This window comes from Larus michahellis, chromosome 14, assembly GCF_964199755.1.
Source record: "Larus michahellis chromosome 14, bLarMic1.1, whole genome shotgun sequence".
Taxonomy (NCBI): domain Eukaryota; kingdom Metazoa; phylum Chordata; class Aves; order Charadriiformes; family Laridae; genus Larus; species Larus michahellis.
Window position 1 is genome coordinate 7,770,435 of NC_133909.1, and position 280,830 is coordinate 8,051,264.

The window sequence follows — 280,830 nt, forward strand, 5'->3', positions numbered from 1 at the left end:
CAGCAAACACTTGCTCAAAATCTGCTTTTTTTGTCTTTTGAAACTGACTTTCCATGCAGATTGGTGCCAGGGATGGGGGGGGGGGCAGCGCCAGACCACAGTGAATGGACTCTGCCGGGGGGCCCTGCTTGGCTCGGCCGCTGCCTCAGTTTCCCTCCTGTGAAACAGTGTCCTGGCCGCTCCCATCCAACCCATCCACCACCCCGGCGTGGCCCTGGAGTGTGTGCCCTGCTCAGCCGCTCCCAGAGCCACCATGCGCTCCGGCTCCTCTTTTGCCAGGCTAAATTGGGGACCCCAAACGCTGTGTTTTGGGGCAGTGCCCCCCAAAGCTGGGAGCGAGGGGACCCCAGAGACAAGCTGATGGCTCTGCCCTTGCCCTAATGGGTCGGTGTTCGGATGCTGCTGGGTGCAGTTGGCACAATGGGGAGGTGGGATGGGGATACTGCCTGTGTCCCTCCCAGAGGGAGAAAACACAAGCAGGATACAGTCGAGCTGTTTAACACCTATTTTTACTGGGCAGAGAGGGACAGACGTGCTCCAGGGGCCGTGCAGGGGAATCCATAGCCATTCCCAGGCTTGCTGCCATGGCCACGAGCACGTGCCGAGGCGTTTTGGGGATCATGATCCCCAAGCGACACTCAGCCGCTCCCAACAGGCGCTGCGGCTGCGGTCCGATGCCTTTAACTGGTTTTAACACTTGGAGATCTCCCCCTCCTGCCTGGCAGCACCGCAGCCGTCTCATCCATTTCTCATGGGACTGTCAACCTCGGCCACCACCGGGAAGGATGGGAAGGGATGGCTGGAGGCCCTGCGGTGCCTGTGGGAGGGCGGCGGGAGGGTGGCGGGAGGCCATCAGCGCTTATTAAGGGTTATGCAATAGACACTTGGCCATTACATGGCTATTAATCCTCCTTTAATATGGTTTCGGTATTTACTGACCACGGTAGCTATCGCATTAAACTGAAATTAAATGTGTATTTTGGAGGCTTTACAGGATCGCGGAGAAGGATGTCTGGGGAGGAGGGGGCAGGTTTGCGGGTGCAGGTTTGAGGAGGGGGGAGGGTTGGGGTGCACAGAGGGACCGGGACCCCAGTGGGTCCTGAATGGCTTCGTCACCAGCGTGGGGATGTCCCCCAGGTGCTGTGCCAGGGTGCCAGCCCAGGTGAGGCACCTCCGGTGCCTCCGGCGCTTTGTGAGCTGCTAAATTAGAGGCGAGAGATGCTGCGGGCTCCCAGGGAGCCTCGGCTGCTAATCAAAGGGGAACAGGCGCCTCTTTTCATCTGGGGGTTTACACACGGCTCCAGCTCCTCTCCCCATGGCCCCGGGGATTCGGGATTAACCCCTCGTGTGCTGCAGCACGGCAGGAGCACGTAGCCACATTTCATGGTATCAGCTAAGGCTGGAACCCACAGTAGGGACCCCGGGGCTGGGGGAGAGCAAGAGCCGGGTGGTGATGCCCAGGCTTTTGGGGTCAAATCTCCCCCTGGGAATAGCAGGAAGGTCCCCCGGCCACAGGAGCTGGGTTTCTGGCTGTCCTGAGGCTGCTTATCCCGCTGTCTTGGGGTTGATGCCCACTGGCTTTTTTGGGGGCTTTACCCCCAGACAAGGAACCTGAACGTCCCTGCCTGACCCAGCGCCCTCCTCCCTTGTCCCAGACACCCACGAAATCTGGGACAGGCAGAGCTGGGCTCGCTGCAATTATCCGCGGATTAAAGGCAGCTAATTTAGTTTGAGTTACGGAGGCTAAATCGGATCGATGCGTTGGGGCGAAGCACATAAGAGAGGAATCGATATGTATTCAGACATGCAGAAGGCGGGCTGTATCGCTCTACGGGGTGATGCCCGAGCGGTGGGGGGCCGGGAGGGAGAGGTGGGGGTGTGGGAGCGGGCGATCCCTCGGGCGACGCACGCCGGCAAAGCAGAACTGCAACTCAGCACCAGGCTTTCATCAGGTTTTTGCAGCTCAGCAGACGGGAGGCTGCCGTGACAGGCGCGAGCTCCGGCTCTGCGGCATCCGAGGCACGGGTTTGACAGCCGGCCCCCGCCCCTGCCGGCACGCTCGCCCCCGCGCTCGCCGGGGACGTCACGGCCGCCAGAAAATTGGTTTGAAGTTCAAGCAGTATTTGGGCAAAAGCTGGTTTGGGCCATCCGCAAGGTGTGCGCCAACTAGGGATGCTTGCTGGTGTAAACTGGGGATGTCCCAGTGGCCCCCAGAGTTTCTGAGCCCCCCGTGGCCACCAGCGAGGGACTCGGTCTGGCTCCCTTGTTGCTGCCTCCTGGCAGGGCAGCGCAGCGGGAGGCAGGGTCCTTTTTCATAGCTGACAGCCCATGAATATTTATAGCAGCGTATCAAAAATGTCCACCGCATCCCAAATTAGTCATGGGGCCCTGGATAGAGCCAGGGTGCTGGGTACGGTGGCACTGATGTCACCCCCGTCTCCGCGGGTGGATGGTGGGTGTGTGGTTGGGGGGGGGGTGTCCCTGTCCCCCCCAGGGCCGCGTGAGCAGCTCTTGGGTCCTGCCTTTGGACCAGACTCTGCTCTTGCATACGATCCCCTCGTCCCTCCCGGGGGCCTCCTGGGGATGCTGGCAGCACCAGGCTTTCTACCCCTCTCAGCACCTCTTCCTCACCCTCTTGTGCTTTAAAACTCAGGTTTCTGTGGCTGTGACTGATGTCTCCATCAGCTGCTGAGGGGTGCAGGAGCTGCTCCCCCTGCCACGTGCCAGAGATGCCGGCTACGATGTACGAAGTGTTTATCTCCCAGAAAAGCAGGCGAGAAAGGGAATCGGTGAACGACTGGAAATTAAAGGGGGAGAAGAAGGGGAACAAAGCTATTTCCCAGCTCCTACGGAGTTGGCAGGGAGAACAGAGAAAAGAGCAAAATCTTTAGATTTACAAAGAGTATACAAAGACAAAAATGCTGAAGGGCGTCCTGGCTGGTCGTAGCACAAATCTTCAGCGTTGATGGAGGATCACACTGCGAGGCCGTGGGGGCTGGATGTGTCCCGGCAGCTCGGCGCGATCTGGGAGTGAGACCGGGTGTCCCCATGGTGTTTGGGGACCCTTCAGCCCATGGGGTGGCCGGGCCGGGGGCTGAGCTCTGGCAGGGGAAGGTCTCTGGCTCTGCTTTCTCCATCCGTAGCTCCCCGTTGCTCTGACCGCTCCCCACCCCAGCCCCAGCCACGGATCAGTGTGTTCCCAGCAGAAGCTTGTTCTGCCCAGGGCGGATTGTCAGAGCTGGGTCATCAACCTCTGGTAGCAGAGACCATGCAGGGGAATGCTGACATTATTATTAGTAGTATTAATAATAATAATAATAAGCTTGCTTGTAATGGGGGTGTCGGCAGCATGGCCGAGAGCTCAGCCTCTGCTCCGAGCACACTTTGCAAGCGACCTTCCTGGTCACCGGGAATTAAAAGCTCAATTGATGAGGCTCAGCCCTGGGGGAGATGGTCCAATGCTGGAGGGTCGGAGCATCCATCAGTGGGCTCCATGGGCTGGGGGCTGCAGCTGCTGTGCACCCCCGGGCACCTCTGCGCACCCCCGGCACGAGGGGGCTCAGGCCCACGGGGGGGTTATTGTGGTCTTGACCTCCTGTCGGCTGGTTTGTGAGGATGGGACAGGCTGGGGAAAAGTTTCCCTCCTCTCCCCATGGAAAAATGCGATCCCCACAGGCTGGGCATCCCTGCAAGTCTGCGGATCCCACGGATCTTTTCCCTGCAGGTGTGGGATCCCTGGAGATCCTGGATCCCCCGCCAGCACGGGCAGGACACCTATCCCTCTGCTCCAAGTGTGCAGAGGCAGAAGCAGGAGGGAGGGATTTGGCTCATGAGCCTCGCCAAAGTCAACATTTAAATTTTAATTTAAATTCTTTCTTTTTTTTTTTTAATTAATTTTTTTTTAATTCTGTATTGCTGTTTTCTTCACTAAATGGCGTCTTCTTCATCTGTTGGCAACATGAGGATCTTGTGGTGGGAGGTGTCCCTGCCCAGGGCAGGGGGGTTGGAACTAGATGATCTTTAAGGTCCCTTTCAACCAGAACCATTCCATGATTCCATGATCTTTCCGTACGTAGCACCCAGTCCAGCCAGCGCTGGGGAGGAGACAGTGGGAGAGGGGGGGCCAGGAGGAGCAGCACCCCGCGCTGGGGGCAGGCAAGGCCAGCGAGGCAGAGCAAAAGGAGGTAGGAGACAAAATTAGGAGGAAATCGGGCTGGAAACCTGTCCCGGGGAGGGAAAGCTCTGCGCATGGCTGCGGCACGGCTGGGTTAGCCATGGCCGGCGTGGGGTGGGGGGTTGGTGTCCCCATCCCCACGTGGCTTCGGCGGAGCCCTGCTGTCCCTCTGTCCATACGGGAGCGGGATGGAGGAACGGCGGGGCTCACAAAGCTGAGAAGCGCAGGCAAAAACCCCTCTGGGAAGGTGCTGTTGTCTCTCCACGCCACCTCCCCGTCTGTCTGTCTGTCTGTCTGTCTGCCCTTTTGCTCTGGTCTCCCTCGTCACATGCTAATGACGGACCTGATTACTGCCACTAATGAAGGGCTGTGGCTTGGGACAGATCCTTCGCTCATCTCTGGCTGAGTTCTTTGCGGCATTAACGAAGCCCTAAAAATCACTTTTATCCCCCCGGGGCAGCCAAGGGGAAGGGCTGCAGTGGGGCAGGGCGTCCCACAGCCCCCCCCCAGAGGGGTACAGCACCCGCGCTCCTCCCGAGCCGCATCTCCATGGCAACGCTGAGGGATGCTCCTGCCAGGGATGCTCTTGTGAGGCCACCGAGGGGAATCCCAGCAGCCTGGGGGCTTTGGCACCACGCAGAGCTGGGGAGAAACCGCCTGTCTGGGCTGGGAGCATGGCTGTCCGGCTGTCTGTCCGCCCACGGCGATATCCCCGCGGACATTGCGCAGAGGCGCTGCTTGATGGCAGCCTCGGCAGCAGCCACTTAAAGCCCACGTCCGCGTGGCTTCCCCGGCTCCTCAGCCTCGCCGGTGATGACGAGCATCTCCCAGAGCAAACAATTACAGAATTAACCCCACAGTCCTTTCAGCCCCTAATTTTCCATCCCTGACCATGTCCTTAGCTCGTCTCCAGCCAGCCAAGGGACAGGAATCTCCAGCCATTTCCATAGCAGAGCGTCAGTGTGGCATTTGGCCCTGAGTGTGTATATGTATATTCCTCTGTAACATCTGTCTTTCCTTTTCGCTGCGGTTTTTATTCCTAGGCACATTTGTATTAAAGTAAACACAGCCCAGGAGCGGGGTTTCGGGGGTCCTCGTGATGCATTGGGACCGTTGGGGGGGCTGCGATGTCTGGGGCTGCTTCGCATGAAGGCACAGGGGGGGTTGTAGGATCCATCAGGCTTCCCCGAAGGTCTCCATTGGGATGTCCCAGGGCAAAAATCAGCCCTGCAGAGGAAACACAGCGCTGCGTCGGTGCTCGCTGGCCGGTAGATGTGGGGCGGTGGCGCCTCTGGTGGGGCTGCCCAAAGTTGTCACCCTTGTCCCCACAGGCTTTGCACGGGGGAGCTCAGGCTGCTCCCCTTCTTTTGTTGGCGTTTATCTATAATTTAGCATGGTTTTTAGTTATATTCTAATTGAGTTTCATGTGTCACAGCGTGTCTCAAACAGAAAATATAAATATTTAACAACCTCCACTGGTAATAAAGATTCACATTTGCCTCGTTCTGCTTCCCAGAACATGAATATTCTGCACCACGCTCCGCGGGTATTAACTTCATTCAGATTTCTCCCCTGTTATGCAATATAACCGTAATGACAGATAGAAGCCAGATCTTAAAAAAATCATAATCAAAACCAACAACAACAAACCAGTTTGATGTCATTAACTCCCCTCGGTTGGTTAGGGGAGCACTAATGTGTTCCCTTTCATTGCCGGCTCCTCCGTGTGTGCAAGCGCCATGTGCCCACTCCGGCGGCGCGGCGGGTGGGACCTACCCCAGTCACACCAGTGCGGGCCAGAACTGGGGCGTGGGAAGGGCTTGAGAGGGGCAGGAGGCATCTGAGGCTCGGGTCTTGCAGAGCAAAGGCTGAACGGAGCCTGGTTTGGGCTGACATAAAGCCGGGATTGTGTCCCCGCTGTGCTGGCCCTCGAGTGGGGATGCAGGTGAGGTTGGACACGAAGTAAAGCATCACTGGTCTGTGCTGGGGCTCGGATGGCGAAAGGGGCTGGGGCCATGGTGGGAGGAAGCCCTGGATGATTTTTGGGTGGTGGCTGCTCCCCGTGAGCATGAGCTGGGTCTGCCCTGAGCGAGCAGGACCCGGGCACCACGGGAGAGTGGCTCCTGGGGCAGGTCTCGGGACTTGCTGCGCTGTGGGTGACCGAGTGCCGTGGCCAGGCCTGGTGTGCCGGGGGCTGCCCAGGTCTGTGCCGGGGACGATGAAGCAGTTTGGGCCACAACTGGGTCTGAGCTTCCCACCAAATCACCCCCCAAAGTGCCTTTTGTGCCATTATGAATATTTTCAGGCAGAGTGAGCCTTCTGGAGCGCATCGGCTCTGGCGCGGCAGGAGAAGCAGCAAAGCGGCGGCAGGGGACAGCTTTCAAACCCCCCAGTGCCTTGTGCTTTACTGGGGGGCTCCCGGGCTGTGGGCTTGGGGCAGCTGCTGGTCCCTCGCCCCCTGTCCCTGCGTGGTTTGGGGGCTGGGGCTGCTCCTGGGAGAGCTCCTGCGATGCTGCAATTGGGGGAGCAGCCCCAGTGGGAAAGGCTTGAGCTGCTGGAGGGCTGCCTTGCGTCACCAAACCCAGCTGGCACCCCGAGGACAGGGGGACACGCCAGGTCAGCACGGGTGCGTGGAGCAGGAGTGGCAGCACGGGGCCAGCACCTGGCTCCCCCTGGCACTACGGGGCTTTGCGGCACCACGGTTCCCTCTCCAGCCCCACATTTGTCCCCTGGGCTCCCTGTGCCCCACAGGGCAGCCGGATCCCCGCTGGCTCTGCCCTTCTCCAGCCCCAACGCAATGGATCCGGCACCTCCTGCCCGCGGGAATCTCGTTTCGGCCCCGCGTGTGCTCACCAGGGCTGGGCAGCCCCAAATCCCTTCTCTTTCGCCCCATTCGAGCGGTGACCCTCGCAGCCCGCGGTGTCACCAACTTGGTTAAAACCCCGTCAGCGAGCTGCTCTTGCTCCCTGGGGATTCGTTAAGGTAATTATGATTCATGCTAGAGAAAGGCTACGGACGGGCTGCGTGATTCAGCTAAACAATGTCGAACCAGCTAAAAGCATCCCGGGTACCGCCGCCACCTCCCCACCGGCACGGCAAGGGGTGGCCGGGCCTGGCACAGAGGAGGGGACACACTGAGCAGGCGGCACGTGGCTCGCACTGGGGCTCGCCGGGGTGGCCACGCTGCTCGGCCACCTCTCGCGCCGCGTCCCTTGCTGGCATCTCACACGTCCTCGCTGGCGCGCTGGCTCTTGTCGGGGCTGGGCTCGGGTCCCCGTGTATTATGAAGATGTTGCAAGCTGCTGAAAATTCAAAGTGCTGTTTTAATTACGTGCTATGAGGAAAGCAGCCTGAGTCTTGGAAGGAGGCTGGCAACGGGACTGCCAGGATATTTGCAGTGGCAGAAACCCAGAATCCATCCCAATGTATCTTTAAAAGGGAAAAATGTCAGGTTTGCCTATGAAATAATAACTAATAACCTATAAACAATGACATCACCCTCCACCTCGCTGCTGGGGAAGTGATTTAGAGATGCCTTGCCTATGTAAAACGAGAACATCTGCTCTCTGCTGGAAAGAGGGGGAAGATCTCCTCATCAGCATTAAATTTAAATGAGCCAGTCCTCATTTGCACGCTTCTGCGGCGTTCCGGCTCCTGCAAGAGGGTGACTGGGGTGCTCAGGCTTCGGAGGAGGCTCAGCAAGCCATTTCTCCCTCCCTGGCTTTCTGAAAGTGTGAAAATCAGACTTTTCTATCCAAAAGGCTCCCGCAGGTGTGCATCGACCTGTCGCAGCCCCACGAGCAGCCGGGTGGGAGCGGGTGGGATGAGGTCTCCCCCTGCCCCAGCGCTTCGTGTTCAGCATCTCCTCCTGGCGGGGCCACCCGCTCCCCGTCTCCCAGGGGAGGGCGAGGACGAAACGGACCCCAGTGTCCCCACGGGTGTGACAGAGAAGCCTGGCGCTCTCAGTCATCTAGAAATTGCTTTACGAGCTAAACGAGGCCAGGATGAGCCCATCCCAGCATCCGGCAGCGGGTACCCCCACACCCCGGCCTGGCCATGGCGGTGGCAGGTCTGGAGCACCCGCAGCCGCTCTGCTCCCCATCAGCCACCCGCACCGCAAGCTGCCAGCAGGCTTCAGCGTGCTCCACATTATTTTTAATTATATTTTACTTTAAAGGGTCATTAATTACAAAGATTTCCCAGCAGAGGCCTTATAAAAAAAAAAAAAAAGAAGGAAAGAGGAGGGGGGGGGAAGGAAAAAAAGCCTCTTCCGCATCAAGGGTTGTTGGGGGCGAGCTGGAATATGAATAATGATTGAGAGGGATTAAACAGCGAAGGAGCAAAGTTTGGGATGCAGAAGGGCCAGCAGCACTCAGGGGGGCCACTAGCTCATGGGCAAGCTCGCCCATGGGTGCAGAGTGGCATCTCAGTGAGAGGGAGGGCACAGGCTCTTGCTCCCGACCCAGCTCCCGCTGGCCGCAGACCCCGGGTTAAAGCCCGGCTCTCCCTCCCATCCTGACCCCTCTCTTCCTGATCCCCCCAAATGCTGTTTCTCCGTCCCCCTGCCCTCGCTGCTGTTCATCGCTCCGAGGGAGAGCAGGAGACATTTGTGCCGTGTCAGTCGGTCCTTGCTATCAGTGCCGTGTGCTCATTTAATAGTCATTTATTTTAAAACCATTTGGGTAATTTGCTCCCCAGCCGGTGGGGGAAGCCACAATTTTGGGATGGGGGAAGGGATGCAGATGGTGCGGCGGCACCTCGGACCTGGGGTTGGGGGCCAGGGGCCAGCGTTGGCCCCCGTTGGGTGGGATGGTGACCCCTCTCCCCATGGCAGTAAGGGGGTTTAATGAATTGGACCTCCATGACGTGGGGCTCAGCCGGGGCCATCACAGCCCAGCCACTGTGTGCTGGGATTGCTGGCTGGAAAAACCTTTACTAGGGCAAATTTTGGTTAATCCTTTTCACATGGGCCAAGACCTGGTTTGCTCATGCCTGGCCACCAACAGCACCAGGAACTGCTGTCCTCTCCGTGCCCTCTCCTCCTCCCATGTCCACCTTTTCTCAATTAGTGCTTGCCCAGCAGGTCCCAATCACTGCTCCATCTCCTGCCTTTCCCCCCACCAGCTCCCAGGGCAGGAGGTTGCCCAAAGGTGCTACTGCAGCTCTGCAGTGAGGAAGTCTTCTGACTGGAGCTCCTAAACACTCAGGTAAGGTCCTGGGCAAAATTGTCACGGTGAGACCTCTTGTTGCTGTTGTGTGCCTTGTGCTGGGGTAGGGGAGGTGGAGATGGAGGTGTCCTTGGGTGTCTCTGGCTGCTGTGGGTTTGATGGAGACAAGGGTGTTGCTTTCTTTGAGCCTGGAGTTACTTGGGAGGGCGGTGGGGTGGCTTGTGGGTGTGCTGCTGTTGTTCAGAAGGTTTCTCTTTCCTTGCAAACCTGCACGCGCCAAGCAAGGTCCTGGTGCCCTGGTCCCTGCCAAACCCAGGGGTGAGCTCTGCAGCCCATCCTCCGCCTGCTGTGAGCCAGGCGTTTTTGTGGTTCTGCCCTTCTCCTTGCCTCATGTCTCAGCTCTGTAGGTTTTTTGGCACCTTGTACCCCACCACCCTGAGCTGTGGCAATGCCTGCCTTGGCTCACCGGGATGCTGGGAGAGCTCGTAGCAGTGGCGGGGACCAAGGTGGGCGCGCTCAGGAGCACCACGCGATGCTCACCGGCATCCCGGTGCTTGGGGATCCGGGGCTCGGCAACAAGCGTCTCATTTCCCTCTTGTCTCTTCCTGTCAGACAAGATTTGAAGATTCAATTAGAGTGGGAGCCACTGATAGCAGCGGTGCTGGCGTGCTGCTCGTGTCTCGTGCTCGCGCTGCATGGGAAGCAGATGAAAGCCGAAAGCGATGCAACGGGGGGGTGGGGAGAGGAGGGTATTGGAAAGGGAGGTTCTTTGGCTGGCAAAGAGCCTGGGAGAAAAAGGCAAGAAATGCAGATTTAGGGAGGGGGTTGAGGGATGGTTGGAGGCTCAGGCTGTTCTCCAGGCCCCGGAGCAGCAGAGCGGTGCCCTGTTGGGAGAGGGGTTCCCAGGGCAGCACTGTGCTGGGGTGGGGGAGAGCTGGTCTGAAATTCCCCCCCATGTGCGCTCAGTGGGGTGAGGCTGGGTGTCAGGGCAGGGCTTGCTCACCCCAAACCTCATCCCGCAGAGCCGGGTCTCCACGAGTGAGCCGGGAGCGGGGCCGGTGGGGGAAAGCAAGGCGAAGCCCCTCGAGTGCGTCAGGTGGGGAGATGCGGAAGCAGAAGGTTGGATTTCAGTCGGGGGGTCCTTTTCCCCCCGCCTCCCTCAAAAGCTGTGCTCCATTTTGCACTAACACTTCAGAGAAGGGGAGAAACCCTCTTAGCCGCTTGCCAAAACGCTGTAGCCCTCGGCCGGGTGCAGGGCAAGGACGGGCTCCGGTCGGAGCCGTGGTAAATGTGAGAGGCATTGAATGGGGCCAATATCCAGTTCAGTGCTGGGTCCTTGTGTCTCGTTTGGGGGTCCGTCTTTGTGGGGCTGATGGACATTTGCGCCTTTTGAGGGCCAAAGCCAGGATCTGGCCACTAAAACGCCCAATCTGCCCAACCAGGATAGTCTTGAAAGGACTATTCTCTCTCTGCCTAACATTTTCTGAAGGTAATAGCAGTTGTTAAGGAAAATGCAATTTTTTTTAAAGATGGTGGGCAGGCAGACTTTTATTATAAATTATATTTTTACTATAAATTATGTTCAGCTCTCGCCGAGTCGGAAGGTTCGGCCGCGCTGGTGCTACAGCCCCGAGCGGCTCGGCCCTTGCCGACGTAGCAGTTCCCAAAACTCAGGCCATATTCGGACACGGATGGATTGTGTACCCAAAAGTCAAGGTGCAAACATTGATCACGCAGGAAAGTGCTGGTCATCAGCCAAAAATAAGCATTCCCCAGACTAAATTATTAATTCCTTTCCGCACGCCAAACGGATTGCACTGGTCGCGTACGTCCCCTCTGCACAGTGGTTGCGCTTCATGCCGTAGTATATTTTCCCTCCAACTACTTGTCTGGCTCTTCACTTAATAAAGATTGAGAGAGACAATAAAAACATTCATTAAAGCGGAAAAAAAAAAAAAATACAAGATGAAGCCCTGCTTGTAGCCTCTAGCAGTTGGTTTCATTAAGTAATTGCTTCTCCCAAACCCCCCACGGCATCTCCTGGTGTTGGTACCCGGCCCCGGGGCTTGGGCATGCAGCACCAGACTGGGAAGCCCCGGGATGCTCGGGGTGAAGGCCACGGCTGTGGCACCGATGCAATAACTGAGAAGGGCAAGAAACCGTCTCAGTGATAAAAAAGAGAATTAGCAAACTAAAGTCTTGGGAAAAGCAGCTGTTTGGCCAGGGTTACGCAGGGTTAAGCTGTTATCTTGCACTGTGTGGAATGAGGGGCTGGTCTCCCGTTCCTCCCAGGTCATTAGGTGCTGTCCTAAGAAGTTAAAGTGCTAAAATCGTTAGTCTGGGGCTCTTTCAGCTGTGGGCATTGAGGGATGGGAGCAGCCTGGCGGGGCTATGCCAAGGCTGGGGGGAGCAGGAGGGGACACTGCGGGGGAAGCGGGGGCTGCGTGGGGCTGAGTTTGGTGGGAAGAGGCGGGAGGGATGGGCAGGGTGGTCTCTGGAGTCTCTCTGCTGTAGCTGTATCAGCTGAAAATATGGTGAACGGCATTTCTTGGGAGGTTAATTCACTGATGGGGGCAGCCAGGAGCCCCGCACAGGGCAAGGGCTCCGGTCCCACAGCGCTCGCTGTCCCTTCTGGGGTGGGGGGAGCCGGGATGGAGCGGGTTCGCTGCCGTCACAGTGCTCTTCAGCAACACTTGAGTCTGTAAATTGGTCGTGGGAGGCCTGTTCTGCCCCCAAACTGTGACATCCGAAACGAAATGTGTGTTTTCTCTCCGGTTCCAAGGCATGAGAAGAGCTTTGGATCTTGTTGCGATTTATCACTCAGCCCCGAGCCAGATGCCTATATGGGTTCAATCTATAGCTCCCAGAACTGATAGAAATATTATCCCGTCTTATTAAAATCACCCACAGCTACTGCAGCTGTATGTCAACAGCAAAACAAATAGCGACTAGTTCTCATCGGATTGGAGCCTCTCTGTTGAGGCTGTCTTCAATCCGCCTCCTGCTAAAATGGTTACAGATGTAGGCTTTTCCCATTACAGCTCAGTGCAGCTCCTGTACAGCCAACTCCGAATCCCATTACCACGCCGGAACCGTCTTCGGTGAGCATCGACTTGCCTAAAGCTCCCCAACTGACGCGAAACGTTGCTCGCGATGCTTTTCCTAGAAGTACTGCTAAGAAAGAGAGTGCGGGGCTATTCTTCCCCCCATCAATAGCCTCAAAATGGTGGGGGGCAGCGCTGCTATGGGGAGAAAGGAGAGCAACAAGGCTGTGCTGGGATGAAAGCAGGGCTGCTGCCTCCCTCTTCCCTCCTCCTCCTCGGGTGTCACAGCTCCTGTCCCTGATGGGGGTCTGTTGGGTAATTTGGGTGCATCGCATGCGTTGCTGGAGGTTTACTGATGTTGCAGAGCCCCCTTTCCCCCTGTCCCCTCCAAAAACGCCACAGCCCTAAAATTCCTGCCATCACCCGAGCTATCCCTGGCTCACCCCCATCCCTCTCCTGTGCTATCTTTGGTATAATTAGGAGGCCAGGACTGTGCGTGTGAGGTGAATGTGACCTCATTAGTTTCTTATGCTGTATCAAAATTTCTTCTCATTTACATCCCCAATCCCTAAATGTGCAGCTCTGGTCTCCAGGGTCGCTTTCTGCTGCTTTCCATCCCTCTCACCAAGGCTGGAGCCGTGCTCTCTCTCTTCGACCCATCGCTCCACTTCCATCTCAAAGCTGAACCCTCGCCCTCGATGCGTTTGAGGAAGACAAATTCCCGGTCTACCCTGGGTGGGTGGGAAGGGTTCCCTGGGGAGATGCCTGGGCTGGGGCAGCACCAAGGGGGCTCCTGGTTTAACTCCTCTGCCCACCAGAGGTGAGACAGCAAAGCTCTGGGTGCTCCCTCTCCTGTGCCGCCAGCTGAGATGGGAGATGGCAAATGTCCCAGCCGGGCTGTGACAGGCTCCGTGCTCTAATCCCTCTGAGATCCACAACTAAGATCGCTCTTCCCTGGCAAGAGCGTCCTTATCTGTGTTTGCTGTAGTACACGGATGCCAAAATCCTGCTAGGCTGGTGCTGGCTTGATCCTCCTGCCGTTCGGATGCTTCCTTTTAAACTCAGAGGATATGTGGCTGTGTCGAGCCTTTCTTCTTTTCCTGCCCTAGTTGGAGGGGGAGTGCTCTTTGAGATGGAAAGGTTTGCGTCGTCTCTCCTGTGTGATGTTGGATCCCTTTATAGGGCAGGTATCTTCTAAAGCAAAACGTTTTCAATTCTCGCGACGAGCATAATTCCTGAAAATGTACGCAATAAACAAAATGAGCCAAATGTAATTAAAATGGAGACAGCATATAATCTGGTAACCCACTTAGAGGCTCAAAGCTTCGGCTTTTAAAAAAAAATGTTTGCTCCAAATCCATTTAAATAAACAGACCGACACACAAAGGCTCTCTGTACATTATCAGGATACAAAGAGAGTCGGATCAAAAGCAGCTGTGGCCAGGCTGTACATATGTAGCGAGGAAATTGCTTGATCTAAGACTGCACCTTGCACATGCAAATGTGTTTGTGGACCTTCCTGTGAATCGCATTTTTTCAACAGCCGGGCTGTCGGGCTCCTGGGCTGTGCTTTGCCCTGGGGGGGCAAAGGCTGGGGTCTCCCCCACCAAAGGAGCCTTGGGGGAAGTGAGGGGGGTCCCGGAGTGTTGGCATGTCTGTTTGCTTTGGTACAGGTGGAGAGAGGCCAAAGACAAGCTGAGCTTTGCCCTCGCCACGGGCGTTGCATCCAGAGCAGGGAATTGCTCAGAAATGTTGAAAAGAAATGGGAGTCCCCATCCTTAGCACCCGTGTTGCAGGCTCTCCGCTCACCTGGTGTCACACACTTCACATGCTGTCATGCTCGTGTCCCCCTGGGCTGCAGGAGGCTCTCCTGGTCATGCTGTGGGGCTTGCATCTCCTCCTCTGCCCGGACACCATCTCTCGCAGTTCTGCAGCAGAGCCCGGTTGGCCTTGAGGTTTTGCCAACAGCCGTGTGATTTGTCTCGGGCTGGACAGCACAGGCTGTGAATCCAAGATCGAGTGTGCTCCCAGGCCAGCAGGATTCAGCCCAGAGAAGGCATTTTGGGTCAGAGAAGAGCATCTTCCTATTGCTCTTGCAGGTGGTTTTGGGCTAGCTGCAGCTCTTGGGAAGGGGATGCTTTTATTTTTTTATATGTATATGATGGGGGGGGCTACCAGGGAAAGGTGAGAAAGCTATTTCTAAAGTGGCAAGGAATCTTAAGCGTTATGAAACAGGCCTTGGCTCAGCCTGTGGGGATGTTACGAGTGCTGCCTGCGGAAAATCCTTTACTCTGTTCCTGCTGAAAGGAGGTCTCTGGCTTGCGCTGTGGCTCGACTCCGTGTGCCGTGTCGTGTCCCGTCCCCCCCGCCCCAGCCCCGTGAGCCGTTTGCGGCGCGGTCCCCGCCGTCGGGGCCGGTTCCCGTCGCGGCCGGGAGTCGCACCGGCAGAGGGAGCTCCGGCCGCGTCCTCCGAGCAGGGGGGACCGGGGGCACTCGCTCTTCTTGGGGGGGTGGCGAGTCCCCTCTTCCCCCTCCGCCCTCGCTCGGGGCCCGGCTCCCCTGGGAGCTGCTGGCCGCAATCGTGCCCCCGCCCAGCCCGGAGGCGACCTGCTCCGGACGGGGTGGCCCCTCGCGGGGAGCCGGGGGCGGGGGGCACCCTGCGGTGACCCACATGCGCCGAGCCCAGCAGCACCGTCTCCGCTCGCAAACGGGTGGGGGACGTGGCGGGGGGAGGCCGCCGGGGGCCCTGCGGCAGGGCGAGGATCTCGGCGCAGCAGCGAGGAGCGGAGCCGCGGCGCTCGGGAGGGCGCCGAACGCCGGGCTACCGGGGGCTGCTGTTGGCGTGCGCCTCGCTCCCGGTACCGGCTCCTGCTGCCATCGCCACCTTGGCCCCGGTGAGCCTCGCCTGGGGCTCCTGCCCTCCCTCAGGAGGGGCCGAGCCGGGGCGGCCTCCCCCCGCCCCATCACCTCCTCCCCCCGCCCCATCTCCCCCCATTGCCGCTCGCCGGCTTCCCCCTCTCCCGGTGCTGCAGTGGGTCCCACCGGGGTCTGCCTCCGTCTAACGCAGCGCTCCCCCCCCCTCTACCCCACCCCCGCCACCATCGCTCGGCGCTGCAGGTCCCCCCCCCGCCCTCCATCATCAACCCCCCCCACCACCCCCCCCAGGGCGGGGGGTGACCGGGCCCGACCTCCAGCCGGGCAGCGCCGGGAGGGTGCGCCCCGTCCAGCCCCGCCGGGGCACCGCGCTGGCCGTCCAGCTGTGCTGCCGGGACGGACATCCGCCGCAGCCAATGGGGAGGCGCGGAGGGGCCGGGGGCGAGCCCCCATTGGCGGCCAGGGGAGGAGGAGCCGGGACTTGAAGTTGGAGTGAGGGATCCAGCTGTGCGGAGCGCTCGGCTCGGCGCGGCCGCCCGCGGGAGCATCCTCCGCCGCCCGTCCCCGGGCAGCACGCCCCCCCCCCGCCCCTCCCCGCCCCGGGCAGATGTTGGGGTGCGGAGGGGGCAGGCAGAGGTGGTAGGGCGGCCCGCCCCCGCGGGTGGGGGGCCAGCACCGGCAGCGGGGGCCGCCCCGCCGCCTCCTCCCTGCCCGCGGCTCGCCCGGCTCGGGCCCCCGGAGGCTACGGCGAGGAGGAGCTACGGAGCCCGCAGACGGCAGGGCAGGGCGAGGGGGGCGGCCCGGCCCTGGCCCCGGTGGGGGGCGAGGCAGCGGCTCGCCCGGCCATGCCACCCCGGCGCTGAAGCCGCCCCGCCGCAGCCCCCAGCCCCCCGGCCCCGCCATGGCCGCGCCCCTCTAGGCGCCCCCCGGCTCGCCCCGCGTCGCCCCGGCTCCCCCCGGGGCCGCCGGCCGGAGGATGGAAGAGGATGGACCGCGAGCGGCCGAGGAGGAGCCGGAACCGGGCAGAGCAAAGACTTTCATCCGCCTTAATGACCTGTCCGGGGCCGGGGGCCGCCCGGGGCCGGGGGACAGGGAGGCGGGCAGCGGCGACTCGGAGGCGGAGGCGCTGCCCTACCCGGCGCTGGCTCCCGTCGTCTTCTTCTACCTGAGCCAGGAGAGCCGGCCGCGGAGCTGGTGCCTCCGGCTGGTCTGTAACCCGTATCCTTTGCAGGTGCCGGCGGCGAGGTAAGCCCCGCGGCCCCCCCCCCCTCCTCCCACCCCCGGAGCGGCGGGCAGGGCGGGGGGCGCCTCCCGGCTGGAGCCCGCCGGGTGATGGGGACAGATTGGGAGGACCCGTCACCTTCTGTCCTCAGGGTGGTGGTGGTGGGGGGCACTCGAGTGGTGCTCGGCCGGGAAGTTTTGCGGGCTGTTGCGGGGGGCTCGGTGCTCCCCCCCGGGGTGCGGGGCCGGGGCTGCCCTGCCGCGATGCCCCGGCTCCCGCGGGCTCTGCCACGCTGCTCCACGGCCTTTCCTCCCCCGGGGATCGGCCGGTGTCCCTGCTCCCCCCGGCACACCGAGGGACCCTAACCCCACTCTGCCCCCCTTGCGGAACTGTTCTTCCTCCCTGATCCCGTTTTTTGCCCATTTTAGCCTCCCCGGTCCCTTCCCAGAGAGTTTTAAGGTGGGCGCAATCTGCGGGGAGGCAGTGGTGCTGGGGGGAATTGTGTTGATTTGCTGCCTGGTTCCAGGGTCCCGAAATAATTCACGGTGTGTGAGGCCGGCTGAAGGGCCCGCTCTCTGCAGTCCCCTTGGGGATGCTCCTTGCCAGGAGGGGTGCAGGCAAGGCAGGGATCACGGTCCCCGGGGCAGGCATTGGCCCAAGGGCTGCTGCTCGCCAGGTCCTGGGGTGAGCCGTGACCCCGCAAAGGCGTCTGGTCTCCTTCCAGACTCCCTGTCTGCTCCGGCACAGGCTCTGTGTCCAAGCCGCTTGAGTCAAGTTTAAGCTTTCAAAAGAAGGGGGGGGGGGGAGGAATAAAAGAAATAGAAAAGACAATAGAAAAATTGTTTCTTGCCACGGTTTCAGTGTCTTCAAAGCCTCCCTTGGAGTTGAGTTGCAACCAGCACACGGTTTGTAGCATCGCAAGTGTTTTACCATCCCTGAACTCCGGTTCCATTTATTATTTGCAGAAACAAAAAACCCGAAATGAAATAAAGCGAAGCGATGTGGCTTCCAGCAGGGGCTGGTGTGGGAGAGGCAGCCGCTGCCCGGTGGAATGGGAAGTTGCCGGCTCCGCGCCGCTCTGCCTGTGCAAAAGGCAGGCGAGGACGTATGGGCAGCAAACCCACATCTGGAGCGGGAGAGGCTGTGCGGTAGCGGGGAGGACATGTTACATGGTATAGAGTGCCAGAATATCCTCCGCGAGTCCTCCTCCGCTCCTGGTGTGCGGGAACTGTTAGGAATTGCATCTCGGCTGAGGTCAGCGTGCCCGGGAAGAACGGCGAGGGTCTGCCAGAGTTGTGAATATTGTTTTACTTGAGCTTCAGCAATAATTTAGCTGATAAACCGGCTGCCTTCTTCCCTAAAATGTCCCCCAGGAGGGGAAAAACAAGGTTTCTCTTCCCAGTCATGACTACTCCCAGCAGTTTCCCCCCCCAAATCTTTCACACCAGCTAAGCAATTCAAAGTAGCGTTTATTTAAGCATCTTAGGAAATCTTGCAACTTTGTGAAGCCTTCTGTTTTGGGAAGAAATATAAATGACAGCCTGCAAGTCAGTGTGTTCTTCTTGCCTACTGTAACTAACGTTATTTATGATTGCTGATTTAAATATATTTTCAAGTCTCTCTTTTTTTTTTTTTTTTTTTCCCCCCTTTCCTTCCTAATGATGCTGTTTTGAAGCAGGTGTTAACACCTGCATGGTTTTAGTTGTTGTCAGGAAAATCCCCCACCCCAATAATGGCTTGAGATCGATTTTCTCCTTTGTGGCTGCAAATACAAGCAGATTAACTTTTGTCCTTGGAAAATCAGTGGTATTGTGGGCACCTGCGAGCAGGGGACGGGCATTAGGTGCAGCCCCGCAAGCTGGGATTTTCCTTGTTGCTGATTTTTTTTTTCCCTCATCACGGGCAGGGAAAGGCGCTTGCTGGGGGCAACGGGGGACGATGCTGCGGGTCTCGGAGTCATGCGTCAGCGTGCGGCTGTTTGTTTTCAGGGTCGCTGACCCAGAATTGGGGGAGTTTCTTTAAAAACAACACCAAAAAGGCGGTTCAGCCGGCGGATGAGAGGAAGGCAGTGGCTGGACCCATGCTGTGTCCCGTCGCTCGCCGGGCCATTAAGCAGAGCAGCATCTTCCTCGTCCCTTTGGCTCTCTGCAGCCTGAGTGCTGTTGCTTGTTTGTATTTATTACTTTTGTTTTTTCCCCTTTGGCGTGGTGGGACAGAAAAGTGGCTCTTCTCGGGCTGTAGTCTTCTAGGAATCGTGTCTGGGTGCTGAAAATGTATAATCACATCACTGGAAAGTCTTTGTTGCCACCAGCTGCCCTGGAGAGGGGTGCCAGCACTTGGCTGGAGAATCCTGCCCCAGCCCTGGGGGATTTGGGGCTTTTGTTGGCTTCTGCCAGTCTCATGGGTGATTTTTTTTTTTTTTTTTTTTTTTTACCTTTCCATGGGTGAGGCTGGCTGCCTGTGCAGAAATGGGATGGGAGAGCTCCCGTTTGAGCCGTGCCCGTGGAGATGCACGGCTTGCGGGCTCGGCAAAGTGGGTTTGCGGTGCGCTAACCTGGCTGATAAACTTTGCTGTCGAGGGGCTGCCGGGAGGAGACGCTGGAGCTGTTCCTGCACCCGCCAAGGGCAGCTCCTGCCGCCGGGATGCAGCGGGAGCTCCTGGGATGCTGCTCTCCAGCCTTCTCCAAGGAGCCCGTGTCACTGGGATGCGGGGTTAGGAGGAGGGAGATGGTTGATGTGCCGAGTGTCCAGCAAGGATGCAAAATCCTGCGGAGATGATTTGTTGGGCTCTTATAGTGTTTCCATTCAGAGCATCCTCTGCCTGGGCCAGGGGGGTTTGTCCCTTGCTGTCTGGAGCAGAGATGGGGAGACCTGTGCTGCTCTCCTGCTCCTCCTCTCCCTGAGGGCTAGAAAGGGATCGTGAAGTTTGTCCTGATCCAGAAAACACTCCAGAGCCTCAAATTGTGGGGGTTTAACCCTAAAACTGTATCAGCCCGGCCAAGCTGTTCTCCCTCTCTGCTCCGCCGTGATCTTTGAGCAAAAACCTCTCTGGGTGCTGGGAGGACCACCGGGGGATGAGCCTGGTTTCCCACGCGCGCTTTCCCAGTGGCTCTGGGACGAAAGGCTCTGCCCCGGGTGAGGATCGCCTGGGTCAACAGGGAAGGAGCAGGGACGTGGGTGGGACATGTTTAATGGTGACGGCGCTGGATTGCCGGGCTGGGAAGGGCTGTGGTGACAGGCGGGGTGTCCTGGTGTGCGCGCTGGCGAGGCCGAGCAGGGAGAAGCGTCTGTCTCTGGGGGGGAGAAAAGAGGCGACAAGCTGGTTACTTGACTTTCACTTATAAAATAAAAGCACGGTGAAGGCTGGGAGGATGAAAGGCTGTAGCAGGGTCCGCGCCAGGCCGCTCCTCTGATCAGAGACAAGAAACGGGGCTATTTCTTGAGAGTCGTGGAGTGATTGAAGAGCGGGGATGGAGAAAGTGGGGAGGATGCTACTGCTTGGTGTTAAGAGCTCTGAATAGGAAAATAGCAGTGTAACTGAAAGGGCCTGTGATCTCTATTGTAGTACTGAAATCTGCCTCTTCCCCCGCACGCTGTCTGCGGAGCTGCCTGGTGAGCAGCGCACCGGTGACGGAGGGGATGAAAAAAGCAGCTGAAAGGTGCCATTCTGGGGAGATGCCCCCAAATTGGTTGAAATCCCATCTTTTCCTCCTGGTTCGGAGGATAAAGGGCAGCTCTGGGAATGCCCGCGCTGGGGAGGGGAGGTTTGGGTGGCACTGGGAGGGAGCGCTCCTGTCTTGCCTGGCCGCTCTGGTGCAGGGTCCCTGGGATTTGGGTTTTGAAAATGGCTTTTGGAAAGAAACACATCTTGATACGGTCACGGCAACCGGCCCTGCCTTCGGTCGGCCATAAAACCCAGAGGGCTCTTCCAGCAGCCACCTTGCACGGCTCCGCTCGCTTGTCGTTAGCAGGAGGTGGATGATCAAAGGCTCCATCCCGGGGAGCTGCTGGGTGCCCCCAGCTCCCCCTGGAAGTCAGTGGAGCTGCAGATGGCCGGTAGCCTCCAGGAGCCGGCCTGGAGCCCTCGGGGCTTCACGCCAAGACATAGCTGAGGTCTGCGCTGGGCTGGCTGGTGGGATGGCTGGAGCTGCCATGCCAGGGCTCGGCACATGGCGGAAGGTCAGCCCTCGCCTGCTGAGCTCGCCCCAAGTCCTGTGGGTCTGTGTGCCAGCACCGCTCCACATCGGCACCACTCCGCGTCGGCTTGGCCGGATCTGGCTCTCCTGGAGGGGCACGGAGTATCTGGCTGCACTGGAACAAGGAGCCTCCTGCGTGGTGGGGACGAGGACCGAACCCCCCGAGCTGTGCTGCGGTTTGGGCTCCCCAACCCCCGGGGGTGCCTCCCGAAGGGCTCCCTCCCGGGGGGATGGCAGCAGTGCGGCCACGGGGCGAGCGGAGCCCCCGGCACCTCGGTGGGGGCTCGGGGTCCGTGCCCCCTCCTCGGCTGTGCCAGCTCGCGGGGAGAGCCAGGTGCTGCATGCGCTGCTGCTTGAAGGGTTCAGCTGTAGCACAGGGTTACAAATATAACTTTTTTCGTATCGAAAGGGTGTGTGCTGAGGGGAGAGCACACGTAGTGTCCTTTAGAATTCAGTGCATCTGTTTGGCGTCACTTTTGGGTTTAACAAAGGAAAGTGCTTCGTTTTGGGAGGCTGGACCTGAAAGGGGTCTTGTTTTGATTTAAAAACCTGGCAAAGGAGTCAGAATCCGTTTGCTTCACCTGCATCTGATCCGTCCCAGGGCACCTGGACTTGTTTCTCTCCCATGACCTGGTTCACCGTCTGGCACTTCCCGTCCCTCCCTGGGCAGCGGGAAATGCTCCTGCTGCGGCCGAGCCTTGGCCGGCTCCGTGCCTCTTCCCCAGCTCCTTGCGGGGAGATGAGAAACACGACTTGCCAGGCTGTGGGGGGCTCCTGCCGCCCCTCGGATCCCGCCCCGTCCCGGCCAGGATGGAGCATCCTGCTGCTCCCCAGGGCAGGTGCTGGCACATCCCTGGGCTCACGCCGGCTCCCGTGCGAGGATCCTGGCGAGAAGCAGGACCCATCGCCTTTTAGCAAGGGCAGGAGGAAGGTGGGGTGGTTATTTCCCTCCTCCCAGGGGAAAAATAACTGCAAATCCTTTGGGAGCGAGCTCCATGAGAGCGGTGGGTGGTGTTCACCTCCCGGAGCTGGGCATCCATCCCAGCAGAGCCAGGAGCCGGTCGATCCTAATCTAGGTAATGCACCGCATCTCACCGGGGATCTCTGGACCCATCCATCGCCCGGCCCCGCCGGCAGCCGGGCGCTTCCTTTGCTCCCTCCTCTCGTGTGTGTTTTTTAAGGAGATTCTTCTGTGAATTCCCTCTTCCAGGCTGTTGTGTCACATCTGGAAGTTTGTGTAGGAGTTTATCCAAGCGCTGGAGTACAGCACGCAGCTTTTTCTCATTTAAAAATCATAGGCTGGCATTTTGAAGCAGGCTGGTTGGGGGGGGAGGTGGGGGGGAAGGGGAGAGGGAAGCTGTCTGCCAAAAAGGAGACTGGAGCAGAGGAACCGTAATGACTTCCAGAAGTTTTCTTTCTTTCTTCCTTTCTTGCTTTCCCTCCCTCTCTCCCGGCGCGCAGACAAAAGGCTCGGCCTCATGCAGTTCATGGTTATGTCATCCCGGCGCGGGGAGCCCCGGTCGGGAGGGGTGGCCCCGTCCTGCCCGGGGACCCCGCTCTCCTCGGGGACACCTCTGCTTCGGCTCCTTGTAGGAAATCCGGAACAAGGACTCCCAGGCGGGGGCCGTCTCCAGAGACCTGCTTTTCATTTGGGGCCAGGAGCCGAGGCTGGGAGGGGACCAGCCTCTTCCCACCCCCTCGAGCCCAGCACTGGGGGGCTCAGCCGGGCAGGCGGGAATTCGGGATGTGGCCGGACCACCCCAGCCACCGCTCATCCATGGGGTCAATGGGTCTCCCGGCCGATCTGGGTCTCCCAGCCGATCCGGGCAGACTCGCTGCTCTTGACTCGGTCGGTTTTCGTGCTCTCTCCCCCGTTCAGTAGCGCCGGGTGTTAGAGCCGGTCTGGAAATGCCCAGGATTTTATGATGCATAGAAAACTTTCTGCTTTCTTCTCCCCCCACACCCCCTGCAGATGTTTTGGCGTGCTGAAAAATGCTTCTTTCCCATTTTTACTTTAAACTGTTTCACTTTTTTTTTTTTTTCCCCTCCACTGTGCAGAAAAGACCAAGTTTTTCATTGCCCCAAGTTCCCTGCCCAGGTCTCGGCTCTCCTTTTTATTTTTTCTACTGTTTTGCTGGAAGGGAGCAAAACCTTTGGCCAAAATGAACCTCCCCTGATGGCTCTTTTTTTTTTTTTCTTTTTTTTTTTTTCATTTGGATCGTGAAATCAGTTTTCCTTGGAAGAGGAGCACCGGGGAGCCTTTGCCCCCGGCGGCTTTGCTGGCCGCTGCCGATGGGGAGGAGGGTCCGGGGGCGCGGGGCCGTCTGCGGGGAACCGGGGAAGGAGCATCCGGAGTCAGGTTGGGAGGGCTTTGAAGCTTTGCTGTGGTTTGGAGGGGGTTGAATTTCCTCGTTAATTAGGAGGCCTAAGTGTTTCTGGGTTTGTTACGAGGCCAGATCGTGGCTTTCCCTTCCCCGGCGCCTTGGCTCTCGGCTGAGCGACCTAGATGTGAAATATTCCCTTTGGTTGGTGATGCACGAGGAGGTTTCCCCCAACCTGGGTTTGTCTGGCTTTGGCTTTCGCCAGCCTTGGCCTCTCACCCAGGAATCTGGCTAAGAAATGAGGAGGGGGAAAAAAAAAAAAAAAGGAAATTCTCATGGTTTTATATAACGGAGTGAGTAACGACCGATCGTGCTTTGGGATGCTCTCACATCTGCTTCCTACCAAAGCCCCAGCAAAGAGGCTTCGAGCAGATGGAAAAAGCGCATATTTCAGCCTGAACATTGGCTGAGGGAAAACTTTTCGGGCTCGATCTCCGCCATGCTCTGCCATGGCGCTTGGTTACCGCCTGCCGGGAAAGGGGCTGCCGGGGTGCCAGGAGCGGCACCGTGCGCCCGAGGTGCGGCACGGCCCGGCAGGTCCCACGTGTGTGGGACCGGGACGTGCCCGTGATTCAACCCTCAGAAGTTCACCGGTTAGTCACAAGTGGATGGAAATTATCTATCGGTTTGGCTCCGGTGCCTGAAACGTGGTTTTGGTCGGGATTTTTAACGTGTTTCCTAGGCGGAAGGGACTGGCTGTTGTTTGGATTTGGGTTTTTTTGTTTTTTTTTTTTCATTGCTTGTGACCTCCCTGCTTTCTCTCTCCCTCTGTCGGGATGCAAAACCCTGGAGTGAGGGCAGGAGGGGGCTGAAAATGGGAACAAAATGCTAAAGCAGGTGATGGGCGAGAGCTGGTGGGAGCTTGGCGCAGACAAGCTTATAATGAAAAGGGGATTTATTTACTGTAATCCATACGCTAGCCCCACGCTTACCGGGTTCCTGATGCAAAGCATCCTTATATATTTACCTCTAATTTGGGTCTCTTCCAAGAGATTTTCCCCAGTGCGTCCCCCGAACTGGCCTTGAGATGCTCCCTCACCCCGGGGCTGAAGGCAAACCTGCAGCCGGCGGAGCTGAGCGAGGGGATTCACGGGGATTCACGCACCTTGGCAGCCCGACTCCCCCCCTGGGGTGGGGGGTGGTTTATGCCTTCAGGATTTCCTGTGATTCATAATTTAATCAGGTCAGGTTTAGCGCTCACTCCTCCTAAGGCGTTATTGACTGCCTCGCCTCTGCGTGCTCCCGAGATGCTGGTGGCCCCAGCAGCCCAAGGCAGAGCCCTCCCCTGCCCAGATGGCGAATGGGACTTGTTAATGATTTGTTAATTCAATTAGAAAGCGCTCGTTAACCCATGGCGAGGCTGAAGCTCCCTTCTGGAGGGCAGGGCTCGCCCCCATGCCTGCGACTCCCTCTGCCAAAACATTTATTTGGTGTTAAGCTGCCAGCCACGCTATGCAAATATAGATGTTAATCATGAATAAGGTTCATTTTTAGCTCTGGGTTGAGACTAGACTAGGGAAAAAGCCGGCTCCGGGGGGTGGCGGGGAGCACTGCCTTCGGGGGGGGCACAGCCCCGTGGGCCGGATCCTGCTGGTGGGGGGGAGTGCATGTCTCTGCTCCCACTCAGCCCCGGGGTCCGTAGGAATAAAACGTTCCTTCTGCTGTGGGTTGAATAAGGCTTTCAAGTGCATTTGATGGGCTGCGCTTTAACCAGCCTCCGCAGCAGCGTTAGCTGCTAATAGCATGGAGCACGGGTCCGGGCTGGTGGTCTCCCTGCCTGTGTCGGATGCCGAGTATCTTTAATTCGGGATCCATTGTATCTAGATAGCCTGGCTGTAGCGATTCTACCTTAACGGGAGAAACCAGAAACCCCAGTAATGATAAATAACGGGGCCTGGATGCTCCGTTGAATTAATGCTTATTTGGGCAGACAGGGAGGAGAGGAATTAAATTAATATCTGACTTGTAACTGCTACTGTATGTGGTTATTGACTTATCTTGCTTTGGAGGACCATAAATATGTCTCAGGATATACCCCCGAGACCATAATCTGCTCGGGGTCACAGTGCAGGTCTGTCTCTGATGCTCCTTCAGAGACTCATCCTGACTTCTGAGGTCAAAAATCCAAATTCCTCTGACAAAGGACCCGGCCACGTGCGGAGGGGAATGTGTTTGCACTTTGCTGGGAGCGTACGGCATAAATCTTGAAGGCCTCTGCCTCGCATAAATCGCTTTATTGTTTGTAATCCTCAGGCCGGCTCGGCGCTGGAGGGCGCGGAGCCCGATTCCGCTCGGGGGAGAGGCGCGGGTGAAGCTCCTCGGCTCCGGAGTTGGGATGGATCACAGCTGCAGCCTCGTGCTCTCGTCCACTCCCTTTTTCCCCCTATGCCTGGGATTTTGTCCCCCTGTGGCAGTTGTTTGGGGGTTGAGGATGGCTTGGTGAGATAACGGGGTCTCAGCTGATATACCCAACCCCCTGGGCCAGGGCTATCTGTGAGCATGGGGAGAGGAATGAGATCTTCCCTTTCAGAAATGAGATCAACCCTGTGCGGATGCTCCGGTTTGGATGACCCGCTGGATGCGATGGCGAGCCGTGGTACCCCAGCAATGCCGCTGTGGGGCTAGCACAGGGCTTTTCGTGGCTCAGCATGCCCCGTGCCCGGGTGGGTGGGCTTCTTGGTGTCCTGGGCCTGTTGTACCCACACGTATGTGGGGGCACATGGGGTCAGCAGCTTGCGAAACTCATGGTTTGGGGAAGGCGTGGGGCAGGACGAGGTGTCGTGGTCCCCTTGCGAGGCTGGAGCCGGTGCTGGGACATCCCTGGGCGGCTGAGCCATGGCAGTCTGTCCTTCCTCTAGCTAAGGCAGACGTTTCCTTCCCACCTCTTGGGCTCCGTTTCGCGTAGGGGATATCTCACTGCCTTCTTGACTCTCCTTACGGCGGTGCGCGTTGACCCCGTTCTCCGGCACAGCCCACGTTAGAGAAGTCCCTGGGCCAGGAGAGCAGTGCTCGGAGCCACCCCTGCTCTTGGCCCATTGCTCCGGGCCCTGGTGTGTCCCCTCGCCTGGGTGAGGCATTGCTACGGGGAGGGTATTTGGTCGGATGCTTCTGTTTTACCCTGCCAGCCCATCCCTTAGGATGGAGCACGTCGTGTCCCCTCCCGCAGTCCCTTCCCTGGGCTCTCCCCGTCCCCTCCAGCCACCGCGGGAGGAGTTTCCACCACTGTGGGTAAATCAAAGCCCCTTCTTCTTCATAAACTGCTCGTGGCAGCAGCACAGGGGAATCCTGTCTTTTTACCAGGCTGGAAAACAGCGGAGGAGCCCGAGGCCAGTGCGGGGTACCTACAGCAGGGGTGGAGACGCATCTTCCTTCGTCTCAGTAAATGGGCTCTGGCTCCTCCAGCAGCGGATGTTCGTATCTCGCAGCTGGGTTTTGGGCTTGGCTTTTTGCTGGGTTTTGTTTTCTCTTTTCTCGTAGCCCCGTGAAACCGGGCTGTCGCGGCTCCGGGAGCGCAGAGGGCTGGACAAGTGGCGGTAAAGCTGCAAATCTGGTGGTGAATCGGGGGACAAAAGGATGCACCGAAAGCACTTTGTTGTGCCTCCTCCCCTCCCCCAAATCCCCTCCTTTCATCTGCTGAATACCTTGATTTTTCCACTTCTGATTTTCTTTTTTAAATTTTTTTTTTTACTATTGCCTGGGTTTTGCATCGGGGGCAGGATGGAGGTTGCGGGGGGGGTGTGTGTGTGTGCGCGCGCGATGAAGCTATTCGAGGAGTTGTGATCTCTGCATTTCATTTTGCAGTTCAGCTGGAAAGATCTCGTTTCCAAATACACCCACACACAGGCACAGCAAGAGAGAAAGCAGGCGAGGGAGCTGCTCAGGGGGGATGGGGAGGGCCGGGGGGGTCCGGGGCACTCGGGAGCCTTTTCCCTGCGTTTGGCGCATCCTATTTGGAGTGGTCCCCAGCCTTTATCTGGGGACAGGAGGTGATACCCTCGGTCTCAACCCTGTATCTCAAGGCCATGTGGGTGCTTGGCTGTACCCATGGGTGCCTGGCTGCTTTACTCCGGAGCAAAAAGGGGGGGTCCCTGAGCAGAGCCCTTGCCCTGAGTGTGGCAGCGGCCCTGGGAGCATCCAGGGGACTCCAGGGCAGCTGTAGGGTTGCACACTGTGTGTGTGTGCGTGCATACCTATACACATACCCACCGTGGGCTGAGCACAGCCCGGAGCATGGCAGTGGGTGGTGAGACCTGCTTTTGCAATGGAAGAAGAGTAGAGGTACGGAAAGGAGTCACAAATATCCTTTCCCAGTGCTCTTCAAGCCAAAGTCGTCTTGTTTCTGAAGATCAGTTGGTGCTGGAGTGGCTCTTTTAGCCTGTAACTCCTCATCTGCACCCTCTCCCCCACAGCGCGCTCCTTGCCAGCCCAGGTCCTGGCTCCGTTCTTGGCTTCCAGAGGAGCTGATGGTGGTGTGGATGCATCCCCCAGCGCTGGGAGGGATGAGGTGGGCGGAAAGCAGATAAACCTTCATCCTGGTGGGTATCTGGGAGTGCAGGAACAGGTAAAGGCGAGGGGCTGGCTGAGACGCCAAGCGGACGGGGACTTGGTGGTGGTGGTGGCAAGTTTTGGAGAGACACCTCAGCCTGCCCGGGCTGCAAGCCGACAGCGGGCTCGCCTCTACGGAAGCGTGCCATAGGCTTGTGGGGGCACCTGCCTGAGCCCCCGCGTCTGGGACCTTCCCCTGGTTTGGGGTTGCGGAGCAGCCCGGGGAGCCGGGTTCACCGTGCTGGGGTGTGTGTGGGAACGCCCCCTCTTGCAGGGTCCTGCCACAGGTGCCTGTGTGTCCCCCGTGTCCCCTCGGGGTCCCATGGGTGGATGCTGGTGGCTCGTGTCTCAGCTTGGTGCCCCCCCCACCCCGACCCCGAGTCCTCCCACCATCCCTCCGGGGTCGGCGCGTGATTTTTTCCATCGCTCCGAGGAGGCTGAGCTCATACAACAATATTCCCCGGGCCAACACCGCTCCTTTTTGAAGTTCCTTGTTTTTGGTATTCCTCAAACTTTGTATCCTCAGGCACGAAACACAACACCACTTGGCACCGGAGGCTTTTCTCCGAGGCTGCGGCTTTGGTTATCCCCAGCATCTCGCTGCCTTGGTGAAACCGCTGCCCCATCCCCGAGCTGCTGGCGGATGCCGTCCCCTCCCAAACTCACCGCAAGTCTCAAATGGTGGTAAAATGTGCTTCTACGGCCACCTCAGCACGCCACAGCGTGCCGCCTGGGCTGGCAGAGCGGAAAAGTGGCCACTGGAGCATGCTCCCGGCAGTGTTTGTCTTAGCCGGGGGCCACGGCCGGAGCCAGGGCTCTGCCAAGCAGTGAAAATGCCGGAGCAGTGAGTTTATCCCATGGTGTTTGATTTGTGGTCACGGTGGAAGCCGGGTCAGGAGTAAATGTGGAGGATGCGGCAGAAAAAAAAGCAAATTCGAGACGGTCACAAAAACATCTTGTGGTGCTAGAAGTTGGGATTTTCTTTTTTTATTTTTTTTTTTTTCCTCCCCCCGCCGCTGGCCGCACTGGCTGCGAGGTGAAGTTTATGGGAGAAATAGCAGTGGTTCCGGGAAATATTTTGCCTAGCTCGTATTGTTGAATTTTATTCTCTCTTTCTGGCAGCAGATGAAGGAAACGGGAACACAAACAGCTTGGCCGGTGGGTTGTTGGTCCAGAAATCAGCCTGACCGGCAAGAGGCTGCTTTGGCGGGGAGAGAAAATACTCGAAAGCGGATGGGGCTTTCATTGCTGTCGTTCCTCTCTCTTTCCATCCCCGCTCCCGGCCGGCTCTTAGAGTGCTATTAAACAAGGGGTGAATGCATCTGAAGGCAGAGACACTTAAGGCAAAGATGTGCAGTGATGCTCCTGGCCTCCCATGCATTTCTCGCTGATTAAAATCTTAAATTCTTTCATTTTTGACAAGATTTGGGGTTTCTGTGCCGAGCTCGGAGAGTCTCTATGGCAACAACAAAAGGCAACTTTTATCCCTAACCCTTTTTTTTTTTTTTTATTTTTTTTTTTTGCAGAGGATGGGTGCACGATGCTGGGGCACCGATAACTGTTTGAACCCCCCCTTAATATTTGGGGTAGCGCGTGCTGGGAGAGGGGTGGGACCGGTTAAACTGAAATCCAGAGTGGCTTTGTGCCTATGAAGCCAAGGGCTGGGACCCGGCTGGGACCTCTCCCCTCTGCCAAGAAAGGTATTTTTTGACTGCGAGAGAGATTGGGATCGCATCCCTCCCCGCGTCCCTCCCGTACCAAGGCTGGGAGTTTCCCGCTTGGGTTTGTCACATCCAGAGGAGTTCGGAGCTGTTCTCGGAGCGCGATTGCGGCAGCGTTTCAAAGCGCAATTAAAACCTTAACCTTTCAGGAAAAGTCTTGCAGCCTGTAATAGAAAGGAAACCAGCTGGGCTAGATTGAAACATAATAGGTTTGGGGAGTAATTTTTAAACTCCTATACTGTAGGTCTTTCTAGAAAGATACTATACAATTTAATAATGTGTTATATTCCTATATGTTATATTTAAATCATCCTATAGTATTGTGTAGGAGGAATCTAATTTTCCACTACGGGGTAATATACCTTTCTATAGGTTTTCAGTTGTGGGGTTTTTTTTTGTCCAGTGGAGTTAAGTGAAAAATTATATCCTTCCTAGAAAATCCAACAAAATGATGAGAAAATAATACCTTTAATTTATTTAATAAAGCATGTAAGTATTTTCCATAGGGGCTTATATGGCGGCATAAAAACCCACTTTGAGCTTGTTGGGGGAGTGGTTTGCGATCGGATAGAGATGGGTTCAGATGTGATCCTGGCCGGGCAGCACAGGAGCTCTGCAGTGGGGGCCTGGGCTTGTCTAAAGGGAGGGAAAAATAAAAAGAAATAAAAGCTACAACTTTCTTCATCACTCTTTCCCCTCCTGGAGTGCAATTAGAGAGAAGACGGAGCGGCAGGTTCAGGGCTGTCATCTGAGCCGGGCTGTGAAGCCGCACTCGGGAGATGCTGGGAGTGGGATGAGGCTGGGAGTCCTGGGGGCTGGTAGCCCAGGTGTCTGCAGGGGCTGGAGACGGGAGCGAGGAGGTCTCCGCGCTCAGAGGAACGGGCTTTGGAACCAGCAGGCAGGGGCTGTACTGCGCCGTGTGGCTGTTTTGCAGCAGGCTGAGGAAGGCAGGAGGAGGAGGAGGGAGGGAAGGGCTGAAAATCTGGCCGTGGAGATGTCAGATGCTGCGCTGGTCCTTAGGGAGTGACCGAGCACCTCCGTGGTCTCGGGTGGTTCCTCGGGAGCCTGCTCTGCTCCGCACCTTCTTCAGGGTCGGACTCACTCACATTGCCGGCATGGCTGGAGCCGCACAAACCACGTGCGGGGGTAAACCAAAAATCTGTCACCCCCCAGCAAAGCAGGGCATCTAATTCCAGAAACCCTAGCCACAGGATCTGATTTTTTAAATTTTTTTTTTTTAAGCTTCAGTTCCCCATGTGGAAGTCCAGGTTACTGCTGTCCGCAGGACCTTGGGGCGGACGATGCTCTTATGTTTGTTTTGCGGCGCTGCCTGGTCCGTAAGGGCTGAGTCCGTGTGTTTCTGCCTGGTGGCGCGTGGTTGTGGCCATACAGTCATCCCCGAAGCGGGGCAAAGGTGTATCCTCCCTGCTGTGCCGATGGGAGGTGTAAGGGGGTTCAGAGGGCAGATGGTGACTGGGCCATTCGGCGTCTCCACCTCGTGTGCTGAGGGTTAGGGTCTCTGCCAACTGTAACCCCACCAATAAATCCCCCTTTCTGGGGTGCTCTGCTCAGGTATGAGTAAGTCGCCCCACAGGCTGGGGCACGCGGTGGCCTGGGGGGTGACGTAGCCCTCTGTGGGGAAAACGTGGGGCTGGGCTCTCTCTTTATCCCAGCTCGGACATGCCCATCACCGCGGTCTCAGGGACCTGCCCGATCCTGGGGACAGTCACGGCCAGGTCCCCACCAGCCTCCCACGGAGCTGGTGGGACCCCAGAGAGAGGCGCAGGGGAAGCTGGTGGCCCTGGTCTTTTGAGGTCCCCAGAGGACAAGCGCCTTTTAATAGCCATGGCAACTAATAAGCCCTGCGTGGTGACATCCCCGCCGTCTCCATGGTAACGGGCCGAACATCACATAGCAACATGTGCCTCACGTACCCATGGAAACGGGCCGGGTAGTTTTTTAGCATCGCTGTGTTAAATCTCCGCTCTGGGGGGGGTGGGGTGGGGGGGTTTATCCCGAGGTGAACCCACCGCTGTAGGGTGGGGGGGGGGGACCTGGGAGGGGCTGCAGGATGCCGGGGGCTTTGCGGGAATCGGGCTTGGAACGTGACCCGGGGGTGCAGCCCAGCGGGATGTTCCCAGGCTGATGAAGACGGGGACCGTGCGTGCTGCCCGGGTTTCTGTTTGTTTATTTTTATTTATTTATTTTTTTCCCTTTTTCTCACGAGGGCACCAGGTCTTGGGGAAAAATGATTTGAATTAATCGTCCGACGGGCTGTTTGGTTGCTGAAGGGGGAGAGAAAGAAGAGGTGCTGGGGGCTGGAGGGCTGGAAACTACCTCGCCGCAGGCAACGTGGTTTCACAGTAGGATATTTCCAGGCACCCGCAGGCTGGTTTTCCTCGCTGTGTCCGGGGTCACCTCGTCCTCAGCCTCCCAGGCTGGGGGTTTCCAAGCTGCTAAAATAAGGTGTAGAGGCTGGGAATGTCGCTCCTCGATGGGCAGCATCCAGCAAGGAGGAGGCAGCGGGACGTGCACCGGCTCCCCGCGCAGCCCCGCCATGGCTTGCTCAGCGCCTCGTTAACTAGCCCCAGCTGTTACGGGTTAATTAGGATTTGTAGCTGTCGGGTGCGGGGGGGTCTGCCGGGGTTACGCCGTGGCACGGTGGGGCCGTGCGGGCTCAGAGCAGCCCCGGCTCTTGTGAAACGTGGTGGGCGTCAAGTTGCACCCAGGTGCTGGGCGCAGCATTCGCGCTGAATCGCTTGGGCAAATGCGGCCGTTTCCTGAGCCTATCCACTATCGGGCTGAAAATTTTTAGGAATTCACTTATCTGGAGCTGTTGAAGCGTTTCTTGCAAATGCATTTCAGCCCTTTTTCCCCCCGCCCCCGCCGTTGCAGACCTACCATTAAAAACATATTGCACAGACGCTTAGGAGTATCTCTGGTTTCTGTAAACACTCCTGCAAGTGAATGGGATTGCTTTGGGAAGGTTTACGGTTTTGGGGTTTTGTGTGTTTTTTTTTTTTTGTTGTGTTTTTTTTTTTTTTTTCCCTAAAAGGCTGTGAACTGAGCTAGCTAATTTTTTTTTTTTTTTGGTGAACTTTCAGGCCACCCTTTTCTCCCTTATTTCTTTTCCTCCTCCTGGCTGGTGCTGGGTGTGCAGGGGGCTGGGAGGTGCGGTTCGGTAACACGTTCAGCAGTGTCCGAGTCCTGCCGGCTTTCCGGAGGGCTTCGGCTTTGATTTTGCTCAAGCGCTTGTCGGGTGGGACCGGGGGACTTCGAAACGGTCGAGGCTTTTGGGAAGTTTTACCTGTGGCTTATCTGTTGCGGGAAGATAAACGCTGGCCGAGAGTGGGGCTGGTGCTGTGGGAGAGGTGGTTCCTGGTGGACAGTTTGGGTCGTGGGTCTGTCCTGGTCAGGCGTGAAATTGGTGCAGCGATGGATGGGCTTTAAAACCATGGGAAACCTCCGTCCCAAAGCTCTTCTGGCCATTTGGACTGGCAGGAAAGAGCCACCTCTGCAGTTGCGATGTGCCTGTTTTTGCCTGCTCATTGAGGCACTGGGACTCTCGGGGCACTGGCAGCTGCTTTCCCTCCTTCCCGGCTCCATCCCGATGGGAAATCCCTCTCCTCGCCCCAAAATTCCACTGCGCGTCTCGCCCTGTGAAAGGCAGTTGCGATGCGATCGGTCCAGAGTGCTCTGCTGTCTCCGCTCTGCTGCTTGCGTTGGACACTTAATGGTTTAGAGTTCAGGGGGAAAAAAATAATTGGATATCTGCAATAAATGGCAAAAGGCGATTTGGTGTCCAGGTAACGCACCAGTATAACCCCATCAGCCTGAGCCGCTGTGGCCAGCGGGGCTGACGGTGGCTGGAGACTGGGATTTCCAGCTCATCTTTTAAGGCAGGACTGGAAACGGGTGGGTGTGAGAAGTGATGCTGTGCCGGCTGGTTAGCCAGCGTGCCGAGACCGGCCAGACACCGAGCCTGGGGTTTGCTGGCGCTCTGCCTCTCCCCGGGGACAAGGCATGCTTTCCCTGCTCCTCCTCTACCAGCCCAGCGGTTTTGGGTGCAAACTGAGGGAGTTTAGTTCTCTTTTGAGGTGTCCTCTACTTCTCTTCCAGATTCTGCTGGAACTGGTTGGGATGGCTGGTGAGGGGGTGCAAAATACTTGATTTAAAGTCAGGATTAAAAGCATCTGACTTATTTGCGTGTCTCTGCTTCCCGCTGGCTTTGCACCCTGGAAACCTTGTGTAGACAGCTCGCTGTACCCCAAGCAAAGAGGAGACCCCAGCGTGGGGAGGTCCTTGTCACAGTCACCTCCCCACTATCCATCCCCAGCACCGGTTGTCCCTAGGTGGAGAATTAACCTGGAATTTTGGGTGGCTTTACTGGGTGCTCCTGCCTCTGCTGGGGAGATCGTTACTCCTGCATGGAGCTGTTGCTGGAGCTGGGGGGTCCCTATGGGTGCCCACAGCACCCTGCTCCCCTCCTTTAGCATCGGAGACCAGGGAAAAGCTTTCCTTGGGTTTATTTTGGACCCCAGGGGAGCACAGCCTGCCTCTCCCTCTGCGACCTAATGAAGTCTTCAGTTTCCAATGTGGTTTTGGCACTGGGCTGAAGATCCCGGGGCTCTGTTCAGCCATCAGTGAGCTGGTAAAAAAAAAATAAAAAAAAAATAAAAAAAAAATTAGGGAATTGGGGTAAAGTCTTCAAATATTGGGCTGCTTACCTTGACAAGTGTGTGGTGCTTCTGGGATGGGAATTAGCCACAAGCCATGGACTTTAGCCAGGACCCGTGTGCCAGCATTGGCCAGGAGTTTCCCCCTCCGTCTCCTTGGTGTTGGCACGGGCCCGTCTGTCCCCGCGAGCGCTTCGGGGACCGCATCCCGCCGTGTGCGGGAGGCTCAGCGATAACAGCATCAGCGCCGGCCTCGAAGGAGGGCTGCAGCCAGCTCAGCGAGGTTTAATTAAATCTGAAATCCCGGCCGTTTTCTCTCCTGGGCTTTGGCTTGGGATGCCACGGGTAGGAAATCAGTGGAAGGAAATAATGAGAATTAGAGCAACTTCAAGGGCTGCTGCGTTCCTGGCTAGCGGGGGGCTGGAGGCCAGGCGGGCTGCGCGGGACGGAGCTGCGCTCTTCCTTAGGGATGCGCATGGCGTGGATGGGATGACTCCCAGGGAAAGGCTGTGCCGTCGCTCCAGCTGAGCATCATCCGAATCTGGGATTTGTTCAAACCGGGAGCTCAGAGCTGGCGGTGCCATCTCCAAGTCCCCTTTAACGGCCAAGCGTCTCCGAGCCTGGCAGCAAACAGCCCCTGCAGTAGGTACCTTTTTCTGCTTCCCCCCCCTACCCCCAGCCACCTTTTCGTTAGAGGCACACTCATTAAGGCTGTGGAGAGCCTGACTGTAAATTAGATACAAATGTACAGTTAACGCCGCGTCTCCCCAAGGCCAGTGTAGGTATTCTGCTATTTAAACTAGCAGAGCCAAGGGTGTAAGGATCCACCAGGGGTGGAGGAGGGAAAGAGGGGGGGAAAAAAAGGAAAAGTGTCTCTAATTGAGGTCGGTATTTGAACAGTGACGACCAATTAATGCTGCTGAATCAATAGGTCTGTGTGACTGAACTAATACCTCCCCGCTGAGGCTTCGTGTGCGTGCAGCGCCCGGGATGCTTTTGCCCAGAGCCCTCCTGGGGGGGAGATGTGGGTGTTGGCAGAGGTTTTGGTGTTTGCAGCCCTAAAGGATGCCATGGGCTGAAGCCGGGGGTTGGTTGGTGAGGGCACCGGGTGGATGCAGCTCCTCCTGCACCCAGCCTTGCAGGAAACCTTCCAAAATTCCACTTATCCCCCCCCCCCCTTCCAAACCATGGTCCCTACCCACTCCATTTCCACTGCCCAATTTTTCAGGCCAAAGTGGATTAAACTGGGGTAGGTTTCTTTGTCTGACAGCGCCGAGGTCCCTGTCGGGATGTGCCGGAGCTGTGGGCATCCTTCCCCTCGCCTTTTGGCCCTGCGAGCCTCGCCGGGGCGGTGCCTTAGCAAACATCCAGCATTCCCAGACTCACATTTTTATTCTCCTTTATTGCTCTTCCAAGAAAACGCGTGTGTGCGTGGGGAGAGGAGATTATCGCGTTAGCGTTAAATACCCGGGGGGAAGGTGGGGAGGGCTGGCTGCGTTATTTTTTTTTCTTTATTTTTTTGCCTGGACTATCTTCGGAGGACAGCCGGCCCCAGCAGCGGCACGTGCTTGTGTGATGTGGCGCCCATGGGTGCAGCCGCGCCGGGCACCGCGGTGCCGTCCTGGGGAGTCTGTGTTCCCAACAGACATGAGAGAGCATGGCCGGAGAGAAATATTCCTGTTGTTATTATTCCATGAATTTTATACGGTGAGCTGATGCATATGGCAGATGAGATGATTTGCCTGCAGGCACGCAGGAAAAGCGACGCGAAGCAGGATCTTTTTGGCGATCCTGTGTCTTAATCATGAAATGAAATTTTCCTGGGGTGGGGAAGGGGTGGGGGGGCCACGGTTGGTGCAGCCCGGGGTCGCACCGTCCCTGCACCGTGGCCGGTGCTGCCCGCGGAGCCGGGTGAGGCTTCAGCTTGCCCCGACGCTGCTGCTTTTCATCCCCGTCTTTTCAGAAAAAAGGGAGAAAGTTGCTGCTATTTCCACCGTCTCGCTGCGTTTCCAGGTTAGGAATCCAGGACGTTCCCAGGTTTGCCGGAGGAAGGTGGGGGAAAGGCGGCAAAACCTGGCTGCGCGCGGGAGATTATTTCTGGCGGGGTTTGGTGCCGCGTTCGATACCTTTCGCTGCCTTGTTCCCACCTCCCACGGGCCCGCGCTGCAGCTGGGCTGGAGGAGGGGGACGGGGAAAAAAACGCCGTTGGCAGCTCCCGCAGGGCCCGATCCTGCCCTGCTGGGGCGGCGGTGGGGGAGATGAGTGTGTCAGGTCTCTGCAGGGGGTTATACTGCCTGGCGGGGCAGGGAGCGGGTGTCCTTCCCATCGCATCTCACCTTGCCCAGCCGGAGCAGCTCATGGGACACGAGCTCGGTGCCAGTGTCCCCATGCCAGCTCCCTGCGGGGTGACGTAGATCCTGGGGACCCCCCCCACACACACACCTCTCCCGCTGTCGCTGCCGAGAGCGCGTGGGCAGACGGGATGAATGAGCGGTGCTTTGGGAGATGCTCGCAGCAGGTGCTAATGAGCGTGGCTTGAAATACCTTATCACCGTTAAATACGTGGATTTTATTTTGTTTATAAAAAAGTAGGAAAAAAAAAAAAAAAAGGAGCCTGTTTGCTGTCCAGGAATGGCAGTGGGAGCTTCCTTTTCCCCCTCCCTCACCACCAGCGGTGCCCTGTGACCAGGAAGAGGATGAGGATGCTGCAGATTGCGAGGCAGTTGGGCACCAGGGCAGCGGGACGGGTGCAGGATGCGTCCCCTTGTACCGCTCCGTATGTGGCAGCACAGGCAGGCTGCTGGTGCCGGAGGGATGTCAAGGCTCGAGTACCCGTTTAAATCTGCTCCAACAGTCTCCCTGGGAGTCAAGGGTGGCTCTCAGAGGTGCCTTCGGTCTTGGTGTTTTTTGTTGTTGGCTGTCGTTTCCCTTCGAGCTGGCAGAGAGACTCGGTGAACCCAGCGCCAACCCAGCAAGTTTAGAAACCGGCGCAAACGGCGGCTTCCCCTCGCCTCCAGCCCCATCCCGAGCCGCGGATGGGGAGCGTGATTTATGTTTTCATGCTTTTCTAGCGATTTCTGGTGTGTTCCCACGACTCCAGCTGCCGGGACAGCCGGGGGAGCAGCTGGCTGGGCGAGCTGGCAGCGCCGGGCGCTCCTGGCTCCTCCCGGCTGGCCCACGCCTGCCCAAATACAAGCTGGGGAGAATGCGGAGCTCGCAGGCTGGCGCTGGAGGTGTGGCGGGTGCTTTAGCAAACTGGCATTTTTCTAAAATTACCGAGGCTGGTTCCCCAACGCGGGAATGGCTCGCGCAGTGCCGGCATTGAGCAGGACGGCGTGCGCCCCGCTTTTCCCCCGGCATCTCCTTACTGATGGAGAGGTTTTCGGCTCAGCATCCTCCGTGGATGGAGGGGCACCGGCGCCGGGCGGGCTGGGGGGTCCCGTCGCGCACATGTTGGCGGGGAGTGGAGAGTAAACACTGTCACTTCGCATTACCGCCCCGCTTGCCGTCGGATGGGCGCTGGCAACTGCTGCCGGCACCCACCCGCCCACCCTGCAGCCGGAGCCCCGGCGGCCGCAGCCAAGAGCGGGTGCCCGCCAAACCCCAAGCGGCTGCCTTGGCCACGCTGCACGGAGCAGCCTCGGTTGATTAAGAAATTGTTGCGTAACCTCTAACGAGGCTCCTCTCTGGCTTACAGCCGCTTGCCTCTCTCCCCTCTAATTAAGCTGCTGCGCTGTTTCCCCTGGGTTTGCCTTCCAAGGAGGGCTGCTGGGCTGATAGCGGGGCTGGGGGTGCTGCGCACCACCTCACCTGCCCTGATTTTGGGTGTCTTTAATGCTGGGTCAACGATGGGGTTGGGGATGGGGACAAGGCAGTGCCTTAAGCACACGCTGAGTGTGGCTGGGGACACCCTGGGGCACCCTGAGCATCACTGCTGGTGTGGTTGGGGACATCCTGGGGCATGTTGGGGACATCCTGGGGCATGTTGGAGACATTCCCGGGGCATCCTGAGCGTCGCCGCTGCCTCGGGTGGGCGCGGGATGAGGCTGCTGCTACCCCGGCATCACTGGCTGTGGGTACTCGAGCTGCTGCTCACCCGCTGAAAACATGCGGAGCCGCTGAGCGCTGCTGCCTGGAAGGAGGAAAAAGCCGAAGGATTTATCTTGGAGAGAGGAAGGAGCTGGGAAGGGAGGGCAGGGAGGGACCGCAGCATGCCGGTGCTCGGTGGCCGCCGGAGGGGACGGCTCGTCTCTGCAGTGACCCCAAAGGCCCGGCACATTCCCTTTGGCCTGAGCCCTCTCTCGCTAACACGCACTGTTGGCAGCGGCTGGCTGAGCCGGGGATGCTGCCGGGAAACCTGAGAGGCTTTGGCTTTGCTAGAAATGGGAGCAGGAGAGGACGGGGGCGGGGGGGGAGCTGCATTGGCAGAGGTGTGTGTGGGGGGGTGTCTGGCCCCTCTTCCCCGCTTGGGGCGGGGGGAAACAAAAGAGGAACCCGCGGTGACATTTCAAGCGTTGCACAACTTGGCACAATTGGCAGCGGGTCGGCTTTCCCATGCTGTTCCCTCCATACATGCCCTTCTTCCCTGGCCCTGGCTCTCCTCTTCCGCCCTGGGGGAGCAGCCGGCACTGGAAGCTGCTCCCGGATGCCGGCCCCGGGGAGGATGTGCCCCACAAGTCCCTTTCCCGCCTGGGGAGGGGAAGATGTGCGATGGAAAGCCCCGACCGGGAGGCTGATGCTCCCGCTTTGCCTCCGTGTGGGTCCTGGGGGGCACAGAGGGGTAGTGCTGAGCCCCACGGGGTGCTCACTCCCACCTGGGGGTGGTGGCAGGGAGGGGGGACCATCCCCGGGGTGGTCCCTTTGGGGCTGAGCCGGTTCTGTGATCCCATTCCCGTGGGGTGGGCATTGGGTGGCTCAGTGTCCCCCATCCTGCTGCTGCAGCTCCCCCAAGGTCCCCACAGCTCAGCTGGGGGAGCCCCATGAAAGCAGATTTGGGGGGGGCTGGCTCTGCTGGCTTGTCCCTCTGTCTCGCATCCCTTGGGCAGTCCCACCGGAATTGCTCCCACCGGAAAGCAATATTCGGGGCGGGTGTCTCAAGGGATCCAACTTTGCACTGGCAGCTCCGGGGAGTCTGGGGTCGCAGGGGGCTCAGGAAATCCTCTAGGTCTGTCCTGCCTCAGTTTCCCCGTCAGTAGTGTGGGTATCACAGGGGAGGGCGTCATCCCCAACCGATGATGTGAGACGAATGTTAGGAACCCGCAGCTCCCTGGCTTCTCTCCCACCATTCACGACCTTCCTCTTGCTCACGCAGACAATTTTTGTATTTTACTTCCTAAAATATATATATACGTATATAAATACTGTATCTTGGCAGCCGCTCTTCCTCAGCACCTGCTCTTTCCCCAGGCGAATGGGGATTTGGTAACGTAACAGCCTCTCCAGTCCCTGGGGCCTCGTAAAGCCGGGTGTTGTTTACGGCAGCGTGCCCGCCGGCTCCCGGCTCTGCTCTGCCGAGCATCTCCGCGGCCGGACCCTGCTGCGGTGGGACGGGCTCCTCTGCGGTCACCTTCCCCTCGTCCCCGCTCGGGGTTTGCCGGGGGACTGGTGACTCTTTGTGGTCGTTGAGTTGTTTGAAGATGCAGGGCAGAGCTGGTCCTGGCTCGCTCCCGGTGCATTCCCCAAAGCAGCCGCCCCGGTGCATCCCTCAGCACGGAGCTGCTGCTTTGGGGTTGGATTTTAATGTCTCGCTGGCTTCTAATGATAACCAGGGATGGGCTCAGGGTCTGCACGGGCCACCTGCCGAGGGCATCGCTCTGGGTTTTAGTGGCGGTGGGGGCAGAGGCATTGCGTGGGCTTTGTACCCTCGCTGGGGACTTTGCAGCTTGTCCCTGCTCTGCCTTCTGCCGTGGGACCCACCTCCTGTGACACCCCCAGAGCTGGGGCAGCCTCTGCGATGGCCACCTTGCCCTTTGCTGTTGTGGGGGGGGAGACACGGGGCATCGCTGTCTCCCTCCTCTTCCTCTCCATCACGACTGGGGTGAAAGCCTGGTGGGATGCTGGGCCCCAGCGTGGGCAGCTCCTGCCCTTCGCCCCTTTCCGCCGGGTTCCCAGCATGGCCCCGCCGAGGGAAAGCCCAGCCTGGGGGCGGCTGCGGAGTTTTATAACCCTGAGAATGAATCCCAGCGACGGCCCTGCCTCTCGGGGGAGCCGGGTCACGTCACTGCCCAGGAAACCGCTCCCTGGGAGCGACAGCTAGTTAAAAAGGGAAAGAAAGCCGAGGGGGTGGGAGCAGGGGCGCGGGAAGGCGTTGCTGGCAGTGGGCGCGCTCCCTGCGTCTCGCAGCCTGCACTCGAGGTGCCCCTCACACAACTGGGGCGCAGGAGCACGGCGTTTCGAGGTGTATTTCATCGCAGGTGGAGCACAACGATCCCCCTCGTGTGGCTGCGGAACCTTGGGCTTCGTTGTTTGCTCCCACATGGGGTGGCTCTGGTTTGAGGGAGCCCAAAAAGTGAGGAGCTGGGGGGCGAGCGGGTGCCCCGGGCAGGATGCAGCGACCCCCGTTTGCTGTTGGCATTTAACTGCCTTTGAGCCGTGCGCCATCGCGTCCTGGTTGCATCGCGCCGGCCCGTAATCTCGCACCTCATGGCTCTGTTAATTAGGAAGTCATTAGGGTGAGTTGTGATGTTGGGGGGGCGGTGGCAGCTCCCAGAGGGCACCGCGGGCTGGTTGGCATGGGGCAGGCGAGGCTGGGCAGGCAGAAATCCTGGGGGTCTGGGGGAGAGGGATGGGGCTGGGGGAAGAAGAGAGTCTCTAGGGAGATGGGCTACGTGAGACCCCGACTCCCCCTCTCCCCCCAAAGACACAAGCAAGGCTGGGGCGTAGGGTCTGCAGGCTCCCTTGGAGGACACAGCAGTGCCTGTGGGTCACCAGCAGGGATGTCCCTGCTTTTTGGAGGAGCAGAGCCAGGCAATGGGACAGCAGGTATGGCCCTGGAGGTGGCAGTGTGGAGGCAGGGTGCTCTGCCCACCCCGGCCGGTCCCTGCCATGATGCTGCGCTGCCGGTGACCCAAACGAGCCCTGCCCTCAGCTGTCACCCATCGTGGGAACATGTGTGTGGCCCCCAGCACTCAGCACGTCTCCCAGCACGACGTCCCCAGCCTCCATTGTTCCTCCGCTGGCTCCATCGCCAGGGTGAGAAGTGCCCAAACCCGTTGCCGCTGCGCCGAGCCCTTCCTGGAAGCATCGGCAGCAAACGCCTCGCCGGGGCTTCTGGCTCCCGCTGGGGTCCCGGCCGCGCTTGGCTCCTCGCGGGGATGAAGAGTTGGGTGAATAATTCATCCTGAATAATTCATCTCACTAATTTATTAGCTGGACGGACGTCACCGCATTCCTTCCTTGGGCTGCCTACCAGCAGATCCCAACCTTCCTAAACTGGAGAGCATTCCTTCCCTTGCCGTTTCCGCTGGTGAGCTCGGGCTCGCTCTGTTTATTTGCAAATACCCGTTTGCGTGTGTTATTTGGATCGCTCTGATTGCGCCTGCCTTTGATTTGGACACGTAGCTCGCTCCGGAGCTTGCTGACCCCCGACGGGGTGAGATGCGGCTCTGAGAACCAGGGCTTTGCCACGAGCAGCTGCAGGTTGTTTTTTTTCTAATTCAGAATTTGTTTTCCGCAGCCGAGAGGATCCCGTGGGAAGCGGGGGGAGAGGCGGCGGAGGGGATGGAGTGAGGATGGTGGTGTGTGCTGGGCTGTTCGGCTCTCCCTGGCTGCTTTTGGGTAGTGGCTGCTGCTCCCCAGTTCCCGGTGCCGTGGGATGGGGCAGGCGACGCCGGCATGGCCAGAGGCGCTCTTCTCTGGAGCGAGCGCTCTGTAAGCTCGCCGGTCGGTCCGACCTCACCGTGCTGGGGTGCAGACTGCCCTGGGCTCCCCACACTCGATGCTTTTTCCAGGGCTTGGGTTCAGGTCTGTGCTTTCCAGTGCTTGAGGGATTGATCCACTCGTGAGCCTTCCCGGAGGAAGACTGAGGCCAGCTGGGGCTCCGTTCCGCTCGGTCCTGCTCGGGTACAAAGTCTTGGCAGTGCAGGGGGTCTGGACCTGTCCCCTAAGGTATTTTGGGCTGCGTTGCGGGGCAGAGCCCCTGTTGCAGATCTGGAGGTGACGGGGGCTGCAGACTTGGCTGGGGATCCAGCAGAAGCAATAACCCAAGAGGATGCTGCATCCCAAGCCTCGGGCTGGGATCCATCCTTAAAAATACAAACCGAAAGCACAGGCTTCTACAAAGAGCACTCTCCTCTGTCGTGTGGGAAGCACAAGCTGTCCTGTCCCCTCCGAAGGCAAGGGAAAACCCCACTCGAGCTGGGAGGAAAGCAGCTGGGCCTTGGGATGAGGGACTCTCCCCTTGCATGCAGCCTCATCCCAGGATCAGCTAATTAACTATCAAGATTTGGCCTCCCCTTCCTTCCTTCCAGTCTGTTCCCACTTGTCCTTTGTAGCTGATGAATCAGGCAGGGTTGGAGCTGATGGGTCTGAGGGCTGTGGGGGTCTGTGCCACTTGGAGGAAGGGCTGGATGGGGTGTAATGGGAGGGTGATTGTTCAATGGCACCTTTTCTGACCCAAATCTTCCTGCTGCAAGGAAGGGTCTGGAGGGGACCCTCTGCCGGAATGGCTCTGGGAGACGTGTCTCTCCTGGCTTTGCGGTGGGAGCCCGTCTCCCCCAAACCTTTCCCGGGCAGCTCTTGGCCTTGGCCATCACCTGTATGAGGAGGGGGCGGAGGGCAGAGCCCCTTGTCTCTGCCCCGGGTTTTAGGGCAGGAGGTTTCCCCGTTCGGGCAGCGTGTCCTGGAGCCGCCGCGCCGGGCTGCAGCGGGTGAGCGGCAGCGGCTCTAATTGTGCCTGAATTCCTCTGAACCGCAAGTGAAAACTGCAGAAATACGGAAAGTAAATAGCGTGGGGCCGAAATTCCCGGCGCTTTGGGGAACCTTCCATTAGGAAAAGTTTCTGAGCTGTTAATGAAAAGTTTGCTCCTCCCGTGCGGGGACGCCCTGGACCGGGAGAGATGTGGCCACGGTGCCGCGGGGACCGTGCTGGGACCCCTGCGGAGCCGGGCTGGCTTCATGCCTTGGAGCAGCTGGAATAAAAGCTCTTCTCAGGGTTTTTTGGTTGTGTGGGTTTTTTTGGTGTTTTGTCTTTTTTTTTTTTTTAATTCCTCTGCCACTCACATCCTCCAAGTGAGGAGGTTTTAATCTCTTTCTTGCAGATTGTGAGAACAATTGCCCGGGACGCTGGAGCGACCTTTGCCGCACAGATAGGGGATAGGAATATGGCAGTGGCAGCTGCAGCCTGTCCCTGCTCCAGGGGGGCTCTGCTCAGCCCCAGCTACTGCTCCTGAAGGGGGGCAGAGGTGGTGGCAAAGGGCTGAGCAGCCCTTGCCCATCCCTCCCTGCGCGTTTCTATAGGTGCTGGGGAAGACGCTGTCCCCTCAGCGTGTCCCCCAGCGTGGTGTGACAGTCCCCATGCGTTGAGCATCTTTCTCGCTGACCCCATCGTGCCTGCTCGCCGGTCTGGTACCCGACGCCACAGGGTTTCCCCCTGGGCCACGCTGGCCCGGAGGAGCTCTGCTTGGGGCTGTGATGGTGACGTGGAACTCCACAAGCGTCTGGAGCCCTGATGTCCCACCTGCACCCGCTCCGTCCCCAGCGTGGGTGGCTGGGCACCAGAACCTCAGAAAACGGTGAGGAAGACTAAGATGCGCACACGAGCGCACCGGGGACATTTTTGCGATGCTCTCCACAGGAGAAGCCTGGCTTTCCCAGGAAACGTCCCCCCTGCTCCCCCCCCCGCCCAGACCCACTCTCCCACCCACGCGTGACTGATTCCCAGCACCCGCTCCCGCCCCGGCTGGGGACAGTCCCGGCGCCTCCCGACCCGGCAGCCCCGTGGGGCAGCTCCGGTTCCCTCGGCCTCTCCCCACAGGTCAGGCCTTTCTCTGGCTCCCATCCAAGGTTTCGGATCAGCTCTTGGAAAAGTAAAGCCATAAAGTTTGCCCCAGCTGGAGCAGGAACCCGCAGCGGCTGGCTTGGAAGGCGAGCACCGGACCCAATGGATATTTATATTGCAGCAGCGAGGTTAAAAATAACAGAAATTTAAGTGCAGGAAGTTGTTCTGGATGATCAGAAACTTCTGCTTTGGTGTTGGGATGCCAGGGCTAGTGCTGGCCCTCCTCTGTCCCTCTTGTCCCTGTGCCATGTCCCTTGGGGCTCTGTGGGGTCCTCCTGGTGGGAAGCATCCTGTTTTGTGGCTGCAGGGATTTTCCCTGTTCCCGGAGGGAGCGGGGGCACCGTGGGCAGCCCCGAAAACCGTGCGGTGCCAAGTGGGTGCTGCAGGGGTGAGTGGAGGGAGGCAGGATGGGGCTCTGCTATGGGGTCCCGGTGGCTGCGGGGAGGGAGGAGCGCCCCGTCGCAGCTCCCCTCCATCCCACCCGATTGCTTTTATTGTCCCTGCGGTGTTTGTTCCCCTGCCAGGGGTCAGAGGGGTTCCCACCCCCAGTTCCCAGTGTCTCCACTGACAACAGACACATCTGGAGCCGATGGATGCGCCGCACCCGGAGCCCCTTTGAAGCCTCCCAGGGGGGTTCTGCGGCGCCTGGCTCCCCTCGCTCCCCGGGACAGGCGGGTGGGAGGAGGATGCTCCCCGGTGCCCAGCTCTCGGGAGCCGGGCTGGGCTTTGCTCAGCGTGTTCCTGGCACAGCGGCTCTGTGCGGGGACAGCCGTGGGGGCTGCTTTGCCATCCCAGAGCCCGAAGCTGTTTGGTGACACAGCATCCCCCGTGACATCTTCCTCCAGCCCGCTACGGCTGAGACACCAAACCTTCACAAACCCCCGCGCAGGCACGTTTCTTGGCAGCGATGTCTTATTTTGGTTCGGCTCAAACCTTTTCCCTGTTGACACAGCGGCGGCTCTGCTCGTGCTCGCCGGGCCTGAGCAGGGGTGACCTTTCCCGTGTTTGCTGTCTGGGCTGCGCATCCGTCCGTGCTGCGGGCTGCAGCTCTGCAGCCCCTGATGAAGCCGGCGGGCGATGGCGAGCACCTTGCAGAAACGCTTCCCTGCTCCAGGCGGTCACCCGGCAGGTCCCGTGCCACCTCCCCAAGCTCATGTCTCTCCTCCTGGGTTTTAGCCCCTCCCCTCGGACCCGATTTGCGTGTCGTTTCCCTTGCACTGGAAGGGGTATCAAGCGTTGGAACAGGCTGCCCAGGGAAGTGGTAGAATCGCCATCCCTGGAGGTATTTAAAAGGTGGGCAGACGTGGTGCTGAGGGACGTGGTTTAACGATGATTTTTGTCAGTGTTAGGTTGATGGTGGGACTCAATGGTCTGAAAGGTCCCTTCCAACCTGGATGACTCTGTGATTCTAAGGGCCGGGCTCCCGCTGCGCCTGCTCCTCGGAGCCGGCCACCCCAGCCCAGCCTCCCCGCGGGGGATACGCTTCCCGGTGGAGGGCTGGAGGGAAAGGGCTGAGGTACCTCATCTCTGTGTAGCTACCGGCAATATAACCCCCTTCTCCTGGGAAAAATCCCGTCTTTGGGGGGACTCTTCAAGGGTTAACCCTGCAGTCGCATCCTCTGCAGGACGCTGCCTGTCCCCAGCCCTGGGCGCAGGGGAGATGCTGGGGCACCCGGTCCTGCCCTGCTGGAGGAAAGCATCCTCCCGTCTGCCTGGGGAGCAGCCTGGGACCCCCCCTGGTTCTGCTGCCATGCTACACGTTTTGGGGAGCGGAGCCAGCAGCCGCATGACCGCTTTGGCAGCATTTCTGTCTGAGAGAAACAAGGCAGGGACGGAAAGTGGAGATGAGCTGGAGGCTCCGTCTGTGACAGCGGTTCCTGCGGGATTCATGTGGACTCGCCTGCCTGGTTCTGGGTCGCAAAAGCGATGTGTTAAACCCTTTGGGGGCTGTCCCAGAGCATCCCCGGCCCCTCTCTTCCCGCTAAGCCCAAGCAGCGCGTGAACCCAAACTTTGCCATTTATTATCCGCGACGAAGTGAACCCGCTAATGTGACTTTTTGGCAAAGTCTCACTGAGAAGTCCTCGAGGGTGAAATGAAACGGGGTCACAGAAGGGTTTAATTCGGTACGTTGTCCTTCAAGGGAAGGAAAAGTCAGACAAGAAGTTTTAAACATTTTATAAAAATATCCACATGTGCTCAGTGCAAAACTCACCGTCTTTACCTAATTTAGAAAATGACTTTATATGGAGAAAGATTTAACGCTGCTCCATGGAGGGGAAGAATAATGAATACGTCTGTACCAAATCGCGCTGTCATCCGAAGATCTCCAAGTGCTTTCGAAAGGGTTGGAGAGAAATAATTGTTCTTCTCTTCCCTGGTTTTAGAAACTGAGGCATGGGATGAGAAAGCCAGAAAAGTGCAACTTTCCTGGCTAATTTTAGCTGTTTGAAGTCCAGATCTAAGCACCTAAATAAATGACCTGATTTTAATAGACTGCTGGTCAAGTCTCCAGGGTAAAACCTGGAACGAGTCTGGCTCCGTAGGTCTGCGAAGGTGGCCTGGGTCTGGAGAGGAGCCTCTTTCCCTTAATTTGGCAGTGCCGCCGCGAGCCTCGCTGAGAGCTAGGAGCAGATGAGGAAGCTGATGAGAGGGAATTTATCTGAATTTCTTTGAATTTAAGAGAAAAGTCGTTCTTAAGAGTGTTGTTCGGGGCAGGCCTGTTGTAGCCAGGTGAGGTGAGTGCCCTTGGTAGCGCTGGGGGACGGGGGCTGGATTCCTCTGATCCCTCCGGGTGCGGAAAGCAAAAGCGGATCCAGGCTTTTCATCCCCGTTATCACACCAGTGATATTTAGTAGTGAAGAGGTGCAGGTGGTGAGGGGAAGGAGGAAACAGAGGTAACCACAGCACCTCATTAACCCGAGCAGCCGAGCTGCGTTACAGCATCTCGGATGGGGAATCGGCGCCGGGATGCTTCCGGCGGCACGTGGACCATCTTCCTCCGCAGCGGGTGGTGAGGCTGATGCTGCCACTCTCCGCTCCCGGTCCTGCTGCTGCCCTGGGCTGCTCCTGCTGCCCAAATATAAAGCAAAATCCCTTGAAAGGAAAATGCTATCTCGCTCGCTCAGCTGAGCCGTCTGCCGGGTCTCCAGGGTCAATCTCACCAGGAATAAGGCGGTGAAACGCTTGCAGAAGTCGAGCTTTGAATGAGGTGGGCTTAGCTGGGATCCTAAAGCTGGACGAGTTGGACCTGGGGACAGAGAGGGGCTGGTGTGTCACGCCGGCAGGTGGGAGCCGTTTCCAAAATGCCTGCCCAGGTTGGGAAGTTGCTTCCCCCAGCCCCACGGTTTGCAGCGCGGGGGCAGCGGGGACCCGCAGGGAGATGCTGTGACAGCTCGGCCCCAAGGAGGTGCCGGCAGGAGGGTTATGCAAGGAAGGGGCAAAAAAATACCCATCTGTGTTTTTTGCCTGCTTGAACAGACCTGAGCTCACTTGTGCTCCTCTCTCCGGGCAAGAGCAAATTAGAATTTTAATTTTGTGGCTACGACACCAACCCTTCCTCTGTGATCAGGGTCTGTCTGCGAAATGAGATGAGCAAGAATTGCAGTAAATGTTTTCTGGGACCGAGGGCTGGTCCCAGCCCTGGCACCTGCATCTTCTTCTTTGCATGCCAGAGCTTGCCTTATTTTGGTTTTGTGCCTGGCTCGTCCTCCTACAAAATCACTTCCCTCTGAAGAGGGATGGCTGGGCTGAGCATATCCAGGGCTGGAAGGTGCCCCTGAGACTCCTCCATCCCAAATCTGCATTGCTTTGGGATGGAGCTCACGGGGTGATGAGGCAGGGGTGAAGCATCCTCTTCTGGATGCTGGATGAACAGTATCCTCTGGTCACGGCTGGGGTATTTTTTCACTCCCTCCCCATTTCGGTCAGTCTCTGGCATGATCCTTCGTGCCACAGGACCGTGGGCATGGCCGGGAAGCAGGAGTCGTCCTGGCTGGAGGTGAGCAGCCAGGCTCCCTCGGACCCTGTGGTCCCCCCGGTTCCCCTCGCAGGCAGCTGCTCTCATGGGAAACCCACCTGCTTTTGCTCTCATGTCATTTAGAGATGTCACCTCCTCTGGACACCCAGGAGGTGCGTTTTGCATCCCCTGGTCTGCTGGAACTCAGGGTGGCGGGGATCACGGACGCAGAACAGATGGGATGGGAAAGGCCAGATCAGGGGAAAATGAATTAGGACACGTAGAAGTACCCTTGATCGGGACGGTAACCTCTAATCTGGCTCAGTCCTCCTTATTTACAGTTGCCGAGAGGGAAGGCAGGAGAAAAGCAGCCTGGCAAGATGCACAAAGCTGATCTCCTTCCCCCCAGCTGCTTTGCTCTCGCTAATGTATTTGCTGGCAGCGCTCGCCGTCCCCGGAGCATTTGAGCACGGTCGGAGCAACTGTTCGCAGCCAAAGGCAGGAGTGTCGGAGCAGGCACAGGGCTAGGAACGGCTTGTGGTGTGGGGGGGAGGCGACGGGAGCCCCCAGCCCCTCAGCACGGGATGAACGTGGGGAAAAGAAGGGCTGAGCTCTTCCCTCGGCTGGCAGGGATGCAGGCAGGGAAAGCTGACAGCCCCCGGCTCCCTGCTGCGGTGTTCCTGCCCGTAGCGCCGCGCTGAGGGAAGGGGCTGGTGTTGGGGAGGTTTCCCGGGACTGTCCTACTTGAAAATATTCACCCGAAAATATTCACCCAGAGGCCCCGGGGCTGTTTTTCTTTAGCTCTGCGCTCAGCAAGAAGAGCGGGGACATCTGAGAGCGCTGCCCTGTACGAGGACACGGGGAAGGACAGAGCTCCGAGGGATTTGGTTGCACCTTGCGGTGCTGCAGAGGAGACCGGAATCACCAAAAATCCTCCCACGCCATAAAATGAGGCATTTTACATCCCAAGTCGGGAGCAAGCGCTTCCCTCCCGAGCATCAAGCTCTCCCGTCGGGTGCCGGACCGGCGCTGCCCATGCCGTGCCGGGGCAGCGGCACTCCAGCCAGCTGCCGCAGAATATTCTGGCATTTTTAATAAGGGTTGGTGCGGTCACTGCACTCGTTCCAGGCGAAAGCAATGAGAATTTTATGAGGTGTAAATGGATTGTGAGTGCCTGAAAGCATCCGCGTCCCGCTCCGCTCCGTGCGTGCACGCGCTTCTGCACCTCCTCTCCTCGGCCCAAGTACCTTGTCTCTTTGCAGGCTGGGAGAAAAGACAACGCCATGAGATGCTCTAATCTGAGTTTTCTGTCCGTGTTGCTGCTGTTGTGGTTAAAACCCCCTTCTTCTGGCTGCAGGATTCATTAGGGTCTGGTCTCTGGGGTTCGGAGGGAAACCGGAGCGGCTGCTAATGAGGGAGCAGTAATATCTAGAGCTCGTTTCGAAGCAATAATGGAATTAGGAAGAAGACAAACACAGATCGGTCCCGTGCCTGATGGCTTTATTTTCGGCCTCTTTCTTGCTTTTTCGCTTTATTAGTTAGAATTAGAACATCCATTTTGCATTAGAGGGCAGATGATGAAATCGCACGGGATCGGAGAGAGTTCCCAGCGATGGGCTGAGGTGGGGAAGTTTGAGCTTTCGCTGCAGATAAGAGAGGGGAAAAGTGCAGGGGGCGCAGGAGGGGACGAGGAGACTGTGATGGAGAGAGAGACAGGACAGCGAAGGGCAAGAGCTGGAGCCGGCAGCCTCTTTAGCGAGGCTTGTAATTTGTTATTAATGGAAAAGAAACTGCAATTTTTATTTTGCAAAAATTTTTTTGTTCCACATTAATTTTTAAAGCGCGCTTTGCTCCCATTACAGCCTCCTGCCAAAGCGCGGGGATGGCTGGGAGGAGCTGCGCTTTGGAAAGGCTTTGTGGGGCAGGGGGTGTCCGTGTTTGTGTCCGGGCTGGGGGAACAGAGCAGGGATGCGGGGTGATTCCCTGGGGCCGGCATCACCCACCCCGTCGCTCGGCATCACCCAGGCCCCAGGGTGGGGGACGTGGAAGGTGCCGGGGCCGGGCTGTGGTGGGCTGCGTGCCTTCGTTAGGTGCCGGGGCTTGATGAGGGCTTGCCTCCACACGGAGCTCTTTCTTAATTAACTCCATGTGCGGAGACACGCGGATCCTGGAACAGGAACAAGGCGCCCTTATTCCCCAAAAAGCTTGTCCGCACATGGAGTAAATCAATAGCAGCTCATCGGGAGCAGCGCGTTGGCTGGAGATGCCGCCTAAGGATGAGTCACATCCAGAGAGGGGGGCAAAAAAAAAAATAAAATTAAAAAAACCCTGAGATTTGAGTCCAGAGCTGGATCTGAGGAATGGCCATCGTGTTTCTGGTGTGCCAAACCAAAGGGCTGGCTTTGTACCGTCTCCTCTCTCCTGCCTGGTGAGCCTTGCGGGTGAATTTTGCGCCTTGAACCCGTAATTCTGCGCTGGGACGGGGGGTGGCTGAACATCGTGAGACTCTGTGACTTTTAAGCCGGTTGTGGGTCGGTGCGTCCACACCGACCCTCTGCGGCACGTGGTGCTGGACTCAGTGCTTCTCCCCAGACGGCCATCGCTCGCGCCGCCGGCGGCGTTTCTGCGAGGCTTGGGGGGTTTTCCCCATATCCCTGGGGCTTTCCAGCGAGGAGGCGATCGAATGGGTTGGGATCAAACAACTCCGAGGGTGTATTGGGTTGTGAAAAGTTGTCCTTGTTGTTTTTCCCAAGCAAAAGCGAGTGAGGCTGGGGTGATGTGTGGGAGATTGGAAACCCGTGTTTTTTTCGGTGCATTGTTCATGAAGTTTTTGGAGAGATCAGAAGCATTAGAAATTATTTGGTTTAAGGCTTCTGAAGTGGCCAAATGCCCTGGCTGGGGCTTTTCCAGAGCAGCCTGGGGCTGTGCCAGGACACAGCGGTGTGCGGGGCTGGATCCGGACGCGGGAGCAGGGCTCGTCTTGTTGCTGGGTCTGGATTTGGTTTAATAAAGGTTTTGGAGAGGAAAGGATGGAGAGCTGCTAACCGGGGGCTGAGTGCCGGAGCGTTTCCCACCTCCGTCCTGGCCGGCTGCTGATAGCGAGGGTCGGGTCTTCGGCACTGGAAGTGCCCAGTCCCTCGGCAGGGCTCACTACGGGACACAGAGCCCTAAAGCGACAATTTCCCCCCAAATGGGCTCAAACCAATCTCGTTCCCAGCCATCTCGGCAAAGATGAGATTTGGAAGGGATGGGGAAATGGAGCCTCTGCGGCTGCGGGGGTCTCTCTGCCCAGTTCCTCTCCAACACTGAGCAGCTCCGGGGGCAGCGGGGGCCCAGCACCCTCCAGGGCTTATTCTGCAGGAATGAATGAATGGAATAAATACGGTCTAAATGCCAGGTCGTGACACTGGTGACAGGCCTTAGAAGACGGCAGTGGCTCAGTCCCTGCTCTCCCTTGGTTGAGGTTTGGCTCCGGTGGCATCACGCTGCCAGTGCTGCCAGCACAGGAGCTGCGCGGGACAGAGTCTCTCCGAGGCATCGCGGCTGATGCGCCATCCGCTCTCGGAGCTTCCTGGCTTTTGTCAGCGGCTCTTGAAGCCTGACGCTAATTAAATGGGGTGGTTTGCGTTTAATAGCCTCCCACTTGAGTGGTGCCAGGTGGAGGGTGCTGGGCAGGTCCCCGCTGGTGGCCCTGCGGGGTGGCAGTGCCGGGGTGGTTCCCTCTGCGGGTCTTCAGCACCCAGCCCTGGGTGTCTCCGCAGCCCTTAGCGCTGAGCCCTGCACCCTGGCCAGCTCGCCTACAGATCCTCAGGAAGACAAACCTCCCTTGCTGGCTTAGCTGCACTTTGGGATCCGCAGGAGGATCTGCAAATGCTGGGAGCAGGGCGAGCATCCCTGGCAAACGCCCTCTCCCTGCAGCGGTGCCGTGTCCCCTCCCGTCCCCTTCCCTGCTACCGCCAGGCTGCCAGCCCCGTCCTCAGTCTGCTTGGAGACATCAACACGCTGTCACTGAAGCTGAAAGCACCAACCAGGTGCGCTGCCCCAAACCCCAGGGAGCTCGGGAGTGCTGCCAGCCATGCCTCCCCCTCCTCCTTGGCTTTCCTCGCCTGGAGGGGATGCTGGCCTGGCCTCTTTCCCTTGGGAATGCCAGGATCATGGAGAGCACAAACCTGGGCTACCTCCAGCAGCAATCAGGGTGCCCGGGGGTCTGGAGGGCGTTATGGGGGTGGGGGACAGGGGTGCTCTAGGCCCTTCTCCATCCAAGTGGCTGGCAGAGTGGGATGCAGGTCCCCCAACATCTCCTGTAGCAGAACCGCCATCCTCCCTGTCACCTCCCCTTGTATTCCCCCAGGGTGGGGAAACCAGGAGGGGCTGTGCCATTCCTGCAAGCAGATTCTATACGATGCACCTTAAACTTTACAAAAAAGCCTCTTTTTTTTTGTGGCCTTTCCTAGGACTTGAGATATTTAATCAAAATTGCATCGTGCAAACCCCGCTGGGGAGCCCCTGCCTGCCTCTCAGGGTTGAGCATCTTCTCTCCGTGTCTACCCCTGGTTTTTTGGGCAGTAGCAGCGGGCAGTGGGATGTGGCATGTGTACGACATCGCATCCCAGCTCAGCCCAGGGCTTGGGCTGGAGCGCGTGGGGTGGGCCCTGCTTTTGGGCTGATCTCACCCCGTTTTGGTCTGGGCTGCGTCTCTTTGGACGTGGGAGGCATTTTGGGGTGGCATCTCCTACCGTGTCCATGCAAGTGCCATGGTAGGGCTCTGCTCAGCAGCAGGGTGTGCTGAGCACCGTCCGGACCCTATTGTCCTGCCTCTTCCTCCCTCTCCTCCTCCTCCTCTACCAGCGAGATGCTAATTAATGAGTTAATGAGGTGATTAGGGGACTGGAACACCTCTCCCATGAAGAAAGGCTGAGGGATCTGTGTCTTTTTAGTCTGGAAAAAAGACAACTGAGGGGGGATCTTATCAATGCTTATAAATAATTCAAGGACAGGTGTCAGGAGGATGGGGCCAGGCTCTTTTCAGTGGTGCCCGGCAACAGCACAAGGGGTAACGGGCACAAACTTGAGCATAGGAAGTTCCGTCTCAACATGAGGAGGAACTTCTTTCCTGTGAGGGTGGCAGAGCCCTGGCCCAGGCTGCCCAGAGAGGTGGTGGAGTCTCCATCTCTGGAGACATCCCAAACCCGCCTGGACGCGTTCCTGTGCCACCTGCTGTGGGTGACCCTTCTCTGGCGGGGGGGTTGGACTGGGTGATCTCCAGAGATCCCTTCCAACCCCGGCCATTCTGTGAGTTCCTGGCCATGGATTTGCATGCAGGGAGCGATTAGACCAAGCCTTTCCCGAGCCCCCAGCCTGCTCCAGCTCCCTCTCCCCGTGGTGGCCCTGCCCTGGGGACCACAGCTTGCTGCACCCAGCCCTTCCGCAGGAACCCCGCGCCCCTGACGGCGTTTAGTCCCGTTTAGTCACTGCGGTATTTTGACGTGGCGTCAAGATGTTTCAGTTCACGCAGACGAGCGGTATTTGCAGACACCCCAAGGACTGAGTCAGGCGCATGGGCGCAGCTCGTGCCTCCAGCATCTCCCGGAGATGTTCTCCTCCAGCATCGCCTGCTGCTTCCCTCCCTGCATGCCACGGGCAGGAGCCACCTCTGACATACAGGGGAAAAATCAGCAGGTTTGGAGCCAGGGTGGCCTTGACCTCCATTTCCCCACCTGCAAAATGACCTCCTTAATGCTCATCCCTGTTGTGACTGCTCTGCATTGCTTACACTGAAAAACACTATTTTTCTTTTTTTTTTTTTTTTTATTGTAGACTTTAAAATCTGAAGCGTTTAAGATGGTTCCTGTCTAATTAAGTACTTAACCTGCAACAAAATATTGTGTTTTACGTTGATGTTTTTTTTTTAGAAAGGAAATGTTGGCTCCGTTTCTAAGTGAAACATTGAAGCAGGCCAGTTGGAAAATCGTCATCATATTCAGACTTTGTAAACATTATTTTTTTTTTTTTTTTTTTTCCTCCCCCCCTCAACTTGAAGCCAGGTCAGAAAACATAAACACAAAATTTGCGGGGAGTTTGGGTCGCCCCAAAGCTGTATTTCTTCATCAAAGCTTTGCATGGAAATTTATACCCAGCGTTAGCTAATGCCAGCCGTTAAGTGGAAAGGGCTCGGGTCTCCGGTGGTCAGGCACGGCTCCCGCTGGAGAAGGGTTTGCCCCAAAAGAAACTATGGCCTTGGTTTTCCTTTCTATCACAGCAACTCGGGCATTGCCCCGACAAGCTCCTGGGGCAGGACACTGGCGCCAGCGGAGGGGAAGGGAGAAGGTGTGGGGACACAGGGTCTGCGCGCCCCCCCCCAACTCTTTTAATTGGTGTTAAGCCGTTTGCGTCCTTCAGAAGCAACCATTCCTCCAGCCCTTCTGCCCTGTCCTAGTGCATAGGGTTAAAATGATGCTGGGTTTGTCCTTGGATTTGTCGTCTGTGCTTTCTGCGAGGTTTGGCCAGATTTCCTCAGGGGCTTTGAGCTCCTGCCCTTCAGCAATTAAAATACTGGGCTGGGGACAAGATGGGCCCTGCTGCAGCAGATGTGGCTGGGAGCCGGGTGCTTTCGGCTCATCCCGGAGCCGGTGCAGCCGGGAATTGTCCTGCATCTGCCCCTTCTCTTCCCTTTTCCTCTGCTGAGCCCCGAGCTGCCCATTTGTAGACAAAACCCAGAGTTTGAGCTTCTCTAAAGGCTTTGGAAGGTGTTTGCCTTGGTGCGGTGGACACGTTTCCCTGCTTGGTGGAAGAGAGCAGAGGGAAGGGTGTTTTGCGCAGGTACGGGGGTATTTCGCCTTTCTGGAGGTCTCGGTAGGGATTTCGTGGGTCTGGCAGCTGTAGAGTCTGTCTGGCGAGGGCTGTGCTGTGCCGCAGGGTGGGATGCTCCGCCACTGCGGGATGGTTCATACCAGCACATCCTTCCTTGTCCTGCACCCCACTTTCCCCGGCTCTCAAATCTCACTTGCGAGCATCCCTCGCCCGGGTGTCTGCGGATGGACGGGGAATGGGCTGTGGGAGCGATGGTGGGGTAGAAACTGGTCCTGCGTCTTGGATGGGGATGGAGCTGATTTGTTTAGCTTGCTCGCATCCCGTCTCCTCGCTAACAGCTCTTCTCTCCGAGGTTTCCCCTGGCCCGCAGTCAGCAGAGGGAATTCCCTCGCCTCTGCCCGAGCTCCAGCTGCAGCCGGGATTGCTGCGGTGGATGCGAGGACGGGCTGTAATTGCCGCCTCTCCCGGGTTCACCGGGTTTTGTGGTCCTTGCTCGGTTACCACGTCTCGGTGCCATCCCGCCGCCCGCTCGTCGGGGTGATTAGGGAAGCGCTGAATTAATCAGCGGCTGCCGTTGGCCCTGCCGAGCCGTCCCGTCTCCTGCGCTCCTCCCTGCAGCTGCTGACATCCCCTGACCCGGCTGAATCTTTCATGCACTCGCGTCGTGTATTTTTAATAGCCTGGGATTGGGTTCGAATTGGTCCTGGCGGGGCTCGGGGGGCTGGGGGGGGGCCGCATGCCCCAGCGGGATGTGACTTGGGGGGGACAGCATGGTCCCCAGAGGAGAGGGGTGCGGAGGGAGGCAGAGAGCCCCTATCACCTGTGCCAGGCAGGGTGCTGATGCTCCCAGGGAATATTTCTTCTCCATAGGGATTATTTCAGCTCCCCAGGGATGTGCACAGGTTTTCCTGTCTAAGGGGGGGTGGGAGCAGAGAGCCCATGGAGGCTTCCCGGAGTGTGTCGGGGATTGTCAGGGAAGCAGAGGAGCTGCCAGGACAATTAGCACGGGCTTGTTCTCGCCAGCACGTCCCTGGGATGGAGCGGGGCTATAATCAGCCTGTCGCTTTTCCCAGCTTTATTAATACATTGATTTTGGGGGGGGGGGGGGGGTTTGGCTCCGCGTGGCGTGGTGCCTGCCAGCCAAGCCTCTGCGGGGAGAGCGGGGGCTCGAGGTGGTGCGTCTCTGGGCATGGCAATGTCTCATTTTGGAAGCTGTTTGGGCTTCTTCCTCGGGGACCGATGGAGGGAGGAGGAGGAGAGACATCCCCTCCATCTGTGCGCTGCCCTAGGAAGAAGGGATTTAAATCGTAGGCTCGTGAAAAAGAGGAAATGTGCCTGTTCTGCTCAGGCTTTGAAGCCTGCAGGAGCTTCCCAGAGATGCTGCCCTTCCCGGTTTGGGGAGGGCTGGCTCAGAGGGCATCTCCAGCCGTGGCTTTCTGTGCCCAGGGTTGGTACCATGGTCCCCCATCTGCCCTCTGCTCCAGCAGCAAAGGGTGAGAGACGCTCTCCAAGGAAATACATGAAGATATTAATATGAAAACATAGACTAAAAAATTTATATATATGTATGTTTAGGGCAAGTTTTATCCTGATCCACCTTCCCATTTGTCTGGGATCTCCTCCTCTCTTCTCTGCTCTCTCGTTCTTTCCCGCTCCGGTGAGAAGCCGCCTGCCCAGCGCAGCATCCCTGGCACGGCAGCACCCATGCCACATGTGTGGCCACGCAGAGCCATCGCCTCAGTTCCTTCATTTCACCAGCTGTTACATAAATCCGCTTTTATACTGAACTTGTGGACGTCACTGAAGCTCTGTCCATACCCATAACATCACTGTTTCCATGGGAACCAGCGTACTTCCAAGGGGGAAAAAGTAGAAGGAGACTAAAAAAAGGACAAAGAAGGAACAAAATAAGACAAATATGTGACATATCCCAACTATGTGTCGGTGTAGGATGTTACGATTTCACTGCAACTTGTTTAGGAAACCTTGCATAATGCTTTTTGTCTTGAGTAATGCAGCAAGCTGGATCAGGGGTGGTAGAAACTTAATAGTATCCCGAATATCCCGAGTCTCTTGGCGAGACGGAGGAGTCTCTGGCAACTCTGCATGAGGTGCCTTTCTACGCGAGCACGAGGGGAAGAGGCATCTGGCTGTGGTGCAGGATTTATTTGGGTTTCCGTGGGTTTTCCTCCATCCCGGAGCACGGCTGGGGCTGTGCATCACAAGGGGGTTGTGGATGGAGATGTCCCGGTGAGCAGCCAGCTCCCCCCGCTCTTCTGCTCCACCGAGCTTCAAAGGCAGGCGCTATTAAGGGACACTTTACAGCGAACAAGTTTAAAAATATATATATTGGGGGGTTAAGTGTCTAGCCATTATGCGCTTCATAAGGCGTGGTGGGAGAAAAGGTCTTAAATATATTATTGAGGACCAGCAACAGCTTTGGCGTGTTTTAGTGTATTTTAGCTGGTAACCCCGGGTCCCTCCAGCAGAGGAGGAGTCCATTAGGAAGGATTTTAGTGCTCCCAACATCTTCCCTAATGCCAGGCATGAGCTGCTGGGAGGGAGCGCACCCCCGGGGACGGGGACAGGCATGTGTGTGCCAGGGCACGCTCCCACCTCTGCAGCCCTGCTCCGGTGGGATGCGTGGGAGGAGATCCCGTCCCTGAGCCACCCAAATGTCAGCAGAAGGTGCTAAAGCAGCGACAGGAGTGGAGGGAGAGGGATGCTGGGGGGAGCAGGGGCTCCTGTGGGGCTCGGGCTGGGCAAGCGAGGCTTCACGGCGGCTTCTCTGCCCTTCCCTTGGGGCGGCGTGGGGCAGCGAGGGTCGGGGTCCCAGCGTTTGGTATCGGCTGGTGATCTCCGACCCCATGGGGCTTCCGACCCGTCCTGCTCACCCAGGGGCTGGGGACCATGGGCTGACCCCCTGCCGTCTGCACGGGGCCATTTTCGGGCTAACCGTTTCATGGTGAGCCCCTGGCCCAGGTTGCCCAGAGAAGCTGTGGCTGCCCCATCCCTGGAGGGGTTCAAGGCCAGGCTGGACGGGGCTTGGAGCAACCTGGGCTGGTGGGAGGTGTCCCTGCCCAGGGCAGGGGGTGGCACTGGGTGGGCTTTAAGGTCCCTTCCAACCCAAACCATTCTGTGATGCCAAGACAGGCGTGAGGAGGAAGGAAAGACTGGGATGAGAAGCCAGAATAAATTCAGCCTAAAGTGCTCTTGCTTGACTTTATTTTATTTTATGTTATTTTTTTGAAAGAACCCGTCCTCGCAGATGCTGGTCCCAAGGCCGGGCTGCCAGCAGCCAAGCCCTCCCAGCTCAGGAGTTAATTGCAAGCGATATGTAGGGCTTTTCTTAAAAGCTCCAGCTCCTGAAGTTTGGAGATTATGCAAGACACTCAGCTTGCAGGATTTTTTATTTTTTTTTAATCTTCTTTTTTTTTTTTTGTCTCCTTAAGCAATAAGATTTTAAACCCTTTTGGTTGCTGGGGAAAAAAACCTTACGGTACAAATCTAAAAGGTTATGCGGAAACAATTTTGAAACAGTAAAGCAAATAAGAACCTCGTCAGGATTTTATTTTTTTTTTGACAAAACATCTTTTTTTTTTTTTTTTTTTTTTTTTTTTTAAAATCAATCTTCATCCCCTCTAAATACAGCATCATTCTTTGCTTCATCACCTGGGCGGTGGAGCTGGGTTCCTCCGCGCTGCCGAGCAAATCCTGCGTCCCCCTTGAGAGGCGGCTGTTTCCGAGGCAGAGCATCTCCCGCCTGCAGCTGACAGTGCGGGTTTTAAGTCATTGGGAGAAAAATGAAAAGATGATGGAGGTGATTACTCCCCCAAATCCCCTTTTCCCTCTACTTTGGGGCTTTACAGTCGCCGTTGTGCGTTACGGGGCCTTTGAGGACCCTGGTGTGGCCGTGACCCCACGGCACCGGTGAGAGGGGAGAAAACGCGGCTGTTCGGTGGCGGAGGGAAGCAGCCGCCAGTGCATCCCCTCGAAGGGAAAATAAATTAGAGATGAAATTTCCAAAAATGCCAATGTGAGTGATCGCCCTGGTTTGGTTTCGCAGGTTTAATTGTGAAGCTGCATGAATTAAAATAACCTCCTGGGTCTGTCTGCGCTGCGAGCGAAGCGGTTTTGAGGAGCTGCAGAGCAGTGACGAGGCAGGGATGCTCCCTGCCTGGCTTTTTCCCGGCTCGGAGCCTGCGGATGGGGATGTCGGGGCTACGCTGGGCTCAGCAGGGACGTGCCACCTCTCGGCAGCATCTTCTTGTGCTGCCGGATGCAGTGATCCGGGATGGGGCAGGCGTGGGAATGCTCTCTGACTAATATTTGAATTTTTAAACCCCTTTGCCGCAGCCCCGCTGGAGAAGCGCCTCTCAGCTTTGCTTTCCAGGAACGCCCTGGTGATCGGGCTCACCTGGCATGAATCCCTGCGGATGGCGGGGCAGGAGGCGCGCGCTCCATCGCATGCGTGCCGTGAGCGTGCCCGGGGTGGCCGTGCCCACAGCGGATTCTCCACCCCGCCGGGAAAAAGCAGTTGTGCTGTGGGTGCGGTGCCGCGATGCTGCGGGAAGGGCTGTAAGGCTGCCCCATCTTCCCTGCTTCATCCTGTTCTTGCGTTCCCTGGAGGGAAGGGAGGGTCCAGGCCTGGAAAAGCAGCTGGGAGGGCAAAATGGGGTAGAGACGATGCCAGGATCACAGCGGGGCAGGTACCTGCCAGGGCTCGGCCGCAAGCCGGGCGAGCGGATTCACCGGGTAGAGATGCCCCCAGAGCACCTTTGGCATGCAGCACCCGAGGGGATGCAAATGCTAAAAGCAAAAGATGGCTTTGCTTTGCTTTCGAAGGAATATGGTAGGAAAAAAACTAAATGTCCAGAGTTGTGATGGGAATCCTATAACCTTTCAACTGGGCATGACGTGAAGAGCCTTTTCCCGTTGGCCCGGTGCAGTCGGAGGCGAAGCTGGGAAGGGGTTATTATTTCCATCCGTGAGGCAGATTAATTCTGAGGACTTTTAACTTCCCTTGCAAACGGCCTGAATTAATGTTTTAGGATTTTAGACCCTGCCTCCTCTCGCCCCCCCCAAAGGCCAGACCCTGGAGGTCCCATTATGCTCCTGTCAAAGGGGCTATTTCTGGAATTGATGATATGAATGAAGCCTAAAACTCCGCTCTCATTAACGTCTGCAGCTTATCCCAGTGTCACTCCTAAGCTGGTGGGACTCGGTGACACTGCAGGGGAAGGCTGTCATTTCAACCCAATTTTCACATCACATTTTCACGAAAATTTCCAGGCCTTGCCAGCGCTTTCGGCGCATTTATCAAATACCAGCCACTGTCCTGGCAAGTGAAGGTTTTGCCCGGCACGAGAAAAATGGCTGCGGGGGGTGATGGGGGACCTGATTGTGGCTGTAGCCATGGCCAGTGGGTCCAAAGGACCTCTCCTTGCCCCAGAAAACAGGCAGCAGAGCCGAGGTGTCACCTGGCCGGATCCAGGCAGTTCGATGCGTTTCTATGGTTGGGGTTTATTGCAGGGTACAGGCTTGCAGCCCCCAGTGCTGCAGGGCTGCCCAGACATCGGTCCCCACCTTGCCCACGGAGCCACGCTCCCCATCACACTGGCTGGGCTTTGGGGGGTCCCACCCCATCTCCTAGTGATGGCAGGATGGCAGCACATGGCCTTGGAGCCGCTGCTTCGCTGGGGCACCCGCACTGCTTAGGGAGAGCTGGGGGTCAGGGAAGGAGCCGGAGAGGGGAGAGAGGGATGCAGGGAAGGAGGAGAGGGGGAGTGGCAGAAGGTGCTTGGGAGTAACAGAGCATTAAGGGAAGAAATAAATATGAATCCCATGGAAGAGCGTGTGTCGCTGTAAAGAATCACCAAATGCTGCCTTTCCTACCTGGCTTGGCCGTGGGCAGGGATGCCCGGCCGCCCTGGTGAAGGGACCACCATCTCTGGGGATGGGGATGCTGCGGCACGGTGGTGTCCGCTCTCCCCATCCCTGAGCCAAAGAGCACACCGGGAACAGTTCGTGTGCTCCAGCTCAGCTTGGAGATCCTGGGCTACTGATGGACCGAGCATCGTGCCCGCCGTCCTCTTGGTTGCCGCTGCCCTTGAGCAACGTCTTCCCATTTAATTCACTTGCCGGTGAATTTGATCCAAACTTCTGCAACCAAATCATAGCAAGTATAATGCAATATCTTTCTCTTTTGATTATATTAAGCTGGGTAGTGCTGGCTAATTGAATCTGGGGCTCTTGCCTCTTAATTACGAAAGGTCAGGCTCTGCCGAGCGCGGGCAGGTAGCACGGGGATCGCTCGTGGTGGGAAGGGGCGGAGGGCTCTTGCTCTGCCCAAAGGCTCCTGTTCGGAATGAGTAACTGACTTCTGGATATGTTCCTCTTTTTTTTTTTTTCTTTTTTTTTTCTTTTTTCTTTTCTAATGGTGCTCTTTGTCTTATGACTTTTAAGAGTCAGGTTACAACAAAAGTGTTACTGGATGTTTCTGTGTGGCAGAAACAGATATTTTTATCTTTTTTTAATTGAATCTGCGAGCATTTCGGCTGACTGTCTTGACCAGGATGATGGTAAAAATGTGGTCAGCAGGTGACCCTGAAAAGCAGGGTCTCTGACACAGATGATCAAAGGGCTGGAGCCCCTCTGCTGTGAGGACAGGCTGGGAGAGCTGGGGGGGTTCAGCCTGGAGAAGAGAAGGCTCCGGGGAGACCTTAGAGCCCCTTCCAGTCCCTGAAGGGGGCCTACAGGAAAGCTGGGGAGGGGCTGTTTGCAAGGGCATGTAGCGACAGGACGAGGGGCAATGGTTTAAACTAGAGCGGGGCAGGTTTAGATCAGACATTAGGGAGAAGTTCTTTCCACTGAGGGTGGTGAGACACTGGCCCAGGTTGCCCACAGAGGTGGTGGAGGCCCCATCCCTGGAGACATTCAAGGCCAGGCTTGATGAGGCTCTGAGCAACCTGACCTAGTTGAAGATGTCCCTGCTGACTGCAGGGGGGCTGGACTAGATGGCCTTTAAGGTCCAACCCAACACGTTCTATGATTGTATGGCACCCGTGGGATGGAGCGGATGGGGTGATCACCTGCTGTGAGTGCGTGTGAACCCCATTATTCATTGTTTTTAAACATCAGCCCTACGTTCCCTGCCTGCTCAGCACGAGGAGAGGGCAGGACCCCCCCACCCCGACCAGCTCCACTCCCTGCAAACACTTACTTCATGGAAAGCGGGCTGAGCTCAGCAGCGGGGCGAGAGGCAGCGGCAGTGCCACCGCCACCCCTGGTGTTTGCTGTCACCTCCTCACCTTAGCTGCTGGCTGGGGACCAGCGCGGTCCCTGCTGCATCCCAAAGCCCCTTTGCCCCTTCGCTGCCCGCGCAGCATTCCATAAAGCACCTTCTGCTTTTTGCTAATTGAAGAGTTTCCCTTTGTCAGCCTCTCGGCTCAAAGGAGGGTCGGTACAAAGCCGTAGCCATCAGCACTTTGTGTGCCTCTGAAAATCCCATTAGCAGAAGAAAGAGCTTGAAGTTTCATTCAGCTGGAAAAAAAAAAAAAAAAAGGGCCAAAAAAAAAAAAATAAATAACCTCCTCAACCTTCTGATCTATCAGCTGCGCATTAACATACTGCCCTCGGCACCGCCAGGGTCCCCGTCCCGGGAATATTTAATCAGGGCAAAGCGTTATATTGGACAGAAATGTATTTGCTTGAGGGAGCGATATGCCGATAAGTGGGTCTGCGGTGAAAGCTGGGGAAAAAAAACCTGCCCATCAGCAAATAAAATCCCCTCCTGCTCTCCAGGTGCCCCCCCCAACCGTCTTCTCCAGGCTATTTTCCTGCCTACGGGATGTTTGTTCCTACAAGGGGAGTTGGGGGGGGAGGGCAGCGACCGGCCCGGGGCTGGGGGCACGGACAGAGCTGGGGGGGTGGGATAGGGGGAGTCGGTGCCTGTGCCAGCACCCGCAACGAGATGGGGCGTGCTGGGGCTCTGGGGAGCTGGTGCTGTGGGAGGTGGGTGCTGCTGCCTGCTGGCACCGGGGGGAAACCTTGGGTGGGTGCAGCCCTGGTCTCCACATCTCGCCCCCGGCTGCATCTCGCCCCCTGCCCAGTGTGCAGCGGGTTGTGGCATCTCGGGGGGCTGCGCTCTCCTGGCTCCCCTCCGCTTGCAATTAGTCACTGGTGCCGGTGCCAGCACGCTAACGAGCATCGAGGGACACCCACGGCTTTGCCATCTGCAGCGTGCCGGAGGAGGACGGGAGGGTGCCCTCGGTGCCGTCCCGTGCTGTTCCTCCCATTTGGGCCACGCTCAGCCCTTTGTGGGGGGCTGCGGTGAGGGGGGGTCTGCTCAGCTGCCCTGGGTGGGCGTTTGGGGCTGCTCCGGATCTTGGAGAGGGAGGAGGTGAGATCAGAGCGGCTCCGAGAAGCTGCGCATCATGGTTGTGTGCCCATCTCTGCTGAGGTGCTCGTGGTCCCCAACCAGCATCCGAACATCTGCCCTCCGTGGCAAAAGCATCACCCAGGTCCCGTGCCCAGCTGAGATGGAGCCCGCGGAGGAGAGCCAGGCCCAGCACGGGGTCTTCTCCACCGCCAGGGAAGATTTTGCACAAAGTGCTGCCTGTCTGGGGACGCATCCGTCTGTCTCTGCAGGTTTGGACCCAACCAAACAGGCTGCTCCTGAGCCTCCTCGCTTCCCCGCCGAGTATCTCGCACAGCCCTTGCAGGCGCACGCTCGTTCTGTCACCCGTTTGGGATCTTACAGGGATTTTTTTTATTTTTTTTTTTTAAATTCTTTATATGTTCTCAGGGGCTTTGCAGTTCCTTGCTGGCAGAGCCGTGGATGTGGCTGGCTCTGCAGAGGGATGCTTTCCAGCCCCCCCCCGCCCCTCCGAAGCCAGGGAATGCTCGTGGATCCCCCGCAGCTCCTGCCCCCTCCTCCAGCCTGCCCTCGGCGCCTGCCCCCGCAGGACTATATTTGGGCTAAATATTCCAGCCCATAGCCCCAACCTGACAGTTGGAATGTCTATCCCGATATCTTGTAAACATTTCTGCTGATTAAAAGATCCAGGCGACCAAGCCGTGACTCAGCCCCATGTGATTTCCCAGGAATTCACCCAGGATGGGGCTGGCGGGAGCTGCCAGCTCCAGCCCCGCGTGCCCGGTGGGGTGGCACCTGCTGAATCATCCTCACCTTCTTCATCTCCAGCCTGATAACGCTACAGCACGGGCTCCCAAACACCGCCCGCTACCGCGTTGCAGCGAAAGCTCTTGTCTGACAAGGGCCATGCTTATTTTCCTGGAGCCTGGAAGGCGGGAGCGTGGCCCCGATTGCCTGCGGCTCGCAGCAGCCCATGGGGTGTTCTCCCTGCTAGGCTGGAAGATAACGCCGGCACCGCATTGCACCGACTCCTGGATTTCACATCTCTGTGCCCCGGGCAGTCGGGATTTGGCTGGAAATTCCCCCTAGAAGGATGCAAAAAAATTCGGAACCAGTTTTGAACCATCCCTGTGAGGATTTGCTGCGGCAACTTTGTTCTGCCCCAAAAGTAACAGCATCCAAAGTCTGTCCTGGCAGCTCAGCTCTTTAAAATTGCCCCAAGAGGCAGCAGTTGGGGCAGGGGACGGGCTCTGCTGGCCCTCGCAGGCTTAAGGCTTTTAGGCAGTCAGTTAATGGCTTTGACAGTCTTAATTCAGACTGGGAATGAAAAGTTCAAGCAGTGACTTCAGGGTAACGCCCCTGGGGTAAGCTGTGACATGGTTAATAGAAAATTGTAATGTTGTTAAAGTGCTTTTCCGTAAAATGCCAGAAGAGGAAATTAACGGTGTGGGGTTTTTTTTCTTTCTTTCCCTAAAAGTTGATATCAGTCTTTCAATTTAATTTTTTAACCCATCACATCAGCACTCAGCACTCTTGCCATGCAACTTTCATTTTACAGTGGTTTTTGCGTTAGCTGTAGCCACCGACGGCGGCATGGGGAGGGCACACCGTGGGTTCGCTCTGCAGGTATCTAAATGGCAGGCAGGAGGCTCTCCACACAAAACCAGATAAAAATCCAACCTAGAGAAGCTGGCACGTGCCTTGCTTTAAAGACCGGAATGACCTTTCTGGTTCGGCGGTGGCCGCTCGCGGATGCTCGTTTGGATCCATTACTTCCTTGACGGGGTGCCCTGCAGGTGGTTCGAGCGGGTGAGCATGCTGGTGATCCTGCTCAACTGCGTGACGCTGGGCATGTTCCACCCCTGCGAGGACATCGCCTGCGACTCGCCGCGCTGCAGGATCCTCCAGGTACGGCTCAGACGCTGCTTTTACCTTAACGGCGGCCCCGGGTTGATGGGGAACGGGAAGGACCGAGCTCTGGCACAGCTGGCTCCAGCCGTGGTGGAGTTACCCTGGGATGGCTGGCTTCTGCCTGTACCAGCGCTTAAAAAAAATTTGATTTTGGTGTTTGGATGTGAACACGTGGTGTCATCAGGCAAAGCCCCTGCCAGGCTGTGCCAGCCCCAGTGTAGCCAAGCCTTGCTTGGAGTGCTTGGGGAGGGTTAACCATCGAGTTTGTAGTGAAAAGCAGAGCCCAAAATATACTCATCCCTTTGTCCCAGTGTTGTTGGCCAGACTGGGTTGGGGGATGACACAGGGCTGCTCCCAGCACTGCCTCTGCCCTGGGATTTTAGCCCTCGGTGGTGCAAGAGGAGACCTTGTTGGACTTGGGTCTGTAGTTGCCTCCCCGGGCTGGGGAGTGCAGGGATGCAGGAGCATCCCTCCTCCGTGCCTTTCTCTTGCAGAGCTTCGACGATTTCATCTTTGCCTTCTTTGCCGTGGAAATGATCGTCAAGATGATCGCACTGGGGATTTTTGGGAAGAAATGCTACCTGGGAGACACATGGAACCGCCTGGACTTCTTCATCGTCATTGCGGGGTAAGCCTGGTGCAGTGGGTCCCTCTCTCCCCATGCATCTTTGTTGTCATTCATGGCATCGCTTGGCAAGTGTTGGATTTGGGGGAGCGGATGGTTTGAAGGCTGAGGGTTTGCTGGGCATCGGTGCCGTCAGCGTTATCCATCCTGGCTCCATGGCAGGGATCACCGCCCAGACCGCAGCGGTCCCTCCGGTCCTCTCCATAGCTCGCGGGAGAGCTGATGCTCAGCTCATGGAGGAGGGCAGGGCAACAAAAGCTGTTTGTAGTGGATTTTGGCCAGCCCGTGTCCTGGGGCTCCTCGCCGGGTGCTGGGCTCGGCTCTTCTCCCTCCAGACCCGCCAGTGGTTTCGGTTTCCATCGGGTGAGGTGGTGGCGAAACAGGCGGTTGGGAGCATGGAGCGGCGTGCCAGGGAGGATAGTTCAGTGAAATGTGCATGATTGCCCTCGTTATTATACTTTTTTTTTTTTAGCGAGGGAAAGCGACCAAGTTTGCCTTTTTGAGTGTTTTCCTTTCAGAGGCACCTGGTTTGAATTAAAGGCTCTTCCAGCACCCGAGAGTCTCCTGGCGGAGGCTGGAAATCCACATGAAAAGTCCCTGGCCCCCGGCCAGCGAGCTGAATTTCTTTGACACACGAATCGCTCGCCGGCCCTCGCCTCCCCTCCCTGCTCCAAGAGCCCAAAGACCTTTGGGAAAACAGTGTTTTTTTCCTCTTTTGTTGGAGCTAGAGATCAAATTCACTGGATTTTCCTGGAAAGGAGCAGGGGACCCTCCCAGCTGGACTGGTTCCCTGGTGTGGGTTTGGTGTGCCCCAAGAAGGGGCAACACCTCAGTGGACTTTGTTATGGCCCATTGCTGGCCCCATAAGGTTATGGCAGACGTCTCTCCTGGGCAGCTGGGAGAACCAAAGCAGTGGCCCAGTAAAACCAGTAAGGAGGTGCCAGTGCATCCTTGGCCTGGGAAACTCATTGCCATGGGGTGCTGCAGAGGCCAAAAGATGTAGCGAGGCTCAAGACTCAGACAGGAGGCAGAGACGGAGGGCAGAAAGGCCAAGAGATGCAACTGTCCCCATAAACCCATCTTCTGCAGGAGGCCACAAGCTTGTGTTTTCCAGCTGTACCAGCCTCCGGCTCCTCGGGTTCGGAGAGGGCTCAAAGTTTCCTCCTGAAGTGTGTGAGCAAAGTTAGGGGCTGCAGCGATGGGACACTGAACAAAGTGGGAACCCAGCTCTGGTGGGGTTGTAAACACAAGCAGCATGGTCAGGGGCTGGAGCCTGCTAAAACCACCCTGTGCATTCTTCATTTCTTCTTCTTTATTATTTCTTATACTAGAATTAAGTGTGAGGAAGAACCAAACCCAAGTAAGACCAGGTATCCCACCTGGGGAGTCTCGGGGAGGCATGGTGGTGGGTGCTGGGCTGCTTCCAGCTCTGCTGCTGCGTTCCCCTCCCATCCCGGTCCTGGCCTTGCCTCTTGAGCTTGCGAAGTCTTTGGAGCTAAAGTAGAGTTGTCCTTGAAGAGTAGAGTTGTCCTTGATGTGCTTCTCCGGAGACCCCACCATGATGGGACCTCGGTCTAGAGGGACATCAGCAGAGACCATCCTAATTCCTAGAGCGAAACTATAGCTGCACTTTGCTTAAGCAAGCATCCGATCTCCTGCCCATCTGCTGCACCTGGGTGGACATTTGGGTGTGTGAGCTCCTCCTTCCCGGGGCAGAGCACGGAGAGCAGCACTGACCTCCCCCCCAACGCGGCCGCCTTCCCGCATCCCCCGTGAGCAGTTATTCGCTGCGGAGGTTTTGCAGCCTCGGAGCTCGACCACTCCCGTGACTCCTGCCGGGTCGGCTTTGCCTCTCGCTAAATGATGGGTCTTTCCTTCGCGTGCATGAATTGTTCCCATCTGGGCCCCATCAAAACCAATTCAGCTGACAAAGGATCGAACGGGATTTAAATACAAAGCAGAGCCTCTCCTCCCCCAGTGCCTGCTTTCTCTGCTCCCTTTCTCGCCCTTGCGCTCTGCTCCAGCCCTCTCCTGTCCATCCCGGAGTGCTGCATCCTGTTCGGAGCATCGCTGCTGTCCTGGAGGCTCCCTCAGCCATCCCGGGCAGCACCGAGTGCTGGGAGAGCCAAAGGGGCTGCAGTAACGGGCTGCTTCTGTAGTGGAGACACCCAGACTAACATTTCCATGTGGCCCTGGTGACCACAACGAAGCAGCTCTGCCTTCCTGCTTCTTTCCCTCCCCATTTTCATGCAAGACACGGGAGGAGGGAAGCAGCAGGACAGCATGGGCTCCCCAGTACATGACAGATCCCTGGCTTTCCCTGCCGCTTCCCTGCCCGTGGGCTGCGGAAAGTGATGCCAAGGGGAGAGGAGACGCAGCAAAGCGTGTCTGTGGGGCATCGGGAAGGGAAGGTATGTCATGCTGGGGGACACGTGGGACGTGCTGTATGCTCCCACGGGCAGACCTCCCCCAGAAACCCTCCCCAACCACCACCCGTCTAGGAGAGGCTTCCCAAAAAAAAACCAACCCCGACCCCGTGGCATTTCATCCTCGCCATTCCTTGAGAAGTTTCACGACCTGCCAGGGTTTGAAATTATGAAGAAACCTTTTTTATTGTGCGTGTTTGCCCCAAATCTGCCGCTTGCCGAGGGCTGGGAGAGCTGCTCGGGTGCTGTGCTCGCTCCCGCCGCGCTGCCGGCCACTTTCGTGGCATGCCATTAAGTACTTCTCAGCTCTGTTAAACTGTCCAGACCAATCTCATGAGCTCATGGAGAGTAAATGACTTCTTTGTGACAATGTAATGCAATTAGCGCTAATTGTAGAGTGTGTAATGTCTGCAACACATCTCTGTAATTACAGTAAAACTTGCTGGAGATGAGAATAGCGCTGTATTATCAAAACTCAGCTTAGTGAAACATGGCTTTGGCTGTAGGTTATGGAGTTACATGGGGAAAAGGGAAGGGAAAAAAAAGTGATGAATGACATAATTATGTTGTGTTATTTTAAAGAGGAGGATTTGGGGAGTTAGCTTTTAAGAGAACACTTGAAGGTTAACGGGCATTGCAAGGCAGCTCTCACCCTCTAAAGACGATTCAATACGATTTCGACCTCTCCCGGCACAAGACGCAGATGTATCGAGGATGAATGCTTGTTTACATCCCAAAATATGCAGAGTCATTTACAGTTTAGTGTTGGCCGAGGCTCATGCTGGTGAACCGGAGCTGTGGGATGGAGATGTGCTGCTCCGGGACCCAGCACCCGCTCTGCCTCCTCCTCCTCGGGGCAGGGACCTCTTCTCCGGTCAGTCTGCAGGAAGGGGATAGCCATGGGTTGAGATCTACCTGCTCCTCAACTGGAGCCGTCCCCATCCCCAGCGGCGCTATTGCAGTCCCACCAGCTTGCTTTGACAAGAAGGCCAATGGCCCAAAAAGGCCAATGGCATCCTGGGGGGCATCAAGAAGAGTGTGGCCAGCAGGTGGAGGGAGGTCATCCTCCCCCTCTGCTCTGCCCTGGGGAGGCCACATCTGGAGTGCTGTGTCCAGTGCTGGGCTCCCCGGTTCAAGAAGGACAGGGAACTGCTGGAGAGGGTGCAGCAAAGGGCTACCAAGATGGTGAGGGGACTGGAACACCTCTCCCATGAAGAAAGGCTGAGGGATCTGGGTCTTTTTAGTCTGGAAAAAAGACAACTGAGACATCTTATCAACAATTATAAATACTTGAGGGTGGGTGTCAGGAGGATGGGGCCAGGCTCTTTTCAGTGGTGCCTGGGGACAGGTCAAGAGGTAATGGGCACAAACTTGAGCATAGGAAGTTCCACCTAAACATGAGGAGGAACTTCTTGCCTGTGAGGGTGGCAGAGCCCTGGCACAGGCTGCCCAGAGAGGTGGTGGAGTCTCCGTCTCTGGAGACATCCCAAACCCGCCTGGACGCGTTCCTGTGCCACCTGCTCTGGGTGACCCTGCTCTGGTGGGGGGGTTGGACTGGGTGATATCCAGAGGTCCCTTCCAACCCCGGCCATTCTGTGATTCTGGCCAGATGAGGACTTCCCTGAACCTCTGCATCCCTGTGGATCGAGTTGTGCTTTAAACCATCCTCATCAGGAAAAAAAACAACCCCAAAACAATGGTTAATTGTTTTCCCAAGAGAGAGGCTTTAAATCGGGGTGTAATTTGGTACAATGAGAGCTTACAGGGTTTCTCTCTGCCTTCTTTAGAGGCAGGGTCGCACAGGGCTCCGGCTCCGTGCCTGCGCTCCCGGTCCCCTCCGCGCGGGGCTGTGCATCATCCCCTGTTTGGGTTGTGTGCGTCTGCTCTTACTCCGGGCTCCGGCAGTTGTTTGGCCAAGTCTGCGGAGTCCTGTTTGTGCTTTGCTCGTTGGAACCGTAACGGGCCTCTTAAAAGACTTTGTAGGAAAGTTAAACACTTCTGGAATATTTTGCTTACGGTTTGAGACGAACCGGGGCTGGAGGTGGTTGGCAGGCTGCTGTCTTCAGGAACAGAGACACCGTTTCTTTTTCGCTTTGCTTCCTGAACACTTCTTCTAATGTTATCGTTTTTTTTCTCCTTCTGTTGAGGGCTGTATTAAAGAGTTAGCTCTGCTGAAGCCTTCATAAACAACCCTTAAGGATGTCTTGCTCCCTCCTGGTTTTGAGTGCTGAATTTCAGGGATGAAATATGCTGCAGGAAGCCTTGCTGTATTCTTAGATAACAGGAGAGAAAGGGACGCTGCAGTCCCCCGCTCCATCCCTGCTCCGTCTAAACCTGGACGGTTTCTGAAAAGCTCTTTAGCTCAGAAATTGGGATAAGGCGATGCTGCCAGACAGGTCTCGGCGGGGAGCGGTGATGCTGTGGCTGCAGGGTTCCTGCTGGGTGCTTTGGGTGAAGCTTCCAGCATGTGGCCTTCACCTCAAAGCCCGGTTGGCTTCACAAGCAGACAGGGCTCCCCTGAAGGGCGCTTTGGCTGTACGGGGCTGATCAAGGGGCTGTTTCAGCTCCCCGGTTCAGAGACAGGGAAGAAAGAGCTGACATGGGGCTGCCCACGGGAGTCCCTGCTGCAGCCTCCCGCTGCGGCTGCGGGCAAAGGCTGTTCTTTCCCCATGTGTTAGTCCCTTCATCCCTTAAAAAAAAAAAAAAAAAAAAAAAAAAGATAAAATAACAGAGAGGCAGGGATGAATGTTGCTTTTTCATCCTCTCCGCCTGCCTGTATTGATCGCACCGAGGAGCAGCACCTTGGAGACGTGGCTGCGTGGTGCCCTCTGCGCTGGCCGGGCACCCTGAGCGCCGGGGGGTAATTGCCCGTGTAAGTGGCCGATTTGCACACGCAATTACCCAATGTGCAATCACAGCCGCAGCCCCTTTGGGCCGCAGTGAGAGCTGCGCCAAACCCTCTCCCAGCAGCCTGCCCCTCTCCGGTGCTTCCCGGGATGGATGCGAGTGACCTGGAAGCCGGGAGCCTCCTCCCGGTGCCCCTCTGCGTCCTGGCTGATCCTGAATTAGGTGCCCTTTGCTCTGAGCAGAAGTGGCAGAACCACAAAAAGCCGCTACTCGTGATCGCAGACTTCTGGGGGTTCAAAATCTGGGGTCGAGCTTTGCAATTTGATACTTGAAATGACTTCTGGGAGGATGAAGAGCAGCCGAGACCTGGGGCTGCTGGAGCTGCTCTCTGCTCCGTGCTGCCTTTCCGCAGCCTTTGCAACCTTCCAAGCAGAGCATCCCGAGCGAGCCACGGCCCTGACTCACAGAAACCTGCCGGCTAAAAGAAACCCCTCTGTAGCCTCCCTTGCAGCCCAGCTGACTCAAACCCACCTGTGAAAAGCCTTGGTTTTTTGAAGTTTTAGGCCTTTTTTTAAAAAGAATTATTTAATTTCTTTCGGTTCTTCAGCTGAACTTGCTGCTGCTTCAAGAGCCTCATTAGTCAAGTGTCCTGGCTGGGACACACGGTGTGGCTGGATCCAGCGGGCTGCAGAGTTCACGCTCCCTCCGCTGCTATTCTTTTTATTCCGTGCAGCTTGATTAAAAAGAGTATTTTTAAAATTAAGCAACACCCCCGCGAACGTGGTGAGACTCGTGAGGCTTAAAAATCAAAAGCGGAGCACGGCAAAGGCGGCGAGGGCCAGGAGGAAATTTCATCCTAGCTTTCTGAAGATACAGTGCCGCCTAAATAATTTCCCCTTCTCTTTTCCAGCACCGATGGCTTAATATCAGCCACTGATTGCTGCGCTTTGTAGATAAAGCGTGCCTGGATGCCCAGTTTTGGAAACCTTTTAACGCTGAATAAATCTGAGCCTATCTCTTGCCGGCAGGGAGCGGCGGCTCTGCCTCTGCGGGAGAGGGGTGGGCAGCTCCCGGCGATGCTGAGGGTTCCTTGGTCACGTCCCCTGGCTGTACGGCACCCCCGGCACCCAGCTGCGATAGGGGAGAGCCTGAGTTTTCCTTGGAAAGTGCCCTCGGCTCAAGGTCTGTGTCTCAGATAGGTTTTCCCACCATCTTCTGCTTCCTGAGCAGGAGTGATCCCAGGGATGGGAGCGGAGGCAGGGCTACGGGCAGGGTGGGTCAGAGGGGTGGTGCCGGGTATGTGTGGAAAGGGCTTTGCCGGCATTTCTGTGCTCTGTTAGAGGCTCGCTGGGTGAGAAGAGCCCCTTCAGCCCCCTCCTGTCCCCTCCAGAGCTCCTGAGCATCACTTTGGCGAGCCCTCGGCTGCAGGCAGGGGCGCTGCCTCACGCTGTGCTTACGAGATCCTTCCCAAGGCTTTGGGTTTTACATGAAAAAAAACCCCCGCATGCTCCGAGTCTCGCTGTCTCTGGGCAGAACAGGAATGAATTTCAGCTGCCCGGTCCATCCTGAGCCATCCCTCGTGTCTGTCTGTCTGCCGAGTCCCGGGAGTTTTCCTGCTGGAGGAGTGTTTGCCAAAGGTTTGCATCAGTTCTCTCTCTGCATCCCACCACCAGCCCGTTGGACGTCTGGCTTTGCAGATGCTCTGCTTTTATTCTTAGAAAGTCCTAAATATTTCCGCTTTCCTTCTGAATAACTCCAGCGATCGGGGGTTGCTGATCACTCCGGCGAGTCTCAGCATTTGCTATAAATCCATCCTATTTAATGCTGAGTATTTTTCCCAGCCTTTCACTTGGCTGGGTACCCGGGTCCGTGGCGGAGGCGCTGACAGGCATCGCGCTTTCCCGTTTGAACAGAAATGACATTTGAGTTGAAGCTTCATCGGGGACTTTTTACACTGCAGATTTTCAGTGCGTAAATGTTATATATGCTGGTAAATGCACCTGTCACCTTGCCAGTTGGTGACATCCTGACATTCGCTCTCCCGGGGTATCTCCCCTTGCCAGGGACGTGGATTGATTCCTCCCGCGCATCCCCTTGCCTTGGGAAGCGACCTTAGAGCTGGGGAGTGGTGGGCTTCTCCTTGGACTTGCTCTTTAGTCATTGATTATTTTTTTTTTTTACCCACCTTTTTTTTCCTCCTCCAACGCTGGCTTCTCTCGAGGCTCTGGAGCTGTTAGTTATCAGCAGCGCGTGGATGCTGTCGGCTGGGGCTGGGGCTGAGCTGGCGGTGCTGGAACGCTGGTGCTGGTAGCAGCGTCCGGCAGCAGAGGTGTAGGAGAAGCACCTACCTGCTCTTGGTCTTGGGGTTCAAGACTTTGCTCAGGCTGGTGGGCTGTTGTTTGGTTGGTTTTTTTAAGTTTGGCGTTATAATTGTTCTTTAATATGTTAAATCTAAACGCGTTTTCCAACGTGCCCTTTGCAGATTACAAGCACACACGCAGCTCGGGAAGTGAGTCTCGGAGCTGTCATTAATCAGAAGATGATTTGTCTTGGTGCAAATAACCATATGCTGCTCTGAATTTTGCTGGTAGCCTCTGTTTTAATAATGGATGAAAGAAAAGCTGTATGTTTGACGTGGGCTTTTTACCCGAATCCTGCAAACCGTACAAAAATCTCATTTTCAAACAACAAGTGAAACTCGAGAACCATTAAAGTCCAGGGAAATTGTTGCTCCTCTCCTTACTGCAGCCAAAGCTCACCCTGTGCGGTGGGTCCTGGGCACCGAGGAAGGTTTTGTCACTGGGGCCAGGTGGGCTTTCATGGACACGCTGCCTTCCTCGCTGGTCAGAGGATGAGGACAAACTCACAGCATCCACGGGTGTCCGTCCAACGTTCGTGTTCTGGGACTGCCCCATGGCTGTGGGTGTCAGCTAAATACAGAGGAATATGTTGAGGTCATTTTGATGTTAGTTATGGTTTGGTCATCACCATCCTCATTAGAGCCTACCGAGAGAAATGGGATAAAGTGTCACTGCATCGAGTGTGGAGTTGTGTATCTGGGGGATAGAGGGAGAAAGTCTTCTCCACTCCGGGTGCTCCTCACCCCTGACGGCCTGGATGGAGGAGAGTGGCTTTGGCTGATCCCAGCAAGAGCAGAAACCTCCAGCATGCTGCAGCCACGGCAAAGCTAACCCCGTGCTGATGAATCCTGCAGGATTTCCAGTGGGGAGGGAGGGGGTAGCACTGATGCCTTTGTGCAAGGTGCCGGCAAAGTCTCCTCCAGGAGTTTGACATCTAATCAGGTACAATTAATTCAGGCCAGGGCAGGTGTGGAGAAAGGCTGTGATGGGGAAGCAGAGAGCCCGTCTGCGAGATGGGGCTCAAAGAGCTTGGTTTGTTTGGCTTTGCAAAATCAAGGCTGAGAGGAGATGCGATTTGTCCTCTGTAAATACATTGGGTGAGTAAACACCAGGGACAAAGAGCTATAGAAGCTACTTAAAAGACAGCACTGGCATAAGAACAAATGGATACGAGCTTGTCCTGAATAAATTCAGGCTGGAGGTTAGGCTTCCAACCACCCAACTAGCTTTAAGACGGAACTTGATAATTTTCGGAAGAGATTAATATCCTGTAGCTGCCTGCGGGAGCCGGGCTGTGCGAGAGCCTCGTGGTCCTCTTCCTTGCCTTTGCCTGGCTCTGCCTCTTCAGGAATGCTTTTGGGCAGAGCTCTCGTGTTTTCCAGCTGGAGAGCAAAGTCCTGGTGGTGAGGAGACTGATGGCCCCGCCATGCTTGAGCCAAGGTGCCATGGGCAGAGCGCATCGGTGCTGGGGTCCCCGGGGACTTGCAGCAGTCCAAGAGCAGCCTCAGACTGACTCACGTGAAGGTCGCGCCTCGGTGTCCTGAGCTGTGAAATAACCCCATCAGGCACAGTGTAGGAGGTTCCTTGGTCCGTGTTTACCCCACTGGCTGTCTACAAGTGTCATCAGCTTCAATTTGTGTGCTGGCCCATCCGCCTGAGCCCCCCCGGCGATGATCTCTGCTGGGCAGAGCTGGCATAGCTCAGTGTCCCGGGCTGAGCACCTCCTGTGCCCTGCGGAAAGGCTCTGCGCCAGGGGATGCTCCTCTGCTTTTCAGGGTTTTGGTGGTGCTCAGCACAGCACACCCAGATTCGTTAGAGTTATCCCTACAATTTCGTTAAAAACAGGGATGTGTCCAGGAAATCGCTCTCCTGGAGCATGCAGGGACTTTGAGAAGCTTCTGCCCTGGATCTGTACAAAAACAGTAACCAAAGCAGATAAAAGAGAGAAGGTCCATGGCTGTGTGAGCTGGTGTATCATGTTCTCGCTCGTTGACTTTATTCTGATACTCAAACAACCCTTAATTAATTCCTCTGGCAAACTTTCCTGATGGGAGAGATGCGGTAACAAGTCCCCCTGTGAGCGGTTGGCATATAATGTTTGATTTATAATGTTTGATAATCTAACATTTCTCCAGAAGATCCTTGACGCTGCTCCGCGTTCGTGTCTTTCGCAGGATGCTGGAGTACTCCCTGGACCTGCAGAACGTCAGCTTCTCAGCGGTCCGCACCGTCCGCGTCCTGCGGCCGCTCAGGGCCATTAACAGGGTCCCTAGTAAGTCGGATTCTTATTCCTGCCAGTTGGTGCAAGTTCTTTATATCCGTGCCCCAAACATGGAAGAGCAAACACAGATGCTTCCCATTGCAGCTCAAGCGTTCACCCAAGCCTGGTAGCGTGTGGTCCTACCACCACTCTCTGGTTTCCAGTGCCTGGAAATACCAGATACGACCTTAAATGAAATTCCTTTTAACACCTGTGGGATCAGAGATGAGCCACCAGTCAATAAGATATCCACGACTGTCTTCAGTTGCCTTTCTTTCTCATCTGAAGAGGGTCTTAGGAGGCTGCTAATGTGAAGGGATGGAGGTGATAGGCATGGACTGAGCCAACAGCCTTTGCCAGGCAGGACAGGCAGAGGCGTCTGAGCCACGCTGCTCCCACTCTCCCTGTGCTGCCCCATCCTTTCGTGGAGAAATTGGGGTGAGGAAATCTTGTGCCCGGAGACAGCTCCCCGGGAGGTGCTGAGGAGCTTCCTCTTGGAGCATCTCTTGCTCTGCTCCCAGAGCTGGTGTGTACAGCAGCAATCCCCAGCGCCTCCAAAGCAAGCCTGGGTGGTGGCTGTTCAGCCCTGGTTTATCAGGTCACGCGTGAGGATCTCAGACCCCCCCTTGAACAGCAGCGGGTGGCATTGCCTGCTCCTGCAGGGCGGCAGGCGACGGCAATCCAGCCCTGAGCTCCGTCCCTCTCGCACGCTGTACGAATCGGGTGGGTTCAGCATAAGTACAACTGCATCAGAAACCTTGGTGCTACAATCCTGGGTATTGAATCCAGCGTTGTTGTAGCCAAATTAAATGCAAGTCTGAACTCCGCTACCTGAACAAGCCCAATGCCTTGACAAGAACTAATCAGCTTCAGTTCTGTCTGCCGATGCTGGAGGTGCCTGGGCTCTATTTATTTTTCTGGTCCCGACCCTTGAACTTTATCTGGCTTTGCTGCTGGTGTTGCTGCTGTTTCAATAGTTACAGCAGCTTCAGAATCCTGTTTACAGTGGGTTTTTTTTATCCTCGCTGCTGAACTGATGGATGACTGAATTTATCTGCCACTGTCTAACTGGGGATGTAATTCGCTTAATGTATTTTGAAATCCCGGGTAATTTATCTTGGCTTCTCTGCAACATGGTTACAATGGGGTGGAAGCGTAAGGTGGGAAAAGAAAAAAGAGTTTTGTATGATGATAAATGCAGTAACCACAGGAAGTCATTTCAGTTAATTAGGAGTTGATGCAAGGTGGTTGTTCCCCGGTAGAGGGGTAGAAGCAAAACCCTGATAGGTGACAGCATCAGGAAGAGAGAAAAAAAAAAAGTCTTCTTGAAGTATCAAAGTAAAGGGTGCAACAGTAAAGCTTTCTTTAAATGAAAATCAATATAAGCGAGTGAGAGAATGCAGAAGATGGGGAAGGAAGGAGAGCGAGAGATGAGCAGAATATTACAGAGACGTCAGATGAAATCAATTTTTTTGTGTGTAAATGTCAAGTTGAAGTCACCATCAATTTGTCTTTGTTACAGAACTGGCCGTTCCTGAGCTTGCGAGAATTAACTGCCAGAGAGAGTCCTGTATTTTAAGGAAGAGAGGGGATTTAGGGTAGATGAGGGGAATTACGAAGGGAAGGGAATTTTAATATATAGAGTGGGGAAAGAAATACGTCTGAGCAAGGAAGAACATCAGAGTTTGGTCTGAGGGAAGAAAGGAGACATATAATTGCTAGAAAACTTTAGGAGGAGAAGAGACCTTGAGATGGGGAGTGGAGGGAGGGAGAGGAGAAGGGAAGGAAGGTCGTGTGCCCGGGAGCAGGGCTTGGATGAAGGGGGTGTCCCAGGGGCTGTGGGGGGAAACCAGAGGGGACTGGGGAGCTGCGGGTGTTTGCAAGCCATGTGTGGGTGACAAGGATGGCGGATGGGAAGGCAGCGGCTGTCAGTGGAAAGAGAGGTGTGGATGGAAAGGAAGAGGTCAGGAGGACATAGCTGGAATAAGAAAATTCCTGGACTTTTCCTCGTTGCTAACCTCTTCCTCTTCTCCTCAGGTATGCGCATCCTGGTGACGCTTCTTTTGGACACGCTGCCCATGCTGGGGAACGTCCTCCTCCTCTGCTTCTTCGTCTTCTTCATCTTCGGCATCGTGGGAGTCCAGCTGTGGGCAGGTTTGCTCAGGAACCGCTGCTTCCTCCCCGAGAACTTCAGCATGTGAGTCCGTGCAGGCAGCAGAAGTGTCTCTCGGGCGAGTCTATCCCTCCAGGAGACGAGGAGATCCTCCGTTATCCTCCTGGTCTTCTGTAAATGCTCCCTGCTCCTAAATGTCACCACAACTCCTGCCCAGGCACACACGGCCGGACAGAGCGAGCTGTGACAATTTGCCATTCGAGTCCTGCAGGGCTGTCCTGAACCCTCAGCTGGCACTTGGGAACCTCTCTGGTTGAAAAGAGCTGCCAAAAAACCCCTGAGCGTTAGAGTTCAGGCTTTCCACATTCAGCATATCATTAACGTGTGACCTTTCCTGCGTTTGTCGAGACGTTGAGGTCTGAATCCCGTTCAGCAGCTGGTGGTGTTTCTTGGCATGGCATTTGTAGTCCCACCTAAATCCCAGGGAAAGCTGAGGGAGCTGCCATATGTTTCAGGATGTTAAAACCTTTTCAGTCTCAGAGCAAGAGATAGTCCTCCCTGTCCCAAAATGTTATTTGTCACAGATCCCTGGATTTTAAGGCCAAGAGGACTATTGTGATCAAATGGGGGTTTGTAGCGCCCAGTTTCCTGGCCAGCCAGCTTGCCAGATGTAGGAATGTTTGAACAGTGGTTGAAATATCCCTCTGTTCTGGTAGCGGTCAGCCTCTTTCAGACCAGGATTTCCATACCTGTTCTCCTACCTACCTGCTTTTTTCCACCACCTCCCTCCCTTTGAATGCTAGGAGAAGGGCCGGTGACTGCAAGACCTCGATGGCTGCTCTGCCGAGCTCTGGTGCTCCAGGCTGGTGCTTGGTTATCTGGTTGTCTTCACGTATGGCAACCACACTGCAAATAGTGCGGTGAGCCCAGAACCAGAGGAAGATGCCAACCTGACAGGCTTCTCGCTTGTTATTAGAGGTTATCAGCCGCAAAACAAAAGGCTCCGAAACTCTCTCACCTTTCCGTGGATTGCTTCCAAATGTTGACTCGGAGTTGATCTGGCTAGATCCACACCTGGAGGGAGAAGTCCTGCAAGCCCAGAGCCTCTCACTCGCACACAGCAGGATCATAGAGTTGTAGAATGGTTAGAGTTGAAAGGGACCTTGAAGATCATCTAGTTCCAACCCCAGACCAGGTTGCTCAAAGCCCCGTCCAGCCTGGCCCTGAACACTTCAAGTGACTGTGTCTAGGCTGGGTCTTGGGTCTGGAGCTGGCACGATGCACCTTTTATCCTCTCCCACGCATTTTCTAATCACCTTCCACCCCTCTTGTAGATGGTGCCCTCAAAGGGCAGTTGGGAGAGTCATTACCAGGGCACGTCTCTGTTAAGCAAATGGCAGCAGAGCAGGGGGACTGCTTCACCGCTGAGTAAATCCAGTAGAGCCACAGGTTTGGGTGCTGTTTAATTGAGCCAGAATTCCAGGGGTTTAGATAAGCTTTGGAGGGTATTAAAGGCAATTCTGCAGGAATTAACCAGGCTGAACTAGGCTTAAAAATATCTTTGCAAGCTTTAGTGGGAGTCCTGGCAGCGTTAAGGAGATAGCTGTGTGCAGAGCTAGAAGCCAGTTTCTGGCTGGCCATGGGTTGTTTCATCTCCCTGAAGAGTGTTTCCGCCTGGTTTGCTGTGGTAAAGGCACCCTCAGAGGGAATTTAGAGCTTATCTACGGGCTGAATGGGCGCTGTGAAATGCAGATGAAGGCCCTGTCTCTGGTTTTTAGGAAGCTTGGGAGGTCCTTGTGCGTAGAGTCTCCGCAAGCCATTCTCGGCATCTCCAGGAGAACAGGAGATACGGGAGCTTAAACTGACTGATTTCCATCTTACTGCAGCAAAGGCATTTCAGAGAAGCCCTGCTGGGCTGAATCCTGCTCCTAGTCCCCTAAAGTCAAGGCTGGAGCACTTCCAGGTGGAGTTACTCTTAGCAACGTCATCAGGAGGGTTGCTGAGTGGCTGAGTGCACTGCCTCAGTTTCCCAAAACCCAGTTAGGGACATCATCTCACCCAGTGGGGCTGCAGAAAGTCCAAGGGGGGATCCCTTTTAAAAACATAGCTTTAAGATCCAGAATAACAGCTGTCAGTCTTTGCTGTTACAGTTGTTACCTTGCCACACTGCCTGCAGTCGGTGTGCAAACCCCAGCCCTGTCTGGACTCTTTCAGCCCCTACACGGTGGATTTGGAGCGATACTACCAGACAGAGAACGAAGACGAGAACCCTTTCATCTGCTCCCAGCCCCGGGAGAATGGGATGCGCTACTGCCGCAGTATCCCAACGCGGAGGGAAGAGGGTCTCGAGTGCACCCTGGATTATTATTCCTACAACGACACCACCAACACCTCCTGTGTCAACTGGAACCAGTATTACACCAACTGCTCTGCCGGGGAGCACAACCCCTTCAAGGGAGCCATCAACTTCGATAACATTGGCTACGCCTGGATCGCGATATTTCAGGTGAGCTCTGGCTGCAAACCGTTACACGGTGGGCGAACGGCCAGTTGTGCCACCCGACATGTTCCCAGTCACGCTCCTGGGGGCTACTTTGCACCAGCAAGCACTTATACAGTAGCGCAGGGGTGCTCAACGTGTCAGGGATGCGATTTGATGCCTTCTTTGAAGATGCCTCTGACTCATGTGCAGGGACAAAACCCCAGTCTCCAAACCCTGTGTGTGTGCAGTGAGACCGTCCTGATGTGGAGCAGAGCCTGGAGACTGCTCTTCCCTCTGCAAAATGCTGTAGTTGTAGTGGGCCTTAGGTCCAGCTGGAAAAGAAGGGCTGGATTCAGCCTGGGCAGCTGGCAACGTGGCTATTGGCATTGGTGGGAGCAAGATTTGGCTCCTCAGTGTCTTGTACTGCACCAAGACCCGCTCTGAGGTGACGGAAATGACCAGTCAGGAGAAACGTTGCTTGTGCACTTGGTGTTGTAACAGCCTTGATGGGTTCATTTTCCCTTCCTATCTCCACCAGGTCATCACACTGGAAGGCTGGGTGGACATCATGTACTTTGTCATGGATGCACACTCCTTCTACAACTTCATCTACTTCATCCTCCTGATCATTGTGAGTGGCTGCAGGGGAACGTGGGGGACCTCCTGGCTTTTGGAGAAGGCAGAGTGGAATGATGCGGAGGAACAGGGCAGAAGAGGGCAGAGTGGAGTGACCCAGAAGAACAGGGCAGATAATACAGTGAATATAAAAGCTGAGGTAGAAACCAGCCTGCGGAAGGCACACGGCTTCAACACGGCATTGTATTGCAGCTGCATATTGCTGCAAACCTGAAGAAAGGAAAGAACGATGTGCTTAAGCTATGGTAGATACACTCCTGTTGCTGCTGCTGCTACTGCTTCTTTCCTTGTGCCTCCAAGGTCCTCTCTTTTAGTTGCCACCTTGAATTTAAGAGTAAAAGTAGGCAAATTTCCCCCGGTCAAGTTTTGCGCTCTGGAAGGGGAGGGGGCTACCCAGAAATTCCCCCATATCGAAGAACCCATCTGGCTGGGTCCTTGGCGCAGAGGGGACATTTCAGGAAAACAGTCCCAAACTTCAGAGAGCACATTAAGAAAGGAGGGAAGAGATTATTGCCCACAGCCCACCCACACTTCACAGCATCATCCGAGACCACCCACAAAGGAGCCAACAAAGAGTTTTTGTGGGGTGGGCTCCATGATGGGCTTCATCTATGCAAGCAGAATTGTCTACCGTGACTGGCTGAGCTCGTTGTCTAGACTCCCTTTATCGTCAAGGGAGAAAAATAGGTGCTTTAAGGGGGTGATTCATCTCCTCCGAAGGTAGACATCCAAAATAAATTAGATGCATTGCAGACTTGATGTGGCTATTTCTCTCTTGACTCTAAAGGATCATTAGGTGCCTCACTCAGATGTAACTGAGATAAGTGAGATGAGTCCCTTTCTTGCTGTCTAATTGAACTAAGTCCAGCAAAATAGCTGCACGTTGCCCATTAGGCCATTGTGGGGATTTCTGCTCATCTTCAAACCAGGACTCAAACCCTGATGAGAAGGTAGGAGGTCGTTTAGTCCATGATGACTTTTTCTAGTTCATCTATTAGCTTCCCAGAAAAAGAAACAATATCTTGCTCTCAGCATCCCCAAAATGACGGAGAGGAGGGGCAAGCAGTACTTTTCCAGATGCCATGTGAGTAACATTAGCAGCGTGTGATAGCCCGTTAGCACGTCAGTAATTCTCTGTGATCCAGGCTGGGCTCTGCAGAAGGCAGAACCTCATGAAACCCTGGTTGGAAATAAAATCTCCAAGCTGTGGGTACAGACTGCTGATGCCCTTGCGTAACAGTCACCCGCAAATCCCGTTAGCAGGGGAAAGGGATCTGCTCGCAAGCTGCCCACACACTGCCAGAAAAAACGCGCCTATCAGGAAGACTCAGTGCATTCAGCGTAATGCCGCTAATTGTGATAATTACAACCGCTGTCTGCGGAGAGAGAAAAACACCATCTTAAAAGAGCAAAAGCTTTTTGTCAAAATAATCTTCTCTCGTCTTTGATCTCTGATGTCCTCGGTGGAGCACTGGCGTGGGAGTCCCCGGGGCAGGGGCTCGGGGGGTGAGTCAGCCCCTCCACCATCCCGGCCGGTGGTCCCCGCTGGGTGACGCAGGGGATGGGGCTGGATGGGGTTTGCCCCCGGCTCCTTGAGCCAGGGTGTGGGGTGAGGCAGGGCTATGGGGTGGGCACGGCCACCCCGAGGTGGCTCATGGCTCTCGTCCCCTTAGGTGGGCTCCTTCTTCATGATCAACCTCTGCCTGGTGGTGATAGCAACGCAGTTCTCCGAGACGAAGCAGCGCGAGAGCCAGCTGATGAAGGAGCAGCGGGTACGCTACCTGTCCAACGCCAGCACCCTCGCCAGCTTTTCTGAGCCAGGCAGCTGCTACGACGAACTCCTCAAGTACTTGGTTTACATTGCCCGTAAAGGCAGCAAGCAGCTTGTGGAGGTCTACCGGGTGGCAGGCGTGAGGATGGGCTTCCTCACCAGCCCCACGAGCAAGGCGGGGGCCGACCGGCACGCCAGGAAGCACCGGAGCAGGAAGAGGTCCTCCGTGCACCACCTCATCCACCACCATCACCACCACCACCACCACTATCACCTAGGCAATGGGAACTTGCGGGCACCCCGCGCCAGCCCGGAGATCAGCGATGTGGAGACCAGCTCTCTCCACAACGGGACCAACCGGCTGATGCTCCCCCCCTCAACACCGAACCCCCATGGGGCCCCCAGCGCCGCTCCCAGCAACACTGAGTCCGTCCACAGCATCTACCACGCCGACTGCCACTTTGAGCCGGTGCGCTGCCGGTCGTCCCTCCCACAGCCGGGCCTCAGCTTGCCGAGCCCAGAGGGCATCCCCAAGAACATTGTGGGTGCCAAAGTGTACCCCACGGTGCACCCCACGGTGCACCCCACGGTGCACCCCAGTCCCTCCCACGAGATGCTGAAGGAGAAGAACCTGGGGGAGGCGGCCGTTGGTGCCGGGAGCAGCACCTTGACGAGCCTCAACATCCCTCCCGGGCCGTACAGCACCATGCACAAGCTGCTGGAGACGCAGAGCACGGGTGAGCCTGGGGCTGGGTGTCGGTCGAGGGGGGGCCTTGCAGAAACACAAGCTACGACCTGATTTCTTTCTCTTTCTGAATCTTTGCAGGGTTCTTTTCAGTCCACGTTACGGAGAAAGGTGATAGCTTTCCAGGTGAGGCCAACATGGATCTTCTGACCTAATGTGTCTTATAGCCAAAACCAGCAGAGAGGTTTCAACCTCCCAACTTCATACTTGCAGGAATCTGAGGGAAATAAATGTTTTCAATGAACTCATTTTCTTTCCCGTCCCCATCTCCCCTCGAAACCGATTTATTCTGCAATTACAGGGAACACTCCCCAAATCCCTGCGCTCCCCAGACCAGCTAGAGCAGGGCTCAGTGACACTGAGCCGAGCTGGCGCCCAGCCTGGCCGCTTCCAAACGGCCACGTCCCTTCCTCACTGGAACGCAGCGGTGGGAGGTGTCAGCGTTGCCCACCGCTTGCTGCAGAGCTCGGGGGTGGACACCTTCCAGATCTGAGTCCCAGCACATCCCCGAGCACTGTGTAGCTCCCGTGGGGAGCTATGGGATGTGAGGCTCGGGGAGGCAGAGTGGCTGCTTGGCACAAGTGCTCAGTGGCAATTGCAGATGCCAAGTATTAAAAATCCATGATTTGCTCAGGAAGCCCGTAACAGAGCCAGGCGCTGAGTGCAGCTGTCCTGGATTGGGGGTTTCATACCTTCACCGCAAGATGCTCTTTCCCCCCTCCACATCCTGAGGTTTGGGAGCTCGGGCCAGTCTAGTCCAAACCTTCTCAGCCTCCAAGGAACGTTTCTGGCCAAGCTTTCCCAGGCGGTCAATGCCTTTTCAACTCCATCGCAGTGGCATTGACCTTTCCAGCCAGGAGCTGTGCCGGGAAGAGACCAAGTCCTGCCCCCGAGCTGCCGAAAGACTGCATACGTGGAGCTGGGCTCTGAGTTGGTTTAGCGCTGGGTTTTTATTTGTGCTGCTGCTTGCTGCTGAGCGTGAGTCAGGAGGGTGCTTTGCAGATGGCCTCTCCCCTTGCAGCCAGCTGGTGGGGTTTTGGGGGAATATCCCGCTGGTATTGTCACCCGGGAGCCACCTGGCAGCTGGGAGCTGCCGTTGAGGGCAGCGCCTGGAGGGGGAAGCTGGTGATTCCGGAGCATCAGGAAACAGCAGGAGCAGGGAAGGAGGCTGCTGGCGGCTGCGCTTCCCATAATTACAGCCTGGAGCCTGCCAGGGTCAGGGGAGCCGATTGCTTTCTCCTAGGCGAAATGGCCAGTGGTATAGTGAGGTGGGCTAGGGGTCCTGGGCTGTTCGCAGTGGACCAGTGGGCTTTGTAAACGGGGAGAAGGTGCTGGGGAAGCCCAGGTTTTCGTAGGGCTCTTTAACCCAGCAGGAGTCCTTTTCTCCTTAGGAAATGCCTGTTGTAGCAAAGGGCGACAGCTTGGTGCTAACGGGGATGGGGCGTTGTTCCCGTGGCGGCCCGCAGCCCCCTCTGTCCCGCCTGACGGGCTGCCCTTCCCCGCTGGTGTTTCAGGTCCCTGCCAAAGCTCCTGCAAGATCTCCAGCCCCTGCACCAAGCTGGACGACGGCTCCTGCAACCCCGAGAGCTGCCCTTACTGCCTCAAGGCGCTGGCGAGCGAGGCTGAGCTGTCGGACAACGAGACGGCCGACTCGGACAGCGAGGGCGTCTACGAGTTCACGCAGGACGCCCACTACAGCGACCAGCGGGACCCGCAGCGGGGCAGAGCCCGGGCCAGGAGAGCGAGCCGGGTGCTGGACTTCTGGCACGTGGTGTGCGAGACCTTCCGGAAAATCGTGGACAGCAAATATTTTGGCCGTGGGATCATGGTGGCCATTCTCATCAACACGCTCAGCATGGGGATCGAGTACCACGAGCAGGTGAGTGCCCGCCCGGCACAGGGGGGATGCTGGAGGTGTTACAGGTCCGAATTTGGCCGCCGGTGGGATGGTTTGGGGTGAGAGGCATTGGGGTGCTGTAGGAAGGGTACCGAGACGGATTTTTCCCCTCTGAGCCCACTTCCAGCTTGCAGGCAGCGATCGCCCTGGCTGGGACCGGCCTGCATGGGCTCCTGCATCCCAGCTCCGCCAGGGATGCTCGGCACCGTGCTGAGACCACCACCACATGGGCACCACCATGCTTTGCTGGTTTCTGCGGCGTGGGGGCCAAGGAGAGGGAGCAGCCGTTTGCCGCTGGGCTCGTGGCAGCCCAGCAGGGCTAGCGGTGCTGCCGGCGGCTGCAGGCTCCGGGGTCGGTGCAGCTGCAGGCAGGGAAGTCTATTGAATTTGCAGTCCCTGGAGAGGAGGTAACAAATGCCTTTGCCTCCCCGGTGAATGCTCCAGCAACAGCACGCCGAGTCCAAAATAGACTCATCGCTGGCTATTCCTCCGCTCGATTATCTGCGTCCTTGCAGGCAAGAGGCTGCCTCTGCTCCAGCCTCTCGCGCGCTTGTCACCTAGCAGAGCGTTTCCCTATATATAGTCATTAAGAAGAGGAGTTGCCACGTTCCTCTTGAAATGTCTCCGTTAGGATGACAAGAGCTCTGCTTTTAGGGAGGCTTTTGCGCCGTCTGGTCTCACGTAGGTGCTGGTGCTGGTGGCACGCCTGGCGTGGTGCCCTCGGTCCTGCCGCAGGCATGGCGCGGCTTGGTGCACGCTTCCTTTGGATTTGGGGGGGAAGAGTTTATTAGCGGGGATGCTGACATGCTGCAAAACCTTGTTGTATACCCTTCCGATGCTCGAGGGCTCCCAGTGGCCAGCCCAGCACGGTGCTTCTCCCGGGATGCCAGACTCTCCCCTGCCAGACAGACGCGGCCACCCCTGTCCCAGCGCCAGCCTTTGCTGGGAACTCCCTTGGTCCGGAGTCGTGGCTGTTCGCTTTTCTCCCTTCCTGGCACGTTCTGTGTTTGCAGAGTCACTCGCAGTTGCACGCAGAGGTGCTTCTCCCACAGCTCCCAGTGGCAGCGGTGGTGGCTCCAAATTCCCCTGTCCTCTCGCGGCATTAATGCCTCAACGACGGAACGGCAGGGAGACGCGGCTGTGCTAAATGTGTCCCTTCCAGCCAGCGCCTTCTCCCTGACATCCTAATACAGTCTGGCTGGCTAACCGCTGTTTTCAGTACACATTAAACCGCGATGCGCTCTGAAGTCCTGCGGGTCTCACCTTTGTGTGCTGCCCTTGGTGGGAACTCTGCGGGGAAGCTTGAGTGATTCCACTTTTATTTAATAATATCGGGAAGATTGTCCCCTAAGAACCTGGGGGGAAGGTGGCTCAGGAAACCGATAAACAGTTATATTCCTCCTTTTGGCTGAGAGGTGAAAGCGGATCCGCCGTGTCTTTCCTGCCACTGTCCGAGGGGCGGATCATCAAAGCTTGTTGCCCTTTTCCAGGAGTGTCTCTGGGAGATGCTGGTGTGGGGTCCCACCGTACCTCTACCATGGGGACCGTCCCACCAGGGATGGGTGGTCAAGCAAGGTCCCATCATCAAACACCCCGAAGGCAACACAGCTCCTTAATTCTTTGGCTCAGGGGAAACAGGGCAGCGGGATGCTGGCCTCTGCCCCGGTGCGTCCCAGCAGGCAGCTGGATGGGAAGAGGCAGATTTTTGTGGTGGTTTTTGGGTAGCAAGGTGAAGGGAGCTGATAAGCGTGGGGGGACTCCAGACGCTGTGGGTGGTTGCTTTCTTTTGACGGTATTTTGAAGCTACTACTGTTCCAGATTCCTTTCTCCCAGGCATTTGGAGTGAATAGCAGAGCTTGTTTTTATTAGTTCATCTGCTCAAAGTGGCAGCAGAGAGCAGAGAGGTGTTTTTCTGTAAACTCGGGAGGCTTACAGTCTGCAGTTTCATAATCTGACAGTTATGAGAGCAGGAATTAGAGGGGAGAAATGCTGGAAAAGGCCTTTCTGGAGAGATTATAAACGCCGAAACATGTGATTTTTTCTTTTAAAAGAGCCTTTCCTGAAAGTGCAAGTGATCAACCACACCAAATTTATCTTCATTGGCTGATGTTTACAAAGACGTGAGGGGGCTTGAAGAGTACTTGACTTCGTGACTTTCTATATTAAGCTCTCTGCTTATTTAATGAATATTTACTTCTTGGGCTTTTCACATGAGGCCACCCTGGGCACACGGGGCTATATTAGGATAAATACTTTCCGGACGTGTTTTATGGTGCCATGTTAAAAGCCTTGTGTTGTTTACCAGCACCTTGTCAGAGGGGAGAGGACGCACTAACAGCTACTGTGTGAGAGGAAGGATGGGCTGGTGGTTACTTCTGCCCTCCTGTCTGCCCCCAGCAGCGTTGGGTGGGATTCAGCAGCACTGGGACCACCAGAGCATCCTGGACTTGAGAACATGAGCTGGTCAGCTGAGGTCCTTGTTGTAGCCAGGGGAGAGAAGTACACACCTCTGGAGGCTTTGTGTCTCACCTTGGGACACGCATCCTAGAGAGACCTGCTCTTCTCCATGGAAGGTGCCTAGAAGACTGAAACGGTCTTTCAGCCCCTTGCTTAATGGACTCATCAACCAGAGAAAGCCAAGTTGGGATATTTAGGATGAAAGTGGTGGTTTGAAGGCACATCAAAATGAGTGGAAATTCGGAGTGTGTTGAAAACACCGGCTCCCACCTCCTGCTGTTTGTTTGCATTCATCCATCAGTCAGCCTGGCCAGACTCAGCACCCGTGGCCAGGGGTGCTGGGTGCACATAGCAAAGGTAGTTCGTGTAGTTCGTGTCCCCAGGAGCTCACCTCCTACCTTAGGACCTTCCATCCCAAAGCTCCTCTCCATAGACCACCTTCCAGAGTTAAAGTCGTTGTCAACAAGTATTTTACCATTGTATGGCTGGGGGTTCAGGAGCTGGTTCCTCCAAGCTCCTTCTGACATGAGCTTCCTGACTTTCTCACCCGGCATCAGGTGGCTTCCAGGTGGTTCCTGTATGTGCATGAGGTGTGGGTACACCTGACCGGGCTTAACTCAGCGTTTTCCGCCCGTCCTCCCCACCCGTCCAGCTCTGGCTCTTGCCTTTCCCACCACTGCTGGGCTCAGTGGGAGGAGAGCGGAGCGGTCGGAGGTGCCCACAGCACTCACCGGTGCGGCGGCTGCTGGGCAGCAGTGTGAAATTTTCCATCAGGGAAATGACAACCAGATTGCCGCGGATTATTAATGTGACTGCTAAATAGCTTGTTTTTCTACAGAGACGAAGCAAAATGCAGGTAGAAACTATTAGCTTTGGGTGGAGGAATATAAAGGTGATTTAAAGGTAGACTCTGAGGGATTTTAAATACACTGTTGAACCAATTGACTGATTCGCCTTAGGGAAGCTGAGACCCTGCAGCGCTGCGGGTTCAAACGGCTAGGGCTTTGCAAAAGCCTGTTCTGCCATAGAGCAGGAGTAAAATGTGCTGCTAAACCAGAGGGTTTCTGTGCTGCTTTCCCCCCAGCCCTGGCAGAAAGCCACACCGTGTTCCATAATGTGCTGCTTTTTTTTTTTTTTCCTTTCTTTCTTTTTTTTTTTTTTCTCCTTCTCCAAATCCTTCCTTGGAGTGAAATGCAAAAGCTTTAGTACGAGGCGTGATGTTGGACTCCTCAGCAGGGGAAAGAATTCAGCAAGGGCTTCCTTGAGGAAGGGCTTTGGGGTTTTGTTTTTGTTTTTAAAATCTGGTTCGCATTGAGCCGCCTGGCCGTTCCGATTTTCCTTGTCTGAACTCGCATTGTATGAACTATACCCTACATATTCATTTGTTTAAATAGCACTTGAATTTCAGCCGCCGTCTCTGCGGTGTTTTGCCATTGTTAACATAACAAGAAAGAGACCGGAGAGTCCTGCGTTGGCCTCCCCAAAGCTGCAGTCAGTTCAAATCCATGGCTGGAGCTTGGGGGGAACTTGGATCTAGACCGATCCAGAACTCTGGTGTCTCTGAGGGAAGGGAGAGAAAATCGGCTCAGACCTGTAGAGAACCTTTTGTTAATTTTTAAAAGCAAATCGGAGAGATGAGAAGGGTTGAGTGACTCTCTGGGACAGCACCTGAGGAGAAAAGCTCGTCATCCGTGGGAGGCAGTTCTCCAAGGAAGCGGGAAGAGGCGACGCTTGACATCCCCTTAGCAGGAGGGTAACCGGTGGAGTACCCCCAGCTACAGCAAGGTGTTGTAGGAATCCACAAGGCAGCAGTGCCCCAAACCAAGGTGTGCAAACCCCATCTGCAGAAGGCAGGAGCAGCCTAAGCCCAGGGCAGTATCTCCAGCTCAGTTCCTAGTGCCTCCCATTGCAGGGGCCCGGAATGTGCAGGGTACAGATGATGTAAAGTTGTCACCGGTAACGTTACGATCTAACAGCTGCTGCGGCATGGAAATAACAACCATCTGTGCCAAAGCGTCAAAGGAAAGCTTGCTGGCAAAATGCATTAAAATGTCTATTTATGTAAACAGTCGAGGCTGGAGAACATGGGAGTCGTCTTAATCGGCGTCAGAGGACGTGAAATTTTCAGGTATCCAGGATGATTGAGAGGGGAGGTGAAGGGTTAGAAAACCTGCTGGCGTGGAGGAGCCATTAGGCTCCAGGTTCAAGCATTAATAATAGTCGCCCAAATGGTATTTACGTACTTCTGCCTGAATTCAGCGTGCAGGGAAGAAGGTAACTGAAAATTATTAGCTGTCGTGACACCCACTGATTGATTTCTCCATGTGGGAGGAAAATTTGATTGCTCCGTGGAGAAGTGGTGTAAGGGAGCTGGGCAGTGGGGATTTGGCGGGCTGGTGTCCCCGGTCTTGGGGTGCTTCAGTCTGTGCCGGTGTCCAAAGTCCTGGGCAGGCTGGAGGACAGCAGGTTTGGATCCATTAGTGAGCGCTGCCTCAAGAAATAAGGGCGTCTTGGGGATCAGAAGCAGTTTGCTCCCAGGACTTGGTGGTCAAGAGCATCCTCATGTCCACCAGCTTCAAGCCAAGTTGACCGTTTTGCTGCTGGCCGCAGGAGGGGTGGAGGGCAGCTGCAGGTTTGTCAGGCATATGGAGGCTGCTCCTTTGACATCCTTGTGTGCCAAAATGAGATCTTGCCAGGTGCTCGTTTGCCTCCCGAGGAGGCTGTGGAGGATCCAGGGATGAGTTGCAGCTCGCAGGGTGCGTGCTGCCCGGCTTGCCCTTGTCTGGCTTTGTGGGGTGGTCTTAGGCAACACTGCGTCCCCTCCAACCTCCACAGCTCCACGTCAGGTCAGTCCAGGATATTTAAATTTTGGCTTCTTTCACATGCGTGGATTTGTGTCAGGCCTCCAGGTCAAGAAGGAAGGAAATCCTTTTTTTGTAAAAAAATTTTTGGTGTCTCTTGCAGCTCTCATGAATTGTTTCCTGGGAGCGCAGGGACTCAAAGACCCGTCCCACATCCAGCAGCAGCTGGTGCTGCACGGGGGGCTCTCTGTGTCGCACACCGATGCCAACCGGTGCTGTACCCCCTTACCCCTGCACCCCGTCTGCTTTACTCTAACCATGGCCTTAACAGGACAGCCCAACTTCTCTTTGTGGCGAACTTTCTCATTTGATGCTTCCTCATATGACTCTGATTCATTAGGCTTTGATTGAGGAGGGCACTTACGCGTGTGCATGCATCCCTTAAATCAGCGAGACAGCCTTTCCCCAGACAACCTCCCTCTGCTCCAGGCTCTTCCCAGGAGCTCGCAAGGTCCCGTGCTCACGCGCCGTCTTCTCTTCCTAGAGATATCTCCGCTTCCACTTTGGTGCGTATCCCATGCCTCTGTTTAACTCTATTACACATCTCTCCAGCCCCGTGCCAGCTACTCTTAGCCAAGCGATCAAAGCTTTGGCAGCGCGGGGAGGCTTCCCCTCCCTCGGCGTCTGCTGGCTTTGCCCCACGCAGGGCTTGTAGCGAGCGTCAGCTTAATTTCTCAGCGCTACAGCTGCATAGGGCGCTCCCACGGTAGGAAAATGAGGTGCCCTATAGATTTGCACGTGCTGTATTCAATTAGCTCCTGCTTAAGCAGAAATTACTCTTATTAACGGTTTGTTGTTGGAGACTGAAGGAGTCAAGTCAACGCTAATGGAAGTCATCAGAGCTGTTAATCACTAGGATCACTGACTTCAAAACCAGATCTCCGTTTGTTATCTGGGGTAATTCTTTTTAGGGACCTCGGAGGTTCTTCCGCTTGTCGGTGATTTGAAGGGTTTATGAGGTCTTGTAGGAACTCGCGTGTTTTAATTGACTTGCTCGCGAAGCTCTTCCAGAGTACCATGCAAAATACAGGGGTGCCGGGGCCCTCATAGTCATTAAAAAAATGGGCTGCGCCTCTAAAGCAGGCTTTATCCTGGTTCTGGAGACTGAATGATTTGAAAATTAAATGAGATTTCATGCAACTGGAAAGCGTATGGGGTTTTTATCAGATAATTCAGTTCCCTGTGTGCTTCAGGGATGAGCCTGTGTGGATTCCTTGACATCTACTAACGTTTTCTTCAGCTCCCTGGATGGGGAGCGGTAAGTGTCAATCCTTTCCTGTTAATTTAGTTCAGAGGCTGGAAATACTCGAGCTGCCTTAGATCCTATCATTACAGCTGTTGTTTCAGCTGCCATCCGTACCCTCGTGTTATCTCTGCTCAGGCAGCGTTGAGAAGAGACTCCGGCTCGGTGAAATGGGAAAATGATGTGCGCTTTCGAAACTCGCTTCATCCCACCGCGGATGAAAAATCGCTGCTCTCTGCAGATAGCCGGGCATTTCTCTCTGCTCCTTCTTTGATTATTGTGGTTGTTCCCCTTGGGTGGGAGCCAGCAGAGGCAGCTAGAGCTTCTGGAGCATCCACAGTTTGCACCAGCAACCGCTGTTGTCTCTAAGCACTCCTGATTGCTGATTATTGGTGATTTCTCAGGGATAAGTCAATTTTTTTCCCCCCAGTTCTCCTGGTAGAGGTTGATCCCGATGCTGCTGGTGCCCATGACTCTGCCCTGCTGCCACCCGTGTGCTCGCGGAGCCCCTTCGCACCCCACTCAGCCCCCAGCGGGAGCGGGGACAGGAGCCGAGCGCCTTTTCCCTTGTCTCTGCTGGATTTCGGCTCTTTGTTATAATTGGTTTTTTGCTGATGTTAGGAAACGACCAGCTTTTCCCCTGTGGACGTCTGTCAGCATTAGAGATAGTGTTACCAGCTTCAGAAACCCGGGTTCAGCAGAACTGTGCAGGAGCCGTACAGAGACAGCCTTTTTCTTTCTCTTTTTTTTTTATTTCCTCCCTCCCCCTGGTACCTTCTCAAGTACTAATGGGGAGATAAGTTTCAAACTTGGTTTAGATTAACTAGAAATAGAGGGCTTTAAATCTCAAGTACTTACAAGGTGTGACCAAGTGGAAATGCAGCTTTTGTTCAGCTTAAGCTCCTTCGAAACCTGGGCAGAGGGATGAGCCAATTCATGTTTTTCTTGCATTTTCTGGGATAATGTTCATCCAGAAATCTCAAGCTGAGAGAGAGATAAGGAGTTAAGGCGAGAATATCTGCTGTGCCTCTTGAGAGTGGTAAAGAGAATACAGCCCCAGAGCTCGCAGGAGGAGAGCATGGTCTGCAGGTCCTGACTATGGTCCTGGGCGGGGATGGTGCATGGCAGGTCCTTCAGGGATGGTTGATGAGGTTCTCTATCATGCTCGGGGCTCGTCCCCTCATTTGCAGCCCGGGCTAAGGGTGGACAGGAGGCAGAGGTATATGGGGACATGGCCCCGTATTGGGCAGTCGGGGCCAACGGGTTGTTGGCCATGGTTGCTCAACAAGAGATGGAGAGGAAGGTCTTGCACCAGAAGGTGCCATGTCCATGGGGTTCAGCTTCTTCCTTCTCCAGGTGTGGGGTGGGAAGGGACATTTGTTAAGTGGAACAGGGAGGAACAGGTGGAAAGTGAGGAGATTAGTGGTGGAAGGGGAGTCCCTCCTGTGCAGACAGCTCTGACTTCTCCGAAACGAAAGCTGCTTTCCTCCTTTTCTTACAGCATTACTTGCCGTGGCACGAAATATTCAGCCCGTAACAAAATCCTCCTTTCCCATGCGGTGATGGGATGAAACAGGACTTGTTCGCTTGTCTGTCAAAGTCATTTCCTTTTAATAAATGCCTGTAAAGCCTGAACTTCCCAGCAGTCCTCCTCCAGCCCACCGAGCAGCCAGCCCTGTCCGTGTCTCCAGCCGCAGGACGAGCGGAGCACAAACCGCTGCAATCCTGCCGCTTTCTGAATTGTTTTTCTTTAACCCGTTTGGCAAAGGCTGAGTAGAGAAAGCCTATCGGTCTGTCGGGCTCCCATTAAGCCGGGCTCAGGTTCACGCTGCTGGACCCAGGACGAGAGCTGAAGCCCCGATGCCTTTTAAGGTGCCCCAAAGACAATGAATGTCATTGCTGAAAATATGCGTGGATTGAGTTTCTATTTATAAAGTAGCAAGCGGCTCTGGAGCTCGGAGGAGCTGTATTTACCGAAGGGAACCAAAGTGGTTTTTCAGATGGCCATGGGTCAGCGGGTGCACGGAGGCGGGGGGGAGTCATGGGGGTGCGATGAGGGCAGAGCATGGAGGAGGCTCGTTGGTTGTCTCAGGACGCAGCCATGAGTTATAAATGATGGGGAATCGGGCGTGGGAGGGGGTGAAAAAAGGGCACCTCATTTTGTTAATTAATAGCTGCTTCCGTTCATCAGAAGTTCTTGCGTTTTGCCCCAGGACTCGTGGTCTGGCTCCTGTTTCAAGGCGGACCCGGTGCAAGTCTGCACCCATGCAGAGGGTGGAGAGGATCTTAGCGGAGCGGTGTCAGGTTGAAAATCCCGTCTTTGTGTGACCCGTTTGATTTTTTTCTTATGTATATATATTAAAAATCTGCAAGTGATGAGTCAGTAAAATGTTGTTGGTGTTTCCTGTGAAATAGCTGAGGTCGGTATTTTCTTTCTGTGTTATTTTTCCTTAGTTGCCATGGTAATGATTTCAGAAGGTTTTATTCTGCAGCCGTTTGAATGGGTTAGAAGTTTTTCACGGTCTTCTGGATCCGCTCGTAGAAGCAGAGCCCTCGGGATCAGGAGGGATCTGTCTCCTGGCCGGTCACCCCATCCCTCCCTCTGTGCTGTGGCGAGACAGAGTGTTTTTTTCTGTTTGCTTTTATTGTTAGCAAGATAGAGAGGAAAAAGACCCTGGGGTGCTTCTGCTCTTTTGTGCCGCCATCCCCAGGGGCAGGGGCTGGGCAAGGCCAGGCTTGGCCGCAGCCTGGGCAGGGGGGAAACGGGGATGGACGGATCCACGCCGGACATGCCCATGGCGCCGGGTGCAGGGTGATGATGATGATGAAGGGCTTGTGCCATGCCTGTGCTTTATATGGGTCATGGCTGGAGGAAGGCAGGGGTAGAAGCTGTGTAAGCTCTCTGCACCATCTGCCAGGGCGGCTTGGTTGCATTTCATCACGAAGCAGGGCTTGTCTTTCAGGAATTGGGGAACACAGCCCCTTTGGCTTCCGCTTTTAATGATCCCGGCCCTTGTCCTCACCTTTCTCCCCACTCGTTGCCTGCAGCCTCGCTTGCTCAGCACTCACCTTGGAGCCCCGTGCATAGGAAGGAGTCGCCTGTGCCACTGTCTCCTGCCTAGCTGGAAGCACAGCACATCCCTTCTGCCACTGGAAATCTACTCGAGAGCTTCTACTCCGTTTTAAAACAGGAAAAAAAAAACCAAAAAAAACCCAAAACAAAGAAATGCATGACAGCCTATTCCTGAATGCTGAAAAAGGCCAAGGCGCTGGTCCAGCTCTGAGATACCCCTCGAGGCGAGACTTGGTACCTGGAGACACCTTCCCTTGTCTCCTCCTGCCCGCCACAGCCGTGCCCTGCTTAGTGCCAGGCATCCCGGGCAGGCTGCGGAGAGCATCCCCCACCATGGCCGCCACGGCGTGGTCCCTGCCAGGGCTGGCATCGGGGCGGGTGCCCGTGGCTCGTCGCCTTCCCGTGCCACGTGGCATTTGTGAGGGATGCTGCGCTGTCTGCTCCGATTTTTATGCGCTGCCAGAGCTTGTCAATGTGCCGTTTGGTACATCAACACATCGACGCTACACAAACAGAGAGCTAACAGGGAATGATTTATCCAGGACATCACGTCTGTGTGTCCAGCGAGGCAAAGTGTCCTGGAAGCAAAATTCAGTATTTACCGAGGACTCATCGGAAGAGCTGGCGTTACGTGCCACAGCTGAATCGCGCTTGTATCTTGCTCTTTCTGGGTGTTGCTCTGCTCATTTAATCATAGGATGCTTTCCTTTTAATTAGTCACTGCTGGTACTGATGAGAGAATTAGCAGACTCTTCTCCTAATGGAGAAGCTGAGGCTGTGGCACGTGTGCTGTGATCGGGGTGGTGGGCAGGAGGCTTTGTGCTGCGAAGAAACCCCAGGGTCTGCACCTCGGGCTCTGCTTCCCCACAAAATGCCCTTTCCGGGGGGTTCCTGGAGGGATTTTGTTTTCCACATATATCATTTAGGCAAAGGAAGGATGCTGCCGTGTTGTGGCCCTGCGGGGGGCAAAGCTGCTTGATTTTGCTGGTTCTCTTCCTCCACGCCCGGCGAGGACCCGTGGAGCTGGTTGTGTGCCAGGAGCCAGTGGCTCTCCCAGGTACATCGTGTCTAGAGCTGGTCAATATTGTTTTGATTAGGCGGTTATTGTCAGAAAATGGCAGTTTATCAAACTTGAAGCTGTTCGTGGGAGGGGAGCAGTTTCAGTGAACCGGCTTTGGAAAAAAAAAAAAGATTTATTGAAATACATTGTCTGAGATATTTGAAGTGTCCATTTGAATGGTTGGGGAACAAAAAGTTCCATGTTCTCCTTCAAGCTGACTTTTATTTATGTTTTTTAATTTTGGTTGATTTACGGTACAGAGCAAATGGATAAGGGAATAGGGAGAGAAATGGAGGGGGGAGCTTTCAAAATCGTGGGCACAAAGTGTTTCAGTTTGCCAATTCTGAAGCTCTGCATTCCTGTTTGGGATGGGATGGCAATTTCAATTCCCACGGGAGAGAAAAGCCACTTTCCTGCTGTATTGTAATGATGTCTAAGAAAAGATGTCTCAGACGTGTTTGTGATTTCTCTAGAGCAGAAGCATCTTATAAACCGTCTTTTTATGTACACGCATCTATGGCTGGGTGGAAATCCCGTGGCTGGCATTCTCAGAAGTGTATGGATCCCCACCGCCTGGCTGTGATCCCCCTGGGCAGGGTCACCATCTCAGCCCACCTCTGTTTTTATAAATAATTCCCGGCGGTGCTCATGGCAGGGGTCCGGGTGGGCGCCCCGTGGACCGGCTGCGGCGATGTGTCCCTTGAAAGAGACGTGGAGCCGTTGGAGGGGGCTCATGAGCTTCCCTGGGGACCGTCCGAGGGGAGCAAGGGGCTCGGGGGAGAGTGCTCCGCCACCGGCTGCAAAAATCCTCCGAGTAATTCGCATTGTCCCATCTCAACTGTTTAGGGGTGTGTTGTTTCCCAGAGCAAAACAACTCCTCGATTTCAGCTGGGTCCGGTTGCGGGTGCTTCCAGCAGATGCTCCTCTCGCCCTCAGAGCTCCAGGCTGCCCTGGAGACGCTCCTCTTCTCCTGGCCGGGTGAAAGGGAAGCTTTCCCTTCCTCTTTCAACCCTTTTGGGCCATTAATCTTAGATTTTTGGATATTAATTCTCCCCTCTGGTTCAGGAGATCCTACCCTTCATTTTTGCTGTGGGTGCCCGATGTCTCAGATATTAAAAACCGTTTCCTGCGAGGGAAGTGGAAAAGTGTGTGTGGAGGAGGAGAGGAGTGGGGTCCAGGCGGCTTTTTTGGGGTGAAGCAGGGGGAGACAGATGGATCCGGCAGTGCTGCGGGCGCTGAGCATCACATGCTGCATGGGCTGACCCACAGCCTTCCCGTGCCAGTGCCAAGGGGTGTCCTGGGTGGGATGGGAGGGATGTTTCATGGGCTGGGGGTGTCACAGCCCTTCCAGTGGGTGCTGGGGGTCCTGGGAAAGTTGCAGCATAAGTGCTGCTCCCCACATCACCCAGCTGTGCCCTGCCAGCGCCTCCCAATCCGGATTTATACATCCCAGTAACGTCTCCAACCAGGAGGTGCTCGCAAAGTGCAAAGTTTCATTAATCCACACTATTAACACGACATCCCCGCTGGGGCTGGTTGGGTTTTCCATGTCACCCCCTGCGGGGAAGGGATGCCACGGCTGCAGGAGATGCTGGGCACCGCTCACGCATCGAGGGACTTCACCGGGTCGCGCCTCCGGGGCCGGTTGGATTTGGCAGCGCGGTCACAGAGGGGGAACAGAGGGTGGAAATCAGCCTCCGGGGCCCGGGTTAGTGGCGCTGATGGATGAGAAGGAAAGCTTCCAGGAACACGGTTTCTTTCCAGCAGCATCACTGCAGTAATGATAACAGCACAGCCTGCCTCAGCACTGGGGCACTCATGAATGAGTTGGCATTTTTTATTATTTTTTTTTTTTTTTGGTGACTAATGTAGACTTTTAGCTATTTGAAATTGTCCTGAGGTGCAGTTTGACATATAAGTTCTCGGCCTATTTATTACTCTGTGTCTGAGTGTTCCCATAGGTGTATGATGTTAAACCAGGCCTGCATTTAATATCAGGAGCTGGAGCATTTGTATTTTAGCTCTAGATCAGCGAGGAGGCGATTTAGGCTGTAAGTCCGGTGTGTTTGGCAAACTCTAGTCAAGGGATCTGTTCCTCTGAGGGTATGTTTGAGGTATAGGAAGTGTTCAACACCTTATTTTTTTTTTTCTTTTATTTTTTTTTTATTACTTTTTCTTTTCCATGCTGCTGTTTCGCCTTTGCTATCTTGAGACCATTGCTTTGTCATCACAAGCTCCCACCAGTATCAATGCAAGTCCCCAGGGATTACACTACCACGCTGAGATAACATCAGACCAATTTGGGTCCCCAGCTACCATCACATTGGGTTGGAGAAACTTGAGCTGAAAGAGGTTGGCCAGCTGTGCCTGGAGACTTCAACCCTGAGAAAGAGTGGAATGTCCACATGGATTTATCTGTTTATTTGCCAGCGTATATCTGTGAAGCCTTGGGTTGCTGTAGTTTCTTGGGGCTCTGAAACACAGTCAGTCAGATGTTGGCTCTGCCCCTGAGCCATCCTTTCTCCTGGCTCCCATGGTGTTAGGTTGGGGTTGGGTCACCTCATGTCAAACCCTACAGCTTGTGCTGTAGATTGTGCCATGGCGTGGCAGCTCCTGGTCTGGTGTAGGAAGTTTTTGGCCAGCCATGAAGGTGTTTCATGTAAGTGGTGGGAGCAGTCAACGGCACATATTGTACATTAGCTTCTGCTCGTGGTGTAGCTGCCATGAACCTGCACATCTGGCCGTAACCCAGCACGGTGTTCAGGCATGTAAAGCTGCGGATGGTTATGCATGGGGATTTAGAAAAGTATCTGAGTTAAGTGCCAAACTATCCCTAAGATGAATCCAGCGCACAGTGTGTGGAAGGTGTTTAGTGAACTGTGCCAGCCCACCACCCCACGGGGCACCTTGGCGTTGCCGACACGACCCCGTGGCCATCTGCCAGCAGGACATCGGCTCCTGATTTTAGTGAAGCCTTTAAGTAGAACTGTGCAGTTGCAGCTGTGTGTTGGGGTTAAATGGGGAGAAGGGATCTGGTACTGCAGATTCTGCTCCTGTCTTTGCCACTGACTGATCCTAAACAGACTACGCCACCGGTTTTTGTCTTCTGCCATATGTTTTCCAATAATGCCTGCCCACCCACCGGGGAAAGCGCAGCGCTGGATGTCTGCAGGCATTGTTGGGAACCCTCTGTGAAATATGCTAGAAAAACATGAAAGGTATTAATTTAGGTCTAAGATTATGGGAAGTCTGTTTGTTAAGTTTTTTTTCATACCTCTATTTTTAGGTTGCTCGTCTGGAATGCCAGGATCGGGCCCCTCCTCAGTAGCAGTGTTTGGCGCTTCCTGATAATGAGGGGGGGTTTTTTTTGAGCCATTCCAGTTATAGCACCTCAAATCGCTGCGTTTGAAAATCTTAGTTTAAATCTTTTGATGAGATACTAAACAAAAAGACAGGCCCTAAAAGGTTATTTATGTGAGAAACGGTGCGACTTTCCCTTCTACATAAGGAGAATTGGTTTGGAGGATGGGAAGGCATTAAGGCTCGGTACATGCCACTAAAACCTCCTGTGGTCGTGCTAAAGCTGTGATTAACGTGAAGACCATGTCTGGATTTACCTGCTCAATTTACAACGGGCATATAAACCTTAAATACTCCGATAGTATTTTTCTTCGCCCTCCTGGGCTTTTAGTGGGCTATTGCCATTTTCTTGCTCGACCTTTAGCTTCGATATTCCTACGCTTGTGATATTGGGGCTTGTTGTATTTCCAGCTGTAATTTTGGATATGGAGCTGTGCTGCTGACCGTGTCCCTTTCCTCCTCTCCTTTCCCCAGCCAGAGGAGCTTACTAATGCCCTGGAGATCAGCAACATAGTCTTCACAAGCCTCTTTGCCCTGGAGATGCTGTTGAAAGTCCTCGTTTACGGTCCTTTTGGCTACATTAAGAATCCATACAACATCTTTGATGGGATCATCGTGGTGATTAGGTACAAACCTAGAGCTTGCTTTATGCGTGTTTCCCCTCATTTGGCTGTTTAATTAAACAGAAAATAATGGAGAGTGGGCATAAATACCTTCCTATGACACTTTATACTTCTCTGCTGTAAATTAATGCACTTAGGCACGATTGCTAATACGTATCTTGGGGTTATTTTATGCTCATTTTAGAGAGAGGCCCGAGCAGAAAGCTATCAGTCCCAATGTCCTGGGAAAGTCTAGGATCCAAATGGTACAACCTGTGCCCGATTAAGTATCTGTCGGCTTTTTTGGCATGTGCAAAGGCTGTAATTGCCCCTGCAGCTGCAGCCACTGATTTGCAGGCGTGTTTTTGACACTCCAGTGGGGCTCTGCTCTTTGCAAGCCTGGATGGAGTCCAGCTCACCAGGGGCGTTGGCAGTGCATCTCTGCCTGCCTCCCATCCCTCTTCTCTCTGAATTTCATAGAATCACAGAATGGTTAGAGTTGGAAGGGACCTTAAAGATCATGCAGTGCCACCCCCTGCCCTGGGCAGGGACACCTCCCACCAGCCCAGGTTGCTCTAAGCCCCGTCCAGCCTGGCCTTGAACCCCTCCAGGGATGGGGCAGCCACAGCTTCTCTGGGCAACCTGGGCCTCCCTCACAGGAAAGAATTTCTTCCTAATACCTAATTTACATTTACCCTCTTTCAGTTTAAAACCATTACCCCTCATCCTATCGTTCCACTCCCTGATAAAGAGTCCCTCCCAATCTTTCCTTTAGGCCCCTTTTAGGGACTGGAAGGGGGGCTATAAGGTCTCCCTGGAGCTTTCTCTTCTCAAAGCTGAACAAAATATCACCCTCCCTTTGCTTCTTCTCTTCCATGCCTTGGCGTTAGGCTTTGTCTTCTCATCCTGCAATGACCTTTTTGTCTCCCTCAGCGTGTGGGAGATAGTGGGCCAGCAAGGTGGGGGTCTCTCGGTCCTGCGGACCTTTCGGCTCATGCGAGTTTTGAAGCTGGTCCGCTTCATGCCAGCCCTCCAGCGCCAGCTCGTAGTCCTCATGAAGACCATGGACAACGTGGCCACGTTCTGCATGTTGCTGATGCTCTTCATCTTCATCTTTAGGTGAGTGCTTCTGATTCCCAGTCCTGTGATTGCTCTTGGGTGTTTTGGTGGGATCCCGTGGTGAGGTGAGGGGATGTAAGAGTCCACACCAGAGCGTGGCTGAGCTGAACAGTCCCAGAAGCAGCATCGTTGGCCAGTGCCGGTGGTGGCTTGCTGCCCTGACTAAATTCTCTTAACTCTGGCCAAATGAGACATCTGTCTTTGCAAGATGATTTACAAGGAAAATCTTTCAGCTGGATGATTCCTTGACATCACCCCAAGACAGCGGTTCCATTACTTACCGACTAGCAGAAAGCCTGGTGCTAAAAATATTGCCAAGGAAAGGGCGATGTTCCTAAAATAAAGTCAGCCAGGGTGGTGCTTGTGCTCTCTTGCATGGCCTCTTCTTCTGAGAAGTCAAAATGTTAAAAAAAGGCTTGGAGTAGCCCCGAACTTTTGGATTTTGGTCTACATCTTGAGACAGGTCTATCTCCTTGTAACAGCCAGCTCTGGTGTTCCAGCAATGCAGGCACTGGGGGGGCTGAAGGAAGCCTTCCATGGAATAATGGAAAGACTCTTCCATGGAATAATGTCCCTTCTCCCAGTGAGACGTTTCACTCCAAAACCACCATTTGCAGCCGTGGTGCTCAGCAGAGCTGTAAATAATTTGATTATTCAGGTTACTGGCCGAAAGCAGGGGAAAACAAATTATTCTTTTATTATCAATCTCAAATGAAAGGTATTCTGTTTTCTTGTCAAAATCGAAAAAGCTGTTTCAGGTCCCCTGACATGTCTCATTCAGGCATTTCACAGAAACCCTTTTTGTCTTCCTAATTCAATTTAAGCGTATTTTGCTGAAAATGTGTCATTGCAAAACAGAAAGTCAAAACATTTTGTTTAGAAAATGTTGAAACACAATGTTTTGACTTAAGAAAAACAAAGCAGAAGAAAAAGAAGGAGCAGACATACTTTTAGGTTGGAACTCTTTGACAGATTTGACCCAAATTCACAACTGGCTTGCGTGATCTCGAGGCGTATTTTTCAGTGAACAAATGATTCATCTTTTAAAAAAAAATAATAAAAAAATAAAAAGAGTGGCTCAGGTGAAATCGGGAGACTGTCAGCCCTGCTGTATGATTACTGGTTTGTACTGTGGTCGTCTTGTTGAGCCCCTGCTTTCCCTCCCGTGCAGCATCCTGGGGATGCATCTCTTTGGCTGTAAGTTTGCTTCGGAGCGAGACGGCGACACTCTGCCCGACAGGAAGAACTTCGACTCCTTGCTCTGGGCCATCGTCACGGTTTTCCAGGTACAAAATGGAAAACGCCACAACTCGCGTGTGTTTTGGGGCTGCAAGGGCTGGGGTTGTTTTCCGAAGCATCTGACAGAGCTTAGTGAAGCTCCTTGCTGTGGAAGGGAGAGGACCCGAAACTACGAGTGAGGGGAGACAGGAGGTTTCAGACCATTTTCAAGAACAAAGGATAAAGCTAACGAGGAGGGGCTGCTGAGGCAGGAGGCTCTTGCATTTGCTGGGTGGGTGAAAGTAAGTGCAGATGGTGGAGATGGAAAGGAGGAGATTGGGACCGTTTGCAGTGATATTTCAACAAAGAACAGAATCCGGTTGAAGGCCATAATTGATACGCGCAAATTTTTGTTCTGGCAGCTCTGACTTCTGTAACTGTGGGATCTATGAAGGACTTCTAGCTGTTCTGGCCAACCAAAGGAGAAGTCCAGCCCACACGATGCTGTGTTCCCTTACGGCTGAACGTGTCCCTCGGTGCGGGTGGGAGCGGGGCAGTTTGGGCAGGGTCCTTACAGGTAGCATGAGAGTCATGGTGGCTTTGGTCCTGTCTCTCCTCTGGCTCAGAAGACGGGTTGGGCCAGATTTGTCCCCTGTGGTTATAGCTACGGTGGATACCCTAAAATTGGGGTGCTTGTCTGGCCCATCCGGAGCACAGATACGGGGGGACAACAGCACGCCATCCTCCAGTATCTCCATTTTCCTGATACCCTTCCTCTGCAGATTTTGACCCAGGAAGACTGGAACAAGGTCCTTTACAATGGCATGGCATCAACCTCCTCCTGGGCTGCTCTCTACTTCATCGCGCTCATGACGTTTGGGAATTATGTTCTCTTTAACCTGCTGGTGGCCATCCTGGTAGAGGGTTTCCAGACGGAGGTAATGTCCTCATGCTCCTGCCTTTGCTTTCTTCTGAAGTTTCAGGGCCTCCAGATCCTGGAATTTGATTTCCGAGATGGACGGCAATACGTTTACAAGAGTGGTACATGAAAGAAAGTGGGGGAAAATATTAGGTCATCTTTCTGGTTTGGTTTTTTTTAATTTCTTCTTAGCCACGGTGCGATTTAATACAGCGAGCCCTCTAAGTGAAGGGCTTAAATGAAAAGCATTGTTAGCATTAATGTAGGAGTTGGGAATTCGGCGGTGAGTCAGGCACTGCGGATGGGATCGCTGCTATGACAGTGTCTTTGAAACAGTTCTCGCCGTATCTGTCAGCCAGATTAAAAGCCCTTCCTGAAAATTTACGCAGGCTGGTAAGAGATTAGTGACACGATTATTTTTTTTGATGGTATGTGTTCATGGAGCTCTTCCCGTCCCCAGCCCTGCAGTGCTCTGCCCATTTTAAAGTACGTGATTCCTGGTCTCTGCCAGCTGCTTCCTCGGGCTGGGAACCTCCATGAGACATCCCAGATTGCTGGAGGCTTTCATGGAAGGGCAGGGGGACACTTTAGGTTTGAATTGAACCTTTTGTTTCATCCCTGCTGCCTTCCCAACTTGGAGCGAGTGAGCGTGTCACGTAGTCCCCAGAGGGGGGGACCTGCGATGCCCACCCGCCCTCTGCACAACTTGTCCCATTGCCCAAGAACATCAGTGAAAGGAGGGGACCTTTCCACCCTGCCCAGGGACTTGGAGAGACAAATACAAGCTAAAGCTGCTCACTGGCGTCTGGTTGCATAGTCTGTGCTTTTACACGCTATCTCTGATTTTTAGAAGTGTCCTGGGGTGACTAAATATTATTTAAGATTCGTTGCTTGTGTTTCACAATATCCTACCTCCCCATGAATAGCTAAGCACAGAACTGTTTTATTATTATTATTATTATTATTTTTGGAACGCAGTTTAGAGTTAAATTAATGGAGTCGTACCCGGAGATAGCAAGAAGAAATACCTTTTATTTCTTGTATCGTCTCTCTCCATGTTGGTGCTTTTCTTTTTTTTAATTGTTACTGTTGTAGCTGTTTCCGTCTGTAGATCCCCCTCCTACACACACTGCTCAGCCCCAGGGAAGGTCACTGCCAGGGTCTCCCGCATAGCACAAATGTTCCCTTGCCCGAGCGAGAAGAGGTAAAAAGCTCCTTGTCCGCTTGCGACGACGGCTTCGAAACCCACCCTTTGTCCACTCAGTCTGGCGCATTGACTCTCCGAAGGTCGCCGAGGTGGGAGATCACCTGCTGCGCCCGCTGCTTAGAGAAAAGGACGCAGCCCCCACAATGCAGCAGCCCCTTCTCCCCCCCCCAGCTCCTCGAGGGAGGCTGACACATCCAGTCCTTGGCTCAGCCCGGTTTTTCATGCTTAGAGCATCCCCGTGCTCGCCCGCCGGCATGCTCCCGCTCCCGCACGCCCTGGTTCCCTGGGCAGCCGTTTTCCCCCCCGCTCGCTTTGCGGCCGGCTGGTATGGTGGCCTGACTCCCTCCCAATTCACACCCTGGCTTAACGCGCTGCAATTTTATTCCAGTAACCGTGTCCTTGGGGGTACGTCTTCCCCCGCGTCCAGGGGAACCGCCTGCCGCATCCCGTCGGATTTGTTTTCGGCTGGGTATTTGCAGCGGGGCTGCCCCATCGCCTGCGCCCACGTCGGCTCTGCCGGGGCAGTGCCCGGCTGGTCCCAGCCAGCTCCAGGGATTCCCCGTGAGCTGCGAATGTGCTTTAAGTGTGAATCAGGGAATAACTTCTGATTCAGGAAAGCACGGAGACAGCCTGAAGCCAGCGATGCTCGCGCCGGTATCGAGAGGCGAGTGCGGGGACCAGGATCCAGCGCAGCCTCCAAAGATCAAACCTTCTCTGGCCAATTCCTCCCAACCACGGCAATTCCAACGAACTTGCACCAGCCTTCTCTAATTCGTGACCCTGATTACAGTGCGATTTTGTTTGTCAGGCTTTGATGATGGCATTTTAACAATAATCTTCTTTCCACGTCCTTGTTATTCCGATTTCTCCGTGCTCCTCCAGTAAACTGCAGTGGGATCAAGAGATCCCTGGGCTCAACCCAAGTTTTTCTGCAGCGGCCGGGGAGCAAACGTCTGCTGGAGGTCGGGAGCCAGGTCTGGCCTTGCCGGTTTATGTTTATTCAGCTTTGCAAACAGATCTCGTTCAGGGTTTTGCTAGCCAGCACACACAGGATCCTCTCCTAAGCAGAATTAATAGAGAGATCATCTCTCGCTGTAACCAAACCCCAGTGTCCCCGTCCTGCCATTGCACTTGACCCTTCTTCTGAGTTGGGTTGGGGTTCTTTTTTCTTTTTTTTTTTTTTTTTCCCCATTCTCCTTCAGATTTCTGGGCTGAAACACAATCCCAGGGCTGCTGCCTTTATCTCCCTGGTCCTTGAGTGCCTTTCCTCAATCTGCAAGCACCTCGTTAATTTTAGTGCATGGCTTTGCAGCCCCAGTTGCTAGGCAGCAGATGTATATAAGCAGTTGAGAAACAAAAAGGACCTGTTCCAAACTTTAAATACGGAGCAATATATTTTGCAGGGTTGAGGGTGTTGGGTTTTGTTTTTTTTTTCCCCACTCCTTTCTTTTTATTTGGTAACCCGCTTGTCTCTTGCAAGAGACGCACGCAGGACTTTGTGCAACGTGGTTATTTTTGACTGTACGCTCTCCGATTTAAGTGGAGCCTGGCGTTGGTGCGGGGAAGGTGAGAGGGGACTCCGTTTGATCGAGCTGCTAATTTGAAATTGCTGCCTGACCTCGCGGAGCCCTGCCCTGGGGACTTCTCTCTGAAGCAAGCAATGACTCCTCTTTGTCAGGCATAAAGCTCCTCTCCCGAGGGAATTCCTGATAATATTATCTCCAAAGCATATTCTTCCATTGGTAATCCTCCCGGTTTCGTGGCTCCTTGTCCCTGGCTGTCCTCCCTTGTGGGTTTGTTCCATCCCCTCCTTTGTGCCCCCCTCCCTCCCTGGCACCCCAGGACCCTCTTCCGGCACCTCCATCCTTTCCCCTGCAGGAGGACATTCCTGCTCTCTGGATGTAGCATCCTCGGAGAAATACAGGCTTTGACTTCTGTGCTTCAACCAGAGCGAATGGTCCCTTCTCCCACAGTAGGGCTTTTGGATGGTGTTTTTCTCGCATCCCTTACCTTTTGCATTCCTGTTGGTTTCATTGGGATTTTCCTTGTGAAGGAAAAGTGTTTCCATGTTGTTCTCTTTCAATGACTTTTCCATGTCTCTCTCCGTTTACAACCAAAGACTTTAAATTAAGTGTCCATTACATGGCTAGCAAGACACTGTTGGCCCATCCAGATCCCAAAGCCGATCAGTCTTTCTTAAACTCTTCATCCCAGCCTGGAGTGGGATGAGTTTTGCATCCCGTGTAGTAACTGGAGGAAAGATCAGTTGCCCTGTAGGGCAAGAAATGAAGATGGTGGGACAACCTGTGCCCTCCTGCAGCAGGGTGTAACCTCCCGCGGGATGGGATCAGGCACGGCCACGCTGCCAAAACGTGCCAAGGAGCGTTGGAAGAGCCACCCCTGAGGAAGGGGAAAGTCAGCGAGGTCCGAAAGGGCGTGTGCATGCCAAATGGGTAGGGAAAGACTGACTTCTGGTGCTGTGAAGAGGTGCTGGGGCCGCTGGTGTGGCAAAGCCCCCCAGGATGGGGCTGTGCCCCGCTGCTGCGTTTGGGCACCCCACTGGTTTCACTGGGCATCCCCACTGACGGGGGCGAGGAGGGACCAACTCGCGGCAGGTTCCGGTGGCTTTCCTTAAATTCGACTTTTCACCTGGCTGTAAGAGGGCTGATATTGTGTTAATCAAACACTCGTTAAAAGCTTCCATTGCTGCCTAATGAAGGCGTAATAAATAAAGATCCTATTATGCAGCTGCAAAAAAAAAAAAAAAAAAAAAAATCATATTTTCAATAATTAGCTGGTGTTTCATTAGCACAATTATCACTTAGGAGCTGAAGCAAGCTCCGTTTGAAACACTTAATTTAAAGGTAAGGCTGGTCCCTTCGAAGGGCATCGCTCCATCTGAGATCTTCCACCCCCTCCCTGTGCCGAGCGGAGTCGGTGCCACAGCCCGGCTCTCCACGGCGGCCGCACGCTGCCCTTCTCCCCTCCCCTCTCCTTCCCTGCCTTTTCTCCTGTGTTTGGTTTTGTTTTTTTCTTTTTTTTTTTTCGTTCCCCATTCAGTCCTGCTGTTGAAACTGTGAAAATTGAACCCCTCCTTCCCCTTCCTCCCCCCCCCCCCCACTTCCCTCCCCCCCGTTTCTCCTTCAGGAGATCTCCAAGCGAGAAGATGCGAGTGGGCAGTTAAGCTGTATTCAGCTGCCTGTCGACTCGTCGGGGGTACGTACACAGCACGTCCCACCGCCCGCCGTGGTTGTCTCTCTCGTGGTGCCTGGTCACACACTGTGGTGCTGTTCTCATTGTAGTAGCTGTCGTTCTTTTGGGGGTTTGTTTGGGTGTTTGGGGGTTTGTTTCTTTTTGTTTCTTTTTTTTTCCTTTCTTTTTTGTCGTCCTCATTGTCGAGTCAGCCTTGATTTTAAGTCCCTTCCTTCTCTGGGGCAGCCAGGTAAATTAAGGTGGGTGCTTCAGGGCGGCTGATGTGGCTCCAGCCCCCGGCTCTCGCCGACCCCTTTCTGGACGCCTGCCCCAGGGAGGGCTCCCCACGGGGCTGTCGCAGCTCCTCCGCAGCACGGTCACATCCCGGGACATCCCTAGGGATGCGAACAGTGATGGTGACTGCTGGGCACGCCTGCCAAGTGCTGCCTCCCTCACGCAAGCGGAGGAGGGTGCCCGGGAGCGAAGGGACCTGGAATCAAGCCTGTTTGTGGACACGTGTGGGGGGAGCCCCGTGCTCAGCAGGACGGTGGCAGCTGCGCTGTGGCGTGTCCCAGAAAGGCTGGCCGGGATGCTGGGATCTCCGGCGAGATGCTGCGTTGCAGCGCGGGTCAGGATGTGAAATGGTCCCGTTCAAGTCCGAGGAAGCCGCAGATCTCCGAAGCGCAGCACACTCCAAACCTTACTCTTCTGCCAACCTCATCTTTCTCTTTACCACTCCCTTCCCTTTCTGTCCTTTCTGAGAAGTCTGGCTTTTCCTTCAGCACAAAAGCCCTTTCCCATCATATCCCAGTGTGTCAGTCCCCTTCGGTACAGGCTGGTTTAGCCGTTGCACAGTCTGGTCCGTCTTGCCGTACCCTCGTTTCCCAAAAGGATTTTAACTCCCTGTTCTCTCATAACCCCTTTTCTATCCAGAAAGGCAAACTGGGAGTGCAAGAACAGGTAATGGGCAGCGGCCCCGGCTGCGAGATGCTTGCCTGCACCGCACTGAGTCTGGCACGTGGTGTTTCAGAGGGGCTGCTTTCTGCCCTCCAGCCGTGGGGTTTGGTGCTGGGGAGGGGGGTGGGAAGTCCCCGCGTAGCTCTGCTTTTCCATCTCGGCACACGTCTCGTCGTGCACCCTAAAACTTTCCTTTGGGCTGTTAGAGAGCACTCCAGGAATACAAATCACATAAAATTCTTACCGTTATTTATTCCTTTTTAATAACCCATTAGGGAGGATGAGTAATTCCTGGCAGGCCCACCATTGGGCTGAGCCCGGAGCCTCCGCGGGGAGCGTACCTGGAGCCAGCTGGAGCCCCTCTTCGTACACAGACACGGTTTTGACTCCAGGGAAGTTCAGGCTAGCCTGACTTTACTGCTCCCCCTTGCAAGGTGCATCCCTGACCTTCCCAGTCTGCATCCTACAGGATGAGCTTCCCTCAATAGCACAGAAGTCCTGGATCCTCAGGAGGGGATGTTTTGAGCCAACACTTCACATCACACGCTCTTTTGCCTTAAAAATGTGTCTGAGAGCGTCCAGTCTGCCTGGAAAAAAACGCTTAACTGTTTAGTGACCCCGTGGGGGGGACTATCAGGGCTCATCCCTCTGGGGTTTTGCTGAACAAAGAAGCGCAGGGCACTTTGTGTGGGGTGCCATCTCTTCCTCCCATCCCACGCAGGGGTCCCTCTGGGTTTTTACAACCAACAGGTACCCGAGCACCAAACTCCGCCGCGCTGGCCCGGGCTCCTGGGGACGCAGCTTAGCCTTGGTGGGGGTTTTCTGGGGCTCCTGGTCTCTCCCAGCTGAAGTGAGGATCTGCTTGGCTTCTTTCATCCCAGCATCCTCCCTCTCTCCCAACCTCTTCTCCCTCCCCATGTACATCGTGACGGGGCTTGGTGGCCTTTGCCAGAGCAGTGGTTTCAGCCGTGACTCCTCCTCTTTTGGATGGGCATCGTTCTGGCGAGCACCATTGCCCGTCGGGTGTATCCTGACTATACCACACCCTAAGCGCCTTTCTGCAGTGCCAATGGACAGAATCAGTGGGATGCGCAGGGATGTCCCTAAGCGGGTCCGTGCCGCAAGACCGAGCAAGAGCCTGGGCACCACGCTGCAGCAATGGTAAACCTCTTCTCTCTTCTCCTGAGGATGGGCCCATGTCAAAGTGGGCAGCTCTCGCTCAACCCCCGGCGTTCGAAATGATACAGCGGAATTTAAATCCCCCAAACGATACAGTGTAAATGCCCCAAACTTCTGTTGTGTGTCTCAGCTGGAAGGGGAACAGCCACCCAGGGCAGTCGCTATCAGGTTCTGCCACCCGGACCTTCTTCTGCGCTGGTGGGGCGTCCATCCACACGTGCCCCTTAGCGGCCCTGGAAAGTCCCTTGTGCCCCTTCTGAACCCTGGATTGCTTCATCGAAGCATCACTAGAAAGAACCACACACAGAGAGTTTTAAGCCATAGCGTATAAAGAGAGATGAGTAGGTCCAATTTTTGTCCCAAAATTGCTCATCAGATATCTGTCCTTCCCTAATATCTGCCCAGTATGCAATTCTACAAGGAAAAATTAAGCAATGGTTTGTTTTTTTCTGATCCCTTTCTGGGACCGCGTTTGGAGCCAGAAGCAGTCTGTCCTCCTGGTAGGAGGTTAATTAGTCTGTGGTATAAATATGTGCATGCGTCATTTTGTGAAAGGTGATGTTGCATCGTGGTACGAAATTCAGTGGATCCGTAGGTGTGGTGTTGGAGACGGGAATCCGTTTTCTCAGAGGGGGTGTCCGTGCTCCGCGGCCCGTCACCCTCCTTGCTGAAGCTCTCTGTTTTGCTCCAGGGTGATGCTTCCAAGTCCGATTCCGAGGGGGATCTCTTCCCCCGCAGCCTGGAAGAGGAGGGAGGACTCAAGAAAAACTTGTCAAATCCAGCCTGTGAGTAACAGCCCCGGGAGGACAGGCCCTTCCACAGAAACCCCGCTTTTCTGTGAAAACAATGTGTCCCGAAGGAAAAAGCCCTCCTAGAGAGAATGATGTAGTCCAAGCTGTGACACGCTTGACACTGCAGCAGTCTTGCGGCATGGGGTGGGATCCTGGGATGCAAACGGGGAGAGATGATGGTATTTGGGCCGTAATCTCCCTGCTGAGCCTGAGGTCTGGGCTTTTGGGGTGTCTCTGCATGGGCACAAGCGGAGGAGCCATGGGGAAGGAGGATGGCGGGAGCCCAGCGTGGGCAAGGAAGTTCTCAGGGTTGGATCTGGCAGGTGTTCATTGGAGGGTTGAGGGCAGCTGATGACAGTCTCCATCTGCCCTCCTCTCCCATTGGCACCCATTCCTGATTTACATCCCCCTGCTCCCCTGCCAGGCTGAAGGACAGGCTCTCGGCTCTCCAGAAGGGCTTGTTGGCCCCTATCCTCCTAATGGTTGGAGGAGAGCCGCCCTTGCCCAGCTGCTTTGCCTGCCCGGGAGCAGGTTGTAGATGTGCCCCTTGAAGTGTGACACCAAAAACACGCTGTGTGTCTTCCAGTGATGGCCCTGAGCGACCACCCGGAGCTGAAGAAGAGCCTGACCCCGCCGCTCATCATCCACACTGCTGCCACGCCGATGCCCATGCCCAAGAGCGCCATGTTCGGAGATGCAGCGCAGGGTTACGAGTCCCGCCGGGCCAGCGGCGTCTCCATGGACCCCACTGCTTACGAGCTCAAGTCCCCGGTACTCACGTCACCTCCTCCTGCGGATGCTCAGCGGGTGTCCGTTGGGTTTACGGGTCTGTCTGTCCATGCATCTGCCCCAGCTGGCACGGCAGCAGCCCGGCATGGGGCAGGTGGCACAGGGCTAATGCTCTCCCTGTCCTTCCCACAGCCAAGCGCCCGCAGCTCCCCGCACAGCCCCTGGAGCGCCGGCAGCAGTTGGAACAGCCGCCGCTCCAGCTGGAACAGCATCGGCCGGGCCCCCAGCCTCAAGCGTCGGGGGCAGAGCGGCGAGCGCAGATCCCTCCTCTCCGGAGAGGGGAAGGAGAGCTCGGAGGAAGGGGAGAGTTCGGATGAAGAGCACTCCAGCCGGGCCGGCAGCTTCAACGGCTCTTTGCCTCATCGCATGGAGTCGCTGGAAACAAAAGGCTCCTTCGACCTCCAGGATACCCTGCAGGTGCCTTCCCTGTACCGGACCAGCAGCATGCACAGCAGCCGGACCACCACCTCCGAGCACCAGGACTGCAACGGGAAGACATCTCCAGGTCTGCTTCTGCACCAGCTCCACCTGGATGACCCCCGACAGGACTGCGATGATGATGATGAAGGCAACATGGTAAGGAAACGCCAAGCACTCATCTGGGGCTTTTTTCCGTGTCAAAGCGATGCTTGTGCCTGTCCCTGGAGAGCAGAAGTGGGTGGGAAGCGATGGCCTGTTGCAGGGAGTAGTCTCACCACCAGACCAGACTGAGAGTCACCCAGAAGAGCACTGGAAGGTCCTTGGGCTGTGGATGCCACCAGAAGTGGGGTTGGCGTCATATTAAGTATTTTAGCGCAGTTCATGATGGAGGGATCAAGCCAAAACCTCCCAGGTTCCACTAAAAGGTGCAAAGAAAAGACTATCTCCTGAAAGTATAAGCTTTTCTGGTTTTCTGTTCTTTTTTTTTAAAAAAAAAAAAACCACGCAGCTTTCCCTGCTCTCCAACCATTTTTCAGCTTTTTGCCCCCGCGTACAGCAGCAGACAATTTCTGTTGACATCAACAGGCGAAGAAGGGGCAGGGTTTGGCCCCCCATTTCCATGGCAGCATGAGTCCCCTAGAGATGGTGGTAATTTCAAAGGCTTTGCATTAATTTCCATATGAAGAGGCATTAGTCCAATAAGCATCTCTCTTTCACAGGCCTGAAAAGTGCCATTTAGGAAACATTAGCTAAAAGGGCTGCGAGCACAGGGAAGGGACAAGGGTCCCTGGCTTTTTTTCCACGTGGATGTTTGTATCTTAAGGGAATAAAAGGAATCTGGTTGTTTTTCCAAGATTTTTTGCATGGCTGGCAGAAAGGGGCTTGAGCTGGTGGCAGGACACTGCGGAGACTGTCCCATCGGGATGTTCACAGGACAGTTTGGGGGTGGGGTTGGGGTGTTTTCTGCTCTTCCCAGGTTACCTCTTTGTTTCCCTTTACCTTGTTCTCAGGCTTAAAAATGTGATGGTCTGATGTGTCATCCCCACTCTTTCTGGTGGTGAAGTGGATGGGTTTTGGGTAGAGCCACGTGATGGTAACCAGGGTGGTACTGGGAACACGAAAGCTGCAGCTCGTGGACATGATTTTACTGTATTTCACTGAGTTTGTTGTATGAAAATGGAATTTGGAGCATGTGAAGGGATGCGAAAGGCAGCGGTGACTCCCGAGAAGGAACAGGAGGAGACAGAAAGTGCTGGCAGAATGGAGTCACTCAGCTGTGAATCGCCTTTAAAAAAAGCCATTATCCCATTACATCTCCAGCATGGATCCTCAGCCTGGGATTTTTACTGATTGTCTTAACCTGGTTTTTAACCTCCATAAAATAAATTGAATTTTTAAGAAAAGGAGCAGTAATTATTTTTGGAAAAAAGCGCTATTAAAAGTGATCAAGCGACCATGCTCTTTATTGCTAGCTAGGGATTTTTTTTTTATTTTTTTTTTTCACGCTCCAACATCTGCTGCTTTTTTTCCAGCTCACCTGGTCCAAGCATCTCGCAGGTCCCTTCCTTTCCCCCCACAAGGTCAGAAGCCAGCGGCTCCCCTTGCCCTGGACACCGTGTGACGGGACACGTCCCTCCTCTCCCATCCCACCCAGCCCCGCAGCCCCGGCCAGCGCTGACGATAGGCTGTTCAATAAGATGCACGGTTTTAATCTTTATTACGGCATCTGTTTTTTAGCATAAACCGAAGATCGCCTTCTGTGTGCCGAGGTCTGGCCACGTAGGGTTAGACCAAAGGTGCCTCAGTCCTCTCCCATGGAATGGTCAGAAGCAAAATCCTGGGGAAAGAAAAGGCAAAATAGGGTAAATGAATAAACCCATGGTAGAGCTGCAACTGGGACATCTGCAGCTGGCTGGTGCCTTTCCCCGTGCTCCGAAATGTGTCTTCGCTGCAAATCACTAAACCAGACGGATTGGAAAATATTGCTTAGATTAGCGAAATGAGCCCCCAGGTTGCGGAGCTTCCCTTTGTGATTCCCTCCTGACGTTCGGGGGGGGATGCTCTGCCCCTAAATTAGCCTTGACAAAGTCAGGGGGCAAAAAAAAAAGTAATGATTTTTTAAATGGAAAAAATAAAATTCAAAACTCCCCCGCCAACAAAAGAAGAAAAGAACTCGACTGTTACTCAGATCAAAGTAATCCTAAATATGCCCTTCTGCAACAAAGCTTCACATCTCTCCTTGCTGGCTGGTTTTGATTGCCTCTGCGCAGAAATAAAAGGAAGTGCAAAGGCTTCGTTTGGATCTCCCAGGCTCCCATTATATTAGTGCCGCTCCACTGCCTTCAATGAGTTTATTCTGGATTTACATCCCTCCGAGGGGCCGGAATCAGGCCCCTGATAGCTCTTCTCCCCAGAAGTATGAAATGAGGGGACTGAAAACTGTTCTTCATTGCACGACTGCAGACAAGGAGGAACTTCGCGGGGAGCGCGGTCTGCTGCCTGGTTGGGCTCACGTGGCTGGGACCGACATCGGGGATGTGCTGCGAGGTCTTTGTTGTTCGCATCTGCTGCATTTTTGGATGCTTTTCGACCCAAATTTGCTGAGCGCTCAGAGCAGAAAGTGAGGCAAATATTGAAATCTGCAACCAAATGCGTCCCCTCCTCCCAGGGGACAAAATCCTCCTTGCAATGGCAGCTCCTTTCCCTGTCGCCTGTTGCACTTTTTGTTCTGTGGCGTGCGGTCCAGCCGCCCCCCGAGCCCTCTCAGCCTGCCCCCGCTGCATATTTATATTAAATCATCAGGTCCCGAGCGCCTCTGTGCAGCTTCCAGCTTGCCTGGGGGTCCGCTGCCGCTCATAGAGCGTTTTTCAGCTTTCCCCCCCACCCCACCCCATCCTTATAATAAATCTTTTATAAATCTAAGCCTCTCCCTTACTCCGAGGAGCGCATCAGTCATCTTTTTAATGTCAACTGCCTTTCATCCTGCCCTCAGAACTACATTAATATCTGAAAGTCCTAAAAAAGCAGCTATTTCTCAGCAGCTCTCCTTGCTGTGGGATGGGAGTGAAGGCAGCCCCGCCATCGCACCGTGTCCTGGCCCCAGCCTGCATCCCGGCGGGGGGAGTTTTGGTGGTCGTACCCAGGGAGATTTTTGTGTAAATCGCCGGCGACTGAACTAAAGAGGAGTTTTCTTCTTCCCCCCCACCCCCGGCCCCGCATCTTTATTCATCCTGTCCAGGTGTGTTTTATGAACAAATAGATATGATTTAAACCACATAATTGATATATCGCTTTGAACATAATGCAGGCTTAAGCTGCAATCAGCCTGATTGTAAGCAGTTGATGCGTGTCTGGACCTCGCGGAGAAAGCATTTGATGGGACTTAGGCTGGAAATGCTCGGGTTTTTATTTCACAAATATCTTACATTTGGCTCAAATTAAGTGAACTGCGCTGTTCCACGGGGGGAGATCTGGAGCGAGTCCTTTGACTTGAGATTTCTGCGGATGTACTTGGCCCCGTAGAGAGCCGCCGGGCTGCAGCCCCGGCCGAGCCCTGGTGCTCGCCCTTACTCGAACACGCTGAATAGAGCGACATGACGGAAGATCACTTTTTGCCTTTGTTATCTGATTTAGCCCATGAACTGCAAGCTGCAACAATTAGCCAGACCCCAAAATATCTTTGGCATTAAAATTGGACAAAAGGAATATAAAGAAGCATTCTGTGCTGCTGACGCATTACCATTCACTACAAATCCCCATGATAAATACCAGAACTGCTTTGAATAATAGATACTTGTGGAAACCTTCCAGCTCGCAAAATGAACTGGACCAAGTCACAGCTATTACTCCATGTCCAGAGGCTGGGGTAACAATCGCTCTTCTCACCGCAACTTTGAGCAGACACCTGATTTTTTATCCATTTATTTACCTTTGTTAAATCTATGGATAATTAAACTAACTAGGCTGCTCGAAGGGATAACACAACCCCAAGGATGCATGCTCTATTAAATACAGTTTAGAGGGAAGGGAGCAGTTCTGATTCCTTGCCTGGGGTTGGAAAAGGGATGTGAAAACAGCCAAGACGTGGCCAAAACCTACTGGTGTGCCGTGGCGTGGTCTGTGCTTGCCTAGAAAGGGAAGGGGTAGAAAGATCGAGCTTTTTTTTTGTGGTTATTCAAACTTTTCTTGTTATTTTCACGAGGTGGTTTTAATTTTCTGAAGGGTTCAGGTTGTCACCAAGTGCTTTCATTAAAACGGACGCTACACTGGCTATTACCCATCGCTAATGAGACCCCTGGCTGAGTGCGTGTAGGAACAGAAAGGACTTCCTCCATTCCGCTCAATTACCCTAACAAATCCCATTTTTACAGCCTGCAGTACCTCCAATTGCTAACAGTTTGGCTCCGAATGAATTCCCCCCCGCCGGCCCTGCTGTTTTTAGGGTGAAATAAATAAAAGTGGCTCAGCCCCAGGGTCCTGTCGCTCCCGGGGTGTGAGCGGCAATTCCTGCGCTGTGCTTCGCACCCCTCTGCATCCTCACAGTTCTGAACATCTGCAGAAGAAAGCTTCAAAGAGCCCGGGCGGCCACGTGTGTGCCCATCCAAGCCCTGGCAGTAGCAGGGAAATTATTTCCTGCTAATGGAAGAGTGAGGATTTGTTTTTGTTGATCTGTAAACGCAAAGCTCCGCAGTGACGTTGCACGCACCCGTCTGTGGATTGATCTTCTGGTGCTTCGCTTTGGAAGGGCTGGGAAAGCCCCAGCGTGGTGGGCGAGAGGTTCGTCTGGCTCCTGCTGGTTGCCGCTGCTCAAGATGCTTGCGCTGCGATGCCAATTGGATTAAAGATCCTGACCTCCCCTCGGAGACCTACAGACGAGGAGGCGACAAGACTAATCCAGAGGCTGTTCCAGCCAGGACGAGGCTTCCCCTCAGGGTCCACTTTTTCATGTCTTTCGTTGGCCTGTCGGCCAAGGCTTTTACAATCTGCCCTTCTGGCCTTAAACGACCTTGCAGGGGGTCTAAAACATAAGTATGCCTGGCCGAGGATAAGCTGGGCTTTCAAGTAGGAATTAATTTGCGGGAGTCGGATGGCCTGTGTTCATGCAGAAGGTCAGGCTGGCCACGATGTTCCCTTCTGGCTTCATAATCTCCCGTCTAATCTGTTTGTGCTGAATGAGAGGCAGATGCTCGCCATTGTGTTCCTGGACCAAAACTCGGGTCCCCAAACGGTTTCTTCAGCTTTCCAGGGGTGCTTAGACATAGGGCTTGGCCCAGCAAGGAGCAGGCATCCCTCCCTCTACTCCATTTATAACCTCTGACATAAGCATTATATATTATTAAAAAAAAAACCAAACAAAAAAAAAACCCAACAAAAATACCCCCAAAATCTTAGAAGATTCAGGCAAGCATCTGAGGAGTATCTGGAGGGACTGAGGCTGATCAGAGCGGGTTATCAGTCATCTAGGACAAAGACTTTATTTACTGTGTTGGTCCTTTTGGCTAACTGCGTGCCAGATGCAAGACCAAGCCCTTGCCCAGTTGCCAGCGCTCTTTCCCCTGCCCAGTGGGGTCTTTTTCGGGGGCATCATTTTATTTCAGCTTTACTGAGCACTTGGAAATGTGTCTTCAGTGAAAAATTGCCCCGGGTCCTTTGCTTGGAATTTTTGGGGGTTTGCTGTTTTAACAGTTCTCTCTTTGTTTTCCTCCCGGTCTGCTCTACGTTTCCCTCCTAGAGCAAAAGAGACCGCATCAAGGCGTGGGTACGGGCACGTCTCCCTGCCTGCTGCAAAGAGAGAGACTCCTGGTCCATCTACATCTTCGCCCCTCACTCAAGGTAAGGTGGATGCCCTTGAGCAGTGGCAGCGTGCTGGGCATGGGCACGGGTGCCTGGGCATGGGTGCCCTCGTTGCGATGGCTCATTCTGCCCATGTATCCCGTATGGGTCTCTCTGTGTCAGAGCCAAAACTCCCAGGCCTTCCCCTGCTCCGGTACCACATCGGGGTCACAGAGAGCTGCTCCAAGGTGTGCACAGTCCTGGCATAGGAGTGTCCAGTACAGACCTGTAGCCCAGGGCATGGCTAGAGCTTTAATCAAGTTCGTCATTCGCTCTGTCACTGATGCCAGCGCTCTGCAAGTTTTTCACTTGATGGAGCGTTGGGGGGAAAGGTGCTGCATTAAGGAGATAAATCTGAATTTGCACCCAGTGTACGCTAATAAGACAGCAAAAGGACACTCCTTGACCTCCTAAACCCGCCTGGACTTCTCTGTCTACTCTCTCCCAACAACCCTCAGAAAACACCCTCTCCTTGCCCGCAGGCCCCCAGCTCTGCACTTCCCAAAGCCCAGCCGCGCCGGGGCCGTCTGGGCTCCGTGCTCTCCTCTGTGTCCCTCTGGACATGCACCCACGCTCACCGAGGGTATCCTGTGTTTGAGCTGGTGGGCCCTGGACAGCATTTGAGTTCATTCATACAAAGATTAGAGAGATTTTCAGAAACAGACTTTGGGAAATGTAATACGGTATTATAAATCCTGGGTCAGTGTACAGCCATCTGTCACAGTAAATAGCTTCTGTCCCTTTGTTCTGTGTGCGCTCAACCCTTACGGGCTTGCTGGGAGTATTCCTTCCTTTATTTAAGCTAAACCTGAGCACTACAGACCAGGTAGGGGGTCGGATCCGAACCTGGCTGTGTGTCCAAGTTGTGAAAGCAGCTCCACTTCAAGTGACCCAGAGTCCCCTGTGAACATTACCAGGGCTTGAAGTTCTGGAACCCAATTCTGTAGCTCCGATCCTTTTCTATTCATGCCCCGATCTGCCTGCAGCATGCGGCTCTGCCAGGGAGGGGATTGGGAGATTGTAGCTCATCTGCTTTGCAAACGGAGCGCTCGATTCCCCTGCCATGCGTCGAGCTGCAGCGTTTCTCCCCAACCAGTCGAGCATTAATAGCTAGTCTGTGTCTCCTCTTTTTTTTTTTTTTCTTCTTTCTCGGCAGATTTCGCCTGATGTGCAATAGAATCATCACACACAAGATGTTTGATCATATCGTCTTGGTGATCATTTTCCTGAACTGCATTACCATTGCCATGGAACGACCCAAAATCGAGCCTCACAGTGCTGTGAGTTTCCAAGGTTAACTCTTTCCCGTGCTCCTGCTGGAGCCAACACCCGTGGCGTGGACCCCACTGCTGTGCACTTGGTCTCACTTTCTTTCTCTTTTGTAAACGGGAAGCTGGCAACACCCCCTGCGTATCCTTTGAATTAGGTGCAGCAACTCTCCTGGTCCCTACCCAGCCTCCTTTCAAACTACAGGAGCAGAGCTCATGGCCTGCAATATATCGAATATCCCATTTCTGCAAGTACAATCAAGGTTTTAACACATGACATAAGCATGACATCTGTCTCGGTTTCCTTCGCTGATAAACCTTCAAACACTTTTCCTCTCTCGACACAATGTTCGTTTCTTCCATCTGTTCTCCACGGGCACGTATGTGTGGTGCGAAGGGAATGGGGGAAACTGTTCATTTCATACTCTGCTCTCCCCTTTGTGTATCAGCTTTGTTGTGACACAAGAAAAACTGAATTGATACATGCACTGTGATGCCATTTCCCCAAAGCATTTTGTTTTGAAAGACTGCGTAAGGATTTCTCAAACCAGACCCTCACAGCACTAACGTCCATCAATCGGAGGGGCAGAATCGCCCTATTGCTCTTTTATTTTAGCATAGATTGTGGCTGAGAGATTCGCTGCGCTCTTGCTGATGTAGTGCAAAAGACTGCTCATATCGCAATCATATAGAATCCTGTTTTGTTGATGTAGGCGTGTCAGGCTGTTCATTTTTGTGGATCTTCAATGTAAGACCTTAAAACTGGAGTCTTGGCTGCTCTGTGCCTATTTTAAGCTTTCCCTAGTAGTCCTCCTTACCAAAATAGTTTGCCCAGTGGTCCCTCCCCTAAATCCATTTTTTTTCTTTTGGCTATCATGCAGTCATGGCGCACCAACTCGCAGCTGCAAGAAGAGAGCAGGACTCCCTGCCAGCCGATCTAGCGGGAGGGAATCATCCTGCTGTTCCCCAAATGGGGCACCCTGAGAACGTCCCTTGAAATCCCAAATGCTTCTTTGGAGCCCCTTGCTGCGTCCTCTGAGAATCGCCATTCACCAAGGCTGGGTCCAAAGGAAACTGTGCTTACACAGAGCTGAAGGGAATGGGGTGATGTGCGTGAGTCAGAGGAGCCCACAGCAAAGAGCTGTAGCACGAAAAACCAGTACTTCATGTATGAGAGGAGAAGGATGTCCCTGGGCATCGGAAGAGTGCAGAGAGGAAAGGGGCCAGGGATTCATCAGCATCAGGTTATAACCAAGGGAACGAAAATGGGCCATCCAAGGTTGGAGCTGAGCCAGACCACGCTCTGGGAGCAGCAGGGAGGAGAAGGGGGATGCTGAGCGGTGGGCAGGGAGCAGGGGAGCCAGGAGGAGTGCACAGGCCCTGCCTGCGCTGATGAAGCTCTCATCTGGAAACCGAGAGAGTTAGTTTAGCTTGAGTTGTTTAAAATAATTGTACTTTGCTTCCCCAAGCTGTGGATTTTTTAGCTGCTTCAAGCGAGTTCTCTTTCCCTGTCCCAGTTTCAGCTGGCTCATTGGAAGCGGGGATGCTGTTGCTAGCCAACACACGCTCCCCATCGCAGAGTGCACGACATGGGCTGGGGAGATTATCCTGCAAAATAGCCACACACTTGCCAGAGAGGAATGTAATATCCTCAGTCTCTCCTCCATGCTATTGCTGTTTTATCTCCAGCTCCACAAGCAGGTCCCTGCTCGCTCTCTCCTGCCTACTGCCTACCCCTCCACAGCAGTCTTTTGTGTGGCAGTCAGCTAACGGCCGGAGATGTTTCCTATCACAGCTCAGGCAATCACAGTGCAGGTCTAGGACCTAATTAATTATGGACCCAGTATGGAAACAAGCTACTCTGTGGTTCCTGAGTCACTTTCAGTAAATCATGATCTGGCAAGCGAGAGAGTTGCCAAGGTGTTTTGTCTTGTTTAAATTGCATCTCATTTTGAGCAAGAGATCTGCATCTCTTACGGGACTGCTCTGTAGGGAGAGGCAGAAATAAATCCAGAATTGTTATTAGCAGAAGTGGGGCTGGTTCAATTGTATGCGCACATGCATACATGCATACGCATCATCTTTCCTCCAGCCTCCCCCTTCTGCCGTCCGTTTCTCGGTACAGGCAATCAGAGATTGTTCGGGGATTAGGGAAAAGTGTAATTTATTTAATGATCATCATTAAAAAGAAAGGTTTCTGCTAACTACAGATAGGGAACCGGTCCATGGTCTCATCTGTAATCACTAGCTGCTATTGCAGAGCGGTGGCAGTGAGGACTGCATGGTCTGGTGGATAGCGCAGGGGACTGGGAGATGAGACTGTTGGGCTTCACGCCCAGGACTAGCCTGTGGCTTTGGGCAAGTGAATCAACCTTTCAGGGGCAGGTCTCAGCTGGCATAAACCCCCAGAGCTTCACTGGCTTCGGTGGAGCTGTGACAACTCATGCCAGCTGCGCTTCGGTGTCCCGTGGGTCCCGCTTGCCTTGCAGCACAGCCACTCTAATATTGACTTAATTTCTAGGAGAATTGGGAGCTCAGTGATATTTGCAGTGTGCAGTGATGTCTGCAGGTGAGGGGCAGGTAGAGATTTGTCAGGCACCTTCTGAAGAGGGGAGATCTCCCTGTTTCTGCTTGGGGGCGGGGGGGGCAAATGGGGGGGATTTGGGGGCAAATGGGGTGATTTTAGGGGGCAGGTGCTGGCTCTGCCCCTGTCCATGGTGCTGACACAGACCCGGGCACTGGCAGTGCTGAGCGTGCAGAGGGTTATTGTCTAAATATTTGGATTTTCCTCTCTTTGTGAGCAAACGGTCCGAGACTTGTTTCAGCACAGAAGCTGGAGAACAGTTAGCAACCACCCAAATATGCACAGGGAGATGTACAGCTGCGGAGAGCAGGCTATAAAACCTTGTCTCTCTTTTTCTTTTTTATAGGAACGGATTTTCCTAACGCTCTCCAACTACATCTTTACAGTTATCTTCCTGACTGAGATGACAGTTAAGGTAAATGAAGCTGGAGGATAAGCGTGCCTATATTATATTAGTGAAATTTTATTATAGTGGACTCACAAAACCCTACTAGCAATGAGCGAGGTGTATATTTTCCTCTTCTGAATCATATTCAAATACCCATCACATGCCTTATTCTGAGCACGTTTTACATCAGAACAATTTCACTGAAGTTGCTCTTGATTTACACCATTATGTGAGCAATGGGATGCTTCAATTCAGCAATCCTTCCCTATTCAGCAAAGCTCTTGAGCACATGCTTAACTTCAACCATGCATGTAAGTCCCATTGTCTTCAACAACCAATTGTCCTCAACAACCTAAGCAGCTATGTGCTTTCCTGAGCGGGCAGAGACTTAAGCACGTTGAAACATTTTGCTGGATTTGAGGCAGGAGGCTCAGAAACTCATTGCTGTAAATCTCTCTTGTGTAATTCATAATCACCTCACAGAACAATTGCTCTTTCTTTGGAAAGTTTCTCTAGTTTCTTTATTTGCAAAGCTTGTAAATGATTGCTTTGGGTCAGCCACTCTGAACCTTTACTCCAGCAGCCTGTAGGAATAAAATACTATCAAACTTTTTATGCCAGAGCTAAGCATGTTAGGAACAGTTTTGTGCAGCTAGGTTTAGCTGCATTGAAAATATATAAGGGACAATTTGAGATGTTTCCGCAGAGGTATTTTTACAATTCTTGCAACATAACACTTGCTAATTTGTCTAATTAGTCTTCTATACTGGGAAGCAAATGGACTCGCAGACTCGTATCTGTAAATAATGCATTCTCAGCAGGTTGCTAACTGGAAGAAACATATTGGATGCGATAGTCATAATTTGTTGCAACTTGGTGTCCGGGCAGGTGGTGGCACTAGGCTTGTGTTTTGGGGAGAAAGCCTACTTGAAAAGCAGCTGGAATGTGCTGGATGGGGTGCTGGTTCTCATCTCCGTCATCGACATCTTGGTCTCCATGGTGTCAGACAGTGGCACGAAAATCCTGGGGATGCTACGGGTTTTGAGACTGCTGAGGACGCTGCGACCCTTAAGGTAAGCAGAGGATGCGGAATACCTAAGAGTGTGGGGTGTGTGCACCGAAGGGGGAGCTGAGCCTCTCCTGCAAGCAGCAGCATTCGTGCAAGGGAAGGGACAGGCGAGAGAAGGGCACGGCGCCTGTCGCCAGCGTTGTGCCCAGCCTCCTGCTGCTGCGCAGACAATGAGCGTCCGCAGGTCCTGCAGAGCTGCAAGGAGCTCCGGGCGCTCGCTGTGTTTTGGGACCAGCCCCAAGTGCAGTAGTAAACTGATCAATGCCTCTTTTGCTCATTAAAACACACATCCCCTGCTATTTGTGTTCTCATTTGCTCTCTGTAAAGTGCAGCTTAACAGCTTCTTCTCCCCCTTTCCTTCAGGCAGTCAATGGCTTTTGTAACAAAGAAGGAAATTAGTAGCAGGTGGCAGATCATTTTTAAGGCAGCAGAGACTAAACTGTTGCTTAACCTAGAATGCAAAGAAGCTTATTTCCCATCCACCCCGCCCAGTTCCCCATTAATTTTACAGAGACATTTATTTTGAAAGTTGCCCAGACAAGATGAAAGCAATTGTCCCGCTAACTTGGTCCCCCGTCTCTGACAGCAGACGGTATCCCATGCTCCAGGGGCGGGCACCCCTCTGACCAGAACCTGCCCAAGGACCAGCCTCTTCCAAGCAGGCGTCTGTTTTGCCCTGTACCCCAAGGCATGAAGGTTTCTCTCCACGCTAAATGCAGTCCCTCTTTAATGCCATTGTTGCTGCTCTTGTTACGCAGCAGCTAATAAACCTTCCTGCTCAAAGCATCTTTGTGTGCTTGTCATATCTTACTGCTGCTTCCTTCATAAAAGGTTTGCTTTGAGTCAGGATTTTCTCTTTTAGGACAGAAAAATAGGACCCTACTTCTGACAGAAAATGTTGTTTTACTAGCCCTGTGTGAATAATAAGTCTAAATAACACTGGCCATGCCTATGCGTATATCTTTCAAATATTCTCAACAGCTATGAAAGATATTCTGTTAAATTGGGCTATGTGTATGTTGTGCCTGGTGAGTTTTAGGACGTGAGCTGCTCTAATGATTTTTATCTGGACAGAAAGTGCCATTGGTGTGGTTCAGCTCCCTGACCATATGACTAGGCTGTCTTCCTGTGTGACTCCAATTCAGGCTTTTTTCTCTTCATGTGTCCCCCAGCATCTCCATGTCAACTGCAGTTTCTGGGAGCAGAAAACACCAGATTACTGGTTCAGTAGACCTGCTCTGCTGTTCTGTTTTGGGTGATTTTTGACCCATGTTAAGAAAACCTACAAAATAATCTGGATAGCTCTGGGTAAAAGGAGGATTGATTTCCCATCTCTGAACTGTGGAAGGCAACTTTCTCTCTTGAGGTGGTGTGGTTAAATCAGACCTAGAGGGAAGAGGCTTGGATTGTGTTGAGCCCTGCAAGAGTCACCTGTCTGACCTACTAAAAGCCTTGTATGCTTTCTACATCTATAGGTCTGTCTGGCCAAGACCTGGGTCTTTGTTTGCTAGAGCTTTTCTCTGCAGTCACCTATGTGCATGAGTAGTCTGCAGTTACGGGGAATAACCCTGAGTAACTGCAGGCTGGAGGAAGACCAGCCATCTGGAGCATGTGCAGGATTTAGGCTCTTCCATTGCTATTCCATTCCTGTTCCATTCCTGTTGGCATTTGATATGTTTTCTCAAGAGATTGTGTGAACGTTTTCAGCCAAGATACTGCTTTCTACTACAAAGGAAATGTAAAAAGACAGCAACAAGCCCGTTCCCTAAATATGTTCACAATCAGTTCTATTCCCCTGTAATTAGATTTGTAGGAAATGAAAAAGCAGCCATCGAAGTGGGGGCTTTTCAGTAAGTCATAATCTCCGCATGTGGGAGCCCATCTGCCTCTGCGCTGCACATCTGGGCTGCCCTGAGCACGCCTCTGCCCGCAGCTGCCCGCTCTGCCTTTGCCGCGGGCTGCGCCGTGCGGCTCGGGGATCTGCCCGGGATCTCCAACTGGTTCAACATGGGATGACAGCTGGGACAGGTGGCCTGAGGTCTTTGCGCACTGTGGCTCCAGTCCCCGTGTCTGGGTGAAGCCCCCAGTGGAGACCAAGCCAGTTTTTCCTTTCCAGGAAAGCAGAGGGCAGAGACCAAAGCAAACACTTCATCCCCACCACAGACGAGCTAAGCCGGCTCTGTCTGTCCTCCCTTTCCGTAGGCACTTGGGGACACGGCTGCGGAGAGGACACCGACGGTGAGAAGCCAAGTCACAGCTGTGTGTGTCACTCTCAACTCGAGGGCAGGGACAGCCCTCGTCATCTCTGCGTTGGCTTTTCCTGGTCTGAAGGGGCTCTTCTTGCAGAAGTCCTCCCTCGTTCTCTCTCTTGTTTTCTCCTGTGGGAAGGGGCCCGTTGCTCTCCATAGCACACAAAGCCACGCGTGCTTGTGCCTTTTGCACAGGCATTAAAGAAAACTGGCCTGTGTGCCAATCACGGGCTTTTGATTGCATGATTGATTATCAGCCTCCAAATTGAATCCATGAGGATTCGAGCCCAGCTTTATGACCAGAATTCCAAAAATATATTCACAAAGGAGTGACATTTAAAGATGTTTCCATGACCCTCTGATGTTTCAGCCAGTAGAGGGATTGCTTATACAATAACATTCCTTCCTAATGCGTTCAACCTGCTGTTGTTGGGATCAAGTGTTGTAGCTTAAGATACAAGAGAAATCAAAATTGAAAATGTATTCAGAATTAACGTGGATGGACTTCAGCGCTGTTTTACTCTCTACAGAGCCTGGGCTTTGACTTCCAAAGCAGATGGATAAATTTTTCACTTTTCATACCATTGCAGTATGAAATAGTCATTTCTCAGACTCTCTTCTATCATGTTATCACCTCTGCTAATTTTTTTTTAAATCTCTGGAGGAAGGTCTTCATTAACGTTGATCCGCTGCTTCATCTAAGTGCTACTTCTTCTTCTGAGAGCTCTGATCAGACTTGCAGGCCTAATGTCAGTAAATGTGATCCATCTGGGATGTGTGAAGCTGGCAGTGTGTTTGGAGTGTCTCACGCCAGAGGTCTTACAGCACTGGGAATGCTGAGACCAGAAGAACCAGGAGGAACTCAAAGGATCAACATTTCTTCACACTGGGGGAAAAAAAAAAAAAAAAAAGAAGTCTCATTTCAGTTTCCTCATTTGTATTATGCCTAATGCAGACTGGAATTGTCCCAAGGGTGACCTCGACTGGTCTATGGCTCTGGCACTTCCAGAGGGCTCCAAATCAGCTGCATCCTTCAGCAATAAACTGTAGGAGTCGTGGGTCAGATAATACGAGTTCACAAGCCTGATACCAGCAGGACCTTGGGCAATATTGATGAGGTGCGGGGATGCTGTATCCTGACATATTGGAGCTGACACTAATAATGTGGAAACGCTGAGGATTTCATTGGCGCTTCTCAGGGAGTTATCGGAATCTCAGGAGAGCGGCAGCAGTCTTTGCACAGACTTGCCTCGACGCTGGATCAGGCCCTTAGTTTGAAGCAGCTCCAAGGTCTGAAGGTTTTCATTAGTAAGAACTATTATTTTTCAAAATCTTTTCAAAGTCTTCTCTCCCTGTAGGGCTGGAAACAGCACTGGCATGGAGCTAAACTGGTGGCAGCTTTTACCCTCATGCATTCTCATTTGAGGAATTCCCTGGTTGATCAAAACTCTGAAAGCAGCCAAATGCTGCAGTTTTTCAGCCCTTTTTTTCTCAACACACATGACTTTGTGAAGTCAGACGAGTAACCTCCTATTTTCTCTCTCTGCTGGATACCAAATAGTATCTCACAAGGGAAATCACTTTATTATTTCTAGAATAGGCTTTCTTAATAACTGTTGGAGAAAATTATCAACTTTAGACTCTGGAGACTAAATTTCTTCCTTGTTCCCCAAAATTTAAGGATGCTCTAGTAATTTAAACCACAGGCCTTCAATTTAGAAGACCTGACTTCAATTCCGTCCTGTGTGACAGTGGGCAGAATACCTAAGTCGATCCTTAAAGCACCAAAGTACCTAATTCCCATCAAAATCTTTGGAAATGAGGTTCCTGCATACCTCTAAGAACATGGCCTGCGGTCCTCCCATGCCTCGGTTTCCCATCTCTAGTTTGTCATTTGTAGGATTTCAGCCAGGACTGTGTGAGGGCAATAGGTGAGGGGTGGTGAGGTCTTCAGGCCATCTGAGGATGCAGAAGAGCGATTCAGCCTCAGACTGTCAAGCCTAATGCTTGCTTTGTGCACTCAGAGGGAGTGGGAAGAGCCCTTGCCCTGCGGCCACTGCCCATTAGGCTGGACTAGCCGGCTCATTGAGCTGGGCACGCTAACCTGCCTCCTCTGCTGGCTGGCCTCGCCTCCGCTCTCGGCATCGGTGCAGGTACAACGTGATGGCAGCAGCGCGGCCGCCCCAGTGCCGACCTCAGCCTGGGCTGATTCACGTGGGCGGTTTTGGCAGCCCGCACCGACTCGTCTCCATGCTGCCCTGGCTGCATGGGGTCCACACCATCCCCTGGGGCATCTCAGCCTTGAGCAGCCTTCTGCTCCCTGAGCCGTCTCACCCCGCAGCTCATTCCCTAAAATAGCCCAGATTTGAGCATCGGGAAAGCCGAGGTGTCTGAAATAGGGAGCCACAGCGGGTACCTGGAAGAGACACCCAGTGTGAGGAATAGCAGCATCTGCCTTTTGTGTTTTACTGGTAAAGGAGTGGATAAATATACCGCCATCTGTTTCTTTTTCTAAATGATAATTGATGAGTTACCCTTGACATTTCGAGTAAATATTTAACCAGAAAAAAAGGGAAATAATTTTTTGCTTTTCAGGATACTGTTTAAAGCCAACAATTTCTGAAAGACCTGGTGCCAGTGCACTGAGCTTTGCAGGTTGCTGAACCTGGTGGCGCTGGGGCAGGGGAGGGTCCCGGCTAAGGCCATGCATGTTGGGCATGTGGATGTGTCCATGGGGAACTCAGCTGGAGCACCATGCCTGGGAGGGGGAGAGAGGAGGAGAACCTGGATCCTCTCCAGGCAACAAAACTCCAGCTGTGCTTCGGGTGGTGCAGCCAGACTTGGGGCAAAATGGGAGAGGTGGTGAGAGGACTCCCATGGCAAAAGCGAGAGCCAAACAGAAACAAGAAGGTGGGGAAGTTTGTGGCACTTTGGAGTGCCAAGTGTTCAAAGGAGTCACCAGCCGGTACCCAGAAGCACACAGGTGCTTCCCTCCCTCCGACTTACACAGCAGACAGCTATTTCTGCCTTGGGAAAGCACAGTTTCTATGGCATCAGTACAAATTGATTTACAGCACTAGTGAAATGCTGAATTCCAGTTGGCATCAAGAGGAGGGAGGCACGCAACCTCTTCAGATGCCTTTCTCAGTCCCCCAGCTCTCCACCTTCAGGTCTGTGAGCCTGAATACCTTGTTCATCTTGCCCAGCATGGTGAAATGGCTTCTCTACATCACACAGGCCTTGTCCTTTCATTGTAGCATTGTCCTTGAGAGTACAGTACTCTCTTCTTTTTTCTTTAACCTGCTTCAGTCATGATGTCCACGTTATTCTTCTCCAACCTTCCCATATGATCTAGTCCTCTGTTATGAATTTCTCTGTGGTACCAGACAGAGAGGAACTGCAGAAATAAGGTTGGATGCCCGTGGTCCTGCTGGTGAAGTTTCACCACTGGTTCAGTAGCTGAGGTTGTACCGTGGGTATAGAGCAGAGACTGTGATGGTACTGAGGGGTAGCTCAGGTCTCCGTACACAACAGCGCTATAAGGACATGTACAGAGTTATATTTTTTTTTACAATGAGGGTGGTGGAACACTGGAACAAGTTGCCCAGAGAGGTGAGAGATGCCCCGTCCCTGGAAAGATTCCAGGTCAGGTTGGACAGGGCTCTGCGCAACCTGATCCAGTTGAAGATGTCCCTGGTCATTGAAGGGGATTGGACTAGATGACCTTTAAAGGTCCCTTCCAACCCAACACATTCTGTGATCCTATAATCACTACAGATGTGCAGGCAGCTGTGTAAGAGTCTCACAGCTCACAGGCTGAGACAGGGAATTTAAGAGCCTTGCCTAAATCTGCACAGGAATGGACACTGGGAGGCCCTCTCTTTGCTGTCCTGGACAGGCTACAGGCATAAATGTGTGTGTTTGTGGATGGCCCAAACCAAGAGGCTGATCCCAGGGAAGGTATGATCAAGACTGGAAACCTAGAGAGCTCTTTGGACCGAATGACAGGAAAAGGGAAATGCCAAAGCTTGAATATATTATAGTGAATGGTAACTAGAAGATGCTGATCAGCAAACGGATCAAGAATAGGTAGTGGGTTAGATTAAAACCATCATTCGAAGTTTGAAAAATATGGGACTAGCCTGTACATCTTCCTTTCCTTGGTCCTTCTCCAGGGACTTTTCTGGCCTGGCTCCTCATATTTCATCTCCTCCTCTTTTACTCAAAGCTGTATGTGCAGGCAGAGACCCCTTTCCCTCAAACACCTCCATAAGCTCACAGGTCAGTCTTCCACAACTGCTTCTTCCATCATGATTTTTGAGTTATTTGTCATTCTAAAAAATTCCCTAATGCTGCTTTCTCCATGTCTTCTGTCTTGATAGGAGGCAGAAATGGGCGAGAATGGGACTAACAGAGCTTTTGTGCTTGCCCCCACAGAGTCATTAGTCGAGCCCAAGGACTGAAGCTGGTGGTGGAGACTCTCATGTCATCCCTGAAGCCCATTGGGAACATCGTGGTCATCTGCTGTGCCTTTTTCATAATCTTTGGGATCCTGGGAGTTCAGGTGAGTCCCCCGTAAGCCTTGGCACCTTACCCAAAACCATTAACGAGCCCCATATCTGGGTATCTGTTCCAATGGGCACGCTATAAGCCTTTCTGAAACTGAACCAATGGGCTGTTTGGCCTTCCTGAGGAACGCTTCTTGCTCCTAGTGAGGAGGAATGAGATTTCCCATTATTGGTTTGCCAATAAAACCTCATTACCAATTACAACCTAACAACAGTGGCCCAGCTACACCCATCCCTAGCCATAGCTGAAGGAGCAATCATTAGAGACAGTTAGTGGGGTGGGTTTTGCCGCTATCTGGTTCCACTGAGGTCCTCTGCCCAGCTCTAGGAATGTGTGTTGGTTTTGAATCCATAACTTCGCCATAGTTAACAGCCTGGGATGACTCAGACTCAAGGGCTTATGTGGCTCTTGGTCTGCAGCCCAGCGTGGCCTTTCCAGTGTTCTCAAGATACATTTATTCCTGACTTCCAAGTCTTGGCTATGTGTCATTTAACGTGTTGAACTTTCTCGAAGCTCCCCTGTTGCATGCAGTGATACAAAAGCCAACACGATGACCCCCTCAAAGGCACACAATGGACTTTCTTCATCCTTTCCCCACCACAAGGACTTGTCCTCTGCCTGCAGCGGGACATGAATCAAGATATTTCTCCACTTTCTTCCCCTGGCCACCCCACAGAAGGGTCAGGCCTGAGGCACGACACGCACCACCAGAAAAATTCTGCTTAGGGAAACAGTGAAATCCCACTCCTGTTCCGTCCGGGAGATAACATGGGGACATCTCCCCTCCACCTTTCTTCTAGGTATAAACCAACAGGGAAATAGAAACTCTCAAAGCTGAAATTGTTGGTTTGTAAACTCCAGAGAGACTTTGACCTGGAGATTCATTCAGATTGTGACAGTTTGTATAACTGAAAGCTTGCAGAAATAGAGATTTCTGAGTCTGCTTCCTGCCAGCTCTGCTGGCAATATCCTCAGTCCCGGGAGTGCAGGAACCCAGGGGGAAACGTGGCAGAGTTTCCAATGCAATTGGTTTCTCATTACCTGAGAAGAAGAGATTGTTTCGTATAAATATTCTGACATAACACTTCTTTCTTTCTGAAGTTTATCTGATCTGTCACAGCCAGCGTTGGAAAGCAGCTCTGTTTGGCTTTGTTTTGGAAAGGTGTCTTGTATAATATTTTATACTAATATACCGTATAAATAATAAAAACAGCATTGAAAATAAACAGAGAGGAAAATCATGCCATCCATAACCATCTCAGCAGCTAGATTGGCTTAGCATTGCAGTACAACGACATCCATCCATTATACTAAACAGATTCCTAAAGCTAAGCATACCCCGTAAAACAGTATAAAACTCAGACATGGGAAAACTTATGCCAAGCGACAAAACTTGCAGTATGCCCTTTGAATTTCCTCCCTGCTAATTGCGATTGCTTTCCCTAGTGACTTGCAGTCTTGTGTTAAATTGTCATGAGTATCGATGTGCTTAAGTGGTAGATACAAGTGAGACTGATCCTGTATTCAAGATGCAAAATTCTCAGTTAATATTTATGTCTAATTAGGTGCGAGATGAGGACCGTAACAGTTTTATATAAAAAGATGATCTCTCAAAGTTACAGTTGGTTTTCCCACGTAAATATAAACTGACGATCAAACTAGAGGTTTTAATGCTACTAAAACCCAGACGTCCAGGTTTCTAATGGTGTTTCCTTTTAGCAAGGCTGGGTTTATTGTAGAGCTTGTCCACGCGTGAATAGTCATTAATGAGACGGAAGAAATAAATTTATAAAGCGAGTGCAGTAGGCATCACTGGGTCTTTCACTTTTGGAAGTGCTAAAATCTGAAGCACTCACAGGGATCAGCATTTTTGCAAATTGGGCTTTGTATTTCCAAACGCCGTTAGTAGCTGTGTTACTGCTCCCATCTGAGTGGTACAGTCCAGCTCCTGCAGAAGTTATATTTATAGACAATACATTAAAACCAGTTGTTTACCTTCCTGGTTAATTAAAACTTTTCTCTGTGAAGGCTATATCTCCCTAGTCTGCCTTACCAACGGATACTGTTTCTCCATGGAAAGATCAGGGAATACTTCTCTTCTTGCATCCAGAAGTTTTATGACTGCCTTGAGTGGTGGTTAATTTTGCATGCCTAGAAAACATCCTTCTGCTGTTGATTTCTGAAGGAAACCCATGGAGCAATGCGTGGGTTTATCTTGTTCGCTATTATTTCTACTGATATTTGTCTAGAACAACAGATCAAAACCTGTCAGCGTCTTTTCTCTGTATACTCAGGTGGTGTTTTAAGGAGCCTGGAGAGCAGGTTGCCATTTTCCCCCAAAACAGTAACGTCAATAGCTCCTGTCAGCAAATAAAACCAGATTTGTTGGATGTCTCCCAGGCTCTGATACCATCCATCCTGCTAGCATCAATCACCCTGTCTGAAGCAGTAATCATCCCCTGCCACTCTCTGTTCTGTGCACGGGAAGCGCCGGGTCTAGAATTAAGCGCGTAGAGGCTCCTGTTCCTCGTGCAGGTGTAAATCAGGAGCTGACTCCCCAGGAGCCGCGTCTCTCCTGGCTTACACCAAAGGAAATAAGCTCGGGATCGGGTACCCAGCGCCGGTTGTAAGGAATGATTTCAGAGCACGGGCTGCGGAGCCCAGGGGCGGCTGGAGAGCAGCATTCGGGGTGGGAGACGGGAGCTGGACTGACAGCAGTCTTGTTCCAGCGAGAGCCCAACGTCACTCGCAGCAGCTCGGCTCCTCTTTGACGTGTCCCCTCGTGACCTGTAAGAGCAGAGCTTAATCCATCGCTGTGCCTCCTCAGTGTCACCTTTTCTCTGCTGACAGAGGGCCCCCGTTACATTTAATTTGTCAGTGACTCTTGAAACCGGCACGGTTAGCTGGGCCGGAGTCGCCGGAGTCATTCCACGTGTGGTAAGGAGCCATTAGCTGGTCTGGGCTATTAGCCAGGGCTACGCTTGAGCCGGCGACCCAGAAGCAAAGGCCTTTAGGCCAGTCTCAGATCACTGAACCAGACACCCTAATGCACGAGGTGGGTGTCCTAAATGATGTGAAATCAGGCATTTGCTCATTAGGTGCATATTATACAGGCTGCTCGCTCTTAATAACCAGCACGAATGAGGCCATTCCCTTAACTTCTCCGGTCGGCGTGGGCTGTGCAGAACGCCCCAGGAGAAATGCCCATCATCTGCAGAGAAAGCCTGCGGACCAAACCCTTACCTTTCCTCTCTTCTTTGTGTTGTTTTGCAGCTTTTCAAAGGCAAGTTTTTTGTCTGCCAGGGGGAGGACACCAGAAACATCACAAATAAATCGGATTGTACAGAAGCAAGCTACAAATGGGTCCGGCACAAGTATAATTTTGATAATCTCGGCCAGGTATTAATAGAATGGTAATCTGCTTCTTTGCTCCTTTACTTTAAAACCTGTGCATTATTATCCCATGGGATTTTCTTGCAGGGCACTACCAGTCGCAGTAAATATTCAGTTCACATACACGGCATTCTGTCTCTGTAAATCCCAAAGGTAGTGTTTCCAAGCAGGCATACACTTCTTTTCGGAACAGAACAAGCACATGTGGCTTCGTGGAGTACTTAATTGCTTCACTGCTACATAACAAACCAAATATATCTTGCAGAAGGGCTTGTCTAATAGAGCCGGACACTTTCAACCATCTCTGCAGCACAGCCTTATTTTAGCAGCATGGTAAGGACTAATTAGTCGGGAGCTGTACAGACCTGGAGGGTGGAAATGAAGCTGCTTTTGTCTTCGGCTTTGTGGTTTCCGAATTAGCGCTCATTGCTGAACCAGGCGCTGACATTGATAGGTTTTTGCTGCCAGGAGAAACCTTGGGCATCAAAGTGTCCCATTATCAGCCAGGTAATGATAATCCCCAGACAGGAAAGGGCAAAGAGGAGTAAAATGTTACAGGTAAAAAAGCTGTAGTGCAACTATGTCTGACTTGTTTCCCATGTATTTCTAGGCCCTGATGTCTCTCTTTGTTCTGGCCTCCAAGGACGGGTGGGTGGATATCATGTACGATGGCTTAGATGCTGTGGGAGTTGACCAGCAGGTACGTGCTCTAGCAGAGCTGTAAGAAGTGAGTTGTCAAAGGTGACACATTTTGGCTCTTGTTTTGCAAAGTACTGTTGGCTTCCACAGTCAGACGGGGTTATGGGGTTGGGATCAAGGCAACCGATTAACCCAAGACCTGGGGCGTGACAAGGAGCCAAGTGAAAAGTCTGGATTTGGACCTAGCCTTTTCCCTACAGGTTTTGCAACACGACTGGTGTAACTAGAATTAGCAGAATCTATCGAAGCACCTATTGAAGAATGGTTTGACTTTTTAAGCAATTTGGACATTTCAGGAGAAAAGAAGTGCTTTGTGTAGGTACAGGTTTTCAGTGAGGGACTTACAATAGTTGCAGAGGATGCTGCTGTCCTGCTGTTGGCAGAGCAGAGGTGGTTCTTCTGTCCTCAGAGTGCTTTGTGTTTTGGGAGCATTCAGTTAAAGTGTCTCAGCGGGCTCTAATTTTCAGGAAGAGCAGAACACACAGAGCTGCCTCAAAGGGGAACCCACGGGTTTGTGGATGTGGCAGCTGCATGAATTTTTTTACGGTTCGGTTGACTTTTGCCTTCCTCCACTTTGCAGCCAGTCATGAACTACAACCCGTGGATGCTCCTCTACTTCATCTCCTTCCTGCTGATTGTGGCCTTCTTCGTCCTCAACATGTTCGTGGGGGTGGTGGTGGAGAATTTCCACAAGTGTCGGCAGCACCAGGAGGAGGAAGAAGCCAAGAGGCGGGAGGAGAAGAGGCTTCGCCGGCTGGAGAAAAAGAGAAGGAGTAAGGAGAAACAGATGGCTGGTCGGTAGTCTTTCCACATCTTTCTGAGTCCTGCTTGACCTTCCACACGATCCCCTCCTCCCTCCCCTCCCTGCCTCGCGCCTGGTGATCATTCTTCTCCCAAAAGCATGTCCAGCTATAAAATTTGCATGAAGGAAATAGTGTTGTTTTAGGCTGAGCAAGGAGCCATGGAAGCCTTTTTAATGGCTGCATGATTTGCAATGACCTTTCCGTTGGAGGTTATTTAAATTAAAATATAATGACAATCAGACCTGGAGCTTCTTGGATAGCAGAGCTCAGTGTTACACAAATAGTGACAACTGCAAAGATCAGCAGTGCCGAATGGCACCATAAATCTTCTGAGTCATGAGCGCTGTTGCTGATAACTGGATTCACTATTTGGTTTATTACAGCCTTGTAATGCCACAGTGATGTTACCTGTCCCATTTATCAACCAGGTTTATTTATTGGCACAGTAGCACCACTGCTATTCAAGAGTGTAATAAAATAATGGAGCCATCTCATTCTAGTGATGCTTAAAAACTCCTTAGAGAAACATATCAATGCATTTGCTTGAGAAATACAGATTAGAGGGGAAAAAAAACAAAAAAAAAAGCAGTTGAGGAGAGTAACTAACCAGACAAAATAGCGCTGATGCAAACTGAACCAAACTCCAGACTGGATGCGCGAGGTTGCAGCCCTGCCTAGAGAAGGCTTTACAGGTGAAAGGAGGCTAGACCTCCACTCTGTCAAAAGTCTCCAACCTGAGATTTGTCCTTTAGCCCAGTTTTTCTTTTAATTTGGTTGAATAAGTAAGAAAGAAGTCAGCCAGAGGCCACAGGTCGGAGGTACTCTTCTCGCATGCTCTCTTTTCTGACTGAACCTTCTCCGTTGCCCTCCGTGTCCATGGCCTCGCTCTTCCTCTCCCTGGTCAGTCCGCCTGCTGCTCTCTCCGTGTCCCCTTTCACATCTCTTCTCTATCTTTGACAGACTTCAGTACTGTTTAAGAGGCTGTCTGATCAGGCGCTTGTTCCGAAAGCTGGTAATATTAAGTCTGTTTTATTTTTTTAATAATCTAAGAGGTGTTTAATAGCTGTGACAGGCTTAGTCGTGCAACCACATACCACAGCGGTGTCTCAGCCTCTCTCAGTTCAGCACTTACCCAGCACTTTACTTTGGTCACGTCTTTAAGTCCCATGAACTGCACGGGTTCTGTAACCAATAGGATGTGTCACACCAGCCTCTGGACATCAAACTTTGGTTTATGCCGAGAGCCAGGGGCTTCCTCGATGGTCAGTGGAAAGATGGAGGCTTCCCTCAAGAGCAGTGGAGGACACGTTAAACTGTTCTCAGTTAAGTGGGATACAGATGGATTTTTTTTGTTTGTTTTTCATGTCAAGGAAATGCCTAGAAAGCTCTTTCAGTCAGTCCGAGTTCCCAAGCACAGTTTCAGGCTGATGAGTTAGAAAATGTTTTTAAAGGCTGGATAGAAAGATCCCTATTTAAAGTTGCAGTTTTGGAAAGCAGACATTTCTGTAGAAGAAAAATAGATGTTTAGTTATTATTAATGACCTTATTTATAATGCTAGAGGAACTAGATGAAGAAAAGACATAAGTCTGGGCAATTTCCCAGCGGGAAGGAATCACAAACCATCCTTGGAGATGTAGTTATTCACTCAGTCCTATGAAATGCCTAATTAAAGAGGCAATAAACAGCTATTTTACTGAGGATCAAATATTGCTGAGTATTCAATTGCCATAAAAACCTTTCAAGAGCAAAGTATGGAGCCCTCTAAATCGCTTCAGAACAGTTTTCCCAATTCGCGTTCAGTGAAATGTTGGTTTTAATGGACCATGTCCAGCTTTGCCCTCAGAGGCAACAGATGTCGTTGCTTAGCTTCATTCTGCATGGTGGGAACTTGCAGATGATACCAAGACTAGATTTTTGATCTTGCCAGCAACTGCATGGGGGTCCCTTTCCTCTGGGCCCAGATGCCCAAACCAATCTATGGATGTCAGGTGTAGACATCCGGCTGGTGGCACAGTCATTTTTGATCGTAGTCTCTTCAAATGCATTTGCCCAATCGGACATCTGAAAACCAGAAAAGGATGTGAGATCCCAGCTCGGTGAGATGTAAGTAGATGTAACGTGCACTGGCCCAGCAGGATATGTACAAAGTCCGTCCTTCAGAAGCGTCTTCTCCTTCACCATCATCAAGCCAGAGGGGGTTCTAGGGGATCTCTTGGGCTTCCACCCGTGTACGTGTGAGAAGCACAAGAACCCTTCCTTTTTCACGATGAGCCCGTGTACCTGAGCCCACCTTCCATGAGGCACAAGGAGAGGATCCCGCAAGGAGACATTCCCAGTAGAGGCAACGGAGAACCCGAGAGCCGTAGGGACCCCTGAAGGGGAAGGGAAGTCTTGCCGTGTGTCCTGCCGGGTGATTAATGCCGTTTCGTTCTTTTAGATCTAATGCTGGATGATGTATTAATGGAGAGCTCAGCCAGTGCAGTGCAAGGTACTGGGAAGTCAGCACGTCTCGTCCCACTTGAATGGCAGTGCTGTGTCACTAACGGCTGGCCACCGCTGCTGTGAGGCATCCCACTAAACCGTGTGTGTGGTGCAGAGCTCGTTTGCTTACTTCATGGCACACGCATATCATTCTGACCTGCAGGTCTGCAGACCTGGCTCAGGACTGACACTTGCAAACCCTTAATTTACCCCTCAATCATGTTACGTTTTTCAGTATTATTTTTTTTCTGGTTTTCATTAAGACACTGTCAGACTTTTCATGTCTTTTTTTTTTTTTTCCTTTTTTTTTTTTTTTTTTGTGTTTTTGGTTTTTCTTAGAGAATAATGACTGGACTGTGAAATGGGTCCTTTATTGTTTACCCTCGCTTTCCAACCACCAACTTGGGAGTCTCTGAATAATTTGCAGGAGTGTCTCCGGAAGGCAGGCAGTCTCGCTTAGGGTGGTTATTTCATTATTTCTCCAGCCCTTGCTCATTGCTCCGCAAACACCGTGCTTCAGGGAGGCACGGTACTTTTTCCGCAGGGTACAATGCAGCGTAGCGCAGAGCCTCGGTGCTTTCACGGGAAGACCAACCCCCCACACCAACCCTCAGCGTGGACACGGGGTTTACCCGTTGTGCTGCCAAACTGGTACGTTCTTTGTATTGATTGAGAGTTGCTCAATCCGTGAGGCATCTTGTAAATGAAAAGAAATGAAGATGCCACCTCAAAGCCTTTCCAGGCCCTGGAGGGGATGGACCAGCTGGGGTTTGACCTGGCCACCCTGACCAGGGCTCGCTCCCGTCTCCTGTCCCCCCCTCGCCAGGACGGTGCTCAGGGCTGCAAATCTGTCCCTCGCTCTTTCTATTTTTAGAAGAAGCTTTGATCTGGCAAGCATTTTGTTTAATTCATGATTTAAGAATATTAGCCTGAATAATTAAAGAGGTGCCAACGTAGAAACAAATATAGCTGTAATTTTTGACAAAAATAATATGCTAGGAAAATTGTGCCATTAAAGCTCTCACCTGTGAACAAGCTCGCACTGCTTGAGATGGGAGCAAGGCTCCATCCATCTCTCACGTATTGCAGGGAGTTTTGATTAAATAAAAATTGCAAGGTGAGGGCTATCGGCTTTCACTGCAGAGGATAACTCCGGGAGACCGAGGTTCCTACCTTATATTTCTAAGGCCTTGTTGGAAGTTATCACAACATGCTTTAATAAACCCTGAATCTCCTTCCCATTGCCATTCCTGGTATTTTTATTTCTTTGCCTTCATTCCTGCTTTTCTTTGTAGGCCTCCTGTCCTCTCCTGCGACACGGGGGCAGCACGAGGGTCTTGTCACTGGGTTTGGGGATCTGTTTATTTTTTTCTTCTTTTTATTTGGTTGTGACTCCTGTCCTGGTTCTACAGAGCTGTATCAAGGCTGTCTTATTTTATTTTATTTTTAAGGCATTGAACTCATTCCAAACCCCCCCGTTATCCTGCGCAGGCTCAGAAAGACTCTTAGAGTTTGCCTTTAGAAAGCGTGCAATTGTCAGGTCTGTGCTTTGTGTTTCCTTTTGTTGTCTTTTCTTTGGATGCAGAGGTAGTGAATGTGCCACGCTGCTCTTCAGGCACCAGCGTGAGGGAATAGAAAGATTTTATTTCTGAACCTGACTGTGGGGGATGTGAGGGAATCGGTCCCGGGTGCTGTAGACGAACCTCCCGTGGTTCAGTGAGAAATCTGGAGTTGTGACCCTGAACCTTCCACACATCTCTGCACTTACAGAGGGGTTCTTTTCTCTTTCTCTGAAGATAAGATGGAGTATTGTGTGTGTGTGCTGCTGCCTGGTGCTTAGTGAGATATTATAATTTAATTTTATTTTTTCCCTTTTTTTTTTTTTTTTCAAGTCTACATTCTATCACAACTGGAATCTTCTCAGTGGAAATAATTTATCATTTTCCATTTTGCTTTTTTTTTTTTTAATAAATCCATTCAGTACAATAAAAGCCAAGTAAAACACTGTGTTTAAATAAAAAAAAAAAAGTTCCTTCAGTGCAAACTACTTTTTAACCTAATAATATTCTTTGATACAGTTTGTAAATCCAGCTGCGTCACGGGCTCATTGCTCACTGGTCTGCCGCTGTCCTCCAGATACACTCAGACCTGCAAAGTAGTTAATTCCCTTATTATAGGAGAAGGAAGAAGCTGGAGGAGACGGTAATGGAATTGTCCCACTCTCGTGAATTCCAATTTCCCGTGCCCACGCACCTCCGGCTTGAAAGCCACCTCGGGGAAAGTGGCAATTTCTCTCTTGACAGGGCTATATTCAGAGGCAGACGCTATTCAGAGATATTTTGGAGTCACATGCCCAGCCCCGTTCCCCCAGGAAAATGCAGTTAATGGGAAGAGAGTGGCCCCGGCCCCATCTCCCGCGGCACCGACAGAGACCAGCCAAGGGCTGGGACCGGCTGGGAGCCGGCAGTGGCACTGCCCAGCAAAACCAGGGCTGTCTCCACCGCTGCTCTGCTGGTCACCGGTGCTATTTCACAGGTCACCTCCTAGAGCTGTCAGGCAAACACCCGCACGAGGTTTGATGCCCCAGACCCTGGCTGTGATTGCTGAAGCCGATGGGCACCTGGCCTGGGGATGTTAGAGCGGGATTGGGAATGGGAGAAGCTTATCCTGCACCAGCACTGGTCACCACCTTCCCCAATGGGCAGGAGAGGTCGGCGATGAGTTTGGGTACCCCAAAAACCACAGGCTGGGGCTGCTGCGCTCTGCCTCCCAGCCCTGCTCAAGGGCTCAGTTGTAATCCCGCGGGATGATGCCAGGAGGAGTACAGAATGTCTGCTTGGGAAACAACTTCAGTTGAGAGCCCGTAAAAATGGTACATTAAAACCAAGTGCTTCCCTTGCCGGTGTGGTGCCCTTGGACCACTGTCGCCCAGGGCGAGCGGGCAGCTGGGACTCTCCCAAGCCAGCGCTCAACCAGCTGCGAAATCTCCTTCCTACCTGGGGTAGGAGGAGATTGCTTGGGATTCACTGTCTGAGCTCCAGGGTACTGATATCTAAATTTGAGCCACTTCTCCCTCTCCCCGACTCCTGGCCTCCGGCCACGGTGAAGCAGCTTGATTTACACCCTGTTTACCAGCCTGGTGCCTCGTGGTGGGCTTTTGCTGTATTTCCCCATCTTCTCGCATTCTCATTCTGCCAATTCTTTTGTTCGTTCGCTCTCCTCCTCTTTTCTTTAACACCATGTGTGCCGGGAAGCCAAGTTAACCTTTCTAGTAATAACCGAGACTAACCCAAAGCTCTTGTTGTTCTTGACACAGTGTATTGTAACAGTACAGTAATGTGGTGTTGTGTTAGTTGTGAAGTTCACCACCTGGAGTTTAACAGATGTCTGTATTTCCCAAGATGTTGGTATTGTTTAGATCTTTACTGCAATACTTAGAAACAATACTGTGTGATAGGGGGCATGGGCTTTGCACCCGGATAATTATACACGAGCAGCACCCAACTCCTCTGCGGAACTGCGCAGGTTCGGGTTCAATAAGTGGTATTTATGCAATAGCAAGAAGATGGTTTATCTGTTCAGAAAGTTCCCTGCCCACCTAGACACAGTAGTTTTTATCTCTAGAGCTCGGACAGCATGCCAGCTTGTGTGTGGTTCATCTCACGGTAACACCAGTATTGCACTAATATGCATGGCCGGCACGCGGAGACGGGCGAAGCGAGTGGTGGCACGATGCATAAACAGGGTTGACGAATCCCCTCTTGACAACGTTAACGGGGAAGGATGAAACTTTCACCGGTGGTGATTTTCTAAGGCTGCAAGCGCATCTGCGAGAGCAGCATCCAGAGGCATTGGGCTGTGGAAACCTGGGGGGTTGCGCTGGGAAAGGTGGAAAGGGGTTTGGGAGAGGGGGGAAGCGCGGGGGGAGAAGCCTTTGTGGCTGTACGAACAATTAGCAACCCTGCTTATGAGGCCGTGCGCTGGCTAATCCAGGTGCAGGAGCCCTGCACAGGAGACATTTTACAACCTCTCTCTAAATCCTCTCTCTGTTCTAACAGCGTCGGTGCTATTCTGTAGGATTTGGAATTACCTGTCAATCAAAGCTAAGAAAAAATTTGAATTCCGCTGTAATTATTCATAAGTAAATCCACTGCAAGAAAAGGCAGAAACATTGACGTTTTTCTTTTTGAATGTGAATTATACATAAATGTAGAAGAAGTAAGTGATCCAATTACGATGGCGTTTCTTTCTGAGACGATAAGTTGGTTCATAAAAATAGGTCCTATTCCTAACCTAATTGTATTCAAACATTTTAGTTAATTTGCTACTCATAATTTAGCATAATGTGATCGAGATATCTTGACTTTATGGAGATTTATGCAGAATCTGAGATATCTGACAAAGTCTTATGAGTGAGTCAGCAGCTACCAGTCTGCTTTTTTGTAAGCGCTCAATAGATTCGGCATGAAAATTCATTTTATAGACCTTTTCATCGATACCGTGCTTTAGCACTCAGGTACGGATCACCTAAAGCATGCTGCAGATCAGAAAGTGAATATTAATGCTGCCTTTCATTTGATGACACTGAAGCAGAATTTTGGGCGTTCCAAACCCCTACAGAATAAAACTGCTGAGTGATTTGTCTCTCTGGTCCCTGGGCTCTAAGGGAAAGGTCTGTCTCTACGGAAAAAAACAAAACTCCGATTTTTCAGGATCCTGTTGCGAAGCGGGGAGTGCAGGAAACCATTAAATCTATGGGTTTGATTGCAATGTCATTGGCTATTGACAAAGTGAATTCTATTTCCAGGCAAAATTTAATCTTCTAAAATTAGTTTTCCCTGAGGGCAACCCAAACCTGTGCTTCGCGGCTTCATTCTGCCCAACTTTTTGCTTGGAGTAATGTATCAAACTGTACATTTGCTGAGCGGCACCAAATATCAAGCCGTGTAATTCTTACAGCTCAATAATTTTCATAACCAGTTGATCATCTAATTATGAGAGTAATATTATACTCTGACATATTCAAGACAGTCCTTTCCACTTCAATCTGCATTATAATGCCTCCTTGAAAATTGTACTGAATTATATACTCAGCCTTGGCGTTTCCTCATTAGAGATTAGGTGAGTAAATGAGTTTATCTCTAGGAACATTCGGGGTCTAAAGAGCATGTGTCATCCCTGAGGCAGCCAAACACGGGAATGAGTTGAACAGTGAAATCTGTACTTTGATAATCTTGTCCAAATGGAGGATCATTATTTTTCTAATCGCTAAGGCTGACTGATCGGTTTTCCTTGGTATTTTTATGGACCATTTTTCAGGGCTCTAACAGCCAAAGTGTTGAATTTTCTTCTTTCTACAGTTTATTGCAAAGGACATAATATGCCTGAATTAACTTCTCTTTCAGAGACCACCGCTAACTCAATGGCCGGTATTTTTAAGCCATCGTTAGTAAAATCTGTCCCCAACATCTGACCGTTAATTGGGTTTTCAGATACTTTGGGGACTTTTAAGATCAGCAGAAACAAAAATTGTTGGTTTAATTTAAATTTCATTTAAATTTCCCTCCCAGGAAAACATTCTTTAGCAGCTAAATTTAGTCAGTTTAGCCCCAGCTCACCTCATCCCTGATGCCATAAGGCTGAGTATAGCGCATGTCCCACTGAAGATGTTTAACGGATGTAAGATGCCGGGAGCCCTGCCGTGTATTAAAAATGGTAACATGCCAGCAAGAAAAAAGGAAATAAAAAAGACAGCATGTTGCTGTGATCAGTCTAGAATTTATCATCTTTGGAGTTGGACAGTGAGGGTGCGTTGACTTCAGAAAGACACAGAGAAATGACTTGACGTGCCTCTCCGCTCTCCTCCTCCCCGCTGCAGAAGCTCAGTGTAAGCCCTACTATTCGGATTATTCCCGCTTCCGCCTCCTGATCCACCAGATGTGCACCAGCCACTACCTGGATTTGTTCATCACCGGAGTGATCGGCCTCAACGTCATCACCATGGCCATGGAGCACTACCAGCAGCCGAAGGTATGGGGATAGAGGGGGGAAGAGCAGGGGGGGCACGTGCTCAGCCGTGGTGGGATGTGCCGAGGGGCAGAGTTAAGGCCAGTTTTGCTGTTAGACCTCGTGGCCACCGGTCACCATGCCTGACCTGGCCCTTTGCCCCGTAGACTGTCCCCATCCCTCATCTGGCTTCCAGCTCAAACCATGGCTTTGGGTACCTGGATCCCATTGCACCTCTCCCTTCGAGTTAAGTGCAAACAAACTGTTTTGAAAATGAGGATGAGAGCATGTTCTTTTGGTTTGCTAGGTAGGATCATCATTGACATATTCCATTTGACTTAGGATTTCCACCAAAAAAGGGAGAAAAAGGAAAAAGAATAGTAGAATTTGCGAAATGTTGCTTTTTGCGAAGCTTCTCCTAAATCCCCAGTGTCCCACAGGGCCCAATTTTCACAGGCACCAGATTCTGTGCTGGTCCTTAAAATACATTTTATTATATTAGTACGCTAAGTTCCTGGGTCTTTGTCATATTCTGAAAATAAAAACAGCCTGTCCTGGGATGTCAAGTCTCTTGTGCGTAAGAATGAAATGGAAATAGCTGCCTTTGCCATATAACTTGTACTTATTTTTATTAGCCACTTTCAGAATGAATAAATATAACACACAATAGGAGGGAATATTCTTTAAGACTAGACAGGACTTGCATACGTAATGTAAAAAAAACCCAAACAACTAAGACATGCGAGCAAGGGGAAAAATATCCTCCAGCCTGTCATAAAGAAGCCAAAAAGTGAAAGGGCACAAGCCCAATTTATTTTTTTTTTTCTGTCCAGGTCACCTTTAAATACCCTGGAAGGCTCATTGCATGATTCAGTCATTTGGTGATGAAAAAGGTTGTTGGCTAAGGAGCCTGTATTGGAATCACTCTAGGGCGCGCGTCTTACCGCAGTCATTTTGCAGCTACATTTTCTCTTGTATTATAAAAATGTTGGGCAGGCTTTTGTTTTTAATTTTCTTTAGGAAAATAACATTTTGTCTCTAAGCCTCTGGTATGCAGCATCTGGGTAATAACTTGGAGCTTGGGCTGCGCTGAGATGACAGCACCCTTAGAGCCGTGCACGCGCTTGAGAGTCCTGCTGAATCGGGGCTCTGAAATCACTCTGCTCTGGGTGGCTGATGGCTGGGATCCTGCGGGTATTTAAAAGGCTAAGCGTATCAGAGAGCTTTATATCCCAATAAACCATTGCTCGGCATCTCGCTGCTGAAAGGGGCTGGTGGTGGGATACCCCGGGATGCCCCGTGGATGGGATCCCAGCCGGAGATGCTGCGGCTGCCCACAGAGAGGAGGGGCTGGCCTGCGCGTGGAGGTGGTTCGAGCAAAGAGCTACCGGGCAAAATCTGCTTTTGCCAAATAAATGTGCTCATTTGCTGGCAGAGCCCAGGTCCCCTGCGGTACGACAGGGAGGCTCGTTCGGAGCCGCAGCTTCCTTTGGTGGCTGGGCTTGTACTTCTTGGGCAGGTGAGGTGGGGTTTGGCCATGGATGCTTGAGGTTAAACTGTAGCAGGAGGGCAGAGTGTGTGGCTTAAATCCCCTCCACTGTGATTTCTCCTGCTCGAGGCTCAGTAAGTCACGTTTTCGGTCTGAGAGCACTCTGTTGGCATCTCCCCCATCCCCTAACAGTGCCCTGGACACAGTTGTTATCACTTCGTTTGCCAGCAGCGAGAAATTCAATGCAGGTTACCTAAGGGGCCATGCACTTTTGGGATGAAATCCCCTCTGACGCGGCTCAATGCCTGGCTGTGCAGGGGTTGTCCCAGCCAGGAGGCACCCGTGACAATGGCACGGCTGTGACTTCTGCAGAGGGAAGGGTGGGCAGAGGAAAACCCGAGACGCTTGCTCCCGCTGGCATGCCAGCCCTCTCTCCCGCTCCTTGCCAAAAGCTCAAGGTGAGGAGTACATGACAGGCTGTCGCAAAGAAGCCATTTGGCTAGCGCTTCCACCGTCCCGGCCAGCCCACGGCTCTTGCAGCAGCGCACAAACGAGGGAGTGGGATGAAATTCAGCTTTCTGCTGGGAGCACGAGGGGTTTTGCGCTGCTGACACCTGCAAACGTGGCAGCTCTTACCACTCACCCGACCCGCCCCGGCCGGGGCTGCGTCTCTGCCGCGGAGATTGAGACGGGCCTTGGGTTTGTGACCGCCCCTCCCGGGAATTATGTCAGCTGGGTCGGGGCCAGGCAGAAATGCAGTCTGTGCAATCCCTGAGGTACTGGGGCTTTTCCCTGGGACATTTGTCATCGGCGACAGCCCAGGGTTGGAGCCTTTTGTCTGTAGTTAGGAACTGAGTAGCTGGGGAGAGGAGGGCAGGTTTGCAGGGGCAAAGCCCCTCAGCAGAGCTAGCGTCTAACCCGTGTCCTGTGTCCACATCCCAGGTTCTTGATGAAGCCCTGAAGATTTGCAACTACATCTTCACCGTTATCTTTGTCCTGGAGTCTGTTTTCAAGCTTATCGCCTTTGGGTTTCGTCGCTTCTTCCAAGACAGGTAACAAAAGCTCCATCTTGACCGCGGGGGCAGCAGCAGGTTTCTGGAGACAGCTGCCCAAATTCCATGTCCTGGACCCCCGTGCTCTTCCCGGTGATGTCAGTCTGAGACGTGTGAACGCTTTTTGGTGTGACTGGTTGAAACCAGGGTAGATGGATTTGGGATGAGGGTTGGAGGAAGGATTATTTGTGCCAGGGAGTGTGAGTGCACCACTTTGGCCCTTGGGGGTGGACAAACTATGAGCGAGTCTCACACTGAGCGTCTGGTTCTCCTCTCACACCAGTTGCGTGTCTGTAATCAAGAGGACCTGGTGAAGTGGCAAAATTTACGCCGAGAGAGAATCTGGTCCTCGGTGGAAATGAAAGGGAAAAGGGACCTCTTTTTATGCAGATGCTGAGCAGCAGATGACGTTGCTTCTTTTTCTAGATTTTCACTCTCTTACCTCACAAATACAGATTTTACGTCCTTGGCGAATCATTCTCCACCCATTTTTGCCTCCTTCAGCAAAGAAGCTGAAGCAGGACCAAGAGCGCTGGCACTGAGTAGGACTTGACATGAGCCCTTCAGCAGCCGGGGGATGGTTCCACACATCATCTCGCCATGTTCCAGGTGTCCATGCTGGGATTACCCCTCTGACCTGGCACGAATCTGTGGGGTCTTTCCTTCACCCAGGGTGATTTTTGTTGCCAGGACTGGACGGGGGGGGGGGTTCTTTCTAGGGCAGATCTCACGCTGAGGTCCACGACGGACGTGTCTGGCAGTGGCCGGACAGATACCGCAGCGTCTCCCCTGAGGTCTGCAGCCTCTGGGTAGAAAACTGCCCAGCTTTTGTTTCTGCTTCCCCTCAGTCAAGAATATCTTTGGAACTGGCTGGTTTTCTAACGAGATGCATTAGTTATAATGATTTCATAACATAACTGCTTTTGTATAATACCCTCAGAAAAATGCTGCAGATTCATTTGAGTGCTAGAACCATTGAAATGACTGGAATTCGTGTGAAACGAGCTACCTCCCCTTGCCAGCTTCTTAGTAGATGTTAAACTTCATTTTGTGTTGTCTCCAGATGGAACCAATTAGATCTGGCAATCGTGCTGCTGTCTATCATGGGCATCACTTTGGAAGAGATCGAGGTGAACGCTTCGCTACCAATTAACCCCACTATTATCCGAATCATGAGGGTTCTCAGGATTGCTCGAGGTGAGACGAATAAAGCAGAATTGGCTTGTGTTCGAGGTGCAGGGTCCCCTCCGGGAGAGAGTTTAGCGTTGGGAAACGGTTCTGGGGCACATCCCCATCACGATGTGCATAGTTCTGGCATCAACAGGCAGTAAACAAATAAAAGAACAATGGGGGAAAATACTTGTGAGGAGCCAAAAAGCTGAGCCAACTGACCATGTGTTTCTGTCTTAAGAGGACGAAGGCCGAGAGCTTAGAAATAAAGGAGAAATAGTTGTGGCTGTAACTCCCAGAGACGTACCTGGAAAAAATATGCCAGTCAAATCAAAGTCGTCTCTAATGGGGATTAGAGAACGCGAACTTGAGTACATTGGCTTTAAAAGACAAGCATCTAATAAATTTAATTTCCCGTGGGACTTTGCATCGCACCACTTGGTGACAAAGTGTGCCTCGTCACTCGGCATCCATCTGTCCCCTCAGACGCGTAACGACACATACCCGGGTTGGGAAGCCAGCTTCTATAGGGCCCGATTTTTCAGAACAGGGAGGTCTCAGGGCCAAACGATGAAGACGTAAAATGTTCTCCCAAGTCCTCCTGAAGGGCAACGTGGTGCTCTGAGGCATAATTGCTGTGATTGCAGCGCTCACCTAAGCAAAGAAGGAACTGGAGGAGAACTGAAATGCTGCTGTGTCTCAAGGGTGGGGGGAAAAAGCATTTTTCCTGTGCATTGCATCTCTTTCAGAATTAAAAATACATGCGGTTTCCAATTGGAAATGCAACCTTCTGGAAGAGATGTGTAAATCAGCTCCTCAGTGAATCATGTGTGAAAGTGGGTAGCCCATGGAAGTGGGAAAGTAGCCCCAGGGCTGGGAAAGTATCGGCTCACGATAACCAGAGGAAGAAGGAGATGGGTCCAACACAGTGGGGAAAGGAAAAGCCAGGCAGAAGGATGACGCGTTCTCCGAGTCTCAGGATAGGTGATGCTGCTATTCGTGGGATTTTAACAGTATCCAAGCAACCAGGAGCGATGCAAAAAGGCCAGAGAATATAGAGGCTAATGGAGAACACTTGACACGATTTCACATTTCTCTTCCTATAATCTGTGGCTCCTGGGAGAGGGACTGAGTTTGTGCCTCCGTGCTAATGCTGCCGTTACCATATTACGAACGTGTTTTCCGCAGTGTTGAAGTTGCTGAAGATGGCTGTAGGGATGAGAGCCCTGTTGGACACCGTGATGCAAGCGCTGCCGCAGGTAACCCACTGCCATATCAAACCAGATCTCCTCTGGCCCAGAGCTAATTTCCTATTGCAGAGGAATGCTAATCATTTTATCTTTACTGTCATTAGAGAATCACATTTCCCTTCCGAAGCACAGTCTGAGATACAGTCCTCACATTGAGGTCATTTTTCCCCTGAAGCAATTTAAGTTTTGGATTAAAGAATACAGCAAGAAACAGGTCTGGAACAAAAAAATCAATGAATGTTCTTTTTTTGTGTTTTTTTTCCCCCCATTTCTTTTTCTCTTTCCAGGTGGGGAATCTGGGTCTTCTCTTCATGTTGTTGTTTTTCATATTTGCAGCTCTTGGAGTGGAGCTGTTTGGAGACCTCGGTGAGTCTTCCCGTGCCGGTGGAAGGGGTGGGAGCGGTGTGCGAGGGGGGGTCGGTGTGCGAGCGGGCGTCTCACGGCCGTGCTTGGTCCTGCAGAGTGTGACGACACGCACCCCTGCGAGGGGCTGGGACGGCACGCCACCTTCAGAAACTTTGGGATGGCCTTTCTCACTCTCTTCCGAGTATCCACGGGAGACAACTGGAACGGGATAATGAAGGTAAGAGACCCATGGGAAAAAAAAAACCCTACCTATAATTGCTTAATTAGAAGCTGTCCACTCTGCTCCAGACTGGTAATGATGCTCAGCCGGGACACTCGGGTCCTGCAGTGAGCTGGCTTCTTCATTCATGTGCTGGGCAAAGTCTCTGACATTTCTGTTTCCTTCTCCCAGCAATGCGGTGCCTGGGGTTGCAGGCTCCGGGCATACTCCATATATTCCCTTTTTTCCCCTGAGACAGCAACTTAAAAAAAAGGGGAAAAAATAAAAGGACTCATCGAGTAGCACAAGTTCAGCTCAGTAACGTGCATTGGTATTATTTTTTCCTTACGTCTCCAGTTACTGTTACTGTTGTCGTTGGTATTACTTTGTTGTTGGTTGGGGTTTTTTTCTGGGAAAACCCAGGTTTCTGAAAGAGAATGTCTCTTAGGGGACTGCCATAGAGGCATGCTATTGTGAAGAGATCTGGCCTATGAATACACAGGGTGGTAGCTAGGCTGAAGAAATCGCTTCTCTGTCCATTTGTAGCCCGTGGTGAGCGTAAGGTGGCCAAACTCTTAAAGACAGGGTGTGAACTTGAGGAAAGCCTGTCTGCAGGCCCAGCGGCTGTGGGGTAGCTGATGGGTTGTAGCTGCACCCTGCTTTGCCCTGGATCTGTCTGCCACGCTCTTGTGCATTTGGTCTCTAACCTGGTGAAACAGCCTTTCCTTTAGAAGCAGCAGGGTGTTAATGTCTGTTGTCACACACCCCAAGGACAATTTCCTCTGAGCTTGCTTGTGGTGACTAACCTAGAAATGTAAGGTCTACTGGAAAGTATTTTGCCATTCTAGACATGAAATTTGCCGAGTCTTCTCAGTTTTATGCATGAAGGGGGAACCCATCGCAGCCAGCTGGCAAACCGAGGTCCATGCTGGAACCTTTTCACATTCCTCCATCATTCATCATTTCCCCCCCTGTTTCCAGGACACGCTGCGAGACTGTGACCAGGAGTCCACCTGTTACAACACCGTCATTTCACCCATCTACTTCGTCTCCTTCGTGCTGACGGCCCAGTTTGTCCTGGTGAACGTGGTGATCGCCGTGCTCATGAAGCACTTGGAGGAGAGCAACAAGGAGGCTAAAGAGGAGGCAGAGCTTGAAGCAGAACTGGAAATGGAAATGAAGACAATCACCCCCGGCCAACACAGCCCCTCGGACATCTTTGCGTGGCCGGGCAGCGCCAGCGGAGAGAGACCCGCGAGCCCCCGAGGATGTACCAACCCCATGCAAATCAAGGTGGACTCTCAGCTCTCATTAGTTTACCCTATGGTGAGAATCTCGGTTGGAGGGTGAAGAGGGCTTGACCTGCATATTTGCTAGGGGGAGACATGCACGAGTCGGTAATGAAGGAGTGGGTGTACCCTACGCCCAGGGCTTGTATTCCTCGCTGTCTGCTGACTGATTGTCACGTGGTGTGGGAGCCGATGCTCCAGGGAAGAGACCCAAGGCAGGTCTCCAGACCACCTTGACGCATCTGTTCAGAGGTAGAGAGCTTTGCAGTTTGTTCTGGAGATGTGCCCAAGCTGCCCAGTTCAGAGCTAGCTTCAAATTTGCTCTAATCCAGAGTTTGGGCTAGGTCCTTTGTGATAGCAAAATCATGAGCATAATGTGTTTGCTTTTCTAATGCAGCCCGTGAACCGCAACATAAAAGAGGAATAAAACTTGGTTAATCTTTGCTTAAGTATTAAATTTGATTTATGTAACTTCAATTTAAAATCCATCCCCACAAGCAAGCTTGTAAGAAAAGATTATTTTAACAGCAGAATAATGCAGAGGGGACTCAAACCCCAGCTCACCAGCACTGGTGGCAGAACTCCCACCAGCAGGAGCGGTGCCGGAGCAGGGCTGCAATGTGGTAGCTGCTACGAGCCGCAACAAGTCTCTCTAAAGCACAGTTTCTGGATGAAGACTCAGTTTGAGGAATGAGAGAGGTGAGGTCAAGACCCAGACAGGTCCTTTGGGAGGGAACTGAACTGGAATTATACAAGAAAAACGGTCCAGCCTTTTTTTTGGTCTTAGCTGATTGCAAATTGGGTTAAACTCTACACAGACCTCATTAGTTTTTATTACATCATGATTTCACAACAGCATATCTTGGCTTCTGCCTGGGGCGGACTAATGAGTATTCTAATGCATGAAAAACTCATTTATGATCTTTAGTCCAAGGGTGAAAAAGAGTAAATCCCTTACTTAAGCTTTGTTTCTGTTCTTAAGCTACTGGAAATTTCTGGTGCCATTAGGAGTCACTGATGTCTGAGACGGAGTCCAAAGCTGCTCTTTGGCACAGGAAGAAGGAGTTCAGGGCAATATGGGGAAATCCAGACTCATTACGTCCTCTAGGAAGAAACAACATGTCCCAACTGTTGTTGCACATGTTGAGCAGAGTACTGGCAAACTGTCCTCAGCTGATGTTGTCCTGCATCAGTCCTCACACTGGCAAAAAGGGAAATTGCAAGACAAATCAGAGGGAAGGATGCCCTCGGCCCTTCAGTCTCTTAAACCTGCCCTCTCTGGAGGTGGCTTTGCAAAGGGCTTATTCTCCTCATAATCTCCTGAGTGTTTTTTCTTGCTCTTTCACTCAAACAGAAGCCTCAAAAACCTCCGGGAGATTTTATTCCGGCTATTTACTCTCCCAGCCAAAATCTTCAGGAAAAATCTGATGCTTTGGCACGACAGCAGAGGAATACAATTCCCAGGACGCGACCCTGCAAGGACATGTGGTCAGCATGCTCTTTTGCTTGCCTGTCCCCCAGGATTTTTGCACCGTGTGCTGTTTGACTGTAATGGCGGTCCTCATTTCATTGTATGTAGTAGGCATTCCCAACCCTTAAATGGCTCCCGTGCTGCCTGCAAAAGCCAGACCCTGCTCCGTATAACCTGCCGGCGGCTGGGCTGTGGCCAGCTGGTTTGAACTTGGCCAGGACAACTGAGGCACCTCAACCCATGTCTGGCACATGAATTAGTGACCTGACGCGTGTCCATCCTGGGCATCTCCAGCTTTCGTGAACAGGATGCTCAGCTTCTCTTCAAGTCAGGTTATTTGAATTTATGTGACCCCCTGGATATGGATTTAGGTGTCAAATATTAGGTGTTCTTGCTGAGAAATGCGGACAGTGGGTATAGAAACCTTACAGCAGCAGTGTCCTGTAGGAATGCACAGCACCAAGTATCAAGATGCTGCTATTCCGGCTCCGTGATACGGCTCAGATCCCGGGAGTAACCGGCCGTGTCTGCTGAGAGGGAGAGTTGTCCCCGAGGAGGGCGCTGAGCGGGAGCACCACGGTGCGGGGGCAGCCGGCGTCGGCCCCGTCTCTAGTAATGTGTGAGAACGCTGTCACTGCTCACCGTGATATTACTGCACTGTTCTCTCTCCTCTCCTGCCTCGCCTCTCCTGTCCCGTTGTTTCTGTTACTGCTTTTCTCCCTGAATATTTCCGTCTCCCCCCCCACCTCTCCCCTCTATTCTGTTTTTTCCCCTTTTGTTCGTTGGGTTTTATACACTGTCCTTTTTTTCTCTCTGTCTCTGTCCCTTGCTTTTTTTTTCCCCTCTCTCTTTTTGGCTCGCTCTATCTTTCTGCATGCTATACACCACCCCTCCTAGGAAAGGCACTTGTTTGATACCATATCACTGCTGATCCAGGAATCTCTGGAAGGAGAGCTGAAGCTGATGGACAACCTGTCAGGCTCTGTGTGCCATCATTATGCCCTCCCAGCTCCCGAATATTACAACTCTGAGAACCAGGTTAATATTCCTAATTTCCTGCAAAGTCTCCATCCAAACTCGATTTGACTGAGACCTTTCATAGAGAGTTAAAAGTTCTTTATGCGATGTAGTCACAGGGATTTTGAAGCATAAGTCATGTTGGCTTTTTCTGTGGGAGATGAGATAATATCTTGGTTTATGATGTTGTATATCAATGCGAGAGGAAAAGCCCAGGCTCTGAGTTTCCCTCTTCAACACAGTAGGAAGTTTTTCATTGGGATTTACTGTTCACGAGTGTTGCGGGGGAAAATGTACAAAACCCCGTCTCCATCCTGCAGCGGGGGTCTTGGATGTGGCTTCTGGCTCCTAACCAGGGCTCTGTAGCAATGTCAGGACACGGCTGCAGAGCCTGGAGTAGGGGGTGAGGTTTTCCCAGAGCGGAGCCCGAGCTGGTGGGGATCCTCAGATGGTCTCTGTATTTTGTGCCTACTTACGCTGCATGAAAATCCAGTTTCGAATGATTTTCCTAAAGAGGCTTCTCGCAAGTGGGTCACTGTAAACTAGATCCTCATCTCTGATCTAAACTGGATTTAGAGGCGAGGCAGCCCTTAATGATGTACTTAAGTAATCCTGTGCTCCAGCGCTTTCTCGAACAAGGGCTGTAATACTTGTTTAAAATTAGTTCATTTACTTCTTGGAATAAAATACCCACTTTCTCAAGCGTGTTATTCTTTAGAGCAGGTATTTTCTCTAAATCACAGCAGTGACCGTAATAATAATTCAAGCATACCTATTTTTTCCCTTGGAATTGTGCAAATTCCATAGTTCTTGATATTTATTTTTTTTTCTTTTCCGGCTAAAAATAGTAGAAGTTTTCTTGTTAAATGAGTGTGCTTATTTATGAGCTCAGTGACACGCTAAATTATCCAACTTGGTGGTTCATTAGAGGAGAGGAACAAGCTTAGGTAAAATGAAATCCTACGGCAGATCTTTATATAGCGGGATAACATGTCTCCCTCTGATTGCTGCGTAGCGCTTTCCAGATTGAGGTCTATTAAGCTTTGGGAAGTGGTTGCCGCTAAGAACTGCCGGAGGAATAGAGGCAGTAGCTTTGGCGGGGAAGGCAGAGGGGTCACTATGAAACTCAGCGAGAGCCGGTTGGAAATTTTTGTGTCACCACATTTTTCACTGGAAAGTGCTGCTGCAGCGAAAAAGAAAAAAAAAAAAAAAAAAAAAAGGTTTTGTTTTGACATTTTTGTAATGAAAAAATATAGCGTTCCGGTTTGCAATGGGTTTTTCTTTTAAAATTTAAGCTGTTTTATTTTTTCCCCCCTGTAATTAAAACCCGTATAAATCAATTGAATGTTTCCAACAAAATGTTTTGACGGCTTCAAACTCAATTTTGGGCGAGGGGAGGCTGAAGAGGGGGTGATGTTTTGTTTACGTTTTGGCTTTTCTGTTCACACCATTCGTCATGTTCCCAGGCAAGGCAGGAATTTAGAGCAGTGCTGGGACTTGCTGAAAGCAACCTGATTAATAGCAGCTCCCAGCGGAGCAGCTCCGTCGGGCAGGAGCTGCTGGTGTCCACCACGCTCTAGCCCAGCCTTTCCCCGTGTGCTTGGGCTCCGGTCGGTGGGTTTGATCTGGCCCCGTTAGGGATCACCGTCCTTGTGTTGGCAGCCCTTGCAGCGATGCTTTTTGGGGGAGCCTCGTGTGAGATCAGGAGCTCCTCCAAAGCGTCTCTCTCATCCGTTGCCAGCGGATGACTGTGGCAGAGGAGATATCAAACCCAAGGTTAGATGAGAGGAGCCCGACCCTCTTTGTCTCAGCTGAAGTTTGGAGCCTCTCAAGGTTCACTCATCACTGGGGTTTGTGTCACCCCACTGAAGCCATTTCTAAGAGTGAGAAAATCCAGCCCTCTGACAACCTAAGTGCAACAGATCTGGGCCTCTGTGGTTTCTCTTGGAAGAGATATTGCTGTTGAAAGACTTTTCAAGCAGAGAGGGTAGGAAAAAAAAATACACAGTGAGAAACAAAAAGGAAGCACCTGGGATTTGCCCAGACCAGGAGGCTCCTGCAAACGTAAGCCGGGTCTGTAGGTTACCTGATGAAAAGCTGTCCCCAGTGCCACTCTCCCACCACTGTGGCCACCAGCATCAGACACATACCTGAGGCAGGGATCTGGGGAGGGCTGAGCCTGCACTTCAGGGAAGGATCCCTCCGTGCGGTGCCTGGCATCAGGGATCACAGAATCACAGAATGGTCAGGGTTGGAAGGGACCTTCAGAGATCATCCAAGCCAAAGTAGGGTCACCCAGAGCAGGTTGGACAGGAACGCGTCCAGGTGGGTTTTGAATGTCTCCAGAGAAGGAGACTCCACCACATCGCTGGGATGCTGCTCTGGGGGAGATGCTGCAGTCCCCTTTTTCCCCATTCCATCCAAAACCTGAAGTGACACTTCACGTGTCTTATAAAGAGCTCTGTGTCTAGGGAGAGAGCTTCATCAATATTTTACTAAAGATTTTTATCAATTCCTGGAATGCCTTCAGCGGGGATGTGTTCGTGCAAGACGCATCGGCACAACGTCGGTGCAGCACCTATTCCCGGCTGGGGTTTGCTGGGAGCCGGAGGAGGCCGTTGGGGCCAGGGCTGGGGTGGCATCTGGAAGACACAGGCAGTTCTTTTAGCAGGACAGTTATTGGTGCTTGCCCAGGCACTGGAGGCTCTTTAGCAGGCCAAAACTCACCAAAGGCAACAGGAAGGCATTTGCTGACCGAAATCAAGCCTTAAGTTTTGACCTGTCCCTTTTTAGCCATTAGGAAGTTAATTATTGTTCCACCTGCTTCTTGGGAGGGGGATGTCCCCGTCCCCTCCCCGGAGTGCAGGGACAGGCACGCTCCATACCCCACCTGCAAAATGATTTTGGTGTTGGGGAGTCTTTGCGGAGTCCACCAGCTTAGCTGAGGCCAAGGAAACAGCGGGGGTATTGGGTAGGAACAACGTCAGAGGTCTTGGAAGATCTTGAAGCCTCTTGTATTTGATCAGAGCCCAGAGGATAAATATCTTTAGTACGAAAGTAATGATACTTTTGCTTCTTCGTCTAGACAGGAGAACAACAAAATACAATGCTAGCATTAGCGTATGTGTTTAAATTCCCTCCCAGCTCACCGGTAAGAATTTAAGTATGAATGTCCCGCTCTTTTTTTTCATTTCTTTGTTATATTTCATTTCTGTAACGTTCTGGCCCCGGTAAAAATGTGCATGATGTAGCTTCTCCCACTGCAGGGATATTGCTTTAGTGTCTAGAAGTATTTAGATTATGATACTTTTTTTATTTTTTTTTTTTTTCTTTTCCAAAAGATTTGTGTCCTGGTTTCTTATGCTTAATCATCTCTCCCTTTAGATCCCTCTAGCTGAGATGGAGGCTCTGTCTCTGACGTCAGATATTCTCTCTGAAAAGTCCTGGTCCTTAGCTCTGACGGATGACTCTTTTCCTGATGATATTAACACACACTTACTTAATGCTCTGGAAAGCAATGTACATACACTGGTCGCTGTATAGTCTGATGTTTACAGGGTTCGAAATACTGCTTCCACCTCTCGACACCTGCCTAATGGCATTTGCAGTTCAAGCCCATTTCCAAATAGCACCGAGCTTTCCCCTGAACAGGACGTTGTCCTTAATGCCATTAGGTCCTGGGCTGTTATCGCTCTTGGCCACAAACTTGGCTCCTTGCGAGGAACGAGTATTTATTTCTATTTTTTTCTTATGTAAAAACAACGTGTTTTCTACAAGTAAAATAAATAGTAAAAAAAAAAAAAAAAAAATGCTTTGGAAAGCGTGAAGGTTGAAATTTCCTCCCCATCTGAAATAAATCAGTGATGCTGCGTGGAAGAGACCCATGAGCTCATGACTCATGTCCTCTGCTGAGGGGTCATCTACAGCCCTTTGGTGTGGAACGGATTTTTGTCTTTATGAACACAGGCACCACAAGGCTTTTTGCATGATTGGTGCCAGACTGTTTGTTTTACAAATATCAGATGGGGATCTCTCCGAGATGCTGCTTGTTTTGTGCATTCTTACTAGCAGTCATCCCGCTGGAGGGGAAAAAAAAAAAAGTTTGGACTATTTTGTGTCTATTTGACTCTTTTTGAATGAAATAACCAGTATTTTGAACCCTGCCTTAACCATCTCCTCTTTGAAACATTAGACATTTTTAGCTGTGTAGCGGTCAAGTGCTTTTTTTCTGCTGTACAACAGACATAACTCCTTTTCCAACATTTTTGGATCATTCTTTTTTTCTTTGTCGTTGTTCATGTACCTGCCTTTGGATGTTTGTGTTGTTGATAAATTTTCTGCCATCCTAGTTGACTCTCATCCTAATTAGCACTTACTTGGGAAACATCTCTTAAACCGTGACAATATTTCCCATCATGCTTCACGGCATCACGTGCAAAAGATTTTGTAAACTATGTTTTAACGTCTTGTATGAGACTTTTTGTTTCAAAATTAGTTAGTCTGGAGAGCTGGACTGAGGAAGGAGCCCTGCTAGTTTTGAATGAGATTAGACAAACCTGTTTGACAGCATAGCAAAGTCTCCCCGGTATAGCCAAGGGAGATAATTTTTGTCAAAAAACAAAACAAAACAAAACAAAAAAAAAAACAACAAAAAAAAAAGAAGGCAAAACCAGGTTGAACAAAGCATTTTGTCAATTTGTGTCAATACCAACAAAGTGTTTTGGTCAAAACAGTTTCCCAAACTCCTGAAAAACTGCAAGCTTTCATTGAAATCTTTTCTAAGTGCAATATTTTTACGCTTCATTTATTCACAGCCTTAGTTGAAAAATATCTCAGAATGTTTTGTTTGACTCAAAATAGATTTGGGTTGGGATTTTTTTTCTTTGGTTCACGAAAAACTCAGATTTGATTTTCAGTCAAGCCAAAACAACATGTTTTTCAAAACTACCAGTGAACCAAAAAGTCATGTGCTCCCGCTGCTCTGTTTGTCAGCTGGACTCGGAAGACCATTTTGCAGCCATTTTAAATGGTTTTCATGAAGTTGACTCACGAGATTTCCCCCGGGATGATCAGAGAGTGGAAAGGAGCCCGCTGTGGTATTGGATCCTGTCAATGAACCTAGAGGTTCATTAAAGGTTGGGTTTGGATGGGATCTCGAATCCAAATTCTCTTGTTGGGATCCAAATGGTTTTGAATTTTGAAATCTCAGGTTTCGGGCCATCTTTTCTGCTTTAAGCTAAATAATATGAAAGCTAAATAGCATAAACATACTGCTCGGAAGGGGAAGGCAGGGAGGAACAGGGAGGTTTCCAAAACCCAAGCCTCAGCTTTACCAGCACAGGTTTTGCTCTCTGTCCCTGAGCTACATCAGGAGACTGCAGTCTCTCTTATCTAGGCTGTATCCAGGCTATATCCAAATCGGCACGTTCCCAAGGACCGAAACTAATGCTGCATGACAGTGCAGATCCGTTGCCTTCATTAAATTTACAGCAGTTGTCTTCCTTTTTGTTTTTTCCTTTTCTTCGTTTTTCCTCATTTTTTTCCTTTTTTGTAAATTCCTTTTAATCTCACCGTGTTTCTTGTGCAAATGCAATGCCATAGTGAAGTTTTGGTTTTGTGACCGAAGGATAAAATCAGGAAAAAGAAAAAATCTCAGTGCTGATTTCAGGAAAGCTGTAATGCACTGAGTGAAGGGAAGATTTGTCAGAAAATAAGATTTAAAGTTTTCCAAAAACGATCAGCAATATACTATATCGGACTACAGTGTCACATCTTTTTTCTGTGTTTTTCAATGGAGGCCTTTTAAAGGTGAAATCATTCTTTCATTAAAAATATCCAGGGAAGTTGACTTTGCTTCCATTTATGCTAATACTGTCCAACACAATAACACCCAAGAACATTTCTGGGATGGAGATATTTTCTTACGAGATCAGCCCTGGATCCACCTCATTCGATATTGCCTCTGGTGCTGCCCATTCCAAGAGACTCTTTGGCTGTAAAAACTCCACAGTCAACATATATACGATAACCCTCGCTTGCATCAGATCCCTTCTAATTAGAGAACGGCTTTAACCCTGAAGCAGTAGGTGTAGATATCCCTTTCAATAAAATGGGTTTAGTTATTCATTATGTGAGAAGAAAAACCAATAAAATTGTGCTGGGAGCCAGAATAGAGAATATTTTCTGTAAACTACTTTTGTATTTGTTTTTTTCTTTTTTTTTTTTTTCTTTTATTGTTAGAAGAGGACACTACTCACCTTTGCAAAAGTCTGACTTGCTGATGAGGGCACGTAGAGAGAGCTTTACTGTTATTGCAGAGGATCAAAGTTATGCAAAGCATGTGACCTTTGCTGGCCTTGAGGCATGATGCCTTCTTTGCATATCCCCGAAATAGTCATGGTTTATTACTGCAGTGTTGCTTCCTCTGTTTCTGTGGTTCATTCTGTGTGACAATTTATTGACAATACAAAATGAGGGGTATAGCTTCCTGGTAGATCCATTCGTGCAACTTGTACATACTGACGATGTGCATGCCCATCGTGCCATACTGATTGCAATGGCTGTCGCTAGCGTTTCTGGGCACTTCTCCTCTTCCCACACCATCATGCCTTCCTTCCTCACTGATTTTTTCCCCGTAGGCTGATCTCCGCTCCAAAGACGACACGCTGACCCTGTCTCCCAGCAAGGACTTGCTGAGCGTGAGAAAGCCTTCGGTGGGGCGCACCCACTCCTTGCCAAATGACAGCTACATGTTCCAGCCGCCGTACTCCAGCCCCTGCCCTGCCTCCCTGGGCGAGAGGAATCCAGCACATCACAAGTCCCAGTCAGGTACACATCTGTCAGCTGGGACAAGAGCGGGATTTTCCAACAGGTTGCCCAGAGAAGCTGTGGCTGCCCCATCCCTGGAGGGGTTCAAGGCCAGGTTGGATGGGGCTTGGAGCAACCTGGGCTGGTGGGAGGTGTCCCTGCCCAGGGCAGGGGGTGGCACTGGGTGATCTTTAAGGTCCCTTCCAGCCCAAACCATTCTATGAATATAGAAATAGCTGGGATTTTCCAAGCTATTCAGTAGGAGGCCGCAAATTGCCATCGGTTTCCAGTGAGCTGTTGGTGTTCACACCTGTGGAACGGCTTTGCAAAGACCCTCCACAACTTGCAAAGTCCAGGCTCTTAGAGATAACTCCTTTCCTCCAAATGTTTTGGCAATGTGACAGCAAGCAGTTGGCCTGGCTGAAGGCTGATTGTCCCCCTGCCTGGTTCTCCAAGGGTTACAGCCCGTACAGCCTGGGCTCCATCCATCTCACCTGAGCTAGCTATGGCCCTGCAGCAAAAATCCCAGCAGAAAAATATTTCCTCATGCCTGTTTTTTGTGCAGCAGTACCTATTCTAGCAGGTATTGGAAGCTCTACATGGGAACGTCTGTGAAAGAAGGGAAAATGGTGTCTCTAAATGCCTGTAAAATGAATGTAAATGTGCTGAATTGAGAGAGATCTCAGTGTGAGATGAATGGAAAAAGGAGAGAGTGTAGAATTGTCCTTCCCAGTGCGCGTGGTTGGGATATACGCCTTCGAGCTAAATTCAGAGATATTCTTAGATCCAGCGTATTGCAAATGCCAAGGGCTCTCTCTCCGCCTGCACCTCTGTACCTGTACTTGCAGCTGCCTCCTGGTGCTTATCAGTGTGCGTTCGTTTGCTCTGTCTGCGAGGGGCTGCCTTCTGCTGGGAAGTGGACATAGCTGTCTTTAATTCTTCTGTACACGCCATCGTTTTAGACATTTGCCACAGATAAGACAGAGAAGTTTTTACAAGCATTGTCATTTGAAAGCCTCTAAGCAGAACATAGTTTTGGCCCTGTTCAGAATGGTAGGAGATTTGAACAGATCAGAAAGAATGTGTTGAAATTTGCATAGTAATAAGAATGTGGATGAATAGCGACTGTTCAACAGCAGAAAAAAAAAAGCGGACACAACGGAGGTAGATGAATCTGGAGTTGTGAGAAATCACTGCCATAACACAACGTTTTCAAGGTCAAGAGCTGTCCTTTGAAGAACCTGTTTGCACGTAATGCAAAAGATGCAGCTAAAATCCTGGTAAAATCCCACTGAAATCAATAGCAAAACTCCCATTACCTTCAGTGGAACCAGAATTTATGGTTCTCTGTAACAGTCAAGAAATTCCTCGGAGTTATAATCCCTGACCATACAAAAGAATCCTGTTTGCTACAGAGGGAGTTTCCAGTGCTTCATTTCTGACCCTTGATCCAGATGCATTTGTCCTGTCTTGAACAAAAACTACGTCAACTTGACCAAAAAGTGGGTAATTTCTGAGTCCCTTCTTTCCTCAAGATTTCACTTCCCAGTTCCCAGCCCCATCTGAGAGCCCTGGCTTGGGGAGGGACAGCCATTGCACCCTTGTAAATCCACAGGGAAAAAACTGTTCCACTGAGATGCAGGAGAAGTATTTTGGAAAGGTAAAGCTGATGTCTTATTCATAACCACATTAAGCAATTAAACCTTTTGTGTTTTTCTCCCGCTGGTGAAATTCCAACTGTCTTAAGCGGGCCAAAGTGCTTGGAGGTGGGTAGGGTGCCCAAATCTTGGCGTATGCATCACTGTCCTGTTCCACCTACAATGTCACTGCTTTTCGGGGTGGGGGAAGTCACCCCTACCTGTTTACAGTTTGTAATATTATAAAGTGCTGTGAAGATAGCAAAAGGTGCCAGGCGCCTCTAATAAATCACCACAACTAAGCCATAATATTTCAAGCTGAGAAGGGTTTTGTTGTCAGAAACGCTGGCACTTGCAGGAGGTATTTGTTTGAATACTCCTTCGTAATGGGGCTGTTGTTCTGGGAAAGATTCCAGGACAAATGAGATTCTCTGGGATGCGGTCCAGGTTAAATGAATTGTTTTGAAAAATGTTGAGCCGGGGGGGGGGGGAGACGACGAGGGGGGGGGACCATGCAGAGTTTCAAACCTTTTAGAAGAAGTAGCCAGCAACCACAAAGGGTCAGAGAGGGGCTGGGGAGTGTGTATGGCCTTCTCCTGGGATGCTTTGTAAAACTCGCCCTTAAAGCTGCCAGGTGCCGTTCCCTTTCGCTTCACTTCCAGTGTGCATGCTGGTTTTGAGATCCCAGCAGTCGGTCTCCGCATACACTCAGGTATGGAGACATCCTTTCCTAGAGTCTTTCGAAGCCAGGGCCTTGCGGTGCTAAGATGTGTGGTTGCCTGCAAAGTTATTGGGATGTTGGGATGTAGAAATTGCCGGTCCAGATGAACTCCTAGTTCGTAATCTTCTATTCTTAACAGGAGCTAGTCCCAGTTGTATCAGGGGAGAATGCCAAGAAAAATGAAATAATGGACAATTTTGGAATAATTTATTAGTAGGTGGGAGTTTTATCCCAGTCATGGAGAGCTGGTTGCTGAATTCAGTGGTTTTGCCATGCCTGGTCCGAGGTGAAAAGGAGCAGTTTTCTCTGGGAGGTCATAGAGACAGGGACACCGTGCCCAGATGGACACATCACATTTCTGTCTCTTCTCCCTCTCGCAAGGTTCAAAGGCATCGGTGCAGTCGCAGCCGGCAGACACCAGCTCTCTCCTGCAAATCCCAAAAGACCATTTTCACCACGTAAGAGCTCACGAGCGTTGGGTGAGGGAGAGCAAACCCCAGGCCTCCCCGCAGCTGCACTCTTCTTCTGCTGAAAGGCTGCTCCGCAGGCAGGTAAGCAGACTTAACGATCACGAACCTGCCGAGGTTTTATATTGTTGTGTTTCCAGGTTAACCATGCTTTAAATTCAAGGAGGGATTCACGGCAAAACCTCCAGAGAACTGTAATTCTCCAACAGAAATAACAAAAAGGTTGATGGATTTTGATCTGAAAGCCATCCAGGAGTCTCCAAAGAATGTGCGTGATGAGCATCATCTCCTTTGGCAACATGCCTAAATGTTCTCCACATTGTTAGCACTTTATTTTTATTTTTTTTTTCAGTCCTCTTCATAAATGCAGCCAAGTGCTCCCCAGGGGCTTGTTGGGGGTGAGGAACTAATTCTTAACTGCTGTGATTTTCTCAGTGCTTGAAAGGAGACAGGACTGCAGACTCCATCCCCGGCTGCCCTTCCTCTGCTTTCTCGAAAGGGGAAAACTGTTTAAAGGAAGCTGGATACCTCGTATGCAAAACCATCATGGAAAGCATACTAGTTTTACAGTGAGAATCGAAAGGATCTTAATTTTCCATTCTCCGGTGTGCTTTTGAAAAGTTTGAGTATATGGAAAACAGAACACATTTTATTTTGCAACTGGTTTTATCTCTGGTTTTTGCCTGGCATTGATTTAAATCCTGATTCAACCGAAGATCTAAGAGACCTAATCAAAGATTCCAGTCTGCTTGATTGGAAGCATAAGTTTGAATTCATCTTTTTTAGTAAAATACTTAAAACTTGTGCTTCACTCTCCCATTTTTAGGCATATTTCATTATGCAGCTGGACCAGGACCAGAGGCATGTCTGATTCCCAAACTGCTCCCTTCAGTAGTTTCATGCCTGATTTTATATACACAAACTACATCAGTTCTTTTTTTTCGAAAGCAATTTCTTTCCTGCATGAAAATATTCCCATTTCTTTCATCTTTTAATCAACATTGACAAATTAGACAGTTGATTCATTAAACTCTAAAAATGAATGTGAAGTACCAAGGTTAACAATTACATTAGTCTGTAATACTAAATTGACATAAGAAATTCCTAGCATGTATTCGTTTGCACAGGGCTGGCCAGTTACCCCAGTTGCTGCTAATGGGGAAACTAATTGATGTCATGATTCCAGTTCATAACCACTCTCTCTTGCTTTCTAATGAATAACAGACCCATCCTTTTGAACTGCTCTATCTAGAATAAATTACCATGTTAGCCATCTTCCTCAGCCTAATTTTGTTCATCTCTTTGAAGGCTTCTTTTTCTAAACCTTCTCGTATGTTTAAGTTATTTTATTCCCCTCCCTCCTCTCTCTGCTCCCGCGGTGACATGAGCATGCTCTTGGAGTGACGTTGTAGAAAGGAAAAAGCTTTGGGACAGTGAGCAGATGTGGTCCACAGGAGGACAGATCCCTCCGAAGACTAGCGAGGTGCTGCCTTGGGCGCGCTCCCCAGGAGCTGGCAGCTCCCAGCGCGGCCCACGGGAGCAGTAAGGTTGTTCCTGGCAACAGGGCAGTGTTGCTCTTACTGTTAATTGCAATCTAGATGGCCAGACACTGTGAAACTTAGTCCTTAAAGAGGCAAAATTCCCTTTACGCTCCCGGCACTTCTGCTTGCTCAGGTACTCTCTGCTTGGCTTCTTTTATAGCCGCCACTAATTTGTTACTAGCACATCACGATAGCCCAACCTAGCAAAGCATTTTGGTTTGTAGTACCCTTTTTTCCTTATTGTTACATATATTGCATGTAATCCTGATTTGTTTTCTTTTTTTCTTTTCTTTCTTTCTTTTCCCTTCCCCCTTGTCCCCCCTCCTATCCCAAATTTGTGCATAGATAAATCTTGTCCACCACATACCTGGTCCGTGCACTCTCCTCCATCATTAAAACCTGTGTGTTTAACCTCCCTTTCCCTTCAGAGCGCTGGAGAGCGGACACAGTCCCCACAGTAACGTGCAGTTTATAGACTCCGGGAAGTTTGACAATTAGCAATGCACTTGCAGATGAAGATGCGTGGATCAGATGCTCGGAGAGAACATTCCCTGCTGAGGAACACACTCCTTGGCAGTGCATTGCACAAAAGCTTTTCTCCAGGGGAATTCCACCTGAAATTAAAACGATATTGATTTTCTGGTTCCAGGACTGTGTACCCAAGGTGTAGCCCGCACCAAGCTGTGGCTACTACAGGTGTAGACCCCAATGGGATGGCGGAGGGTCCTTTTATTTTGAAACAAACCCGTAAAACATTTGTGCAAACAGTTGCTACTACCAACTGCCAAAGATGCCTGTATCATAGGGAAAGAGCGAGCTGCTGGTGACCAATACTGTCGTTGTGTGCAACACAGGTTGGTGTACAAGCAAAAGTAACGACAATAATTACTTTTTGCTTCTGTAGTCTACTTTTTCGTGGCCTGTGTCTCTTCTCAGGATAGGAACATGGTTTCGCTCCCAAACACTAGAAGTATTGACATTGAGGAGACCAGAATTAGCTCCGCTCTTGGCTGCGGTCAGTTGCCAGTATTATGCTGTAAAATTTTAACTAGAAAGGATTCACCAGCAATTGGACAAAATCGTTTGCTGTATTAAATATTCTCTCAACTCTCACAGGCGACAAAGGGAGCCCAATGTGCAGATGTAGCAATAGATTCTTGTGTTTCTGCGTGCACACATGTGCATACTGCAGCTGATGAGAGCTTTGCCTGAATAGAGATCATTTGGCTCAAACGATCCTTGCGGGACAATTTTTATATAAATTCTAAGATCATTTTGTGGCGGTTCGTCACAAAAGCGTTCCTTAGTATGAGGAATTTCATCTCCTTACGCTTCTCTAAAGGACTGAGACCAGCTGTACGCATTTCCCCCAAATTTCTCTGTGAAGTTTTTAATCTTTAAGATCATTTAAGAGTCTTCTCGAACTGAGACTCTGCCTTTAAGGGCCAGTTAATGTGGCTGATTTGTAAACCCTTTTGACAAGGGATGCAGTGCAGTGAGAAGACAGAACCTTCAAAACATGCCGTGGGTTGTCTCTGCCAGCAGGCACCGATGCTGCATATGGCTCTGGACAGCCGAGGCAAAAATCTGCCTTGGGAAGCCTGAACTCAAGCATCAGAATAACTTGAAATAATTACAGATTATTATTATTATTATTAGTCCAGCTTTTCCAGCTCCCCTGCCGTAAGATGGTGCAGAGTCATGGCTCCAGCCTGGGGACCACAGCCAGGGACAGGCTGCTGCCCTGATGCTGGCGCAGACCGTGGTTGCTCTGGCGTCGCTGGCTCTGGGCGTCCATGCCCTCAGCATCACCTGGGATAGAGAAGGGAATACACAGGCTCACTCGCACATCTTCCCTCTTCCACTCGTACTTGGGCTGCTAAAATTACAAAGGGCTTTGCCGTAGACCCTCATCCTTCAGATAACAAGAGTATGTCTAAGTCTGGGTGGGGGCATTCTGTTTTTGCAGCCCCCCGTCCTTAGAGGAGAAAGCTAAAGGTCAACCGTTTATGAAGAATGAAGGGTCAAATCCGTCTGTCACTTACACAGCGACAAACCCACGGATCTCCGAAGCCTGGGAGTTGCTAGAACCCACAAAGCAGGTTGAGTTATAGGAGTCAGTCGGTCTGAGGTATCTCAGGAGAGTTGAGTGCCCTGTAAACGTTGTGCCTTGCTTGTACTAACCTTTGTTTGGTCTGTCTCTCTCATCTGGCAACTCCCCTCCTCCCCAATCCCTTTGCGCTCCGATACAGATGGCTATACGGAACGACTCTTTGGATAGCAAGGAGAATCTCCACACCGAGGTGAGTGAACTCTCTGACCCAAATGTCCCCGCTGTGCCCAAGGAGGAGTCATCAGTGGCTCTGACGCCCTCAGAAGCGCAGGAGTTGGCTGCATGGAGCCGGGCAAGCGTTCATACGCAGCAGCATTCCCACAACCAGTATAATATTTCAAAGCAGGCACCAGCATCCTGTGCTTGTGCAGACTCGTGTCAGGAGACACCTGGAGATTCAATGGACCAAGAAGTATCTGAAATAAACAGCTCCTCGGAGCCTTTCACTTCAGAAACTTGTACAGCCTCGAGTGCCTGTTCAGAGGTTCAGCCTCTCACTCCTAAGAGGAGCGTAGGCAATACCGGCAACGTTACATTGAAGGACCTGAAGAAATACCACAGTGTAGACACCCAGGGTCTTCTAAAAAAGCCGCCCTCTTGGTTAGATGATCAAAGGAGACATTCAATAGAAATTTGTTCAATGGAAAATAGCCCTCAGCACCATTCCACATCTAGCTCTTCTGGCTTCATAAGTCAGGTGGTAAGTGAAATGGAAGGCTTGCAAGGAACACGGCAGAAGAAAAAACTGAGCCCTCCATGTATATCTATAGATCCACCCGATGGACAGAGTTTACTACCTAGAGGACCTCACAGCATCTCACCTGCCAGTGGAGACATTTGCTTGAGACGGCGTGCTCCATCTTGTGAGTCCAAGGATTCGATGGATATAGGGGATTCGTTGCTTCCAGACAGTATGTCAACGTCTCCTACCCCAAAGAAAGACTTGTTGACACTTCCTAGCTTTTCCTTTGATCAAACGGAAATGGACCCCTGAGTTACTTTTCTGTTGGTGCCAAATGTTTTCTTCCTTTCATGTAATAGAAAAAAAAAATAAATTAAAAAACTCTGTATTCCAAAATGGCACTGGGTAAAAATTTTCCAAAGAAAGATTAAAGAACCAGCTGGTTAAAAGAGTGGTTAACCTATATCACGCTTACTTAAGCATATGTTCTGCTTAGGTAAAAGCAATACAATGTGCAGAATCTATATGTATATTATATTTTATTAAATTAATTGAATCTAGTATTGCGGGATGTAGTACATTTTGTGACTAAAGACTCGTTTAATTTTCTTCTATTTTATGTATCTCAGAATATTTCTGAGATAACGTTGGTTTTTATGAATATTTTAACCTAAAAAAATATATATTTAATCCCTTCTCTTTTTTTGTTTTGTTTTGTTTGGGTTTCATTTTGTTTTGCAAAGCACAAAATGTAGCCAATTAGTGCATTACAGAGGAAATGTATCCCACAGTCAGCAGTAAATAAGGATTATTTAATGTAATTTATTTTTCCCCTTGGACTTTAATGATATTCTGGGAAAAAGATTGTTTGGGTAGTATAAAAATGCAGTGGCAGTTTTTTAACAAAATAATATTCCGATCCTGGATAAAATCAACATCCAGAGTAAAAGCAAGTGCACAAACCCAGGAAGGTACCACATGCTGACAGATGTCCCGTGGCAGGGGGTCGGAACTAGATGATCTGTAATGTCCCTTCCACCCCAAACCGTTCTATGGTTCGACGATTCTATGTCTGGAGGTGGTGAATGTAGAGCCATTTCACTGTACACAATACTGAATTATGAAAGGATGTTCTAGATCATCCACTGGTGACCCACAAAATCATGTCAAAAATGGTTAATTTTCATACGTGCCTAGGAAACAGAGGCAAGAAAAGCCTGTGGTCACTTCTGAGATGTTTTTCCAGGGTCTTTGAGACAGATTTGTTTCTTTTCCTGAGTTTTGCCCCCCTGCAAGCCTGCTGTTTGCCACGGGGCTCCTCCTCTCTGCGCCCCTGCGGGAAGGGGAGCGAGGCCCTGGTGAGGGTTTGCAGTGGGTGACCTCAGCGCAGAGCTGCCGCGGCACTGGGCTTAAGCACATGGTTAAAGTTAAGCTCTTGCTTAAGCTGCCTTGAGGTTGATCGTATTTAAGCAATTCTTTAAAATCATACGCTTATGTGTTCGACAGAATCAAGGCCTACTGCAAGTTATTTTATGGAATACGTGTAAGAAAGTCTGTAGGTACTGAAGCGATTGTTGATTTTCAGTTTTGAAGGTCAAGTTTTTTTGCTGTAAGAGCTAATTTACATGACCCTGACTGTAATTTTATTTCCAGTCTATCAAAAGCCTTAAGCAGCTACATCATGATAAAAAGTAGATAAAACCAGAATTCATGTCCTTACTGTATAACATGTCCTTAATGTCACCCATCTCAGAAATTAACTGTTTACTTCCGTGCTAATGCCCTCTGCAAAAAGCAATCTGTAAAACTGGCCAGCACAGCCCCAAAACCCCGAGAGGTTGGCCCGGTTCGACACCTCCCGCTCTTCACAAGACTGATGGAAACCAGACATTAAGTTCACTCAACCTCCATGAAATCACATTAAGATGTAGGCTAAGTAAGACTCCGCAGGCATGGTCTGAAGCGTGTGAATAGTCACAGGTTTAACACTGCGTACATGGATAAGGCTTTGCTGGATCCTGTCTTTAAACCAGCGCAAGCAAGAGGAGGATTTGTGCTAATTCTGTCAGTCGGGAGTTTGTAACTTTTTGAGAGCTACTGATCTTTGCAAATCACTACAACATGTTGATGTACAGCCTTTTATCCATCCAGAGATTAGCCGGTTACGACTACACGTATCTGCCTTAGCTTCAAGTATACATACAAGAAGAAGACACTGTTTATACCTAACAGCCCATGTGAGGTCTTAAGCTCCTTTATTTTCACTTGAGGACGTTTACTCCATAAACAATCCCTATTGATTTACATGTCCTGGAGAAATGTAAGGGCTTTCAGCGGGAAGTCAGGCAATCAGCGTATTTGAAGTAGGAGGATTAACATTCTGTACTATTTACTGCAGTTAGATTAATTCTTGGCTGGGACATTTTCCCCTCTTCAACGCGGGCCCATACGGAGACCGCTCTCTTTGATATGCCAGTCCAAATCCAGAGTTAAGCCCGTTTAAAGCAATGATTTCAAACAAACCTTTCATCAGTTCTTCCCCCAGATCATATTTAAGGAAATAATAAAATTACAGTGTATTAAGCCTGAGAAATATTCTTAATCCCTTTTTGGTTTTACACTCATAATGAGCCTTAGATTTTCCTTTCACATGTACTAAATAATTTGGGGAAATAGCTAGGCCGCTAAAATTGCCGACCCTGGTTCCTTCATGATTAGGAGCGTGTTTGTATAGCTGGAACGATACTGCTCATACAGTTCCTTCCCTACCAAAAAAAAAAAAAAAAAAACAAAAACCAAAAAACAACCAAAAACCCAAAACCATGGAAGTTTTTAGCTTGAAATCCTGGCACAAAACATTGATGTGATGTTAATCCAAATGCTCAACTGCAAACGTAACAGAAAACCTAAAGGCTCTTCTGTTTTCAATACTTGGGGTTTTGCCCACTGACAAGGTTTGTGGAAGTAACAAAAAGTTTACATCATACGTGAATATTCAGTAAAGACTAGCCAGTAAAAAATATTCTACGATGATGCATTCAGGACAAGAAATCTGTGTAAAATAGTTTGTTTTCTAAACCACATATTTTTTTTCTAGATGCCCTTTTGAGAAACAAATACAAATGTACTGCAGCACATGCAATAATCTTAAAATAATTTTAAATACCTTTGGGGGGGGTTTTATAGAATTTGACTTTTTTTAAACAAAATGTACAAAATCCACGGGAATTCTGTAGAATGGTTACGTTGATAGAATTTTTTATATTTTTGTAGAAATCTATAGAGAAATTGTTAAAAGTCTGCGTAGCATCTTGGGAACAGAAGCAGCTCTTATCTACGAGTTTCTTTTCATAAACCTGGAGCCAGACCTGCTGTATTCCGACACGTAGAGCCTAGTTTCAGAGCCCTGCATCCAGGTCGTGTTTAGAAGTAAGCAGCTAAGCTCAAGTTCTACGATATTGCAGTGCTATTGCTGTTCGAGAACTGTACCCCTATAAAACACCTACCCCCCAAAACTCAGCCCCTGTCGATGGTTAAAGTAGTCGCATGGCTATCGAGTTCATTCAAGCACACCAGCACTTTACTACTGTGGATTTACTGTATACAGGTGGGAGGAGGATATTTTGCTATTGCCGGTCTGAAACACGGGGGACAGAGAGATTGCAGACGCGTCTGGGAAAATGTAAATTCCATTCTCGCAGCCCCTCGCACATAGAACTGATTTTTTTTCGTAGCTCGGTTACAGGCCGTTTATACTGTAGACATTTTGGAGGAGGGCAAAGAAAACACTGTTTTTGACTTCTGTGCATTGCACTCGGCGCAAGGTGTGTTCAAGGAGAAGAAAAGAAAAAAAAAAAGGAAAAAAAAAAAAACGAAACCCACAACAACCAACCAGAAAACAAAAGTGTTACCATTGTAAATTAGGCTATGCCCCAGTCTCCCCTTTTCTGCCCCTTTGGCTATAATAACCCCTGTACACTATTACACAATGTGACTAGAGTAGGCACAGTACCATTGCAATGTCCGTAACAACCTAGTATATATTATAGAACTTTGTATTTAATAGTTAATATATTGTTATACTGTATCAGGTACATAGGCCAAAACAAGGTCTTTTGGTCAGGGCAACAAAAGGTGGTATTCATGGGGAAAATCGGGTTAAAATGTTCCTTTTTAAAAAAAGAAAAAAGACAAAAAATGAGTGTAAATCTTTACAAATGACAAAAACAAATGTGTCCTATTAAAAGCTTTTGAAAAGAAAACAACTGTGCACTTCCCTTTTTTGTTGTTGCTGATGATAATCTGTATCATTCAGAGCAGTCAGATCTTTGGTCATGTTCTAATTGCGAACAGTTGGAGTAGGTATTGTATAGCAGCAGCGGACGGGAAGTTGAAAGAAAGATTGTGAAATGTCGTCCCTTTGTGAAGCAACCCGGGGTGACACCGCAAGCCAGTCTGGCCCAGTGCATGGCCCAGGGCATGCTGGTTGACCAAGGAGACCAGCAGTTGGGCTTCTGCGATCGCTTGGCATCTAAGGATGCAGAGGCTGCTGGGACCACGATGGAGAGAGCTGCAGCCAAAGGGGAGATGGGAATTAGAAGGGGCAGATTCGATCTGTCCATGAAAATGCGTTGCTGTGAAGAGGAAGACACCGGGCTTTTCCATGCATTCACAACTTTAGGATTTCCAGCCTGGAGTACAGCAGGCTCTTCTCCATCACCCCTGCGCTCATTTAACTCCTTGCAAAGGAGCAGCTGGTGGGGATGGCACCACCCCGGGGCTGCGGGCTGCGTGTGGCAGGGCGGCGGGGGCTCAGCCTCCAGATGCTGCTTAGGGACCACCAGAAACATGAACCTAAGCTCTTTGGGGATCTTTAGTGAATGAGTTATTTAGCTCCTAATGTGAAGTCTCCCCTCCTCTGGGGAGCAGCCGTTAGAGGGAAGAACCAGGCACTTGAGCACTCTGCAGCCCTGTTTCTCACTTTGGCTTGAATGACTTTATGATTGCTCTGCAGGAGGGACCCTAAACTGACATCCAGAGTTATGTTGTCTAGAGGGTGTTTTGATAAAAGCTCTCTCGTATTCACATCTGAGTAGAAAACAGCAGGAAGGAAGGTAGTCCTTAAACAGAGAGAAAATGTGGATCTGTGCAAAATCCCATGCAAATCCAGGCAGAGCAGGACTCCAGAGGTGAGCTCTGTAATGCATCTGTGTTGTCCAGCCTGCAGGGCCAACCCCACCGGGCTGGAACCCCTGAAGTGCCTTCCTACCCCTTGGAGGCTAGAGGATCCACACGGCGTTAAGGTAAGCTGGGCTGAGCCAAGAAAGCAGAGCAGCTCACAGGTTCAAGCACTTCACACCTCTCTGCACACAGGTGAGTTTATGCCGGGAATTCCTTATAGGCGGTGGCAAATCCCTCTACTTCTAGTGATGGGTTTCAGAGAAGACTTGGGGGAGGGTGTTCTTCTGCTCTGTTTTGTGAGTGTTCCTGTATGAAGCTCTTCTGCTGAGCTTTTCTTGTGGTTTTTGGAAGGCTCCCACCCAGGCTGGCTGCTTGCTCTCAACTTGCCAGAGCCTGGGCATGGCACTCTGTTATTCTGCTTGGTAAGTGCTTTGGATGCCACATGAAACTTGATTGTTTTATATATAATGGTGGTTGCATCTAGGGGAGTAGCACTTCAAATTTAATTTGTTCCTGGCTTAGTTGAGACAGTTAAGTGAACTTGGCCAACTGTCCTGCTTGCTGGGGAGCAGTGTCCCATCAGAACAGCTGCGTGCGCAGCACGTCCCTTGGCCAGAGCTCTGCAAGTAGCTGCACAAGGAATAGGAAAGGCCTGTTTGTGCCTTCTGCATTTCAGGTGCTCCAGAGATACAAACTGAGACACGCCAATAAGTCTTGGATGGGATCCAAACTAGAATATTCCCCCAAAAATAAGGTAGGAAGAAGCAATTTAAAAAAATGTGCCTGGCTCCACTGCACCAGTGCTGTGTAAAGGGCCAGGTGTGATCAGCTACTCGGGGGTGAGGATCCTGCAGATTAAAGGGTTAAGGCCAGTAAAGTTTTGGAGGGACAGAGCCCTGAATTAAGTTGCCCAGAGGTGGGCGAGGGTCACCAGCCCCTGGGCAGCCCACGGCCGGCAATGCCGGTGCGGGCCCTGCGCAGCGTTTTGCTACCATCTAGTGGGCTTGGGGTACGGAGCGGGCTGGGGCCAGCTGCTCTGCGGGCTACCGGCCGTGTGGCACTCCGGCCACCGGGCAAACGCGTCCCAGGGACCCTCCGGGGCAGCCCTGCCCGCCCGGGGAGCGCCGTGCTTCCGAGCCCGGTGTCGCAGAGACACCGCAGTATTGGGGGTGCTTGTGTGTGTTTCTGCTTCTGCAGGGATTTTCAGCCACTGCATGTATAAAAATCTCTTCCTACGGTAGGAGAGGAAGGATTTCTCCCAGATTCAGGAGCACTGTGCCAGCCACGTGGAACCCCATAGCAGAAACATATTGCTCCCTGCTTTGGGAGCTGCTCGAAGCCAGGCACATCAGCTGCCACGTGCCCTCCCCAGCAGCACGGCTGGGCTTCTGAGAACTCCTGGGAGACACCAGCCCCTCCAGGGACAGTCCGAGGGCTGTCTAGCATCTCTGAGGCTGTGGCAACACCCAGGAGGCTTCTTTATCCCTGCATATGCTTATACCTCCTTTCAAGCACATGTAAAACATATTGCCTGCCACACAGTCCTCCCTGCGTGTGCCAACCTGTGCCTGTCCCGCACGGGCTGGGCACTCACAGCAGCTATGCTACACCCCGTTTGTGAGCTCAGATGGAGTGTTTGACCTCTGTTTGGCCCAGCGTGGGAGGCCGATAACCAAGCAGGCCTTGTGCCATCTTACGTGGCTTGCGCTGGGAGGCTGGGTGTTCGCTCGGGCGCAGGCTGGGTGCTTGTCACTAGATGGCAATGCCATGAAGTGCTTCAGCTGGGACATTTGCATGCATTAGTTCAGGCCGTGCCTGAGCTCCCCTGTAACCTGCTGTTTCTGTTTGGTTTGGCGTGGTCTTCAGCATCATCAGCAAAAGCCATTGCCTTGCTGGCATTTTCGCATGATTGGACTTTAAGGTGGTTTTTACATGTCGTATTCAATGCTTTGGATATGTTTACAACACTATATAATCCTGCAGCATCCTCTGGCATTTTCTATTATTGCTTGAGTCACTGGATGCTATAATTGGCAAGCTTTCAAAGGTCCTGACTAGATTATCTTTTCATATCTATTTAATACTCTAAATAATGCAACCAAAGACCCCTGCTGCTCCAGCTGGAAAATGAAAAGGATGGTTAAACCACTTAATTACTTACTGGGCTAACAATTATTTTACGGAAACAGAAAGCAGAATCCAGCTGTTCCGGGGGAAAAAATCAGGAAGAGGTTAATATTAGAGTCGTTCTACAAAGGGAAAAAAAATACTGCAGTGGACAGCATGTGCTGTGCTGACACCTACGAAGGCAGCGCAGAACCGCTCTGCTGGGTGCCACCAGCTCAGCATGGCCAAGGGCTGGTGACAACTTCCCATTCATTCAAACAAACAACAAAAAAAAAAGGCAGGACCCAGAGTTTGCAGCAAGATTCCTGCAAACACTCACTGTGAATTCCGTGAGCCCATTTTGTGGTGAAATCCTGAAGAGCTCCAGCCCACTAAAACTAGAAGGGACTTGTGGGGTGGCTGAGTTGGCAAGGGAGAGGATAAACTGTGGCAATTGGGGACTGAAGTTTGGGTCTCAGCCCCAGGAAGTCCCATGTGCCACGTGCTGCTTGTCTGTGGCTGTTTGTCCATCACTCTAAGCTCCTGCAGCAAAACCGCCCACGAGCTGGGGTGTGTTACACCTGCCATGGCTTCCACCAACCTCTGCAGGCACCTGAGAGCATGTTTGTGGCATTATCTAGTAGGTGAGAGAGAGACGCCCAGTGCATTCAGAGTTTGGCTGCTCACAGCTGGAGCAGCTCCAGGATCACTTTGAGGTGATCTGAGCGGTTCTTGGTATGTGTAGATTCTTTTCCTTCTCATGGCTCTCAATATGAAATGCAGGAGCACCCATGTAACAGGGGAAGGGAGTGTTACACAGAGTGTCCTGGAGGAGTCATACGTACACCGTTTTCTCCTCTTGCAGAGTCTTGATGCACTGGGTGAACCCACCTCACCCCCCAGCGAACAGAATGACTTCACAGTGCAGCTTCAGGCCCAACACCGTGTGTTCCCAACCTCCCTGCGCTGGCTTTCCTGGGAACTGCCACCTCTGTTCTTCCAGCCAGGGGGATATTGCTTTCCACTCCTTGCCTACAAAGCCATAGAGTTGATAGATGCCCAAAAGCAGGGCTGTGACTAAAAACTGGAGCTGTAAATTCCCAGCCTCATCTGTTTTACCATGGGACTTCTAAAGTGCTCATTGCACTTTCCAGAAATAAGGCAATTAAAGTTAAATCCTTTCCCGCAAGAGGAGAGTTGCACACTGTATGTGAGCCCATTGACCATTTGAGAAGAAGAAATGGGACATCTGCTGCTACTCATGCAGTGTTGACTTTAAGCAGAGTTTGTTACAAGTCTGCATCTTACATGTGTTAAAACAAGGTGTTATCCCTTTTCTTATAAAGTAAATGTATAGGGCCTTGCTGTAAACGCTACTTTGGCAGCCTCTTTTTCTTACCATCTGTAAAATGTGACACCTCTGTGGGTCTCAAAGGAAGCTGCGCCTCTGCTGTTCCAAGCAGAGAAAGGAGGTGATATTTATAGTCAACTAACCATAAAACTGTGACTTCCAGAGCTGCACATGCTCCAGCTCTCCCCAACCCCCAACTCTAAATGTCCTTCTTTATATGGATTTCTTCAGGAGTCGGTCACACTTCATTTTCCTTTTAGTGCTCTGCAAATCAGCATGAAGTGCGACATGAAAAGAAGCCTGCCTCATACCTGGCACGGTGCTTACACAAACAGCTTCTCTCTCTCACGTTCCCTCCTGTCCTGCCCCAGCCCATGGCTCTGGTTGATAGCTAACCTGCTGCCGCCTGGCCATGGGTGTGCCTTGTAGGTGCTTCACGATTGCGCTGGCTTGCCCCTGCTCTAAGTGTTAGCAGGTGAAAAGTCCTTCCCTGTGTAGTTGGCATGGAAAAGAGGATGCAAATACATTACTGAATGAACCCAGATCAGATCTCGCCACTCCCCGGAATAAATGTCCGGTGAGAAAAGGTGAGTTCATGACCTCCGTGACACTCGCACCAAAGGTGCCATTTCATTTTCCTGCATAGCCAGCCTGCGTTTGGGGGAACATCACAGGAGTAATGACATGTTCTAGGTACACCCGTCTCCCCTCCTATCATCAAAAGGAAACAGGACCAAAGTGAGCTGCCTGAGATAGTGCTTCAGGCTCTGCTTTGTACCAGGTTCAGCAAAATCCTTTACCATGGCCCTTCCCAGGAACTTTTAAGCTTTCCCCCCGACTTGTCTGTCTGAGACTTTATTACTCCTGCCTTTGATTTATTATTTCTTTTCCTCTCTGCTTGTATGTTTTGCCAGTCAGCACCTGGAAGTCAGTAATTGCACAGCAAAGTCACTGCAAGTCAACAGGGTCTGCTGTGAGGTCCAGGCTGTCTGCCTGGTGGCTCTCCTCGAGCTCATGGTGGGACACACGGGCAGCTGGCACCCAGTCATCAGTACCATCCCTCTTTAATGGCATGGAAGGCTACCGAAGGCAGAAGCTGCCTGAATTAGGAACATAAGGAAGAGACTCAGGAAAATACCCTAATACAGGGCCTTCCTCCATGGATACGGTGGAACAATTCCACTGAGGTCAATAATTTAATCAGGGATTAATTCACATTGCACATGTCAATGGAACTGTGCAGTACACTGATAAAATAAACCTCTCCCCTCCTGTACACAGAGCCTACGGTAGCTGTTTGTGAGGTCCTTCTGTACCCGTGACACCTTATAATGCCAGAGTGGGTCTTAATTTAGGGCACGTTCTCAAACTGCACCAAGTTCTGCTCCTCAGTGCAAGAAACAGAGATGCGTGTTTGTGTGTCAAGAGAGATCAAATTCTCACCATTTCTCCTGGAGCAACTGCTCTCGCAGATTGTTGCAGGAGAGGAGGTTTAAAGAGCCATAAAGGAGTAAATCCCAGCTGTTACTGACTTTTCTTACAACTTGTATTGTGGTGCAATTCCACTGAACAAAAGTTTCCATGTAAGACTTTCAAAGACAACGCACAATGTCCTTAGAAGTTCTCCTTCACCCAGTTGGCTAGTCCTTGAGAGGACTGTAATGTGATTGTGCTGATTAGCCTAGGACAGATAGATTTCAAATCTTGTAGGCAATCACCTGAGAACCTTATCTTGGACAAGATCCTATCTTCTCACACTAGGAAGAACTGTGTCCCTTTAGCCAGATCATAGTAAATGTCTAAAACAAATTCTCAGCATTGATTTTGGGAAGCACATGGCTTCCTCTGATAGTACTCAAGTATGATCTTGATAAGGACATAGAGGAGTGCGTCATCAGTAAGTTCGCAGATGACACCAAGTTAAGCGGGAGTGTTGATCTGCATGAGGATAGGGAGGGTCTACAGAGAGACTTGGATAGATTGGATCGATGGGCCAACACTACCGGTATGAGCTTCAACAAGGCCAAGTGCCAGGTCCTGCACTTGGGCCACAACAACCCCATGCATCGCTCCAGGCTTGGGGCAGTGTGGCTGGAGAGCTGCCCGGCAGAAAAGGACCTGGGGGTTCTAATTGACAAGTGGCTGGACATGAGCCAGCAGCGTGCCCAGGTGGCCAAGAAAGCCAATGGCCTCCTGGCTTGTATTAGAAATAGTGTGACCAGCAGAAGCAGGGAGGGGATTGGCCCCCTGTACTCAGCACTGGTGGGGCCACACCTTGAGTGTTGTGTCCAGTTTTGGGCACCTCAATACAAGAGAGATACCGAGGTGCTGGAGTGAGCGCAGAGGAGGGCAACGAAGCTGGTGAAGGGCCTGGAGAATAAATCTTCTGAGGAGCGATTGAAGGAGCTGGGACTGTTTAGTTTGAGGAAGAGGAGGCTGAGGGGAGACCATCACTCTCTACAGCTACTTGAAAGGACATTATAGAGAGGTTGGTGCTGGTCTCTTCTCACAGGTAATTAGTGATAGAACAAGAGGGAATGGCTTCAAGCTGCAGCAGGGGAGGTTTAGACTGGACATTAGGGAAAAAATTCTTCACAGAAAGAGTGGTCAGACACTGGAATAGGCTGCCCAGGGAGGGGGTGGAGTCACCATCCCTGAATGTGTTTAAGAGTCGTTTAGATGTGGTGTTGGGGGATATGGTGTAGGGGAGAACTTTGTAGAGTGGGGTTGATGGTTGGACTCGATGATCCCAAGGGTCTTTTCCAACCTAAATGATTCTATGATTCTACTCAGAGTGGGTATCACCCCCAGCATTCTCACTGGTCTTCATAAAAGATTAGCAGAATATTTTTTCTTTAGGGATGAAATATTTTTGGGACACTGCAATACTGTTCTTCTCATCTCTCTCCTGTTCTGGTGAGCATTTTTGACAACACCCTTCTGCCTGATGGCTCCTCACCTTCCAGCGAAGAAGGAAACTCAAACTCTTAAAACATTTAAGTAGATTTGTGGCAGATGGGCGCTTTGCGTGAGATGGTGTTATTGAACCAGATGCTACAGCAAGTGGGTGGACAAACAGCAGGTGCTGGAAGGTCAATAATGCTGTAGGAGAAGTCCTGCCCAAGAGGAAAGCAAACAGTGCTTCTGCATCATGTGGAGGTGAAATCCAGATTGTGTCCAAGGTGCTACACTACAAAATCTATTAGTTACCCATATACCTGAAATTTATTGACTGAAAGCTTTTGAAAATAGATCCACGCCACTGGTTTAACCACATGTGTACAGCGGAAGCAATTAGCATGAAGGAAGAGGCTGCAGATGGATGGATAAGGGATGTGACGCTCATTTAAGTCCCGCTGAGGCAACCACACTCCACACCGCTCTGAAAGGGAGATGACAAGCGTCTCCGAGATGTGAACGTTAGCCTGAGCGGTCTGGATGGATGGACACTGTCAGCCCCAAGCCCAGTGGGACACCCCAGCTCCGTGCAGCCACCCGGGGTGACCGTCCCTCAGCCCGGTGGTCCCTGACCACCGATGTCCCCCTCCGAGAGCAGGATCTGGCTGTCCCAGCAGGTCACACTGCCCAGGGGACGCCTTCTCCTGGGAGCTCGGTCCTTCCACAGGGTGGTCACCCTTTGGAAAGCAAGAAGCCACATCTTGGCAGTGGTGGCCAGGTGTTAGGGGTCAGCGGACAGTGGCAGCCCCTCTCCCTCCCTGTGACACCAGCCGGGGGTGCTCGGCCTTTGGGTGGCTGCCACAGTGGCGCCGGGGGTCGCCCCGCCGGCTGAGGGGAGCCCTTGGACTTTCTGGCGGCCACCCCGCCGCCTGAGGAGGCCTCGCCGGGGCGACGCGACTCTGGCCGGCGCCTCCCGGCCTGAGGGGGCGAGTGCAGCGGGGCGGTGGCGCTGGCGCCTCCCGCCGCCGGCGGGGAGGGCGGGACGGGCCGCGCCGGGCCCGCTCCTCCCCGCCCCCGTCCCGCCCAGGAGGGAAGGAGCCCGGCTTCTTCCCCCCACCTCTGGTGCCTGGCGTGGGCCTAGGACGAGGCTCTGCGCCCCTGCTGCGGCCATGGAGGCTTTCTGCGGGTCCCGCTTCTGGGTAAGCGGCGCGGCCGGTGGGGCCGCCTCCCTCCCTCCTCCCTCCCTTCCCGCCCCGCGGGCTGTGGAGAAAGTTGCATGGGGAAGTTGGCGCGGAGCAACCGGGGAGGGGAGCGGGGACCAGCCCCCTCAGGGCCGGCTGCGGGGCTTGCCCCGGGGCGAGGAGGAGCGCCGTGCCCCCGCTGTGAGGAGCCGGAGCGGGCAGGGAGGGCTCGGTCCTGCGGCGTCCGAGGGGCTGAGCTGCGTCTCCCCCTCGCCCGCCGGCTGTGGTGGCTCCTCCGGGCTGAGGAGCAGGACCAGGAGAAGGGCCGGTAGCACCTTGTTCACCATTCAGCATCTCCAGACCAGAGCCAAGGCCCTGCAAAGGGACCCCACAAGACCCCCGGCCGTGCCACAGCTCCCGCAGGAGAGGCGGCGTTTCTTGCGGCGCTCCCTCACAGCTGTACTCCACCTCTGGACCTCACAGCGATCCTTCTTCTGAGGGGTCCTGTCTTAGTGTCGCTGCTGCTCTTCAGAACCCCCCTGATGAGCAGGAAGGTGCTCCCTCTTAAGTGCTTTATTGCTGGTAAAGAGTGATGGTTTCATGGCAGCCACGGGTGGTCACAAGCCTCGGAGGGTTGCAGTGACTTATGTTAGCATTTGGAGCCGTCAGCCTTCTGGAGAGGCTGATTGCGCCAGACGCTGGGTTTGTAAGCAGAAAAGTTTGGAAATTGCTGCTGTGGTCAGCTCTGATGGTGAAGTGTGTAAGTGCTAACTGTTACAAGGACTTGGCGCAGGAGTTCCCCACGGTGGAGCCTGCTGCATCCCTCTGTGCCGTGTAGGCAGACACTGTAGATGGTATGAAGCCTTGGGGATTTGGGCATGTATGGTGAGTCTGGAAACGCCCTCCAAAAAAATCACAATTTTTTGCGTATGCCTTTCTCTTAACGTTGATGTAGCTCAAGGGAGATTTTTTCAAAAAAAGATAAGCAGGAATGAAACGGAATGTCTGAAGATGAATGACTGCTAGAAAGTTATTAGAGGACAGCACAAGCAATTGGCTATGAGGACTTAATGTTGAGCTCCATCTTCAGATAACTAATTATCTTTCAAAATCTGTCTTGACATTACTTTTTAAAAGAGGACTTAGGCTCCTAAGCCCCTTGGTTACATGTCTTTGTTCAGTGTCAGATTTCATTTACAAGCGCTCTGCGTGCTCTCTGCTACAACTGTTGTCAGGTAAGCTTGCTCAAACAAGTATTTTTACCTCTTATTTCTGCAATAAACACTCAGAACAGGAACAAGCACAAACAGATCAACACTGCTCACTAGTGTATTGACTGCCTCGAGACACGTATCTTAGCTTCTCAAGGAAGGCTCCTAGTGCAACTGCTCTTCGTGGCCAAAGCTCCTGATGACAGTTTGTTGATATGTTAGTGTAAAATGCTTAGGTAGTTTTGCTGGTTTTCAGTATGAAATAAGTGTATCATTCTGTACTTTCTGCAGTACTATGAAGCTCAAGCACAATACCCTTTGCGATGCTGTGTCTGGTATATGCTCAGCTCAGGTAGTGTATCCTGGTTTTAATATTGTCACCACTTTTCAAAACTAAATTTGCAGGAAGTAATATAAAGGTAATCCAGGGAAGGGATTTTAATTAATAAACATTTATTTTCAGCATAAATGGTGAAGAGATCTAAATGTGTTTAACAAAGCATAAGTAGTAATAGAAACTATACCTTCAGCCTTGCTCAAAGTGATTACTCCAGCTGATCTGAAATATGGTAGTTTGGATTGGGAGACAGTGCATTTTCTGTTTGAGTGCATGAAGGAAGATGTCAGGCATGTGTTAAAAGGCTCCCCAGAAACTTCTTTTTTTGGTGTAATTATCACATCCTTATACCTCAAAATAAAGTATTACTAAAGAATAAAAGGAGACTCATTGAAAAGAGATGAGCAATCTTCCTTAAGCAAATGGGCAAACTGCTTAATAAATGTAGACCTGTTCTGTTTCTTCGGAATGATCCAAAGTTGTTTAGAGTCTGAACAACCTTCCACCTGTTTAAGTATTTTTAAAAATGGTACTCAATCACTGTGTGCAATGGAGCATGTAACCCAGTGACCGGCAGTTTGGACTCAGTGGCCAAGAGTCTTATACCCTATTTTTGGTAGCCAGTGGTATTTTCTCTGCTAACAGGAGTGAACTGATTTTATGAGAGATTTTAAGTGTAGTCACTTAAATGTAGATGACAGTCACCTTGAAGTGATTTGCTGTGCAAAAATGCTGTTCCAGAAGAATGCAGGTAGAGGCTTCTTTTTGAAATATGTCCACAAAAGTTGGGGTTTCTCGTGCTGCTGTGCACTTGAAGAAGGAAGAACAAGGTGAAAGGCAGTTACTGGCCTGTGCATGCAAACTAATGTTGTGCAGCTTTGCATTTCAGATCAAGAACTTGATAACATGAGAACCAGTATTAATGTTTGCTTTTCCATAGCTGATGAACTTAGACTCTTTCCCCATTTTTTGTCAAAGAAAATCTAGATATTTTTGGAAGCTGAATGACATACTGGTGTCAGTTCTAAAACTGTTCAGAGCGAAAGGAAACATGCTGTTCCAATTTAAACAGTTCTTTGTTTTGGAGTTTAAACCAACTACAATACTTTTCTGTTAAAAGGAGGTCAGAATCAACACAAAACGGTTCAGAATTAGCTCATGAAAATGTTTACATTGAAATATATCAACTTTAACAGAAGGTTGATTTATCTTGGATTTTTTTGGTTTATCAAAAGTGTTAAGGTTTCAACTCTTTACCCTGATGCAGGGTGGGGAATTTCGCTGGAAATGTCAACAGGTTGGGGTTTTTGTGTTTGTGCAGAGGCAAAATAATTTCCTGTTCAACCCATTTTAGAAATAAGAAATTAAAGGAAACACTGTAGGTCACAGTAGAAATCCATAAAAGCTTTTGACTTCCAGCTATTGCTTTACCTGTTGAACGTGCAATCAGCAAATCACTAATACAAATGTGGATATTTTATACATACAGAGGAACAACCGGAACATTATTTTTTTAAAATGCAGTATGAGCAATCTCTTCATCTGAACACTTAGAAACATACTGTCTACTTCAATGGAGAATTCAAAGCTAACTGTTAACATCTCCTAGCAGTGTTGCCATGCTAAATGCCTTTTGGGAAGAGATGAATGCGATAGTGCATACCCACACAAGGCAGTCCTTAGGTGTGTTATTTACTATTGCCCATAATTACCTCCTACTTATTGTGTCACGTATTTACTATGTGATAGAAAGTGTGCTAGATAGGCGTGCCAATTAATGTGACCCACAATCTCTGTACTTGAGAAGCCGATACTGGTGAATTATCACTTATTTATTGCTTATGCCCTTTCACTGTAGTAGAACGTGTGCGGTTCCTCTGAGAGGAGAACAAAGTCATCTTCTAGGGAGAGTTTGCCCCAAAAGCGTTTTGGCCTAGTGACTAAACAACATGAGCTTGGAAAACCAAATTCTGTTCCAGTGTAAAGACACGTTGTCTTTCTGTGGCTCGGACTCTGGGTAAGAAAAGGCACTTGCGGCTACTGTGAGGATAAAACATTAAGTGCTCTGCAGTACTTGGGTACTCTTGGGACAATGGGTCATATAAACGTCTTAGCCTACAGACAGACTAAGTGCCTAGGCTTAAGCAGCAGCAGCAGCTTCTGGTTTTGGTGGTTTTAGTTTTTTTTTTTTAACAGCATAAATAGGAAATGGGAGGACAGGTGATACAGCGCTTCAAAGGAGAGACCACAACTTCTAGTCAGTTATGGATGAGATCCAGGCTTGTTCCTTTTGATCCTGCTTGGCCCACAGAGCTCAATTTCCTTGTCTATCCTGTGTCTTGGTACCCTGACAGATGCCTTTTTTTCCTTTTTCCCCGTACCACATGGAGTGCTGGCTCCTTCTTTGTCCAGAGGCTCTTGAGTAACTCAGCAGGAAGTTGCCGCAACTCTCAAAAGTAAACAATACCTCAGTCTTTGAGATAGTCTCATACAAGCACCCCATTAACTTTTAGGTTTGCAGATATTCCTTCACCTTGAGTCATTCTGTGAAATTTTGGTCTTCTTGGACTAAAAGTCACACTGCTCTCTGGGAATGCAACTTCCTGCTCTGTCAGCTCAAAGTGACACCAGCCTCCCCTCTGCAGAATTTCCCCTTTTGCTTCGTCATGCTTGAATTTTTTGTAGTTTGAGACAACAGGATAGAGTTGTAGTAAGGACGAAATGTTTCTTTCAAGGAAGGTGACAAACAATGTACTTCTTGTAACATGTGTACAAGTTTATTTAAAAAGCCCCACAACTTAAGTGATTTGGCCCAAAATTAATAACAGTACATCAAATTTCAATTATTCCATTATATTTTCAACTAAATTAGTTCCAGGAGAGGAAGTGCAAAGCAAAAGGTCTTAGCAGGTCATTGCAAAGGACGGATTCTGCAGTAGGATGGTATGGTCCAGACTGGCTGTTGTTTATATATTAGTTTCCCCTTCTGCCACACTGTGATAAATGCAGAATGTTCACAGTTTATAAATGTGATACAGATCTCCACATAATCTTTGTTAACTGCGTCCAACTTCAGATGACTGAGTCCTACTTCTATAAATCTCTTCACTATTGACATTCGCATCAGATATCTGTGTTCTTTCTCACATTAGGTAGGACATCAAAATACTTTAATAGTCTCTTCAGGCATCAGATCTATGAAGTTATGCTCTCTCAAAGGGTAGCTGTGTTGGTAACATCCTGAACTTAAAAGCAATTAAGTACTCAAGCTCAAATCCTCCAAGATTTTAAGATTCTTGAATCAAGTTGCATGGAAGCTATTGCTAAAGGATTTGGGCCTCAGATTCTCAATGTCAAGAGCAGTATAAATATTTATCACTATATTTGGAGTATTACCCAGGCCCTATTATCATTCATCTCTGTGTAAACAGCATAATAGACTGTATTTGAATCTGTTTAGGGAAGACAAAGTCTGGATTTGAGAGTTGTGAGCAAAACTTAATGCCAGTGAAAGCTGCCAATGTCAAGGATTTATGGAGCCCTTCGATGACAACATCAATTAATGAGTCTCGTGAAAATGACATTCATTTCAGCAGAATACGTGAATGTGATCGTTCATGTTTTTCAAGGGAAGCAGTCATTGCCGTTTCCTTCAAACTGACACGTCAAACAAACAATACAGTTCTCAGGAGAATGGGACAGCTGACAAAATTGTCACCACCAGCATCTGACCAGCACGGTTGAGTCCCTTCTAGAATTCCAGGCTGCAGTTCTGGAATTCCAGGAAAAAGGATTTGTAGGGGAAAAAAAAACACCCATGGGGAGAACAATCTTTTTTTGCCCAGGTGCACTGTGACTTTGTGGGAGATGCCTCACAAAGGCCTTTTGGACACAAACACCTGCTTGTCCCTCCTTTCCATGTGTTTTCTGGGGATGGGATGGGATGCCATGGGACAGCGCAGATAGTGTGGAACTGGGAGCCTGTTGTAGGGAGGCGAGGTCCCACTTTGCTTTAATGGAGTGTTAAAGCCCCACAAGGAGACTTTGTAGCAAAACTCAAGGTCGTGTATGTTCTTCCGCTTCAAACACAACTCTCTCTCCCTGGTCACAGCTCTGACCGTTTTAGCTGAAGTGACGTAGCTGGTAGATGTAGTGTCTAGGACTGAGGAATTCTATAAAGTTTCCCTCCTGAAAAAAAATAGTATTTGAAACAAAATCTGAGTCACTTGAAGAGCTCCTTAAAATGGAGCTTATTTAATTGCTACAGTTAAGAATATAAAGCATTTTGAGATGGGCCTAACCTACCTGGTAGGCAAATTGCTGTGCCACTGGAGATGTAATCCTTTCTTTTCTACATGTGTAAAATTGTAATGTATTAAAATGAAGAGACTATTACTGTTTAAAATTTAATTTTAAAAAAATTCCTTTGAGAAACCTATTAAATGGGATCTTTGATTTTTCCAGTAAGCTAATGCTCCATTTGTCTCCTGATACTGCCGCGAGTATGATGGGCCATTATCCAGTCGCACGTTATTTGGCTGAGCTGGAGGAGAGCATAGCGGCAAGCAGCCAGAGATCTTCCCAGGAATGCGATGGGGCTTTTGTACAACCAGCAGCCTTGATTCTGTGCTGGGCCTGTGTGAGCTGGCACCTCGTCCCCGTGCTAATCTCACGGTAGCGTGAGAGGTGAAGTCAATGTAATAAAACTTAGATCATTTACAGTAATGTCATGTGCCAGTGTCATAAAGCTTTGAATTAGAACAGAATAAGAAATGAAGGAGGGAGAGAAGAAAAACCGTTTCACAGGGCTTGTTTCAAATGTCAAAGTCATTTAGTTTCCAAACTTGCTGAGAATACAGAAATATGTTTAGACACTTGTGCAATTAAAAAAGAAAAGTATACTTCTCATTTCTTCCTTTGCGCCCTCTCCTTCCCCCCCCCCGCCCCCCCGCCCCGATGAATGACTTGTTTTCTAGAATCTCCTCCACCTCTTTCTTACACATGCAATTTTTTCATTTCATTTCCCTTTTTTAATATGTACATTTGGAAACATGGAAAAAATCTCCACGTTCTGGATATCATCTTTTTATTACGGTAAGGAAAGGTGACAGCAAGCAAAGTGGAACAAAAAGCAGTAAAAAACTTAATGCTTTTATGTTTTGTCTCCTTTGAAAAAGCAAGGTATATCTGCTGGGGGAAATAGTTTACTATTGGAAGATCTGTTAGATGGAAAATTGTGGCCAGTGGTAATCTTCATATGCAGCAATGCTATTCTGTTTGCCTCTTTTTTTTCCTTTTTTTTTCTCCTGCCCTGATACAGAGTTGCTACCTCTTGCTTACGTGTTGGTGACTTGAAAAAATTCACTTTCCATGTCTAAGCCTCTTTGTGGTGAAGTTTGAAAGTTGTGGCACATCTGGGTGTTTGAAGCGCCGTTACTGTAAGCATACTGCAACTGGGGCACTCTGGTCTTACAGCAGTTCTTCAGGGATGGTGCTGCTCTCCTCATACCGGGACTGGCTGGGCAGATTCAGTTGCAGGGTGTTTGTACAGATCATAGTTGGATGATGATGATGATTCTTTTATGGTTAATGATTAATGGACATGAAACAGGGATTTCCTGGATGTTGGAAAAAATCAAGTTTTAAGCTCTAAGTTCACATCACTTAGTGCTGGATAGAAGCTGTGCATGCTATTGATTTGGGATAGAGCAATGTACCAGGACAGTTCTGCCTTTGCTCCCATTTCCATGATTAACGTATTCCTTTTCCATAGTCACCTGATCCCATTTTTTCTTTATCTCTGAATTTTTTGGCTTAACAACACTGATGGCCAACCTTCACTTTAAGAAGAAGGGAAGAGACGAGAGAATAGCTGAGAAGGCAGGGGGAGGCATAGGAGCAGATTTTTCCCAAAGATTCTACCTTTGGTGGTGCTTTGCAAGCTCTCTTTCTGGTTTAGGGCCAGACTCTGGATTTCACTCTTTTTCTGAATAAAAATGACTGAGATAAATAGGTCTGCGGACTGAGAGATGAGTACGGTTTGTGCAAATTAACTCCCAGAGCATAGCTACAGCGTAACACTTGTCTGTGTTAGGTGAGCTTAGGTCAGTTCTGTGACTGATACACCAGGCTTAATCTTGTCATTAACGCTTATTAGCACCTGGAGTCTGTCCTTGCCCTCTAGCCCGCTGCTGCATTTGACTTCTTGGCGCTCCCCTAATGAGTGTCCCTGCAGCTGAAGACCAACCTTGGGCATCTGAGATGGCACGTCACCTTTGTGTCCTGCCCCACCAAACTCCCACGCTACTGTCATGTTAAAGACGGCCTTGGCCAGACACTAAAATCTCATTATTGCTGCAGTCAATTTGTCGGTTCCAGCTCCTGCTAGGCAGGCGGAGTGGAGTGTCAGAACAGCGCTGATGACCATTTTTTTTGTGACAGTCCCTTTTATTATTATTGTACATCAGCCCAACTGGATGGGACAGCTTAAAACAGAGGAGTCAGGGTGGGAAGGGGAGAAAATAAAGCAGGAACCATCTCATTTGGAGCTGTTTCAGCTGTTCCTACCTCTTAATTGAGCTACGTTCCTTATGATCCTTGGATTTACTCTGCTTCTTTCAACTGAAGGGAGATGGGATGGCTCAAATGAAGGTTATTCACCAACACCTGTCACCACACTGAGCTGAACGACCCGCTTCTTTATTTGTACTTGCACAAGGCCATAGGAAAGGCCTTTGATGATGCAATTAACAGAAAGTTTTCTCTACAACAGTATATAGCTTTGATCAATTCTAAAAGACAGTTGGGGACTTTCTTCTGCTGAAAGAATGACCCTGTTTCCTTTTCTTCTCAATCCTGCTTTTGACTTATGAGCATTCGTACCTCATGTTGTCTCAGGTGCAGATATTTGCTGTGGTCAACTTCTACTTTACTATCTCTCTTAAGTTACAGATGCTTTTATGAAAGACACGTTTCCTGGGGTTGTATGACTGTGGCAGAATACAAACCTACTTTTTTTTCATCCTGCCTCATTTTTGTTCGTGATGGCAGAGACACTCTGAACTTACACTCTCAAAACTCAAAAACTAGAAGGAGAAGAAAGAGAAACTTGCTGTTTTGTATAACACCTGCCATTAAGGCTGTACATTGATTTTTTGGGTGTCTGGTCCACAGTTCTCAAGTGCATTGCGTGGTTGGTACTGTTTGTACCATGAAACTTCAACTCAAGCAAATACATGTGACTAGTTACTCTGCAACCATAAACTTGCTCGTATAGGCTATGAACTTGTACAAGATCTGTTTGATTGATTAAAATAAGTCACTAAAGATCCTTTTACTGCTGGAAAAGAAAGTTCAGCATCCTGCATGAATGTCCTTTGCTAAAATAGATAACCATTGCAGCGTGCTTTGTAAACAGAAAAATACTATGTTGGGTTATTAACTGTGTGGTTCATGCAGTACTATAAATGAAATGCTTATGTCCTTTCAACCTCACCTTTCTCCAAGCAGTATTGTTGGGTTGTTGAAGTGGAGAATATCATTATCTTTTGCCCTGCCTTAAGAGGGGAAAGAAAAAAAAGAAAAAAAAGGTTGTTCATGTAATCATATGAAGGGATTGAGTTGTTCAGTTCAGCAGTCACTGTGGATTAATGCAGCATGTTACTCCTGTGCGTAAGGGTGAAATTGTTCCTTTGGAAACGTAAACGAATGATCTTGCTCTGAAAAGGCCATTTGAAACTGTCAGCCTTCCAGAAGACTGGAGCAGAGAACTTGTTTGCATTTGTGCTCTAAAATGATTACTAGAGTTTGCCCCAAAGAGCTTACGGGCAGGGACCAAGCAGAGGAGAAGGACAGCAGCTAGAAGTGGGAGGTGAGACACGGAGAGGTTGAGATGAAGCCTGTGCTGTAGCTGAGACTGAGCCCTGATAGTTTTTGGTGGTGTGGTTCAGAGCTATGACTGCAGAGCCGTCCTTGTGCATGGGAGGAGGCTGTGCAGTACAGCCAAGAGAAAACCACCTTTTCTTTTTTTTTCCCCCTCCTCTTTTTTTTGTTATTGCCAGGCTGTGCAAGTGAAACTCATTGGTGGGTTATCTACCATAACTAGGGGCAAAAGAAAGGCAGGAAGATTCTCCTCTGCATTTAAAGTTCTCACTAACAATTTATTCTACGAGAGATACAGTTCCCATGTTTATTTACTGCAGGAAGCGTTGTTACTTTCAGTTATTGACTTCCCGTCTTTTACTCTCTGTGTGTACCTTACCAGTCAGTTTTCCAATTTGACTTTTAATCTTAAAAACATGCCAACTAGTGCTAGCTGACACAGAATCGGTGATATGGCATGTATTAACCTTGGGTAGAGTGCGAATGACGTCAACGCAATGGCCTTCGCCTTCCCAGCAGATAAAGAATGAATTTGTGTTTCCTGTGCTTTTCCCGGTTCTTTTTGCACTTTAGAAACTTAGAGAGAAACATGTATTAATTTATCCAGTCAATGAAGATAACTGCTTGAGACTACAAAAGATATCGTTAGTCTTCCCCAGGGTTTGGAAGCTTTCCATTGCCAGCTGTTTGAGGAGCATTACTGCAGCATCAGCCATGTGCTGGGTAAAGCTAGCGTGAGGCACTTTATTTTAAACTTCTACAGTGGAGTAGGATTTGGTTTAGACTTAAGACCAGACCCCAACTGGTCTTTCTCAGGAGGCTCTTTTAACATCATCCTTGGGGTTTGGGAAAGGGATAGACAGGAATTTCCCGGTTCCTGTTCTTCAGCCTAGCTGCAGGCTTTCTCCTCGTTCCCTTTTCTTTGAAAGCTGTAAGGGATGATGTGCCAGAAAACCAAGATATGTTGCGTTGAACTTTTGCTTGCTTTGAGTGCATTATCAGTTTTAAGGATGGCTTTTTCAATAGCAGCGTTCTTTTCCAGAGGGGAAAGTACTAAGTATTAGAGCAGATTTAATGTTGCTCAGAGCTTCCCCTGTTGAATGCCTTCCCTTAAACAAAGATCACGTATTTAAAACTGCTCATCTAAATTTAGGTCCTACTGCACAAATGGCCGTTACTACAAGGGTCATGTTTATCCAAAGACTGTGACTGGAGTGAAGGGTATGATTGAAAGCTGCTGGAAGGGGCAATGTCAATGATATTCTTAACTGATCAACAGAAAGCCCCACTAATTTGTAACTTTTAGACTCCGGGGAACCCCTTATCTGCTTTGAAGCTGTAACAAGCATCTCTAATCTCTTTTCCCATGGATGTTAGCATTGCATTTAAGTATTATTACAGGATTAAGTAAATTGTGTGTCTTGGGGTTCGGTACAGCAGGCTGGTATTTCTGCAATGCTGCATCTCACCAGCAGAGCCTCCAACCTGATCCATGACACAACATCCAAGGAAATGCTGCTGCTTACAGACAGTTGTCACTGAGCTTTTGGCAATCTGGAGGAGCCTCGGGAGCGCAGTGGGAATCTGGATTAGGAAGAGGTCACAGATAACTGCCCTAAAGACTTGCTTGTGGGGAAGCGAGCTGACATCGATGTTAGCTGTGATGGACACGCTGGTTGTTACAGTTTCCCTGGGATGAGTTTCTTGGGGAAAGTCGTGTTTCCCAACATGTGTGGCTGAGTATTTCCCCTTGTCAGATGCCTGTTGATGGGTCCCCCCCAGCTCGGGGTCACCGAGCTGCCTGCAGAATGTTTTCAGTGGGCTTTCATTGAAGGGGAACCTGAGACAGAGCTGTGATGCACTTAGGAAGGTGAGCAGCTCTCAGGACAGCACAGAGCCATGAGCCAAGGAACGCGTGTACAACATCTGTGTATTAAACCTCTTTCAGTAGCAAGTCCAAAGAAAATCCTCAAACCCAGACTGCCCAAGGTGGGTATTTTCACCCTCAATAAGAATGGGACACAAGAAGCATTTAAATTTGGTCTGCTTACCAGGACAGAGTTCAGAACATGGAAAGGCAAAGCCAGATTAAAGCAGGAGCCTTAAATATAGGAGTTAAAGAGCTGGTGTGTCCCTCCAACCGTTGCTTCTTGTGTTTGTTCTCAGGGGTGGAGTTCCATAACTTTACTGCTGAATTGAAGGGTATTTAGCAATATTTAACAATGTTGGCTTGGTCGGGATAGACTGTATTGAGCCTTCGTGTTATATTCTGACTCAAAGTGAGTTGTTTAGGGTCGGAGTGGATGTTGGAATATATGCTGTCAGTGTGGTGATTTATAAAGCCATAAAGTGGAACTGCCAGCTTGGTGAAAACAGATCCAGCTTGGTAAGAAATGTGGTAAGAAATGCAACTTTCAGATTCCCAATAATAATAATAATTCATAGCAGAGTCCCCACTACATGGCACATGACACGGCAGTGTTAGTCCACTGTGATCTGATCTTAGCGCGAGCAAGTAATTTGCATGAAATTATACTAATTTAAATGTTTTAGGTACCGCGTCTTCTAACAGGAACCCCTCTCATTGTATTCACAGATGGAAAGAGTCTGCTCTCAGAAAACACCAATTCATTGAAAGGGAAACTTTTTACAGAAGCAGGTTTGTTCCAGGAAAGCTTGTTTATCTGGGCCAGAGTGGAACTGGACTTGGGAAAACATTCCCAAGATAGCCAGTAGTCAAGTCTGACCCCTTAGATGTAGGTTTTTCTTTCAGCCCACATCCCTGTTTCCCATGTGCCATGGAAGTAGTAGGCTCTTGTTGGTCATTGAGTGGGTGCTGCTTCTTGTACTTTCACATAATTTTGGAAAGGTTCCACTTTTATTCTCAGGGATAATTCAACCGAATCTCAAAATCTTAGGTGGTTTCTTTTTTTTAGGACAGAATTTTTGTTTTCTGGCCAGCTGTATTTATACATTCAAAAATGCAAGTCCTTTGCCTTGTTTAAATAAGAGTTAATGAAAACCTTTAAATGGCTTGGCAGCCATACAGTCTGTGTCTTGGATACAATACTCAGCTTGTGTTCAGTCCGAAGTTAATGGACATCTGGGGCAGTTTCTAGGTTGCTGTCAGACAGAAAGCAATTTCTGGACATTTTGGTCGTATAGGAAAGGTTTAAATTAAGAGTACTTCCCCCGCCCCCCCCCCGAGTAACTTCTCCCTTAAACAGAATCTTTGTCTTATTCTGTGCCCAGTTATTGCTATTCTTTCTCAGCTTTCCTTTTCCAGCAAGCAAAAGGAGCACAATTGCAAACATGCTCAAGATATTGCTAAACCACATGTAATTTAAAGAGGAAATTACTATTTTGTTGAATAAACGATAGTAGATAAGCTTCAGCTCCAAAATTCTAGAGGGCATCGTCCTGCCCCAGGCAGGGTAGCTGCTAGGGCTGCTTATCATGTTAGAGATGCTGAAATGTTTTGATGATGAGCCAAAAATGGGTGCTCTTTAAACGTTATCTTCCTTTCTGGTGCCAGAGACCTGCTCGCTGGAGGAAAATACAGAAATAGTTTGAATGTGAAGCTGGAGTTTCGTTTGGTTTTGATGTTGTGTTTGAATGGCAGTGTAATTGCCCCTGTGTTGTTGATTTGTGGCTGAAGGTTCCCCTAGGTCTGGATAAACCTGTTTAGGTAAATGGGAATGTTTTTATGCCCCCGGCCCACGCTGTGTGCCTGCGTGCCTCCAAAAGAGCCATTTCTCAGCTGCAGAGGCACTAACTCTGCAGCACTAAAGGATGCAGTCGAGATGCACAGCTAATGGATTTGTGCCACCCTTCACCACGGCCAGGGGTTTCATTTGTGCCAAAGCTGAAGTACGGAGTGACAAACTCGTCACAGTTCAGCCAAACTATCCTGCAACCTGCCAAGGCTTTGTCGTTTCATTATACTTAGGAGCTCTTTCATGTGTATGTGGACTGATGCAGCGATGCATGTCTCTTCTGACAGATCCTCACCGAGATCAAAAAATTGTCAGGAGATTGTGGCTCTTCAGTTCTCCTAAAATCAACCGTGGCTTTCGGCATTTGGTCTCTTCTGTATTGGTAAACAAAAGCAGGGCTGGAAATACTTTTGAAGAATTCCTATTCAGACTATTCATTTGTAAGAGGTGGGGAGAAGTGGTTTGGCTTAACTGAAACATACTTCTACTGAGAGCTCATATCCAAAAATAATTAGGTACAAATAGATGATTCTCGTGCAGAGACAAGGCATATTTGAACTACGGATATCTTAGTTTTATCATCTGCTTGTTAATGATACTACAACAAGTAATTTTACATTTCCTGCAAGTAAGTATTTCTCTACCACATTTAAGATGACACATCAGATGGCGAAATGCAAGTTGTGAATTTGCAGTTGATTTGATTAAAACCAAGTTCCCCTTAACTGTACTGAAGTTTCTATTTTAGCTTGAACTTGTGTTAACTGTGTTTGCATGTGGTGCATTCAAATCCTTAGGTACAAGTTGCATATGTGAATTGTGGTGTCCAAAGTCACAGATGGAAAGCACTGCTTGCAACGTTTGCAAGAAAACCCCTATTCCTACCTGTATGTACAATACATTCCTTTTACCTTTGTTTAGAATATATAGTTGGAGGCATATGAGTAAGAAGGACAAAATTTTAGTCCTAAATGGAGGGTTTTTTTAAATCTGATCATTTTCTCCAGCGCTGGACATTCTTGCTGGATGAGTTCTCAAGTTGAGGATTTTTGCCTCAAGAGCTTTGTTTAGCAGTTACACTCCAGGCTGGGAATGCCTGAGAAATGCCGTGGTATCAGCACCTAGAACTAAGCCTTAGCAAAGACAGAAACACACGGGGTTTGTCTGCTGTGAAATAAATGTATGTCCAACTCTGAGATGCAGGAGCGCAGAAGTCTGTCTTTCTAGGTTTTACCCAGTATTTAAAACTGTACTTAGTCCCTTTACTATAGCAGATTAAACACAAGTAGTTGGGATAGGTATTTTTTAAAAGCTTTTACTAAGGCCATTTGCTAACTCCAGCAGAATTGGCATACAACTTCTTCAAGCAGCTGTTCCAATTGGCCGTGCTTCTGCTTCTCTATTAATAAATGTCTCATCTTTTTTTTCCAGGATTCAAATCTTTCAATACACACTGATAATCCAGACCTGACACCATGTTTCCAGAATACCATCCTAGCGTGGATCCCTAGCATTTATCTGTGGACTGCATTACCCTTTTATCTTCTCTACCTAAAGCACAACAAAAGAGGCTACATCGTGCTTTCTGTGTTGAGCAGGTTCAAGACGGTAAGATCCTTTTGCAGTTTTGAGTGTGTTAGCATTAGTTCAGTATCCAAGTAAGTACTGCGGTAGGGTTTAAACAGAATTCCCTCTAATTTATGGGGGAACTGAAGAACTTGCTTATAGGAAACAACAGCGTATGTACAGATTTCTGAGGAAGGATGCCAAAGGATAGCTCATCTGTAAGGAAATCCATCCTGTGAGCCCACCTTTCTGGGTAGAGAGAGGAGCTGATTGCAAAAGAGAGTTCACCCCTTTGTTAAGCCAAAACTATGCTGCTTCATCCTTAAGCTTTAAACCACTGAAAGCTGCAAAACAAAGACCTCAAGGTAGGTCTAGGGAGAATTTTATCTCATTGTGAAAGTAAGCACAAGAAGGTATTTTTTCAAACCACTCTGCCTACCCAATAGCTATGTGATTTCGTCTGTGGCTTGTGCTTAAGAGATGGCATTTATGAATGGCTAGGTCTAAGGAAAGCAAGCGAGTCACTTTCCATAGGGCATGAGAGAACTGGGGTTATTCCTGGTGAAAAATTCTAGGCTTCTGCTTTGGGACATGTCTGCCTTTAATCTGTCTGCCTGTGTTTCCAATCAAAACTGAATAGGATGAGAAAAAAAACAGGTAAATATGTTAGTCTTTCTACTGGTTGTATTTGCGAATCCATTGGAAAGCAGTTCAGACAGGATCCTTGGTTTGAGTGCAGTGGGACGGTTCCATTAGCCTGACTGCAGCTGATCGACACAGCAGTGTTGTTCTGTTTACACAGCTTTGTCTTGCTGGGGCTCTGTGAATCCTAACGGTTTTGCTAGCCCTTGACTGCCCCTGGAGATGAGTTTACCAAATGCTGTTTCTGTTTGACTGCTTTCAGCTGTTCGGTGTCCTGCTGTGGTGTGTGAGCTGGGCAGATCTCTTCTACTCTTTCCACGAGCTCCTGCAAAACAGAACGCCTCCACCAGTCTATTTTGTAACTCCATTGATCGTTGGCATCACTGTGGTTTGTAGCTGTTTCTGTTTATTGTGACCAGTAAGAATAATTCTTTCTCAGACAGGTGAAGGAGAAAAAGGGTTCCTTTGCATTCATTGCCTTATCCTTTACTCTTTTAACTGAATTATTACTACTTGTATTACTGAAGCAAATTTTGCTTACCAAAAAGGTCGCAGTTACAGATATCTCTCTCGTGTAGATTCAGCTATGTAAATTAATATCTTCATAAGGGAGAGATTTTTCTGCCTCCCACCTTGTTCTCATCTGTTTCTCCAGGCTTGTGATCCAGCTGTGGAGAGAATTTGGATATGACTTTGCCTAAACAGGGAGATATGATAGAATAGAGCATGGCTTGTTCATTGTTTAGTGTTGTATTAGACATCGTAAAACTGTCTCTCTTATCTGGTGGTTGTTCTTCCACTAAACAGAAACCAAATTTGCTGTGGCTGGGATGACAAACAGGCTTGTAGCTGTTCTATGAAATACAAAGCAGTAACATTTGCCCATTAAGTTTTTAATTACCTTGGTTAGATTTTTCTAAATTCTTGTTTTCTAGACAAGTCATGATTGTCCATCTGGACTGGAGAAATCACAGCTCTTAACGTTTGTTTAAAATGTTTGTAGCTAATATCTAATTGTGTCTATCCCTAGGTAAAAAGTCTCATTTAAAAATTGAATTCTGGAGATGAGGCTCTGAAAACAGTAAAAACAATTTCATAAAGTTATTCGCCGCTTTCCTTAGATAAAGGAGGTTTTGCAATTGACTTCTGTGAAGTTGTGGTGGGGCCTTATTTCGACGAGGTCCTGTTGTCGGTGGTGACTGTAATAGCTGCCAATTGAGAGTGTGAATAGGGGGAGCAACGAGACGGGATTGTGTTCACGTGTTCCTGTATTTACTTTTACAGCTGTTAGCTACGCTGCTTATTCAATACGAAAGGCTGAGAGGAGTTCAGTCCTCTGGAGTGCTCATTATCTTCTGGTTTTTGTCTGTGCTCTGTGCCGTGGGGCCTTTCCGGTCTAAGATCATGACTACAACCACACAGGTAACATGCCATCCTTGTTAGCACTTGGAGAACAGGAAATGTAGCATTAACATCTCTGTGAAGGGAATGAATCACCGAGTTTGGAGTCAGATCTGAGCCCAGCTTTTGCCAGAGAGAAAGAGAAGTTTGGTTCCATTGCCTTGACTCAAACTTGCGTAACTTGAAGGGAACTGGGATTTCTCATGCAATGTCAAAAAGCAGATTTTGCTTTGCCCAGGGCGATACTGGAAACCTGATAGACATGTGAGGGCTGCACCAACACTGTATATATATTAGAACAGACTTTTTTTTTTTTTTCCCCTTCCCTTTTCCCTTTTGCAGCCCACTTCCCCTGCCATGCTTAAATAGGGGTGGGTAGTAATCGGAGACGATGCATTTTAATATGTAGCGTTCCTTTTTTGCTTAGGCAGCTTGGCCACATTATACAGCTCCATAGGCTTTCTTTTGTCAGTGCCTGATGTGCTGAGGACAGCATTTTGACTCCAACTGAGGCTGTAAACAGAGAACAGAAAGTTGGAGGGAGAGGAAAGAAACCTGGGCTGTTATGATTCCTGTTTGAAAACATAGCAGGTTCTCCCACAGTGAGAAAGCTGTTATGTTTCTCACAGAAACAAATTTCACTAAGTAGGGCAAAGCAGATCTTCAGAGATTAGATCATCAAAGGCTAGAAGTGAAAAGGAGTGTTTGAAAACCATTAAGGTGATTGCTTCTCAGTGAAATCAGTGCTGATTCTGTTTGCTGATTTCTTTTTCTTTTATATACTTACTTTTTTGTAACTATTAGCGGCATTATCCTTTTAGCTAGGATTTTTCTGTACGCAGGCTGTTGTAAATATTCCAGCAGAGATTGAATTAAACCTTAAATGCCAATCTGTGCAGAGCTTCTTCACAAAATAGCTGCAATCCTGGTGAGACTCTTTCAAACACCACTTAAAAGTCAATTTTCAAACTGCAGTAGTGGTGAATAAGTACAAATATTGGACTATCAGTGTTTGAATCCTTAATCGACTTAAAATTACGTGTGCAGAGCCTTAGAAAGGGTATGGGTAATGTTTCATCTGTTCTTGCAACTGCCGAGGACCAAATATTCATTCTCTTGCACTTAAGGTTTAAACATTTTAAAGTGAACAATGAGAGCGTTCACAACTACAGTAGGGTATGAAAGAGCTGTATAAGGGACATACCCTCACAGCAAGAAGTTTTAAGTCAACTGCAGACTCACATGAGTAGGAAAGGAAATATCTCTAAAGCAGATGGAGCTGTTATTATGCAATACAGTGTTTTTTTGCAGCTTCTTCTGAAAGTATTTTACACTGACTGCTTGTCAGTGACAAGATACTAAAGTAAATGGATGTTCTCTGATCTGGGTTGACAATTCCTATGCTTAAGACATGATCTTCCAAGAACCCCTGGAGGTAATTTAAAAGGATGTCATGTAGCCCTGAATCCAGAGGGCGTCTGCGTGCAGTGGAGATGTATAAGCACTTTGAACTTGATATAATTTAATGAAAAGCTCAGAGAGAAGCATGTTCTTAGGCACTTTACAGATTACGTGCATACTTTTGTAAGATAATTCCTGCTAGCAACTACTTTGCAGTATTCAACTGCAGAGGAAGGCAGGAATTGCCAAAAGAAGCTGTGAAAAAGAGAGTGTGTGTGTGTGTGTTGGGTGAGCTGGAAGTACAATAAAAACAATCATTTACTGTGTTTCTTTTTCCCTCTAGGGCCATGTAAATGAAAGGTTCAGGTTTACCACATTTTACATCTACTTTGCTTTGATAATCATTGAGTTGATCCTTTCATGTTTTAAAGAAAAGCCTCCATTTTTTTCCCCTGTTAATACAGACCCTGTAAGTATTTTCACTTTGCTTTGTTTGCATTTACTATATCATGTTTTGAGACTATAGCATGTTCTGAGAGTTCCGCTGAGAATACTTGTCACTGAAAACAGCTTTGGATTGTCAGTGAGACTGCAGTAGTTGGTGACCCCCTTACGGAACACTGGGTATGGAGAGTAATATTGGGGTTTGAGGCCTTTTCCCATTATATGTGCCGTCAGTAATGACTGGAAGCTGTGTAGTGAAAGCAGCTCTCCTACTTGCTGCTTCACAGCAGTTTAAGTTACATTTATGGACATTGAAGTGTAATATTAATTATTTCAAGAGCAATTTTTGTGGAGATGGTGGCCTACTTGCTTAACATTCATTTAGAGTTAGCTAAAGTCTATAAGGGTTTTCTTAATAAATAATTTCTATATGTATTGAGAATAGATACGGAAAAACATTAATAACAGAAGATACTAGTGGTGTCACAGGTTAAATTTCTTTTCCAATTCATAAAATGGTCTCTCTGATTGGATTTGTGTTTGAATGAAGCTGAGAGAGAAGTTGAATTCATTTCTTATAATGAGCATTTCAGAAACTATAGAATGACATTTCACTTTATATAAGTGTGATTTAAAGGCAATATATGAAGCAATTTTTAAAGATAAGAGTTCTGCATGACATGGGAAATGAAAGAAATCAATTTTACGTCTCGTTAGGACATAGGTACATACATGTAATATACCAAAACTGATCAAAATAGACTGCCTTCTTATTAAAGTAATGGTAAACATCTTGCTTTCTTTATTTTGTTGGTTTTTTTTCCCCCATAACTTTACTGTAGAATCCATGTCCAGAGTTAACTTCAGGCTTCCTGTCAAGATTGACATTTTGGTGGTTTACAAGGTGAGCTTCTCTTGTCAAGCTGTTGGACAGCTGACAACCCCAGACTCTACTCGTGATATGTGTTGTGCAGAGTTAGCAATACCGACATTTTTCCTCTAAGTAGTTGATGTTGGATGCTCTTTCATCCACAGTGCTGTCAGCACTTCTAGCATTTGCCTTTTTAGAAACAGCTTTCAGAGTGCTCATACTGCCCAAACTTCTTCTCTGAAGAGAAGTGGCAACAGTTGTGGCATCGTTAATAGGGTATACAGTCTGGTTGTGCTTACTGCATGCTGGACTATAACCTGAACCAAGATGTAAGGCTCCGCTCCACAGGATTAATTGTGGCAACCTTTCACCCGTTTTGTTTCCTGTTGAGGTTCATAGGTGAATTCTTTTTTATAAGAACATTTTTTGTGCGAGAGGGAAAGTAAACTGGGTTATATATACAAATGATTACCACCAGCTGATACTGCTGTCAAAAGGCATGTGTATTAAAGATGCAAATTTGAGATTGGGTTTGCTACTATTCCATGATAAAGAAGTGGAACAACTGTTAAAGGTCGTATGAAGACCCATTTTTTCCATAGTGGTTGACAGCGTGGAGGTATTCATTCTTCCATCCATGTAACCTTCATTGTCCTGGCAACAGCCCTGTAAAGTTCTTTTTAGTGAGAGACTGAGATCTTTCTAAACTTCCAGAGTTTTGAACATTCAGCTTCCCCATTGAGGTTCTTGGCATCTAGATGTTTGTATCCCTTGACAAAATTCTGTTGAGGAACTGTAGTTTTCAGAGAAGTCTGATTTTCCTTTAACTTACGTGAGCTTCACTTATGCATTTTGTTCACCTCTGGCGGTTATTCCAGATAGACTTAGTTATTTTCACTTCTAAAGCTTCACTGTTTTCATTTAACACCACAGTTTCATTCAAATGCTTCTGGTAGTTGGTTTTTATTGTCCTTTTTGTCTGAAGTGATGTTTTCAATAAAATACATGTAATCAAAACTATGTAATGTCCTTTCCTTAATTGCAAACATCAATATAAGGAACAAAGGGAGATGGAGGTATAATTATCACCCTTTCTGTGGAGATGTATCTTCTTGCTTTTGTTAGCTTAATAGTCCCAGAGTTACTAGCAATGTTTTAAGTACTATTAGCCAAACTGAATGGGACTGTTTTTCTCCATATGTGCAGCATGGCAATTCTTGGTTACAAAAGACCCCTCGAAGATAAAGATTTGTGGTCACTGAATGAAGATGATACTTCAAAAATTATTGTGCAGCAACTAAGTAAAGAATGGGACAAAGAAAAAGCAGAGTGCAAACAGTAAGTACATGAACAAGTCTGCAAACGGAGATGGATCTGAGTTGTTTCAGCATTAATAAGCTACTCATCCCTGAAAATGAGCCAACTAAAAATGGCACCTGCCTCTTCAACCTGTCTGTTCTTTGTTAATATTAACAGTCAAATTTGCTTATTTTAATATGTCTAGGCACAGGCAAGGAGGAGCTCTCTGGGGCTTGTGTACCACCTACACGCTTTTTAACTAGATACTTAAAATCTACACGGGCAGGTAGTGCCATTTACCAAGTGGAGAAGGGCTGGAGATGCGTAAGCAGAAAGGATTGTGCTGGTTGGATTGTAGAAAATGAACAACTTTTGTCACTGAGCTGGTAGATGTCTAACCCCATGACTGCCTCCTCCCTAGGCACGCTAGAGCATAACTTCTAGGCACCATAAACCAAAAGGAATTCCTCATCATCCCTGTCATGAGTTTTTTTGTCCCGAGAGTATTTTTAGCCTTAAGGCTCTTAGCAGTGAGCAACTCTTCACTTCCTAGCAGTAAAGATATGAAACTCAAAATACGTGAAAGGCAGAAGAGGAAGAGATATCCCAGTTCAAGAGCTGAGACCCTACTCCTGTTGCCTAGAAAGTTAGCAGCAAAATTGCCATAGTCTCTGATGGGAATGGGATGAGGGTCAGAATTTGCATATAGTTACATCCATGCTGGAGAGGATATCCTTTTTATTGCGGGTTCTGTGCTAATCTAATCTTAAGAAATTATCTATTGTGCAAGTGTATTTCCTTCTCCCACTGGTTAATGTCCAAAATGTTTCCAAAGAAACAGATGCGATAATAGTGTGTTTCAAATAAAAGATGTCAATAAGGAGGAGGCCTGCACTTCCATTTCCTTTCATTGTGGAGATTTCTTCTCCCTGTGGAGGCTTTCCTCTGTTCTCTTCTATGCACATCCTTGCCAAATTGGAAAGACCCTATTACGTGGTAATACTAGGAGAGAGTTGTAAGGGCCTTGGCAAGGCTGATTATGATGTGGAGAGTTCCACTTCGCAGCTAAAATTTGAAAGGTTTCCAGCACTAACACCAGCAGCTTGTCCACTAGTGCTCTGTGTGAGCTGTGATTTTACTTAAGGTTTTTTTGTTTTCATAATGTCTCTATTTTTACGGTATGGAATAATGTGCATTGCCTGGGTTCTGGTCTTTTGCTGTACAGACATAAATCTTACTCCCTCAGGCTTTTTTTTATATAGTAGGAGCACAGCCATTGTGCAGAGGTGCCTAGGGTCCAGGAAAAGTTTTGCTACGAAACCAGAAACTGTGCCTGGAGTTTTGTCATGGGATTCATTGCATTTTGGAAATTATTCATACAAACTGGGGCCAGTTGGCAATAAATTTAACTGTAAATTCTGGCTTGTATTTAGCTCAGGTAAAATTTTGTGGTGACAATGTTAATGATTCTAAGGTGGGGAAAAGAGCAAAACCAAGGCAAATCACTGAACTCCAGATTGCTGGGTTTCAGATAACTCTAAAAGCTCCATGGCTCTGCTTATTCTTCAATTACAAGTACGTATCCTCAGTTACTTCATGTCAAACAACATTAGTGGTAGTTGCTTAGGAACTGTTGTAAATACTTTTTTTTTTTTTAAACTCTTCTCATTAAATCTGCTCTGAGCAAGCTTTTATGACATTAAAAATGCTGCGTCAAGTTGTACATGTATTGAAAGTGCCACGGAAAATATTTGCAGTGTACATAGTAGTAATTTATTTTATAAAAACTTAATTAGTTGCAACTCTGGCATAGCTAAAGCTTTAAACGTATTTTATTGTAATGATTATCACATTTCTATTGTTCCTAAACCTACAAAGCCTTTTTTTACATTTTGCTTCACAGCTGTCTTATGAGTTACTGTTAAATAATTGCTAATAATTCATTTGCTACTAATAAGTTACAGAAGAGATCAGTTTGGATTTCAGTTGTCATTATAGAAAACAAAGCACGCAAAGAGTGTTTTTCCTTTGCTTTTGCTCTCTTTGCATGTATGGCTGAAGTCTCTACTCACTTGCTTTACTGGTAAGTGCAGTTGCTTCTGAGAAAGTTGGGGCTGTGCTGGATGGAGAGAGAGCTGGAATCTATTTTGCCTCATCTTTAGTTAGCTTCTGAGGCTGTACTTATGAAGACAAATAGAAGATGCGGGGCCTTGTCATCACTATTGGGAAAGCTATGTGTTTTCCCATGAGGTAATCGGCATCTATTATCTGCCCTGCTATAAATAATGGAAACTAGGCACATGCTTTTTGCTTCGATAAAAAGCTGGGTGTGAGCAGTCCCACACACTGCTGAAAACCTGACCTCACCTACCTACCCGTAGTAAACACTGGAAGTGCATTTTCTCCCTTCGGGATTTTTTGCTGGGAGAGAACTATTGCGTTGCTGTTAGGTCACTGTAATAAACATTTTTAATAACACAAAGCCAGGGGCAAATAGTCTTGTTTCTTCAAATCCTTCAATGAGTTTAACAGCCTGCTTGCCAGAAAAATAAAACTCTGCTCATAAACTCTCCAGGTTTGATCTGGAAGGACAAAGGCAACACTGTTTGTTCTTGTCTGGGGGAAAAAAAAAAAAAAAATTGTCTGGTTTAGGTTCTCCCCCTGCCCTCAAACTTTATTGCAAAGAAATTGGGATTTGCACATGCCTTTGTCTGAAAGGATGTGAACAAGTTTCTACCTGTGGACTGTTAGCCACAGTGATCGCTTGGAACGCTCACAGGCTGTTGGAATTACTTGACTCTGCAGCCAGCCAGCTCCAAAAAATCTGCACGCTCTTTATGAAGAATCATAAATCCAACCTCGCTTGGTAGTACTTATGAGTTATTTTTCAAATGCCGCCTTGTAAGTCTTCACTGTTCCTAGGGTCTCGCTTCCATCTGTCCCTTCTTATAAGGCTTATGTGCCCCAGACTCTAATTTCCTTCTCCCTGCTCCAGCTGGACTTCACCTTCCTGGCTGACATTCAGGAAATTGTTCTCTAGGTCCCATAGCCCCCAAGAAATAACAGCTATTCGGTACTTGATGGTAGAAAAGCTGCCAGGCTGCTCTTTGAGAGCAATTCATGGAGGAAATAATTTCCCAGAGCACCCCCTCTTTATTGATAGGCAACAGAAGTCAGGCATACAGAGGTGCTTCCAGAAAACCCACCCAGAGCCCTGGAGAGCAGCACGGACCTGTTGGATCCATTTTTCATCAGTCATTTTCAAAGAGCTTTGCAGAAGAGGTCACTTTCATTGGCTTATCTTGCAGATGGAGAAAGAGGGGCACAAAGTAAGAAAGGGATGCTGCCAAAGAGGGTTTAAATGCTTAAATTGTCATCTGAGTAAAATTTAGGCATCTAAACCCAAAGTTTCTGTCCTACAAGAAACCTCTGACAGCTGCAGCCCAGATCTCGGAGATGGCTCGGTTTTGGAGGTGCTATGGTTTGTACTCTTTCAAATTTCCAGGAATGCAAAACTGGATTTTGAGAGGGCTGTGCCTGCGTCCTCTCTTAGCTTGGCGTGTGATTCAATGCTTGTCTCCCTGGAGGGATTCAGACTACTTCTCTGAAAGCAGATGTGTGATCAGATAAAGCTAAAGGTTTAGTACAGCTACTAATTGAATAACGAACACAATCTCGGACGGACTAGGTGAGGGTGCCTTTTGTGGTATGTAAATAGCAACTGTTAGAGGATTCCTTTACAAGAAATTGGAGATTCAAGGTCAACTCTGTCCTCTGCCAAAGGAAGTTAAGCCTTCATCTCCTACTCCTTTGGGCTATGTTCTCATCCCACGGGGGCTGATTTTCTGGCCTGTGGAGTACACCTTGTAAGTACTGCAGAAAAAGGAAAGAAAACAAGACTCTATACACAAGAGTGGCCTATCCCTGATCTTGTTGAAAGTCTTGCTGTTAATCAGTAGCAAAGACAGGAACAGACTTTTTGATGTTAGTGCAGTGCTGTACACCTAAAGCTATGACATTCTCATTGTCAGTTGTCTCTAATTGCTTGTTTCATTCCCCCAGGAAAGAAGATGTGACGTATATGAAGAAATCTAACCATGTGCTGAATCATGTTGGTGATGGTCCAGAGGAAGCAGAAGTTCTGATCAGAGACAAAAAGCGCAATAGAAAGCCTTCCTTTCTCAAAGCTTTGTTGAGGACCTTTGGGCCGTACTTCTTAGTCGGCTCCTTCTTCAAGCTGATACAAGACCTACTTTCTTTCGTCAATCCTCAGCTGTTAAGGTTGGTTTACTGTGAGAGTAGTTTCTATGTGCAATCCCAATGGAGGCCTGGCTTTGGCATGGAGTATTTATTTTTGAAATGCATAACGAGTTTTCCTCACAGTGCTGCATGTGTATGCTCCCCCACCTTCCCACTGAGATGCCATAAGACAGGAGTTCTTTATTGTGGACTAAGCTGTAAATTGGGCAAGCTTCACTGAAATGCAAGATTTGTAAATCACCCATCGCCAATAGACAGCTGTGAATTACAAATTACCTGTTACTCTGTGCAGCACTCCAAAGCAATTCCTCCCCATTTCGAAAGGATTATTTGTGAAATCAAAGCGAAGCACTGCTTGCTGGATCGGGTAGTCTCTGTACATCTGATACCCACATGTGTTGGTGGTGGCCGCAGCTGTAGCTTGACTTGATATACAAATGAAGCGTGATGCTCAAGTACGTAGTGCTTTGGCCGTGCCACTATCATCTGGGAAAGATTTTGGACCATTTAGATGAGTTCATGTGTTCTTAGTTGCACATAGCAATGAGAATGTGTGAGATGCAGTAAATTTCCATGTGAAATAAAATTACAGTTCTATTAAAAAGAACCCAAACAGGTGAGATCTTGACAAAAGCGGTATGTCCTCAAACTTGTGCGTGAGGAACACCTGTACCTCCCATCTCCAGGGGGATCAGTTGCTCAGCCTGATCCATAAAGGAATTTGCATGATCCCCACATTTTTTTCTCTGTTAGTATTATTCTTAAAACAAGAATTTCACCAGATAAACATTAACTAAGAAGAAAGTAACAGTGGAAATATATCAGCATTTCTATCAAGCAATTATTTTTTATTACTAAATCAATGGAAAAAACGCGTAGTCCTGTTAATGCATGAGAGAGGAATGGAGTTTGGATGGAGACCACAGGTAGATGTGGGGAAGCGGAGAAGAGAGGGCCCTGCTTCTATATGAGTGTCTCTTAAAATAATGCCGATGCGGAGCTGTGTTCTGAGATCATGTTGTTCTGTGGGTGGTTTGTGACATACCCAGAAATTTGCTAAAAAGAGAGTCCGACCCAGTATGGTGACATTTAGTAGCTTACAGTCTGTCTTCTTCCAGAGTCCCTAGTCAAGAGGAGGCAGCTGGCTTCCTTCTGAGAACACATTAAGTATAATCTATTCTGGGAATTTCTCAAATTTGCATAAATTCCTGGATATGTTGTCAGTGATATCTCAAGGCATATGATGGGGAATTTCTTCTCAAGTCTAAATTCCTGCAGTCTTGGGAAATGCACTGCTAGTGGTAAGAGAAAATGAAGAAGACATGGCTGTCTGGCAAGTTGCACATAAGGTAGTTCTATGTTTCTAAAAAGATTGCTGAATCCCATGCTGGGACTACGAGGAAGAGTTTTTCCTGGAGCTGTCCACTTACAGCATGCCTGACTGGTGCAGTGCAGAAGGAAGGTCTTTCTGGACTGGAAGAAGAAAAATGTGGCAACCTCATGCTTCTAACACAAGGTTTTGGGGCCTGATTTGTAGTTCCCAGGTGTATTTTCCCCCTGCTGTTTATTTGAACCATGGAGTCAAATCTCTGTTCCTCCCATATTTTGATAATTCAATTCTCTGGTCAGTAGTTTGAAATCACAAATGTGATTTTGAGAACACTGGTCACTGCCGTATGTTGTTCTGCTTGTTTGCTATATAATGGTGTGTAGGTCTCGCAGGGAGAGCAGCTGTGCATAAGAGATGACTTTTATTAATAAAAGATGATATAGGCAGTTTAACGGTGCTACCATTTTACCAAAAAAGTAGGAGTGAAGAACTCTTTATGCATCCATCCAGAAGGATGTCTTTTAATCTAGTTTTTTTGTGGGAAAACACCCCAGGCGGAAGCACTCAGGCTGCTTGGAAAGGATTTGGGGAAGAAGCTGGTTTCGCCTGCTTTACTACACTGTCCTACTGTGTCCTATCATCCACCTCTTGCCTTGGGGGGCTGCCTAACAGAGCTCAGACAGTGAGCCGTGTGTTTAAATGCTGGATCTCGCGGGAAACCTAGAGTTTCTCGTCATATTTCATTTTCTACAGGCTCACTTGCAAATGGACTTTCTCACTGGCAAAGCCTAAGGTTTTGCTGTTGTGTCTTTGCAATGTTGTCTGACTGAAATCGTAACTCAGCTTGCATCCTGGAGAGCTGTTTACTTTTTGTGGTTAGAAAGAGGACGTGGCAGGATGCCATGGTTGAGAGAAGCTGTGTTACATCCCATTAAACTTGCTGCATGTTTTTTATTTTTGTTTCTTTTTCCTTTTCCTTCCCTAATCTTCTGAAAAACAGTGTATTAATCGGCTTCACTAAGAACAAAGATGCACCAACCTGGTGGGGGTTTTTGATTGCGGCTTTGATGTTTATCTGTGCTGTGCTGCAGACGCTCATACTTCACCAGCATTTCCAGTACTGCTTTGTTACTGGGATGAGGCTGAGAACTGGGATCACTGGCGTGATATACCGAAAGGTAAGACTGGAAGCATTTTGTGGGCTGTAACACCAGTGTATAGCCAAGCAAGTGGCCTCAGTTCTCAAATACTCAGAGAAGAGCAGGCATATTGGAGAATAGCCTCCTGGAATATAAAAGACTGGGGGTTTTGGTGAGTTTTTAGGAGCACCTTTATCATACTTTACAGAATTTTCTAGCGATCAGCAACTTAGTGTGAGTGTACTGGTAGGTCACCAGATATATCATAGGCAAATATTGGTTCACTTTAAATATTTGGAAAAGGGATCCAGGAGAATAGCGTGTTTGTGCTATGAGTTGATTAGATACAGCTAGGTTTTCTTCAGAATGCCACATACTGCTTGAAATAGAGGTGCTCACAGGCAAACCATTTTAGGACGTCTTGTTCTTTGGAGATTAGGAATTGATGTAGGTGTGAAATATTTTATTCTTGTTGGAGAAGCACGTTCTCGGGGAGTGTCTTGTTTTGCTAATAATTGAGGACTACTTCTCTGTGTTTTCCATATGTATCCAGATTGTGAATCCACTAAATCTCTCTTATTTCTCAGTCCTTAGTCATCACAAATTCAGCAAAGCGCTCGTCTACTGTTGGAGAAATTGTCAACTTGATGTCAGTGGATGCCCAACGTTTCATGGACCTGATGACTTTCCTGAACATGTTGTGGTCTGCACCACTCCAGATATTTCTAGCTTTGTATTTCCTCTGGCAGGTACAGACATTGTCACTTTTTTCCAGAATTTGTCTAAATGATGTGCAAGCTTATTATTTTTTTGTTAATTTGACCCACCACTGCTTTTTTAGAAACTTACCGTTCTGCCTTGTAGTAAAATAGCTTGTACTGGTGTACATGATCAGTTAGTCTCTTAATTATTTTGTTCAGCTGGTATGCAAAATAAGGCATTGGAAACAAAAGATAGCCTTTATGTCGCCTCTGTCCCTTCCATGCTTTGATAGGATCAGTCTCGGACTCGTCAGTGCTTCCAGTAGTTGATACAAAAGAGACCTTGAGGGAAATGGTTTAAAAACCAAACCAAACAAAAAAAAATGTGGACACAGAAAATGTAAGCCATGTATAAAGATTATGTCATGCTACATATAAAGAAGTTTTGTGCAAGTCAACATGAAACAATTCTCGCCTGTAATAACCGTAATTTTTCCTTTGTTACTGTGAAGTTGTTTCTGGTTTATTCCAGATTCAGTCTGAGCACTGGCTTTCATCGTTAAAGTGTTTCTATGCAATTAATCTGTTTTACTGCATAAAACAGTAGCACCAACATAACCATATTGATTTAGACTTGAATGCCGTTCAGTTGCAGCGGCTTTATGAGTTACTGCTCCGCTGGTAAGCTGAACCCTGGTAGCTAGCAGTTTGTGTGCTTTTACTCGCATTGAGGGTACCGAGTTAATTCAGTAATTGCAGTTCCCTGGGTCAGAGAGAAGTCAATGGAAAAATTCCTTCTGTGTGGCTTATTTGTTCCCTTTCTGCATTTGTTCAATAGCTCCGTGTTTGCATTAGTGCAAACTTACTTTCCCCTCCCACTGGGAACCACTTAACAGGTAAATCACAAAGCGCTCTGCTATCGCCAATACTAGCATAGCAATAATTCAAGGTGGATGCTGTCATGTTTTTCTGTCTCCTCCTCACAGTTGTTCTGTGGAATCAGAACACTTCACTGGGAGGAGTTCAACTTGCCTATGTAAAACATACTTTTCTGTTTCTGTGACCTGCTGTTGTTTTAATGCTTACTGTAGGGAAGAGCAGCACTTGGGTACAACAACAACTTTCATTCTTTTTTCAATCAAGACTTTAGGGCCTTCTGTGCTGGCGGGAGTTGCCGTGATGGTTTTACTTATCCCATTTAACTCTGCAATAGCAATGAAAACCAGAGCATTCCAGGTAAGGTACCAGCAGAGAAGGTGACGTTACCTGAATTGGCAGCTGTGCTATGAGGAATGAAGGTATCGGTGGTTGTCTTGGCCATTGAAGAGCTGCTATTTGCCCCAATTTACTTATGAGTAAGATTGTACTGATATATTTAATAACTGTATCCTCTCAGATAGTTTTTCCCATAGTGAATTGAATGCTATTTAAGGGAAAGGTGTGGCATTGAGTCAGTGGCTCTTCATAGTTCTGGAGCAGCTTTGGGGATTAGCAAGAAATTTCTTTGTCTCCATATCCCTTCACCTGGTAGCTGCTTCTAGGAGTGTCTAGAGAAAGGGCAAATAAATACTGTTTTTTAAGCTGTGAATGACTGTTTTCAGACATAGTAATTGAAACCTGGCAGCTTGGTTTTTTTATGCTAATAGCCAGTGTTGACTGACCGCAACTGAGCTGGGCTAAATTTATAGTTATTATCTTAAGGTAAAAGGATCCTTTATTCCTTTCTTTGTAGTCTTAGTTGTCTCTAGTCAAGGAAGGCTGAAAAAACCAATATAATAGTGCCCTCTGGCTTTGTGCTAGAAAAATCTAGTAAGTGGCTTGTGCTGTGCAACCTATCAGTGACTGACTGGAAGATATTTAAAAAAAAAAATAAATCAAGCTGTTGATGTAAAAAAGGTAAGAGTTGGAAAACGAATATAAATTACGACATTCAAGCACAGCCTTAGTAACAGAGTGGTATTATTACGTGCCTTAGAGAGACATCCGGACTTCCCATTAAATCTCTTGGATGCTGACACGTTAGTATTAACATTCCTTTTCTCCCTTGCCCATTATAAGATGCTCAGAGCTGCATAACTTGGTGTGCATACGTGTGTGAATGCAGTTTTTCATTTTGTCTATACCGCTGAGCAGAGATTTTATTTTATGTTATTTTTTTTAAAGTAACTGAATGAACCAGTGTATTCTAATGTATAGGGAAAAAAAAAATAAACTAGGAGTAACCACAATTTTCAAGGGATGCCCTAAGAAATACAGCTGTGCATATCAGGAAAAAAAAACCTGAAGAAATCAAAGGAAGAAGTAGGGTAGTTTTTTTGTGAAGGGCACGAATCTGTCTTTAAGGTGGTTTTGAAAATGTAATCCCTAACAGTGAAGATGAGTGGAAAGATTTTATGCTCTGCTTTTCAGCCAGCCATTTTCTTTGATTTCTGGTTTCTTTGGAGGTATAGGCTTGCACGGTAAGCTTACTCAAAACAGTCTGGCTTTCTTTAATTACCTTTTGCATCCTCTTTAGAAATAGCCCAAGGACCATCACAGCTGTGAGACAACATGTTGAAAGCTCTCTTCTAGTCATTCCTGTGACACTCTTGTCTCCTGTGTTTACTGATAACCTAGGTGGAACAAATGCGATATAAAGACTCCCGCATTAAATTAATGAATGAGATCCTGGGTGGTATAAAGGTGCTGAAGCTGTATGCTTGGGAACCATCGTTTTCAGAAAAGGTGTTGGAGATACGAAAGAATGAGCTCCGAGTTTTGAAGAAATCTGCCTATCTCAATTCTGTGTCCACCTTTGCATGGATCAGCGCACCATTCCTGGTAAACTGAATTTAGACTGAATTTAGAACTGACGTTCTAAGCTGTACAAGTACATCCTCGAAGGATAAGCGTGAGGCTTTGTGCTTGCTAAATGTACATAGGAATAAAATGTAAATACTTTTTAAAAAATTATTCACATGCTTTGAAGCAAAGTTCCCTGTTCTCTAGAGCCTTTTTGTTAATCGGTATTAAAGTATTTCTTGATAAAGCCTGCCAGTGGAAGCCGGGAATAACTGTCTTGGGAGAATTTCCAACCACTTCAAAGTACTGCCCATAACAAATTGAGACTAGAATTTGAAACCTCAGAGATATTTGTGAATAGCAAAAATAGCAAAAAAAAAAATTTTAATTGAGTCAGTCAGGACAAGGTCTGTCTTAAGCTCTCATTTCTACCTTTCGTGTTACAGTGCTCTGCTTGTTTTACTGGGAGAGGGAGTTGTTAAATTATTCTACAACCTAAAAAAAGATTGATTTAATGTAGAAAAATAAAGCCTAAATGATACACTGCCAATTCTGAAATGCTTTTTCCCCAATTTTCTCTTTCCCTCTATTTTCCACTTCATTGCACTGTGATCTCTTTTGCAGAAAGGGCTTTGGTGAATAAAAACATTCAGATAAGTGCTTTGTCAAAAATATTCATAGCCAACTGTTCTTGAGACCAAAAGCCCAACCCCAGGCCAGAAATACTCTTACTGGCCTCAAGATCCTGCCTTTTTCGTGTTCCCTCAAAGTTAATGCACTTCCTTAAATGCACATTCCTGTTTCTGCTCACCGTTAGTTTACTTGCATAGGATGGTTACTCCACAGTGGATGTTCCCTGTCATACAACAAACCAGCAAATAACTTGGAATTTACTCCCTTTCCTACTGTTCAGTAGGTTTTGTTTGCTTAGCCTGCAGTTTACAATGGGAAAATTTGGTTGGGTGGAGTTGGAAACGCAGCCAAACCACAGCCAGATAACCGCGTTTCATTTTTATTTGCCCGAGTTCTGTAGTTCATCTCTTGAATCTCCTAGATCAACTAAATGTAGCCATTAGTAATCTGAAAGTTATTTTATTCTGCGTGCCCTTTTTTGTATCAACTTGTTCATGTGACTTGTCATTCTTAAAGCATGTTGAAAAGGTCAGAAACAGAGAATTTGCCCCATTTTGTTGTTGATACTTTTATTTCAAAGGTGCCTATCAGGCTTGACTGCTTTTTAAAATGTCAAAATATTACATACGTCTGGCAGTAAACTCACTTTCTGGCTTTCAGGTAGCATTGACGACATTTGCTGTATATGTCTCGGTGGATGAGAAGAATATCCTGGATGCAGAAAAGGCTTTTGTCTCCCTCTCCTTGTTTAACATCTTAAAGTTTCCCCTCAATATGCTCCCACAAGTCATTAGCAACATTGCGCAGGTAAGGAGGGTCTGGTGTGTAAGTTGTTTTGAACAACTTGATAAAAAGAACTGCAGATATCCCTGATTTCTGGAATGCAGAGATCCCTTGCATCCGCCTGTTAGCTGGATTTCCTTCTAATATCCTTTCTCTACTGCTGCCCTGTATTGGAAAGCCTGCCCCTTCTGAGTAAGCTTGTCTGCGTGAGTTTTGCTTTGCTCAGATGAACTCAGCTTGGTCTGAGAAATTTCACAGTCAAAAGCTTGAATTTCAGCGTAAGACTGATTTCAGGGAAGGAATGAGTCACTGTTCAGCAAGCCCATGGAGTGAAAGCCTAAGCCATTCTGCATGCTTTCTTTTTCAGTAGTAAGAGCATTAAGTCCCCATTAAAAGAATGATAAAATAACACCGCGCTCTTTTCTTAGACAAGTGTTTCCCTGAAGAGAATTCAGCAGTTCCTGAGTCATGATGAACTTGATCCAAATTGTGTGGAAACAAAAGTGATTGCACCAGGTAAAGACATCAGTATTTTTCTAAACTATGCTAATTTGACAAACATTTTGCATTTGTTTTGGACTGGTTGAGTTATGGGGGGGGAAAAAAAAAAAAAAAACAAAAAAAAAAACAAAAAAAAAAACAACACAAAAAGAAAATAACAGTAGTAATCTTGGCTTTTTTAAAAAAGAAGGTGCTGCTTTGAAAAGTATATGTTTGCTGTTCAGGCCATGTGGAAATTACAAAAGTTCCTGGCTATATTTTTAGGCTTTGAGCAGAGTTATTGGGCCTGAGTTTGTATCTGCAATGGATTGGATGCTAACTGCAGTGCATAATGAAGTGCATCCACTGACTAGGGACAGCAAGACCTGCTCAAACCTTTTCGCACTGCACAAATGCTCAGCAACATTATAAACAGTTTTGATTTCTTCTGTTGGAAATGAGCAAACGAGCAAACCAGGTGGTCTCAAAAAAATGTGTTTTCTCATGTAATGCTCGCTGGTGATAGTGCGGTTTGAAACTCCTCCTCTGCGTGATGCCATAGACAGAGCAGGAGGAGGGATGGCTGTGTGGCTGTCATGCGATTGCTGTCATACGCCACCCCACCAGGAGGTAAAGGAATCTGTGACTTGTTAGTGTGGCAAGCAAAAAGCTGCGCAGAGGCAAATTGAATGTGATACATCAAAATCAACAGCATGCGGTGGTCTCCTACCGACTTGAAAGTGGTTTCTTAAGTAAAGTTGTGCTAGCGGTTGCACGGGGATTTGGAGCAGCAAGTGTTGGGACTAGACTCGCCGGGGCAAGGGGAAGCAGGACAGCTTTTCAGCTCCATAGGTCTGAGCTCACAGTCTATAGCTTAAGCTGCGATCAGTTATTTTCACTCTGAACGAGCCTGTCTTGTGACCCACAGTCATGAGACTGTGTTTCCCATGCCAGTAGAAAAGGGAACTGCAGTGTACATGAAACACCCATAAATAAAGATTTCTCTGTCTGGCAGTCTCTCAGCTGTACTATTCTGTGTAATACGTTTCCTGCCTTCTCTATTGTTGTGGTTTTGTCATACAGGCAATGCCATCAGTGTAACAAATGCGACGTTCAGCTGGGGAAAGGAGCTTAAGCCATCTTTGAAAGAGTAAGATTTCTTTATGCAATTGCAATACAACATCTACCTGCTTCCTGGTTTCTGGCTCCTGGGAGATCTGTTTGAAAGATGTCTGGTAATATCTGCAGGCTCACTTCTGGAAAAGGTTGTTTCCACACATCCCATAAGTGCATCTCTTCTGCCTTTAAAACATCGAGCTAATCCTCATAACTGATGGTATTTAGGCTTTACAGAGCAGTGCTGTAAGGCTTTAACTCCGCGGCGACTAGCATAAAATAGTTACCCAGTAAGGGGCAGAAAAGCTGTGCAAATTTCTTAAAAAGGCATTTTTTTTAACTGAACTGTTGGACAAATCAAATTGATCTGATGGATTACGAGGACAGTTGAGATGTCTGAGTTTGGACTTGGGCGTGCGAACGGTGATCTGCCCTTTCAAGAGTCCTGTAGCAGGCTCATCCCTGTGGCTGTACGTGGGCCGTGTCCAGACTATGGGGGTGCATGTTTTCCTCATTTGCCTATTTGAATGAACACAAAATTTGCCTGGAAGCGTATACTTCCTTATGTTATACTTTGTCGTCAGATCAAAATCACAGAAACCTGCTAAGTATTGTTAGAATTCTCACTGCAAGGAGCTTGTGCTGCTGTGCTGAGTAACCTGCAAGCAAGAGGCTTCGAGTTCAAAGGAGCCAGTTTGGTTCAGGCAAACCAATCTGCGGCCAGGTAGACTTCAGTGTTCTGGGGTTTATTTCATAAAGAACCATGCGTCGCCAGCTCAAATTGTGCCTAAAAATTACCACCCGTGCCTAAAAATTACCCAGTGACTTGCTAAAGTAGCAGTAAGGCAAAACTCGGCTAGAGGGAATGAATCATGAAAAAAAAAATTTTAGTGCTTTTGAGTTTTCCTGCTTTGAGTATTTTTTTAAAAACAAAGAAACAAACAAAAACCCTCTTGCAGTGTTCAAAACAATCAGCCACCTGCTTGGCAAAAATCTGCATAAGAATTGGAGCCCTGATTCTGCATCAGGATCTGTGCAAACAGAATTTTGTCTTGATTTCATTAGTGAAAGACACTTTGGCAAAGAGACTGTGTCCATCAGTCATTTCCGTATCAGTTCACCTTCAAAACCAGGACCTAAAGCAGTACCCTTAAGAACACAGTGGGGAAAACAGTTAAGAATTTTAATAGGGAAAGTTTTGTTTTTCTTGCGTCGTTGTAAACCCTATTTATTAGCACTAAAGTGGTTTGAACATTTTTAGGCGGGTTGTATTCACTCACTAGTTTTGTACAATTGCTCTTGGTTTTAAAATCAAAAACCAAAAGACGGGCTGCTTTCAAAACGCTTAGTAACCGTGCTTGACTTGCTGGTGGACTGATACAACACAGCAAAGGGTCTTGGAAGGCTTGCTGCCAATCCTACTGACTTAACAACCCGCAAGAGAGACTAATGCTGGGTTTCCATTTGCTCCTACAGTTCTGGTTACAGTTGACTGTACACAAGAAAGGGAGGAGAAGGCCAGTGACCAAGCTATGCTTACTATATCCAGTCAAGCTGAGGTCGGGCTGATTTGTCACTGTCTATTTCAGCCCTGGTTTAAAGACCCGTAATGTCTTTAGTAAACTAATGTTTAATTAATTTCCAGCCTATTTCCTCCACAGTATAAATCTGTTGGTCCCCAGTGGTGCTTTGGTTGCCGTTGTTGGCCATGTTGGCTGTGGGAAATCTTCTCTAGTGTCTGCTCTCCTGGGTGAAATGGAAAAGCTGGAAGGAGAAGTGGCTGTAAAGGTTGGTATTGTTTACGATGCCATTTAATGATGGTGTGGAAATGTGCTGCTTATGCCTGGCATTGCTTATATTGTACATCGGGCTGGAGAGGGAATTCTCTTTGCTCCTATGTCAGCTCGTCTGCGTGTTTATTTGGGTTTTGCCCACACCTGTTCACTTGTGTTTTATGTGAAATGATTTTTCTGATTCCATCAAATATACATCAGCAATTAGCACACCTATATGTATAATGGGAACGTATATCAAACAGGAGCTATATCTGTGTGCTGCAGATCTTAATCAGAGTTGTAAGCGTGAATTGTTGCTTGCAACAAGTCAAAGGTTTCCTTTCTGCCTCCTTGCTCTAGGGTTCTGTTGCTTATGTGCCTCAACAAGCCTGGATCCAGAATGCCACACTGAAAGATAACATTTTGTTTGGCCAAGCTCCTAATGAACAAAAATACCAAAATGTCCTGGAGGCCTGCGCTTTAAAGACTGACCTGGAAGTGCTGCCAGGAGGAGATCAGACTGAGATAGGAGAGAAGGTAATTTTATTTTTATTTCAAGTCAGACCTGCTTGGTGATTCCTCTTCAGTCTAGCTAAAGAGAGAATGGTGTAAAGTCAGCCCTTGATCTGGGTTGATCATTACAATGGCATCCCTGTTACAATCCACCCTGGAACATGTGGGGCAGTTTTGCGGAAGGCAGTTGGACTTAAACTTGTTCCTAATTTTAAGCGTGTGTTTGTACTGTGATACAAAATTGCACATCTAGCCCTGGAAGATCAGAGCATCCTCCATTTGTTGTCCAATTGTAAGCGTGCATCTGTCCAGAATACTTAAAGTCCTTCCTTTTCCTGTCGGGATAAAAACGGAGGGAACATATGGTGTGCGTCAACTGAAAAAGTGGTATGATCATCCTTTAACGCCTCATTTTAATGAGAAACTTTTACATCTGTGATTACCAACAAAGAGATTTTTTTTTTTCATAGGCCACTAAATTTGAGATGGCTATCATGAAGTGGGGTGGATATGTGGATTTGTATGTAAGATGAGAGATGTGGAAGATGTTCCAGGTGCCGCAGCCCTGCTTTGAATGTTTGCATTTTACATCCTGGTTGATGGTCTTCCTTTTTATAGTTTTGCGTTTTAGCAGTTCCCTTTAGGAGCTTATTAGGCAAGAGGCTTATTCCGTCTCCAGATTGCTGGGTGAGTGGAAGTTTGGCAGGGAACAAACAGATTTAGAGGCGTTCTGTTCCTGTCTCTGGCTCTGAGTGAGTTATTCTCTTCAGCGTCTCATGTTTCATTTAGCATCCATGTGTTTGACTGAGTGAGAGCCATAAAAAGTCATAGCTGTTGTTGGGACCGAGTTGTGTGATATGTTTTGTTCTCTCCTCTCTCCCTTCAGGGCATCAACCTCTCAGGTGGCCAGAGGCAGCGAGTGAGCCTGGCTCGGGCGGTGTACAGCAACTCTGACATTTACCTGTTAGACGATCCTCTTTCTGCTGTGGACTCGCATGTTGCAAAGCACATCTTTGACAAAGTTATTGGTCCAGATGGGGTACTTAAAGGAAAAGTAAGCTGGCATTTAGATCCTCCTAAAAACGCACACAAACTCAGAAACACTGGTGGGTAACAGGAAAGCTCTTTCACCACCGAGGCTTGAGTGCTGAATCATTCCTGAATTTCTGTGTTTAATTGGCAGCGTGCACACCTTTTCCCCACAGCACAGACTCTGCGGTGAGCTGCTGTTTAGGCATGCCCAGAAGTGATGTGATCTCGTCAGAACATGTAGAGGCAAAAACTTGGTCTGTCTTTTAAAATCCCTACTATGAGATCTCCAAAAACAAGGCATTTGCAGAAACTTGTAAAGGTTGTCAGCTTAGTATTGCTTGTTGTTACTCGGAGGCAGCGTAGTGAGGACGTTGTAAGAGCTTACTCACTTTACAGTTACTGAGGTCTTTGGCAGTATGCAACCAAATTGCAGTCTCTTTCCTTGCCCCTCTACTCCTCTTATGATCTCCTCAGACTCTCTCAGAGCTCAAAAGAGAAGGGCTGCAAAGAAAATCAGCACAAGGGAAAGTGGGACTGATAATTCAGTTGGTTTACTTCCTTCTGTGGTTGTATCAGTACGCAGTGGGAAGCATGCACGTATTTCTAAGCTAATTTGGCTAACAGGGACAGTGTATTTACCCTGGCATTTCACCTTGGCGCGAGAACTCACTCACTGTCCCAAAAATATGGCAGTATTTGGCTTGCTGAGTAGTGTTAGTCCCCACAGTGACAACTGAGGTGTGGGTTTTTTTCTCCTTTTCCCTCTCCAGACCCGCATTCTGGTGACCCATGGCATCAGCTTCCTGCCTCAGGTAGACCATATCGTTGTCCTGGTAGATGGCAAAATCTCAGAAATGGGATCTTACCAAGACCTTCTGAAACAAAACCAGGCCTTTGCAGAATTCCTGCGAAATTATGCACTTGATGAAGATATCGAAGAGGACGAACCAACAAGTACAGTATTGCTTTTTCTTAAAACATGTCTTTTTCTGTCAACTAGATTACAGGTATTTTCTCTGTATAAAATGTCCCCCGCTTCTTCATGACCGCCTGGCATTTGCGTTTCTGCACTACCATGAAAAATATTTTCTATGGCCAGGTCTGTATTATTGATAAATGTTTTCACAAATTTCTTGCAAAATTTCATGTGGTTTGTCCTAGAGAAAAAAAGCAGTTCTTGTGTTAGAAATCATTTTAAAGTTGGGAATTTATTTTAGGATTAGCAAGGTCAAGGTCAGCAGGAAAATGGAGCAGCCGAGAACCAACTTGCTTGCTATCATAGGGCTACCCAGAGTCTGGTATTGTTTCCTCTGTTTATACGTTGTTGTTTTTTTCAATAGCAAAGTTCAATGACATTTTAATCCTGGGTTACTTTTGGTTTGGTTCTGATAAAATGATACAAGATTAAAGCATTTCGGTAAACGTTTCCTCTGTGTGACAGTGTTCCCACGCTCTTTGATTGCAGCACTGCTGCTCTCCAGACAGGCAGAGAGGAACACGCGTGACATCTTCTAGCAGCAGCAGAGGCTTCCAGTAGTTCCTGACACAGCTCCCCCATCCCAAGATCGTGCCTAGAGCATGTCCTATAAACGAATTTACTGACTATAACACTATTGCTTAACAATTCTGATGCGCTAAAGGAATGTGATGTAAATGCATTTGGCAGCCAACGCGCCTCACAAGATCTTTGCAGTTTAGTTAGGAAAAGTGATTCACGGAAGGGATGCGAGCAAAACTAGGGCGAAGTTTATGCACTATGATTTTCCTGCTGTGGTGTTGTTCATGATTCTTGCTTTGTATAGCCACCTTTTTCTGTGCTTTATGCTTTATTCAGCAGAAAATCTGAGATGTGATCTTGTCTTGCAGTGCTGGAGGAGGAAGAAGTGCTGCTCGCTGAAGACACCCTCAGCATCCACACTGATCTGGCAGATAATGAACCAGTTACAAATGAGGTCCGCAAACAGTTTCTTAGGTAAACATGAGGTCCTCTCGTCTTTATAGTCTGTGTCTGGGGTGAAACGCATCTGAAAGAGGTTGGTCACGTACTACCTCTCAGTCCGGACTTTAGTTTCCATAGTTTCCTCTTATACATAAGTTGGTTTAGTGTCCTTTCGAAAATAAACGTGAAGGAACATGCAAAGATGATCAAACATCTATTCCTGCAATCCCTTTTTTAATATGAACTGAACCAATTTCTTAAAGCAGCTCTCTGGTTCTCAGCTAACACCACTGTGTGTATTTACCCACATAACATAAACCCTTCACATTGTGCTTTTCAATTGGGAATTGTGGAAATCTTTAGAAGTTTTCATAACCATACCCACATGTCCAGCTGTCCAGCTACTGTTGACGTGAAAACAGAGAGGCTCTGGGATTAGCTTTGAAATATCTGTCTTGCGATGAAGCCTCTAAAGGCCTTTACCAAAGAGCCCAGGCCCTGCCACAGCCTGTGTTAGGTACTGCATTTCTGGCGTCACTGAGCATTCAGAGGGTTGGTACAAGCACCCGTAGCTGTGAGTCAGGCTGGCATGGGAACTCAGCAGAAGAGCTGGGAATAAATCCAATCTCCTGCATCCCAGCCTTGCCTTAGCACTGCCACAATATGCCCTTTTTCTCCTAATGATTCTTTTGTTTTGACTAGGCAACTTAGTGTAATATCTTCTGAGGGAGGAGAATGTCCCAACAAAATGTCAACGAAACGAAGAGTCTGTGAAAAGAAGCCAGCAGAGCCTCCTCTGCCAAGAAAAAATCCTAACGAGAAACTTATTCAGGCTGAAACCACTGAAACGGGAACGGTATGGTTTGATACCTATCTCCCTTTTCCTATGTTTCTTTTTTTTTTTAGTGTTTGAAAAAATCATGTTTATTTTTACATTTGATCCAGTTCTGTTAAATGTGTTGTATAAATTGCAACTGCAGGCTTTGGGCATTAATCTGGTGGCCGTTGATCATTCAAACTTGGGATTTTGGCAGAGGTTTCTGCACCTGGCAAGGGCTACGTACTTAGGGAAAAAAAGAAAAGAAAAAAGATGAAAAATCCCTTCCAGCTCCTGCCACAGTCACCTGATACTGCATAGCACTGCGCTCCATCAGCACCGCCTTTGCGTTGCAGAGCTTTCGACACTGTTGGTTTTTAAAGTCTTTGGCTGCTGTTGAGTCCAGCTGCAGCAGTGGGTGTTTGATGACCCGCAGCGGTGGGTTACACGCGCCAGCTGCCGGCTGTGTGCCAGGGGATCTGCTCTGCATGAATGATACCTGCCTCCCCGTCTTCGAGAGCATTTTATGCTTATAGGTGCAAAAGGGGCTGTAGCCTTCCCGAGCAGGGCCAGGGAGTGAAAGGGGAACGGGGAAAAAGAGAAGGGGAACAGGGGAAAAGAGAAGGTGGGAATACAAAAGTAAACGAGAGGGACAGAAAGGAGCAGTGGATGGAATAGGAGCCGGGAGGTTTTGTTAAAGAAAGCCCCTTCCCTCCACTTCAGAAGGCTCAGTGTGTGCTGTTTAGTCTGATGTATGTGGTCCTTGGCACAGGACCTTAGCTGTTTCTGTGGATTATTTTAGCTTTCAAAGTGCCTAATCAACAACACTTGTTCGTTTAATTATTCCTTCTTATGCTTTTTTAGAGACCGAGTTTTGTCCTGAGTGTCTGTCTCTTTTTGCTTCTCTGCCTTTTTGCACTACCTTAGAGAAAGCATCTTTACTTTTTGCCACAAGCATCTTCTCTTTATTTTCCTATTGGGGTGCACCAGCATTTGGTACCTCATTTAAGCTGCTGTAAAGACACCTGAATGGGGACATATTCAGCACTTTTCCTTAAATAGGCCATTTAAAGTAGTCCTGAGATCGATACGCCTGCCAAGTTGCTTCTTTTGCCCAAAAAACTTGGCTCCTGTTCTTGTTACCCATCCTCTGCTGCTATTTGATCAGCCTCTTTCCTTTTTTTTTTTTTTTTCTTCCTTCCCTCTGGCATAATCTTAAAAGCTAAAAACCCACAAAACTAATAAAATACAGTTCCTCAAAATGGAGGAAAAGAATATTTCAGAGAAGTTTCTGACTTATTTTGAAAGTCATCGCCCTGACGTGGAGCTCAGGCAGATGAGCTGTTCTCTGTGCTGTGTTGGAGTTTGGGCGGTGTTGAACTCAGCAGTTCCTCTGACGAAGAATTTTTTTTCTCTTAATCTGTGTAAACTGAATGTGTAAGTTGTGCAAACCAGCTCTGGTGTGTGATTTTGCAGGTAAAGCTAACAGTGTTCTGGCAATACGTGAAGGCTGTCGGCCCTGTCATTTCTTTAGTGATATGTTTCCTATATTGCTGTCAAAATGCTGCTGCCATTGGGGCCAACGTGTGGCTCAGTGACTGGACCAACGAGCCGGTGATAAATGGGACTCAGCACAACACAGCCATGCGCATCGGAGTCTATGCTGCCTTGGGCCTCTTGCAAGGTGAGACCAGATGAAATCATGATGGCTCAATGTTTAGTAAAGAGGAATTAGGTGTGAAAGCCACAGCACCCCCCAAATCCTATCCTTAGCACGGGAAGTAACGTAACCTGGAGCTACAAAGTCTGAGCTCAGCGCAACACTTTTACATTTTTTTTTGTGAAGCCCTTGGAGGGGGTCGAACAGGTGACACGGAAACTTGAGAGAGGTAAGTTGAAGAGAAAACGTGAAAACTTAGGTGCAGAGAGACTGAAGGGCTGGGACGAAGTTGTAGCATTAGGACTTCATGGAGGCTTGTGGAAAGCAGAGGGAGGATGGTTGTGCATCTCTCTGCTGTGGACAGCATGGTGAAATCCTGCAGGACTTGTTCCTGTGCTTTAGGCAGCGGTGGCCGCAATGCTGTAGTGCTAATGTGCATGATAAGAGAAGAATGCACAGGGAATACGGTAAAGGAGAAAAAGCTTCTAGCACAACAGCAGCTGCTGAGAGTCAGAGAGCTGTGAATCAGGAACATCATTTCACTGGCTGACATGTCTCCTCTTCACCTCTTAGGCCTCATTGTTCTCATCTCCTCCTTTACCCTGGCCATGGGAGGTATTAATGCGGCCCGGACGCTCCATGCTGCTTTGCTGGAGAACAAATTTCACACCCCGCAGTCCTTCTACGACACCACCCCGACCGGCCGAATCATCAACCGCTTTTCGAAGGACATCTATGTGATCGATGAAGTAATCCCACCGACCATCCTGATGTTCCTCGGGACGTTCTTCACCTCTTTATCCACAATGATTGTAATTATAGCAAGTACTCCTCTCTTCGCTGTGGTTATAGTTCCACTTGCAATTCTCTACTTCTTTGTTCAGGTAACTGGAAAAATATCTGACTACCATTGCAATGACTCTTATTCCATTGTTCGTGTTTCTTTTTAGGAAAAACAACATGAATTTGAGGGGAAAAATGAAATGTCTGAAGTAACTACATGTTTATGTAAACAAAACATTATTTACTTCTCTCAGAAAAATAAATGGGCTGTGAGATGCGGTCATGAAATAAACAGGCATAACCTTTTTTTGCTTTTAAGTAATAACAAATAAGCTTTCTGCTAGAGAGAGCACTGCAGTGCACTTCAATATATCGGAGTGTGTATATATCTGACATATTGACAAGTTTTTAAGGTGGCGAGGAGTTAAAATATTGAAACTAGAAAGCATCAATTTTATTGACTTCTGAGCAAAAATGAAGCTTATTTTATAGACCATAAATAGAGACCTGATAACGGAGGAGCAAATTCATGTTTCATTTTCTTGGAAAATGAGGCTCCAACAAATGAATTTTGTTAGGCTATGTCAACTAAATTTAAAGGCACATAGATAAATTCAACTTACAGTCTATAGAAATTGCAGTTACCCAATACTCTGTTGTGGAATGAAGCAAAGATAACTTTCTTGAAATTCTTCTTAATAATTGAGAATATTTTGGAGGGTTGAAGTGCATCAGTAGCCATCTCTTTTAAATCCTTAACCTAAAAAATTCTTCACTGTTAGTTAAAAGATAAAGTACTTCATGTAGCCTTCAATTTTCTCCAAAAAATGGCAGCGGTTCTACGTAGCTACCTCCCGCCAGCTGAAGCGTCTGGAGTCTGTGAGCAGATCTCCCATTTACTCACACTTCTCGGAAACAGTGTCAGGGGCCAGTGTCATCAGAGCCTATAGAAGAGTGAAGTCCTTCGTAGACATCAGTGATCTGAAGATGGATGAAAATCAGAAGAGTTACTATCCTGGCATAGTATCAAACAGGTAAAAAGGCATATAACTCTTGTTTCCACTTAGATAATCCTGTGTTTGCATAACTGATCCAAGCACCCCTTTACCCCTCTGCTTATGTCTGCCTTTTACCAGGTGGCTGGGCGTTCGAGTTGAATTTGTGGGGAACTGTATCGTCCTTTTTGCTGCCCTCTTTGCCGTGATTAGTAAAAACAGCTTGAATGCTGGCTTGGTAGGACTTTCAGTGTCTTACGCGTTACAGGTATGTATTATAGCTTTCTGTTCATTGATGGATTGGCACAGATGTGTATTGCATGTGTTAGCAATAATTTTAGGTGCTTGTTAAATCTGAAGTTAATAAGGAAATGATAAAAATTAGTTGTTGGGACATGTAGAAACGTGTAGAGATTTATACTGAATGCTGACAGACCATCAGCAAACTCACATGCAGTAGGACTCCAGGGCAGTTGGGGAGCATTGAGGTTGTGCCGCACCCCGATATCCCCAGTGGCAGCATGCAGGAAGCTCAGGAAGCGTCAAGCACACCCACCAAGAGCAGGTCACTTGAGCAGCATGGGCTTAACATCTCCTGCATCGTGCTTGCTACGTAGCACACCGATGTGTGGAGGTAATCACAGGCAGATCAGTAGGATTCATAAATAGGCAAGATAAACTGTACTCACCCAAGCTGTGGACAGTTTAGCAGATTTAATGGCCTCATTCTTGTCAGAAGCTTTTTAGATACCGTAAGTGTGCAGGATTGCTGTTAGCAATTTTCCAGAGAGGACGATGACTGGGGGAATGACCTCCAACGAACTTTTTTGAGAGGCCATTTGTTAAATCACTGTAGGAGGCATATGTTTCTTCACGTGAGCACCTGATTGTCTGTAGACTTCTTCTCCCAGTAAATGTCAATGCAAGGTAATTATTTGTAATATTGATGTGAAGCCACGTCTTAATAGCGGTGTCTGGTTTTTTTGTTGTTATTATTATTAAATCTGTTGTTCCTCTGTGGGTGATGTTTTGTTCCTTGTCTTCTGCAAGGTGACCTTGTCTCTGAATTGGATGGTCCGAATGACTTCTGAGCTTGAAACTAACATTGTGGCTGTTGAAAGGATAAAGGAGTATTCAGAAACTGAAACAGAGGTCAGCTACCAAGCGTCAAGCATGCTCACCAACAAGCGTGGCGAAATTTTAATGCACACATTTACATGGTCTTTCTTTAGACTCTTGAGAGACAGATCCTGCTCTGAGAGCGTTATCATTTAACCTGAACAAATGTCACGCTCTGAACTGTAATTTGTACTATCACAGCTCCAAATTATTACTGCCGTCATGCAGCCTGTGCTTAGCATTTCATTTTCTGCTACTGTGAGTGGCTATAGCACAACAGAGATGAGTTTCACCATCAGAATACTGCTCCCATTGGGCTTGAAGTGGTTGATGCACAGTCGTACCTGCATGGATGGTGCTGTGATCCTGCTAGAGAGCACAGCTGCAGTGCAATTATCAGGCTATGCACATGTTTTCAATGGTATTTCTATTTAATCAGCTTAATCAGTCCTTGTCTCCCATGAGAGAAGAACATCTCTAGGAACACTGTACTGCCTAATCCAGGAAGATCATCCAATCATCTACCTTTGTTGCCAAAGACTTTTCAAGGTGGCAGATGGAGCTATGCTGGGAAATCTGCTGCTCTGTGGACACACTGGGTTTTGTTAGCCCTGTGTACGTGATGGGAGACTAAGAATTAGGAAATGGAGGATCTGAGGATAGCTGCAGTGTATGGTTCCGGAGATCAAGTATTTAATCTGGAAGCTAAAAGGAAGCTAGACAAGATGTGTGATACATGTTACAAGCCAGAGCTTGAGCTGGCGTGAAACAGGCAATGTTCTATTAAAGTTAGTGGAAAAAATGTAAATGTATATCCATTGAGGATTTGGCCCTATATGCTCAGACTTCTTTTCCTGTAAATTTCACAACAAAGGCCAAAATGGGTGGATACTTAAGAACCCATGTTTTCCCCCCATTATTATATACTTATTTGTTATCGGAGATTTGATTTATCAGATATATTTCTAGTAACCCCCAAATGTTAATGTTTGTATTTGAGTTCGAATTGTTTTTTCTTAAACCTACATGAGGCATTTCTGACTTCTGTTTTCGTTAGGCTCCCTGGATCATTGAAGGCAAGAGTCCCCCGGAAGATTGGCCATCCAAAGGGGAGCTGGAGTTTGTGAATTATTGCGTGAGGTACAGGAAGGGCTTGGATCTAGTGCTGAAGGGTCTAAACCTCCACATCCACGGTGGAGAAAAGGTGAGTTCCCAGCTGCATCTCTTTGCTAGAACATTGCTCCGGGCCTCCAGTGAAAACCATGGAGTAGAGGACAGGGTCTACAAGCACACTTGCCCCAGTGGTGGAGACCGACTCAAGCTGGCGTTGCAGGAGCCGGCAGTGACAACCATGCTGTCAGTGTGCCAGCATCCTCCAGGCTGGAAGCAGTAGGACCACTTGCATGGGACTTTCTGGACTTCCCAAGTTAGGCTGGCAACAGGTTGCTGTACGCCATGTAGGAGGCACCATCGCAAGTGGCAAAAATTCAGCGACAAGAACGCTTTTCTGAAGCAGTGCAGATGGGAGAAGGAATTGCAGCTTTTTCTGCTCTCTGGCTTTCCTGTGAAATTTTTGGCATGGAAGGAAATGACATTCCTTGTTTCCTTAATCAGGAAATTGTCTTCGTTCTGGGAGATTCGTTTCTTCATGCTTCAGTAGAAAGTTCTGGGGTTTGCGTGCTGGTGACAGAAAAATTAGCATGCGAAAGTCCTCCACTTAACAGGCTGTTATTAAAAGAGAAGAGAGTTACCCTTACGCTAAGCTGACAGAACAACGGCCGCCTTCTGGAATGGAGATACACGTGCTTAACGTGAAGTCTGAATTGCCCTCTGAAAAGCCTTTATTTCTTGTCCTTGAGTGATTGGACTCCTAACAAGGGTACTTTGGCCAATCACCCAAAGTTACGTAGGATGGCTCTAGGCCTAGGTACATCTTTATATGCAATATCATTCAAATTATGGGACTGGCAATATGTACATTACGATGTATGACACAGGTTTCTAGGGAAGGATGGTTACGTTCTTTCCGAGATTCAGATCTTGGGTCAAACCTCTTGGAGGAATCTTGGAGCTTTGGGTTGTTTTTTTTTTTGTTGGGTTTTGTTTTGGTTTTAACTATATGCTTTGTTGTTAAACCTGTAATTTGTTGTAGATTGGAATTGTTGGCAGAACCGGAGCAGGGAAGTCCTCCATGACGCTCTGTCTCTTTAGGATCCTGGAAGCTGTAAAAGGGGAAATTAAAATCGACGGTGTGAAAATTTCAGAGATTGGTCTCCATGACCTTCGATCGAGGCTAACAATTATTCCTCAGGTACTGTTCCTGCGTATCACAATAAAGGAAGGATCTCTAACAGCTTAGCAAACCATAAATAATGGTTTATCCACAGAGGAAAATGCTTTGTTACACTCAGAAAATTGTTTCAGGAAACCAAATGATTTATACTTTAAGTGGTCCTGTCCTGCCGCCTGATAAACAGGATTTAGGATAAACCATCTTTACAGTTGGAACTTGAGTTTTAAGTGTGTATAACATAATGTATTTCCAGAGCGGACGGGATTGGGAGGTGGCCTACCTGCAATGCAATGGAGACTTCAAAGCAGTAGTTTGTAATATCTGTACTTAAAACAGCTAAAGCACTTGTCTAATGAAAGTTGGTTTTATATCCAGGATCCTGTTCTCTTTTCTGGAACACTGAGGATGAACCTGGATCCATTTAATAAGTATTCAGATGAAGAAATATGGAAGGCTCTTGAACTGTCTCATTTGAAGAGGTTTGTCAGCAGTCAGCCATCCATGTTGGACTATGAATGCTCAGAAGGTGGAGAAAATCTGAGGTAAGGAATGCTTGGACTAGAAACAAACCCCGAGCTTTCATTCAGCCCTAACAGCGAGTAACACCTCCGCACAGGTTTACGCTGTAGTCTGTTGAGTCTGAAATGATTTAGCGCCTATTCCTGTTTCAAGAAAACCACTAAGGCTCAAACTGTTTGCCTGCTCTTCTGCCTCTGCCATGAATGATCTGATGATCCTTTGCTGCTGGGAGGGATTTCTCCCAAACCAAAATCCTGTCTTACCAGTAAAGAAAGAAGTCTCAGGATGACAGGGTGTTAGGAATAGGCAGTCCCTTAAACATGGGTGGGTAGGAAGGGAAATGCCATTGTAGCACATATAATTGCTGCGCCCAATAAGAGTCCTCTGCCTAAAAAAAAACCACTTTAGCAGTGTTTGTTTTCCTTTATTATTTGGAAGACTCATAAGACACAAATGGGGATGATAAAATGCCATGCTTTGGTACGCTGCGCTGGCCCCTGAGACTGGTGTAACCAGATGATGCATGGGATGATGTTCAGCTCTGTCCTCATCCCGCAGGGACGCTCAGAGGCTGTGTCTGGGGGCGTTTGTAGCACGGGAGGAAGCGTGGGCTGCCTGGATAGCGGGGGGTTTTTTGATGGTAGAAAGGACTTACAGACTCACAACACTTTTTTTTTTTTTTTTTTTTTTTTTTTTTTTGAAGTTTGCATATGCTCAGTGTTGTTACAACTGTGTGTGTGTTTGAAAGCTCGGGCAGCAGCATTGTAATCATGCGTTTCCCTGGCTTTTGTCACAGCGATAGAAAGGTGGCATTTGGTGGCTTGGTCAGTACTGGGTTGGGGCAGTAAGTGAACACACACGCTACAACTAGCTGGGTAACGCCGCAATGTGTGTTAGCGCCGCGGCTGGCAGACCAGGCTGCTTGCTAAATACTATATATTTTGCTCGGTAACCGTACCGGGTGAGTAACCCACTGTAGCGCGAGGGATTCTGAGCGGTGGAGAGCTGAGGGCAGCGGGGCCTCGTTTGTGAACGCCCCGTCTCTGTTCGCAGCGTGGGCCAAAGACAGCTCGTCTGCCTGGCGAGAGCGCTGCTTCGCAAGACACGGATCTTGATCCTCGACGAAGCAACGGCAGCGATCGATCTCGAGACGGATGATCTTATCCAGATGACGATTAGGACCCAGTTTGAAGACTGCACGGTGCTGACAATAGCGCACAGGCTGAACACAATTATGGATTACACAAGGTAAAAAACTCTTAATGGTGCGTGGCAGGGGGTGCTCCCTGGTTTACCGGGGATGTGGAGAGCCCTGATAAGGGTCTGCTTTGTCTCTAGACAGACACGCTGATGCTCTCGTCAGGTAGTATGTAAGCAATGATGTTTAAGCCATATAATCCTTGAATATCCAGACTCGACTTTGCTTCTGTTGGCGTCAGAAACAGGTTCTGTGCTCGCTAACCAGAGCTGCGCGGGGACGCTGCCCAGCTGCATTAACAGCACTGTCCGCAGGCTTATGCAGCCTTTCTTAACTAGCAGCTGCTGCAACTTTTTCATTAACATCATGCCGTATTAATTACTTTAAATTATATTACTATTTACTAAAATATATTACTGAATTACTATTACTAAGCTTTTATCTCCTTGGCTTTCCGGTACTATATTTTCGATACAGAACTACCAGTATGACACACAGGGGGGTTTTTGCTGTGTTTTATTTTCCCCTTATTACCCCTGGGAGATAGTGACTGTCCTGTACCTTTTAAAATCAAACTCAGGGAGAATGTTTATCATCTGTTGTGTTTCAATGTGTGAAAATAATTGAGCGAAACAAAGGCAAGGCAAAGATTAGAGCAGTTTTGCTTTGTGATTAAAAAGGGGTATCGCGTTTCTTGCGAGGAATTCTCTGACGTATCTTCCCTCCCGCCACCACCTTTTGTTTTGCGCAGGGTTCTTGTTCTAGACAACGGAACCATAGCTGAATTCGATACACCTGCAAGCCTTATAGCATCAAAGGGTATTTTCTACAGTATGGCCAAAGATGCTGGACTAGCATGAGAAGATGACCCCCTTGGGGGGGTTTGGTTTGTTTTTTTTTTTTTTAATATTACTGACTTGCCACAAAAGTGACTTGTGAATGTACTGTAATTTACAGAACAGTTTTTGTAGTAGACTAAATTTGTGATATGTGAACAAAGTATTTTACAATTATAAGGACCAGAAAGTGAATTTTATATTTTTAAATATTTTCTATACACATAAAGTATTTTATTATATGCCTTTTTTTTCCCAAAGAATGACAAACATCCTGCCAAGAAAAAACGTATGTATCGCAGGGCAATAAGTACTGTATTCAGGTTTATAATTAGTAAATTATATTAATGGTACAACATACACCTGTTTTGTGTGTTTTCTGCATAAGGATTCATTGGGTTTGAAGTGGAAAGACAGGCCCAGTTAAGCAGTGACTCAGCTGAAAAATAGTGAAATAAAGTGTAATCTCCAAGTGGTGCCGACCTGCTCCTTTCAGTGTTTCCCCCAGGACAGGGCAAGGCAGCTGAATGCCACGGCTCCAGGGCTGGGAGCCATCCCGGCTCCGCTGGTCTCCCTGCCCAGGGCAACTTTGGCACTATAAAATTCCTCTTCAGCATAAGAATAAACTAAACCTACAGATGGCTTAATATAAATCATTAACTACACCATTTCTATCAGTTTAGCAGACTCCACATAAGCCTGCAGGGACAGGATTGGCACAGAAGTAGTAGAATTTTGCCGTCTCTCTCTTAGGTATGAAGTCACCGTGAGTAAGTCTCCACTTAAGCTGAACGCACATGCTGACCAGATGTGTATATAATTTATCATGTTCAACACTTCAAATAAATAGTGTGTGATTTGTTTTGCAGAAATAAGTATCTACCTCATTATTGATAACTAAGCCTGCTCAGATAAAGGGAGGAGCGTGTGTAAACAATATTTGCTGCTAGAATCTGATAGAACGTCTTTTGCTTTAGTTGTTCACTTCCTCCACCAAGCGCTCCGGAAATCTAACCGGCCAGAAAACGTTCCTATGTTTTTCTATGAGTAAAGTTCAGAAAAACTTTGTGAAGACAAAAATAATCATTTATTAATTCTTACAAATGATACTTCTTAAATAGAAACGAGAATCTGCAGCTGAGCATTCATTTGACATTAACATTTCATATAGCAGGGCGCAAAGTAATGAATTACTTATCATACGCAGTAATGTCATGATTATACACTGATCAGATTGTTAGCTGTGTTAACAGTATCTTCTGTGTATAAACTGCACAAGGTATAAAAATACTCCTCGGAATGCAGGCAGCGACCAGCATCTGTGCAAGGTAATCGGTGTAACGAAGTCGTCAGCCCGACAGCGGAGCTTTCCTCCCGCAGGTCTGAGTGGGTAATCCCGGTCCCCGCAGGGATTGTGCTGGCGGTGAGACAGCCCATCCTAAACCCCACCTCTCCGTGTGCCAGGGAGCGCGAGATGAGGAACAGGTTTGTTAGTCCTTTATACAGAAGTTAATACACCACCAGCAATTTGGTATAAAAATAGGTGTTGCCAATGACGCAGACCATGTTTGACCTCCAGCGCTTTTCAGAAGAGGGTATTTTGTTGTGACAAAAATGCTCTACTACTAGCCGTAGGAGACTGAGCTGCAGTGTTGTTAATGGGCACACAGGAAATTTGGGTGTTTGCATGGATCTGCGCCTCCAGGTGAACACTGGACATCCGAGTACAAGGCAGAGTGGGAGAGGGCTCCCTCTTGTGTGCTCAGTCACTCCTGCTGAAGCTGCTTCCCTTTGCTCAAAGCACTAGTCACTGGATGAGAGAGAGAGAGCAGGCGTAAATTTGGGACCAGTTCCCGTTGTACGAGCTGTAGTACAGGCGACTGCTCTGACTGCAGGGGAAGCGTGAACTTCGCTACCCGCCGCAGCCTCCAAGAAAGGCCACGGGGCTGCGGTGGAGCCCCAATGCCGTGCAGGGGAAGGCATCTGGAGCGGCAAGAGCTCACCATGTCCTCGCCTCAGCGTTGTCCCCAGCTAGTTTGGGTGCTCCCTGCTCAGCGCTGCTGCTATGGAGCCCGTCTACGGGGCCGCGCGCCCTGCACAGCTAACTGGGGGCGGGAAGCCTTAGACAAGAAGGCGCTCCAACCCTCTGGCTGCTCTAGCTTCCAAAGAAACTGGGGGGAAGACGAAGAAACAGAGGGAAATTCGGTCCCGTTTGGTATGTTCTGTTTGCCTGTTACATCTCGTACTTTAGTTTCTTCATCTAATTCATAGCACGCACTTCTACAGTTGGGCTACCAGAATAGAACTCGGCCTCAAATGCAAATGAATGAGTAAATACTAAAATCCTAAAAAATCAGATAAAATCCGGCTCTTAAATACTTTTCACTTTATTTATTCCACAATTTCATAGCAAAGTAATCTAATTCTGACTTTTAAGTAACAGGAAGAACGATTATTTTTTTTTTCAGTAAACAACATGGGTAATCACAAGTCATCGGGGGAAAAAAAAATAAAATACATTGCATAGGAACATAAAGATTTAATATCGGCCCAGAAGAGCCTGGGCTTTTCACTAGTTTCTTTTTACACAGGCAACTTTAAAGGTTCAAGAGGCGATTTTTCTCAGGAATGTAGAAGTAAAAGGAAAATAAAATTACAAAATTACAGTTTTTGTGCTTTTAAAAGGGGAAATTAAAGCAGCATTGGAGAACTGTTGTCGATACAGTAACAAAAATAGTATTTTAAATTGCATATGTCAATACTATATATTGACAGACAACAATAAAAGGGATTTTGGCTGAAAGCATACTTATGATTTGGATAATTACTATCACTTTTTATTTTCAACCTGAGAAATAGGGAAAAGTGTAAACAGGGATTAAGAAATCACAGGTAGTAAGTCACTTGACAGTATTCAAACTAGACATAGTTTTGTGCTTCTTCCACAAATTTTAACCCTTCTGGTTTTTTTCCTTCTAAATAAGATATGACTGAAAATACACGATCTAAAAAGTGAAGGTTAATGGTAATGGACTCAGTACAAATATTAAATGGGTTTCATGGCAGGTTCTTTAGCTTGAGTACCTCTGCTATTTTATAGCAAAACAATTTATTAGAACAGTTTAAGGTAAGACTTTCCCTGAGAGCTGCTAACTCTGCAGTATTTCAAGATTATCTTTTTGTAAGGAAAAGTGTTTCATTAACAGATACTTCTACCAATAATTCCTTTGCATTACGCTACTTTCACATCAGACTCATTACTCTTGGATTAACTAGAGGCTGTAACTCTGCATAACAACTTTAGTTTATTTCAAGGTTAACAAAATAGATTATTTTTTTTTTACATCATTAGCCCTTACAGTACTGCATTTCAAACGTAATTTTAAAATGAGCGATACAAATATTTTGTTTTATTCTTTCAACAATTAATATGTAAGTTCTGATGCCTTCTTGTTATAACCACTCCGATCAGAAAGTGTTGGGACTCTGAAAAGTAAGTTTTTCTCGCTTACTGTTAGAACAAGCTCCAGTTCTTGGAAATCCTGTAGCCTCGCGACATCTTTGTCCTTGAAAGAAACACAATAAGTTGTTAGGTGATAAACCGTCTGTTCACTTTCGCAGAGGCAAGTTTAAAATAATAGGCTCATGCTAACACAAGGTATGTATTTGTCTATAAATACAACAATTCTTTACAGTAAACTGGAAAGCAGACATCCTGTTGCATATTATATTTATTCTGGGATCCTATTCAGCTACTCGCTGAAGTCTATTTTTAGAAGGAATGCAACACTGGTGGTGAGCGAAAGCGATTAGTGGAATTACACTTGTCAAGATCCACTGCATGCCACCCCCAACTCCTCTTTTTGTTTTCCCCCCTGGGTAATTCGTAGAAGCTCGTGAATCGATTCTTGCATCTGCCCAAGAGGGTCCCGTGTGCAGGTTCCGCTGGAGCGGCCCCACGGCGGAGTGGCCTCGGCAGGGTCTGCAGAGAGCAGTGGGAGTCACCTTCCCCCGGTACGGGCTCGCGCCCGGGGCCCCTCGGCAGCAGCACTCTGCCGCCACACAGCATTAAAGAGAATTAGCTTTGTACCACCTCAAGGAACAGTAAGTGCCCCGCAGTCCTACCCAGAGAGCCTGAAGTAATTAGAGCTGGAAATAAAACCGGTCCTTTCAACAGCAACCTAAGCTGGCAAGTGACAGAGTTGGTTACGCTTTGTTGGGTTTTTTCCCCCCACTTCCTGACTAACCACGAATAAGTCATCTTATAGTCAGGGAAGATGCAGTACAGTGAAATCTATTAATCTAGTACTAATCAGATTAGCTCCATGACTGACGCCAACAATGCTCTAGAGGGGTTTGAGAGCGACAGAAAGGTCAGCGATGAATCAGTAAAAGAGGTCAGCAGGTCCCTTTCCTCTTTGCGGCACAGGCAAATGTCACCAAAGTGAAAAGACAGTGAGATTCGGAGACCCACACTCACAATCGTTCTGAAACACCTTTCTGTGTTTGGAAGGGACCGCGTACAGCCCTTACTGAACTGGCAAAGCGCCGCTGAGCACTGCAGGCCTTCGAAACCCAGGTCACAGTGGTGTGGTGTTGCACTGAATATAAGCATGTAGCAGAGAAATCCAGATGTTGATTGCGTTCAACACCAAATATTTATGAAAGGAAACGATCAAGAAACTTGAGAACCTTTTTACTAAAAAAGACAACAAACAACTGCTGAGTGCTGGAAGTTGAAGGGAGGTTTTTTTGTTTTGGTTGGGTTTATTTTGCAACATGGGCCTATGCAGGTGACCAACAAATTATTCCTTTTTAACGGTAACCTAAAAATCTTACTGCATTTCAAAATTTAGAGTTCTTACCTTTCTTAACATTGTATTTGGTAATTTTCTGATCTTCTGTACGTGCTCAGGGTTAACACCCAGCTCACGGCAACTCACTCGGAGCAGTTCCTTATAGGTCAGTTCTTGTCTGTCCAGTTCAATTTCAATGAAGTCATTTTCTCTAAGATTAGGGTTTTGTATTCTAACTTTAAGCACCAGTTCTATTAGAAACAAAAAGGTACATTAATAGGCAGATGTATAAAGGAATCGGAAAACATGTCTCTATACTAACTTCCAAATATTTCTATGTTCTATTGACCTTGTTTGTATCATTTGTAACAACAGAAGAATGCTGAGAAAGCAAACAACTGGACTTGTGTGACCACAATTTTCATTAGATTTGCTTTCGTCAGCCTCTATGACAAAATCATTACAAATCCAATACAGTGTGTGTGTGTATGCATGTATGACCCTTTGCATGAATGCTCATCTTAACTGGATTTAAGCTATCTTAAAAGCAGGTTACACCGGTTATCGATTTCCTGAGCAATCCAAGATTGCTTTTATTGGTTTTTGATTCTTTTGGGCATCAGTTAACTTCTCATTGCTAATTCACGGCATGAGAACACCTGTTATTTCAAGACTGAAATTCTGAACTGAAAGCCCAGATTTCCCTCTTTGGGCAGGCACCATTTCCCTGCAGAAAGAGCGGATCATGTAATAGTTCAGCTCCAGACGCAGGCCTGCAGGCTGAGCCGTGCGAGGTTCTCCTGAGCTCACTGGCTGCACACACTCTCTTTATTTGAGGCTTGGAGTGTGCTATTTAGAGAATTCGATTACCCTGGGGTGTGTATGCTTTTATAGCACTTGAGACAAATAGCAAATGTTTTCATCAATATTTTAATAACAGTTCCAGCAGAAGCAGGAGATCTGCCTCTTTAATCCCTTTCAAATGTCTCCTGAATGCCTAAGCATGGGAACCTGAAAATCCCTCGCAGCGCTGTGAACGCACGTAACCCCCATCAGTCTGTTTTCACTGTCCACGATGACAGTAGTTCTAAGACAAAGCGAGAAGAGACTTTCACCGTTACCTTGCATATTAAGTGGGAAAGCTCCTGTGAAGAAAACGGGCTGAAATGCTGGCACGGGCCCCGCGCAGGAGCCATTCTCTTGCGGAGGTACAGGCTGATTCGATCCAGCCGGCGAAGGGGGACCCCTGCTCCACGACACGGCTCCCTGGTAAAGGGGACCTCTCTGAAGGACAGGCGTCACGCCTGGTGGCAGCGATGGCACGTCACCCTTCCCAGCCGCCTCGGGAGCAGCCGTCCCGCGCTGTAACGCTGCACGTGGGCGAGCCTCCGCGTCCGGTAAGGAAGAAGAGTCGGTACCTTGCGGTTCCGAGTGTGAGAGACTCCCGTTCACAGAGGGATCTGGAATACTGCTGCTCATGGTGTTATAGACGTACGGGAAAGGTGGGTTAGCCAGGTAATTAGGGATGATGGGCAGATCTGAATCTTTCGTTAAGTCTGAGAGTTCATCATCTTCCACTGTAAAACCAAAGAAAACAACATTGTCCAAGACTGATTTGAGGGGAAAAAAGTATTGCTATTGCACTGGGGGGGCTTCTTTTTTCCCCCTTTTTTCTTTTTTTTAATAGGGAGGGAGTGGAGTGTTAGAAGCACCACAAGATAAAAAATGAATCAAGAAGCGCTACACCTTTTTTCTACAGTAAACTGAACTGTGCTCAGGTGTTGCAATACAGTAAACACCAAAGCAGAGGCCGATTCCAGTAATTCTGAGAGTGCCATTTCCTTCTAAACGCCGCAATGCTCTTGTTTTTTGGTTTGTTTTGTTTTAATCCGTAGCCGGCACGCTGTAACATGGTCTCTGGTGGTATAATGCTGTCGTCTTCATAATGTATAAGGCAGTGAAAAACAAAGGGTAATACGTTGTTCGATATTAAGGCAGGGGATAAAGAGAAAAGAACATGCAGTACTGGGGGAGCTGAAACATTACCAATTCAGCAGCTGGGAGACAATAATGAAAACAAAAACAGACAAGGGAATACAAAGGGGAGGGAGAGGTTGTTAATCGACCGCATTTCAAATTACTTATCACCTCTAGCAGCAAAGCCTGCTCTGCTCCAGCAGTTACAAAACACGATAAAAATGCTCTACCAATGTCCTTTAATGAGCTGTTTCTCTGGGCTGCTAATTTTCCATTTATTCAGCACAGTGTCTAAGCTCCACAGAACATCGGGAAAATGCTCATATAAAGGCTTCATACAAATTTGAGAGATTCTCTCCTGTTGTCCTCTTGAAAACAGGAAGCTGCATCTGTCACTGGTTTAGTCACGGCATTTTTCAAACTAGTTTTTCTAATTTCTCAGTGTTTAGAAAAAAAGTTTGGCTGGCTGGATATGGGATTTGTTGGTAACCCTCTTTTCTTAAACTTTGATTTCTTACCCAGCGAACGCTCTAGAAATCAAATCACAGTTATTACTGAAACCCGAATGCAGGATCTTCACATACAAAATAAAGACTGGAATACAAGTTGAAACATAAACTGCCTTTTACTACAGATGACAAATATCGCATAGCCAATAGGTTTACCTCCCAACATCTTCCTTATCTCCCTCTTTGACGTTAACTGGGCCGGCCTCTCTCCTTTCTTGGTGAGGATCTCCTTGTCGGCGCCGGCGTGCAGCAGGTAAGCCACCACTGGAGCATGGTTCCGTTTACACGCCCAGTGCAAACAGGTCCTGCACATGGAAAATGCCAACATGGTTTGAAATCCTGAATTACGGCAGATCGATTTCCCCTCATTCTTGCTGCCTGTGAGAAGAACAAGACCTCATGCATGTCTTAACATAAAACAGGTTTTAATTGCAATCTTCCTCGGTAACTGACACTGGTTCTGGAGCCTGCAGTGACACCTGCTGATGTAGTTTTCCCTTGCTCTAGTGCTCTTGATACCGCCTTACCATAGGAGTACTTTTAAAGTTCAAGATCTTTTCAATTTATCATTTATTAGGCTACTAACTTTTCTGGAAAAAGAAATATAAAAAGAAGGCTTGTGAATGCTATTTTAATCTTTGAAAGAGTAAGTTGTACTTAAAATACTTGTGCGTGTGTGTGTGTGTCTCAGCTAATAGGGATGCTTCCCTAGGATGCTATTTTTACTCTTTAATTAATGGTGTCAGCACAATGACTTGCACTTTCTGGAAAGTAATAATGTTTAAAATATTGTAAGCATAGTTTCTAAGCACAGTTCTTCGCCCAGTTGCTATTCGCTGCACCAGCAGTTCCCAGGCTTTGATCTGCAGGCAGCTAGTTTTCTGCGATCTGTAACTGATGCGCAGAACTAATCACTTTTCTATATTTTTAAATTATTCTTTGCAGTTGCTGACCTAGAGAGAGACATAGTAAAGAAACATCCTAAAAGCTACCGAGCTTATTTAGTGCTCAATATTAGGGACTTAGACTCACACATTATAATTCACTATACAGTCTTACCATTCTCCCCTATCCCAGGTTCTAGTGACGTTTGATCTTTCTCTAGCTTTTATATTTTAATTTTCTAGCTCCAGCTGAAGGAAACTCTTCAGAAAAATAAACACACCTAACCCTTTTCCAAGTTTGTTTATTTATTTATACAGAATTAAATAAGCTAAAGCAGAGATAAATAATAAACTTACAAGGGAATAAAGTTTCAGTTGAAAGTCCAGCTCCAAAAAGTTTTTTCCACTTTGGCTTTTTGCTGGCAATATTGTAAAACCCTGTATTGTCTCTCCAAGGTTGCGCTGTGCATTTCAGCTAGAAAGTGTCATTTTTAAATGGGAGAGAATAATTTTGTCAGCAGAAAGTATTCCTGAATTTTTAACACCAAAGATCTCACAGAATCTGAGACAAGCTCCATGAAACTCAGACCAGGTTTCCTAAGTTTTTCTGTGCGGCATTTTCTGGAATTTTCACAAATATCTCCTTGTGAAATGAGTGTGAATGGCCTGCACGAGATCAGAAGTACCGCACTGCCAAGTCAAAAATTAGTTTGGACCAAAGCGGTGGGAAAAAGCGCAGACAGTGTGGCCGTGTTTGCTTTGAGTACAAACCCTGCAGGTTTGGTTCGAAGAGAAGGTCCGTAAGCCTCAAAAGCATCGGCCTCATTTTGGGATCCATCCTGACCCTTCCCCTTGGTCTCACGGGAGAGGTGCCACCTACCCACGGACCTGACACGCATCAAAATGCAAGTACTCAGCACCTCTAGCATCAGAGACGCTGAGAAACTCATTGGAGAAATTCAAATTCTACACGCAAACTTAAATAACAGCAAAGATCCATTTATTGCCACTGTTAAAAATGACCAGATCGTTATTTTTAAAAATTATATTTTATGACATTTTCTTTCATCAGTTCCAGTTTTAGATACAACCTCATTTTGATGAAAAGCACTAAAATAATCCAACCTCCTATGAATCAGTTATCTTCAATTTTTACAAGTTCTAATTTTAGTCACCACAATTTGAACCTCAAGATGCAAGTGTCCCACGCTTCTCAAAACTGCTGATTGAGCTTTTAGCTTTAAAAGTCTAGCTCTTTTCCTAATTTTATTCTTCTGTTTTTAATTACAACTTCAAGCACAATACAGCACAGTAAGTACAGGCTCAACTGAACTTAGGGAATGCCTGAGCATTCCCTGTAAATCCTGTTTCAAGTAACCTTTTTTGTGTGTGTTCATGCAGAGAGTCCCCCTTGTACAAGTGTCTATTACAGAAAAGTTTCAGGTTTAGTGTCGTCAGGTGGTATCTGAATGAAACATAAAAACCAAAGTGTTTATTTATATCCCTGAAACAGCCTGCACGTTCCCTGCTTGAATGGGAAAGTCATTTTCAAACCTGATTTAGGAGTTAATAAAAAACATTTCTGGTTAGACATGAACACGTGCGGGCAAGCCGAGGTTCGCGTTTTGACTGCCCGTGCTGTCTCAGGCTGCCAGCACGCCCCTCCGGAAAAAAAAAAAAAAAAAAAAAAGGCAACATAAAGTAACAACATAGTGACCTGCAGAAGCTGCAAACAGCACAGGGCCCAAGCAGGAGGTGGGAAGCCTTTTTTGCAACAGTGGTTATCAGCTGCATCACCGTTTTCTCCTCTTTAGAATAGAGATATCCATCTGTCCATGTGTGTATCCCATCCCTGGAGGGGTTCAAGGCCAGGCTGGACGGGGCTTGGAGCAACCTGGGCTGGTGGGAGGTGTCCCTGCCCAGGGCAGGGGGTGGCACTGGATTATCTTTAAGGTCCCTTCCAACCCAAACTATTCCGTGATTGCATGATCTACACAGAGGAGTACTTGACAGCAGATCGAGCTTTTCATTTCATTTTAAAGTCACACTGATTGGTCTTTCACGCGGAAGAGCGGACCCGCGGCAGCGCCAGCTCTGCCCCACCTGAGGAGGGATCCCCGGTGGCCCCGGCCGGCCGGGAGGGAGCCTTACCAGCCGTTGACTTCGTTCTGGGAGTTGAGGCTGACCCCCAGCTCCACCAGCCGCCGCACCTCCTCCGCGTCCCCCAGCGCCGCCGCCTCCCGCAGCCGCTCCTGCCGCTCCCGCTCGCCGCCCGCAGCCGACATCTCGCCGCCGCCACCGCCCCCGGCCGCCTCCAGCCCGGGGCGAGCCCTCATGGCCCGCGGACACCCCGGAGAAGGACCGGCGGGGAGAGCGGGGCGCCCGGTGTCACCCCCGCAGGGCTCCGGGCCGCGCTCCGCCGGGGGACTCTATTACAGGGGACAACCCGGGCCCGGGCATCGGGTTCCGGCTGGCGGGCGGCGGGTCCGCCCGGGCGCTCAGCGGGAACCGGCGGGTACCGGGGGCTCCCGGAGGCACCGGGGCGGTCCGACAGACAGGTAACGGCACAACGCACCACGTCTGCCGCCCGGGCGGCTGCTCCTGCACCTCCGGTGGTCCTGTCGAGGGGGTTCTCATCATCTTTGAGCGTTCTCGGTGAAATCAATTAATCCCTGAAAAAAATGATAATAAAAAAAAAAAAATTAAAAAATCGACATCTGCCCGCAAATCAGCTGGAAAGATTACTCCTGTAATTTGCATTGTTCCCTTTGAAAAGCTGAGTTTGGTTGTCGTGGGTTTGTCCTAAACCAAGTTAGGGGAGAGAGAAGAGCCGGTGGAAATTTCACAACTGTAAAAAGTCAAACTAATAATTTAAAACTCCTAGACGTTTTTATTCTAGCCTGCTCCACGTGCCCGTGCCGGCACGCTGGGGGGATCTGCACTGGTTTGGCCCCAGGGTACCCGTTTGCCTTCTTGCTGCAACTGGAGCAACGTTAAGGAGCGGGAACACGGACCAGTTCTGTCCCCGTTTTCCAGAGGAAACACCCCCCTCCCCCCCATCCCATCCCACCCCCAAAACCCAGACTGTGGGATACTGAGACTGAAAATTCGTATCACTTATGTTGCGTTGATTTCAATTACACTCTTCCAAGCGTTCCAGTGGGTCATTAAATCATCCTAAAATTGCAAAGCTTGAAAGAAGGCCGTGGTGCCTGGCAGTGGGCAATGGCGGCGTTATGGACACAGCTCCAAAGGGAAACTCCGCAGGGGTCGCTGGCGGCCGCATGAAGCCCTCCCTGGTTCTGAGCGCAGCGGCTGCGGGTCTTGCCATGGGTTTTACAGGATCAGCCCTTCAAGGTCTTTGAGAAGACACGATTTAATTAATAATTTAATTCAAGTGATTTCATGCACTTAGGATGATCAAAATGATTTTGAGAAATTGTGAAATAGTTGAAAATTGCTATGTGAAGTTCCGTAAAGATGACGTACGAAGTCACATCTAGAAAGGAAAAAAAAAAAAAGGAAACCAACAAAATGAGGAGAAACTGGTTGCAAGATCAAACAGTAAGATTTAGGTTAGATCTGAGGGACTTTTTTCCCCCAATATACAGGGAGAATTAATAAGGGAACACCCATGGCTGGAGGCCCTCGGGAGGTCGGTAACTGCCTGTCAGGGATGGTCCCGGTGCCTCTGACCCTGCCAGGGAACAGGGGGGACCGTGACAACCCTCGAGCTGCCACCCAGGCCCGTGTCCTCTGCTGCCGGCCATGAGCAAACCTCCCTGCCATGGCTCCTGCCACTGCACCGTGCGCCCGGGTGTCTCAGTGCAGGGTGTTCCTCTGTGGTGTTATCTCCCCGTGGTGCTGCCTCCTCGCCCGTCGGGCCCCTCATAGAATTGTTTTGGTTGGAACGGACCTTTTAGATCACCAAGTCCCACCACTGACCCAGCACCATGTCCCTCAGCACCACGTCTGCACGTCTTTTAAAATACCTCCAGGGATGGTGATTCAACCACTTCCCTGGGCAGCCTGTTCCAACGCTTGACAACCCTTTTGGTGAAGAAATTTTTCCGAATATCCATCTAAACCTCCCCTGGTGCAGCTTGAGGCCATTCGCTCTTGTCCTGTCGCCTGTTCCTTGGGAGAAGAAACTGACCCCCCCCGGCTACCCCCTCCTTTCAGGCAGTTGCAGAGAGCGAGAAGGTCTCCCCTCAGCCTCCTCTTCTCCAGGCTGAACACCCACAGCTCCCTCAGCCGCCCCTCACAAGGCTTGTCCTCCAGACCCCTCACTAACTTCCCTGCCCTTCTCTGGACACATGACAACTGCCCCAGGCCGGGCAGGAGGGGGACCAGCCCCCTCCCCGCTTTCCCCCCGCCACCATCTCGAGCCTGAAGCCGCGGGTGGGTGAGGATGGAGGATGGAGGATGAAGGATGAAGGATGAAGGATGAAGGATGAAGGATGAAGGATGAAGGATGAAGGATGGCGGCCGCCAGCGGGCCGAGCCCGCGCTCCGCCGGGCCCCAGAGGCGGCGAGGCGGCGAGGCGGCGCGCGGTGCATTGTGGGCAGGGCTAGGAGCCGCGCCGCCATTTTGTCTCTGTCACCCTCGGCGGCGGCGCGGTCTGTCGGGGAGGAGAGGCGGCGGCGGAGCCGGTGTTTGGCGAGGGGGGATTCGGCCAGGAGGACACGATGATATCGGCCGCCCAGCTCCTAGATGAGCTTATGGGCCGGGACAGAAACCTGGCCCCAGATGAGAAGCGCAGCAACGTGCGGTGGGACCATGAGAGCGTGAGTGAAGCGCGGAGCCGCCTCTCCCCTCCCTCTCTCCCTCCTCCCCATCCCTCTCGCAGGGCCGGGGTTTGGCCGTAGCGACACGGGCCGCGGGTGCTACAGCTTCTGCCGGCCCGGGAACAGCAGCGGGGGCGAGGGGAAGGGAAGGGATGAGGTGCCGGCCATGGAGGGGTGCGGGCCGGGCCCTTGGTGCGGGGCCCGAGGCTGCGGGGCTCCTGCATGGCGGTCGCGGGGCGGGCCAGGCCCGGGCCGTTGCGCGGGAACCTCGCTGAGCCTTGAGACGAGGAGGAGGAACCGGGTGGCCGGGAGGGAGGAGGATCCCGCCATAGCAAGGCTGTGCGAGGGGGTTTGCGCCGTTGTTTGGGCTGCTGGGAGGAGAGCGGCCTTGTGTTTTGGGCCTCGGCGCAAGGCGGGGAGGCTGTGTTCGCCGTGGCGTGTTCTCCACACGGGGGGGGTGGTAAACGGGAACAGGGGTTCTGAGAGGCCTGGTGGTGTCTGGGATCTCCCGTGGGGAAAGAGAAAACTAACGTGCTGGGGGCGGGGGGGGGGGTGCGCGGCCGGGGATTGTGAAATTCTGTTTTTCTGAAGCCTGTTGGCTTGCACGAAGGGAGATGAGGCAGATGTTAGTAGTTTGGGAGACAAGTGTTTCTGGGTTTCTTCCTGAGTGTGGTGTTGGAGAAAGAAACAGAAGAGTACAGACATTCTGACTTAACTATCTGGATGTTGTAGCACAAGGAAGAACCATAAGATTTTTGAAACTGAGGATTTTGCTAAGAAAAGCTTAATTCCTTCTGTACTTTCTCAGTCAAAGGGACTTCCAAAGCTCCTGGGGGGAACTAACCTAAACAGTACTATTGTTTAGTAGTACATATGTATTTTTTGTTAATGTGGTGATTCATTAATTTTCTGCAATAAAGAGTGCAAACAAGAGTTTTTATATTATTTATGTTATTATTACTACTGTTATTGTGGAGTGGGGTTTCTCCCCAGATATGGTTGAGCTTTAGTGAATGATGACTTTTAGTGACATCCATCATAGTGTATATAAGTGATCGTAGTTATTTTCCAAAAAAATCAATGGTAGTTAGGAAGTCCCTATAGCTGCTTCTTTGGGAGAGATGAACACTCTGCTAAACGCTTTTTTTCCCTCGTTCATCGTATATTTTTGTGAGTTATTTTGTATGTTAAAGTGTCGTAGTTGGAATAGTTTATTCATTACCTGTGTGATAGGAATTTCTGTGGTTTAAGCTGCAAAAAACATTTAGCTCTTACCGGCCTCCCCCCCCCCCCCCACCTTAGCATTTTCTTGGGATGCTGCTAAATTGGGAGGAGGGAAAAACGCTTGCTTTTGGCATTCTAAATTGCGTCTGAATCACAGAGGTGGGAATTTCATGCTTTCAAGCAAGAGTTATGCCATTTTAAGGATGGCTAGTACGTGTTTTAATTTGTCTCGGAATGCATGAGATAAGGACAAATATCTGTCTTGCCTTAGACTCTGCAAGTGCAAGGAACTCACCACACCCCACCCCTTCCGAAAAATACTGCTGTATAGGTAAGCTATGCGTGTCAGGAGGAAATAGTGAGTTCAGGAAGTTTTCATGACCTTCTTAATGTCTTTGTAGACTTTTCTTACTAACAAAACATTATTATTCAGTTGGGCATTCAGTTACATCTTTTCTTTTGATTCTGAACTCAAGGTAAGGAATTGTCCAGGTTTGGAAATAGGTAGTAAATGGCTTGAGCCGTGTTGGCCCAGGTAGAATAGATAAGGGGATTGTTTTGGTTTATTTCTTAAGGTGAGAAAGATCTCCGCCCCCCCCCCCCCCCCCCCCCCCAGTCAAGTTCAGATTACTTCCTTCGTTTTCAAATGAGCACGTTTTTCAATTTTAGGCTGTAGAGATTGACTATAACTGTAGGAATCTGTCTCTAAGCTGTTGTTCAGTTTTGTTGTTTCAGAAACGAGGCTTTGTCTCTTCTTCCCAGTCCTCCTTTGACAGTTTAGGAAGTGTAGAGCTGTCCTGTATCTGAGGCCAGTGGGAAATTTACAGGCTTAAGGTTGAGCCTTTCGGTCTTGCAGGAACTGCTGCTGTTTGCTCTGCTCTTGCTTTTATTTATGAAGTTTATAGGACCGTAATTAAATGCTACCTCTCTGAAAGGAATGTTTTCATGGATTCCTATAGTCAACTGACAAGTTAATAAAAAAATTTTCCTCTGTTAAAACATAAAGATGTGTTTCAGTTTCACTTCCTGCGTCACCTAAAGATTAAATTTGCAATGCTGACATGTTTTACAAGTCAGGAAACGTAGATAAGGTTCAAATAATAACATTAATTCATCTGCTTGACTGCCGTTTTGCTTTTCAGATGAAATGCATGTGCTAATGTCGTCTCTTGTAAAATTAGACATATATCAACATGTAGCCTTTTGAATTTAAGCATGTTGTACTCATACCAAAGTTTAGGATTTTGTGTCACATTTCATCGGTGTTAGATATGGAAGGTTATCAAAACAAGCTCATCTCTATTTTCTTTATCATTTGTAAATTGCACCTAGGTAGCTATCAAAAACTATGTGGAAGATGCAATGAAATAGGAGTAAGTTGTTTTAAAGGTGTGTAAGCAGAGTGTGTGATAGGTGAGCATTTATTTGCAGTTCTAATGAAACACATTGATCATGTATTGTAAAGCCTTTTCAAGAGCTTAAGTTCTTACTTTAAAACTTTGACATGATTAAAGCCTTTAATCTTAAAAAATTGAAATCCCAGTTGCTGTATATTTCAGTATTGCAGCATGTCCTTAGATGATCAATTCTAGTTTTGGGATAAAGGCTTTCTGTTTTGTATGCAGGAGGAAATTATTAGTATCATATATTTTAGTCTTTCTGTTTACTGTCATATCCGTAAACAAAGTATATTTATGGAACAGTAACTTGATTGATGCATGCATTCTTGCTTTAATATGCCCCCTATACAAAACCAAGTTCATGTGGAAACAGCAATTGCGTAAGAGTTCTCAGGCTATTCTGTAGTACAAGAAAGCCAAGGGTTGGCTGCCCCATGCTTCATATAAGGCTTTGAGATTGTGATGGTTCCTTCAAGGTAAATTTAGCATTTTCAGAAAGCAGGGAGGGGTGAAGAGCTGTTATGGGCAAATGACTGTGAGCGATTGTGTCTCATAGGAGTGCTGTTTCTCAAAAGATAGGTTCTGTATTTTAAATATTATTTGATGGTATTAGCTATTTACGATGTGTTACACTTTTATTTTTTCAATGCCAGATACCTAAATTGGTTTGCATCTAGATAGAATCTCAGAACTTAATCCTCCAGGAGGTGAGGACTTAAATATTACTTGTTTTGGAAGAATATTAGTAATGGCAGGTTATCTGTAAGAGTGGGGTGTTTGTTTGGTTTTGGGTGGATGGGCATTGCTCATAAAATGTCTGATGCATATGAACTTTAGTGGTATCAAAGAACTCATCTATATGAAGGAATTTTGTAGGTTTTGGTGTATCAGCCACAACCTGATGGATTTTATTCTTAGCCTTTTACTAGGAATTGTCTGCCTAAAGGAATTTGCTTACATAATTGTTTATTACAGTTATACTGGTACTTCTCCATCAGTAAATAATTTCTTGCAGAAGTGGAACATGTTAGTATAGGAGTATTAATGATATAGAGCTGTCAATAGTTTCTTCATATGGGAAAGCTTTGAATTGGTTCACACTGCGGAAGCCATTCTTGTCAGCTTAGCCAACTTTGAGGTGAAGGATACGACTTTCCTACCTCCAGGAGATTCCCAAGATTAGTGAATTTGAGATGAAGTGGCAAGTTCCAAGCGTCTGTCTGTATTTGTCCTAGTGCCTTACCAAAATGCGAGACCCTAAGGGCTTAGTGGCACAAGCTATGGCAATTCCTGCTGCGATAGTTTGACAGTAGCATTCCTCTCTGTTCCACCTTCTTGGTAGCGGAGTCATCACAACAATTTGGCAAAAAGGAATAAGTGCTTGTTAGCTGTATAGGTAAATATCCATACTAAAATGCCTGTTGCTCTCTTTCTGCAAATGAGAAATGTATTTCCATAATACTTCTGACTTTTGCTAAGTGCAGTGCTCTGATAAGCCATGGATGAGTAATGCCATTTGAAGCATATCACCTCTGTTTCAGTCCTTTAGTGCCTCTGTGATGCTTCAGCCATTTCTTGGCCCTTTCTATTCTTGCTCATCATTGATTACTTAAGACCAACTGTAAATGCAGCTGACTGGCATCTACAGTCTGTCAAGGCAGATGTACCACACAGGGAGGCTAAGCCAGAATGATAACTTTCAAGATAGCTGCAAGATTCTCTAAAGTAATGTTTTTCTGTTGAAGCAAAAACAGTTGAAGAGCATAGTGAAATAGGTATTAGAAAGGGAGAGAATTGCTACAGACATGCTAGTCTGAACCACTCTAATGTAAGTATTTCTCTGCAGTCTGCCTCTTCAGAGAGAATGTCAAGGAATTCACTAGGTACCATAGTATCCAAAGCTAGTTAGGAGAAAATTAATGCAGCTTTTCAGTGTGTGTTGTCTTATTGTTTTTTAAATATATAAATAATTAATACAGTGTGTGGCATATGTTTAAGCTGCATATTTTAGTATTGGTCACTACAGTTTTTGGCTGTAACTATCAGCTCGTAAGAGGAGGCTTTTCCTGGCAGTGCTGCTTCATGAAGCTGTGGCTGCCCCATCCCTGGAGGGGTTCAAGGCCAGGCTGGATGGGGCTTGGAGCAACCTGGGCTGGTGGGAGGTGTCCCTGCCCAGGGCAGGGGGGTGGAACTAGATGATCTTCAAGGTCCCTTCCAACCCAAACCATTCCATGGCTCTATGAGAAAATATTTTTAATTATTTCCCGTGTTGGTTTGGGGTGGTTTTTTTTCTTCATTGTACTTCTGCCTCTTGTAACTTTTCCTTTGCTCCTTTTGTTGCTACTTGTTTCAGAACTGTTAAAGGCCAATTTCCATAATTTTTGAGCTGGTAGAAGACATTCTACAATTCTTTTTTACAGCGTAGTACAGTCAGACCATTATTGTTATGCTCTCTATGTCTTAGGAAATTGTCACATCCATCCCTGAATTTTTGGGGGGGAAATGCCTTTTCACCTACCCTAATACTGGGATGTGAGAATAAGAAAATGCAGGAGAAAGAGAATGGAGAGAGAAATTATATTTATATTGACTAGTACAGGAGTTCATCACAGAAGCTGCTCCCTTGAAACAACTTTATGTTAAAACAAGGGATATTGCAGCTTTCAGAGAAGAGAGCAGATTCTGAAACCAGATTTTGTCCAGTAGCTTCCTGAGAAGAAAAAAATTCATGATTTTGTGTGGTGGTTTTTTAACTATTCTTGATAAATTGCTTCAAATAGGTGCCACAGTATCTTAATGTGGATCACAAGAGAAGTATTCAGATTATACAATGACACATATTTTTGTTTTGTTTTTCATGTCCATGGCTTGTTAGTAAAAGCTTCATTGTTTTTCCATGTAATCTGTAAGGCAGTCAGTCCAGTTTTAACTTCCATAGTCTAGCAGTTAGCATGGTAAAATAAATGACTGATCTAATTTGATCAACTGGTGTTGCAGGCATTTCAGTGAGGTGTTGGTGTGAGGTAGGTTTTGGGTCTGTCTCCGAAGCCCCATTTGTTAAAATACTTCAGAATGTATCTTAGGAAATAGTATGTCGCAAATCTTTGTCCACAGTATATATGAAAGTATTAGAACTGGGCTGCAATACACAGTAGCAATTATTAGATTTGCCAAATATTAGAAACTGGTCTATCATAAAAGAGGTGTTAGAAGAATGTCCAAGCTAGTTTTGAATTGACAATTAATGGTAGTCACATCCAGGGGAAGGGTCTATTGAAGAATTAATTATTTAAGATTGCTTATAAAGTTAGGTGTGAAAGTATTTCTGATTTTTATCTTTTTGGCTGTTCTCATGGATAGACAGGAGATATTTCTAAGTGTGAACTTCAAGAACTGACCAACTTGCCTAGCTAAGCCCATGCTCATGGGTGAGGGTGAATAATCTTTTTAACAAAAGCTGATTTTTATCCCATCATATGTTAAGTATTTACTGGCTAGCCTGACAAGTTGGGTTTTTTTCTAACTTTCTGCTGGTATTTTTCTGTTTTAAAAAAGAACCTGACTTGCTAATGTAAAAATAGGCTACATAGAAACAAAACAAACCATTTTTTAATTGACAGGAAACCAGGTTAAAATTAATGTCTTCTGTGTCTGCCTTAAGAGGTATACAGTGTCTCTGCGTATTGTTCTTAAAGTAGGAATTTTTAAAAGCATTGTGATGAGGGAGCTTTTGGATAGTTGTCATGTGTGTTTTTAAGTCTTTTAATTGACCTCAGAATCCTTGAGGCAGTACCTTATGTTTGAATGCTGATGGCTCCTGTTCTCCAAGCCATTGAAGAAATGGGGGCTGAACACAAAGCCCTTACAGACAAGCTGAGAGGACCTTGCTTTCATGCTCCCATGGCATGATGTTCTCTCCCCTTGTAGGTTTTCATGGTTAAGGAATTTCGCAGAAACTTTTTTCATAGTCCAATCTGATTTAACTCGTTCAGAAATATCAAATACTATATTATATTTATAAATAGGTGGCACTTCCCTGTGATCTTAAATATTTACTGGTAAAATTAAGAAACACCATTACTGGAATGGAAAGTAAGATTTTTGGTGTTTTCTCTTAGGATGCACCTTGTAGCACTTACTACTACCAAGTAACACAAAGGTAGAGGATGTACAGGTGTGTTTTAGAAATTTAGTGGTCTACAAAGGGGATTTTTACACTGTATTTTAGAAAATATAAACAATTACCTAAAATTGCTAATTCATGAGGAAAAAAAAATGATGCCTTTTTCTTTCTTCTCCTCTGTCAGGTTTGTAAATACTACCTTTGTGGCTTTTGCCCAGCTGAATTATTTACAAATACCCGTTCCGATTTAGGTAAGTCTGTAAGTTTTGTCATTTTTATTTGCTTATATGTAATTACAATTGAACTGTTGTTTGCAAGCTACATTTTTATTGTTTAATGCTCTGTCAAAACCCTCTGAAAACAGGCTTTCTCTTTTTTTTAAGGATTGCTGGCGAAATAGTATGTTAAGAGCAATATTTATTCCAGATCCTCCTTCCTCTTAAGTGAAAGTACTTTTTTTTCATATTTTTTTTTCGTACAGTGTAAGCTAAGTTATTGGGTGTGGGGTGGTTTTCTTCTCCTGAATTGTTGGCTTCTGGTTTGCTTTTTTTCTACCTGGGCAGCGTTTTAACTTATTTTTGTGTGAGTATACATTTTGAGCTTCATTACTTTAGAGACTCATTTACTGTAATAGTTATTACTGAAGGCCATCTCTACATTACTAGTAGCTTTCAAGCAATGGTATACAGACAACATGTAGTTTGGAGATGGTAACTAGGAAAAACAGGCTTCTTGTCTTAGCATTAATTTCCAAGTCCATTTAAGAGTTTGATAGACTGGGGAAGGTGTGGAATTTTAACGTATCTGCCTTCATGAACTCGGGCTACATACCTCTGAGTTTACTGTGAAGAACATTGTCTGGAGCTGTGACAGTAGCGCTTGTTGAAAATTACCCTTTATATGTCATTTTACCCTTGTTTGTGTTTGTTTGGGTTTTTTTTTGTTTTGTTTTTTGGTTTTTTTTTGTTTTTTTTTAAGGCCCCAGATGTTTAAGATATTATGTTGTTTGTGCAGCTGTACCAATGTAGAACTTGATCTGGAAATTCTATTTTATACGAAGGCTTTATATGTGATTCAGAATCTCCTTCGGTTTTATAATTACTAAACCATATTGGCATTCTTTTTCTTTAATGTGTCTTTCAAACTCCAAGCAAAGGAAGCAGAAAGGCAGGCATTAAAGTCCCTGTGAAGTGTTTATAGCTCTGTTCTATCATGGTGCACAAAGAAATGCTGATGTAGTGTGGATACAGCATGCAAGAATGCAAGCTTAAACATTTTGTGTGGTCTTTTTAGGTCCTTGTGAAAAAATTCATGATGAAAATCTACGTAAACAGTAAGTATGCTAGTTGATATGTTAATCCACCAAATAGTGCTACTAGTATGCCTGAAATTTTTAAAAAGCAGCCCAGCCACAAGAAACTAATTGCTTTTTGATTCATGTAAACATTTATTTAAATGTATAGTATTTTCTTACCTTGAGCAAGAATTTATAACATTGCAGGTTTTATTATTTATTTTTCATATAATATGGAGTGACATGAGCTTTCATTTTTAAAATATTTTACAGGTATGAGAAGAGCTCTCGTTTTATGAAAGTGGGCTATGAAAGAGACTTCTTACGCTACTTACAAAGCTTACTTGCAGAGGTAGAACGCAGAATTCGAAGAGGCCATGCTCGTTTGGCACTGTCACAGAATCAACAGTCTTCTGGGGTGAGTCTGGAAGAATCATTGAGGCAATTTTTCCTCTAGATAGCGTCCTCATGTTCTTTTTATCTTGTTGCTTTGAGTAAAATATATTGTTTTCCAGAAGATTCCCATTAGATAAGTCTCTTTGTCTATTAGCCAGCGGATTGCATTTAGGCCTAATGGACACGTCAGGTGGCTCCACAGTCAGCAAGAGTCCCTCTCTGTTCTCCTCGTCTCTGTTTCCTCAGAATCAGTATCTGTTCTCCGCCCTGTCAAGTGTTGCCTTTACCCTGTTAACCTCAGTTTACCTTCTCTCCCTTAGTTGCATATTCCTCCTTCCCTCCACTGGGAAGATATTTCATGGTGATATTACTGAAGTAGGCAAGTTCTGGGTCTTTCAGCAGCTGATGGAGCTAAATCCCCCCCATCAGATGCCACGCTTAGGCAGTAGCCTCTTTCTGCTCCAGCACCACCATTGGCAGGCAATGATGGAATCAGGAAAATTTGAGAAAGAAATAATTCTGTGCAACTTTTCTCAGTTCCAGGCTGCATACTAGACAGCTCTTAATTAAAAACTTAAACTGACTGGGAGAAAAATTTCACCTGTTTCCTCCACTCTTTTTTTTTCTTTCCTCCCCTCATTGGTTTGGAGCAGTGACTGTGGCCTGTGCTCTGAGAGTTTCCTGACTGCTACGGAAGCCTTGCTCCTTTTTGCTGCCCCAAGTAATTGTTCTGTACAAAGTCCAGTTGCTTCAGAGGGAGCTGTGAGCAGTATCTTCAGTCAAGAGAGCTTATTGGCTGGGGAGTAGAGCAAAGGTTGTGGGCGAAGCAGATATAAGTCTATTCTGGCAGCTTACAGAGAGAACATTACTAACAAGTACATTTTGGATGAAGTGAGATTCTTTTGCGTTTATGCTCAGAAATTAAATTTCAGAGCCTGCAGAAATTCTAAGTCATACTTGAGTGTCTACAAGGGTACGTAATAGCTTGTCACGTCCCACTCTCAGTAAAGAGGGAGGGTAAGTGACTTCAGATTCGTAAATTCTCAACAGTGCGGACTAAGGTGAGATAAATCTCAAGGTCCATATACAAACATTTATTAGCTTCCCAAAATGGTTAGTATAGGTCTTAACAAGTCCACGATAATTGGTTAGGTATATAACGAATTATGGCAAGTGGTGAGGTATGCATTGTGTTTCTTAACAACAGGTATAGGACAACTTATGGCAAGTGGTACTTAAGGTCATGCTTAAGGTCGTTACTTAACAACTCTAACTGTTACTTAACAATTCTAAGAGAAAAGAGAAACTGAGGGATACAGAAAAGAAAAGACAGAGAAAAAGACAGATATGAAGAGATCACTGGTCCTGGTTCCAGGTCTTTTTCAGGGAATCTTCCCAGGCATAATCATCTTCTTTCTTGGGAAAAATCTTCCCAGACACTGTCTTCTTCTTTTGTTTCTTCTTTGTTCCCCCCTCTAGGGGCACTTATTTTCCCCTTTTATGTTTGCTGAATTAGTGTGGTCCACCCCCCTTGCTGAGGACAGCCTCGTCTCAGGTTTCTCCCTTCTCCCAGGTGACGTGTAGCATGATTTGGGTGGAGAGTTGAGTGCCATAGTCATACATGTTTAGCATGATCTCGGTAATCTTCATTAGCATATGCAGGCATGTGCGCTTTCATGTGCATTTTGCGGATAATGAAGCAAAGGTCACCCATCAGACACAATGGCCTTGAGAACTGAGAACTAGCAAGCTCACCACACGAGTGGCAGAACTATCTTGTCTTCACAAGACAGTTCTCCCACACTTTCAGGCGCCAGAAGTGTTAGCCTTATCAGTTCTTTGAAGGCCAGGCGTGCATTATTTATTTCCTTGCGAGTGTTTGAGGCATTCCGTTGAAGGTTTGGAGGGCCTTCTTCCCCTCGTCAGGGAATTTACAGTCCATCCCTTACATAGCTACATGGCAGTTTCAGAGTTTAAATTTAGGACTTTGAATTTGGATGTCTTACCTTCTATGGCCAGGGCCTTGAACGTTTTTGTTGATTTAGGAGGAATTAGTGTGACTAGAACTTGCTTCACTCTGCAAGAGGTGGAGTAAGCTGTCTTGAGGAGTGGTTTATGTTAGACTAGACTGTTATTAGGAGGTCCTCGTGGGAGAAGAGGCAGGAGGATGTTATTCCTGAAGTGTCTCTGGAATATGAGAAGACACACATTCATGTGTTTTACAGGTATTTTAACTTAATAAAAAAGGACTCACTTGTACTGTTTGACAGGGAGCGGGACCTACCGGTAAAAATGAAGAGAAGATTCAGGTGTTAACTGACAAAATTGATGTACTTCTACAACAGGTGAGTGTTTTTTATCCCCTGTAACAGAGATCTCTTGCTTTTGTTACTTGATTAAAAATTATAGTTGAATTTTTTTTTATTGTCCTTCAGATTGAAGAACTAGGTTCAGAAGGGAAGGTAGAAGAGGCACAAGGAATGATGAAACTTGTTGAACAGTTAAAGGAAGAGAGAGAATTGCTGAGGTCTACAACTTCAGTAAGTAATGTGGTTGTAGTTTTGTCAGACTTGTTTCAAAATTTGGTGCAACGGTACGTTCTTAATAACCTTGTCCCTACACTGAAGGCATGCAAGTTCTGTGCAGAATTTATTAGGCAATAACGTGACATTTAAATGCGTTAGTGCGGTGCGTTGATTTAGCATGCTACCTTGAGAGTGGGTTTCACACCCACACAAATTATGACATTATTTACACAACAGGTGAGCTTCTATCTCACTGTAGTTCAGGTCTCAGTTTAACTTTGCTGTGTAGCCTCCGCAATATTATGTCACTGAATTAGCAATCTGTGTTACAGAAAGCCCTTGTGTTAGGGCTGTGACTAAAGACAGGCTTCTGTCTGACTTAGAGAGCTACAGAAGCCAAAAGTAATGAGTTAGTAGCAAGTTCCTGTCAACAAAAACGATATCATATTTAAACATTATATTTTGTTGTTTAATCATATGCTCCAATTGCGATTCCTGTTTTATTTTTTTTAAAGTTCTTAAATGTTGCAGGCAATAGTGCTTGGGTCCATGTTATATGATTCAGCAACATTGCATGGCAATAATCACTTGGGTTTATGTTGAAATTCCAGTGTATTTCTTGTATGTCTGTTGAAACAGTAAATTAATTTCACCACCATCCTTGTCCTGTTCATCCTAGCAGGCAGAGTGCTCCGAGTTCAAAGCATGCAGTTCTGATTTTCAGCTTTTCACTAGTGCCTAGGATTTGACAACAGTAACTATAAAGTTTTAAACCTCTTCTGCTTTATCAAATATTTTTCTTTTGCAGACAATTGAGAGCTTTGCAGCCCAAGAAAAGCAAATGGAAGTTTGTGAAGTTTGTGGAGCCTTTTTAATTGTAGGAGATGCGCAGTCCAGGGTAGATGACCACTTGATGGGAAAGCAGCACATGGGTTATGCCAAAATAAAAGCTACTGTAGAAGACTTAAAAGTAAGCATCTCTCCAGTTACTGAACATAAAAAATTGCTTGGAGGCTTCTTATAGTAAATAAAAGCCTATCCAGTGGACTTTCTCAAGTTGGTGAAATACTCCAGAGATGGTATAGAAAAATTAAATGGAATGCCACTGCACATTTAGCATTGTGCTTGCACTGACATTCTTTGTCATAGGTGATAACATGAGGTATAAGCAAAGATGTAAATTCAGGCACGAATTTTTTGCAGCCTTTGTAAAGAACTGTTATGTGGCCTCTGTTATCGTGAGAATGACAAGCAAAAACGTTCTGCAAGACAAAGGATTTCCATTTCAGGGATTCTAGAAAGTGCTTCCATGTAGGCCATCCTTTTGTTTCAAAAAAAAAACAAACCCTGAAATATTTTAAAAGCTTAAGCTTCTACATCTTCAGAATGTATAAACTAAGTTATATTGAATGATTTGTCTCGAGTAATCTTAATTTCTTTCTGTGAACCTTTTTTTAAGGAAAAATTACGAAAAAGAACAGAAGAACCTGACCGTGATGACAGGTTAAAAAAAGAGAAACAAGAACGAGAAGAGAGAGAGAAAGAGAGGGAACGGGAAAGAGAAGAGCGGGAAAGGAAGAGACGACGTGAAGAAGAAGAAAAGGAAAAAGAGAGGGCTCGTGATAGAGAGAGACGTAAAAGGAGTCGTTCACGGAGTAGACATTCAAGCAGAACATCTGACAGAAGATGCAGCCGTTCACGAGACCACAAAAGATCAAGAAGCAGAGAAAGGCGGCGAAGCAGGTATGTATGTATGTGTGCATGTAAGTATTTTTGTGCAACTTCACAAAATGTAAAAATCCTGTGGGGACTTGATCTGTCAGCCTGGGTCACATCACTGATTTTTTTAGCTTCACTGTTCTTATCTCTAAGTGAAGACATGCTTTACTTGTTCTAAGGCTAAGCAAGTTTTGCTGCATGTTCACTGGCTACTCCCCGTTTTTGGAAGTAGACACCATTGTGGTGGAAGTGGTATTAGAAGGGAGCTTTGAGTAGACAAATGCTCCCCAAGAACAGGATCTTGTTTTGATTTTTTTCCTTGAGTTGGTCTCTAATTCATAGCAGTGGATAATTTTTAAGCTTTGTGCTTGAATGAGTAAATAAAGAAGGCAATATGAAGCCGGGTCTTATGTACTAAGAAATATTTATATACAGTATGCTATGTCTTGTTTTAAATATTTGTTTTCTGCAAAAAATCAACGTATTAGAAAGTGCTCCTGGTTTACTATTGTATCTTCTTATCTGAGTTAGAAAATACCAGCTGACACTTAACGTTTTTAAAATTTTCTCTGAATGTTAAGGAGTCGTGACCGAAGAAGAAGCAGAAGTCATGATAGATCAGAAAGAAAACATAGGTCTCGTAGTAGGGACAGGAGACGATCAAAAAGCCGGGATCGGAAATCCTACAAGCACAGAAGCAAAAGCAGAGAGAGAGAACAAGACAGGAAGTCAAAAGAAAAAGGTATGTTTGTATGAAGACTGAGTTCATATCAAGTTCTGAAATTAATCCTCCCCTAAAATCTCAAAAGTTCTTAGTCTTTCAGTGAGTGACTGAAAGTTCTTCTTAGCATCAAATCAGATCTGATTTTATATGCTGTATATGTTGCTGTTAACCAATTTGAAGCATTTTGCTTGTTCCGGTTATTGTTAATGCAAGTGCATGTATACATACACCCCAGTGTCCACCTTTTATCTGTTACAGTAGTTATTAAAAGTTTACTGCTTTGTCTGCAAATTGAGTGTGTGAGGATTTTCATGTATTTTAATGTGTTTACTGTTTACCTTTAGAAAATCATAAGCCTGTAATTAGATTTTCATAAGAGTGAATATCTTCTATTCCTACTGTTAGCAGATATTTCTGTAATTATTACCCTTTGCTGGTACATGTTTTGTAGGAGATTGGTAGCTGGTTTTTCACCTGTACGATCTATTACTTCTGTAGACTATCGTGTTTCCTTTATTTTCCTTTAACAGTGCTTTTTTTTCTTTTTTTTCCTGATCTATGAATGCAGTCCAAGATAAATCTTGCAGAATTTCTGTAATGCTCTAAATTACAGTTTCATGCCTTCTCCCCAATCTCCTGCTCTTCCCCACATCCTTCCCCCTTGTTGTTTTTTGGTTTGTTTTGTTTTTCCAAATGCAGTGAGATTTGCTTTGTCAGTATTAGTCCTTGGAACACTTCTGTAACAGTACATGCCATGTACAACAGCATTGATGGTGACTCACTGCTTCATCAAAGGCTGGTGTTCAGACGCTTTAAGTAGGATTAAAATGAGCTACAGAGAGAACAGTACAGATTCACATTCTGTGAAAAGATACTAATTCACTGTTATTGCTAAATTTCCCTCTTTAAAAGTCTTTTAAAACTTCTGGAGGAAGGTAATACTGACTTCTGGCTTAAACCACTGGCTCTGCTGGGGTGCTGGCTAATGTCCAGTCTGAGACAGTCACCCTGCTTCATTATTAGAGCTGACCGTCAGTAACGGATTAAACAATTCTAAGGTACTTATGAGGTTCTCTGGAATGAAAGGTGCTATGTGCATGTTTCTGGATTGCATGGGCCTGTCGGCCCTACCCTTACTTTTCCATATTTATCCAGTGGATTAGTTCCCAAAATGTTCGTAATGCTTCGTGTATTTTTCTTGCCTGACTTCCTTAGACCGTTCTAATTTTTCTGGTTTATACTACGGTGCATCTTTAGTATTGATTCTTCTGTCATTTTGCTTTGCCCTTTATAAGCAAGTGGGTTTTTGCTGCTTGCTCTTCAGCAGTAGAACTGATGCGTAGTGTTTCAACTCAGATTCAGTATTGTAGCCTATATCTGTCCATTTGTTACTTTATTCCTACCTGATACTGTGCCTTTTTTGCCTACTTTATGAACAGATTTCTGGTACTTAGTCAAGAATGTCCTATTCAGTATTCTGTGTGTATCTAGGCATATAAATAACTGTGTTCTTATTTATTCAGATTTGGTCTGTTTCTGAGTTCAATGGCTTTTCAGTTCTTTCCTTAATCCTTCCATAAACAGATAAGCTAGTGAACTTTCTTCAGCATCTCAATATTTTTAGTTTTAACTTGACTGATTTCCTTGCTGGACATTTATTTGCTGCTTGCTACTTTCTTCCTCCAGAAATGAGAACAGTGAGGTGATGCTATGAGCTGTGATGAAAATTCCACCTGGGAAAATCAATTATGTTTTTTGACTATGTAATCATAACATTTGTAGAAACACAAATAGGCCCTAGAGCAGGACTGTAATGCTGAACAAGTTTGTGTTTTTCCCTTTGTTGGGAAAATCTTTAATTAAAAAAAAAAAGAGGGGAAAAACAAAAAAAAAAACCCCAAACCAATAGTATTTAACAAGCAAGCATTGAATTTCCTTGATGAAGATGTAAACACCATTGCATCGTCATGTTTGCAATGTGGCATTTTAGGTATTGAGTTAAGTAAATAGCTTTAGAGGTTCATATATCTGAAGCGTGTGGCTGGCTACCTGCTCTGCTGTTTGCACAAGAAGAAGTAATGTAGAACTTAAGTCATAACTTATTACATTTACTGCTCCATTGGGAATATTGGCTTCAGAATCTAATTGTCTTTATATCCACCATTGATCTGCAATTATAAAAGTAAGCAGCAAAGACCTGGCTGTAACTATTCATGGTAGTGCCTTTCATCTTGAAATCTCAAACTGCTTTATAATGAATCTTAGCAGGAAAAAAACCAAGGCACAATTGCGTAAGACTTGCCTACTGTTACACATTAAATTAGTGCCATACATTTAAAATTCAGAAGTCCTGGCTTCTCGTTCACTTAAATACTGTGGAATACAGCAACTTTTAAGATTGTAAGAAAAACGTATATGTAAAAATGGAGACACTTAATTTCTGACTCAAGCTTCAGGAACAGGGATATGGGAGCCTGCCAGCCATAAACATCGGCTGAGCATTAGCTTAATATAAACCAGCAGAACACAACTACTGTTCAACTTCAGAGTAGGTGAAATAGATAGATTTCTTTTTTTAAGAAAAGGAAAACATGTGTTCTGCAAGTACCTTCATTTTATGAAGGGTTAATATTGGAACATGCCTCCAGACCACTTTAACCTGGCTCTTTACTTTCCTTAATCTGGATTCATATACATAATTATATTCATAATTATATTTGTGATTGTGTTTTCATGATAGTGATTAAACCTCAGCAAATACTGTCAGAACACCCAAACCCTCAGCAATACTGGATATTATGTTTGACTGATTTTTGTGTTCTCCGAACAGTAAAACCATTCACATTATCTTGGTAAGAATTCTCACAAAATATATCTTAGTTGCCCACACGAACTCAATCAGAAAAATGTGCATGTGTTGAATCAGGAAGCAAAGTCAATATTATGTGATTATACCTAATAGATCACAGCTGAAATAATATACACAGTTTCAACAGCAAACTAATTGTATGTGCTTTTAAAGAAAGAAATCTTACTGATTGAAAAATACAGTGGAGGAACTTAACTGCTTGCAGATACTCCAGGAGTTGAAAGAAGTTCAGTTATTGGACTATTTGTTGAATCCACTTTCAGTTTTGCTTGGCAAACCGGAGGTTTGCTATGGTAAACCTATTTTATTATTAAAGTTTTTGGAAGAGGTTCATCTTTCATAGCACAGTTTAATAGTAGGTTTTTAACCTTAAACAAAATTACCCTTCCTGACCAAATTCAAGAAACAAACAAGACAGAACAAAACCCTGCACACTGCACATCATAGGGCTATTAAGATCTACCATATCTACATAGGACAGAAGATAAGATTATTGGACTGACTACTAGTCCTCTGCGGGGAAACAAGACTACTATTCCTCAGTGGATCTACGTGTGCATCGGAGATACCTATAAGACACAAAAAGAAGACTTTTTAACAAGGTTAGTTAGAGTGCAATCTACCTGCGGAGTTGCAAAACCGAGGGCAGACAGATACAAAATTATTAGTTCTTCAGTTAGCTTTTTGGCATTGCTGCGTGCTTTCTCCAAGCACCGTGCACTGGATGTGCTGCTTCAGGTGAAACCTCAGTAGTAGCGTTCATTAGGCAGTTGCCCTCCTTTTGGTGTGGGGGCTTTACCCCTCCCTTTGGTGGTCTGTTTTAAAACAAAGAAGTTGGGATGTTGCTTCTCTTTTAAAGCTTAATTTCTACTTTGTCTTCTGGAATATAAAAGCGTGTTATGCCAGTCTAGGTGATAACGTTATTTAAAATAGCTTTTTCAGAGTGTTCGATCTGTGCGCTTCTGTTGGGGATATATATATATTTATATTATTTTAATTGCCCGGATAGCAGGGAATAATCGGAAAAAAGAGCATGAATGTTGTTCTGTATGATGACATCTGAGAGGTTGGTTTTTCGGATTTATTTTTTTTTTCTTTCCAAAGTGTCTTTACTGATCAAAGGTTGAATAATATGGTGTGAAATAATACAGAAAGAATTGATATTTTTATTAAATTTGCAAATACTGAAGTTACGGATGAGGCACGGAGCTCTAATACTGAATGTTTTTCATCCCGTGGAAATATTTTTACTTCTGGCTTCCTTCCTTCTTTGAAGATTATTGAGGAAAAGATAAGTTTTTTCAGCAGTGTAGCAAACTCTTCAGTCAGCTTTCCAATTCATGATGAAATTGTGGGGTCCTTAGAATCTTGCTGTTCTTTGCCTTTGGAAAATGCTGCTTTCTATATATCTTCCAAACTGTCTCCCCAAGCTTTTTTAATGAGTGGATTATAAATGACGGCCATTTTTGTGAATTGAGAATTAGTGATGACAAGCATGCAGCTTCTGTGACGTACTGTACAGTAAAGTTAATTTTGATTGTCACTGTGATCCCCACCTTCAAAGCTAGCGGTGCTTAATATTGTTTGTTTCCCCAAGTATTTGATTGTTTGGGGTTGCTAGTTTTTTTTAATTGGCAAGTATTGATTTATTTGATGATGCACTGATGCATTGTCCCATCACTCTCTTCTGATTCTCTTTTCAAGAATCGTGTTTAAGAGAATTGTATACCAAAGAAGGCCACACGCATCATAAATTAAAACTTGGGGACAAAAAGAGCCCCACGATAAGTAAGGAAGCCGTGCACCATAATTACACATTTGCCTAACTTCTTGAGTGCCTTCTCCCCCCAGTTTGTATATCTCAACAGACAGATGAGCAGCTGCCTCTGTTAGGAGGTCTGTCCTTTCTCCTCTTTTCCCCACCCTGTACTGTCCCCTTTGACCTTTTTTTGTACCCTCTCCATTCCAGCATGGTAGTCTGAAGCCTATTTCTGTAACTTTTTGAGTATTACTGTTATTGCTATAGAAAGTAATTACCCCATTTTGTATGCAATATATATCTCACCTGTGCAATGTTTGTTTTTACTTTGAAATCCATGGTCAATGTCTTCTTTCATGGCAGAAAAGAGGGGATCTGATGATAAAAAAAGTAGTGTGAAGTCCAGTAGTCGAGAAAAACAGAGTGAAGACACAAATACAGACTCGAAGGAGAGTGATACTAAGAATGAGGTCAATGGGACCAGTGAAGACATTAAATCTGAAGGTGACACTCAGTCCAATTAAAACTGATCTGATATGACCTCAGATCAGACAGAGGTAAGTGCATTATTTCAAACTTTGATTAGGGCTTTTTGTTACTGTTTAACAGTGCAGCGTAAGTATGCACAGATGAAGATGGAACTAAGCCAAGTAAGAAGACATACTAAAGCACCTTCTGAAGGAAAAGACAGTGTAGTCCTGCAAAACATTTTGAGGTACATTGTTTTGTCTCAGCTATTTTGTAGCAGACTCGTGCCCCCCATTAGTGTGCCTCTTTGGGACATATTTGTAATATAGCCACCATAGAAAAATTAATTATCCTTTTTTATTTTTAGGGATTTTGTTATCGTTTTTTTTTAAAAAAAAGTTGAACTGTTTTTGTATTTAAGTCCATATTGTGTTGGTACATCAGCAGAAACTTTTGCTTTAATACTTAATATTTGAGGCACATGTTGGACTACTTTGTTTTCATATAAACTGCTAGTATTTCTTTGTCAAGGATGTTTCTAGTTTTTTTGCTTTATTGCCTTGCATTCTAATGCAGTTTGTTCTGTAACTCGAGAGCCAGTAGCATTGGATTGATGGAAGTGTAGGGTTTATGAATTATTGCAGCTGACTACCATACCTCACACAGCGTTGGTGTTGTGAGCGGCCCATGAAAAGCCAAATTAAAAATCAAGGATTCAGTCAAACTAAGCAGGTACTCATGCCAGGTACTCCTTTCTCTACCCACATCCATGTTTGAATGCTGTTGCCTGTAATCTTTAAGCTTACTGTTGTGTTTTTGATTTTCAAGATAGTGCAAAGGACTTTTTGTGTATTGTGTGAATACTGTTAATCTGATGTTAACAGAATGGAATTTTCTTTCAACTGTATGTAGGGATGCAGTGCTGCCCAGAATTAGATATCTTTAAAGAGTTTAAAATGCAATAAACACTACATAATAATCGCCTTGTTACTTTCAATGCAATTCAAGTCTTTAAGAGGTATGTGTTTAATATTTCCTACTGTGTAGGAGAATTTGCGGTCAGCCATAGTACAGAGGAATGGAATGGCTGATAACAGGCTTCTAAGGCAAATGTAAATACAAAGACAGATGCCACCAAATGATTACAATGTTCATGGCAAGAATGTATGCTGAAAAACTGTTTGTTGGAAATGAAAGAGCTAAACAATGGGAAATACGAATACTGTATTAATAGAAAACCTTGAAGTTTTTTCCCCACTCTTGACATAGCTTTCTTACTCTTACAGAAGGTCTTTAGTTGTATACCTGAAATAAGGAACTAACAATGGAGAGTACAGCTGATAAATGAGCTTCTTGCAACATAAATTGTTACTCTAGTTTCACTATTTATGCTAGGAACTCTTAAACACTTAATGTTGATTATTAAATCATTAATGCTACATTATTGCTTCTGAAGCCAGTCATGTTCAATGTTGACACTTTTGTAGAGTTAAGATGACAGCTAACAACTGGGCCAATATATAGGAATGGTAAACTAAATGCTCTTAATGCTGTCTAATTGTCTGTTTTCCCAAAATTTTGCGTTATAGGACTACTACATGAAGAGTCTGCGAAGACAGCGGAAGACAGCTTAAACTGAAGATCTGCTTTAAAATGAGGTGAAAGAAAGCTGTAGTGGCGTAGAAAAATATAAAGTTGAGTTAGAAATTTTTTTTTTTTTATAAAATTTAATTCAGGACTGGTGTTTCCTCCCAGAGTTCAGAAAGATGTGTTGATAATAGCACATATGCTACTGAGAATATAAGTCCTGTATCCTTTTTTTCTTTAAGACTTTTTAAGATAAGAAACCAACATAACCTGAACACATGGCTTGCTCAGTGTTTAATTGCAAGTTTTCATTCTTGGACTTTAAAACACAAGAATAAATGTTTAGTATTTGTGTGACTCGAACTAAAATGAATCCCATTTTTACAACTAAGCTATTCCTAGCTTCTTGATATACGAGAAATGGAAATAAAGTATCTTTGAATTTCTGTTACAAATTTGATTGTCTCTGTCATTGAACGTTTAATATTAAATAAGTCTCTTTCCTAATAAATCTACTCATGTCTTCAAGCCTAGTCCATTAATTTGGATGCTTAGTTATTGTGTTTGTGGGTTTGGGGTTTTTCTGGTGCCATCAGTTAGTATTTCATTTCAAGCTTACTTTTTCAGCAGTTAGATGACTCTTGGATTCTGTGTCCCCTAAAAAGTGTGACTTATGCTGCAGTTGGTTAAGAAATTGCAGAAATCTTGCAATAAAAATGCAGACCTTTATAAAGCAGTTAGACTTACAGCATTGTCGTAAAGATGCCACTGCTGAGATTGGCCATCAGACTGCCTTTATGTTTGCATTGTAGTTTGGAATATTAATTAAGAACTGGATGCTGTTGGTAAGCACGCACAGTCTGTATGTTACACCAGATAAAAGGGAAAAGTGACATCCCTTATGCTTTCTTGTGACGCTGTAGTGCAAGCAAGTGTAGTTCTTGTTGGGAAAGAACCTCAATGTGTACTGGTCAGCAGTAGAGGCAGTAAAGTGTACTTCAGTGCTGTATCTGTAAAGCATTGAATTTACTTTTTTTTAAAAAAAAAAAAGCATTATCCTTCATATTAGTACTCAGGACTTGACTATACATGAAACTGAAGCCATACATGGACAGAGCACTATTGTGACTTGCTTGTCGTAACGGTGGTGTGCATTGTATCCTCCGCTTGTGGAAGTGCGCTCCTGAAAGGACCTGTGTGTTGGTCCCTCTGGTGAAAGGAGGGCTGGGGTTTGGATAAGGAGGGATACCACATGCAGGCTGCCATGCTCCCTTTCTGACTTTTATCTTTCTAAAGCAGGCACCTGTAGGGGGGCACAGGGGACTGAGACTGGTGCATTGTCGCTAGTGCATTGAAGACGAAGGAAAAAGTCTATCTTTCAGAGCTTACTAGAAAGGCACTGCGTTTCCTAACCACCTTCAGCTTTGAGTGTAACAAAGCATCTCCACAAGAGATTAATCTCTGTGAAGTGTCATCTTCAGAGCTCGAGCCCAAGATAAATAGCATCTCAGATTTTCTAGAAATATGGTGCAAAAAGCAAGTAGTTTATTTAAGTAAGCACCTCCTACGTGCCTTTTCTGTACTCGTTTTGGCAGACTGAGAGTCTTTTATTAGGTGGTAAAAGTGTACTGGCCCCTGATTTTTCAAAGTTGTGTTAGAATTTTAAGAGTGTCCTGTCCCCTCCAGAGTGCCATGTATTGCCCCCCCCACCCCCTGAAAAAGGAAGAGATCTAGGTACTTGAAACAACTGATACTTTAATATAAGTGAAGAACAGCACTGTCAGTTCATACAAGTTTGTAGTGCAAACAAAAGTTGTCCTTGGAAGAACAGTAAGGTTTGTAAACTTAGTTTCAGTTGTCACACCAACGGTTTATTGTTCAAAGGAGAAAAAAGAAACAAAACAACAAAAACCAGTTAACATAATTAGTGTGCCTTAGAGTTTATCAAACTGCATAAAACATACAAAAATATTTCTCTGAATGCATAGACTTACTGTTATTATTACAGTCAGATCATGATTAAAGTTTTAGTCTTCTGACATTAACAGTTATTTCTTTGTGGACACTAAAGCAAATAAAGCTTTATTTTTTTAAACCAGCTGCTCCTATAGCTGAATGTTCAGTAATTAGTGGAGGCAGTCTTTAGACTGATTGCCTAAACAAAGGAACTGAAAAGAAATTAGATACTCTTAATTTGGAGCCATTTAAGTACTACTGGTTTTCAAACAGTTATTGCACGTAATCTGAACTAGCCTCCAAACTATGCTGAAAAGATAAATATACATTTGTTAAAATAAAAACTCCTTTCCTGTCCTACAAGAAAAACAAAGCGTGAGCCAGAGTTAGGAAATTTTACTTTATCCTGTGTCACAGTCTTGAGCTTCCCAGGAATTGGTCTTTAAAGTAGCCCAGCTCCTGGAGGGAGAGGGGCAGGATTGAGAAGGGGGAGTTCGCAGATGGATAGAGAGCAAGGGGGAAAGGATGACAATTATTTTGAGTGCACTAAGCAGGAATTTTAAGCCTTAAGTAACCTGGCAAAAAATCCAGAGCCCAAGTGTCTCTTCTGCTGGCAGGAGGGGTTTCTGTACTCTGGACGTGCAGTGCCTTTACTAACCTCGCCTGGAGGAGCCTCTTGAGGGCTAAAGCAGCTGTGCTGCGGGAAGCTGAGGCAGGCTGCAGCCATGCTGCTCCCACCAAAACATCCTGATTGTACTAGTTACAGTCTGAATGTCAACATTACAGTCCAGATCAACAACAACAAACCCTGCATCAGCTGCGCATAAACTCTGCTCTAATGCAGCTTATGTCCTGAAAAAAACAACTCCCTCCCCCACCCCAGTACCCAGTTAAGGTTTTTGGTGCAAAGATCATCATCGTAGTTTTTGGTACAAAAGAAAACAAAAAGCTTCCTAAGGTATAACTTTACAGACTACCACATTAACAGGAAAAGCTTCAGGCTGTTAATACTCCAGCAATGCTACAACTTAAATACTTTGTTCAGATTGAAAGGGAGTGACTTCAGGGTGTGTTTTAATGATGAATTTTGCCATTCATAAAACTCCAGATGGATGTTTTCATTTCTGACTTGCTTAAATGCGAGGTAAACAGTCTGTAGCCTAAATAGAGTCTGGGTTTTTTTCTTCCCCCAAACAAATCAATTGAAAGCACCTGGAGGCATTCAGCCCTTTTGGTACTCACCTGGCTAAAAACTTTGGACACCATGTAAAAGTGATAGCAGACTGTGCAACATGTAAAGTTACAGGTTATTTATTTGCTAATGGTGTATGTTTAAATTTAGTATGACTAACCAAGAGCATGGTCTGCTCCTTACATTGTGATACCTCAAGAGTATACTGTTGTGCTTCTCGGGCTCCTCACGCAGCAGAAATTAAATCAACCACACACCCTGTAACCGGTCTGTGAGGGTGGGCTACACAGAAGTTACCTGACTTACCAGAACTGACTTCTGGTGTGAGTAATGCATAGTCTTCTCACAGCGTTGGGGAAAATAAATCAATAAAACCATGGGCACAGATGTGGGATCCCCTCCCTAGCTTCTGAAACATTAGGGTTTTCTTTTGAAAGGGCACTTGAATTTGCTTTCTGACATAAATGCTCTTTAATTAAGAGAGGCTTTGATAATTTTTTTTGTGGAGGTGGAAGGATTAACTTACAATATTCTCACATGGGAAAGAAACATTTAAACGTGGACACCTACTCCACTTACTTACCTTCAACACAGTGAAAGTTTTTCTCCTGTCACTTCAGAGTATTAAATATTTCTGTCCCCGTCAGGAAAGACGACACGTCTTACTGAGTCTTTGTGATGGGACAAGAGATTAAGGACTTGCAAGTTCTATATTTTTAGAGAGCAACTGTTCATTTTGTGCCAAATATACTTTGACGTTTAATTTAATCAGGAAGTTTAAAAAATAAATACATACACACAAACACACAATTTCCTGAATGTCTCTTCCATGCCTCTTATTTGGTCAGAGTGGGAGTACTCAACATACCGCTCGTCAAGAATTAAGTCTTTCCTGCCCTCTGTTGCCAAAGACAATCAATAAGCTTAACTGAAATACATTGGAAGCATGTGATTTTTAGTAGACAAATGAGGTATCCCTTATCTCAATACAGTATCAAGTAAAAAAATAAAAGCAAAGGGGATATTAAATATAAAAGATAAACTATTAGTTAAAATAGTAACCCTAACAATAACTTAAGGTTTTATACACACTTAGTTCACTGCCTTGAAAGGCAGCAGCATAGAATTACCAGGTTTTCACATTCTAGATGCATCTAGAAGAGTCAGTAAGTCAGTTTCGATGCTCTGCTGTTGTAGCAGGGTCTCTCAGTCAAAGTCGATGCAGCATTTCTGAAAGGAGAGCTGTCGCTTTTCACAAGAACTAACTCCAGCTCTTGGAAGTCCTGGAGTCTGGCAACATCCTTGTCCTTTTAAAGAACAGACAGAACTACGCGTTACTTCTAAATATATCTAGTTGTTATTATTATTTACAATAACAGATAAAGGAAGTAAAAACTAAAATTCCAGGAAGGTCACACCCAATGATAGTAATAAATAATGAAAGAAAAAACCTACCAGTATACTCTCTTTCAAAGCGTGTTTGGGTTTTTTTCCCCCTCCTTGAACTGTACATTTTTTTTCTCCTTGAAACTCATTAAGAGTTGACTGTGCTTAACTAAGAGCTGTGACCAAATGCATGTCATTTACAGACCTCCAGAACAGGTATTTTTGGAACAGAAGAGCGCGTTCATTTGTTAATGGCATATCTTTAAATTATTCACATGCCAATTTGTGGGGGTTTTTTCCCCTTCACTATTTGTTCTTTTTAGGCAAGCAAACAGTGAAGCAGTACATGGCAATTATGTTAACAGCACACTAAGGCGCTGATTCTGATACGTTTTAAAAGTCAAACTGTAATAGTTTCATGCGCTTTAGGAGCTTGAAATACTCTGCCTGTTTTGACAAGAATATTTTTTAGTAAGTTATGATGAAATTTTACGTAAAGTCCAGTAGCCTTTTGAATTTGTGAGCTTAAGTCAGTTTTTAAGACAAGGCCATCCATGTTTTGATGATCGTTTTCAGAAATCCCTTCTCTGATGTCCACAAAGTCAAATTAATTTCAGATTTCAATTCTTACCTTTCTTACTAGTGTATTAGGTAATTTTCTGATCTTCTCTACTTGTTCTGGATTAACTCCCAATTCACAGCAACTCACTCTGAGCAGATCTTGATACGTCAGTTCTTGTCTGTCCAGTTCAATTTCAATGAAGTCATTGTCTCTGAGGTTCTGGACCCTCACCTTAAGCACAAGTTCTGATTGAAAAAAACAGATTAAAAGGGTTTTTTCCTCAAAAAAAAACCCCAAACCAACACAAACCTAACCCTTAAAGTATTTACCATTATCTTTTGAATTCAGGTTTTAATACAATCCCTATTATCTCACTGAGAAATACCATGCAGTTAATAGAAGCTTCCATTTGAACAGCAAGAACTACATGGGGGAACCATGTTTACAGTGTTAAAAGTCTGCCCATCCACGCAGAAAGTCAAGTTGTTACCAAACTCCAAACTACCCGAGATGCGTTTGATGCTATATAATACAGTGCAAAATTTGAATTTTTATATTGCTTGGACTGATCCATCCATCGGTTTCCAAAGTATTACCATGTTTAAAATACAGTTTAACAGTTATTTTACTTAGCAGCACAGAAAAAAAAACCTCTGCCTACTCTCGGCCAAAGAATTCAAAATCTCTGCCTCTACGCCACATGAGTGTGAAAGTGGAATGATTCGTTAACTTCACCTTTCTCCCAGTCACAGAGACAGGGAACAGAACGGAAGGATGGGAAATCACACTTCATTACCTTGCATGTTATATGGGAATGTTCCAGTAAAGAAAACGGGCTGAAAGGCTGGCGCGGGACCAGTGGGCGAAGTGTCGGGTTGCAGAGGTGCCGTCGGCGAGCAAAGCCCGGCGCTGCGGGTCCGGGCCGGCCGGCAAATGGGGCCGTTGGGCGCCCTGGGCTCGGCGTGTTTCGGTGCCCCCAGAGCTGCTGACGGGGCGGGTGGCTCTGCTGCCGCTTCCAGTGCGGGGAAATCGTCTTCGCTGTTGCATGATGTGGGCGTGCATGTGCTTTCAACCTGAGCTGCTGATGAAGAAGGACTCGTTTCGCACTGGGAAGCAGAGGAGATGGAAGCACTTTCGATCTGGGATTCCGCCAAGCCGTCTGGAATGCTCTCTTCAGTGTCAGTGCAAGGGAATGGCGGGTTGGCCAAGTAGTTTGCAACAATTGGCAAATTTAAATCCTTCACTCCTTGACATTCAGTTTCTTCCTCTATTAACGAAGTTCAAAAATGAGGGGTAGGGGATGGAGAGAGGAAAAAAACCCCATCATGTTACTGGATAGGTCTTTCTCATTTTGACGATAGTTAGGTTTTCCTATTGTGTCTTAAAACTACATCACATTCTGGGGCAATCAAAGGATGATACTAATGTATCGTAAGCATGTAACACCTGGAAGGCGAGTAGCTGTAAAATGAAAGACAAAACTACAAATTTCTACAACATACTGTGGTTTTTAGAAGCAAAGTGGTAAAAGAATAACTGTTGAAAAATACATCATTTCTAGCAGTGTTATTCCAGCACTATCAAAGGAACTGACGAGTAGTTCTTTGCGAAATCTCATTTTGCAATGCTTTTAATAACACTGCTGTAAATAGTTTATTATGACTCATGCCAACAAATTAAACTGAGTATTTCTTCAGGTACGAGCCTATTTGATACAATACCCAAACCAACTCTTCTCTTGCTTAAAGGTGCTGCAGCAAATTACATTCTTGCCTGACGGAGGATTACAGGAGACTAATACTAATGTCAGAGCAGTTCAGAAAGATCTGCTCAATAGCACTGTTGGTGACTAGTGTGTTTATTCCCCAGGAAACACATGAAAGCATAACAGACAGAAAAATAAGGCAATCATGAATAGAGTTCATTCATGCACACTTGACTGTTCAGGTGTTAAAAACCAAATGCAAGTCATTTGCCGTGAACTGAGTCCAAGAGACGAGCACCTCGCCCAAAAGAAAACAAAAACGCTCATGCAAAGAACATGCCATTCCTTCAGCTGTGACTCTTGCAACCTTAGTCATGATTTAGCTGTAACTTCATTTAAGATGACCATGCACTGTTGATGTAAGAGTGTATCACTGTAGAGAGCAATTTAAGTGCAATTAGCGAAGATGACAGAACATCAACGTTTACAAAGGTGAAGTCCTTAAAATTTTTATCATCTGGAGTGCAGTACCTAGATGCTGATGGAAGCAGGCACTGGTAGTGCTCGGGAGTGTTGCATGCCATTAACTAGGTTTGCTGTGCATACGAAAAGTATAAAATGACAGAATCACGGAGCAAAGTCATAGATGTAGACTTGCATTATACTGCAAGTCGCAGTATAACAAAATGCTCAGAACTAGCTACTGCTTAATGAGAGCAAATAGGACTGCAGCAGCACGTTTCCCAAAGCGTACAGCTCTTCAATCTCTTGATGACACAGCTCACAATAACAGGCCTTCCTACCTGAAATCCCCAAGTCTATTTGCCCGAGTATGAATTACAGTTATAAATCAGAGCTATCTAATGAGATACGATAGTCCTGGCCAAAGTTCTGCCAATCTACTGCCTCAGATAAAAGCACTAAAAATGCTTTAGTCCTTAGACCAAGAATTCTAGATGATTTTGAAGACAGTACCTCCCAAGATCTTCCGAATGTCTGGTTTCGAAGTCAACTGCACGGCCAGCTCTCCCTTCGCCGTGAGGATGTGCTTATCTGCCCCAGCGCCCAGCAGGCAGGAGACCACCTGGGCCTGGTTCCGCTTGCAGGCCCAGTGCAGGCAGGTCCTGCGGGAGGGAAGCAGAGGGGGTGTCGTGCTGCCGGTCGCCCACCCGCCGCCCCGCTCCTCCTCGCCCGCCCATGTCGGGTGACCACAACAGGGAATAAAGTTTCCTTCGCTGCATCACTTTATTTTTAAAGAAGTTATGACTGCAAGTTCTGCGGGGTAAGACCCTCTTTTGCCTTGTTACAGGGTAACGAGCTGCTGTCCCAGAGCCGTGTCGGTGGAGATGGACAACTTTAGAAGAGGTCCTCGAGCAAGCACTCGGTGACAGGTGGAGGGAGGGCGGCCTCCTTTTATTATGATCCTCTTTAGCAGTAAATCTCAAAGCCTCCCGAGATTAGCATTTCCTTTTTTGTCCATAGGAAAACTCGGAAGAGCTGCGTCCTCCGAGCAGCCCTGCCCTGGCTCTAACGAGGGGCACCCACCCTCCCGCGGGGAGCCCCGGCCACGTCGGCCCAAACACCCCGCGCCAGCCAAGGCCAGCGACGGCCTCCCCGGCGGGGAGCGGGGCCCGGCAGCTCCGGGCCTGCCCCCGGGCACTGGCAGCCCGGCCCACCGGGGAGGAGGAATGTACCTGCCCGCCGCGCCATGGGGACCCCGGCCCCGCAGCCCCCCGGCCCGGCCCGGCCGCCCCTCACCAGCCGTTGATTTCGTTGCGGGAGTTGATGTCCGCCCCCTCGCCCAGCAGCCGCCGCACCTCCTCCACGTCCCCCAGCGCCGCCGCCTCCCGCAGCCGCTCCTCCAGCTCCCGCGCCTCCGCCGCGCCGCTCATCGCCGCCGCCGGGCCGCGGGGACGCCGGACGCCAGGCAGGGCCCCCCCCGCCCCGCCTCGGCCCGGCTGCGGCTGCCGCTGCAGCCCCACCCCGCCGCGGCGGGGCGGCCGGAGCCCGTCACGAGGGGACGGCGGGACGGGCGGCCTCCTCAGCGCCGCGCCGCCCGGCCCTCTCCGCCCCGCCGCCCGCCGCCGCCCCGGCCCTTCGCTCCGGCCGGCGCCCTCACGGCCGCCGCCATCTTGTGCTGGCGGCCGGGGCGGGGTGCGGGCCGCGGCCCTTGGGGGCAATGCCCGGGGCAAACCGGCCGGGAAGGGAGCCCGCCCTCCGGCGCTGGGGTGAGGCAGGGGCCCGGCGAGGCTGAAAACACCAGAGCCGAAGCGTTTCCTCTGAAGGCCTCTTCCCACCCTCGCCCACCCAAGGAACAGCCCGAGCTGCGCCGCTGCCCGGCCCCTGCCTGGAGCCGTGAGGCCGCCATGGACGGACACGAACCTGAGGCCGGGTTCAAAGCCCGTGGGCTGAGAACTAAACTCACCCAGGGTTTCCCCAAATCCCACCCCCACACCCCAGTTCCCAGCCCTGCCCCTCTGGCACGTTGCTCATGCTTCTAATTCTCCTAACTAAATCACTGCAGCATGTGTTGGGGACCTCTTTTTAACTTGGTTTAGCATCAGTGTCTGCTACCAATGAAAAACTTGCACTAAGGTGGGTTTTTTTCTCACCGTGCCTCTTCCATTGCTTACTTCCCTTATTAGTGACATTATTTTTAACGTGCCGTTTAATTTAGGACTTGGGTTGCAGCCAATCATCTTCCCTTTAATCAGCCAGGAGGGGCTGGGGCCCACAGGCCAGACCTGTCAGCTGCATCCCTGTGAGCCACCGCCACGAGCACAAACGGCCCTGACGTCTTTAACTAATATGACAGAGGTTACACGGTGACGCAGTGGCACCTTTTTTACCACCAGAGCACACGCTGTTGATCTCACGTAAGAGACGGCAACAGGCTGAGCAAAAATTTTGCCCAGCTCATACCAAAAGACACGAGCAACTCTATGGGAAACAACTCTGCTAGAGAATGGTTTGCAAACAAGATTTATCCGGTGACAACTGCAAATTCAGACCTTGGAGACCTGGAAGCCCAGCCCTCACCTGGCCGCTGCTGTCACCGAGACCTTTTTATTTTCACTCTCTTCCTTTTTCAGTAAAAGCTGTCTTAAATGATCACACTTTTTAACCCGTGACCCCTTTTGTCTATTTTCAGCATCTGTAGCATAAAGCTGTAAAGCAAAGACACGGCACGCAAATGCGGAGACATGGCGATACGCTCTAGGAAGCCGAATGCTCTGTTGCGCACTCTGAAAGCTTTAAATTCCAACTTACTAAATCTGGAAAAAAATCCAATAGGATAGAGTGGCAAAATAGCCTTTTCCAAAGTCGTACGTGGCTTCTCAGACGGCTGGGTCAGGAGATGAGCACAGGAGCAGGCCTGAAAACAGCAACACCGGCCCTAGTTCATGAGCAAAACTGCAGAGTGCCACTAGATGTCACGGTGGAACAGCAAGAGGAGCCCGAAGTGCAGTTTTGCACTTCTTGCTATAACTGTAAAATGCCTTTAAATCTGTCTCGCCACATCCATAGTGCCTCCACACGGCTTTGATCCGGCGGATTTCAAAGCTCTGCGCAGTGCAAAGGGACATTAGGCAGTGTTTCAACAGCAAGCGCAGGGAAGCCCTGGGCAGTGAGCTGATTCCTTTAGGGTTTTGGGGCTTTTTTTTCCTGTTTTTTTTTTTTTTTTTCCCTCTACTTGAGCTGTTCTCCCAAGGCCGCTCCAGGGCTTTTAAGGACTCGAAGCCGGCGGGCGATGCACTGAGACGGTCTCTCTCACGCTCTCTGGGGATGAGTACCCTACTCTCTCCTGCCTGTGCCAAGCCCTGTTAAATGCAACTCGGGCTCACCATTGCTTAGTTACACAACGTACTTCTCCCCGCAGTCATGAGATTTCCTCCCGCAAGAAAGACTGGGTAGAAGAGGATTAGCAGCGAGTTCACTTTGACTCAAAACTCCCCACTGCCGCCATGAGCCTTCCTGCGCCTTCCCCGTTTACCAGCACTGGAATTGCACACACCAAAACCCCAGCAAAGCCAAGACCAGGTTCTTTCCCTGCTCCTTCCATCCCTTTTCCCATATGGCAGCTGGGTTTGTGCCCGCGCTTGGCAAGCGCCCACAGTGGCTGTACCTGTGTGGGGCACACGTGCCTACATCTCCCTGCCGAGAGCAGCGGGGGCTGCGCAGAGCTGGATGCAGGGAAGGAGGCAGAGAGGCAGAGGGCCAGCCATCACCTTTGGAAGCTGCTGGGAATTGCACCCACTGCTGCGTGCTCACGGCTCGGCTGCACAAAAGGGAGCAGTCCCTTCGCCTCCCAAATGTCCCTGCTGAACGTCCTTGGCCTTCAGCAGGAACAGGCTGAGCCACTGCGGGAGTGTTTGTGCGTGGAGCTCAGATCAGTGATAATTTGGGGGGGGGGAGGTTGGTGGTTTTCCGGTTCTCAGAGCTCGCTGTGCGTTCAGCATCCGAGGGGGATCCACATCCACCAGCCGTGGGTGCAGCCCCGACAGCCTGCGGGCAACGGTGGGGAGCGCTGGGACGTGCCAGCGCTTGGCTTGGACATCCTGCTGCTGCTGGGAGTAACCACAGGGGAGAGTTGGGACATTCTTTGTCCTCAAAAGCATGTTTTCCAGATTCTATTGGTTTAGTTTTAATATCTGTCTTTTTGCAAGCTCCTGGATTGGTTCTTTTCTCCTTTTTTGGAGAAACCATGGTCTGTCTGTTTGGTCTTTGCGTCTGCCTTTTTTTTAAGGCTTATGAAGTTTTTCGTTCCTTTTGTATTTCAGGTTTCATTCCCCAACTCCTTTAACCAAGTTCTTAGCCATTTAAAATTATTATTAAACATCTTTTTAAAGGCTTCATTCCCCGTTACACAGTGATACAGTTGTACGATCGTACTTGAAACACCCAGTCCACAGAAGTAATGTTTCTGGCAATTTCAACCAACCCTGCATTTGTGTAAGGGCATTAGAAGTAAGATTTAGGGATAGTCAGAAACCTTAAACATAGTACTTAATGTGCACGCGCACGCACACACACAGATTTAAAGCCATTATGGCATTAAAGCCCAGGGAAATTGCAGGACTGGTGGAGAATAAAGATAGAATGAATTAAACGTCAAGCCCAGTATTCACCTAGATCTAAACTAATACATGCTGCTTATTTTGGGTCTTTCACTGGTGTTTGGATGCGGAGGAGATGGTCTCAGGAGGAGAAGTCAAAGTCACATGGGAGAGTTTCTATCATACCAGTTTTTGTGCTGGCCCCGTGGAAGTCCCTGCGTGAGAGTTTGTAGGTGAATTAGGTTAAATTCGAAGCTCCACGTTCCCAAGTCTGAGCCTGCGTCACCCAATGCTCGCTTTGTGCCCATGGGAAGAAGCATGCAGCACGGAGGCTGATTCATCTCATCCCGGGGCAGGTGTCTAAGAATAGCGCAGACAAATCATCCTCTGGAGATGCCTATTGTGTTCTACCTACTGTCAGAGGAGCCAAAGGTAACAAGCTTTCAACCCAATAATTTCCAGCTGTCTGGTGTCAGGAAGATGAGCACCTGAGGCAGGGTGTCTGGGGCCCTTCCTTCAGCTTCTCTGTTCTTGACGAGAGAAATAAATCCTTCCAATGAATTGCAAAGTTGCAGGGAACTCACCGATCACCTTTCTTTTGACCTTAAATCGTGGCTTTTTTCGCCAAATCGCCGAGCAGCAACAACGATGGGGTACAGATGGGGTTTAGGACAGGCTTTAGCCACTTGGAGCATCCCTGAATTGCAGCGCAACCAGCTATCCCATGGATTTTTCGGCCTGGCTGAGCATCCCGCAGGGGCTGGAGGGAAGCTGAGTGCCTAAGAATGAGATTTTTCAGGCGGTGTGAGCACACACAGACGCACACGCCTGCAGCACGGAGTGAAATTTGACGGGGGTTTGGAAACTGACATTGATATTTGGGGGAACGGTTACCTGCAGGGGAAGGATCTGCTCAGGCAGCCAACTCCCTTTCGAAATTACGCACGGTGCGCGGCTCATTTTTTTTTTTTTTCATTTGTTAATTTAAGAATGTACTTATTTGTAGGACAAACAAATAACTTCTGCACAAACAAGTCAGAGAACTAGAACCTGAGGGGGGTGGTACATCAGCTCAGGGACTCGTGGTTAAGAAGTCCAATAGATTTTGATAACAACTGGAAATTGTTCAGTGGATTAGTGTCTAAAGCCAGTTTGGCTTCATGTAATGACAAGCCTGAGCTGCAGTGCCGTGGATCCAAACTTCTCCCCCTGAGGGTTGCTGTTGCAGTTGTGGGTAGGGTCCCCAGGCATGAACCCAGTCCCTTCTCAGCTAAGAGATGTCCTAACCCAGAAAACTGAGCAGATGAGGGGCCGCCTTTGCTTTTTCTCCAGACATCTGGCTCCATTCCTCTCTGCCTGTGTCTGCAGTCCCTCGCTTTGCTGTCCCAAGCCCTGAAAAGGCTCATCTGGAGGACACGGGGCAAATGTATGTAGTTGCCCAATTCCTGTGTAGGGCCATGTCCTATCTAGGTGTTCGAAGCCAAAAGGCTTCTGTGGACCTTGTCCCAGATCGTCTCCCGCAGGAGCTGGCTCCTGTGGAAAGTGCGCATGCTGTTAACAAGATGATGGAGGTAGTTCACCTACATTGCAAAGAAAAAAATTGTTTTGCTGAGGCAAGGTCTACATTTGTTTCTGCGGGGCTTTCTTCTTTAGAAGAAGGTGGCCCCATACAGGAGACCAGATCAAGGTGTCTAAATTCTCCTTAGGTTGCGTTTTGGCCGTCAAGGAGAAAGCCACAAAAGCAAATCATAATGGGTTACATGTAGGGGCTACACCCTCTGCAATCTTCGTGGTCCTGAGACATCATGGCTGGTCAATTAGAAACTCTCCCTTGACTTGGATGGGCTTTCAAATGGACTCTATACAATTCAACAGAGTAATTAGCAAAGCTGTAACGAAAGAGGTCTCCATGGAGATTGACAGCATCACCTCCCAGCTGGTACATTCTCTGCCTCCTATTCTAAATTTGTTCTCGCTGTCTTCCTGGCTCTAGCCCATAAGGTTAGCAAAATCTTCCAACATTTGCGATACGTGAAAGCAGTGGAGAGAAAGACAAAGGCAGTTGGGAGGGGGCAGAGAAAGGAATAATCGAGTGCCTTAAGGAAAGCAACAGAAACTGTTCAGACATACATAGTCAGAGTTTCCAGAGCGGGATTAGGCAGAGCAGCACCTCTGCCTGCCTGTCACTTGCAAATTCTTGCTAATACTTTAGGAGCTTATTGGAGGTCAGCACCAAACACCCAAACAGACTAATCTGTATTATAGACACATAATCAAAGTCACAAGGTTTTACATAATATATATTGGTGACAGAAGAAGTGTTTGTTCGAATAATTTTGTCATCAAGATTAGTGTCCATGAAAGCCTCTACTGTGCGCTAACCTGGTTTTTTATGGCCATTGGTGCGCCAGATTCCTCAAAGAAATCGGGAAGGAGCCGAGAAAGTACAAACCAAGTATATGTTCTGAAACAGGGACAGTATTAGGTTTCTAGCCGTAGCAAAGTTAAAAAAAACCCAACACAAGTGTGTGTGTGTGTGTGAGATAGAAATGGTTGTGCTTAAGCTGCAGCTTAAGACACACAAACAAATTGCGGTAGATGCAATTTTTGCATTTGTCACTTTGTTCAGGCAGTTTTGGGGTTGCAGCAAATCACGCCTCACACTCACACATCACTTCTGCCGCAATGGCAAGAAATTGGGATTTAAAAGACAAACTGATGTCACTTGACCCACTTGTGAGCTTTGCGTTCCCCTCCGGGGAGGTGCAAGCCGTGGCACAGAGGGAATAAGTGGCCCAGGCTCACAGAGTACGTCAGTGGCAGAGAGAGGAATGGGGCCTATGTAGCTAACAATTCCATATTGACAGATCTAATTGATTTTAAAAGGAAATTAGTTTATGGAGATGTTTGGAAATATATGGAAACGTCTGATTTTCCACCCTGCACAGCTTTGTAACTACAGTGTTATAAAAACACAAAAGAAATATCTGTAAAATTACAAAAGAAGAAACACAAAAGAAAAAATGAATTCAAGACCATTTTCTCTGTCATGGGAAGAGACAAAGTCACAGCTCAGGCCATGGGGTTGCGGAGATGCACAGATTTTCCAGGCTCATAGGCCACCTTGTTCTCATGGCTGACGCACAGCAAAGCCAAAGGTTTTGTGAGGGTACCCCAAATCCTCCTGTCCCGCTGCAGGCGTTCATCCCACCAAGCTGAAGGACCTAATTAGGAATCTCATTGCCCTAAACTTCCCCCACAGTCAACGGGGAGAGAGAAAGAGCGATGCCAGCCAGACATCTGCAGAAGAGAAATCAGAACTTGGGAGGGCTGAATCGTCCTCCAGATTTACCGCAGTTCACATGCTGCTGCCATGTGAACCCAGGGCTGAAATCACTCCGGCGGCTTTTACAGGTCTCCTGAAAGCTCCTTTGTGGCAGCAGAGCTGACTGAACTGGCCTTCAGGTCAAGAAAAAATCAAGCGCTGGGTGGGATTTCCAAGAGTGTTTGGCTGTAACCTCACCCAGCTCCCCTTTGAAGTCAGCAGAATATTTACCATCGACTTCAATCGGAGAAAAATCAGGCCATTACAGAGCATGTTTGAAACACTCGCCTCTAACGATGCTCCCATTCCTTTGTACCTCCCTGCTCAAAGGCAGCCTGCTGCGTCTATCATTAAAACACAATCCTAGCAATTGGTTAGCTAACGCAACGAGCCCAATGTGCGGGCCCTGGAGGCACAGGAAAATTATAACGATTAAACCACGTGAATCTCTCAAACATTACCTACAATCGCTCTGCTGGCCACCATCACGTCAGGCAATCAAGGACCGGTTCTCTTCAAAACTGCTGTGGGAAAGAAAGTGCTGCGTCTCAGCGAACCCTGCTACGATGTAGGCTGCAGGTGGACTCTTCATGCTGCAAACAATAAAAGATCAAAATAAAAATGTGCGCTGAACTAGCTGAAATCAGAAAGAGCAACAATGAAAAAAGGCCATTAAACGCAGACAAACATTGCGTTGCCAGGGCAGGCAGGGCTGACTTGCTCCTCTAAAGCTCAATGGAAGGAGATCATCACCGCTTTGCAGACATCTCGCACACCTCTAGCCTGTGTTCGGCTCTGCTGCCGAATGAATGCCGGGAGAGGAGCCCCCTGTTCACACCACGCCTGCGTTTAGTCTCCTTCGGGCATTTCGAGGAAGGGTGCCAGTGGCCCAGCAGAGATTTACTAACTCTCTCTGAAGGCCATCATCTGGGTTCAAGCAATGCAGCCCGTATGGTGGCTTGCATCTGGTGGTGAAAGAGGCCACAGGGCAAACTGAAACAAAATAGTTCCCCTCTTGAAAAGACTTAATACACCCAGCTTACCAGGTAGGGGACTGCTCCTGGCAGAGGTCACACTCGGAGCGTGGTTCGAGGACAGACTGTGCGACAGCCAGGGCCGCGAACAACCAGCAAAGCCAACCGAAGGCAATAACTCTTCAGTTAAAAGGAATTTTGTCCTAATTTAGATTTAAATTCCAAGAAGACAGAATTGATGCTAAAAGGATTTTGTCATATTTGCAGAAATGGAAATAGTTCCATTTTGTGAAAATTAATTATTGTTTATAGTGAAGTTTTGGATACCAAACCCTCGGAGGAGCTCTGGGACTTCCAGGTTGTCTGGAGAAGCCAACGCTCGTTGCCTGATGAAAAGCCCAGTCGCTGGGAGCTGCTCTGCATCTTCTGGAGAGGCTCCCAGCCACAGCGAGGGCTTCCAAACTTCGACGGATTTAGTGCTTTGGTGAAGTCTCCCAAGGAAGAACAAGGCCAGGCAAAGCTCCCAAACTCTCGGCTCAGACCTCACCCGCTGAAGGGTTCATAAACCTTCTAAAAGGATCAGCTCAGAGTGATGGTGAGATGGTACCTTCATGCTGAAGTCACAGGGAATTATGGCTTACAGTAGAAACCGGGAGAAATTCTGGGTTTTCAAGGAAGAAAGATGACAGCTGCGGGGGGGGTTAAATTAAATTAGTGCAGCAGGTTAAAACCTTACTGTTTGTATAAGTTGAATCCCATCGCAAACAAAAGCAACGTGATGTTTCTATATGAAGTAGCTTTTTGCCAAGCAAATGGTGCCCCTGGGGTTGGATGCAAGGTCTCGGGACTCCAGCCTTTCACTGCTGTTGCTGTGTGAGACTCAGCAAGTGATTTCCTCCCAGCTTTAAATTCCTAAAAGTAAATAAAGCAGGTTAAATTAGGGTCATTTGCAGACCGAAGTGAATCTGTGCAATGGGTTTAATAATATTCATTAGCCTCCTACATGTGGAAGTAAATTAACCCACGTTCCTGGAGAAACATCACCAGCTTTGGTGATAATGTGCCGAGCACTAAGCCTGAGCGTGCGCCAGCCCCGCACCTCGCTTTTATTCTGAGCTTTCATTCAAATTGAGCTGTAACCGAGCAGAAAAACTGAAAATCATAAACAACGACAACAAATGTACCAGTTCAACGCTGAGGTTTTCGTGCTATGGCTTATACAGCCAAAGCAGTGCTGCAGGACACGGGAACGTCTCCATTTGCACACCATGGATTTGGCGCCGGAGTTTCCTGAAGTGCTGTTACTAAAGGTGGCCACGAAACTGGCCATAAAACTAACCACGAGCTACGAAAACCTGCAACAAATGAGGGGCTCAAGCCGGTCCGCTGTAGCCGTGTGTCCGCGTGGCAGGGGTTTCCCCACGCTCAGGAGGTGACAGTGCCCTTGTCCAGCCTCTGCGCCAGGTGAGCAGACAACTGAGAGGGTCGCCGTGCAACGACGCCACTGTTTCTTGGCTTTCCAGGCTACGGATCTCCCATTTTCCTAACTCAAAGCTTAACGGATGGAGCAGGTCTCACTCCACATTGAAGGTGACCGAGAACAGGGCTGGAAGGGACTTTGGGAAGGGACTTAGACCCTCCTGCTCTAAGGCAGGATGAACTCGTTCCCAACATTTGACCTTTGCAATCTCGACAATCCAAAGACACCAACTCCATGGCTTCCCCGAGTTATGCACAGGATATGTAGGGCTTGGCCTCTGAAAGAGAGAGGGAGAGACAAAGAGATGGGCCAGTGAAAGACAAGGCTCTGAGCCCAGCTTTCCCCCATATCTCACTGATAACCGGTTGATTACCTTCCTTTGTACCCTCTTTGCCTCTTGCTGTGCTGTTTCAGACAGAATAAACCTAGCAATAATGAGCCACCATCAAACCGGCGATTGCTTCCTGCCCAGCTTACGTTAGCAGAGAAAGAGAAAGCAAATGATGATTAGTCGTATGTCTGCACTCAAAGATAAAACCCCCGAGCAGAAGCCATCTGCCGAGGCATAAAATAATAATTCTGGCGCTAGCCTTGTCTGAGAGCGATGCCATCAGCTCTCACCAAAACACAATGTATCGCGGGCCTAATGCTGAGTTCTAGCAGGTGGCCCATAACCCTGTAATAAACTCCCTGACATTATTGATTTTCCCTCCCCAAACTGAGCCCTTTTGTCTAACTACATTAACTTCTGCTTACCGAGCATCTGCGCGTGAGGCAGAATGCACATCAACCGCGGCTCATCTCGGTGAGCAATCGCTGCTCTAAATGTGCCCCCGCTTCCCCGAGCCTGTCCGTGCACGCCGTTATCTGCTCAGATGGGTTATTTCAGAAGCCAAACCCAGCAGTTGTTAGCTATGGGCGCTTACAGGGAACCTTGACAAAAATCTTAAGGAGGGGGAAGCTGAAATATGCTTCCACTGCTAATTATGTATACGAACAGCCCAAAAAATAGGACACGGGTACGCCATTACCATTGCACGCCTTCAGCCTGACTCTGCCCCCGTGTGTGCCTCCGGAGCATGTGGCCGGCACGGCGGCCTTTGCCATTGCTTTGATGTTGGGAGGTGCATCCCACCGAGATCCTGCTCCCTCGGCCACCCTCATGAGACCCAACTCCTCTAAGAGAGGTGGGAAAGCGCCGGCTGGGCCCCTCCGCCATCCCCTGAGCGGGGCCTACCGAGGCCCGTGGGAGCAGGGCATCGCTCGAAGGAGAAGGTTTGGCCCGAAGCAAGCTAAAACCGAGGTCCAGAGGCATCGTCTGGATTTCTGCGTGGGTTTGGAAGCATCGTTAGCGCTCGAGGCAAGCGGCTGGCAGCTGTGCTCCAAAAGGGATCTGGTGGTGAGGTTCCCTCTCAAATGCGTGGCTGTCAGCGTTAAGTGCGATAAGCTTTACGTACAGACTGGAACATCCGCACTTTGCAAATAAGACGGGTTATTTTAAAAAGTACTTTTCTGTTGAGGCATTACGTTTTCGTCTGTGCAGGGCCAAGGAGCCACCTAAGGAGTGTGGATGGTGGTGGTGGTGGGGCAGAAGAAGAGCGTGTCCCTGGGACACGGTTGGGGTCCCCGCGGGCAGGGCAGCTCTCGGTGCCCAGTTTGGAGGAAGGGGCAAGGCTCTGGCCCGGCGGT

The 280,830-nt window shown here is 48.9% G+C and overlaps 5 protein-coding genes across 38 annotated transcripts; 3 read left to right on the top strand and 2 right to left on the bottom strand.

Annotated features, from left to right (window-relative positions):
* The first annotated feature begins 15,760 nt into the window (after positions 1-15,760).
* Positions 15,761-170,531, top strand: CACNA1G (calcium voltage-gated channel subunit alpha1 G). 21 transcript variants are annotated; one of them, XM_074608085.1, is made up of 38 exons: positions 15,761-16,478; positions 64,938-65,049; positions 65,547-65,680; positions 75,485-75,582; positions 77,608-77,767; positions 79,898-80,189; positions 80,704-80,796; positions 82,475-83,309; positions 83,399-83,443; positions 84,832-85,196; positions 99,743-99,894; positions 100,804-100,989; positions 102,161-102,275; positions 102,990-103,145; positions 107,481-107,549; positions 108,459-108,485; positions 110,353-110,446; positions 111,039-111,223; positions 111,374-111,817; positions 117,393-117,493; positions 118,650-118,773; positions 121,692-121,760; positions 122,622-122,806; positions 129,489-129,615; positions 132,894-133,019; positions 133,624-133,713; positions 134,293-134,506; positions 136,954-137,004; positions 142,876-143,027; positions 145,435-145,544; positions 146,608-146,741; positions 147,903-147,973; positions 148,252-148,330; positions 148,426-148,547; positions 149,511-149,855; positions 158,945-159,134; positions 161,853-162,022; positions 165,732-170,531. In XM_074608085.1, the coding sequence occupies exons 1-38, from the start codon at positions 16,237-16,239 to the stop codon at positions 166,584-166,586; spliced, it is 7,119 nt and encodes a 2,372-aa protein (XP_074464186.1). In that variant the 5' UTR covers positions 15,761-16,236; the 3' UTR covers positions 166,587-170,531. The 21 variants fall into 21 exon arrangements, with proteins under 21 accessions (XP_074464186.1, XP_074464190.1, XP_074464188.1 ...); XM_074608089.1 differs by having other exon boundaries at positions 149,511-149,822; XM_074608087.1 differs by having other exon boundaries at positions 134,293-134,485.
* Positions 170,532-178,884: 8,353 nt separating this feature from the next.
* ABCC3 (ATP binding cassette subfamily C member 3) lies at positions 178,885-229,331 on the top strand. Of its 2 annotated transcripts, XM_074607684.1 has the most exons (31): positions 178,885-179,009; positions 193,568-193,744; positions 194,607-194,732; positions 195,629-195,766; positions 197,490-197,615; positions 198,433-198,494; positions 199,668-199,799; positions 203,823-204,041; positions 206,351-206,528; positions 207,077-207,238; positions 208,334-208,426; positions 209,807-210,010; positions 211,265-211,411; positions 211,816-211,903; positions 212,951-213,017; positions 214,645-214,771; positions 215,119-215,295; positions 216,158-216,325; positions 217,074-217,257; positions 218,170-218,275; positions 218,945-219,098; positions 220,536-220,743; positions 221,293-221,603; positions 222,337-222,536; positions 222,639-222,765; positions 223,548-223,649; positions 224,674-224,820; positions 225,769-225,927; positions 226,285-226,451; positions 227,482-227,676; positions 228,378-229,331. In XM_074607684.1, the coding sequence occupies exons 1-31, from the start codon at positions 178,980-178,982 to the stop codon at positions 228,484-228,486; spliced, it is 4,590 nt and encodes a 1,529-aa protein (XP_074463785.1). In that variant the 5' UTR covers positions 178,885-178,979; the 3' UTR covers positions 228,487-229,331. The 2 variants fall into 2 exon arrangements, with proteins under 2 accessions (XP_074463785.1, XP_074463786.1); XM_074607685.1 differs by lacking the exons at positions 216,158-216,325; positions 217,074-217,257; positions 218,170-218,275; ... (9 more) ...; positions 227,482-227,676; positions 228,378-229,331 and having other exon boundaries at positions 214,629-214,771; positions 215,119-215,254.
* A 200-nt stretch (positions 229,332-229,531) lies between these two features.
* Positions 229,532-240,714, bottom strand: ANKRD40 (ankyrin repeat domain 40). Of its 4 annotated transcripts, XM_074607811.1 has the most exons (7): positions 240,621-240,714; positions 239,770-240,127; positions 238,780-239,300; positions 235,901-236,049; positions 234,380-234,835; positions 233,328-233,509; positions 230,834-232,028 (listed from the first exon to the last, which is right to left on the bottom strand). In XM_074607811.1, exons 3-7 carry the CDS (start codon positions 238,962-238,964, stop codon positions 231,888-231,890), a joined length of 1,113 nt encoding a protein of 370 aa, XP_074463912.1. In that variant the 5' UTR covers positions 238,965-239,300; positions 239,770-240,127; positions 240,621-240,714; the 3' UTR covers positions 230,834-231,887. The 4 variants fall into 4 exon arrangements, with proteins under 4 accessions (XP_074463913.1, XP_074463912.1, XP_074463911.1 ...); XM_074607812.1 differs by lacking the exons at positions 239,770-240,127; positions 240,621-240,714 and adding an exon at positions 229,532-230,272 and having other exon boundaries at positions 231,975-232,028; positions 238,780-239,692; XM_074607810.1 differs by lacking the exon at positions 240,621-240,714 and having other exon boundaries at positions 239,770-240,502.
* Positions 240,715-241,075: 361 nt separating this feature from the next.
* Positions 241,076-261,959, top strand: LUC7L3 (LUC7 like 3 pre-mRNA splicing factor). Of its 10 annotated transcripts, none has more exons than XR_012589979.1 (13): positions 241,076-241,416; positions 248,348-248,414; positions 249,457-249,496; positions 249,731-249,875; positions 252,124-252,198; positions 252,289-252,393; positions 253,187-253,348; positions 253,838-254,121; positions 254,679-254,839; positions 258,167-258,292; positions 259,813-259,953; positions 260,059-260,164; positions 261,507-261,959. XR_012589979.1 is itself a non-coding variant. In XM_074608111.1 (13 exons), exons 1-12 carry the CDS (start codon positions 241,318-241,320, stop codon positions 260,606-260,608), a joined length of 1,410 nt encoding a protein of 469 aa, XP_074464212.1. In that variant the 5' UTR covers positions 241,076-241,317; the 3' UTR covers positions 260,609-260,649; positions 261,507-261,959. The 10 variants fall into 10 exon arrangements, 8 of the variants coding, with proteins under 8 accessions (XP_074464212.1, XP_074464213.1, XP_074464216.1 ...); XM_074608111.1 differs by lacking the exon at positions 258,167-258,292 and adding an exon at positions 260,584-260,649; XR_012589978.1 differs by lacking the exon at positions 260,059-260,164 and having other exon boundaries at positions 259,813-260,006.
* A 1,280-nt stretch (positions 261,960-263,239) lies between these two features.
* On the bottom strand, positions 263,240-270,647 carry LOC141751402 (ankyrin repeat domain-containing protein 40-like). The gene is made up of 5 exons (XM_074608118.1): positions 270,064-270,647; positions 269,281-269,429; positions 267,397-267,867; positions 266,670-266,845; positions 263,240-265,959 (listed from the first exon to the last, which is right to left on the bottom strand). The coding sequence occupies exons 1-5, from the start codon at positions 270,195-270,197 to the stop codon at positions 265,816-265,818; spliced, it is 1,074 nt and encodes a 357-aa protein (XP_074464219.1). The 5' UTR covers positions 270,198-270,647; the 3' UTR covers positions 263,240-265,815.
* Between the last annotated feature and the right edge of the window lie 10,183 nt (positions 270,648-280,830).

Excerpts from the sequence above, each read along its gene's own strand:
- CACNA1G (XM_074608106.1), top strand. The coding sequence starts at position 16,237 with ATGGAAGAGGATGGACCGCGAGCGGCCGAGGAGGAGCCGGAACCGGGC. Across the intron at positions 122,807-129,488 it reads AGGACGCTGCGACCCTTAAG|AGTCATTAGTCGAGCCCAAG; the intron begins GTAAGCAGAGGA and ends TTGCCCCCACAG. Across the intron at positions 149,823-152,186 it reads CCAACCCCATGCAAATCAAG|GAAAGGCACTTGTTTGATAC; the intron begins GTGGACTCTCAG and ends CACCCCTCCTAG.
- ABCC3 (XM_074607684.1), top strand. The coding sequence starts at position 178,980 with ATGGAGGCTTTCTGCGGGTCCCGCTTCTGG. Across the intron at positions 213,018-214,644 it reads CTTAAGCCATCTTTGAAAGA|TATAAATCTGTTGGTCCCCA; the intron begins GTAAGATTTCTT and ends TTTCCTCCACAG. Across the intron at positions 220,744-221,292 it reads TGCCTTGGGCCTCTTGCAAG|GCCTCATTGTTCTCATCTCC; the intron begins GTGAGACCAGAT and ends TTCACCTCTTAG.
- ANKRD40 (XM_074607811.1), bottom strand. The coding sequence starts at position 238,964 with ATGAGGGCTCGCCCCGGGCTGGAGGCGGCCGGGGGCGGTGGCGGCGGC. Across the intron at positions 234,836-235,900 it reads GATAAGGAAGATGTTGGGAG|TGGAAGATGATGAACTCTCA; the intron begins GTAAACCTATTG and ends TTGGTTTTACAG. Across the intron at positions 233,510-234,379 it reads TTTCCCACTTAATATGCAAG|AACTGGTGCTTAAAGTTAGA; the intron begins GTAACGGTGAAA and ends TGTTTCTAATAG.
- LUC7L3 (XM_074608110.1), top strand. The coding sequence starts at position 241,318 with ATGATATCGGCCGCCCAGCTCCTAGATGAGCTTATGGGCCGGGACAGA. Across the intron at positions 249,876-252,123 it reads AGAATCAACAGTCTTCTGGG|GGAGCGGGACCTACCGGTAA; the intron begins GTGAGTCTGGAA and ends ACTGTTTGACAG. Across the intron at positions 253,349-253,837 it reads CTACTGTAGAAGACTTAAAA|GAAAAATTACGAAAAAGAAC; the intron begins GTAAGCATCTCT and ends CCTTTTTTTAAG.
- LOC141751402 (XM_074608118.1), bottom strand. The coding sequence starts at position 270,197 with ATGAGCGGCGCGGCGGAGGCGCGGGAGCTGGAGGAGCGGCTGCGGGAG. Across the intron at positions 267,868-269,280 it reads CATTCGGAAGATCTTGGGAG|AGGAAGAAACTGAATGTCAA; the intron begins GTACTGTCTTCA and ends CTTCGTTAATAG. Across the intron at positions 265,960-266,669 it reads CTAATACACTAGTAAGAAAG|GACAAGGATGTTGCCAGACT; the intron begins GTAAGAATTGAA and ends GTTCTTTAAAAG.